General features: G+C 41.9%; 3 protein-coding genes across 4 annotated transcripts; 2 read left to right on the forward strand and 1 right to left on the reverse strand.

Annotated features, from left to right (window-relative positions):
- Positions 1–208: 208 nt before the first annotated feature.
- On the forward strand, positions 209–134,994 carry COL14A1 (collagen type XIV alpha 1 chain). The gene is made up of 47 exons (XM_063131328.1): positions 209–269; positions 1,119–1,235; positions 4,499–4,642; positions 7,937–8,056; positions 24,382–24,537; positions 26,874–26,993; positions 28,804–28,968; positions 29,930–30,091; positions 30,761–30,912; positions 32,326–32,455; positions 39,180–39,325; positions 43,264–43,393; positions 46,198–46,337; positions 49,922–50,048; positions 51,623–51,762; positions 53,720–53,852; positions 54,170–54,241; positions 54,465–54,607; positions 58,557–58,686; positions 58,809–58,931; positions 60,746–60,895; positions 63,245–63,361; positions 65,357–65,503; positions 66,308–66,382; positions 67,448–67,587; positions 68,985–69,108; positions 70,671–70,814; positions 71,829–71,993; positions 73,577–73,615; positions 74,739–74,877; positions 89,221–89,363; positions 89,611–89,720; positions 90,301–90,459; positions 94,569–94,646; positions 94,799–94,885; positions 99,139–99,192; positions 99,591–99,686; positions 100,723–100,776; positions 101,680–101,733; positions 110,758–110,811; positions 112,354–112,425; positions 114,317–114,352; positions 114,929–114,995; positions 116,036–116,224; positions 128,478–128,555; positions 129,576–129,731; positions 134,151–134,994. The coding sequence occupies exons 1-47, from the start codon at positions 209–211 to the stop codon at positions 134,456–134,458; spliced, it is 5,646 nt and encodes a 1,881-aa protein (XP_062987398.1). The 3' UTR covers positions 134,459–134,994.
- An 8,048-nt stretch (positions 134,995–143,042) lies between these two features.
- On the reverse strand, positions 143,043–181,946 carry MRPL13 (mitochondrial ribosomal protein L13). Its single transcript, XM_063129911.1, has 7 exons — positions 181,866–181,946; positions 179,843–179,966; positions 179,016–179,109; positions 173,971–174,031; positions 165,136–165,222; positions 164,075–164,196; positions 143,043–143,281 (listed from the first exon to the last, which is right to left on the reverse strand). The coding sequence occupies exons 1-7, from the start codon at positions 181,890–181,892 to the stop codon at positions 143,257–143,259; spliced, it is 540 nt and encodes a 179-aa protein (XP_062985981.1). The 5' UTR covers positions 181,893–181,946; the 3' UTR covers positions 143,043–143,256.
- Positions 181,947–182,022: 76 nt separating this feature from the next.
- On the forward strand, positions 182,023–223,223 carry MTBP (MDM2 binding protein). 2 transcript variants are annotated; one of them, XM_063131094.1, is made up of 22 exons: positions 182,023–182,127; positions 183,472–183,552; positions 184,080–184,153; positions 184,235–184,386; positions 189,369–189,427; positions 191,415–191,559; positions 192,233–192,350; positions 193,200–193,340; positions 194,811–194,905; positions 196,076–196,148; positions 198,346–198,463; positions 198,925–199,098; positions 202,385–202,495; positions 208,066–208,230; positions 209,244–209,337; positions 209,480–209,617; positions 210,898–210,993; positions 216,070–216,336; positions 216,861–217,107; positions 218,979–219,092; positions 221,190–221,255; positions 222,927–223,223. In XM_063131094.1, exons 1-22 carry the CDS (start codon positions 182,058–182,060, stop codon positions 222,963–222,965), a joined length of 2,637 nt encoding a protein of 878 aa, XP_062987164.1. In that variant the 5' UTR covers positions 182,023–182,057; the 3' UTR covers positions 222,966–223,223. The 2 variants fall into 2 exon arrangements, with proteins under 2 accessions (XP_062987164.1, XP_062987165.1); XM_063131095.1 differs by lacking the exons at positions 182,023–182,127; positions 184,080–184,153 and having other exon boundaries at positions 183,471–183,552.
- The last annotated feature ends 1,104 nt before the right edge of the window (positions 223,224–224,327 follow it).

Consider the following 224,327-nt stretch of genomic DNA (forward strand, 5'->3'; position numbering starts at 1 on the left):
GTAATATGCCTTGCCAAATGCTTGGCGTTATCGACACTGATACTCAACACTGAATAAACTGTTACGGCTTTTCCTCACCTCTAGTGGGAATTCTGCCAACCCTAATTGTCTGGGTGATCTGGGAATCCTCTGTAGCAGAAGTTCACAGATACTGGGAGGGATCCAACCGCATGACAGAGCTAGAGCTGTTGACGTTGCGCTAGCGTAAATGGACACTGGTACAACGTCAGTAACGCTTGCGAGCACGACAACTTTCCCAGGGTCCGTTGGTGGGAAGCCGTGGCAGTTGGTCAAATTTATGTTTGTTTAATTGACACTATTTGTATATTGCTTTTTATTATTATTATTTATTTATTTATATAGCACCATCAGTGTACATGGTGCTGTACAGAGTAAAACAATAAAATAGCAAAATCCGGCCGCATAGGCTATTACATTCTAATAGAATAATAATAAAACAATAAGAAGGGGAAGAGAATGCACAAACAATTATAGTGTAGATATGTCCTAAGTGACATTCTGCCTTAAACTGGGGCGGTGGGGGGGAGGGAATCTAGCATCCTTAATTGTTCACAAATTGCAGCCAATTAGTTCCTTTCATGATGTCAGCTTGGTGCACGCCCACAAACACCTCTGGCCTTTGAAAATCATGATGCTACCTGTGTCCACATAAGCATTTGAAACATATGACCTTGATTCCCCTCTCCCCCTCCCCCGGACCAAAGAAGTTAGAACAGCATATTATGTTGCTCCCTCCCACATATATAACAATGAACACATATAACAAAAGGCAAATTTGTACATTGGCTTTGCTCATTAAGCTTGGGCTTTTTAACCTCTAACTCCCATGTCTGTCTTTCCCTATTGGTGGCAATAGTCCCTTTTTAATCTATTGTGTAGGGTATGTCTTTGGGAACAAATAATGCACCTTGTCCTATTTAATGTCAATTTACAAACTAATAGACTTGCATCATGTGACTCCTCTGATAACCCGCATCCTTTGTCTTGTCTGAAAAAGTGTTGCGTCTCTTAATTCGAATGTCTGTATGTGCTGTCATGTTAATTTCTAAATAAATCCAATTGACACTTCAGTGCCTGTATTTTTTCTTCCCTTTCAGTGGCCCCACCATCAAGATTAAGATATACTGTTGTTGATCATGACAGTATTCAGATTTCATGGAAAGCCCCTAAAGGGCAATTGGATGGATATAAACTCCTCGTCACTCCAAATGCAGGTAAAAGAAGCGGGGTGTGTGTGTGTGTGTGTGTGTGAGAGAGAGAGAGAGAACTTTCAAACTGAACTCCAAGGTTCTTTAGAAGCTGATCCAGCATTCCTTCTGTATATGTGCGAGGAGCAGCACATATCAGACTTCTAATAATTCAGTTTATTATTTTTATCTCACTGGGGAAATGTAGTCTGGAAGGTGGGGGAGTGCAACTTAGAATTGTTCCTAGTTGTTGGTCCATCAAGGCCTAGGATTGTTTTGGCCTTTGAGATTATAGAGGTTCCCTCTGTTGAAAAAATGAAACTGTTTCTTCCAGTTCACCCCACATAGTCTGCTTGTATTAAGGCGTTCTGGTCTTGTCTCTTAAAGAGGCAATACACCTCGACAAAGAAGTCACTAATGGAGGACCAACTTCTCCTTCAATGCATAACCAAAGCAGGGTGTTGGGTGTTGTGCTGCCACCACCCTTTTAGCTTTTAAGAGGGGACTTTAAGCCTTTCTCTGTGTGTGTCACAAACCTTCGGCGGCAAATAAGACCGAGCGAGGCATGGTTTTAAAATAACAAAACAATTTTTTTTATAAGGATCAAGATATTTTAATACACCATATGTTTCATGGTGTTAAATTACATGCTCATTACTGGCCACTTGGTTTTTCGCTGGTCCTTTTGATGTCGATGTCCACCTCCCGCGCGTCTCCCACTCCTGGTCTTCTTTCCATAACAAAATAAGACCCCGTTTTGGAGTGGATGGGTTTGGAAGCAAAACGTGCCACCATTTCCTGCTGTGTGCCATTAAAGTAGCACAGTAAAAATGTCTAGTGAATGGCCGTGGTCATTGTTTATTTCCTCTTTCTTCCTGTGTGAAGGAAGAGGAAGTATTGTGGGAAAGAAGTGGGGGGGAGCGATGGTAAGGAAATGTGATTCCTCCCCCCCTCCCAGTCTGATGACGCTCTTAGGGACTGGCAGAAAGAGCTTTAAGCTAGAATATGCTTGTAGTTGAAGTTTTTTGGCCTACGCCTTTTGCCTTCAGCCACATCCACCACTGAAATGATGTCCCCCAAGAACTTCTCCAAAATGGAATTTGTCCCCCAGGCTGAAAAAGTTCTGTGATGTAGGGAATGGGGCCAGTGGGGAATGTGTCGGGGGGGAACACATTCCCCCTCACCACACAATTATTCATCACATGGAGTATAGAGTTCCTGTGAATTGTGGATCTGGATTTATGGCCCTTGGCCATATATTCATATTAATTTAAAGATTAAAGATCTGTGTGGACTCCTGACTTGAATGGGTTCATTCTGTCCTAAAAGCTAGTAGAAGCTTGTTGGGAAAGGCTTACAAAGGCTTAAGTTGGAGGCCTACAGCACCATGTACACTGATGGTGCTATATAAATAAATAATAATAATAATCATCATCATCATCATCATCATCATCATCATCATCAAACGCCTACGATCCTATTGATTTTATAATAGAAGTTTACTATAACTGAGGGGCTAACTACACACCAATGTGTGTAAATGCAGTCTGATTTCTTTTTAAATGAAAAGTAGGTTTTGGAGTCTGTTTTTCTAAGTGGAGGAGATTTTACCCACATCTGGAACTCCAATGAGGGGAAAAGCAGCTTTGGGTGACTTTTCAGCAGAAAAACAGCTTAAGGACCTCTCTCCAGCGTCTACTTCTCAGCCCAGAATTGTAGCTTCTGAAGGTGTTTTTCATTTTTTTTTAAAGGGCCCTTTATTGTAACATGAGTGTATAACTTGTAGTTTGCCTCAGAGGATCTTGTTTGCTAAGAAGAGATTATTTTGGCTGTTCTTCTGGACCCTTTTGTTGTGAAGAAATCAAGCATTTATATTTGCATCATGCACTGACCAAAAGTATATTTGGGGGAGAAACAATATAAATCTGGAGTATTTACATAGAGCTGTACTTTCACCTAGTTATGGAGTTGAAGATTTAGGAAAGAGACTGCTAAGAAGTGTTTGAATTAGGTTAAAGGCTACTCAGCTTTAAGACAGAGCTTGCTTTATAAATTGGCATTCTGTTCTGAAGAGTTTTGGTATTAACTGTTTTAAACCAGATTGTGGTGTTCTTTAATTATTATAGGGAAGCAGTGGGAGGGGCATTTTGCACATAACGACAACCCAGAGTATGGGTTGAGTATAAGTTGGCATTGAACTGTGAGTTGTCATTACATATGAACCCTGCACTATGGTTAAACTATGGGTTGTTAACCACAAATAACCCAGGAAGAGAACCCATGGTTTGTTGTTGGATTAAGAACTCTGCAATGTTCGTGGTTAACAACCCATAATTAAGCCATACTGCAATGTTTGCACATAATGACAACCCACAATTCAACAACAAGCCATGATTCAACAACAAACCATGCTCAACCCATACTCTGGGGCCTTAGCTAGACCTAAGGTTTATCCCGGGATCGTCCCGGGGTCATCCCTGCCTGCTCCCGGGATATCCTGTGTGTCATTTACATGAACAGGGATGACCCCAGGACAATCCCGGGATAAACCTTAGGTCTAGCTAAGGCCACAGTTGTCATTATGTATGAACCAGGTCAGTGTGTGATGTCTTCCTGCTATGCCTAAATGGGTATAAAATACCCATGGTACAAATACTTAAAAACAACACATGGTACAGCCCTCCTGGGATCATAGAACTTTAGAATGCAGGTGGAGTGATCATGTTTGAATGTTAACCTGAGATAGGCAGTGGTTTCTAATATGAGGGGTGGATGGGACACACGTTTAATCATGCACCCTTTCTGAAGTGGTAATATAAGTGCTCAGCTACATAGACAGGAATTTCAGATCATTCAGGCATCTGTAGCATAGCTGCATATGAGTATAAATGATTCAGGAGGAAGACACATGGAAACACGATTTAAAGCTATATAACTCCAACATATGCCAACGAAGTGGCTTGTTATGCCAAGGCATACAGACACCCGTTTATATATCCCCACATCCAAACTAGATTCTAAAGGAGGTGTTCTAACTATTCCAGGATTTTACTCTGGGGTGGGAGAAAAGGTGTACACCATTCCTCTTTCCTCGGAGAGTCACACAATCAGTTCTGGACTAGATGGTGTGACTTTGTATAAGGCAGCTTTACATGTCGGTACGGTTTAACAGTCAAGTCATTATGCTTTAGAAAATATTATATTGCACACTTACACAAAAATGTAGGTCACAACGCTATGTTTCATAGTTATTTAAAACTGCAATGCTGGTCTTGTTTCTCTTTTTGCAGGTGGGAAAACCAATGAGCTCACTCTTCAAAACAATGCAAACAAAGCAATTATTCAAGGTCTTATCCCTGATCAGAGCTATACGGTTCAGATAGTTGCATTTGCAAAGGACCAAGAAAGCAAGGCAGCTCAAGGCCAGTTCCGAAGTATGTTATCTCCTATTATGTGCATATCTCATAGGACTTTGCTTTGCAGGGGAAGTGGATTTAAGGATTCAAAATAAAAAACAAAACTCAAGTACTCCAGGGCTTTTAAACTCTTCTTTAAGTGGAGTTAAGGGAAAACTTTTACAAAATATTATAGAAGTTGCATTATACATCAGTTGGGGTATTATGGGTATTATACACCACTTTTTCCAATCTGTGTTGTAGATGTTGAAGGTGAAGGGGAACATTTGCACATTTTGGTAGGAATACATGGAACTGGAGAAATAATGAGTTATGCTATCCCACTGACCTCTCAAGTCATTTTATTAAAGGCAGTAGAGTAGGGATGGGCTTCTCCAGATGTTTTGGTTTACAACTCCCATCAGCCCTTGCCAGTATGGTCAAGGGTGGGGAGTTATTAGAGTTGTAAGCCAAAACATCTGGAGGGCTACATGTCGCCCATCCCTGCTAGGAGTAGATGAGCCCTTTGTCTCTGGCCAATTATTGCAGTATTCTCTTTGGGTTCATCTACACCAAGCAGGGTATTGCACAATGAAAGCGGTATATAAAAGGCAGGAGCCACATCAAGCAGGATATAGCAGTATGAAAGCGGTATATGGTATGTGTCAATGGGCCCCAACAGTTGTCAGTGCACTTCAATACCACTATAAAGCAACAGTGTGGCTCCTGCCTTTTATATACCACTTTCATAGTGCAATAACCTGCTTCGTGTAGATTAGGCCTTTAACACAGGAGTATATTTGTGTGTCTGTTGGTACCATTGGGGAGCTTCTCTACTCCGTTTGTAGACTACATGTTTTGCATGTAAAATGTGTGAGTCTGATCCCTGAAGGAATCCCAGTGCCCATAAGGAGTGAAATCACAATTGTTAATGAAGAACCTGTGCCAAGCTCTCTCTCAGCCATTTCATAGTAGAACTGTCTGTATTTACTAACTCAGAAAAACCACATGCTACTTAAAAGGTAAAGAGCAAACTGTTGGATGGTCGCTCCAGGCTCTGAGTTATTAGCTGTGGTTGTGTTTTAGAGTTGCTTAATTCCCCCCAAAAAGCAAGGCTGACCATGCAACTTCACCCATAAGGCTAACAGTATATTAAAATACTGTTACTTTGGCTTTGCTGTGTTTTTATTGGCTGCAATATGACTTGGGGGCCTTCCTAGACGAGGCCTTAGCGCGTTTTGAGACCCGTTTTCCCTGCTGTGCGTCCAGATGACGCACAGGGGAATCCGAGCCCAGGCCGCACTGAGGCCTCCTCTAACGCGCCATAAGCGAAGTCGCTTATGGCGCGCCTGAGGCTGGGGCTGCGAAACGTCTAGGAAGGTCCGTGGCTTTTTGCGGCTACTCGCTTACTCGCGAGTAGGCGCGAAAAGCCATGGACCTGGCACAGCGCTCTTATGAGCGCTGTGCCCATCGGGCCGGGGGGGGGGGGGAAAGAGAGGGGCAGGGGGAAGGCCGGACCCGGCAGGACAGGCGGGGGGAGAGCAGGCATTGGGGATGGCAAGGGAGGGGCTTTGCCCGGGCAACCGCCAGGCGCCGCCGCCTAAACAAGCAGGCAACCGGCGCTGCCAGGGCAAGGCCGGGGGCAGGGAGGGGGGGCTTCGTTTTTTTTAAAAAAAGGACTTACCTGGTCCAGAGTCTTCGGGCCGCACGTGGCCCCTTTAACCCCAAAAAAACCATGGCTGACACTGCAGGGCTTGCATTGTCCCTACGCGTCGGCCGTCTAGGAGGCTGGGCAGCGCGCTTTAAAGTTAGAGCGCCATCGCCCCGCCTCCCTGCCGGCTTATCCCGGCAGGTCTAGCAAAGCCCTTAGATCCTCATGACAGCATAATGGTTTGACTCAATGAAATCAGACATCATATGTCTGCAAAGCTCTCTTTTTCTATCTTAAATGTGGATATGTTGAATGTCGTTTACAGTTCTTAAGACCATTGAGATTCAGCTATAAAGGATATGCTAAAGGCTGATTCATACAATATGGCTTGCTCAGTGTACACCTACAATGTTTTCAGTATATATTTGTAAATGGAAACTGAACAACTGGGGATAAACTCATGTTTGCAAATATACATATAGACATATATAATCATATAGGGCCTGTTCAGACAACATGCTAAGCCATGGTTCACACAACAAGCTAAGTCATAATGTTTAGCTCAAAATGCCTAACCACTGTGGCTTAGCGTGTCATCTGAACAGGGCCTAAGTGACCCAGAGTTGCTTTTGTCTTCTTGATGGGTATCCTTTCCTTAACAAACCCAGGTTTAACTACTACAGCATGATGTATGAAAAGGCCCTAAAGAAGGACAGGACTGAAATGCATAGGGAAGAATTACTGAGAAATCAATAGCATAACTGAAAATGGGTCACAAGCATTTTATTTATTTATTTATTTATTTATTTATTTATTTATTTATTACATTTTTATACTGCCCAATAGCCGAAGCTCTCTGGGCGGTTCACAAAAATTAAAACCATGAAGACCACAATAAAACAACCAACAATCTAAAAACACAAATACAAACTACAATACAAAAAGCACAACCAGGATAAAACCACACAGCAGAAATTGATATAGGTTAAAATACGGAATTAAAACAGCAACGTTTAAATTTAAGTTAAATTAGGTGTTAAAATACTGAGAAATTAAAAAGGTCTTTAGCTGGCGATGAAAGGAGTACAGTGTAGGCACCAGGTGAACCTCTCTGGGGAGCTCATTCCACAGCCAGGGTGCCACAGCAAAGAAAGCCCTCCTCCAGTAGAACATGATTTTTTAATATGATGCAACTGTCCCCCCGCTCCCATATTAAATGCTTCTTATAGATGCCTTTGAATGATTCTGTTATACGATAATGGGTGCATGGTATCACTACCATATTATCTGGAATAGTGCATTTAGCTTTCCACATTTTAGGAAGATTGCACAAATTGGGGAGGATTCAGAGGAAACTGACAATGATGATAAATCGTTTAGAATTCAGGAGATAGAAGTTGAGACTCAAAGAGCCCAGTAGGTTTATTCTAACGAAGAACAGATAAAAGGAACATTAAAAGGAATTCTTCAGAAATGTCAAGAACCATTTTTCTTCAGTACCACTTGGAAAAAGGGCAATAGTAAAATTACATTAGAATGTTGCTGAAATATAAAACTGTTTAATGAAGCATTATCTGAAGATGAAATATTATCTGAAGCAGCCAATTTTATTGTTAGGGAAGGAGGATTTACTCTGTTGTGGGGGGTTTAACTTTAAAGACCAATTTTATCCATTTTTGCAGTTAAAGACATCGAGAAAAAAAAGGAAACTTCAGGCAAACCCAAAGTCAAGGATGTAGGTAAATGGAAACCCTCCATTCCAACAGAGGATTCAGAAAGTACAGCATCTCCAAAAGCAGAAGGTCAGAACTTATGGGAGGGAAATGGGCAAAATGAAAATGGTGATGTTTTCTGTATTCTCTAATACAGTCCATATTGTAATATACATGGAGGTTAGGGAGGTGTACTGTCCTGGCAAACAGATTTCACCCCACTTGTTTTAAAATATCAGCATTTAATCACATCAATTACTTTTTAATGTATTGTTAATTATTAGCTAGCTAAAAGCCACACACCAATGGGAACCGAAAAAACAACCTGTGCTTTGCACGATCATCTGGCAGACAAATCATGGGTAAACTCTAGGTAAGGTGACTGTTACGTGTAAACCTAGTCAATGGGACTTACTTACAAGTAAACATTTTTAAAAATTAATATATGTACAGTATACAAAAAGGAAAAAAAAGTTGATTGATACAACTTTTATGGGAAGGAAGTTTAATCAAGTAGAGATAGAAAAAGAAATATAAAGGGAAAAAGGAGACAAAAAAGGAAAAGAGAAAAAAGAAAAAAAGAAAGAAAGAAACATGAATAGGATTATTACACAAGAAAAGGATGAGACAAATTCATGGAGGTGAGGTCTATCAATGGCAATTAGCTAGGACAGCAAAATGTAACCACATAGAAAGGCATTAAGCCTTTGAATACCATATACTGGGGAAAAACAGGGAGAAGCAATCACCTTTATGCCCTTCATTTATAGTTTTTAAGAATTTATATGCCAACTTCATTAATAATATTTTGGGGTGAGTTTCAAATAAAACAACAGAATATGAAATAGAGTACATAAAAACGACAGTGAAATTGTGCATCCTCATGAGAGCTCAGAGGCAATTGCATAACCATTGTTGGAGAGAGAATGCTGAAGAAGATGGACTTTGTTCTGTTCCAGGAAGTTAGTTCTAGGGTGCTTCCACGTGAGCTTTTTGTAGCACTATTGACCTGTCTCATTCACAAAATTTTACAGGGCGTCCAGACGTCATTGTTTTCCACTCCTAACCTTCCCAAGTTTTGTTTGTTTGTTGTTACTGCAGAAAAGAGTTGGAATTGTTGCACAATACCTTCTGACTGTTAGCGCTAGAAGTTCTCCGACTGGAAGAACCCCTGATGTTCTGAAAGCAAATGGTTATTAACTAGTGAACAGCAGGATCTCTGAGGAGATTTAAGTGTTTTCTAGGGCATTTCAGTCATCAAAGAGTCACTCTTTTGCTGGCTTTCTATTCTCAGTCTTTCCTAGGCAGACACTCTGAATTTCCAGACGGCTTCTCTTCATTCTTCATGCTCAGATAGTCTTAAGCCCAATGGCTCATGATTCCTCTGTAGTCAGCATCAGTTCCTCTTTGAACAAGAATGAACAGAATCACAGCTTCTTTCACCATGCCCTGACCTTGTAAGAAATGTTCCTTTGGACAGTCTCCTGAGGTTTCCCTACATCAAAATTGCTTCTCTGCTAGAAAAAAAGGGCACTAGGCTCTCAATATTTCTTAGTAAATTTATCATGCAACAAATGTATTTTACTTGCATCTCTCAAAAAATAATAATTCTCCAGGTTCTCTTTTATCTGTTTTATCTTGTCACTGTTCTCCCAAACGTGTTGCTCCAGCACTTTCAGCTGAACAAGACTTAACTTGATGGACAGCTATAGGGGGGTTGTGTCAGTTCTTCTTAAAAGTTGTACAGCTTCCAATCTTCTGAAGACATGGCGGGGTGGGGTGGGGGAAGCCTTTTTGAAAAAGCTTTAGTGAAAATGCACCAAATGTGGAAAATGTTTATTGACTATCAGTGTGAAACCTAGTTATATTCCTTAGGCTAAGGAAAGAAAGAAAAATAGACCTGCCCTGATATTATTATGCGGATGGAAAAGAAACTTTTCTGTACAGAAAAAGCAGCTGGAAAATCAACATATTCAGGTGCAATTATAGATGTTTCTTTCCACTGTTCCCCTTGCAGACTGTAGAAAAAGAAGCAATGACCCTGTTCAGATGACATGCTAAGACACGGTGGTTAAGCACTTGGAGCTAAACATTGTGGTTTAGCATGTCGTGTGTGAACGTAACGTGTGGTGTGAACCATTCCTAACCATGGTGGCTACATGACCGCTGTTTAAACATGCTCATTAACCATTTGCTGCAAAAAGGTTATTGGCCTAATCACAGCTTAGCGTGTTGTCTGAACAGGCCCAATGTAAGTATTGGCTTAGGGTGAAGGAACTCCTAACATTTGTAGAGTAGTGGAAGTGCTCTCATTGGCATGGTTCGCACAACAGTAGGGTGGTTAATAAGCCATGATGGCTTATTAACCACCCCTGCACATACTGGTTGCATGCTGGCTGATTTCCCTAATTATCCTTCCCAGGCACAGGTTGTCTAATGTCTGAACCTAACAAACCACCCAGCAACCCTACAACAGACCATGGGTTCTAGGTAGTTTGTTAACTATCCCAGGCACCCACCCTTGTTGGTTTCGAATGTCACAATAACCCACCCTTGATGAAGATAATTAGGGAAATCACCTGGCATGTGATTGGCATGCACAGGGGTGGTTAACAAACCACTGTGATTTATTAAGGACCTTTGTGTTATGTGAAGTCAGTCATAGTGTTCAGCTCAGATGTACCTATTCCTTATGGCATCGACTTTAATGTCTTAGAATAACAGAAATATAGGTGCTCCTGGGGAATAACCACAAGTGGACTAATACAGGGGAAGGGTGTCCAAAATGCCAACTCTGACTGTAGCCACAGGAAAGCAAAATGTGGCCACTATGATCAAAGCAATCCTCTGCACAAGTCCTGAATATGTTGTTTTGATCCATGACAAAATGCTAAAAGAAAATGCATTGTTGAAGACTTGAGTAATGAGATGGGAATACAAAGGACTAGATGTTCTTATGCCATGAAGCAAAGGCAGTGACAAGGGAGGGGAAAAGTCAAGTTGTCTTCAAGTTGGTGCATGAGTAGAGACGGGAGAACTTCCCCGCCCCACCCCAGCTTCCAGCCAGAGTCGGATTAGTTTGGAAATAATCCAGGCTGTTTCCTCGAAAGTCAGAAATAACTTGGCTTATTCTCTGCGCCAATCTGACTTTAGGCTATATATATATATATATATATATATATATATATATATATATATGACTCGCCCTGATTCTATTATACAGATAGAAAAGCAACGTCTCTGTATGGAAAAAGCAGTTGGAAATCAACAGTTTCAGGTGCAATTATAGATGTTTCTTTCCACTATTTCCTTTGCAGGCTATAGAAAAAGAAGCAATGGAAGTGTTGGCTTAGGGTGAAGACACTCCTAACATTGGTAGAGTAGATGGAAGTGCTCTCATTGGCCCAGTTTGCCCGTCACCCTCCCCTTCCTCACACCCAGCCACCCTGATCCCCTAAACACCCTTCCATTGCAGTAAACCCTCAAAAAAGTACAACTATCAAGGTCCACCTGGGCCTTTTCTACTGACCTGCTGGTAGCACATCAGAGAAGGAAGAGGCCGAGATTGTCAGTGTGTGATGTATTGCAGAAGGGAGGTAATTCCAGAGGGAAGGTGCCATCACAGTGAAGGGCCCTTGCCGTGTTGCCGCCAGACGGAACTCTGGAAAATGTGGCACAGACAGCAAGGTCTCTCTTGAAGATTGTAGAGATCTAATGGGAAGAAGATCTTTCAGGTAAGCTGGTCTTTATTTAGGGCTTTATATGGCGATGATGATGATGATGATGATGATGATGATGATAAAAAATGCCTTGAACCTGGCTCTAGCAAATTGACAGCCAAAGCTGCTCTTTCAGTACAGTTGGGCAGACCCCCAGTAGTCCAGTCTTGAGATTACTGTTGCATGGATTACAGCTGTCTCTGTCCAGGAACAGGCACAGCTGGCTGAATAAATCCTCCATGTTCAGAGGCGACATGCCACTGAATAGCAGTTGAGGACAACAGAGTGGGAGGCCTGTTGCCTCGTGACATGCATGTGGTTTCCAGGAAGCATTGGAATGGCCACTGTTGGAAGCAAGAGGTTAGCTTAACCAGATGCACCCTTGGTATGATCCAATAGCACTCTTCATATGTTTTTATGCACTGAAATGCCAAGGGACCCGGTAATATATGCCCTTTTCCATTTCCAATAATATTGAGAACTAAATAGACAACCTTGTTGTATGATTAGAATAGTACTTCTTCACACAGTGCATAGCTGAATTATGGAACTCACTACCACAAGATGTAGTGATAGCCACCAATTTGGATGGCTTTAAAGGGGGGTTGGATAAATTCCTGGAAGCAAAGGCTATAAATGGTTGTGTGTTATCTCCAGTATTCGAGGCAGTAAGCCTGTGTGCACCAGTTGCTAGGGAACATGGGTGGGAAGGTGCTGTTGCACCATGTCCTGCTTGTTCATCGCTGGCCGATGGCTGGTTGGCCACTGTGCGAACAGAGTGCTGGACTAAGTGGACCCTTGGTCTGATCCAGCATGACACTTCTTATGTTATCTACTCACATCAGAAGGTTTTGATGTGATCTATGTGTTGTTTTGTAGATATATGTATATAGAATAGCAATGATTTTGCACTGTTCTAGCCTGCAGTTGGTAGATACAGATATATAGAATTTTTGAATTCTGCCTGTCTTTTTCTTTAATTGAAACATCTTATTTGAAGATTTTAATATCTGTTGTGTTTTTCTTGCTGCACGGAGGATTTATTTCTTTTTGCTAACTGCATAAATAAAGAACAGAAAAGAAAGGAAAATGCAAGTTGTCACTTACGTCGTTCACATAAATCAAGCCTGTAATTTAAGTTGCCACTTCTAATGGAAGGTTGGACTCAATATGTCCATTCAGGGCATTATGTGTTTTTAAGGGCATGATAATACTTGTCTCACAAAAATGTTGTCAGGCTTAATTAATTTGTTGTCTGCATGTTGTGAAGTGCCAATAACTACTTAAGCTGTCAGTTGGAGTATATGGATTGAGACAAAATGTGGCCTTTTTAAAAAAAGAAAGAAAGGTAACAGAACCATCAAGAGTGAAATAGGTTAATACACTATTTAATATCTCTCTTTCTTCTAGACAAATGCAATATAGTATAGCTTTTTCTTGGAAGAACAGCAACATGATAAGTTATAAAACTTTTGAAGCAAAATATCTGCCATAGTTTTAACACCACCTGCCTGCCCTCTAGGTATGTGTGGAAGGAGTGAAGTACAGCTAAGGTCAATGCTGTAACTAGCTATTTCTATGCCTGGGGCTTACAATGCCCCCTGGAACCAGAGCCACAGATATTCAGAAAGAACACACTTTGGATAGTACATATAAGAGGCCACAAAGGGTAAAATGTGTGTGTGTGTGTGTGTGTGTGTAGGAGTTACCCCTGGACTGACCCCTGGGGGGGGGGTGATTGGTAAAATCTGGAAGTGGGGGAAAGATAAGAATGTGATCCTTTAAGAGTACGCTTGGTAAGAGTCCAAGGACTCTCTGCTCAGCCTACTTCTGTTCAGAAGCTCTCTCTCTCTCACACACAAATCTTTCTAGTGGCTGCTTTCTAATAGGCAGCAGCTGGCCAGAGACATGTCTCTAATTTTTCCATCTCTCTCCCACCAACAGAATTTTGATACTGGTAATTACATTAACCAGCAGAAGGTGCTCTACTGTGTAAGGATGCAAGCACAAAGCTAGTGAAAATATCATAGAATCACAGAATAGTAGAGTTGGATGGGGCCTATAAATGCAGTTAAAAGCACAACACACAATTAAATCAGGTTCACTTCTTAGAGTGAATGTGGATGGTCCTGATCCTGCTAGTACCATTGGAAATGTAAAGAGGTCCAGGTGGATTTGCACCTACCTCCTGAACCTTCCTCCAGCAGTGCTTTTCCTTTGATATTGTCAAGCCCTCCAATGCAAGGGACTACTTCTGTTCAGTTTGATGCGTTCTACATTATCTTACTTTCCTTCTGAGGTTAAGAACATGAGAAGAGCTATGCTGGATCAGACCTAGAGTCCATCTCATCCAGCCATCTGTTCACATAGTGGCCAACCCTGTGTGAAACCCTCAAGTAGGACATGAGTGCAATACCATCCTCCTGGTTGTTAACCCCAGCAACTGGTGTACCTAGGCACATGTACACACACAATTTTAATGATCAACTATGAGAAGTCCCTGGACTCATTAAAACTCTATCATACATTGAATAATAATAATAATAATAATAATAATAATAATAATAATAATAATAATTTATTTCTTACCCGCCTCTCCCTCTGGATCGAGGTGCGGAACAACAGATACAAATACCATAAAACTGATTAAAAACATATAAAACTGATACAATATTAAAATAACAGTGAAATATCTTAAAATTGGTCTTGGTAGGCCTGCCAGAAGAGATCAGTCTTTATAGCTTTCTTGAATTCGAAAAGCCTATTAAGTTGATGAATCTCTCCTAGCAGGTCATTTCACAAAAGAGAAGGTCCTCCGGGTAACACTTGTCAATCTTGTTTTGGCTGACTGGGTTAGTGTGACCATATGAAAAGGAGGACAGGGCTCCTGTATCTTTAACTGTAATGTAGAAAAGGGGATTTCAGCAGGTGTCAATTGAAGAGGGTGGAATTCTCTCTTCATCACCACAGTTAAAGCCGCAGAAGCCTTACCCTCTTTTGTATCTGGCCACTCTACTACAGCTAGTGTAGCTTTAACTGTGGTGATGAAGAGGGAAGTTCACCCACTTCAATTGACACCCGCTACAATTCCCTGTTCTACATTACTGTTAAAGATACAGGAGCCCTGTCCTCCTTTTCATATGGTCACCCTATGACTAGTAAATTCTTCCCAGAGGACCTAAGTGTGTGGGTGGATTGAATGGGAGAAGGCGATCCCGCAGGTAACCTGGACCCAAAACATGTAGGACTTTAAAGGTAATAATCAACACTTTATATGCCTGGAAACTCATTGGCAGCCAATGAAGTTATTTTAAAGCTGGTGTAATATGTTCACCCTTCGGTGTACCGGTGACCAACCTGGCTGCCATATTTTGAACTAGTTGAAGTTTCTGGACTAAGTACGAAGGTAGCCCTATGTACAGCGCATTGCAGAAGTCGAACCTCGAAGTTACCAGCATGTGCACTACCTGGGAATAGAGGAAGCATTTCATTTCATTAGACAATGGATATGGGCAGGACACAACCTGCGGTCATTGGAGGGCAGGTCAATGGTGTAACGTTGCTGTCCCTTCAGTGTGTGAACGTTGAGCCTCCATCATGTGTATAACACATGAAGGACGTAACAATATGAAAGAACTGCTGGATTTGGCCTGGATGGGGTATGCTTTCTGGAAGGATCCAGGAAGTAGTTGAGGGCAACACCTGCTGCTTCTGGCCTGAGGAGAGAGAGGCCACAGCCTGAGAGAGCTCTGTACAGAAGCTTTTGTTTAAATAGAAGTTGGAGGTTTGTTTATAAAGCAGAGATTGTCTGTTTTTGTGAGGTGCAATCCACCATATTTGAAACAAAGGGTGCTATCAGTATAAAAAAACATGTCCAAATATATTTCCAGTAAATTTGCTGCTTAATTAGCAATAAAACAGATTTCACCCCCTCCCGAGATATACTAACTAACAGAAGATACAACTCTGAAAATCTTCTCATATCCCTTGATTAATAATATGCTCAAAGCATATTGGGACTTGATTTTAGTCTCATTAAAATAACCTATGTATTAGGAGCTTTACAATAATGAGCACTGAGGCTTAAAAAGCCCAATAGAATCTGGAGATATTAATTTAAGTTCTATCGCATATTATGCATAGCCTGCTTACCTCCTAATTCTTCTTCCCATGGTGCCTCCTAGTCTGTTACTAAACCTGGGGTGGATCAGCCTGCGTTTATAGATCAGCCTGCCCATTATTTTAATAATTTTATTTCTAAAATAATTTGTATTGCCACAAATACTGTTTTACAATCAGTTTAGAACTTATATAACTCTGGATTAAGCCATAGCTACTGGTATTTAGACAAAAACTGCCTCTGAACCTGGATGCTCCCTTCAGCTATCATAGTTAATATCCACTGATAGGTCAGACTTGTATGAATTTGTCTAATCCCACTGTCATGATACCATGGCTGTCTCTACACGAGCAATTTATTGCATGCTTGTGATTGGCTACTCACGGAAGTTTGTGGGTCCGTTACATGATGTCATCAACCTCCAGGACATCTCCTGCGCCTTCCCCTGGTAATCCCATTCTAAAAACAAACAAACCTGGATATCCCAGTTCTTCTAAAGTATTGCAGGATTTCCTAGCACATGCAGCTGAAGTTGCGCTACAAAGCATCCACTAGAAGGTGTTGTTGCATTCAAGTATATGAGCACCGAGAAGAGGGGAAGTTTTCAATTACAGATCATGTCGTCAGCAATTCAAACCACGTGGTCACCCCTCTCTGCCATGTAATGCAGCCCATTACAATCGTGCAAAAGACACACGGAGCACAAAGCCCTGGTAAGCCAATGCAATTTCCCCTTAATGTAGAGACAAGGCATGTCTTCGGTTCCATAAATTAAAACCTTGTAAAACATCCCCATGCATGCGCCTTGGGCTTGAATGTAGAGCCTGATACACTCCACTCTCTGGCCAGGCAGTTAGTGGGGAAGGGAGGCCTGCTCGTTGGAGGGTTTCCCTTGGCCACCTTTCAGGGTACAAGCTCTCCCAAGGCGGTGTACAGCAATAAAACACATAAAACGATTAAGAGCAATAAGAACTCAGTAAAAACAGTTAGAAGAGCAATCAGAATGAGCAATAAAACCAACAACAAAACATTAACAACAAAAATCATATCAGGAGAAGGCCAGTGTAAAATAATATGTTTTCAAGAACTTCTTAAAAGCCTGCAATGATGGAGCCTGGAAGATCCCCAGTGGCTTCTTATTCCCAAAGTGTGGGGCCACTGTAGAGAAGGCCCTCTCATGTGTAGTCATCCACTTAATTGCTCTCACAGGTGAGCAGTTAAGAAGGGCCTGCCTTGCTGATCTTAAAGTGCAGACAGGCTAATATGGGAAAGAGGGCGGGAGTGGGTTTTTTTCTTTGCAAAAATGTATCTCTATAGGCCATAGCTAGACCGGGCGAAATCCCAGGGCAATCCCCAGGATCGTCCCTGTGAGTCCACATGACGCACAGGAGATCCTGGGATCAGGGAAGGATGGTCCCTCCCTTGCTCCGGGATCTCATCCTCCCCTTTAGGCCCGGTTTTTCCACAATCTCCAACTGAGCCCAAGACCGCAGAATGTGTGGCCGGGCACCGTGGTTTTTCCTGGCTCCTTGCGATTCCCTTGAGGAGCCAGGACCTGCTCACGGGGCGCAGAGCTCCTCAGGAGCACTGCGCCCATTGGGGGTGGGGTGGGGGGAGCGGCGAAATTAAATTATTTATTAAAAAATCCTTACCTTTAAATTTTCTTCTCCTTTAAGAAAATTTTAAAAATTGCGGGTGGGATGCCTTTCCCTCTTAGGTTGTCGTGCACCGCGTGTAAACTGAGGGGGGATCTCGTGATAAAACCATCATGAGATCTTCACCCCTCCATCGCGGACTAAGAGGTAGGTCTAGCTAAGGCCATAGACTTTTTAAAGATTAAAACTCATCCATTGATATATTGTGGTTGTTTGACAGTTTTGTTGTGATTCATGAAGCCATGCTATGTTCCTATTTTGATGTGTGTGATGGCAGGAAATAATTCTGGAGGCATGGCAACCTCCTACCATCATATCTGTGGAATTATGGGGTGCGGGAGATAATGGAGCAGGTTAAAGAGCTACATCTTGCACGTGGTGTCTATTGTAAAGCATGTCCTCCCAGGAAATGTGGAAAGGAGACGTAAAGAGCTTTGGAGACACGAGGCTGAAGTGGTGCCTCACCTAAGAAAGCTATAAATGGAAATTCCACAGTTCCTTATAAATCTTCAGCGGCACGATGCCCTGTAATATTGACTGGATCAGTCCTGTGCATTCATATATATATATATATATATATATATATATATACATGCTCTATTTCATTTTTCAAAAATATTCTGGATTCCTTTCGCCTATCTTTAGAAGAATCATGGCTCATAAAATGTACTTGACGGATAGATTAAGGGGGAGGGGGGAAGGTGGGAGAACCCACCCTGCTCTGGACTGCATTTACTCCCTGTTGGAAACTGCGCTAATGGGACAGAGACGATTCAGTGCTTGGTACAGAATAGCAACCAGTTGCACTGATGAAATTGATGACAGTCTATTAATGAATCCCTTAAAATTATTAATTAAACCACTCCATAAATCCTGTCATGGCATCCTTTTCTTATCTACACGCCCACGTAACAGTTTATGCAGCTATGGAAAAGATCTGTTTATGTGTTCACCTCTCTGTCAAAACTGCAATTTTAACAGGCAAGCGTATTTTTATTTATTTATTTATTATGTTGTTATTTATTTATTTATTTATTCATTCATTCATTCATTCATTCATTCATTCAAAGCCTTCCTGTTCTGCTCTTCAGTCAAAAGACTCCCAGAGCAGGTTACAACTATCGATAATCAAGACAGTCCATGCTCTTGGGCTCATATCCTAAAAAGACAGGAGACACAAGGAAAAGGATTGGGAGGAAGGATTGGGGTGGGTGGGAGGAAAACCACAACGGTGATGCTTGATTCGGTTGCCCAGGGAGCTGTCTATATGTTGTCTTTGACCTGAGGAGGTTCTGAATCCATGCTGCATCGGTTATATGACGCAGCTGCCGATTTGGGACAAAGAGCATGAATCCATGCTGCATCGGTTATATGACGCAGCTGCCGATTTGGGACAAAGAGCATGAATCCATGCTGCATCGGTTATATGATGCAGCTGCCACCCTGGGACAAAGAGCCAAAGAGGTGGAGCAGAAAAGTTGGGGATTTACCTGACTTTTCCTGCCCGAGCGAGGTTAGTGTGGCTCTTCCCCTCCTGTCCTTGCTTGGGCATTGCTCTGGGGGATGTTCCAGGGTGGAAGCTGACCTGCCACAGGAGGGGGCAGGCCTAGCAAGCCTAATGGCCACCGGAAAGACCACGCTGCCTACTTCTGTCTAGATAACTTGCCACCACCCCACACCAGCAAAACCATGGGGTTTGGCAGCGGAGTGATGCCAACTCAATGCCATGAAGACAGCCCCCAGGTGAATGGGAATATATCAGATAGGCCCGCTGCCTGTTCTGGATGGGGTTGCCCTCCCTCTGCAAGATCAGGTTCATAGTTTGGGGGTACTCTTAGCTCCTCTGTTGCTGGAGGCTCAAGTGGCCACGGTGACTCAGAGTGCCTTTCACACATAGACCCATCCTCCGATTGGAGTCCACCAGGAGAAGAGCCTTCAGTGTGGTAGCCCCCCTGCCATATAATTCCCTGCCTCTGGAGGTCAGACTGGCGCCAACTTCATATTCCTTTCGGCGCCTCCTGAAAACGTCATTATTCCAGGAAGCCTTTCCTTAATGACCAGCCACGGTTCACTTTACAGTTTGTTTCTTTTAAAATCTATTTTAAAGTGTTTTACTCTGTTTTTATTTTATCTTGTTTATTTATCTTTAAATTTTGAATAAGGGGCAGTATATAAATATTGTAAATAAATAAATAAATAAATAAATAACTTATAAAATCAGTTGAACTCAGGTTTGCACTGCATCTCCTGTCCATCTGGGCTGGCCTGTTCTTCTTTTCTCCCTTCTCATCTGCAGAGTTATTCTTTTTGGGTTCAAGCTTAATCTGTTTCTTCTCCCGTCCCCTTAGGGCAAGATGTTTCTTTAGACACTCTACCGGTAGCAACTGGGGGAGGGAGGGGCTGCCACTGGGAGCTAGATAGTGGCAGCTGACCAGGTTGTGTCTGCTTCTTTTCCCAGCCTTAGCCCCTATTTGGAACGGACAGCATTTAAGTTGTTATTTAATCTTATCAAAGCCAATGGAGTTGTTCTTGGTTTTGGGGGGGGGTTTGCCCTTTCCCCACGGGCCATGGCTAGACCTACCTGGATGGCCACCGGCAGCCCTGCACTCCCTCTTCAGCATCAGGATTACCTGATGCCACTGGGCCTGAAGGAGGTGGCACTAACTCAGCGCTGTGAAGAGCCCCTTGGCTATATCAGGCCAGATGCAGGAGAAAAATTGGAAGCTCCAGTTTGACCATGCAGCCCTAGAGGGTGATCCACCAGGAAGGTGGATCAGTATTGTCCATTACTGATCTCTCCCTCTGTGAGGCAACTCATGTTGTGGAATTGGCACATTCAGTTGTGTTGAGTTGTGCTAGAATTTGGTTTGTGAACACTGCACCATCAGTTACACACCCTTTAACTGGTTATCTGAGACATTAACTGGGTTAAGTGGGATTGCTTTCAAAATATCAGAAAGTGCATTTAAAGTGTTTACATAAATTTGAAATATTTATTCTTATTTATTTTCTCTTTCACAAGACCTCTGGAAGAATACTATTGTTTTATGAGCACAATTACGATATAAAAACGTTATTTTAAAAATAACTCACTATTGTCATTTCATTTTAGGAACTTTCGACACCTGATGATAAGTTCAAGTGAAATGTTAGGAGAAAAACAAATATGTAAGCTTAGCGGGTGTGCAGAAGTAGCAAATGTTTTATGAATAGAAGCTTTGAACAAATTCATTGCAACTGTGAAGGAGTATACATGTTCCAGACTTCTGTGGAAACGCAATACGATACGAGACCTAGTCACTAACACTTGGGTGTTAAGATAAATCCTGTAAAATTGAATAATGACTTGCTTTATTCTGTTAATGCTGAAATAAAATATTGTGAGGAATGCAGTTGTAATTTTCTCTTTTGCGGATGCATTTATATAACCAAACTGAATTATAATCTCAACTATATGCATTATACAAAAATGTTTAACTAAGAAGTAGATTAGTCTAAACTAAAATGCATATAGGAAGATGTGGGATTTAAAGCTTCACATTAAAGTCAGAGAAATTAAATTTAAACCATTTTACCTCTAATGACTTGAATAAGACTACATGACTGGAACCAAGTATTTTAGCTCAACTAAGGCCCTGTTCTCACTGTTGCTGTAAACCTGTGACTGGCCTGGTGCCTACTCTGTTTTCCGTTAGGCAACAGGTAAACCGTTTTTATTCTACAAGGCCCTTTAGGGCTTTAGATCTCTGGTGTTTTTATTAGTTCTGTTTGTTTTTATGATACTCCAAAAACCTTCCTTGGGATGGTACATTATGTAGCTACAAAAGAGAGGGTCTTTTCTGTGCTGGCATCGTGAATTTGGAACACTCTCCCAATAGAAGTTCGCCTGGCACTGACATTAATTCTTTTTGGCCCCAGGTTAATTCGTTCTTTGTGAAGACACATTAAATGGTAATGTTTCTTTCTGCCTCTTGTTCGTTATAATAATTATTGATCTTGTATTGTATAGTGGCATGATTTATTTATTTTAATACCTTTGTACACTGCCCTGGAATCCAGTTGGATGAAGCAAGGTTTGCAAACACTTATCTTTTCATTGATTGCATTATGTTTCCACTTGATTTTTTTAAATGTAAGCCATTTTTTTAAAATGAAGGACAGTATATACATTTCACAAACAAACAGACAGTTTTCTGTGTGCCAGGAGTTTTTTCTTCCACTGAAAAGCATTCAGATGTGTAAGCTCCAACATCGCACTTGCAATCTGAAGAAATATGTCTAAACGTGGTTTACCACCTCAGTGAGAACTAGGCCTCCCTTTTGGACTCATCTGTTGTTTTGTATCTCAAACTGCTAAGGAATCATCTACACAGCCCACAACCCAGTTAACAGTGTCCAGTCCTATATATGTGTTCCCATGTTTAGAGGTTCATCAGACGAGCATTTTATCACACGCTCTCTACTGCCCGCTTGCAGATGTCCGTGCATCCTTTAGATGACAACATCTGTCTCCTGTGTGTCTCCCGCTTCTTCTGCTCATTTTTCCGTAGCAAAATAGACCCCTTTTAAATTTTCATCAAATTTTAAAAAAGGGAATGTGGTGTGATCTCCTGCTGTGTGCGGGAAAAGCAGCATGATAAAAACGCCCCCTGAATGGAGCATGTGGTCTTTGTTTACTTCCTCTCCCCGCCACGGGGGGAAGAGGAACTATTGAGGGACAAAAGCAGGGGCAGAGAAGCAACGGTAAAGAAACACGATTTCCCCTCGCTCTTAGTAGGGCTTATTCTCTGGTAAGTGGGTATAGGATTGCAGTCTCAGGCTTTAGCTAGACAGGACTTTATCCACATGACACACAGGGGATCCTGGGATCAGGGAGGGATGATCCCCGCCCCTTGCCCTGGGATCTCACCCTACCCTTTAGGCCCAGTTTTTCTGCGGTTTCAGGCTGAGCCCAAGACCGCGGAACGTGTGGCTGGGCGCCATGGTTTGTCCCAGCTCCTCAGGAGCTCTGCGCCCATCGGGGGTGGGGTGGGGTGGGGTGGAGTGGGAATTTTTTTTTTTTTAAAAAAAAGAATACTTACTTTCTGCGCACGAGCACTCGTGCGCTCCAATCTCTTTAAAAATAAAAACAATGGCGGGTGCGACGCCTCTCCCTCTGAGGTCGTCGCACGCCGTGTGTGAACAGAGGGGGGATCTCGCGATAAAAACATTGCGAGATCTTCACCCCTCTGTCACGCAATAACAAGTTAGTCTAGCCAAGGCCTTAGTGTAAGTACGTAGATGTAACTTGAGTTAGGAAGAATTCACTCCCTCCATCCCAATCTGCTACATATAGGGAGCTCTGGAGTGAGTCTTAAGCCTATGTACATCCCTCCTTGTTTGCTCTCCCTTCACTAGGAGATATCACATTTGCAGAAAAGACCCAAAGTTGCAGCTCTTGGCAACAGCCACATATCTCTTGAAATGACCCAAATCCTACTTAAAAACATGATTTAGATTGTGGGGACAGAGAGACCCTGCATTCAAGCAAGCAAATGTCTAGGCTGTCTGCATGTAAAAGTCATTGTTTGAGAACACAACCAGTTGTTGTAATTAATTACATTAGTGATCCATCTGTCTTTATACAGAGGGTTACAACAGAAGTTGTCTCCTCAATGGTTTTGTTGAAGCCATTTTTCAATGACTGCAATGCTGAAAGACCAATCACTGCAAAAATGTATTTTAAAATGCAAATGCATTAAGAAGAGATGTACATATTTTGAAAAAGTATCTTATGTTTTGCTCTTACTTATTAACCCTACTTCAGCCGGTTTGTCCCTACTAAAACGAATGGGGTAAATTTCCAGTAATGTCTTAGGAAGAATCCTTACATACATCTTTGCATTAAATTCTCACATTCAAACTTCTGATAATTTAGTAACTGCCTTCTTTTTCTCCATCAAAGCATGCATCCACGGAATTGTAAAAATTACATCATGTTGTCTTTGCTTGCACCAGAAGATCTTTGTTATATAATAAAACTGATGTGGTTATTGTATTTTATAACCTATTGTGTGCTGTAACAAACTGTAACAAAATCATTTTCATCACGAGATGTCTGTGTGCTGGCATTACCTGTTATGTGCTTGCATTGTTGGTATCTATCACTGTTGCTTAAAAAAAAACCAGTTATATTGTCAGAAACTTAATGGCTGTCCTCTCCATTCCTGAAGTCCTTCTGCACATCAGATTGCTTTCATTGTTTTCGAAATAATACCAACCATATTAATGCTGTGGTCTCAATGTTGCATTTTGCAGGTCAGATATTAATTGTATATTAAGTGTCCTGTGAATTGATGTTTGGCTGCATTTGGGTTGACCTTTCAGTTGCTTTTGCTGACTCTTCTCTATTCATTTCTTATAATACCTTCTAGAAACTGTACGTCTCCTGAAGATTTTCTTCATATTTTACTTCTGTTGTCTTAGCAGACACTTCGTCCGTGATCGCTTGCCTCTTTCAAATCTATTCACTCACTTTGATATGTTAGAAATCTTTGCATTCTGAAGTTTCTTGAGGTCCCGTGATATAAACTAGAGCTTCAAGGCCGTTATGTCAAATGGAAGAGCAATTCCTTTTTCATTTCTGCTACAGCAAAATTCTTACTTGTTATAACATGCTGTTCAAAGAAGCTACTTATAGTCACATAATGGGGAGGCTGGGCCCCTACTGAAAATTCTGATTGCATGATGAATTTGTATTTCTTTCCAACAGGTTCTGTAGAGAAGCCAGGGGATTTCTTTTTCAAGTTTTCTTCTTTTGTGCCTAAACTCTTTTATCATATCTCTGTCTCTCTATCTCTCTATCTGTGTGTCTCTTTTAAAAGCTATGTTGGAAAGCTTTTATTGATTAAAATCTTTCACTTGCTATTTTGTTATTGACAGAAAACCAATTTAAATGCAAAAGTCCCGCCATTTCAGACATAGTGATCCTAGTCGACGGTTCTTGGAGTATTGGCAGATACAACTTCAGGCTCGTGCGTCTTTTCCTGGAGAATTTGGTGGCTGCCTTCAATGTGGGTTCTGAAAAAACAAGAATAGGTAATATTTCGCAAGGAGGGGATTACTTTATTTTTATATTTATATTGCTGATTGTATGTAATTAGCAAATCATATTATGGACTTTGAAGTGTTGAATTCTCCCAGGAATAATTGAAAGATTTATATAGTAAGGAATTCCAAGAAACTACAGAGGGGTTCTGTGTCACCTTAAATACTAACATGGGACAAACCCCACTTCATCTGAAATGGTATCCATTAAAAGCATCTGACTTGGGGCATGTCTACACCTGCCTTTTCCCCCAGGACTGTCCCTGGATCATCCCTATGCGTCCACATGGCACACAGGGGATCCCAGGAGCAGGCAGGGACAATCCCTCCATTTCCCTGGGATATCTGGAAACACTTTTATCCTGGTTTTTCCCATGGTCCCAGGACAATCCCGAGGACTGCAGGCTTTTTTTGGTTTGTTTTTTACTTACTTTTTCATTGGAACAGAAGTGCACTCCAGCTCCTGCCTTTCTTTTTTTTAAAAAATGGCAGGCGCGACGTCCCTTTTCCCTTCTGGGATATCATGCTTCCATTTAGATGGCCAGGGACGATCCCAGAAGCAGGTAAGTCTGGGATCATCCTCCCTCCCTCCCTCTACACCCTTAGGTGTAGACATGCACAAAGTGTGTTAAAAGCTTTTATTTATTTATTTATTACATTTCTATACTGCCCAATAGCCGAAGCTCTCTGGGCGGTTCACAAAAATTAAAATCATAGCAAGACAATCAACAGGTTAAAAGCACAAATACACAATACAATATAAAAAGCACAACCAGAATAAAAACCACACAGCAAAATTGATATAAAATTAAAATACAGAGTTAAAACAGTAAAATTTAAATTTAAGTTAAAAATTTTATTTATTTATTATACTTATATACCGCTCCCATAGCCAGGGCTCTCTGGGCGGTTTACAGAAATTCTAAAATTGAGATAAAAACTATTTATTTATTTAATAAATTTATTTATTTATTAAGTGTTAAAATACTGGGAGAATAAAAAAGTCTTTTTATTCTTTTGTTGTGATTATTTTTATAAGTGATATTATCAACACCTCAGATAAATTAGAAATAAAGAGATTTTTTGGCATAGATCCAGTAGGGATGGCCAAAAAACAGGTAAACCCCAGATTCTGCCTCGCTGTTCTTCAAAGTTCTGTCCTGAATCCAACCTTCATCTTCCAGAGTCCTCCAGGCTCTCCCTGACCAATCACTTCTGCCTCCTCTTAACAACCCTAGGCAGAAAAAATCAGGCCACTTAGTTGAAATAATGAACTGACCTCTCAAAATCCTGTCGCACAATAGCATGACCAAGAAACACCTCCCAGGATCAGTCACTGTGCATAGGCTTGGATCTTAATGAGCAGAGTCAGCAAAGGCAAAGTAAAGGTTTAGCCTACATCCCAAAGGTGAGCCTAATTGCACCCCTTGTATTTTCTCCTATATAAGTGAATGGTTTCCATTCAATTTCATGGGCAAAAAAATAAATAAATAAAGTGCTGCATTTGGTGACACTGCTGCAAAGACAGGAAAAGTTGCTGTCACTGGGTGGCCCCACTTCCACTCATGTCATTGGGTGCTGCCATTGGGTGGCCCAACCTCCACTAACAGGTATCCTAGAGGGAGGTGATGTATGTCTTTGGGTGCAAAGTGGATAGAGAGGCATTGTATATGTGCACACAAATGCATACAACAGCCAGTGAACCTTGCAAATACAAACTCTCTCTGCATGCCCACCACTTGTTCTCCTCCTCATCACCCACCTTTTCCCCAATACTGGGACTCAAGGCGGTTTTACAAATTAAAACTTGTACCACTGAGGGTTGTATGCAATGTTAGTCCTACTTGGAGGAGACCCACTGAAATGAATGGGGCTTAAATTAACCATGACTACCAAAATTACCATAAATTTGTAATTTTGCATTGCTGCTGTTTTTATCTGGTTGAGCTTTTATATTGTATTTAATATTATGGTTTTATACTGTTGTTTTATACTTTGAATGTTTTTAATTTTTGTGAACCGCCCAGACAGCTCCGGCTATTGGGCGGTATAGAAATGTAATAAATAAATAAATAAATAAATAAATAATAAATAATAAATTAATTAAAACAGATAGAGATATATAAAAATTTAAAAATAATTAAACATGCTACAATATTAAAACATTTAAAAACATTTAAAATACGAATTATAAATCCAATATATAAACAATGCATAAACAGAGGTCCAAACTACCCCCAAAAGGCCAGCCAGAACAGAAAAGTTTTAGACTGCCTTTTGCTAGTATTATGAATTAACTTGGCATGATGTATTCACGTCTTCCCTAGGTCTTGCACAATACAGCGGCGACCCACGGATAGAATGGCATTTGAATGCTCATAGCACAAAAGATGCTGTTTTAGATGCAGTGCGTAACCTGCCTTATAAGGGTGGAAACACCTTAACAGGTATAGTATGATTTGTGCATGACTCATGCACATCAAAATGTGCTTAGTTTTCCTGTTACAGTATTGTTCATTTACCTTGCTCTCTGCAGGGGAAATGACCAACAGTATATTCTGCATTAAAGATGAATATGGGTTGATTTATTGTTATAATTTTCTTATTATATCAATGACACTTTTCTGTGGCTTTTTGGTCTGCAGAGTTTTATGTGCCAAACACATCAATCCACAAGGTGACGTTAGGCTTAAAATAATAGCAAAGGGACTTTGATACAGATGTTTTTCTATAAGTAGCATCAGGAGGTTTGGGGTTGTCAGGCTGCATCCCTGATTAGTTTGTCTCAGGCTGACTGCAAGTCATCTGAAAGGATACTGAGAAATATACCTCCACGAAGAGACTGGTGGCACCTTAAAGAATAACAATTTAGGGTGCCAAAAGACTCTTTGTTGTTTTTGCTGCAATAAACCAACAAGGCTACTCCTCTGGAAATTGAGAAACACCTGTTAGACTGGATTTAGACAACACGATAACCAACAGCGCTTTAAATAGTCGATGGTTGGATATTTAACCCACCATGGCTTATCGTGTTGTGTGGTGGGAGTTTTTTAATCAACAGTTAGTTATTTGGCCAAAATAACCAACGCAATAACCAACACTGGGCAGAGCTGGCTATTTGAACAACCGTTGGTTATCGTGTCATGTGGAGGGCACCGTTGGTTATTTCCTCGGCCACTGTTGGTTATTTCGTCAGTCACAGAGTCACAAGGCAAGAGCAGTCAAAGCATTAGGGCTGCTCTAGTCCAGCTGACAGAATAGATTTTCAGCAGCAATGGCTGATTGGATACTTGTGAGAGGACTGAGTGGGGAGAGAGAGCAGATGAGTGAGTCAAATCAGCATGGACTAATAGTCAACTCAACGCCGATCCTAATCCACACCATGGTTGATTATTATCATGTTGTGTGGGGAGCACCCCGTAGATCAGCCTTCCTCAACCTGGGGTGCTCCAGATGTGTTGGACTGCATCTCCCAGAATGCCCCAGCCAGCGGCTGGGGCATTCTGGGAGATGCAGTCCAACACATCTGGAGCACCCCAGGTTGAGGAAGGCTGCCCTAGATAAACAACTGTCGAGATGATTATTACCCCACCGTTGACTATCATGTTTTCTGAATGCAGCCACAGTCTTCAAATTTTAGGAAGTTGAAAGAACAGGCTTAAAGGATTTAGTGTTTTCCATGAGTAACAGAAATCTACAACTGAACCCTAAGGCATGAGTAATAATTATTCATAATACCAGCCTTAATATCAGACCTTCAATTCATAATCTCAAATTCCTGTTACACAACTCTACTGACCTACCATATCAAAAGTTTTTTCAGAGTATAACATCTGGATGCGTATTTCTAAAAGTGTATTTATTCTCAGAAATTTTATTTCTTTTTCATTCCCCAGTATCCCAGTTATTCTTTCCTGGAAACCCAAATTTAATTTCAAACAGAATTTTGATCTCTGTCTGGGAAGATTGCTAAAGATTTACGATAGCCACTGTTTTCTTTTCTTTTTTTCTTTCCCCTGGCCCAGTCTGCCTTCAAGAGCCTAATGAATATTTATTTATTACATTTTCTGTCCTTGCCTTCCTCCAAGGAGAACAGGGCAGCATATAATGCCCCCTCCCCCACCTTTGTTATCTTCACAACAACCCTGTGATATTTTGCTGAGAGTTAATAGCTGCCCAAAGTTCACTCATTAAACTCTCCGGCTGAGCAGGGAATTCTATCAATTTTGCGTTGCCTCTTTGTATTTGTGCACGCAGGCCTTGCCTTGACTTTTATCTTGGAAAACAACTTCAAACCTGAAGCAGGTGCAAGACCTGGGGTCCCCAAAATTGGTATATTGATCACAGATGGGAAATCCCAAGATGATGTCATCCCACCTGCAAAAAACCTGAGAGATGCTGGCATTGAATTGTTTGCTATTGGTATGTATTCTTGTCATAGAATCGTAGAATCGGAAGGGGTCTCAGACAGCATCCAGCCCACTCCCCTGCTCAATGCAGGGACTGCAATGAAGGATGCAACTACAGCATCCCTGAGAAATGTCTACCCAGTCTCTGCTTAAATACCTTCAGTGAAGGAGAATCCACCATCTCCTGAGGCTTTCTGTTCTACTGGTGATGTAGATCGTGGTCTGCGAGTGGCTTTCTCTCATGAGCATTCACCTTACAGATGTTGTAATCTCCAGCATACCTTTACTAAAATCAAGTGAGAAGAAAGTAGAATCCTGGGAGAAAGCTGGGAGTCCTACACGTTAATGTCAACACTCTCGTTGCATTTATTCATTGGTTATTTATTGCATTTTGATCCTACTTTTCAAACCATTATTGTCTCCCAAAGCAGCTCACATCAATAAAAGAGAGAGAGAGAGAGAGAGGGGGGCTTACAGACTAAAATGACAAGATACACAAGGGGAGGGGAGGGAAAAGGAAGAGAAGGAAGATTAGTTTTTCAAGGCCTGAGCCTGGTGATGAGCTATATGTGGACATTTAAATGCATGTCAGGCAAGGCTGAACTTCCCTTGCTAGTGTACTTGCTTGAAGGAGGCTCTTGTTCTTTAAGCCAATGGATGGAGCCAGAGCGTTCTTTCCTCTTACTTATGCAGTCCCAGGGCAATGGTCAGTTGGAGACCAGAGTTCTTCCATGCATGGAGAGGGAAGTGAGCTCCCTGCTACCACTACTACTCTGGCTGGTGGATGGACCAGGTTGGTCTCTCCCTTGGCTTGACGTTGTCCCTGAGAAGCAGGGGAGGCAGCCTCCCAGCGGCCCTAGGTCCCCTAGCCGCTGGCAGTAGCCAAAGCGTGCTTCCCTTCTACTCTCCAGTCCCAGGGCAACTGTATTGAGTGGAACAGGACTGCAGCCCTTGTTTTTTCCTCCAATGTCCAGGTGTAAAGAATGCAGATGAAAACGAACTGACGGAGATTGCCTCTGAACCAGACAGCACTCATGTCTACAACGTTGCTGACTTCAGCTTCATGAACTCCATTGTGGAAGGACTTACAAAGACTGTGTGCTCAAGAGTCGAAGAACAGGAAAAAGAAATCAAAGGTAACTGAGGCCATAGCTAGACCTAGCGTTCTAGCGGGATGGAGGGGGTGAAGATGTCGCGATTTTTTCATCGAGATCTCCCCCTCGATTCACACCTCCGACCTCAGACGGAGAGGCGTTGAGCCCGCCATTTTTTTTGTTTTCTTAAAGTGGCAGCAGCGCACGAGCAATCGTGCCCAAAAGGTTAGTGTTGTTTTTTTAAGAAAAATATTTTCCCCACTCACCCCACTCCACCCCCCATGGGCGCAGTGCTCCTGAGGAGCTCTTTGCCCCGTGTGTGGGTCCCAGCTCCTTGCAAGGAACTGCGAGGAGTCGGGGAAAACTGCAGCGCCTGGCCACACATTCCGCGGTCTCGGGCTGAGGCCGAGACCGCAGAAAAACCGAGCCTAAAGGGGAGGGCGAGATCCCGGGGCAAGGGAGGGATCATCCCTGCCTGATCCCGGGATCCCCTCTGAGTCATGTGGGTGCACAGGGATGATCCTGGGGATCGCCCCATGATAAAGCGCCATCTAGCTATGGCCTGAGAAACTTGGAAATGTCTCTCTTTTGCTTTGTGTAGATACAATGCATGCGGATTGATGACAAAATCTGGAAAAACAATGTGGCTGTACAAGAGGAATCACCATTTTGGGTGGCTGAAATGATTGTATTTTGTTGTCTAAAAACTAGGAACGTTGGTGGCCACGCTTGGGGCTCCTACAGATTTGATCACATCCGAAGTGACAGCCAGAGGTTTCCGTGTGAGTTGGACTCATGCACCTGGCAAAGTGGAAAAATACAGGGTTGTCTACTATCCCACTAGAGGTGGGCAGCCAGAGGAGGTAATGGAGTTTTAAATGATTGCAGACTTAATTATATGATAATGTTTGATAGATGGAGAAAGGCAGAATCCACCAATGTAGAAATTGTTAAGAACATCAACACTTTAATAGATCTGACCAACAGTTCGCCCATCTAGCTAAGTATCCTATGGCCACCCAGATGTCCATGGGAAGCCCACAGGTGGTCCTGATTTATCTGTATTGACCTAATCAATATGTTAGTCTTCACCCTCTACAGAAACTAAACGTATAGCGTAACTGCATCTGCATATATTCTTCCTTGGATATGCTTGTCCCTGCCTTCTCCACCTCTTATGTCTCCCCTTGTGTTGAAATTCAGGTTTTAAGCTCTTTAGGGACAGGCATCTATGTTTACTCATAGTCCTCTGTTAAGCACTTTGTATATTGATGGTGGTGTGTCAATCTCTCTCTCTCTCTTTCTCCCCTCAGAAATATTACCACTAAAAACTAGGGATGGGCAAATGAGCGATGTTCAAGATTGCTAGGATTCTTCTAATATCTTCTCGCCGCTCATCTTGTGCCTGATTCTTGTTTGGGTTTGCTGCATGAACAGGAAAATTACACCAATCGAGCAGCAACCGAATGTGAAATTTGTGCAAATTTCTTAATTTGCTCAGTTTTACTTCATAGACCAAAGTGGGCTGATTCAGTGTACAAGGGAAATTTGCGCAAATTAACACAAAAGCGAGCTGGGGAAGTGGCACAAATTGAACCTGAGCATATATATTGGGGAATTTGTGAACATTTTCGGCGGACCCATACTTGTGCTCACGATCACGTTTGGGGTTTCGAACAGGGTACGCTCACATGTTTTGTGAGCAAAAATGAAATTCTCTTACATCCATACCATAAACAAACCAGTGGGGTTTAAGAGGGGAAATGTGATGGATTAAATTTAGTGTCATTTAATTTTGTGAACCGCCCAGGGAGGTTCAGCTATTGGGCGGAATAAAAATGCAATAAATAAATAAATATCTGTAATGTACAGTTCAGGCTGTACACCAGAGTTTGTGGGGGTTTCAGCAAATGTGCTTTCCTTGGGCTCCTCTTAATATATATCCAAGGCAATCAATAGGAGGGCTGCTCTCATGGGGTGGCATCTTTAACACCAGCCAACCCCAAAACCCATCTGCATCTAGTCTGCTTCCTCCCTCTGGAAGGAAATGCCTAGAATGAGAACTGTATCACCAACTGCTAGGGACCAGAAGAGACTGCTTCTACCTGCACCCACACCAATACATCCCTAATTATATTGTACCTTTATGTGGATTTTATTTGTAAGCTGTTTCAGTAGCTAGGCCTTACTGGAAAGGCCTAATTCCAGCTGAAGGGGGAGGTTTGCTTTATATGCATTTTAAAACCCTTTTTAATTTAGTTTTCCCCATCATACAGGTGGTGGTGGACGGCAGTGTTTCAACGGCTGTACTGAAAAACCTGATGTCTATAACTGAATACCAGATAGCTGTTTTTGCTATATATATTAGCTCTGCCAGTGAAGGCCTCCGGGGTACAGAAACTACACGTAAGTTGTGGGAGAGAACAAAAGGCTTGAACTATTTGATTCTATGGACACAATCCTATGCTTGTATTATTATTATTATTATTATTATTATTATTATTATTATTATACCGCCCAATAGCTGAAGCTCCCAACATGCCCTAGAAGTTGTAGAGCTTTTTTTCTGTCTAAACATTCATAGCATTGTGCCCTAAATTGTGCTTTAACTGGGTAGCTTTGCACGGCTTAAATCTGGTAGTTCCAGATTTGAACCTATATAGGAACATAAGAAGAGCTATGCTGGATCAGACCTAAGGTCCATCTAGTCCAGCACTCTGTTCACACAGTGGCCAACCAGCTGTCGACCAGGGGTCCACAAGCAGGACACTGTGCAACAGCACCCTCCCACCCATGTGCTGATACTGGAAGTAGCACATAGCCATCAGGGCTAGTAGCCATTGATAGCCTTCTCCTCCAGGAATTTATCCAACCCACCTTTTAAACCCATCGAAATTGGTGGCCATCACTGCATCTTGTGGTGGTGAATTAACTATGAGAAATATTGTATAAGGTTCGAAAGCTTGCTACTTTCCACGTTTTGAGGATTGATGCTTGGCATGAAGGCAAAACAACAGGTGACACTAAAGGTGTCATTAGAAAGGAAGTCAGGGATTTTTAAAGTAGGTTGGGGGAGGAAGGGGTTTCATCAGGACCACAGCTTGTAGGGAGGGGAGTTTAACCCATCGCTCCCCAGCTGTGATCCTCATGAAAATGTCCCCTCCTATGCAATTAGCCCTAGAGGGGGGTAAAGTTCCATTGGTGCTAATGAGAGCTTTCTCTGGTTAGGCTAATAGTATGATGGGGGTGGGGTGGAATTGTGGGAATGAGGGGGGAGGGAAGGATTGAATTTCTCCTCCCTGCATGCTGTGAATTAAGGGGGGGACTGCACTTATTACATCTTTTTAAATCTCTGATATGCCATTCTAAAGATGCATTTAGTGTCAGATGTAATTTGACCCTGAGTTTGCCATCATATTGGAGAGGAAAAGTTTACTTTTTTTCTGACATTCTCCTTTGGATAGGTTTTCCTGTGAAAATGCCCCTGCATGCTTTTATATACTACTTTTAAAATGTGATGAAATAGAATCTGAATATGTCACAGTGCCTTCACAAGAAAACTTAACTGTGAGAAAACATATGAGGCAATCCTTTCATGTCAGAAGGAAGACTTAAAGTCCATACATTGGGAATTTGACCAAAGGTATTTGTGTGAAATAGATCTCCTATGTGACTATTTCAAAAGCTTCTACATCAGGAAAATTGGTGGTGTTTGATCATTTTCTCTGACATACCTGGGCCTCAAATGACAACGTAACTTGAAATGGGTGTGATTTACATCATGAACAGTTTGGACCAAAACCTTTACTTTGTTTTTGAGCATCTAATCTTTAGGGATGCCAGAGACAATTTTAAAGATGTTTGTGTATAACATATCTTTACTTATGGTCTTAGTTTTTTGCAGTTTTGATTAACATTGCTTAGTTATGTGGCAACGAGATGAAGTCGTTTTATCTTGCTTCTCCTGCAATGCAAGTCTCAAGTGAAAGTCTAAAGAAAGGACCGTTTACCCCTTCTCCAATGGCAGCTGAATGTCGGGCAACTCACTGAGTCTCAAATTATGACAGAGAAGAAATCTTTTTCTCAGTCTCACTTGTTTCAGGGCTATGTGTACTCTGTGCTTAAAATACATCCATCCATAATCTGCACTGAGATGATCCAAATTTTCCAACAACGAAAGCTGAATTTTATAACTTTCAGAAATTATACAAAGCAAGCCAGCTTTCATGAGTTCTCTTATATTTGCAGTGTTTTAGGCTCAGTCATGTAAAACCACAGTTTGCATAAATCATAGCTTAACATCCAAATCATGGTTTGAACTTCCAGATGTACATCAATCATGCTTTTCATCCTCTCAGCAGTCAGCTATGTAAATTCACAAATTCACCCCCATTTCCATGGTGCGGTAGCCTCTGGAGACAGAGACCTGGTTTGGATATAACACTATACTATAGGTTAGAGTTACAGGAATGAGTCTCCTCAAGCCTTGGGTTTGAGTGCTTTTCTCTCTTCCTCCATCATGGCCATGAAGAGGAGATTGGAAGCATCTGCTTCCTCATTTAAACTAGCCACAGTTTGTTGTTACATCCCAGCAATACCAAACTGTGGTTAGTTTAAGATGTGGTTTATTGAAATAGAGTAAGAGCAAACTGTGGCTTCTGATCTTGGCTTGTTCCAATAAATCATAAGCTAAGCTGGATCGGACGTAATGATCACTGTTCAGACATACTCCTGGTTTCTACATTTTCATGGGATATCGCCCACACTCTTTTAAGCATATCCTCACAACCAGAAGGACTAGAAACATGCTTTTCCTAAAAGAAAAGCTGAGATTCTTAAGAATTCTGTTGCTGGTGCCGTATTCACAGAATCATAGAATCATAGAATAGTAGAGTTGGTAGTGGCCTATGAGGCCATCAAGTCCAACCCCCTGCTCAATTCTGAATTTCTGCACAGTTATGGCATACACAGAGCCCTTAGGGGCTCTGCACAATTATGCCATAGACAGGGCTTGAGCCAGACATGGGAACAATATTCAATACCACACTCCAAGGCCAGAACTGAGTATTATAATTACTCAGCCTTAGTCACAGTCTACACCACCTGGAGCTTTGGCACCCTGCATAATGAACGATACCTGCCAAAGTTGCCTCTTCTAAAGAACTATTAAGAGTACAGGAACCCTGTCCTCTTTTGTGTCTGTTACAAGGACCACAGTATTTTCCAACTTTCTGATAGTTGAGATATCCCACCCACCCAGCCCCACCAAATTAAAATATGAGACACACTTCACTGAAAGGTTTATTTTTACAGTAAGAATTACCCACCCTCAGAGGAATCTGTCCCTATGAGTCACAGATCTGGGAGTGCCTCCTTATTGGGTGGAGGCAAGCCCAGAACCAGACAATGGGAATCTTCCTCTAAGGATTAATAATTCTAGAACAAAGGAACCTGTCTTATAACAGGTCAAAAAGTTGTATCTAACCCAGTATTGCTTACTATGATTGGCAGAACCTCTAGGAAAGTTTTCACCAACCTGGTCCCCTCCAGATGTGTTGGATGACATCTTCCATCTTCCCCATCCAGCACGGCTATTTATTTATTTATTACATTTATTGCATTTATTTCCCGCATCTCTTCCTCTATGATGATGATGATGATTTATGCATCACTTCCCACTACAAAAAGCAATCTTGAAGTGATTTACATTGGCTGACTGGGAGCATTGAGTGTTGGACTCTGACACATCTGGAAAGTTGGGGAAGGCTGTTCTAGACTGAGGTCTTCTCCATCTCCTGCTACCTGATCCTTTAACAGAAGATGCCCAGGACTGAACTTGGGTTCTTCTGCTTGCAAAGCACAGGATTGTATCCAGTGTTAATCCTACTTAAAGTAGCCCCATTGAAGTGAATGGGACTTAAGGTAAACTAAAGTTGGATATAACCCATATGCTCTACCACTGACATATAGTTTCTACCCTTTTGCTCCATCTCTGCATTGGAAATGACTGAATTATCTACTCAGGTTTGAAGTAGTGACACAATGGAATTACCCACCTCCTACAAAGGGTGATTGAAAGGTCAGGGCAATGAATCATACAGAGACACTGCAGGCAACATCTGTGAGAATGGATTCTTTGGGCTTTCACCGTTTAATCAATGAGCATTTCTACGCTGGGAATTTATCGTGCGCTCTTTATTCCCTAGTCATGGTTGTTTGCAGGTTCTTTAGACAGAGTCATGACCCTCCAGTTTCGCTAATTTGTCTAATCAGCATTTCCAGAGAGTTTTTTTTTCAGAGCAGGGGAAATGCAACATTTAATTGTGAAAACCAAAGAAAGTGTGTTTTTTTTTTCTTGTGGATGCACTATTCTGCTATACTTCTGTGGCACCTAGAGGTTATTTAGTGGGAAAGCTGGAAAGGAAATACTCCTCATGTAATTCTCAGATCTCACTTCTATGACGAAACCAAAAATAAATGCAGCAAATTAACCGCCAATAAACAGCCTTGTGTAGAAAAGCTCAGTGTATTCCTCAGAGCACATCAGCAATTTGTAGCAGACTAGTGTGACCCGACGTCAAGAACTGCAGTCCTATATGCACATTTATTTATTGAACTCAATGGGGTTTACTTCTGAATAAACATGATTTGGATTGAAGAAGAATATATATATATATATATATATATATATATATATATATATATATATAATCCCCCAGAGATGTGTATGATCAACTTTGGTCAGGAATTGGTTAATGACTAACTCTGTGATAATACAGCCACATAGTGACCCAGTAACATCATTTCCCATCACACCTGGTGCTCTTTTGAAGTCACTTATTCAAGTTCTGACTAAGCCCAGTGCTGTGTATTCTCTGAGAACCACTGCCTAAGGCGGAATGTCTCCAAGCGTTGTTTTAACAAATCTTTGCTGGAGTGTCATAAAGTGATACTCTGAAATGTGTAAATATTAATCACTCTAGGTAACATTTCAACTTTTTTTTTTTTATGCTGGCAGGGGAAGTTTATGGAAAAATTACAGTTTACATATTTGACCTTGCTGGGAGATGGTGACAGATTAAAATGATCTGCAAATATGAAAACCCACACATTCGTGCACAGAGTGCATTAAACACAATCTTGACTGAACATAGCAGCCGCTGAGATAAATACATTCAGGCCATGAATGTGTGAGACATGGAAAATGATAACGATAAGTGCATTTTTGGTGAGAGTTCAGAGAAAAGTGGCTAATAATAAGTTCAGGGTGGACCCTCCCTCTTTTGCACATGACCTTTGCCTCCAGAGCACCTGAAGAAGAGAAAAGCCAGTGTGGTGGAGTGGTTGGACTGGGACTTGGGAGATCCAGGTTCTATTCCCCATAAAACTCACTGAGTGTCTTTGGCTCAGACGGTGACTCTCAGCCTAACTTATCTCACAAGATAAAATTGGGGAGAAGGAGGATAGTGGCTTGGGCTCCTTGCAACAGGGAAAAAGGCAAGATATAAAGGTAGTAATAAACAAATAAAACAAAAAGGTCATAGGCCATCATGACCTGTCTTCATGCAGTTAGGGGCCATGGCTCAATGGTAGAGTGCATGTTTAGCATGGAGAAGGTGGCAAGTTCAATCCCTAGCGTCTCCAGAGAGGGTGCAGCAATTCCCGGCAGAAATCCTGGAGAGCCACTGCCAGTCAGTGTTGACAATACTGAGCTAGGTGGTCCGATTCAGTATAAGGCGCCTTCCTGTGTTAACTAGGGTGACCATATGAAAAGGAGGACAGGGCTCCTGTATCTTTAACAGTTGTCTTGAAAAGGGAATTTCAGCAGGTGTCATTTTGTATATATGGAGAACCTGGTGAAATTTCCTCTTCATCACACCAGTTAAAGCTGCAGGTGCCCTGCCCTCTTTTAAATCTGGTCACAGTATAGCTCCAGTATAGCTCCTGCAGCTTTAACTGTTTTGATGAAGAGGGAATTTCACCAGGTTCTCCATATATACAAATGACACCTGCTGAAATTCCCTTTTCTATGCAACTGTTAAAGATACAGGAGCCCTGTCCTCCTTTTCATATGGTCACCCTAGTGTTAACATTAGAGTGACCATATGAAAAGGAGGACAGGGCTCCTGGATCTTTAACAGTTGCATAGAAAAGAGAATTTCAGCAGATGTCATTTGTATATATGGATAACCTGCTGAAATTTCCTCTTCATCACAACAGTTAAAGCTGCAGGAGCTACGCTAGAGTGACCAGATTTAAAAGAGGGCAGGGCACCTGCAGCTTTAACTGGTGTGATGAAGAGGAAATTCCACCAGGTTTCCCATATATACAAACAACACCTGCTAAAATTTCCTTTTCTATGCAACTGTTAAAGATACAGGAGCCCTGTCCTCCTTTTCATATGGTCACCCTAGTTAACATATTACCCTGAGCGATCTGGGTTCCAGAATGCATGGAAACCTTTGTGCTTAAGCTGTCCTCTGTGCAGATGTTCACTGTGTGGATGTTAGGAATAGGGCCAGGTAGCTGTGCAGCAGGACTGTCTGTAGTGGAACGGAAGCTGCTGATAGATCATTTTCCCCTTCCATCCTGCAGCTCTCTGAGCACCCCCTACATCTGCTCTGGAGGACTGGGGAATACTCTGGAGTAGATTAGGAAAGTGGGGGGGTGCTACAGGGGGCAGGAGAGCAAGGGGACGTCCTGTCATGCGAGTGGAAGTCCACTTGTGCAATATTGGATTTAAGTCAGAATGTCCTCAGTAAATAGAATGAGGAATGTAGTAGAAAAGGAGGGGATATTATGATCCTCTTTTTTCTACAAAATGACCAAACAGAAAGGCCATTCTGCACCTTGTTAACCCATCAACCTTTGTCTTAATAACTAGCAGCAATTCTAGTCATATTGGAGTTCAAACAACATGTGTTGATTGATCATTCCAAAAAAGCAGCGGGGTTATTGTAAGATAATTTTTACAGGAGGTTATTCGACCTTCTCCCCTCAAAGAAACTCTTGGATAATTAACTACGTTGAGTGTCATTTCCTTGGTAGAAAAGTGGAGTACAAAATAAATAAATAAATAAATAAATAAATAAATAAATAAATGATTGTATATTGTTTTTGCCCACTGCAGTTGCTTTGCCAATGGCATCCGAGCTGGAGCTGTATGATGTATCGCACAGCAGCATGAGAGCAAAGTGGAACGGAGTAGCGGGTGCAACTGGCTATATGATCCTGTATGCTCCTCTAACCGATGGGCTAGCAGCAGATGAAAAGGAGGTGAGGGAGCTTGGCCTCATGTGGAAGTGTTGTCACACCCTTTATTCTAGAATCTGAAAGAGCCCTTGCTTCAAAGGGTGTGCTTATGTTCCTGAGAGGTTGCGGTGGAGACCGTTTTGTTCTTGTGGGTCACATTTTGGTGGAGCATAATCTGTTGGGAGCTAGAAGCCAGCGGTGGGCAGGGCCAGATCCAAAGTGTACAGGATACTCTTCTGTTTCCGCCACTCCCTTCTCTCTCTCTCTCTCTCTCTTTCTCTGACACCCCTTTCTCTCTTTCATTCCCTTTCTGACATCCTTTTCTCTCTTACTCTCTGACACCCCTTTCTTTCTTTCCTTCCTTCCTTCCTTCCTTCCTTCCTTCCTTCCTTCCTTCCTTCCTTCTTTGAGAATAGTGGGGAAAGGGATTTTCAAGGATTTATTTATTTATTGCATTTATATCCTGTCTTATGTCAAAGGAGCTCAAGGTGGTCTTCCTATTTTATCCCCGCAACACTCCTGCGAGGTAGGTTAGGCTCAGGGACAGTGACTGGTTCAAGGTCACCTAGTTTCACGGCTGAGTCTCCCAGTTGTACTCTGACACAATAATCCAGCCTTCCCCAATGTGGCACCTCCAGATGTTACGGACTAGAACTCCAATCAATCCAAGCCAGCATAGCCAGTGGTCAGGGATGATGGGAGTTGTAGTCCAAAACATCCAAAGGGCACTATATTGATTAAGGATTGCTCTGATTACGATATCATTTGTTACATGTTTCTAGTTTCTGTTAATAACATATTAAAATTAAAGATAACTGCATAAAAATTGGTCTGTGTAAGTCAGGCATGCAGAACGTGTGATCCACCAAGATGGATGCAACCCACCAGTCATATATTGTGACCTGCTGTGGTCTCGGCAACTTTGGCACTGCAAACTGAATGTGGATGTTTATACAGTATAATAAGCACTTATACTCTAAAGTATTGTTTAAAATTTTGTTTATCTGTTTCATGGAAAAGTAATCGTTGGTGGGGTTTTTTTAAAAAAAAACAACCCATAACACACACACAAAAACACAAAAACCCAGGAGGTTTATTGAGCCCATGGTAGAAAGTAAATATAGGCTAGTTGGCTACATTTGGTTGATGGGTCCCAGTTTGTACAAGGGTGTTGTAGATGGAATCTGAATTATTCCTGAGCTGCATTCAAAAAGAGTATCTAGCTTCTTGACTCACCTAACAAAAGCTGTTATCTTAAACCTTGGGCTAGGAAGGGATATAGTCTCTCTCACACACACACACACACGGTCTCTACATGTGAAATTACAGTTATACCCTTTCAGGTAAAAAGACTTAACGGCGTGCAAAGGCATGCAAGGCTGTGGAAAGGATGTAGACAAGCTATTGAGATCCCGCATAGACTTGTGTTTTGTTCTTTGCAAGGTTTGTAGCTATGGGCATGCACCCCTCACCAGAAACTCGCTGAAATCAGCAAATCTGAGAACCTCCCCCTATAGACAATTTTTAAAGAAATAAGTCATTATTATTATTATTATTATTATTATTATTATTACGCTCAATACATATTATTATTACAGCTCAAGGGGACAAAAACATTAAGTTTAAATCACAAACTACATCAGTGATAACTGAACCTTACCTCATAGAATGCATTTTTAATACACTAATCACAGCTGCCTCCTGCCATCTCCATAATCATCTTATTCCAGCTGCCATTGTGAGGTGTGTTTCCTTTATTGCTGCAACAAAAACAAGAGTTTTGCAAAAGAAACCTTGAGGCCTTTCATACCTAGATATTATCACCCACCCTCCCCTTCTCAGCTTCAGACTGTGTGGTTTCTAGTTGTCAGCAGATAGGCTGAAAACTTGTAGCGTGTTTCTGGTGGGCGGAATAATATGTTGTTTTATATACTGTTTTATGAATGATTTTAACTTGGAAAGTTTCAGTTGATGGGCAGTATGGACTTGAAATGAAATAAATAAATATTGCCAGTGTTGGCGGAAGACCTTTCACTGCCTAACTGGTTCCTCCCCACCCACCCCAGCTAGAACCAACAGTTTAAAAGGTTGTGCTGTACAGTTCAGGCAGCAATTTAGACCTTCATTTATCCTGCTCTCTTTCCCACCTGCCTACCCGGTTCATGGAGGAACCTGAAGCAGGTCACTTCACCCTGCAGCATCAAAGGGCTGTCCTCGGATGTTCTTCCTCCCTGTTCATGTCTTCAAACCCCAGCTGCCACTTCTCCTCTGCAAAACAGTATCAGGAGCTGGTAGTTTACAGGAGGAAAGTAGTGGGCAAAGGAATGCTTCACCTTTCCCCTGCCACTTCTCCCTACAACAGCGATGCAGGACCTATTTCTGGCCAGGGGGTTGATTCCATTTCAGAGCAGCTTTTGGGGACACTTCTAGTGTTGGGCGAGGCTGAAGGCAAAAGGGGTGAGACCCAAAATGCCAATTAATAATAATAATAATAATAATAATAATAATAATAATAATAATTTATTTCTTACCCGCCTCTCCACTTAGATCGAGGCAGGGAACAACAGTGACTATAAAACACAGAAAAACTTATTAAAAACACAGTATACAAGATATACATGATTAAAATGTCCTTAAAACATCCTAAAAACATTCTAAAATTCCAGCATGTTTTAGCTTAAAGTAACTGCCAGTAACTAAGCCTTGGGAGAGGCATTTCAGCCTTTTAGGATGGGAGGAAAAAATGCACAAAACCTGGGAAACCACCAAACAACCTGTGGTTGGAGTGAGGGTCATGGGGGGCTATCTTGGGAAGCCTAGGGAGACAGATTGGGACCTCAGGAGGGTCGGATTTTGTCCCTCATCCTGAAGTTCTGCATCCCTGCCTTCTAACCCCTTTCCCCAGCCATTTGTCACCCAGCAAGAGTCCCAGACCCGTGTTTTTAACTCGTATTGCAGAGAAGCAGCGGTTCAAATTTCAAGATATGAGTTACAGTCAGAATGTGTCATTCCACCCGCAAGTTGTATGAGTTGCCATTCAAATTATTACAAGCCAGCACTTACTGCATGGGAGGGAAGAAAGTAGATCTCAGGCTACCAGTAGATTTCTGGGTGATTTGCAGTAGATTGGCAAGGATTTCTGACTCTCAATTGTTTAACAAAAGCAGCAACAAACAACTTCCTGGGTGTCTCTACATCTTTACTGGGGTTTCTTCATCTGGAGCCTTTCCGCATGTGCGACTGCCTCCTTTAAATGGTGACCACTTAATTTTGATTTGAAAGCTTCCCGTTCTCAGCAATGCTATTGGTGGAATTATAGCATTACGCTGGGGAAATCCCACAATAATTTAAATACTACATTATCTCCGTTTTTTTTTTTTTAAGTGAATTTACTGGGGAAAAGCACGGGAGATGTCCTGGAGGTTGAAAGTGTTATGTAAATGACCCACAAACTTCTGTGAGCGGCCAATCATTGTGCAATAAATCGCTCGCGTAGAGAAGCTCCGTGTCTCCTGGCCCTAATACTGCTGAAGTAAAGAAATCTTGGGGTTACAAAGGAGTGGGATTTTGAATGGAAGGACCGCGAGCACCATTCAGTTCTGGGACTCAAACCAATTTCCAGGGCTCAGAATTCTTTAATTCTAAGTGTATTTCATTTGAATCAGGCTCGAATTCGGGGATCTCAGGGTTCTAGGAAAAAACAAAGTCAATCACACAAGTATGAGGTCTTCTCATCCCTTACTTACTTATAGGAATCATTCGTGGGGTTCAGCCCCAAAATGGAAAATATTGTTTGTGTGAACCAGCTCTACATTAATTATTACCTATATCCTAAGCTCTTTTTTATTTCTTACTTTGGACACAGGTCATTCCCATACCTGAAAACCTCCCCCCCTCCACTGTACCCTACATGTACTGTTTAATCAGTTTATTAGTGAGCTGACAGTTTATCTTGTTCATAGATGAAAATTGGAGAAAGCTCAACCGATATGGAACTGGAGGGTCTGCTGCCCAATACAGAATACACGGTCACGGTTTATGCAATGTTTGGAGAAGAAGCCAGCGATCCCCTTACTGGACAAGAAACAACACGTAAGTGGTTCAATCCCTGAATGCACTCTGGGAGGGCTTTCTCTGTTTGAAAGCAAATGCCTAACTTTAGGCTGTGGTGTAGAACAGTAAGAGGTACTGTTTTTGGAGCTGTTATATTCTCCAACCACCACGACTGTGTTTCATAGATTTTATGAATAATCTAAAGAAGAAATGATAACTTGGGTTATTATAAGGTATTTTAAAAGGTAACCAGATTGCACTACTTTTGGGGGGAGGGGAGTTTCAATATATCCAAGAACAAGGCTTTGAATTTTATTGTGAATTTTATCCTCCCAACAAAACATTTTCTTTGCTTCCCCCTGTGATTGCACCCACCTTATTTTCCCAGAATTTTAATTCCCATCTATGAGTTTATATCCCAGACTCTAAAATACGTTTGTATATGTATGTACATGTTCTCTCTCTCTCTCTCTCTCTCTCTCTCTCTCACACACACACACACACACACACACACACACACACACCATCCACCCCCCAAAACACAATTGCACAGGAAAGATCTTCTGTACTGTCTCTTAGACTTCGTGCCAGTAAAATGCATTAATTCTGGCAAGACTTCGACTGGAAATGTTCCTAGAAAATTGTGTCTAAAACTAGAGATACCCCAGCTGGCATGTTTTTTGGTTCTGCTATAAAGGGATCCAATTTTTCTAATTCAAAATTGTTTACACTCTTAAACATGGAGGAACAAAACCAGTGAGTGAGTTGTAGCTAAGACAGTATGCACAAATCCCTATAACAAGACCCCCAAATTAAAAATAAATAAAGAACAGGCTGTGATTTTTGAGGCCGTGCCTAATCCTTTCCCTGCTGGCTGCTTTTCTGCTCAGAATTTCCCCCTGCCAGCTGCTTCCCCCACCCACCCTGTGAGGCTGTAGGAAAATGACAGAAGCAGAGTCAAAGGCCCTTTTTACCCTATACGGGTGCAGAGGGAGGGAGGATCTCACGATATTCTGATCGTGAGATCCTCCCCTTAGTCCAAACGTGTGCACAACATCCCAAGAGGAAGGAGGGATGTCGCACCCGCCATTTTTTTAAACTGAAGATGAGCGCATGTGCGCTCCAACTACAGGTAAGATTTTTTTTAAAAAAACACCTGCTCCCCCTCCACCCCCAATGGGCATGGAGTGCCTGAAGAGCTCTGTGCCCAGTGCCCATTTCCCGCCTCCTCGTGTTTACTTGCGAGAAGGCAAGACGAGCCGGGACGGGCGCCCACACACCTCCTGCGGTCTTGGGATGATCCTGAGACCGCGGGAAGAATAGGATTTTCCCAGGGATTATTTATCCCTGGGAAAACCTGTGCTCATCTCCGCTTGCCCCTGGGAGTACCTGTGTGTCATTTGGATGCACAGGGACTTGGCCGTGACCAGTCCGGATTTTTGGGCTGGTATAGAAATGGCCAAAGGCTCAGTTCAGACAACACTTCAGTCAACGGAGTGTGAAAACTCCACTCAACGGTTGAGTTTTTAGGAGTATTCCACACAACATGTTCTAACTCCACCATTGTGTGACTGGGCTACCGTGGAGTTGAGTAAAATTCATCGTGACATTTAACAGTTCCTCTGCCCTCTCTCCTCCCCCCCCCGGGTATCCCATCAGCCATTGCTGCAAAAAAACAATCCCGGCGGTTCTCCTAGAGCGGCACTCGCTCTTTTCACTGCTCTTGCCAGGGAACTCTATAGCCAGTGGGAAAATTCAACGCAACGCAACAGAAAACTCCATGGAGCCCTCCACACGACACGCAACACAATGGTTGTGCAGGAATTCGCCTCTGCACAGCGTGGATATTCTGCGTGGAGTGTTTTATTTATTTTTATTTATTTATTTATTACATTTTTATACCGCCCAATAGCCGAAGCTCTCTGGGCGGTTCACAAAAATTAAAACCATAATAAAACAACCAACAGGTTAAAAGCCAACAGGTTTTCCAAAGAAACCTCCACCATTGCGTGGAGTTTTCCCGCCAGTCAACACATTTCTCAATGGTGGTGTAAAAACTCCATCATGGAGTTCTAAAATCACCACTGAGAAATGTGTTGTCTGAACTGAGCCAAAGGCTGAGGCCAGAGAGCCACCAACTAAGGGCTGGTGTATACAAACAACATATCAGTGATAAAGCTGTACATGGACGTTTCTACATCAGGCTGTTAGAGATTTGTATGCTTAAATGCTGCTTCCGTGGAAAGAAATCTCCTGCACATAGAAAACTAGCAAATCAGGGTAAAAGCTAGGCTTGTGCCATTCTCCCAGTTTTGTATGGGTAGGGAGTTTTTAATATGGGGGTGGGGGTGGATTATTCAGTAATGAAAATTCCCCCACATGCAGTTTGAAGTGGTATAGTCTAGGAACAGTTTTACTGCATGCACTGTGATGTGTGTAGACTAGTTTCAAGTGAAGGTCTTGAAGTGCTCAAAGAGTTTCATAACATTCCTGAGTGTGTGTATCTTACCTTATTCATATATTGCAGAGTAGTTATACACCAGCATTGGAATGATTCCTTATTCCATCTAAGTCAGTGGGTAGTATCCAAGTAGACCTTTTGAAATGAATGGAACGTAGGTTAGTCGTGACTATCCTAATTCCCATTCATTTCAATAGGCCTACTCTAAGTAGGACTATTGTTGAATACTACCCAATTGGGCCTAATTCAGTTTAAATTCAGGTTCTTTGCTATGAGGAACTTGTGTTTCCTTTTAGAACTCCTAGTCTTCATGTGTAAAAGATACTTAAAGAAAATAAACAAGAAATTGTTCATAATTCAAACTTCCCTTCACTTTTTGAAGTGCCTTTAAGTCCACCTCAAAACCTGAAGTTTTCAAATGTTGGACACAGCTCAGCTAAGATAACATGGGATCCGGCTTCCAAAAAAGTGAAAGGCTATCGTATTATGTATGTTAAGACAGATGGAACAGAAACCAATGAGGTAAGCAGATTTTTTTAAAAAAATAGTAGGCTTAAAAAATAGAACCAGATGTATTATGAAATATCCATACTTTATTTGCAACCTGCCAATAACTGATATGCTAATAGCCAGGTTTCGTACTTCCCCTGAGCGAGAACAGTTTTCAGAACTTAATACAAAGCTCCAGACTAGAGCTTTAAGAAATGACACTCATAGGAAAGTATTCCAAAAACATCAAAAGACTTCCCACCATGCATAGCCCCCTTCACACTCAGCTCAGATTTTAGGCCAGTATGGAAATATATTGGGTTGGTGGGTTTTTGTGTTTTTTTTTTGGTTTTTTTTTTTGCAGCATTCACACAAGTCTTAAAAAACCAAACTTACAAAAAAAATTTTTGGTCAAATAATCAATCTTTAGCCCCTGCTTTGACATCAAGGGCTTTGCTAGACCTACCGGGTGTTCCGTCGTTGAGGAGCGGTGTTGCGGATTTTCCCGTTCAGCCGTGACGCCTCATGATCCACACCTTCCTTAGATTTGTGGCGGAAGTTTGCGCCAGTTGTGCTGCTGCCGCCTCGAGCACAGTTGCGCAGCCTGATTTCCGTGGGGTTTTTTTTCGCTCGCCGCACGGTTTGCGCAAGTCCGAAAGACCGCAAACAGCGTAGATCGCTTGCGCAGCCGTCAGCGATGCCGCGGCGGCGGCAGCGGCAGTGCCAGCTGAAGTGCTGCTGCTGCTGCTGCTGCTGCTGCTGCGTAGCAGCCCCCTCAGGCACCAGCAAGTGCCGGTGTTGAGGGTCAACATTGATGCGGTCACTTCCTGATGGGGGTCGTGGCGGGTGTCATATGACCCGAGGTCAGTCGTCTGCATGGGCACTCTGTGCCTACATCTCCCATCATGCCTCTGAAGTGTCGGTGGCAATGACCGCCTCTGTGCCCACCCCCCCATCCAACCCACATCTGGGCGTAGGCATGGCAGCAGGCCAGAAACAGCTGTGCCCTCTTCCAGCCGCATACCCACACCAACAGGCACACAGCCCTTCATGCCTGGACCGTCCCCCTCAGTCCCCGCTAGCCTTTACATCTTCGATGCAGCGTACAGCACTGCCATTATGCGGCCGCTGTGGCTGCCCACCGCGAGGAGTCACCAACTTCCCATAACTGTGGGATGCCCGCCTTTCCAAAAAGTGACCCACGCAGAGGTTGAACTAGAAAAAACAGGCGCACATCCCCCACCCATCCCCAGCAGCACACCAGCCACTTTTCCGTTCCTCCGTTCCTGCGCAAACTGTCACTGTGGGAATAAAAAAAAAAGCCGCTTAGCTGCGCTGCCCCAGCTGCGGGCTGGGCGCAAATGGCAGAGGCGGCTTGACCGAAGCCGCTGGCCACTCCCCTTAGCACGCCTTTTCCTGACCAGTGCGGACTGCAGTGACCTCACATCCTCCCACACCTACTCCGAATTAGCGCGGGCCGGCAGGAAAAGGCGCACTAGAACTCACTTTTTTAAAGACGGGATAAAGAGGCTTCACCGCAGGATAACGACGGATCCTGGTGAACGTCATCTGGAAGCCTTGACACGACTGCGGAAGGTAACGCGCGCTACAGCCTCGTCTAGTAACGCTCTAAGAGTTCTTTGGCTGTTGAACGGTATAGAAATGCAATAAATAAAGAAATAAATAAAATATTAGGCTGTAGTTCAAGTTAGGTAATTTTACACTGAGCTTATGGTGCAATCCTATCTGGGTTATGGTACAATCCTATTCTAGCCTCAGAACTTGGAGGCTAATGGGCATCCTATGCATAGTGGGAGGAGTGCGGAGGCGATCATTTTGCCCATCTAGCTAGGAGGTGTCAGGGAGCAGGAGGGAAGGAAGCTGAGGCTGTTGGTGGATTGTTCATAAGCCAGCTGCTGTGGTCTCCTCCCCTTCCTGCCCACAGAACTGCTCCCTTTCTCTCCTCTCTGAACTCGAGTTTGCAGACTCCTAGAGGCAGCCAACGCAGATCTCTCTGCTCTGGTTGTATCGGGGAGAGGCGAGGAGCTCGGACTCCTGGGTCCGAGGTCAGAGTGTTGTCTCCGACCTCAGATACAGGAATCCGAAATACCCTATGTAGCCCCAGAGACACTTCACATACGTCAAAATGTGGCAACCCAGCCCTGCTGTGTTTGGGGGCTCTCTTGTGCATTCTGCTGAGTGAGGAGGCCCCAAAGTCTTGTCCTGATGGCCCCACATTATTAGGCTGTGGCAAGCATTTTGAATGCTGGGCTGCAGCATGGGAGTAGCACCATAGACCTGTGCAGACACCCACTTTCTTATTAATGAGAGCAGGGGAAGAGGGGACAACCTATAATTCCCTAGATGACCTTCCATCCTATTCATTTGTAGTAATGCTTCATAGCTTGATTTTATACTGCCTTGAACTACTTTTTATCCTCCCCAAATGATACCACACTACGAATTTTGCAAGTGATGCAGAGTATGTTGCTTTGATAAACATGTTTCAGGGCTTTTTAAAGTGCACAAGCCCTAATCCGTATTTTTTCCAGAGACCATCTTTGGTTTCTGTTAATGCTGTGGCCGATTTTTCATTTTCACTGTCTGACCTGTGGGCTATGGCTGAAAGGTAGGATGAGGGTGCACGGCGGGTAAGCACCCAAGAGATATACACAAAACAGGAGAAAAGTCTCAGGATGCTATAAGAAATGTTTATTATACGAAAGCTTGACGCGTTTCAGTCTCTTGTTTTTTTAGGCCTTCTTCAAGGGATGTTATAAAGTCTGCAGAAATTATTAACAACAACATTTGTCTTGTGATGGCCTTCCGTGGGAAGTTAAGAAACAGCTGCTTGCCTCTTAAACAGAAATATGATTGAAAGGTTCATCAGACAAGCGTTTTATCCCACGCTTGCTACCCCCCACTTATAGATGTGCACGTGTCCTTTATGCAGCATCATCTGCCTCCCACTCCTTCTGCTTGTTTTTCCGTCGCAAAATAGAAAACCCCCCCCCAAAAAATCTGGCTTTTTTTTTTTTTTTTTTTTGAAAAAGGGAATGTGCCGTGATCTCCTGCTGGGTGCAGGAAAAGCAGCATGATCAAAGCGGCCCTTGAATGGGCCACATGGGCTTTGTTTACTTCCTCTTACCCAGCAGGGAAGAGAGAGGAAGTAATGAGGGACAGAAGCGAGGGCGTAGGAGCGACGGTAAGGAAACGCGATTTCCACCATGTGTTTGTTGTGGTGGTGCTGTTGTTTTTAAATGTCCTGTAAGTTATTCTCTTTCCTTCCAAGCCCTGGTAGTTTAGTTCAGCAGGCAAGATCTAGTGTGTGTGATGGGTATGTGACAGTGAGGAGGGGGTGGATTGTCCCTTTTTTCTCTTTTATGTAGCCAAAGGGGAGAAAACAGTCTGCTCCTTACTGTAAGATGGAGTTCTTACCAAACCACTGAAGGGTAAATGCTGGAGTCCAGTCCAGATTCTGTCTTCAGTTGTCAGGAAACCCCTAGCTTGAGGCAAGCCTGTCTTTGATATCCCGATGTAAATTATGCAAGCCAACAAAATTCACCTCTGGATTTGTCACATCATTTTCTAATAGTCAGTCCCCTTCTATCCTGCAGGAAGAGGTTGGTCATGTTTCAACCCACACTCTGAAGAGTCTGACTTCTCTCACAGAATATACCATTGCTATTTTCTCCATTTATGATGAGGGCCAGTCTGAGCCACTCACTGGCAGCTTTACCACAAGTAAGTCTGGCGGCATTTCTGAAAGCTTTCCAAGTATAGCTATGATATTCCTTTATTTTTCTGGAAAGTAAAATAGTGGCAACAATCTCCCTACTGTAATATTAGGAGTTTAAGTCTGCCCCCCCTTTTCAAATGCAAATGAGCATTTTTGTTTGATATTTTCTAACTGTTGCTATGGAAAGAAAGAGAGAGAAATTTAAATGCAGGATCGCTGAAGGCAGGTTAAGTTTTGCCAGTTCACTGAACAAATTATGTTAACAAAGCCATCTACTCGGTATTACTTTAAGAAATGTTAATTTTCAACATTCAGTTGCATTGATCTTTTGAACCAAAACACACTGCTGTTATGAATTAGATCATCCCCTGTGTCAAAGAAGAAATAAGGAAATCACTCTGTTCTCTTCTCCCTCCCTTCTCTCTGGTTTTTAAAAAAGAAGAAACAAACAAACCCCAACTAATAATAATGTGCAGCATTTATATAGTGTGTTAAAAGGCTTGTAGCAGGTCACTCCAATCATCTCAGTAATCCTTACAACGATCTTGTTAGGTAGGTCAGTATTATGATCCCCTTGTTACAGAAGGAAAACTGAGGCAGAGGGTTAACTAAGGCCATCTACTGAGCTCATGGCAGAAGCTAAATTTGAACTGGGAGCTTCCTGGTTCATAGGCTCAGCCTCAGTCTAGCAGGACTTAGGGCTGGGTCAATATGTTGAAAGAACTTTCCATGATGGGGCATAATAATAGCGTCAACCTTGCCCTTATCCTTCCCTCTACCATGACCCTTCTCTGCACGTTCATGTCGTGTGTAATGACTTTCTAAGCTACTGTTATAGTTCATTTGGCAATATGAGCTGATGATGGCGTAGTAAAATCAATTTTTCTCAACCTTCTCCACTCTGGTGCTCTTCATATGCATTGGGCTACAATTCCCATCATCCCAGTTGGCTGGGGATGATGGGAATTGTAATCCAACATATCTGGAGGGCACCAGGTTGAAGGAGGATGGTTTATCTACTGCAGGGGTTTTGAACTTCTTCCGACCTGAAGGCTGAATTCCATTTCAGAGAAGTGCTTGGAGACGATCTTCCAGTGATGGGTGGGTTTTGAAGGCAAAAGGGGATGGGGCTAAAATACCCCCAAATACCAGCATGTTGTATCTTAAAGTTCTTACTGGCCGTAACTAAGCCTTTAAGAGAGGCATTCCAATCTTTCAGAATGGGGAAAGAATTGCACGGAAGCTGAGAATCCACCAAATGATCAATCAGGAGAAAGAGGTGGGCTAGAGGAAAGGGGAGTGGCTTTCTGTGGAACACTGAAGCATTAGATTTGGGCCTCTGGAAGGCTGGATTTGGCCCTAGGCCTGAGGTTCTCCACCCGTGATCTATTGCTCCAGTGTCGCCTCCTAGGGCTGCTCATGTCACTTGCGCAAACGTGAAAATCCTAATACTGTAGAGCTCACAGCAACGTTTGCGCTCATGTTTCATAGAATCACAGAGTTGGAAGGGACTTCAGAGGTCATAATGAGGGACACCTGGGATTCTTATCTTTCTTCCCTGTGTGATACTGTCTTTCAGAAAAAGTTCCATCACCTCAGTATTTGGAAATACATGAAGTATCTACAGAAAGTTTTAGAGTCAGCTGGAAGCCACCATCTTCTGACGTAGCCCTTTATCGGCTAGCATGGATTCCACTGGGTGGGGAAGAAGCTGAAGAGGTGAATGCTTTTTGTCTCTCATACAGTATCTTATATACTAATAGGTTATATAAGGTGCAATCCTATGCATGCTTAGATAGAAAAGTCTTACAAGTCCCAGCATCCAGCCATACTGACTATGGAATGATGGGAGTTGTAGGATTTTTTTCTGTCTACCCATCCTTATTCTCTGAGTGTGGTTCCTTCTGCACCATCCATGCAGAAGAGGGTGGTGTCCGAAGGCTCAGGGGAACCTAGAGAATTTTCTCAAGAAAAACACCTGGGCTTCATCTTGACAAGCACGGGAGGAAAGCATATTGCTCTTACTCTCCGCAGTATGATGAAATCGGCTCTGCTCCTTCAGTGCTGTACGGCAGAGCCGATATATCCCTAAAACCCGGAAAAACATACTTCCAGTTGGGGTGTGTGTGAAGTAATAGCTCCCATCCCGTCCCCCCATTATGTCCACTGTTCTGAGAAGAAGCAAAACCCCCAAGTTATCCAGGGGAGGATCTGCACATTTGTAGAGGGAGCTTTTATCCCTTGCTTTTCGCATAGCTGTGCATCACCAGTTTATGAAAACAGAGATCTGCTGCATTCCCTGATGTTCTAATGGGGTGAAATGGGGGGGGGGTGCTCTTCCTCCACAAATGCACATTTTTGGATATAAATTGGGGTGAATTAACGCAGAATCAGAGAAGTTAATTAACACCACCCTGCCCGGCTTCCACAACCAATCAGGGATTGCCATCTACCCCAGGCTCAACCCTGGAGCACAATCACGTAGCGGAAGGTCCATGGTGTCCTCACTGTCAAGAAAAAGGTCAGGGTAAGTTCCCAACTTTTTTACCGCACAGCTTTGATGGTGGCTGCGAGTTGGTGACTGTGACATATAACTGACCCAGTGCCACTGCGCAGCTACTGCGGAGGTTAGAAGATGTATAGACAACCCCCTAGAGAAATGATATTATGAGGCATTCATTAAATATAATAAATAAAAGTCTGTAGAAGTACAAAAAAATTTTTAGTAAAAAAAAACTATTTAGGGGAGGGGGAGCTAAAAGATTAAAAAGGGAACTGAGCATGATTAGTGTTGACACAGTGCTGACTGACTGTTGGGTGAGTGTGTAGGGAGAATGGAATGGAGTACCCTAGAAGAGGGCATGGCTGGCTGGCCAAAACTCAGAAAAAGTGTACTCCACATGGCAACATTTTGTTGCAGCTCCCATGTGTTCGAATGATTTTCATAGTGTATTCTGCAAGAACTCTGGGCAATGTGCTGCAATGAACAGCCAAAGGGTACCATCCAAAGAATATTTGATGTACCTAAGGATTTGGGCATGCTCACTGTGGAAGGGACATAAGACTTTTTGAAAAAGCTTTACCTACTTCTAGTTACCCACACCTACACCCACTGCTCCTGTGGTTACAGAAAGAAGCAGAGGCATTAAGCCTATGTACCCCAGTTGCTAGGATACATGGGTGGGAGTGTGCTACTGGTTGTGGGTTCCTGGTCAACAGCTGGTTGGCCACTATTTGAACAGAATGCTGGACTAGTTGACCCCCTGGTCTGATCCAGGTGGCTCTTCTTAAGTTCTTCTGTTCTTAAATGAAAATGGATAAGCTGCCCTTATATCAATTGTTACCTCTCTGAAAGAAAGGAAGGAAGTTTTGCAAGTGTACAGAATAAATTATGCAGATGAAGCAAATCATCCACTATTTATTGAACATTTGCCCTCTGACATTCAAATGCATTGCTTATTTATTTATTTAGTAAGGGCTCAGAGAACTGAAAATGTTTATCAATGTCTTTGGGGTGGGCAAATCACCTAAAGAGTCTGATAGATCTCATGAGATGCATTTTATTGTAGGTGCTGTAATTCCCTCTCTAGCTCGATATGTTTTAATTTGAGGTTCATCTCATTGAGCAGCCAGGATGGATAACCCGTCTTTATATCTATTGTTCCATCTGTTTAAGATTGTTTTAAGTGGAGATCTGGACACTCACGAGATCGAAGGCTTGCTACCTGGTACAGAGTATGAGGTGTCCTTGGTGGCCATCTTTGATGATGAAAGTGAAAGTGATGTTGTTGCTGTTCTTGGGACCACAAGTAAGACAGGAAATATTACAATCACCATTTCCTCGACACACACACACACACGGTTCACTCCAATACATACTTTCTAAAAATAGAGATGGCATCAGGAGGGCATTAGATTGGGGAAGGCTGATATGGTATTATACTATAATGTCGCACTCTAAGCATTGTGCTACCTGTACCTGCCAGATTGTTGAAATTACTTAAACCTGATGGCCTATCTTTCCTTAGCCAGTAACTGAGTATACTCAAGAGGCATATAAGAGCTGTCGCTAAAGTGAAACGTTGGATAAAATTTATTCATATTGTGTGTGTGTCTGTTTTTCCAGTTGAAATGTCAACTACTGAATTGACCACTCCAACCACTACTAGTACCACCACTTCCCGGCCTACAACAGCAGGTACAAAAATATATAAAATTATTAAAAATACAAATAAAAAGAGATTTGTTTACAAATATTATTCTTTTTATATTCTCAGGCTGTTTGAATTTTAGTGCCTGGTGTGTGTGTTTTTAGCAGTTTTTAGTTAAACAAGGCCTACTTATATGCTTCATGTTTCAAACTGATTTCAAAGTCTGGGGCTTGGAATATTTTTAGCAACTTAAAATGTTTACTATTTCAGTCTTTCGAACAGGAATAAGGAATCTGGTTGTAGATGAGGAAACTACCTCAAGCTTAAGGGTAAAATGGGACATTACAGACTACAACGTTCGTCGATTCAGAGTGACGTACCTCGCTGCCCGTGGTGATCGTGATGAGGAGGTGGTAAGAACAGTTGGTGTGAGTTTTTGAGTGTGGCTTTAGCTTGGGCTCTTAAAGATAATTTCAGAACAAATGGTCAATGGATTCCCCCTACAATGAATAAATGCTGATAGTCATCCACAAGCTAAATAGTGCAGGCATAATTTTGCTTATATGGTTTGTCTATACATAAATACATACATAGCATAGATGTACATAGCATTTTGAAGAGGGAGATATTCAGGGCCAAACTGCCTCTGATATTACGGGATCATAAAAAGTTTATTTATTTATTTAATGCATTTTTATACCACCCAATAGCCAAAGCTCTCTGAGCAGTTTACAAAAATTAAAACCATAGAAACCATTCAAAATATAAAACAAACCTCATAAAAGCATAATATAAAATACAATATAAAAACACAGCAAGGATAAAATCAAGCAGCAGTGCAGAAATTAATTTTATTTATTTATTTATTTATTTATTGCATTTTATCACCGCCGAATAGCCAAAGCTCTCTGGGCGGGTCACAAAAAATCAAACCATTCAAAGTATAAAACAAAAAGTATAAAAGCGTGATATAAAATACAATATAAAAGCACAACCAGGATTTAATCCAGATTTAAAATACAAATTTAAAACAGCAAAGTTAAAATTAAATTGCTAGACTGTTAAAATGGTGAGAAAATAAAAAGGTCTTCACCTGGCGTCTAAAAGAGTATAGTGTAGGTGCCAGGCGAACCTCCTTAGGGATCTCATTCCACAGCCGGGATGCCACAGCAGAGAAGGCCCTCCTCCTGGTAGCCACCTGCCTTACTTCCTTTGGCAGGGAATCATGGAGAAGGACCCCTGACGATGACCTTAGGGTCCAGGCAGGTACATATGGGAGGAGGTGTTCCTTCAGATAGCCTGGCCCCAAGCCTTTTAGGGCTTTGAATGTTAATGCCAACACTTTGAATTGGGCCCGGACTGCATGGTAAGGAAATTGGTTGTCAGAATCCATCCTGTATAATTCTAAGATTGGGAGTTTTGCAAGAATGAGATTTTAAAACTCTTGGGATGGTTGTTCCAAAGGAAGTCAATTTTGAAAATGTGAACTTAGCTGCATTTATAAAACAGAATAAATTGTATAATGTGAGCTTTTCTCTTCCACTTTGAGCATCAGTGTAACTTGATCTGTCAGCTTTGTTTTCTAACATTTCGTACTAAGATGGGGTTCTCAGTCTTTTTCGACGCTTCTTTGAGAGAATGCTATTTCATGTTGCTTCTTGCAGCCTTTTAACTGTATTTCTTAGCAGTCTTTATCAATAAAAATGTCAAAAGGGGAGATACATTAACAATTTCTGCCTGTAAGCTATTGGCCTTTTCACTTCAGTGTCATAACTTTTATGAAATTTGGTAGCAAGTGTGTGTTTTTAATGCTATCTTTCACATCATAGTAGTAAGTGCTGTGGATTCCTCCTAGGATGGGGGAAAAAACATTTCCCAAGCATATTGTATACAGTGGCATATTATATAGTTACCAATAATGACCAATATTTAATAATGTGAACCCTTACAGCCCTTATGAAGTGGTATAGCCCAGACCTAGGTTTACCATCTTAGCGTAGAGAAGCCTTCCCCATCCTGGGTACTCAGATGTGTTGGACATTGGGCTCCATCACCTGTAATTCCCCCCCCCCCCCGCTTTATCTCCACGTTTTTTACCTCTGATGCTCTTTCACTCATTTACTCTTCCGCTCCACCCCACCCCTTCTCTTTCTTCCTCCAGTTCATTGGTTGCTCTCCCCCCCCCCCTTTAACAAGACAGGTCCTGTCAGATGAGTACTTCAACCAGACCACCTTTCTGCCCAGCAAAAATGGAATAATCCTGTCTCTGCAGAATTTGGGGCATTGTACGATTTTTAAAAATGCTTTTGAGCACGTAATGCAAGGTTTGGGTTTTATATGGAGGCTTGAAGCCTGCTGCTGGGAGAGATCGCTTTTCCCTGCCAGGACCTGATGCAATCCATTCAAGCCAACAGCAAAGCTCCCGTCACAGCACACGACCCCAACAAAGGAAAATGCGCTTAGGGAAAATAATCCAGACTTTAGGCGTTCTAGGAAAAGACGGAAAAGGCTGGGGAAGAGGCGGGTTGTCAGCTGGACAGTCACGGCGTCATGTGAGTACCGTGCTGCAAATTCACACACCAGGCATGGCGAGAGTGCACTAAATTGCTGGTGTGATGGAGCTCATTATGGGAATTGCAGTCCAACCCGTCTGGAAGGCACCAGGTTGGGAAAGGCTGCTGTAGAAGCTCTCGTGGGTGGCCTTTGTAAATAGAAGAAATGCATTGTTTGAAGGTGATGATCGACCTAGATATCCTGTAACGTTTGTAAAGGTGACATTTCAATTTGTTTCTGTCTTATGTGGCTTCAGGCCAATGTGCACTTGGCATTTGATCTTAGTGTGTGCTTCTGTGCTCCATATGCATGATATAGCCAACCTCTGCTAATTGGTAAAATACGCCATGCAGATGTGGCTTTTGCTGTGGTTACACTACATGTTGCCAAGCATTTGAATTCATGACATTAATTGGAAAGCTTTTCCATAAGACCCTGATGGCAGGAGCTTTATTTCTTGCTTTGACAATCACATATGATACTGCTTAGTATTCTTGTCATCTTTCAAAGCTGTGGGTTTTTCTTTCTTTAAACTTACTACTTACTCACCTTCAGCCAACCAGTTTCATTGTCGTGAATGCCAACAAAGCCGAGTTTGAGCCATGAAACCCCTTGGTTGTGGCAGAGGATTTTAGGCCATGTTTGCACAGGATGCTGGCCATGCTTGCTCAACCTCACTCCCCACTCCCCTGTATAAACAGAGAATAGGCCCTCAAATGCTCTCAGCATATCCCCCTCCCCCATGGTTGTCAATTGCACGAAAGATCAGTAATGGTGGACATGCTTTCCTTCAGAGAAGTTTACCTGCCTTTACTGATCTTTTCATCTGTGTATCAAAGAACCCCAGCTTCCTCCTGGAATGTAGTTCAAAAACTCTTGTTGAAAAGGTTCTAAACTTAAAATGTCTGTTTTGACCGCAGTGCTATAATTATGCCACTTTATTCCTTAGTATTGGCAAAGATGGTTTGGGGTAGCGTTCCCAGACTCTGCTTATCCCAAGCATTGCCTCCCATTTTTTTTTCTTATTTTCATTCTATCCATCCCCAGAGATCCCTATTTTCAACTGTTCTACATATTTCTGTAAAATTGTTCAATCCTACCCCTCTAGAATATTCATATCAAATGATTAAGGGGTGGAGGAGGGATGTGTTTTAAACTCTGGATGTGTTTAAAAATGGCATCATTTTAAAAGCTCTAATCCTGTCTCTCCAGATGGAAAGAGCAGGCCATTTATCATGGCAAGAGGGAGCCTGTATGTGTTACACAATATGCAAGCTATTTGTGTGGAGACAAAATGAATCTATACAGGAGGAACAAAACACTAGGCTGTATCTATGCGCCAAACTTAGCTGGCTTAGTAGTCACTCCCTCTCTGCAGGGAATTCTGGGAGCTGTAGTTTGTGATGTGGATATGTATGTCTAACAGAACATTTTCAGCACTCCTGCCAAACTACAGTTCCCAGAATTCTTTAGGGGTCTTAAACTGTCCCAATATAAATTTGTGGCATAGCAATGCTCCAAGAGCTGCTTCATATGTGATGTTTTCCAATGTTGCTGAACACACGTATTGGAAAAGAGTCTATACCTTCATGCATGAAAATCTTCCACATCTCATGATGCACATCAGTACCAAACAAATGTACATGTAGAAAAGTACACACACGCGACATTTTCAAACACAGATATACACACATTCTGTTTTCTTTTGCCACAACCAAGTATGCTAGTGTAGGGGTGTGTGTGTCACATTGGCGCACATGTACCGTGCAGAAACTAATCCTCAGTTTGTTGAATGTTTTTCTTGTCCAGGTAATGGTCCCCGCAAGGCAAAACAATTTGCTTCTTCAGCCGTTGCTTTCAGACACTGAATATAAAGTTATGGTCACTCCTATCTATGCTGATGGGGATGGTGTCAGTTTATCAGTTCCAGGAAAAACCTGTGAGTGCAAAGTGTTAGCTTTCTATAGAGACCCAAATACAAGCAATTGTCTCTTTTTAAACAAGCTGTTTCTCCAAGATGTACTGAGAAGAACTGAATCTACACCATGTTTTCTTTTTTAGTGCCCCTGTTTGCTCCACAGAACCTGAGAGTCTCTGAAGAGTGGTACAACAGATTGCGGATTAGCTGGGATGCCCCTCCATCACCCACAATGGGATACAGGATAGTATATAAACCTGTGAACAGTGAGTATCTAAAGCAGTTGTTGTTGTTGTTATTATTATTATTATTATTATTATTATTATTATTATTATATTTATTTGTATCCCGCCTTTTGCCCAATGCTGGGCCTCAAGGCGGCCTTACAAAGTTTAAAATATACATGGGGGGAGAACAAAACCATAAAACATTTTAAATACACAACAAAATTATAAGACATTAACATAGATGGAGGGCCAGATTATTCTCCAAAGGCCTGCTGGAAGAAAAAAGTTTTAGCCTGCTTCTGAAAGCCCATCAAGGAGGGAGCCAGCCTAGCTTCCCCGGGAAGAGAGTTCCAGAGCACCGGAGCAGCCACCGAGAAGGCCCTCTCCCATGTTCCCACCAAGAGTGCCTGTGAAGAAGGTGGGACTGAAAGAAGAGCTTCTGCAGAAGATCTCAAAGCACGGGCAGGCTCATAAGGGAGAATATGTTCTTTCAAATAACCTGGACCCGAACCATATAGGGCTTTATAGTTGCCTAAGTAGCTTGTTTATACGTTGTGCAAGTGGTATCTTAAACACCTATTAAATCAGGTGTGTAAATACCATCTGCCTAGGCATAGTTCTCACAAACAGTAGATGAGGTAATAAACCTGTATCTTGGCTCCATACTGCAGGTGGGGTCTGATGGGGTGGAATGATCTTCCATGAAAAAAGATTTAGGACTGTAGAAAACTTATATGCCAGGGAGAAGGTTGGGCTAGAAATATTTCCCCTGGCATGCTAGTTTTCTATATGCAAGGTTATTGGGCTTTTTAAAAAAAAAAACATGGGAGGAGCATTCAGTCATGTGAGTCCCCATCCGTTATCCAGATCCAGGTTTACCATCTCATTTCCTGTTTGTGAAAGAACCAGCCTTAGGCAAATGGCAATTTAGGCCTTAGTTACCCATGACAAATTAGAATGTTCTGTAGACAACTGGCAAGGAAATTGTTTGTAAACTGACTACAAGTTGGCTGTTGTGCAACTTGCATGTTTATTGAGAAGTAACTTACTGAGTTTAATAAAACTCCCTTGTAAGTGTGCTTAGGGTTGCATCCATAGAGTGGAATTATACCTTAGATGATGTTCGGTTATTGGTTTTGCAAACATTGTGTTTAATATTATATGCAGCTGTTAAACCTGCAATTTGAAGGGGGCTCTTCCATGGAGAGGGTACTGCTTCTTAACCGTTTCACCTCACACTCCTGTTTTCCCAGCCAAAATTGCCCTCTCAGCTGCTCTTACCTATGTAAAGGAAAACATACAAGTACCTGCCTGTTCTCCGCAATGAGGATAAAAGCAGTTAGGTGTGGGGAGAATTTTTTGGGGTGGGTGGGGAATGGACAGAGGGGGAAAGGTCAAGAAGCCTTTCCCCCTTCAAACTGTAGCTTCGGAGGCTACATTTTGAAAAACAAAAAATAGTCTGTAAAAATAGTAATCATGGAACTTATACATCAGATGTAGTTCACTCCTAGGTGTGAGAAGGAGTTTTAGTAAAAATGTAGTAACACTTGTGGATTTATTTGCAAGTGTTAAATCCCATTACATGTTAATTTCTTATAGTCATTCATAGAACTGTTTTTCCGGTAAATGTTGCCTGCCCCAGACTTTCAAAATAGGGCAGGCTGCAAATTCAGAAAATGAACAACGACTGAATCAATTTGCAAATAGATAAGTAGTTCCTTTTAAAAGTAAGTATCAATTTTGGTGATCAGAAACCAGGAATGAAATTTCACAGCGCCTTTAAGTTAAATGTAGTTTGACCTAAAGGGATCCATTTGCCTGAGTCAATTGTATTCCTCTCTCCTTTCTTTCAGTCCCTGGGCCAGCGCTTGAGACCTTTGTGGGGGACGATATCAACACTATCCTTATTTTAAATTTGCTTAGTGGAACTGAATACAGTGTTAAAGTATTTGCTTCATACTCAACGGGATTCAGCGATGCCTTAGCGGGTGTAGCCAAAACATGTAAGACTCTTCAAATCCTTTTTATCCAACTTCTAATCTCCATGGACCATATTTCACCGGTAACCTTAGTGAACAAAATTTCAGATGGAATCATTTCCCTTTTCAGCTCTTTCTAAAGGAAGTACTTTCCCCTGCTGTTGATGTGAAGAAAGAACTTGGACATTTTCGCCAGTGAACATAAAGAATGCTTGTTAGACTCCAATATGTTTTCATTTGGTACAGAAAGTAGAAGAGAACATTTTAAAAATAAATAAAATCAAAGGCATGTGCCGATCAACACAATAGCTTTTGTTCCATAAAAAATGTGGACAAATACAAATCTTAATATCACTTGTGAAAATATGGATCATTCTAGGTGTCTGAAACCTAGTAAATGTAGATGTTTACTGATAATTCTTTGAATGGTAGAATTTAGAGGGAAGTACCAGACAATCATAACCTGCTTGCAAATGTCCCGAAGAAGCCTCATGATGTGACACACACATTTCTGACATTTACCAGTGACTCTTAAGGCCAACAAAATGTTTTCACCTGGAGGAAGGCCTCCAAAGAACATCTTCGCACGCAGCAGGTTGAATTGTTCCATCTCATGCATCTTGCCATTGGGAGACATATAGAAGTTGTTTTAGATGTGATGAAGAACTGCAGAGTACAAGAAACTCAAGGGATTTATTTGTCCTTTCTCTGTTATTCCTTCTTTATGTCATCGCTAAGCTTGAGGGTCAGAGGAAGTGGACTGCACATCATCGCTCATTGACTGTTCTGGGTTATGCTAAGCAAGGCAGGACCTTGGGTGGCACACTGGACGAAGTGCTAGCTGAAATAGTCTCCCATAAAGAACTGTTGTCCCAGCAAAGGACTGCAGTCAACTGAGGCCTTAGGAAGGCTGGCAAAACCTGGTCTTTCAGTGGCTCCACCCCTGCTAGATGCCAACTGCAGTTCTTAAAGAGCCGGTGTCTGTTTCTGCAGTCTCATGCTGCTTCATGGCTGAGGGACAGGAGGAGCTGCAGGGGATTCATCCTTAGAGTCAGGTGATTGGAGAACTACATCCCCAGGCTGGGATAGTATAGAAGGGGGTGCTGAGGCCACACCATGGGGTGACTCGTGACCTCTCTGAATCTGAGTCCTCCCCTAGGATAAGGCAGAGCCTCAGAACCAGTGGACATGACACCCAGTATCTCTGAGGCACATTGCAGATGTAATGTGCCTGATCTCTCTCCGATAGATAGGAAATTCCCTCAACTTCCCATGAAATTCCCTGACCTTCCGATGATTTGGTATATTGTGGTGCAGCATTCTATGTCCTGCCATCAGCACTAACCATGGTTTATGGTTTAACTAATAACAATTGTAATGCCATAATGCCATATGGTATAACTATAATGTCATAACTATGGTGACCCTTGTTACCATAAACCATGATTAGTGCTGATGGCAGGACATGCAATGCTGAACCATGATACACCAGTGCAAAGTTTACTATAGTTAGCACTGATGAGGCACTGCTACCTCATAGAAAAACATAAAAGAGAGGGAGAAGTTTGAGCAGGAACATTGAAGCAAATAATAAATAACATTATTTTACATGTATTTGCCTTTGGAAAAGGGATGGTGAATATTAGTGACACTGATTACTCTGATAGATTCTGGCGCAATGGGCAGGAATTTGGATATTAAAAAAAAATCTGCAGTACCTAATATAGTAGATGCTTTCTAATGTTTAGATGATGATGATAATAAATAATGATAATGATAATATAACTAATTATCTCTGATGAGTATGTTGGCCATAGGATCCAAAAGATCACGTAACTAGTTCTGCATGACCAAGGAGAACATAGCTTATATTACTCAAACGGCACTCTCCCCTTTAAGATGGACAGCAAACTGAGTTTGATGCTGTGGAGGGAAGTTACTTTTGAAACTAGTTTGGGCCTGTTCACACAACATGCTACGCCATGGTTAGGCTGCTCACCCTTTTGCAGCAAATAGTTAGTGAGCGTGTTTAAACCGTGGTTATGTAGCCACCACGGTTAGGAACGGTTCACACGACACACCAAGTCATGGTTCATTCAACAGCCTAAGCCATAATGGTTAGCTCAAAATGCTTAGCTGCCGTGACTTAGCGTGTTGTCTGAACAGGGTATTTGTGATATTGCAGGGTCTGCGTGGGGTGCTGTTTAAAGATAAAATTGTCAAATATTACACCAGAAATGACCCATGCCCACTTAAAGTTGCTCTTCAGATCCTAACAGTTGTGTTTTTACTTGTATACACATTCCATTGAGGGCATTTTTTCTTCTTAGAAAGATAAATGATGGATGTTTTCACCTGTGTACTCCATTGCAGTGTACTTGGGAGTGACAAATCTGGGAGCCTATCAAGTCCGCATGACAAGTATATGTGTTCAGTGGCAACTTCACCGGCATGCAACTGCCTACAGGATAGTGATTGAATCTCTGGTTGGTGAGTCAGTACATCCTATAATGTCTGTCAACTATTTTCTGTTACCTTGTACTTAACTAATATTCACTATAATCTTAACAGCAAAATCTAGAAGAAAGATTGCCGTTCGTGATATCACCCACCTTGCATAGAATGATGAGCAAACCCCAAAGATTTCCCAATGATAGGGCCAATCCACTACGGAGTTCTCCTTTGCAAGCTCTATTGAAATGGGAGCAGCACTTGCACATTTCCTGTTTGCTTCAATATATTTTGTACAATTTCTTATTAATCATCCCCCCATTGAAATGAATACATTTTAAATCAACTGCATGATAACTTTTGACTTAAAACTGGTGCTTTGTCCTCAAATAGAGTGTAGCAGAGCCAGCTGTTTCACTTCTAATTCTGTACCACACCATCTCTTGTTCAGGCTGTAGGTTGGTACAAAAAACCGTGATAAATGGAATGTCTGGGATAAGCACAAATGAATCCTGTTCTCAAGTTAAAATATACTAGTCCTGATGGCTATGTGCTACCTTCAGAATCAGAGGCAGTATACCTATGTACACCAGTTGCTGGGGAATATGGATGGGAGGGTGCTGTTGTATGTGTGTCCTGCTTGTTGGTCGACAGCTGGTTGGCCACTGTGAACAGAATGCTGGACTACATGGACCCTTGGTCTGATCCAGAATGGCTCTTCTTATGACATATTCAGGATGAGTGAATGTGCTTAGAGGGAGGAGAAGGATCACAGCAGCAGACCTCATCCCTCATCCATCCATTCACCCCCCGCCCCATCTAGGCACATTCAGCTGAATGTCTGCATAAGGTTGATGGGCAGTATCCAGCACTGCTGGTCTGTGAATGCTATTGATGCACTGCTAGTGTAAGTGACCTCCAGCGGTATGCCAACAGCATAAGCTAACATGACAAATTTTCCGTAAGTGGACCAGAAGTTTTGTTTATAGCTGTATGTGTATAGGACTCTCTTGGCATTAAAGGAAACCCTGGAAAAGCAGAGTTAACAATTCCTACACTTGTAGATGCCATACAGACATTTAACTGTAGATCAGGGATAGATTCTGCTCTTTACGCATTCACTCACCCTTGATATGTCGTGCTATTGTCTCTCTGGCTGCTGCTGTCACATAGTGTCTTTTCAGATGAGAAGCAGACTCTTCTGTTTTCCAGCCTTATCCCACATAGTTTTTGTACAGATTGAGCAGTCATCATGTTAGTATAATTTGCTTCTCGAGAAGCTAGTATAAATATATCTATCCTATAGATTTAAATTGGTATAGCTTTTCCTCCTTCTATCCAGGGAAGCCTAGATACTGTAGCTTTGTGAATAAAGCCAAGAATCCCAAACATAATTCACTACACACTTAAAATTTATGATTCCCAAGATTCTTTGAGGGAAGCTATGAACATTAAATTGGTATAAAACCAATGGAATTTTTTTAGTATCACCCAATAACTTCACAATAACCTGAAACAGTTACATATCTTTAGAAGCTTTTATAGGGGTGTGAGCTGAAGATATATGTTAGTACATATATATCCAGTTCCTAAGTTTCACCATTTCCAGAATTATCTCTATTCAAATGATGATTGAAGATTTCCCTTCGTGGCTTTACCAATGTAGTATGAAAACCACCACTGAAGATAATCAATGAAGATAATAAACGTTCCCAGTGATTGCCATCTCATTTCGTAATTGTTATTACTTACATGTTCCAGCAGGAAAAAGGCCTTATGGCATGTTAAAGAATAATAGATTTATTAAGGCATAAGCTTTGGGATTAGAGTACTTCATCAGAAGCATGAAGGGTTATCCTTAGTTAGTACTATACACCATACAATACAACATAGACACACACACACACAAATCTTAGAGGTGCTTACTATTTAAAGTGTGCTTTTACTCGCTGTCCTCCATTTTGTCATGTTTCACATCTCTAAGAAAATGACAATAAAGTCCTGATCTTTTAAAAGCTCCCTTTCTAATTTCAGATGGGACAAAGGGAGAAGTACTACTTGGTGGAGGTACTCCTAGACACTGCTTCTTTGAGCTCATTCCTGGTACAGAATATAAAATCAGCATTTATACACAGCTTCAAGAAATAGAGGGGTCTGGAGTTAGCATAATGGAGACAACATGTAAGTGAATTCTTTTTTATCTATCTTCATGTCTGTCTAGCTATTGTGTTACCTGAGTGGAATTTATGTTGCTGTTCTTAGAATTTTTCTCTTTTCATCTTATTTCTGACTGATTTTCACTCACCCCCTCCCAACTGCAGTGAAGGTTGGTAGCTCTGATGTCAGTGTTTCAGAAAGCATCTTGGATAGCTCCTTTAGAGTTCTGACAGGTAGTGACTGAAACCCGGAGTGGAATCACTGCCCCACTGACATCTGAACCAGCAGCATCCACTGCCCATTTGATATAATAATGACAAGGAATCTGCAACTTGAATCAAGGAATCTCATGAGCCATGGTTGGGACTGTGCCTAATAAGCTACCTGGGAATTTGAGAAAGCCAGGCCTCAGAGCCATCTTCAAAAACAGAAGAATATTGGGTCATGCAATATTGTCTTCTGTTATTGGCAGGCAGCTGAAGCGTCTGGATTGACTAGGCCTGGCATAACTATTGCCTGGTCAACATAGCATTACAGGCCTTCAGCTCCGGTACCTCATCTCAGGGATTCTGTATTAGAGGACACACATGTCAGATCTCAAATGAGTACTTGCCCCTTTAATATTAAAGCACTGCCCTATCACTTCTACACCCATTTAAACTCATTCTATGCCCCCAAAGCTTCTTTCTCTATGCTATGCCAACAAACTCTTATAATCCTGCTCTTACACATATTTAGTAAAATTTCAAATAAGAAAAAAGATCTTACAACATACATGTTGCTGTGCTTATACCTTTAAGCTGCCCTCTTGTTTTCTCTGTTTTTTAGTGCCATTCCCAACTCAACCTCCACCAACTCCTTCAACCACCACTCCACAACCTACAATTCCTCCTGCAAAGGAAGGTAAGTAATAGATGTAAATAATGCAACAGTAATCTTAGTGGTTTCATCATCATTAGGTAAGGCTGTGGGTGTGCTGGATTGGTGCCTGGCTCAACAACGGACAGGACGAGAGATCATAAACTAAAGCTCAATCTAGCAAGCCTGAAATCCAGATGTTAATGGGTGGTTCTTCTGACTTAATGGAGAGTATTCTACCTGTTCTGGATAGGCTCCCCCTGAAGGAGCAAGTTTATAACTTGGGAGTCCTGGAGCCACCTCTGTCACTTGAGGCACAGATGGCCTTAGTTGCGTGGAGTGTGATCTACTAGCTTCCAAAGATGGCCCAGCTATGCCCCTGTCTGGACAGGAATAACTTGGCCTCAATAGTCTATGCTCTGGTACTCTCTAAAATAGATTACTGAAATGCGCTCTACATGGGGCTTCCCTTGAAGATGGTTTGGAAGCTGCAGCTTATGCAAAATGCGCTCTTCAGATTGATAGTGGGGACCAGAAGGTCTGAACATATAATACCAATTTGTCTGCTTGCACTGGATGCCTGTTTGTTTCTAAGTCCAATTCAAGTTGCTTGTTTTGATCTATAAGGCCTTACATGGCTGGGAACTGAAAGACCTGATGGAGCATCTGTACACTACAATTGTCGTCTGAGGCCCTCCTCCCTTCAGTGCTTCCTCCGAGGGAAGCTTGGAAGGTGGCATCACAGAAGAGGGCCTTTTTTAGTTGTGGCCCCAAGATTATGAACATTCTCCCCAGGGAGGTTCACCTGAACACAAACCTTGTCACCCTTTCAGTCCTAACTTAACACTTTCCTTACTCCCAGGCATTTGACAGCATATGATAATGTTTTAACCAGTCCTGGGAATTTTATTGTTTTACATTGTTTTTGCATTTAAATGGTTTTTTTCATATTTTGTTCTATATTGTATTTTTATGGTTTTAATCTTTAGTAAACCATCCAGGGACCTTTGGTTGTTGGGCAGTATAGTAATGTAATAAATCAATCCAAATTCAGTTTAGAATGGGAATCCTGGTATCCTCTTGATTCTAAAGTACTTTGTATGTCTCTAGTTTGCAAAGCTGCAAAGGCAGACCTTGTGTTTTTGGTGGACGGGTCATGGAGCATTGGAGATGACAATTTCAACAAAATAATCAGCTTTCTGTACAGCACTGTTGGAGCTCTTGATAAGATTGGCCCTGATGGAACTCAAGTAAGTGAGAGAGAGAGAGAATTAATGTGTATGAATGTTTGAACAAATGTTTAATTCAACTGTGATGTGTCTAGAATTATATAAATCATCACATATTAAATGCTTTTGAAAATATGCTTTGATTTTTGATGGAGTCTTTTCATAGATTTTAAAATGTATATATATTCTCTCAGGGCGTACTTAATTCCTACACAAATCGCTTTTCTGCAGGAGGCTGTTAATTGCTTCATCTACTTGTTGTTTTGTCACAGAATTGACATCCAAGCTCAACAAAAAGAACTTTTCTACAGAACAATCTAGGTGGCACTGTGCTATAGTGGAATAGCTCAAATGCACAAGTATGAAATTATGGTTTCCTTTGCTTTGAGAAATAATACCCCATTTTCCCCGATCTACAAAAAGCCTGGGAAAGTGCTCTTTTAAAAAAAGAAGCAAAATTGGAGTGTCATGACATTTTTTAAATAGTTTTTATTTGAATTTTATTACACATACATAATCACGTTACATCAACTTAATATACCACAATAATAAAATTAAAAAACTAGATAAAGTAATATAGAACTATCTCGTGCACACCCCCACCCCAGGACCCTTATTCTCCTTTCCAAAATTGTAATGTATCCTGCACCAGTTTACTCCCTTTCCCTTTTTCCAGTACAAATTTAACAAATGGACTCCAAACCTCATCAAAGTCACTTCGTTTCAATAATCCTCTCTTAACTTTAATACTACACATAAGTTTGGGGTCATGACATTATTTAAGGAACCCGTGAACAACTGAGTAAGGAATCATGAGTGCATAATAAACGCCTCATGTAGAAAAGCTTAAAGATTCAATAAGGTACCTCATGGCACTGAAACACCAAGATGGCATGGGTGTCTGGGGAACCCTGGAGCGCCGGATTGGGATCCTGGGAGAACTGGATTCGGCCCCCAAGGCCTGAGGTTCCCCACCCATGTTGTATTTGCTCAGTAGGACGATTTGGCCCTGCCCTCTCCGCTAGAAACCAATGTAGTACATAGTGGAGAAACAGTAGAAAAGATTGAAGAGAGCAAGCATAAGCTGTATTGACCACATCTTCTTTGCAGCATGGTGGAGACAACTGAAACTCCCTTTCAACTCATTTCCACCTACCACTACCTCTTTTTCTTCCTTTCCCTTTGGTTTGGTGGTGGTAGACGTGGACAAAGTCTCCCTGTTGAAGGGATCTTCTCATTTCTTGCAGGGCACCTAAGAAGAGAGGAGTCTGTGTAGCGGTCTCCTTTCCTGAGATATCTTCCTCTCTCTTTCCCGTACCTGCTGCACTTTGAAGGGCCGTGCTGTACAGTATGACTGGCTCCCACTTGTCCTTGTTGACTTTGCCGTATTAATGATTGTTTTTTTTCTCTCTATGCAGGTGGCAATTGCTCAGTTCAGTGATGATCCCAGGACAGAATTTAAACTGAATGCCTACAGAACGAAAGAAACTCTTCTGGAGGCCATCCAACAAATTGCATACAAAGGAGGAAATACCAAAACAGGTGGGCTGGATTGCCAGGTAGAATGGCTTATTGCTGCTTTCAACACAAAACCACCCATCTTTTCAGAAAATCTGCACAGGGAGCCGCTCCTTTTAATAATTATTGCAAGCAAGGTTAGGGAGGATTAGCCACCAGTAAAAATAACCCTGGGGCAAGCTCACATAGGTTATTTTTCTGGGCCCACTCTTGTAGTACAATGATATTCTTGATGACCCTGCTCTAATATTTGGATGTCCCATATGGAAGACTGGGGAAAGTTAAGAACCATTAGGAAATGAAATCTTATAGGAGCAGCAGCTTGCTCAGAATTGCATCACTATAATTCTGAGGGAGCTTTTTTTGGTTGTCAGATTCGTCTAGGCTACAGCGGAAGTGTTGGGTTTGACCTTTAAAAGTTGTGAAAAGCCCTATCTCTAGAAGGAAACAAAAATCCCCATATCTTCTCACCCCGTCATATCTTTCAGGAAGGCCCTGTTCCATGTGTCATCTCCTCTGGACTTGAGTTGGGCCATAGCTAGACCTAAGGTTTATCCCTGGATCATCCAGGGGCCAAACCTGTTCATCTAGGTGACACGCAGGGGATCCAGTGCTCAGGCAGGGGCGAACCCTGGATGATCCCAGGATAAACCTTAGGTCTAGCTGTGGCCTTGGTCACTACATGAGGCAGGGCCTTTTCTGTGATGGTATCAAAGTTGCGGAATTTACTCCCTCGGCTGTCACATTTGTTTAAAGTTTTTGACCACTTGTGGAAGGAATGTTGAGAATTTTATTTTTTAAAAGCATTTGGAATGATATAGTTGTAATTTATGCTATGATAATGAGTATTTATGATGGGTTAGGTATTCTTTTTTCCTGTGTCATAGGTATTTTTTGTTGTTAATTTGTACTCTACTTGGGCAATGTTTTGTGGAGAAAGATGAAATACAAATGAAATAATTAATACATTTTAAAAGAATAATAATTTTTGGAATCTAAATATGAATTTCGACAAGTATTTTCCTTTCGGAAAATAATGCACATATCTTTTAGTAGATATGAATGAACACAAACGAGTCAGATCCTATTCATTGTACAGTTCCTGTGTTTTACATGTTACATTGAAATGTTGCATACTATCTACGTTACTCAGTGGGAGTGTTCATGCACAACACCAAACCATGCTTTAGTGTTATGAGAATGAGCTGCACCAAGCATTGAGCTCACACATTCCCTTAGGCCACAAGGAGACTGGAAGGTTCCACTTACGTTTTAGATTAACCACAGCTTCTCATGTTGTTGAATTGTAAACTGGGGTTAGTCTTAACTACAGTTGGATAAAGCCATCTTCGTGGTTTGAAGCTATCCTGTTTCCACAAACTGTTGCTACGATTAACTACAGTTTGTTTGTTTGTGTGCCACAACATTCTGTTGTTAATCCAAACTTCTTGTGACTGTGTCAGAGGAGAAAGAAAGGGGAAACATAAGCCTGAGGCATGCTGCACCTTATTTTCATAACTCTAAACACTCATGTTATATGTCAACCAGCTGAATGTTTACTTTCTCTTTCTTTCTGTCTTTTACAGGCAGAGCGATTAAGCATGCTCAGCAGGCCTTATTTACTATTGATTCTGGGACCAGAAAGGGAATCCCAAAAGTTTTGGTGGTGATCACAGATGGGCGATCGCAGGACGATGTGAACAAAGTCTCCAGAGAGATGCAGCTAGATGGTACTGTGCTTTTGTCTTAGGAAATAGTCTTAGTATTACCTGTTTCTCCTTACCTAAAACAAAGGAGGACTTTCAGAAAATGTCAAGGGGAGATGCAAATAGCAAAGTGATCCATTTGCCTGTTGTAATTGTAATGTTTAAAAAGATATATTGGTAATTAATTGCTTGCAGTTTCTCTCTCTTGGGCTTCATCTGCAGATAAACGCATACCTTATATATTTTACAGGTGCTTTCACTGAGAAACTTACTGTGCTATCCTGTAAATGTTTTCTCAGAAGTAATTACCACTATATTGAATGGGACTTGATCCCAGTTACATGTGTATAGGATTGCAATTTTAAAACCTCTTCTTTCCCAGAGTTTTTTCTTGATTTCCATTATTTTTGTAAATGTAGGAGAAAATGCAAAAGACAGTTACTGAGGTCCTGGGACTCCTTCTCTGATACAAAAGCTTTTGTATCTGGGTCCTGTGCTATGATACTCTGAGCACCAAAACTGTTTTTGTAGCATCCTCCAGTTTTTAAAAAAGCAAAATGTGGGTTCAACACACTGATGTCACCTTGCTGTCACACGACCCTGCTTTGCAACATTGCACTGACACAATAGTCAAGGCACCCTAGTTTGCAGGATTGGAATGCTGGCAGAGCAAGTGTTAGGATTAGGTCATAAGTTATTGAAAGAAATAAGGGAAATTAATCTGTGTGCTCCTTTGTCCATTTGACACACTACGTAGTTTCTGCTCCTAAAATAAACTTGGCTGGCCAAAGGGAGAGAATTCCAAAGGAAGCCCTTTTCTGAAAGTGTTGAAAGAGTAAGTTGATGATGTTCATTGGGGTGGGGAGGTGATTCTGACTTCTGCTGTGCAGTCGAGAAAACTCATTTTACTGTTCCAGGCTAGGTTTAGCCAAAAGATTAGCTAGTGTAAATGCTGTTGTTGCGTCTGCAGCTTTTTATCTGCGTTTTTGCCAATTTACTCGTCAAAAGAATTTTCTTTTTTCCACCCCCTGCCCCTAGGCTTCAGTATATTTGCTATTGGAGTAGCAGATGCCGACTATGCAGAACTGGTTAACATTGGCAGCAAGCCTAGTGAACGGCATGTCTTCTTTGTGGACGACTTTGATGCCTTTAAGAAGATTGAAGATGAACTGATCACTTTCGTCTGTGAAACGGCATCAGCAAGTTAGAGACTCTTTATTTGTATTTGCTTCTGTCTTTTGTGCAAATAGCCTGCTAACTTTATTTGTAGTATGAAAAAATCTGCCCGTTTTAGTAGTTCTTCTTCACCAAGGCTCAGAAATTAGTGATGAATTGCTTTTTAATTAGTGGGCTTTTATTCCCCATGGAAGGAGAACATTAAATTACAATTTTTCTTCCATTATTTTATTTATTTATTACATTTCTAATCTGCCCAATAACTAATGTTCTCAGGGCAGATTACAAACACTTAAAAAACTATATATATAGTGCAAATCAATAATTGCAAATCAATAATTAGCACAGGAATTGATGAAACAGCCATCACCTCTATGAAACTTGAATAAATGTGATGATGCCACTTGTAAACAAAGTAATTTTAAGAAAACTGATACAAACAATATATCAAATTTAGGTATAACTATGCTTATTACAATAAAATCATATTAGTAGAAAATATTTTTAATCTTAAAGCGAATACATACATTTAAAATTTAAACAGAATAGTCCACATACTGGACTAAAACATAAAACAAAAATCCCCAAATGCATTTCAACCATACAGGTCTTCATCAGTGGGAAAAGGATATGTGGATTTTTTTAAAAATAATAATAATATAGATATTTAAAAACAACTTTCTATGCCCCAGATATAGGGAGTTCCTATCGGACCTGAAAAGCAGAAAAAATAATAAATAATTGCCAAATGCCTATTGGTGCTCCACCCCTTTCTTTTGAGCCCAGGGTTTTACTCTAATAATGATTATTTACCCAAAGTTGGCTCTTGTAAATCTTCAAGCTTATAACAAGAAAGATGGGGGACTAGATACTCCCTCCTGTCTTCAAGAGGCTGGTGGATAAAGACACCTAATTAGTTATTACAAAGTTGGCATAATTGAAACAACACTCCCACAACTTGCTCACTCTTAAAGAAAAGTATAGAATATTGAGTAATCTTACCTTGGCTCCCAAGTAATATCTAGTTGCATGAGCGATGTCTTGCAAAATATGCAAGATAAACTTGGGAGCCATGTTCCCAATAATGCAGTTTTTATTTGCTGTCTCCTGATTGTGGCCGAGCTTACTTTGTTTTCAGGTTTGGTTTTGGATTAAGATAGCACTTTTTCACATTTATGATGCCACTTGTGTCATGACTACTTCACTCTTCCTATCTACTCTGAAAATTGTCCCATTATTTTGGAAGCACCAGGAATCAAATATTAAATGCTTTGAACACCATTTTTGCCCTGAGAGCAGAATTGCCCTTTTGGCCAGGGCATCGGGGTCCACTCCCATCACCCAAAGTGGGTGGAGTGACTGCCTGCATGTATCCCCCATTATCTCGCTCTGGCAATAAACAAAGTTTCTTACTTGAAGATAAAATTTCAACATGTTTTTGTTGTACTAATTGTATCAAACTGCATACCATGTCCCTGGTGTTTTTTGAACTTCTAGCACTGATTTAGTTTTCCATCCAGGGATAAAAACATAATGCAGTCAACAGATTGTGAAAATTTCTTTTCCTTCTGGAATTAAGCTATTTGTTCGTTCCCTTTTCTTTCTTACAGCTTGCCCACTGGTTTATAAAGATGGCAACAGCCTAGCAGGTATATTCTTTTAAAAATGTTCTATTTCCCATTTCCCATAAATTCAATGAGGCAATTATGCAGAGCAATTATGCTGAGAGATTGTAGCAGCATTCAGATGTAATAATAAACTGTGGTTTATCATTATGTGAATGAGCGTGGGTGAGCCTTGGGCTTCCTCACTCCCCTAATTCCCTCACCTCCTCTGGCATGGCCATGAGGAGAGCAGAAGCTTTTGCTTCTGTTTTAACTAACCACAGTTTATTAGCATTATGTCTGAACTTGAAGAAATTGTAGTTAGGCCTAGCTATGGTTTAAACATCAAACTTTGGTTCATGAAACTGGCTTGTTTTTGTTTTAACCCATTGTTAAAAGTAATGACAGTTTAGTTTTCAGATGTAACGCTAAATTGAAAATGCAAGCGAAAGCATCCAATCCCCTTGGGGCCGCACCAGAGGAGGAGAGCAGAGCATAAGCCCAAGGGTTCTTCTCATATCATTCCATCTGAATACAGTCAGTGATTGGTCAGGTTCATGTAAATGAGTACAGGAAGTGGAGGAACCTTGGACCAAAGTCTCCAAGCTGAACCTTTATCCTCTGCACCTTACTGGCCTCTTTTGCACAAGTGCCCTTGAAGAGTCTGGTAGTTGTGCAAGAATGTAAAACTTCTCTTGCAGGGCTCCTAGTCATTTCGTTTGGTTTTGTGATGCTTCTGTTTCTAAACTTACAGCAGTTTAAATCTGCATTATTGTGAGCTCTTGCTTTGCATGCAGAGGATGCCAGGTTCAATTCAATTTGATGGTCCCCAGTAGCAGGTCCTGGGAGACATCTGCTTAAAACATTGGACAGCTAGATGTATTAATGCCCAGAGTCAGTATAGCACAACTTCAACTCACTTATCTTTTCCTTGCTTAGACTTTTTCCTTTCAAGCACCACTGAAACATATGACGGTTTTGCAAGAACATAACCCTCCTCTTGCATAAATGTAATGGGTTTTGTGATATGGAAGTTCTTTGGGGAATGTGTCCATGCTACTAAACTTTAACAGTGGTATAAATCTCTACTATATAACTCATTTTTATTCCCTAGCCACAGTAAGAGAGAGAATTGACACATGTGTGCTTTTTTTTTTATGGTTTCCAGGATTTAAAATGATGGAGATGTTTGGTTTGGTTGAAAAGGAGTTTGCAACAGTGGAAGGGGTTTCAATGGAGCCTGGAACTTTTAATGCCTATTCCTGTTACAGACTACGTAAAGATGCCCTGGTTTCCCAGCCGACCAAGTATGTACTGTCAATATACTCTTCAAACATATTGTAGTACTTATAACCAACCATTAAAGAAAACTCATGGAAGTTAAATAGGGGTGTAACTTTAGCTTGATAATGGGAGCCAGCCCTACCATTAAGTAAGGGGAGGCAATCTACGTCAAGCTCAGAATTTGTGCACTATTAAAGGGCAACACAATGTCATATAGATACACACACACACACACACACTTTAAAGGACAGCAAATAGCCAAATATATACTACAGGAAAGTGCAAAAAGCAGGGTTTTGCCTCAGTAATCAAAATGCCAATTAAAAATGCAGAAAGTAACAAAAGTTGCAAGTTATTTTTGTGCATCCTACAATTCTTTTCAATGATGAAAAGAGGGGTATTTTTTTGGCTGCAGGCCAGATAAATGAAGCAATCTCACTAAGTGAACAAGGTGTTGTTGTCTGGAGAGGGGAAAGGAGGGGGGACACACAAATGGCCCCGGAAGTCGCTATGGGGATGACTTCTCCCTCCTGAGAGATTTCTCAGTGACTTCTAAAAGACTTGGGAGAATTCCAAACAGATCTGTTGGATGAGATGGAGGCTCTTTGAAACAGGGTTGGTTTCTGATGCCAGATTCACACAGTGGATCAGTTCCATGCAGGAGCCCGCTCACCCTCCGCTCCTCCAGCATGGCCCTGAGGGAGGAGATCAGAAGTATTTGCTTCTGTTTTCAAGTAACTGTGGTTTGCCATTTTGTCCAAACAAGTACAAACTGCTGTTAGCTTTAACCATAGTATATCCAACTATCAGCAGAAACCATGGTTTGAAGTTGCCTTGTTTGGACAAACAATAGTTTCTTTTAGCGCTGTGCTTCTCAGATGTTTAAATTTATTCAACCTTCGGGGACCCACTTATAAACAAACTCTACTCGTAAACTAACTCCACGCCTTCATAACATAAAACAATTAAAATATCACATCAGTAGTTAATAATGAACAAATTTATATATTGTTTTTAATGTTACCATAATATAGGTGTATATTTAGGCTGTATACTTTAGTAGAATTTAATCATAACCTCTTGGGAAAGAGCAGCCCTATCTAATAAATGGACTGCACAACAGTAATGGTGCGCTGTTGGCCTGGTGAAAGGAAAAAAGCCCCTGCAAATAGGGAGGGGGGAAGACCTCCTTGGGTGACTTCCCTGCCTTCCCCCTCCCCCAGAACAGATTTGGACCTACCTGTGGTTTATGACCTATGGTCTGAGAGACACTAGTTCAAACTATCCATATTTGGGTTGTGAGAAACTGGTTTAAAACAGGGTGGACAGAACAGAGATCCTCAGAAGGTTTAGACTTTTAACTTCCAGCATTCCTGACAATTGGCTATGCTGGCAGGGGTTTTTATTATTATTATTATTATTATTATTATTATTATTATTATTATTATTATTTATTTGTATCCCGCCTTTTGCCCAATGCTGGGCCTCAAGGCGGCCTTACAAAGTTTAAAACATACATTGGGGGAAAAGGAAAAAAACATAAACGTTTAAAATACACAACAAAATTATAAGTCATTAACATAGACGGAGGGCCAGATTACTCTCCAAAGGCTTGCTGGAACAAAACAAGGGCTTTGCTAAACCTGCCGGGATAAGCCGGCAGGGAGGCGGGGCGACGGCGCGCTAACTTTAAAGCGCGCTGCCCAGCCTCCTAGACGGCCGACACGTAGGGCCGACGCAAGCCCTGCAGCGTCGGCCATGTCTTTTTGTTTTTTAAAAGGGGCCATGTGGGGCCCGAAGCCGCCGGAGAAGGTAAGGGTTTTTTTTATTTAAGGCCCCCCCATCCGCCCTCCCTCGCCGTCTCCCGGTCGTTGCCCTCTGCCATCCCCTCGCCGTCTCCCGGTCATCGCCCTCCGCCCCCCCTCACCATCTCCCGGTCGTCGCCCTCTGCCATCCCCATGCCATCTCCCGGTCGTCGCCCTCCGCCCCCCCTCACCATCTACTGGTCGTCGCCCTCTGCCATCCCCTCGCCGTCTCCCGTTCGTTGCCCTCCGCCATCCCCTCTCCTGCTGGTCCGGCCTTCCCTCCCCCATCTCCCCCCCCCCGGATCACCACCCCCTGGCATGATGGGCACAGCGCTCGTATGAGTGCTGTGCCAGGTCCGTGGCTTTTCGCGGCTACTCGCGAGTAAGCGAGTAGCCGCAAAAAGCCACGGACCTTCCTAGACCTGAGGCCGGGGCTGTGAAAAAGGTGCGCCATAAGCGACTTCGCTTATGGCGCTTGAGAGAAGGCCTCAGTGCAGCCTGGCGCCGGATTCCCCTGTGCGTCATCTGGACGCACAGCAGGGAAACCGGCCCACAAAGCGCGCTAAGGCCTCGTCTAGGAAGGCCCCAAGTTTTCGCCTGCTTCCGAAAGCCCATCAAGGAGGGAGCCAGGGGGAATCTACACTACTGCTTTAAAGTGCTTTATAACAGTTTTGACAACTGTTGGGGCCCTGGACACACTGCATATACAGGCTTCAAAACGTTTTCAAAGTGCTTTAAAGCGCTTTAAAAGCAGTAGTGTAGATCCCCCCAAGTCTTGCTTCCCCGGGAAGAGAGTTCCAAAGCACTGGAGCAGCCACCGAGAAGGCCCTCTCCCATGTTCCCACCAAGCGCGCCTGTGAAGATGGTGGGACTGAAAGAAGGGCTTCTCCAGAAGATCTCAAAGCACGGGCAGGCTCATAAGGGAGAATACGGTCTTTCAAATAACCTGGACCCAAGCCATATAGGGCTTTATAGATCATAACCAGCACTTTGAATTGTGCCCGGAAACAGACTGGAAGCCAGTGGAGCTGTTTTAACAGGGGAGTTCTTTGTTTCTAGGAGTTGAAGTCCAAAATATTTGGTGATCTACCTTCTGTTCACGCCTGATTTAAACTATCCACAGTTTGTTCCAGAGCAGATGAAATGACAAACTGTGGTTAGCTGAAAAATTACTGAATGCTTCTGCTCTCCCCCTCGCAGCCATGCTGAAGGGGGAGTGAGGAGGGGGGAACGCATAGGCCTGGGACTCATTTGCATAGAGCTAAGCTATGATTTATTGTTACGTGTGTGTGTTTGTGCAGAAGGTATGTGGTGTGGTGTAGTGGCTAAAGTGTTGTACTGGGAGTCGGGAGATCCGGGTTCTAGTCCCCACTCAGCCATGGAAACCCACTGGGTGACTTTGGGCCAGTCACAGACTCTCAGCCCAACCTACCTCACAGGGTTGTTGCTGTGAGGATAAAATGGAGAGGAGGAGGATTATATATGCCAGCTTAGGTTCCTTGGAGGAAAAAGGTGGGATATATAAATAAATGCAAATGCAATAAATATTACTGCCCTTTTGGAGTTGTGAGACTATTTAATGAGAAAAAAGTGCTATTCGTCTTGTGAGGAAAGGTATCAGAAAGTGAAGTTTTAAACACAGGCTTCAGTACTCAAGACTGTGGTGATAAAGCCTTTAAGTTATTGAGGCATTAGTGCCAAGCCAAGGCTACGGACATCTGTTGCTAAATCCAGACACAGAGTGTATATTCCCCAACCTAGGTTCTCTAGGTCATTTGCTGGAGTTCAGGGCTTAAGTTGGAGAAAGAGCTAAAGTTACATTTCAGCTGTAATAGCTGGAGCAGGCACTACAAGGGCAGGAGGAGGCCAGGCTCCTAGAACGAATACCTGGCCAAGCAAAACAAGAAATGTATCCCAACCTTGAACTAAATAGCAATAAAACAATTGGGATAGGCAAAATCGTAAAGTTAAAAAGAATATACAGAAATATCTGATAATACCATTTTATCTATACTTTAAAAGACAGTGGAAGAAAATACAAAAATGGTTGCACCGTAATATCCAATAATACCAGGGGTAACCAGTGCAAAGCAAAGCCAAACACATTTCTGTCTGAAGTCTTCCTCAGTGGTCGAGTACATAAAAATGATCTAGTATGTTGAAAAGATGTATAAGAGAATAACAAGGCTTGTATATACACACACACACATTTTGCAATCCAAGTCCCTCACAATTATAAACAATATAGGGCAGTGTCTTCACCTGTGGATATAAAAACGTTTTTAATAATGCCTGGTCAGCATGGTCAGTCCAGAGGCCTAATATTACCTGCCAGTTGGAGGGGCCCATCACATGATCATGCACAGGTATCTCACTAGGCTAAACGTCAGCCTCAGCAGCCCCGGAGCAAGCTCTTCTGGGCAGGATCTACACTACTGCTTACAACGGTTTATAATGGTTACAACAACTGTTCAGGCCCAGGGCACATTACATATACAGTTTTCATACCGTTTTAAAAGTGTTATAACCTGCTTGGTGTGGATCAGCCCCTGCCCTCTGAGCAGAGAGAGCATACCTGCCACTGTGCCAGCCCCCTCCACCACCAGCCCCTTCCCCTTCCTTTTCCATGCTGTGCTCCTCTTTTCTTTTTCCTGCTGCCATGTCGCCCTCACCTTCCTTATATTTATTTATTTATTGCATTTATATCCTGCCTTTATTCATCCAAGGAACACGAGACGGCGTACATAACCCTCCTCCTCTCCATTTTATCCTCACAACAACCACCCTGTGAGGTAGGTTGGGCTTGGAGTCTGTGACTGGCCCAAAGTCACCCAGCGGGTTTCCATGGCCGAGTGGGGACTAGAACCCAGATCTCCCGACTCCCAGTCCAACACCTTAGCCGCTACACCACACTGGCTCTTTACCATATCATGCCCCTCCCACCCTCTCCCCATCTCGCATCCCTCCTTTCCTTTACCATGTTGCACTTCCCCACCTCCTTTCCCTGCCTGCATTGTGCCCCCGCCCCACCCCTTCTCCTTCTCATATTCCCCCACCCCTTACCTTTTCCACATCACCCCTCCTGTCCTCTTACCTTTATCACTGAGCTGTGTAGCCAGTAGCATCTTCAGTGAGCCCTGCCAAGCTGAATTGCCTGGCTTTGAGGGATAATTTCTCAGCGCTAGGCATGGGAGGGGATGTCACAGGAGATTGCCTGAGGCTTCGCCTTGCTTCATGGGAAGGCTGGCCCTCATGCCTCTGGTTTAACCTTCAAAGTCTATGATACAACCGTATGTCTGCACTTGAGGATTTGCACAGCCTGATGAACAATAAACCGGTGCAAACTAAACCACTCTATATGCCCTTCCTGAACTCCTGGTAGGGCAAGGAGATGGCAGCATGAAATCACTCACAGGAGCAATATTGGTGCTTTGGCAATGATGGCTGTATGGAGTCTCCTCTAAGTCTTTGAAAATATATCATCCGTACCTATAATGAGCTCTAGGAATGGATACATGTCTTGTCAGAGGACTAGGCAATGAGTGCCAGATGGAGGGCTCCTAACATTGACAAAATATTATTTTATTAATATTTATTTTATTATTGTGCAGTTATTCCATCTTTTCCTTCTTGACAGATTTTATAGTGAAAAGAAAAAAAAGAAAAAGCAGTGGGAAGATACAGGAGGGTTGCAAATGGACCGACCCCCCCCCCCATAAAATTCTGTGAATGAGGGAGGGAATTGCACAATACGAGCCTTGCCTGGAAACACCCCTAGAAATTCATTGGGTGCCTTTCCACATTAAAATGTAATATTTGAATAAATGGAGGCTGGCTTTTTGAGTCCTGTCCCACATGCCACTGCATTTCAATCAAATGTCCAACAGTACATAAAAAGCATTGTATTCTTACATCTATGTTGCACATCTTCAGTTTGGCTGAAGTAGAAGCAGCCGTATGTAGCAAGGTGTGACATTCGGCCTTGCTCCCTTCCCCTGGATCTGGCAGGGCTCCGGGGCTAAAAGGTGAAGCCTTTTAGTGCAGGCCCAGGCATCCTGTGGATGAAGCACTGAAGCCAACAGGAAAAATAAAGCACCTTACTTTTCCCTGCAGTTCAGGAAATTGGGAGCATGGCAGCACATTTACTTGTATCCTCAATGTTTTCAAGTTTTACAACCTCTGAACGCAATCCAATGAGGGGCCATCATTGCATCATTGCAGTGCAAAAGGTTGGTGCATGGGGTGGATTCGCCGTCCAAATTCATCATCCCTGGAGGGTTTCTAGATGTCGCCGCTTTATAGCTGGTTCCCTCAAAACCCCGCAGCAGCGATGCTGTGAGGAGGGAATGATAGATTTAGACGGCAGGAGGGAACACAGGAGACAAGAAAGAGAGAGAGAGAGAGTTGCAAGAAGGGAGCAAGATTGGGGTGCAGAAGAAAGAACCGTGCGATTGGAGGGCTGGGAAGGGAAGAAGCAGGCAAAGTTAAACAATGACACAGGAGCAAACACCAGCTTGCACCACATCGCCTAACTTCTCTTTGCCCCCCACCCACCCTCCAAACTTTCTTATTCCTTCCTTCTAGGAATCAGATCCTTTCTCTCCCCCCCCTTCCCCGGCCCGTTTTATTAGTTTTGTGGTGAGTGTTTGCGTGTTAACCCTGGACTTACATCTGCCCCTGACACCACTGGCCTCACCCAAGTCAAGGCCACCACTAACTGACTGGTGACCTCGGAGCAACTAAAAAGATCGCGGTAAAAGGACACTGCGAAAAAGCGCAGCAAGAAAAAGCGCAGCCCGAAGTGGCTGGGAGTTGGTGGCTGTGTCATATAAGCAACATAGCACCACTGTGCAGCCACTCTAGGATTAATAGAGCATAGAGACACCCCCTCGCCCTGCTTACATAGGCAGTAGAAGTCCCAATCCCAAAATCTGCTTGGCAAGCACCATCCCTCTCGCTGTTGGGGAGAAGGAACTTACTTAGTCCTCCAGACATCATATTCCTGCCTCCAGCCATTCATTTGTTTGGCAGGGAGATGGCTGGTAGGTCTCTGAGTAGTGCTGTTAAGAACATAAGAAGTGTCACGCTGGATCAGACCAAGGGTCCATCTAGTCCAGCACTCTGTTCACACAGTGGCCAACCAGCCATTGGCCAGGGATGAACAAGCAGGACATGGTGCAACAGCACCCTCCCACCCATGTTCCCCAGCAACTGATGCACACAGGCTTACTGCCTCGAATACTGGAGATAGCACACAACCATCAGGGCTAGTAGCTATTGATTAGCCTTTGTAGCTATTGATAGCCTTTGCCTCCAGGAGACATATTATTGAGGGCATCTCATGGTAGTATTGCAATATTCTTGAACCAAGATTTAACTTGCTTCCCAAGAAGAAGTCATGGGCAGACTCTTCCCTCCAAACATTTACAGTAAGCAGCTCTCCTGTACTTAAGACTTTCCTACACTGCCTCTGGAATGTTACCAGTATTAATCTTTACCTTGGCCAAACTTATGCTTTTTTTAAAAAAAAAAACTTATTCATTTAAATCCATCATCATATATCCTACTCTGGCAGGAAGACTGAGTGCTGAAAAGACGAAAGAGAAGCATTTTGCGTTTCAGAGAAAGTGGGTCCAGGAGCAAGATATTGCCTGGAAAGGCAGCATGCTGTTAAGTGGGGAGATAAAGCTAACTCAATCCATATGTGGATTCTGCAAATTGTAGTGATTAGCAAAATGCAAGGCGTGGAGTGCAGAGTTTGTAACGTGGCACTAGGTACTGGAAGAATGAAAAGCTAAAGTACACGCCATGTTGTTTTCCAAACTGAAGCCAGGTTTATGTATAGCAGAACAAGTCAGATCACAATGTGTAAGCAATAGACCTCTAATTTTTCCCTTCAGCTAAATAGAATTTTCTCTAGTTGTGCAAAGGCCACCTACTTACAAAAGGAGGCTACATGCTCAGTGTAGTAGTTATAATTTAGAAATGGGCAGGCATGGAACCTTATTGGCTGGAGGTTGTCCTGCAGGACGTTGCTACAGCTCAGCGCTGCAGTAATCCTTGGGTAGCATCCTCCCATTTCTAGGATTGTATGAAATTTTGCTAGTCTTTCTTAAACTGTTTTGTGTCAGCTAAGGAAATTTTATTTATTTATTTATTTATTTATTGCATTTTTATACCGCCCAATAGTCGAAGCTCCCTGGGCGGTTCACAAATCTCCACCCTCCCCACCTCCAAATTCCAGTGACAGCTAGGAATGCACATAACCGCTCTGATGAAGTTAATTGACCCTCTTGAAATTTTCTTGCATTCCTCCAAAATTCCTCCTAGGTTTTGTCTGAAGAGACCTCCCAGCACCCCTCTCACACAATTCTTTTCTAATTGCCATTGTTTGGATGAAACAATGGCGACAATACTAACCTTTTACATTTGTTTCAAGTTTATGTTCAAATTCACAGTTCTTTATAAAAAAAAAAATATTTTAGATATCAAACAATCTATTCTGCTGTGACATCGTATTTTGAACTTCCCTGACTGAGTTTGTGAAGCCAGCTGCCTTTAGGATGTTATCCCTGGTGCCTTGTTTCACCATATCCCTCCTCAAATGATCAGTTCAGAAGTAGGGGTAGAATCATAGAATCGTAGAATAATAGAGTTGGAAGGGGCCTATAAGGCCATCGAGTCCAACCCTCTGCTCAGTGCAGGAATCCACCTCAAAGCATCCCTGACAGATGGTTGACAGAGGGTAGCTCAGGGGTGCAGAACATAAAGCCTGGGGCCAAATTCCCCCTAGTCACTACTTGTTTGGTTTTTCCCAGCTTTCCTGATTCTAAATGGTTGAAATGTCTTGCCAATTTCTTGGGAGAGCCACTGCTACTCAGAGTTGACAATACTCAATTTAAGCTAGGATCAGAAACCAGGGTTTGTTATTAACTTGCGAATCCTGGCTTGTTTGGCAGCAACAAACCAGCAGCTCAGGTTCAGACAACTTGCTAAATAAACCATTTCTGGATTGTTAAGCCCTGGTATTTTTGCAGCAGCAGCTGCTGAATGAAATTCAGTGAAATCTACTATTGAAATTCAACAGTGTGGTGGCTGAGGGTGGCAAACTCCCCATTTGCCATTTTGCTTCCAAACAAGTGTGTGCGCCTTATTTTAGAGTCAAATCGCTGCTTTTTCTTTTCTTTTCTTTTTTACCACTGGCACCAAATTTTAGCGGTAAGTTGGCTACCTCTGGTTTAGCTGGTGATGCTAACAGGAGGAGCCAGAACAGCTTGTTCCCAATAAGCCAAGATTCTCCAGAATCCTGGGTTACTATTGTGTGTGAACGTGACCACTATCTGCCTTGGTATAAGGCAGCTTCATATTTTGGGCTGCATTAATAGAAGTATAGCTTCCAAATCACGTGAGGTACTGGTTCCTTTCTATTCGGCGTGGTTAGGCCTCATCTAGAGTATTGCGTCCAGTTCTAGGCTCCACAATTCAAGAAGGATGCAGACAAACTGGAGCGTGTTCAGAGGAGGGCAACCAGGATGATCAGGGGTCTGGAAACAAAGCCCTATGAAGAGAGACTGAAAGAACTCGGCATGTTTAGCCTGGAGAAGAGAAGATTGAAGGGAGATAGGATAGCACTCTTCAAATACTTAAAAGGTTGTCACACAGAGGAGGGCCAGGATCTCTTCTCGATCCTCCCAGAGTGCAGGACACGGAATAATGGGCTCAAGTTAAAGGAAGCCAAATTCCAGCTGGACATCAGAAAAAACTTCCTGACTGTTAGAGCAGTACGATAATGGAATCAGTTACCTAGGGAGGTTGTGGGCTCTCCCACACTAGAGGCATTCAAGAGGCAGCTGGACAACTATCTGTCAGGGATGCTTTAGGGTGGATTCCTGCATTGAGCAGGGGGTTGGACTCGATGGCCTTGCAGGCCCCTTCCATCTCTGCTATTCTATGATTCTATGATATATTCATCAGACAGGTAGGTCTCTGCCTCTATGGTTTACAATACAAGGACAAGACATGAAAGGAATACTGACTGGAGGGGAGCCAGTGTGGTGTAGTGGCTAATGTGTTGGACTGGGAGTCAGGAGATCCAGGTTCTAGTCCTCACTTGGCCATGGAAACCCACTGGGTGACTTTGGGACAGTCACAGACTCTCAGCCCAACCTACCTCACAGGGTTATTGTTGTGAGGATAAAATGGAGAGGAGGAGGAGGAGGATTATGTATGCCGCCTTGGGTTCCTTACAGGAAAAAAGTTGGGATATAAATTCAAAAATAAATAAATAAATAAATAAAAGAAGAGTGGCATTTGATAGGACTTTAAACCAGTAAGAAGTTTATTTTATTTTATTTTTTGCAAGATAGGTTTTTCTATTGTATACCTTTAATCTGTTTGTGTGTTTTTAAAACATGATATCTCCCCTCCAAGCCTTTGGGCTAAGAGCAGGTTACTCCACTGTTTCATTCATGTGAGAACAAATGACAACTGCTGAGTATATGCCATCCTTGATTATGTGTGCAGCTTGGTTACAGAGAAGTTCAGATTCTGAGTCCTAGTTTTAGTTACATAACATGTCCAAGTTAAACCAAACATCAGGAAATGCTACTCGGATTGCGACAGGTAGAATTCAACATGTCATTAACCAGGCTTGATATCCCATCCACTTCAATCAGTCTTAATCTTGGATTGCGCCCCAAGTTGATAACACTCATGGTAACTCATTGGTTGGTCTCAGTCAAGTAATTGGAAGAGGAAATGAAATTTTATTAGGATATCATAGACTTCTGTTCCGCATAGGCTTTATGCATCTCTTTTTGGCAATTCTCCCAAACCACTTCCGCTGGAGTAGTGCTGAAGAGATGAAATTGTCCCACAGGATCACGTTTGATGGCTGCAGTGTGGTTAGACATTTTGCATGCTACTTTCAAGATGTATGAAATTACAGCAAAAATAGAATTGCAAAGGTTTATGGAAGTGTCTTAACACTTGCCATTAACTACTCTTCTCCCTATAGCTTCAGAATGGCTTAACAAGAAAAAACAAGCCTAATGTAACCACGCCTCCAGGTCATTTAATTAAAGATGCAGGAGAGAAATAGAATATTGTATCTAAAACTGAAAATACTGCAGGCTTTTTAATTAAAAACAGCCTTGGAATAAGGCCAGTGATAGCATAATTGTGCTTTGTAGTAGCAGAGTTGAGTATTTATTATTATTATTATTATTTATTTATATAGCACCATCAATGTACATGGTGCTGTACAGATTACACAGTAAATAGCAAGACCCTGCCGCATAGGCTTACAATCTAATAAAGTTGTAGTAAACAATAAGGAGGGAAAGAGAATGCAAACAGGCACAAGGAAGTGTAAACAGGCACCGGGTAGGGTGAAGCTAAACAGTATAGAGTCAGAACAAACTCAATATTTAAAAGCTATAGGGAAAAGAAAAGTTTTTAGCTGAGTTTTAAAAGCTGTGATTGAGTTTGTAGTTCTCAAGTGTTCTGGAAGAGCGTTCCAGGCGTAAGGGGCAGCAGAAAAAAAAGGATGAAGCCGAGTAAGGGAAGTAGAGGTCCTTGGGCAGGCGAGAAGCATGGCATCAGAGGAGCGGAGAGCACGAGCGGGGCAATAGTGTGAGATGAGAAGAGAGGTAGGCAGGAGCTAGACCGTGAAAAGCTTTGAAGGTCAACAGGAGAAGTTTATATTGGATTCTGGAGTGAATTGGAAGCCAATGAAGAGATTTCAGAAGTGGAGTAACATGGTCAGAGCGGCGGGCCAAGAAGATGATCTTGGCGGCAGAGTGGTGGACAGAGACCAGCGGACTAATGTGAGACGAAGGAAGGCCAGTGAGAAGAAGGTTGCAGTAGTCCAACCGAGAGATAACCAGTGCTTGAACGAGAGTCTTGGCAGAAGAGACAGACAAAAATGGTCGAATCCTGGCAATATTATACAGGAAGAAACGACATTTTCTATATGCAGTAAATTAGTTTTACCAATCACCTTCTGGCTATGAGCCAGCTGATTACGGTCTTTTATTGGTGGTACCTTTGTACTCGCTGGTTTATTTTCTTTGTTTTTAAAACTTATATCTCACTTTGTTTCCAAAAGGAGCTCAGGGTGGATAACAAGTCAGCAAACATTATATAATACACAAAAAGTCAAATAGCATTCTCCATTCCTAATAAGAACAATAATAAAATAAGAACACTACTGACATAGTATATCAAAATCAATAACAATGTCCATGGATTACAGTCTAAATCTAGGGGAACGTTAAAAATCATGGGGAAATATTCAGCCAAAAGGGCCTTTTTAAATAAACATGTTTTTGCCAACTTTTGTTTATTTATTTCATTTCTATACCACCCAATAAGCCAAAGCTCTCTGGACGGTTCACAAAAGTTAAAGCACAAGCACAGCATAAAATACACCATGAGAGATTAAAACCACAATATAAAACCACAATACAAAAGTACAATCAGAATAAAACTGAGCTGCAATGCAGAAATTTAAAATATAGGTTTAAAATGCAGATTTAAAAGAGTGGAGTTAAAAGACTAGGGGGCTGTCTGTACATCCCCAAAGCCCTACGGTGGCTGTGAATCTGCCTTGCGTCAGCTTCCCTGCAAAACTGCCTATATGTTTCCGAGCCCAATTCAAGGTGCTGGTTTTAACCTATAAAGCCCTACATGGCTTGGGACCACAATACCTGATGGAACGCCTCTCCCGACATGAACCTACCCGTACACTGCGCTCAACATCTAAGGTCCTCCTCCGAGTGCCTACTCCGAGGGAAGCTCGGAGGATGGCAACAAGGGAGAGGGCCTTCTCAGTGGTTGTCCCCCGACTGTGGAATGATCTCCCCGATGAGGCTCGCCTGGCGCCAACGTTGTTATCTTTTTGGCGCCAGGTCAAGACCTTTCTCTTCTCCCAGTCATTTTAACAGCATTTAATAACGTTAAGTTTGTTTTAATGGACCCCAGAATTGTTGTTTTAAATGGATACTGTTGTTGTTTTTATACTGTTTTTATGTTTTTTTAAAATTTTGTATACTTTTAATGTTTACTATTTTTTTTTTAATTTTAATTTTTGTGAACCGCCCAGAGAGCTCCGGCTATTGGGCGGTATAGAAATGCAATAAATAAATAAATAAATAAATAAATAAATAATTGTTGTAAACCGCCCAGAGAGCTTCGGCTGGGGGGCGGTATATAAATGTAATAAAATAAATAAATAAATAAATAAATAAATAAATAAATAAATAAATCAAACTGTGCAGAAAAAAGTTGGGGACTTACCCCGTTTTCTTTGGTGGAAGTGATACCTGATCTTGCACCGTGGCCAATCCATGAGATGGTCCTAGCCGTAGGCGACTGGCAATTAGTCACCGGAAATCAGGAAGAGGGCCGGGGGGGGGGGGGGCAGCTCCAGTACCTGGATGACCACCAAAAACCCCACATTCCCTCTTTGGCATGGGGATTACCCAACGCCACCCCAGGTAAGTGAAACCACAGGGTTTGGGGGAATGGCGGCACCAACTCGGCGCTGTGAAGACAGTCCCTAGGATAGTAAATTGCTAAAATACTGGGAAAATAAAAAGGTCTTCACCTGGCGTCAGAAAGAGTACAACGTAGGTGTCAGACGAACCTCTCTAGGGAACTCATTCCACAGTCGGGGTGTCACAGCAGAAAAGGCCGTCCTAAATAAAACAGAGAAACGGAACCTGACAAGCGTCAGGTTGGCAAAGATTGTCATATGGAGGCAGGTGCTTCAGTGCAACCTTTAGGATTTTGAGATTTGTGCAATCCTGCAGTTATGGATGGAACTAAAGGAGCAAGAGAAAATAATAGTGAGGCCTAGGAGTGGTCAAGCAGCTGGTGCTGTTTAAGGCAGGGGTGCACAACCTGTGTTCTGGGAGCCATATGCACTCCCCCAAGGCCTGAATTATGCCCACTCCTATGTGCCCTGATCCCCTGCTTCTGCCTAAACCCTCTCCCCACCCTGCCAGTAAGCCTGATAGAGAGATTGCACTTTCTTCATTGGTAGCAGCGCATGCTGTTCATTTTAACTGATCCAGAAATTACCTTCTTTCAACTCGTATACAGATGTAGTTCTGTTGTTATTGCTAGCATCACTGACCGTAATCATAGCCTGGTCCTCTGATTACTCAGTAAAATGCAGGTAACCACATTTCTGTGAACGTAACCAACATCTTCCTCTCTGACCTTCCAGATACTTTCTGTGCTGATTTATATTTACTTACTTCAACACTTATATCCCCCTTCCTGTAATAAAATCAAATACAGAGTAGCTGACAAAAGTATAAATCACAAAAATGAGAAACAAATCTAACTATAAAGAAATACATTTCAAAGTAATTTGAAAATAGTGCTGTTTTTTTTCCAGTTGAGTACAGAAGTACTGACTTTAGAAGAATGCAGATCGATTGCTCTCTCTCTCTCTCTCTCTCCCCCGCTCCCGTGTCTGTGCTTTGGTGGTGCCCTCAGAACCTTACTCACTGTGGTAACATTAGTTTCTGGACTATTCTTTTCCTTGTACAGATATTTACACCCAGAGGGGCTTCCTTCAGACTACACCATTACCTTCCTCTTTCGTATACTCCCTGAAACACCCGAGGAACCATTTGCCCTCTGGGAGATTCTAAATGAAGAATATGAGCCCCTGGTTGGAGTTATTTTGGACAGTATGTATTTTGTGCCTCTGTGTACTTTGGTTGGTTTGATTATATTCTGCCTTTTCATTTCATGATCAAAGAGACTATAAGGAAGTCATAATTTTCGCTCTCAAAGAAGCCTAGAACTTTTATCCTGCACACTGTTCCACAATCTTTTATGCTATTTGTGTTTTATGTAGTATTTATTTATAATATTTATAAAAGGTTGTACACAACAGACATTGCTTTGAAACATGTTTTCTCTCACACTGTACAGACGGTGGCAAAACCTTGACTTTCTTCAATTATGACTACAAAGGTGAATTCCAGACAGTTACTTTTGAAGGACCTGATATAAAAAAAATATTTTATGGAAGCTTCCATAAGGTGAGTTTGGCTGGAACATTCTGGGAAAAGAATGTGGTTGTGTAAAAAGACAAAGAACTGATCTTTTGAACTTCTGCTTTGTTTCTGAGGGAAATGGTGCTTTTTACAGCTCAGATAGTTATTCTTCAGCCTTCATTAACTGAATAATTTCACAACAGTCAGGATAGAAGGTAGATAAATTCCTTAAACCAGAGTTCCGTCACCGTATGCTAATGTCGTCTGCTTTAAATATGCACAACTGTCTGCCATCCCCACCTCAGTCTGGATACTGTATATACAGATATATAGAGTCTGGCTGTTGTGAGGGCTCTTCAAGGTTGACCTCGCTCTAAAAATGTTACATTCAAGCCCCTAGTCTAAGTTCCTGCCAGATACCGACATATATCCCCAAACATTGCTGGCTATTTTTATTTATATTTACATCTTACAATTTCAGCCAGCCTTCTTTGAATACAAAACCTTGAGAAAATATTAATGCATCTATCGCTGATATTAAAAAAAAAAAATGCTTTTCGCAACACAAATAGCTCCTTCCTGGAATCCTTTCTTGTATATTAAAACCCTCACTATCCTCCTCCAGTTGCATGTTGTCATCAGCAAAACTACTGCCAAAGTGGTGATTGACTGCAAACAAGTGAGTGAGAAGATGATCAGTGCAGCAGGCAATATTACTTCTGATGGGATAGAAGTGCTGGGGAGAATGGTTCGATCAAGAGGACCAAGGGACAACTCTGCACCAGTAAGTGAAACAGCTTGGGGCAGCCTTCTCCAGCTTAGTGCCTTCCAGATTGTGTTGGACTACAACTACCATCATCCCCAAGCTGGTTCTTATTATGCTACTTTTTTGTTGTTTTTCTTTTTTCCCTTTTGCTTAAGACATCCTATGGGCCTGATGTAGTTGTGAGGATTCATCTGTCTCTGTACTGGAAACCAGAGTGGTCTCTACCAGCTCATCCCTTTCAATTCTTTTTCTTAGGGTGGTTGCAGATGGAGAATTTTCGCTGATTCAGCCCACCAAGTTTAGATCCCTAGCTCAAACAGCAAAGCAGTGGTTTAGCAGGGCCAGTATGGGCAGCATTGGCCTTAGCTAGACCAAAGGATTATCCCAGGCAAATGGAGGGGTTGTCCCTGCCTGCTTCCGGGATCCCCTGTGTGTCATTTGGATGCACAGGGATGATCCCAGGACAATCCCGAGATATAGGCCTGGTCTAGCCATGGCCATTGTCATTTGCTAAATGTTGGGTGGCTCTAGGTTAGTTTTGTAACTATCTGTGCAAAGGTTTATCTCTATTTTTTCCCTTTCATGTGCTGCTTACTGCACGTCTGATTTAGGGCTGCTTAGCGGTTTCTCACTTGTTTCTCTCAAAAGACTAGGAGGAGGAATTTTTTTAAAAAACAGGCATTCTTGCAGAGGGAAGCAGAGTGAGAAACAGAAGCCTCAAGTCCCTGGAATCAGTGGCTTGAGGGAAAACACAGCATTTGAGCAGGTAGAGATGCGAACAATAGAAACATGCTTAGAATAAGGTGGATCAGGTAGGGAAGCAGCCAAAACTGATAATTGTTCAGGTAAAGGCCTAGATTGATCTGAAGATCTCTGCACATTTACTGCAGGGATAAGCAACCTTTTTTTTGCCTCCGAGGGCTACATTTGGCTCTCTTCTGTCCTGGGTGGCGGCCGTCTTTCTTCCCGAAATTCAGTACATAAGGGTCACGTGTGGCATCCTGGGGGTTTCAGATAGTGGCCACCCACTATCTTAAAGAGTTCCATCCCGTCTGAAAGTGCCGACATTGGGTAAATAAATGGGTCTAGGGGAATGGGGGAATGACTGGTAGTGGCCACAAGCAGCAGTGCCGGATGGGGCCCCTGATGTCAGCAGCAGGGCTGGGCAGGGCAACAGGATTACGTTCTGAGCCCTGGTACCATCGGCGTGTTCTTGGCCCAAGCCTCCTCTTATCCTCACTGTCTTTTTGAAAGGGAAAATGTCTTCAGGAGCAATGTTTATTGCATCCAGGGGAGATCTGGTCAATAGATAAGCAAATAAGAGAATAATAGAGGAAAAGAATTGGATAAAGTTCAAAGTTGGACAGTCACCTCATCTTCTTCAAACCCTTTTGTCCAAAACAGCTCCCTTAAATCTACTAGGACTGAAGCTCAAACTAAAATGTACTGCTTCCAGCTGTTTGGCTTGTCAAGAATATTTACACACACACACACACCCAAAAAGTATGTTTCTTTGGACAAAAAAAAAGGGCTTTGAGGCCTCAGGCTTAAACATGGAGAGGAATACATCAGGCCTTCCAAGACAATTGAACAGAGCAACCTTTGTGACCACATTCCAGCAAGGGAAGACAAAAGACGAATTTATAAAAGGTTGCAGTTAAAGGGTGCTTTTGTATGAAGGAAAGGAAAGCAATGACGGCTTTTGTTGGGGAAGTCAGAACTTTATGAATGATGATAAGTGATTTAGCGAACTGTACACCCACAGAAAAATGTAGGTTGCCTTCAAGTGAATTGGTCAGCGGTTATGCAAGTCTGCAAGCATGCATTTCAAGGCATAGCTCCCTTGTGCACTCTCAGTTGCATAAGTGACAGCTTTATCGCATGGCATTTTAACAAGGCCTGTGCTATTATTTAGACGTGATGTATCTTTGAGGAACCCAAGTTTGAATGTTATCCTATAGTCCAGGCGAAACCACCCGCTGTGCTCATGGGCTTCCTGAAAACAATGGAGCCATACCTGAGCCAGGCATAGATTTAGAGCTTTATCACACCAGCGTTATACTGTGCCATCACTGAATTGCGTGCAAAGGATTCTGAAGTTTTCCAGTTTATAATCTGCTTTTATTGTGAAGCACTCCCATGCATCCTGCCTTAATTGCGCTTCTTAGCCAAAAGAAGTGCAATATTTTGGTGCGCAGAAAGTACGGTTCTTCTGGTCATACGAAAGCACATCGCTCAAACTGCAACATGTACTTTCATCCCTCGTTTTGAATCCGGTGTTCTGTGGGTGTGTTTTCAAGGGGCGGAATTGCTGATGAAAGAAAGGGGTGTGTCTTGTCTCCAGGGGGTGTTTTTGATTGCCAATTCAAATCCTTCCTCCTCCTGCTTCCTCCATCTTAACACGTCCATTTTCAACGTGTCCTTTTTTGCTCAGACTACTGAGAGGCATGCCAGTACTGGAGAGGGAGGAACAAATCCTTAATTACATCTGGCTGCAAAGGGATGAGAAAACCAGCTATTTTTGAGCTTGCTTCAAAAATTCTCTGTAAATCACTTCATTTTGGATCACTCCTCTTTTTGTTTTTAACTTTTATACTGCCTGTTTGGTGCATTCTCTTCCCCTCCTTATTGCTTTATTATGATTTTATTAGAATGTAAGCCTATGCGGCAGGATCTTGCTATTTATTGTTTTACTCTGTACAGCACCATGTGCATTAATGGTGCTATATAAATAAATAAATAAATAAATAAATAAATAAATAAATAAATAAATAATAACCTTTCCCCCCCCCCCCAGTTCATTCAAACAGAAATGGGACATGTTTGCATGATTTGCGAAGAGAGAGAGAGAGAGAGAAAACCCCTTTGCATAGATCCCTAGAATGGCACCTTGATTATAAATTAGGAAGCTCTTTTTAAGGATGCCTCTCCCGGCACACCTGCCTGGAGCCAGTTGGGAAAGTTGCTTTGCCTTCCCTATGTCTTCCCTAGGGATCTAAATTAAGACAATACATTTTCTGCATCTACAGTGCAGTCCTTAACATGCCTCAGCTGGGTTTTTTGTTCAGTAAAGATGTTTTGCATTTTAGTTTTATTGGGGTTTAGTCCAGTCACTTGCAGAGTTATGTGGCTGCATTTAGTTCAGAATCATGGCCATGTGAAACTAAGGCCTTAGCTAGAACTAAGGTTTATCCTGGGATCGTCCCGGAGTCGTCCCTGCCTGCTCCCGGGATATCCTGTGTGTCATTTACATGAACAGGGATGACCCTGGGACGATCCCGGGATAAACCTTAGGTCTAGCTAAGGCCTATATGTAAACATCTAGGAGTAAAAGCTCAAGAAATAAAGAAACATTTATTCAGTAACTCAACTGGAATCAGGAGGAGCAACCCACATCATATCAAAAAATCAGCCGATTTCAGCATAAATGTAATAAAGCAATTTGCTAGGTAATTTACTTTTCTCTGTTCCCAATTCATTTCCATTGTCAGAGCCGAGAGTGGAGAAAAATGGCCGGGCTGGGTTAAGCAACCCCTAGTTAATCCCAAAGCAAACCATTGGTTAACTTGTCGTTGTGTAACACATGAGCAGCCCCAAGTGACAGGGTTCAGACATCACGGAAACAACCTAGCAATGTTGTATTCATAGGTTGTCGCAGGAAATGAAGCAACTCATGAGCAGTGTGCATCCCTGCAATTTGTGGATAAATTAATCCATGAATTGTTGCCAAGTGCCACTGCTATTTAACAGGTTCTTCTTACTTGTGTATTTTGCTTGGTTTCTCACCCTTTCCTGGGCTATTTACTTATGATTTCCCCAACAAAAGATGTGCCTGGCAACATGACCACTGACCATTAAATACTTCAAAGTATTGGTTGATTTTTGATTGATTTTTATTTGATTTATTCCCTGCCTTCCTGCCAAAATAAAAAATATGGCACTGAAGTAGGTCCTCTGGCTCTATTAACTCCCTTGTTTAAACAGCAGATGGTGAGTTTGCATCAAGGCAAACTCATTGCACTAATCAAATATCTATGGGGATACTTTTCTCCTTTGGAGTGATTCTCCTTCACTGATATCCTGAATAGCAACTGCATTTTACTTTATTTTTATGTTTTTAAAAACAGTTCCAGTTGCAGATGTTTGATATCGTTTGTACCACTTCATGGGCCAATAGAGATAAATGCTGTGAACTTCCAGCTTTGGTAAGATTCCCCTTTAAAGCTTACATTTTTATGACATGTAATTAAAATTATATTTAGAGTTGTCCCCAAAAGGTTAATGTAGAATAGGCCTAGTCTAAATTTGCCTAATTTGGAATATACTGAACATGATGTGAACTTCTTTTTCTCACTAGAGAGATGAAGAAAGCTGCCCTGCCCTTCCTCATTCTTGCTCCTGTTCTGAAGTCAGCAAGGGAGCTCATGGACCACCTGGACCACCAGTAAGACCTTATTCATGTTTGACCATCCAGGGCCCCACTTTATGCACTGGTTCAGTCCCCAAGCTCCGCAGTCCCTCTGCTGGTTCTGTAGTGTTTGTAGGACCCACCACTTGTACAACAGGGCTTTGGTTGATCCAAAAATAACCCTTGAAATGAGCAGAAACACTCATTTCTGGATCAGGACAGGATAGCAGAGCTCCCTTCTGTGATCTCCACTGACCTGCCCCAATCCAGAAACAAGAGTTTACACTCATTTTTAGAAGCGCCAAAGCCCTGTTGAGTGGTGAGTCCCATGAGTGCATGAGCACTTAGAACAGACCCATTGAAATCATTGGGACTTAGCGTCCTCATTACTAACTTAAATCCCATTTATTTTCACTTCTTCTCTGCTCTATGAGCTTCTCTACATGAGCTATTTATTGTATGCTAATGATTGACCTCTTACGGAAGCTTGTGGGTCCTTTACATGACACTGTCAACCTCCAGGATATATCCTGCACTTTACCCCAATAATCTTGCTTTAAAAAAAAACCCTGAGATAATGCAGCATTTAAAATAATCACAGGATGTCCCCGGTGTGTAAACCTGGCATAGTGCTAAAATTCCACCACTAGATGAGGCTGTTTCATTGAACATAATAGCACTGCCGAGAGGGGAAGTTTTCAATTAAAAATAACATGATCATCATCTAAAGGAGCCTGTCAACAACAACAACAATTTTATTGCAGTCAATAGACCATTCCAGCAAAAGTTACATACAAAAGGACTGAGCGTACATTTAGCTATTAAAAAGACAAGTAATCATAGAGGATCTAATAGAAATGGCCAAGTTCAAAAACTTGGCCACTTGGTTGGTGATTGACTTGTCTGAGTTCTGAAGTAATAGGGACATTAGGAATTCAGTTGGGTGACCAGGAAAAGATTGTAAATGCGAAAAGGCTCCAGAAGAAGAAACCCTGGTAAGACTGCGGGGTTTTTTTCTGTTAATGTAGACACAGCCTTTGACTAAGTCTTGATCCAATCCTCATGCTTGCTCCTTTACCTCCTATAATGTGTTATACTCATATGCCTCACCATGTAAGTTCTCCTTTCCTAGGTGTTGCTATGAATGTTCCGCAAATATGCACATATGCTCAGTTACTTTCATTTTGTTCCATTAGAGTTTTGATGTAGTGGATAAGAGTGCAAAGTTGTTGGAGGACATGGGTGGCGGAGTGCTGATGCACTCATGTGCTACTTGTCGGTTTCCAACAGGCAGCTGGTTGGCCACTGTGTGAAGAGCATGCTGGACCAGATGGGCCCCCGGTCTGATCTAATATGGTTCTTCTTATGTTCTTTTGTAAACCGACCAGAGAGCTTCCGCTATGGGGCAGTATATAAATGATGATGATGATAATAATGATAATGATAATAATAATATAATGTTCTTATGATCTTGAGCAGTCAATTACTCTCTTGCAGCCTAAATTACTTTACTCGGTCAGCATGAAGATAAAATGGGATGACTCAAGGGTCTGGTGAAGTGCCTTTTAAGATGGCGTGTAGTTTAGTTATCGCTTCTCCTGCCTCATGCCATGCCATGCTGTTGCCTTTTTCTGTGCTACTTGACAGTTTTCTACGATTCCCTATTTGCTCATGGTAGGCGCCGCAATCTCTTGTATAATTTCCAGGCTTAGTTCGTAACGTGGGTGTAATAACGTATCACAACCTTGCACCGTTTAGCAGTTGATGCTCACAACAATCCGAACACAAATGCTGCAATCCACTAACGTGGTCCCAGGTGCACAAGTGGAGCTCTCTGATTTTCAGCGTTGATAGAGGAAAACGCTTCTGAGGCTCCATCTGGCATAACTCATAGAAAAGCCTTATTTGTATATATGAGATCAGAGTTTTCACTATGAATATGCATCGCCTGATATGGGACAAGAATGTGTAATTCGGTGCAGGTTGGTACTTTTGTTTGTTGGCGTGCTTGTGCCATAGAGCTCTCATACTTGAAATGTCTAAAAAGTCTTAAATCTACCGATAAGACAAGTTTAAGGAGAATCCCATGGGAATCGTGCCACAATACGTCATTGGATAAAATATCTCATTAATCCCCTCCAAATAATCCAGACTGGCTGGAGAAGTCTAATGCCTTGTCATGTTTCAGTTTAGACAGAAAACAACTGTGACTTGGGAGTTTTATTTCGTCGAAGGTTGGCGTTAGTTTTATTCAAGGCATTAAACAAAACCGTGAAAAAAGACAGAACACATCGGAACATAGTAGAAAGAAGAGAAAAATTCCAATGTTAAAAACACCCACACACATTGATTAGAAGCAAACCATTCTTTTCAGGCAAGGAGATGTGTGAGCCAGGAAATGCTGGTCTGAAAGGAAAACAAGACCCACAAAATTACTGATCCTTATGTTTTTAGTATCTGTTGGGAGAAAGCCACAAATCTATGCAGATGTTACAATCACAAAACTTGCAGAAGTCATGCAAGAATTATATTATAGTTCTACTATAATAACTCACAAATACATGGCATTATGGCAGGAAAACCTGTCTATTGCAAGGACTCAGGAGACAGGGGGAAGAGTTACGTGCATTTTTTTGGACACTGCACACACAGAAATGTTGTGCATAGCCACATACCCCACTCCTGACACACACAAAGCCTAACTAAGTGTTCTGTCTAGCACACATGGTAGAGCTATGTGTGCTAGTTTTATTTATCTCTGTCTAAGCATGTGTGGCCCTAATTTGGATTGAGACCACAGTGTTCTGTCATTGTGGGTTTAATCCTTCTTCCCCCACCTGCTTTTTGTTTTTTGTTTGTTTGCAAAATTACACCTTACCCATGCTGGAGGCTTTAAAAATGAAAAAAGAAGATGTAATTAAGTCCAATTTGGCCCACAGAATCCCTGTTTGTGAGAACTGAAAGCCCCAGTATTCAGAGTCAAGAGCTGATTTTCCCTATACTGTCACAGTGTTCCTTGCTGGAGTACTTTACTTTTCCTTATAGAAGTGAACAACAAATGCCTTGACTTGGAGCCTCCATCTGAATAGTCCCTTCCCAAGTTCTGTTTCTTGGGGGCTGTCTATATGTGTTAAAGGCTGTGCTGTGGCACTGTGTCAGTTATATGATGCAGCAGCCACCTCGCAGCCACAGCGGGGCTTTCCTATGAAGCTGTGCACTGGGAAAGACAGGGACTTACCCTGACTTTTCCTGGCGGAGTGAGGTCACCATGGCTCTTCTGCCATCTGATCTCGCTCTGACATCACACCGGTGGCTTTCCCTGGTAGAAGCTGACTTCCAATTGGTTTCCAGAAGCCAGGCAAGTGGGGCGAGCCCAGTGAACTGAATGGCCATCGGAAAGTCCGTGCTGCCTCCTCCTGTGAAGATTACTCGCTGCCCAACAATACTGTGGGATTTGGCGGCAGAGCGGTGCCATGAAGGCAAGGTCACTGTCATGCTAAAGTGTAATTGATTTTGAAGACTGGTTTTAAAGACAGAGAGTTAAGGAAGGCAAGAGATTCCCTGCAGAATAAATCTCAGTGTCACTCAGACATTTGATACAGATAGTATGGGCGTCCTTCATGCACTCCCAAAAGGAAACAATCTGCCAATACAAACATATCTTATGCATGGCAGGACATGCATGTGGTGGCGATGCAAAAGTTTTTCCCAGTGTTCCCATGATAAGACTGAACTCTGCAGCTCGCTGCTCAATTCCTCGTTTACTAATTGAGTGATTTTGCTTCCAGTGTAAAGGGGCATTAAACTTTTAGCAGATTTCCTGACATCCTTCGTTGAGGCTTTTTATCAAGCAATGCTTTCCTTAATCAGTTAATAAGCAAGATCAGTGCTTATTTTCTCAAACAAAGAAGAACAGCACCATTGGGGATGTAATAATCACTCCTTCTGCTAATGAGCTCAGCTGGTGCATGTAAGCAAGTGGGGAGATATCAGCATATTTAGGGGAATCCCAAGGTCTTCAGAAGTACAACAGATCTTTAACATCCCCCCCCCCAACTATTGAGGATTGAGCATTCTTAATAAATATAGAACGTTCCGTGTCAGTTGGAAAAGGAAACAGAGTTGAGAGTGGGTGTGTTGGTTGGAATGGAACAGAGTATTCTGCAAGAGGGTATTGCTGGCTAAAACCTTGCATAGGAGAAGTCCTATTAGGAGATAAAAATAATACACTGCAATATTGTATTGCAGATCCTCTTCTTCTTCTTTTTAATGCTAAATGTCTTTTGCAGGGTGGTCCCGGTCTCCGAGGTCCAAAGGGTAACCGTGGTGATCATGGTCCAAAGGTAATTGGTTATGCTGCTGCTTCCTGTGTAAATACCTAATAGGCACAATCCAGATCCATAGGAATTTTCCCCTTGACTCACCGAGATATGACTTGTTTCTACTATTGATTTAATTGTCTTTTCCCAACAATGGTTATTATTTGTGGAAAAGCCGTTTTGGAAGAAGAAGAAAAATGTTATGGGACTGAAAGGAAAGTTGCTAAAAACTGCTGGGATTTCTATGGAATGTATTTCTCTTGGGTGTAAATCCACAGGACTTATTCAAAATTCACCCCTATTGTTTGTATTCTTGAATCAGGCCTTTGCAAAGAAGCCTTTTTCTTAAGCTTCCTCAATCATGTTAATACATACCATAGGGCTCAGTCCTATCGGGATTGTGATGGCCTTTTCCATTCCAGGGACCAGATGGCCCTCGTGGTGAAATTGGCGTTCCTGGTCCTCAAGGCCCCCCTGGGCCCCAGGGCCCCAGTGGACTTTCCATCCAAGGACTCCCGGTAGGTTTCTTTTATTTAAATATTTATTGTGGACAGACATCAGCTGCAGCTTCTGAATATCAGTCACTGGGGAAGTCTAGTGCCCCATTTCCCAGAAATGTCTGGTTGGCCACTGTGGAAAACAAGATGCCCTGGAATAGATAGGTCTTGGGTTTGATCCACCAGGACTCTTCTTAGGTTCTTACATTTACACCACAATCGTTAAAGCTTGTTTGAGACTTGAGTTGTAAAAATGATGCTCAAATTATAGTGGGCAGAGAAGGCTTGTGCTTCTTGACTTTATTGATGCCCTTCTTCCTGTTAGTTTGACATAATGCTAACCCACATTTTATTTAACCCATGGTTTGTTTCCCTACCCAGGGTTTGTCTGGCAGACTATTTAATTGAACAATTGTGGTTTCTTTTCTCAATCCTTGGGTTGGTTGTTTCCCTCTTCTTTCACCCACTTCCTCCCTGTATCCCACATGCCTTTGCAGCACTGAGGCACTGACATGTAGAGCAACTGAGGTTTTTTGCTTGCTTTTGCTTGTAGCCTGACAAAATAACCCGTGAACAACCCACAGTTCTGGGTTCACAGGTAATTATTACAGTCCACGGTTTAAACAACCCAAAGTTCACAACCCAACAACAAACCATGGATCCTTTTTCTGGTTGTTTGTGGTTAACAAACCGTGGTTTACTCATAGTTCTGGGTTCACACGTAAGTTTCCTTCCTAGTCCTACTTTCTTCACAAAAGGAAGATGTCAAAGATGCATTCTGGCAGGACATCAGCAAGATCGTTCCATTCTATTTTTCTCCACCTTTTTAAAGCCTTCAGAAAAATGAGATTTAAAAAAATGAAATCAGTGGGACATCTTAATTAAGTTTGGCTAAATCGTGCCTCATGTTTATAGCTTACTCAAGGGCCTTTTCTCTCCAGAAATAAATATGTTGTTAACTAATTTGAATTTTTTTTTTGATGAATGAAATTGTGTAGGGGGAACAAACAGTAGACCACTAGCTGATATGTTTACCTCTGTGATCATTTACCATCAGGGAACAACTGGTGAAAAAGGAGAAAAGGGAGAAACTGGCCGTTCTGGCCTACAGGTAACTACTGTGTTGATCTAATATGCTTTCTAGATGTATTTAAATATGGAATTTCCACCACTTGGTCAAGCACCGGATACTTCAGAACTGTGTTGTTAACTGTGTTAACATCCAATCCTAAGTAGGGTTGGGGAGGAGTGAATCCAGGTAGGGTGGAATGCATGTGTCAGCAGTTTTACCAGACTTCTTATTATAAGAACCCTTCCCCATTTGAGACAATGGGGGAAAATAAATTTGCCAGCCCCAGGCTAGCATGACTGAGGGGTCTGATTCAGAGTAATGAAGTGGTTTTGGGTGCAGGGGATCCAAAGCTTACTCTCACCTAGCCCAGCCCCGGAATGCTCCATTTCTAGGCCTTATGCTTGTTACCACCTGCAGAGAACTGCACTGCTAGGGCACCAGTGGAGTGCCTCCATCCTTCCTAACACCCCCTGCCAAGCTGGTGGATCTGGTTATTAGGACTGCGCTGTTTCTGATTGCTGTTTTATTGTCCTTTATCTTGTTTTATATAGGCTATTGCAAACCACTCTGCAAATTCTTAATTGAAGGGTGATGCAGAAATGTTTTAAATAGATAAATACAAAAGTATAGTGATTTTATTTATTTATTTATTTATTGCATTTATAACCCGCCTTTTGAAGGCGGGTTATAAATAATCCACCTTATCTTCATTTTATCCAACAACAACCTTGTGAAGTAGGTTGGGCTGAGGGTCTGCAACTAGCCCAAAGTCACCCAGTGGTTTTCCATCGCCATGTGGGGACTAGAACCCAGATCACTGACTCCCAGTCCAACACCTTAACCGCTACACCGCACTGCCTTGCTAAATGGTTTAAACTATTGTTATTATTATTAATGCATGTTTTGAAATATGTTATCTTCCTTGCTTTGTTTTTTATGCAGGGTGTCCCAGGATCATCTGGGTCGCCAGGGCGGGATGGAAACCAAGGCCAAAGGGTAAGGTGAAATAATTGATAATGACCTTTTCTGCATGAGGCTGGTAATTGGCTGTTAATCTGCTATATGTACTTTCAGTCTCATCGCAGAGTTGAAAACCGAACACTAAATTAGGAGCATTTCCTTTCCTACTTTTCTGCTACATAACTTCTAGGGGGCACTGTGACATACCAGAATAATGCAAATACACAAGTGAAAAAAGCAGTTCCTTTTGCTTTCACTATTAAATGCCTCATTTTTCCTGTTCAAAAAAACAACAACACCTTGCAGAATAGGCTAGCTAAACAGAAGTGAAACTGGAGGGTCACAACCATGATTGGGGAATGATGAGCACACGATAAATGCCTCATGTACAAAAGTCCAATAACTGCCTTGCTAGATCCACTCTACGCTGCCCCTCCCATTATGCCCAGATGAGCCAAGAGGAGGTCAGAATTCAAGCTGGGGCAAACCGGGGTTTATTTATTTATTTCATTTTTATACCACCCAATAGCCAAAGCTCTCTGGGCGGTTCACAGAAAGGCCCTAATAAAGTTCTTACTGTATTTTTGTGTGTATTCCAGGCTTTTGGAGTAGCTGATTGGCTGTTTGCCTAATATAGTTGAAGATATGATGGATGACAGCTGAGATTAAATAGTCCATGCCCCCAGAACCTCCCTGTGGGCTGGGCGTTTACCCATTAAAGAGCGGTCGGTTGAGAAAGGTCTTTCTCCCATAGACCTTTCCACCATTTCCGTGTCTTATTGAACCACTGTAGAACGTAAAGCATGTCAGTGCTTTGCATACGGGTGGTGTTACTTAAATAGCAGAAGCAGCAATGTAAGTGGCAAAAATTGCTCATGACTTGGATGGTTTCTCTAGTTGCCATCTTAATCAATTGCCTTTAATTTTTTAACTCCTTCGCCTAAGTTACTGGTCTTTGTCAGATCTGACAAGCAACTGAAAGAGGGAGAAATCTGCACAGCTGATTTTCCTTCCGGTGGTTATAGGATTAATTTTCCCCCTATTTTCTCTTTTTGTTGGTTTTAAATCTCTGGTTTATTTGTCTTTTCTTTTCTTTTTCAAATCTTAAAGTTTTTGATTAGTTCTTTCAACAAGGGGGAAAATTATTATATATTTCTTAAACCAACCTGTAGAAACAAACAGATCAGTTTCATGATGGATTGCACATACTATAAAATATAGTTGAGGTTGTATTGAATTGCAGTTTAAAGACTGTTTTGAAACCGAGCCAAAAATCTGTTTTCTCTTAATAAAATGAAAACCCCTAAGGAGTTTGGCTCTTAGTATCCCTAAGAGTGAGTTTGGCTCTTAGTATCCCTAAGTGTAACCATATCTAGTAACAGGATGAAATGCATTCTCATTCCAAAAGGTAATTATCCTAAACATAGTTAGTTGTGCAGAAGTAAATCCTATTTACACGAATGGGAACCGTTTCACAACATATTCTTTAGAAGTAGGCTGCTAGACTGAGAGCTCGTCTACACAGGAGCTTTGCCCCAGGGTAGCTTCGGAGTGGTGGCTGGTGAACTATATGACGTAGCTGCAGGGACCAGGCTCCACACCTCGGCGAAGCCTTTTTAAGAAAAAAAATTAAAGGGGGAATCATAGAATCATAGAATCATAGAATAGCAGAGTTGGAAGGGGCCTACAAGGCCATCTAGTCCAACCCCCTGCTCAATGCAGGAATCCACCCTAAAGCATCCCTGACAGATGGTTGTCCAGCTGCCTCTTGAATGCCTCAAGTGTGGGAGAGCCCACAACCTCCCTAGGTAACTGATTCCACCGTCGCACTGCTCTAACAGTCAGGAAGTTTTTTCTGATGTCCAGCTGGAATCTGGCTTCCTTTAACTTGAGCCCGTTATTCCGTGTCCTGCACTCTGGGAGGATCGAGAAGAGATCCTGGCCCTCCTCTGTGTGACAACCTTTTAAGTATTTGAAGACTGCTGTCATGTCTCCCCTCAATCTTCTTTTCTCCAGGCTAAACATGCCCAGTTCTTTCAGTCTCTCTTCATAGGGCTTTGTTTCCAGACCCCTGATCATCCTGGTTGCCCTCCTCTGAACACGCTCCGGGAGGACAGGGAGCTCCGGGCTCCATGGTGATACATTTTAAAGAAGGGGGGGGAGAGGAATGGGGCAGCTCCTGCTGCCCCCACTGTTTTTTTATTTTTAATCTTTAGAAGCAAAGGTTCGCATCTAAAGATTAAAATTTAAAAAAACGGGGGTGGGGTGGAGAGAGGAACGGGGCAGCCAGAGCGAGCTCAGAGGGAGAGCCGGCTGCCTCGTTCCTCCTCCCCTTGTTTCCCCCCAATTAGCTGTAAATGCGATCCTTCGCATTTACAGCTAAAAAAACAAACAAAAAACCGCTTTCCCCTTTAAAAAAAACAAACCCCACTTGCCAGAGAAGACTGCGCTCCTTCCTATGTAGACGCTGGGAAGGAGCTCGCGCCGTCAGGGGCAGCATTACAGAAGCCGTATAGACGAGGGCTGAGATTCTATTTAGATCAATCAGACCTTGCAAAACATTTTGGAGCAAGTCCTGAGCTCTTGCATTCCCTCCTGCCCCTTCACTGCTCCCTGCCCTGCAAGTACAGCATAATATTTCAGTGGGATAGAGCCGCTGTGGTGTACTGTAGACTTCCTCAACCTAGTGCCACCCCATATCATCCCCAGCCAGCATGGCCATTGGGCAAAGTGGCTAGGGATGGTGGGATTTGTAGTTCAGTGCATTATTTTGTATTATTATTATTATTATTATTATTATTATTATTAATAATAATAATATAGCACCATCAGTGTACATGGTGCTATATACACTGGTGGGTGCCAGGTTGGGGAAGGCTGGAGTAGTGGTTAGACGCAAGGGAAGGCAACCTGGTGCCTTCCAGGGATTGGGTCCATGATTTCCCTTCGGCAAGAGAAAGGGAATGTCTGAGAGGAAGGCCTCTGCTCTCAGAAGATCACAAAGCAATTCTAAAAGCTCTTTATTATCCACATATGCCCTACTGAACCTGCTGTGGGATTTAGCTTTAAACCTTGGAGAATAAGCAAAGGGAACTCAGCATATGTTACTTATTAGGAAGGTGGTAATTCCCTGAACCACTTTCTTCTTAAGCCTCTTCTTGCATGCACGCTTATGTAGCAGGCCTTGCTGTATTCAGAGGCTGTGAAGCAAGACCCACATAGTCTGTCAACTCTTCAAACAATGCCCCTGCTGTGAATGAGGGGTGTGTGTTCTGGATCGCAGAAGCAGTCCAAGAATTACTTGGCTGCAGTTACACGATATTAGCTTTACTTGGTTAAGAATTTCTGTGATTTGCTCCAAGAACAGCACAGAGCAAGCTTCTCAGCCTGGATCTGAGTCTTTTAATAGACGCAAAAGGAAGTCTGTGTAGTCACAGCTATAGTGAGGGTAGCTGCTGTTGTTGCAGCCATAGGGCAGGAGTGCAGAGTCTCTTCCTACCTGAGGGCTGAATTCCATTTTAAAGAAGCTTTTGAAGGCCACATTCTAGTGGTGGTCGGGGCCTAAGGTCAAAGGGGATGGGGCTAAAATACCCCCCAAACCAGCATATTATATCTTAAAGCTCTTACTGCCAGTAACTAAGCCTCAGGAGAAGCATTTAAACCTTTTAGAATGGGGGAAAATGGGTGTACAAAATTATGTATGGTGTGGAGAATGTGGATAGGGAGACATGTTTCTCCCTCTCTCATAATAGTAGAACCCGGGGACATCCCACGAAGCTGATTGCTGGGAGCTTCAGGACAGATAAAAGGAAGGACTTCTTCACACAGCACATAGTTAAATTATGGAATTCACTACCACAAGATGTGGTGATGGCCACCAACTTGGATGGCTTCAAAAGGGGGTTGGATACATTACTGGAGGAGAAGGCTATCAATGGCTACTAATGGCTGAGTGCAGTATCCAAGGCAGTAAACCTATATGCACCAGTTGCTGGGGAATATGGGTGGAAGGATGCTTTTGCCCTCATGTCCTGCTTGTGGGTTCCTGGTCAACAGCTGGTTGGCCACTGTGTAAGCAGAGTGCTGGACTAGATGGACCCTTGGTCTGATCCAGCAGGGCTGCTCTTATGGGAATCCACCAAATGATTGATGATTGGAGGTAAGGGTGAAGGGGGCGTGATCTTCTAGGGAACCTCAAAGAGCCGTATTTGGCCCCTGTGCCTGAGGCTCCTGACCCCTGCCATAGGGACTGAGTTTAGGGAAGCCCCACAGCTATAATCTACTTTAGCCTTCACCATCTTGATGCCTTCCAGATGTGATGGACTACAACTCCCAACACCCCTTGCTGGCTGGGGATGTTGGGAGTTGTAGTCTAAGGCAGCTGGAGGGTGGCAGGTTGGGGAAGGCTGATTTACTTCACTGGGCCAACTGGTTGGTTGGGACTCCTTACCATTACCCTAATTTTTGTTTGTTTAAGATGTTTAAAAGCCAAATGAAAAGATGGTTGTGGAGTGAGTTTAGCAGCTCACAAAAGACATCAGCTTATCAAAATAAATCGGATTGGGGGGGGGGGGAAAGCATTTTATTAAATTTATAGATAAATTCAAATAAGACAATAAAGGTAGCATAAATTCAACACTCAAGTGAAATCACCTAGATTTAATACAGAACAAGTACAGAGCAAATTAAAAATTAACAGGCTAAAAGTCTGCTAGCACTCGTCTTCCTGCATTCCACGGGGAAAAGCAGCCTGGTGTAAACACAGTAGAGAGGGAGGGAGGTCTTCTCAGTGGGCTGGACGTTTCGTAGTTGGCTCCCTCACCTCCAAGGGAGGCTGGATGCAGCAGGGGGGTAATGTTTGGCAGGGGCAGTGATGGTGAGTCCTCTTTCCTAGTTTCACAGTGCTGGTCTTACTACATGCAAGTGAGAAAGAGAGAGTCGGAAAAAGCCAGACACAGACCAATGCGTCAAGACAAATACACGCTGTTGAAAACGTAAAAGCGGGTTCCATTTTGCAGATTGAGGTCTAAACTGGATCCCACCTTTGAAAAAGTTGAAGTCTACTGCTTGCTTGTACCCAACCAGCCACACCACTGCAGAGCAAACACAAAAGAATTATTTCTGACTCTCCAAACTAGTGTTTCTCCACACAATGGGGGCAGTGGCGGTGGGTATATTGCAGGTCAGCGTACAGGATGCAATCCATCTCATACGAACAAAAAAAAACCTACTGGATCAGACCAACGACCTGTCTGATCCAACTTTCATAGAATCATAGAATCATAGAATAGCAGAGTTGGAAGGGGCCTACAAGGCCATCGAGTCCAACCCCCTGCTCAGTGCAGGAATCCACCCTAAAGCATCCCTGACAAATGGTTGTCCAGCTGCCTCTTGAAGGCCTCTAGCGTGGGAGAGGCCACAACCTCACCAGGCAACTGATTCCATTGTCGTACTGCTCTAACAGTCAGGAAGCTTTTCCTGATGTCCAGCTGGAATCTGGCTTCCTTTAACTTGAGCCCGTTATTCCGTGTCCTGCACTCTGGGAGGATCAAGAAGAGATCCTGGCCCTCCTCGTGTGACAACCTTTTAAGTATTTGAAGAGTGCTATCATGTCTCCCCTCAATCTTCTCTTCTCCAGGCTAAACATGCCCAGTTCTTTCAGTCTCTCTTCATAGGGCTTTGTTTCCAGACCCCTGATCATCCTCGTTGCCCTCCTCTGAACACGCTCCAGCTTGTCTGCATCCTTCTTGAATTGTGGAGCCCAGAACTGGACACAATACTCTAGATGAGGCCTAACCAGGGCCGAATAGAGAGGAACCAGTACCTCATGTGATTTGGAAGCTATACTTCTATTAATGCAGCCCAAAATAGCATTTGCCTTTCTTGCAGCCATATCACACTATTGGCTCATATTCAGCTTGCGATCTACAACAATTCCAAGATCCTTCTCGTTTGTAGTATTGCTGAGCCAAGTATCCCCCATCTTGTAACTGTGCCTTTGGTTTCTATTTCCTAAATGTAGAACTTGGCATTTATCCCTATTAAATTTCATCCTGTTGTTTGCACAGTGGCCAGCTACATGCCCATGGGAAGCAGGACATGCAGGACGTGAAGTCGGTAGCACCCTCCCACTTACGTTCCCCAGCAACTGGTATTCATAGCCTTATCCTCCATGCATTTATAAAATGCCCTTTCAAAGCTGCCCAGGTTGGTAGCAACCGCTGCATTTTGTGGCGAAAAATTCAATAGTTTAACTATGCACTGTGTGAAGAAGTACTTTTATCTGTCCTGAATTTCCCACCATTCAGCTTCATTGGATGGCTTTGGGCTCTAGTATTATGATAGCGGGAGAAAAACATCTCCCTACTGTCTTTCTCCACACCATGCACAATTTTACGCCTCTATCATGTGTCCCCTCACCTTTTTTCCAAGGCAAACAGCCCTAAATATTGTAAACTTTCCTCACAGGGGAGTTGCTCCATCCCGTTGATAATTTTGGTTTCCTTTTTCTGCACCCTCACATCTCTTGCTTCCTAAAAACCTAAATGCTACTCATTGAGTTTTGGGACATACGTGATTTTCTCTGCCCTTGGTGCCAAATTGCCTCATTGTGGCTCTTCCAGTAGAGTTCATAAAATGCGTTGGCTGGCCATTCTTGGCAGAACTATGTAGCAAATCCTCAGTAGCCACGTAACTGACATGTACAGGCAGGTGGGCATTTGCAGGGGCGAAGCACTGGTTTTGTCCCATTTTCCTTAGCGGGTTTGAGGCTGGAAAGAAGTCTGGGAGCAGGAAAATAGCCCTCAGAGAAGCTGTGGATGGCGTAGGCTTAAGTATCCCTTTCCAACTCCTCTGCAAATTTCTTCCATCTGCACAATCATCATTACCATCAAATATAGGGTTGAGATTCCCCATTTTGTTGCTTACTGAACAATTCTGACCTTAGCTGCCTAAGTTACTACGGAACAAGAATACAGCTGTTCATCCACACAAAGTCTACCTCCTCTTGAGCGTTAAATTGGAATGTGGGATCATATAATAGAATCATGGAATAGTAGAGTTGGAAGGGGCCTATAAGGCCTTCGAGTCCGACCCCCTGCTCAATGCAGGAATCCATCTTAAAGCATCCCTGACAGATGGTTATCCGGCTGCCTCTTGAATGCCTCTAGTGTGGGAGAGCCCAGGACCTCCCTAGGTCATTGGTCCTATCAGTTTTTCCTGATATCCAGCCGGAATGTGGCTTCCTGTAACTTGAGCCCATTATTCTGCGTCCTGCACTTTGGGGTGATCGAGAAGAGATCCTGGCCCTCCTCTGTGTGACAATCTTTCAAGTACTTGAAGAGTGCTATCATATCTCCCCTTATTTTTCTCTTCTGAAGGCTAAACACGTCCAGTTCTTTCATTGCACTGCAGGGATATTGTATTACAGCTGGCTTGGGGCAAATGCAAGTGTAGCATAAAGGGGAAAGACCAGATTTCTTTAGGTTTTAATATCTGAAAAGACTTATTCACCGCATGGTTACAGATCTGAAAAAGCAGTGCAAGCACCCGATATGAACACATTTCCTTTCCTCCTCTGCATTCTGCATTTCGAGAATTAGCTTAAGACGCATATCTGCCATTTGATAATCTGAGAAACAAAATTAGTAACAAGTAGTGAAGTGGTCTAAAGAGCAGTGTTTATTAAAGACTGTGGGGGACAGCAGGAGGAATGCTCTCTATCCAACTGCTTCTTCAAACAGACTTCTGTTTGACTTCATTTTATAAAAGGCCATTTTCACACCTAACAAAATACAGTAGGAAGAGATTCGTAAACGGCCAAGAGGTACAGAAACAGTGCCAGAGTAAACATACGTAGGTGGTTTGCACGGAAATATTCTTTAGCAGCTAAATAAGAGAAACAACAACACATGAAAACAAATGAGGCGGTATAATTTTAAAGCTATGTTTAATAGAAACTTGTGTGGAGGCTTTTTTTTTTTTTTGCTACCATTTTAAAAGGGACTGAGATAAAAGCTCATTCACCCCAGGCCCGGGATCAGGAGGCAGAGCAGTTGGCTGTGCACAGGCTGTTGACGTTTTGTGGATGCCGAGGGGTAAAGGAGCAACCTGATTCCACACTTCCTGCGCTGCTTCACAGAATGGTGGTACTCTAAAGACTCTGAGTGTGCCAGGGGCTGTCTTCATGGCGCTGAGTTGGCGTCACTCCGCCTCCAAACCCTGCGGTATCGTTTATGCAGGGTGGTGGCAAGTAATCCCCACTGGGGGGGGGGGGCAGCACAGGCTTTCCAGCAGACATTAGGCTTGCCTGGCACGCCCTCTGCCCGAGCGGATGGTGACCAATCAGGGGTCGCCATCCACCTGGTCACACCTCCATCGCGACTCTGGAGCGAGGACAGACGGCAGATGCGCCATATTCACCTGCAGAGGAAAAAGTCGGGTAAAATCCCCAACCATTTTTCTCCTCAGTTTCACCAGAAAGCCCCAGGGTGGCTGTGTGGTGGCTGCTGTGTTGTATAATCGATGCAGCACCACTGTGCATCCACCCTGGGGCTTTCCACGCGTTTAGACAGCCATCCAGTCACCTGGTAAGAATGGAGGGAAAGGAACACTGCAGCTGGGTCTTCCGTTCGCTTTTCCCATTTAGCAGCTAACTGGCGTAGTCCAAAGCTCCTGATAATGATGATCAGCTGTTAAACAGGAGGGAAAAAAACAGGGACTGGACCCATTCAGGCTTGGACATAGGGGAAGAAGTTGCCTGAAATAACAGGTGGTGGATATCGCACAGACCTTTAGCTTTAAATGACAGGTTGAAAACGGTTCAATTTTCAAAATGTAAAAAAAAAGAAATAAAAATCCAAACCACAGTTTTAGAAATTCATTGTGTTTAGCATTTTGCTCTTGAAGTGAATGGGTCAGCTTGTGCTTCCATGGAACTTCCTGCACCTGTCAGAGTATCATGGAGTTGGGATTGTGGCCATTTTGTGCAGTGAACAGTGCCATTCCAATCAACGGGATAAAGAGCAATACACTAATTCCTGTACCTTCCTTTTTCTCTAGGGCCTGCCAGGCAAAGATGGGCCCACTGGACCTCAAGGACCCCCAGGGCCTGTGGTAGGTCTAAAGTCTAGATAACATGGTTTAAATATTTGTCATCACAGGGCGTCAGTAGCTTTTTCTTATAGTTCACTTCTTTTCACAGTTATGTAGCTATGTGCAGTTATCGACACCATCGTATGTACTAGCTAAAATACAAAATATATAACCATTTGATGTACTAATAATATGGAGCATTGGAGGCTGATGGCTCTGATGTCAGTGGGGTGGTGAATCCGTTATGAGTTACAGTTAGATCGAGCCAGAAGTCTAAAGGAGCTAAACAAGGTGCTGCACACTTTGGATACTTCCTGTAGAGTTCTGACTGGTTCTGGCTGAAGCCCAGAGCAAGTTCATTGCCCCACCATCATCGAAGCCACCAGCCTCCACTGATATGGAGAAGCCACCATGCTTTTTGACGTTGTGCCCAGTCCTGTGGAAATTTCAACTCGTGTCCAGCTTAAAAGATCCTGTGGAGATTTCAACTCATGTCCAGCTACACCTCACCACCTTGTTGAGAACTATCAAAGTGCTGGTTGCAGCCAGGAGGTTGCAGCATGATCTCAAAACATATTGGGTGCATTTTCAGTACTGGTACGGCTGTGCAGAGAAAATGAATGGCTTGGAACCCACCTTATTGGCTCAGATAGGGGCGCCTCATCTTGGAGCCTCAGATTTGCTTTGGGTTGCTTTGGATCTGAATCACCTTGGATCTAAAAGTGTCTAATCTCTGAAGCAGGTCATCCCACCTTGGCTTCATGTCTTGTCCAAGGCAAATGCACAGTCCAAGAAAATGGTAACTACCCTCCAGTACAATATTATTGATGGTCCAATCAAAGTGATTATTTTTTGATCTTCGAACTTAAGTCTAGGCAGTGGTTCCTCAACCATGTTTGAGTCTAGGCAGTGGCCGTACTGTCTGGGGATGATGGGAGTTATAGTCCAATAACAACTGGAGATCCAAGTTTGGGAACCATTGGTTTAGCGCAGGGATCCCCAACTTTTTTGGGTTAGGCACAATTGAGGGGCTGCCTTGCTTATTCATGAGGGGGGTTGTGCAGTGAACAATTCATGAAGCAGTGAACAATTCATGAAGCTTATTCATTATTTTATGAATAATTTGGTGACAAAACACTAGTTTCCCTGAAGGCAAACTGATGAAAGTACAAGAAAAGCAACTTGTCCGAGAAGTACAAAGCAGAACACAAAACCACTCTTTCTGAATCCAGATACAGATGGTGCTGGAGGGAAGCATTATTGCTATTCAGCATGACAACTTCCCAGTTAAATATTTATTATATTTAAATCTTAAGATGTAAAATTAAAATCAGGAGGGTCAGGGAATCTGATGGTCACCGAGAGAGGTGCCCGTGGGCACTTTTGCTCCCATGGATGCAACGTTGGAAACCCCCAAGTCAAGAGGAATATTCACTTTATCGTTAATTCAGCTTCTCAGGTCTGCTGCAACGGCTAGCTAGATGATGAATTCTTGTAGACCCTCTTGTTGCTTCAATTGGTATTTGAATGTTGATGATGATTTCTCTTGCTCTCTCCATGCAGGGAATACCTGGAGCTCCAGGTGTGCCAGGAGTTATGGGTAATATTGGGCCACAAGGTGATGCTGGGCCACCTGTAAGTAGCAGAACATTATACAGAATATATCACTAGTGAACAGCCACAAGCCCAGTCCACAGTATAAGACTGTATACGTCTTATATAGGATAAGTACTCTGGTAGTCACTATAGTACATATTCAGCCCACTGTGCCTTGGATGGTTTAGCCACTAGTCTCCTGAGTGGGGAGCAGAGAGCAGCAAAGCACTGAAGGAAGGGACAGGAATGCAAACCTGCCTCTATGCATTAGCCAAGACTATAGGTCCTCCAACTCCTACTCGGGTGGCACAAACACCCTCTATTTATGCTGCAAGCTGTCCACCAATGTTGTAGATAATGACCCCATTCAGAAGACACCTTAAAACACACCTTTAATCATGGTGGTTAAGCCAGAAAGCTAGGCCATGTTCAGAAGTCACCTTAAACCACGGCTTTAACCATGGTGACTAAGGCCTTATTCACCATGGTTAAAGCCATGGTTTAAGGTGTCTTCTGAATCCAGCCTGGATTTCTGGCTTAACCACCATGGTTAAAGGTGTAGTTTAAGGAGTCTTCTGAATGGGGCCAATGTCTTTGCTGAGTCTGTGAAAGACAGGGCTCATAAGAGGTCAAGAGAATTACACAAGTTAGCATATATCATGAGGGGGAATCTTTTCACTTGACCTATCACTTCTTCCCTGCCCCCTGCCCCAATTGATGGATGAATAAAAAGGGAGAATGACCCTCAGGAGGGACAGAGCCCATTATGGGAAGCATAAAGTATTATGAAGCAATTTGGTAATTTACAGTCTTATCATGAGGAGATACTTTCATAAGAATGTTTCATTGCATGACTTTGATGAGGAAAAGTCATGCTCTGGAAGGTAACTCTTTCCACTTCAGAAATGGCCAATTGAATTGGCCCTTGGTGCCTACGTGACTGAAACCAGGGACCCTTTTATAGGAAATCATTGGTCTCGATTATAAAACTGTATTTTGTGATGGCATGTTATATTGGTGGTGGTAGCAATGAGAGCTCCTCACACAAGGCTAATTGTTGTGCTGGGGTTGTGGGGAAGGGGGATTTTTTTTTTGGTCAGGATTGCAGCTGGAGTCCTGGAGCCCTGCAGTCCTGATGAATGTTCTCCCTCCACCCCATGCCTAGAATTAAATGTTTCAAAAACCCAGATGTGATTGCTAACTACACAATTAAAGCAATGTCTAGTTTAACCCTTGAAGGCTCATAAAACTGCCATGTTTGTTTGTTTTTTAGTTTGCTTCACATAGTCTGAGAATGAAAACAATGACGGTCATCCAACAAGTCTCTTTACCGATTGTTTTCAACCCAGAAGAGTTTAAAAAGCGGCTTCCAGTGCTGGGCACAGGATCTGATATGAGAAGCTACCTGGAAAATTATTCCTCCCCAATCGCAGTGTGCACATAGATCTCCCCCTCCTACTCTGGATGGAGGCCAACATTTAGGGAACCTGGTGTCCTCCAGATGTTTTAGACTACAACTCATAAGAACATAAGAGACATGCTGGATCAGACCAAGGATCCGTCTAGTCTAGCACTGTATTCACATAGCAGTCTGAATCCCTGGCCATTGGCCATGCTGGCTGTGGCTTATGGGAGTTGCAGTCCAAAACATCTGAAAGGCACGAGATTGCCTACCCCTGATCTGTTGAGCCACTCAGTCTGCCTGGACAAAAGTCCGCGCCAGCACCAACCTCTTAATCGTTGCAGGTGATATTTGGGATGTATTGCAAACTGCAATCAGACCCTGGTGACGTAATTATTGCTGCAATGTGGCGCAAGCCCTATGCTCTACTTCCTACCACGTTAAAAAGTTCTGTGAATTCCAAAGAAGGGGAAAGATATGTGCACAAATTACAGTTTGCTTTTTCTTTTTTAATCTGCCCCTTCACAGGGACTTCCTGGAGCAAAAGGCGAGAGGGGTGAACGTGTAAGTGCCTTTTAATTTTGGAATAGTACAGACAACAGGAATATGAAGAGCATTAGGTTTATTTGTTTTAAAAACAAGGAACGTTTTCTTCTTGTTATGATGAAAAACCTGTAATGATGTGAGTGGTTCTTTTTAAGGACACTCCAACTTACATGTACCTGTCAGTAAGCCCCATTAAACTCAGTGGGTGGGTGAAATCCAAAGTTGTGTGAGCGGATTTCTGCTCTTGTAATGGGACTTCTCCTTGCTGTCCTCTCCTTTGAAGCCCACCGTGCACCCCACAAATGAGCTCTGAAGGGTCCCCCAACCCTCTGGAATAGATTTTGGGGCACACACAGGTGGTTGCAGTGGAATGAAGAAATCTTTTCCGCCAGCGGTTTCCATTCTGTTGGCAGATGGCCAGCAGCGGATCCATCCAGGGGTATTTACTTCTGAGGACACATGCGTAGCATGGTGCTGTGAAAAACCAAAGGGCATCATTTCCCAGTGATCAGAGAGAGAAACGTCCACATTCTATGCAGCTCGCAGTCTCTCTTAGAGGTGTTAATGTGTCATTATGATGTTCTTATTATGCAGGGAGACCTTCAGTCACATGCAATGGTACGGGCAGTGGCTCGCCAGGTGTGCGAACAGCTTATCCAGGGTGGGTATTTATTTTATTTATTACACTTATATAGCGCCCCCATAGTTAGAGCTCTCTGGGCGGTTTACAGAAATTCTAAAATTGAGATAAAAACGAGTATACAAAATTTAAAATTCTAAAATGCAGAACATATATACATAAAGCATTAAAAACAGTTAAAAATAAGCATGTGGGTGATTAAGATGTGCTGCCATATGCCTGGGCAAAGAGGAAAGTCTTAACCTGGCGCCGGAAAGATAGCAGCATTGGAGCCAGGCGAGCCTCATCAAGGAGATTGTTCCATAGTCTGGGGGCCACCACCGAAAAGGCCCTGTCCCTCATTGCCACACACCGAGCCTCTCTCGGAGTAGGCACCCGGAGGAGGACCTTAGATGTTGAATGTAGTGACTGGGTATATTCACGTCGCGAGAGGCGTTCTGTCAGGTATTGTGGTCCCAAGCCATGTAAGGCTTTATAGGTCAAAACCAGCACCTTGAATTGGGCTCGGAAACATACAGGCAGCCAGTGCAAGCGGACCAGAACAGGTGTTATATGGTCGAACCTTCTGGTTCCCAAAATCAATCTGGCCGCTGCATTTTGCACAAGCTGCGGCTTCCAAACCATCTTCAAAGGCAGCCCTACGTAGAGTGCATTGCAGTAATCTAACTTGGATGTTACCAGAGCATGGACAACTGAAGCCAGGTTATCCCTGCCAAGATAGGGGCGTAGCTGGGCCACCAACTGGAGTTTGTAAAAGGCATTCTGTGCCACTGAGGTCACCTGAGCCTCAAGTGACAATGATGGATCTAAAAGAACCCCCAAGCTACGAACCTGCCCCTTCAGGGTGAGTGCAATCCCATCCAGAACCGGTACAAGGACTCATCATTCTAATCACTATAGATGTTCTCTATTACTGGTGTCAGCGCATTTCTAAAATATAATACAAACGTGCAACATTTGATTCATCAAACTGAACACAACCCATAACATTGAAATAAAGTTTAATCAGGACCCAGTTCATTGGCTGAAGTGTTGTGTTTTGTGGTTTGCCTTCCTTGCAGGTCATCTCGCCAGATATAACTCAATCTTAAATCAGATTCCAAGCCAGTCTGTTTCAACACGAACTGTTCCCGGACCCCCTGGTGAACCAGGACGGCAAGGACTACCTGGACCACAGGGAGAACAAGGATCTCCTGGAAGGCCAGGATTTCCAGGCAGCCCCGGCCAGTCCGGAAGACCCGGTGAAAGAGGTAAGCAAAATACTAATTTGTGTAAAACTGGAGCTTACCCCAAAGTTACCAAAGGCAGCATGTCTGATGTCAGGCTGAACAGATAAAGTCAAAGCAATATAAATAGCTTTTAATACCTGGGAGGCATTGAGTGTGTTAAAAACCCACGCTGAAAAATTTCAAGGTTAATATTATTGATCTATGAGCAACACTGTAATAAGAGCTTTCTTGTGAGAACTGAGCTGTGCTTTTAGAAAGATAAAAACCTAATACTAAGTAGAATTTTATAGAAAACATTTGTGAAAATTGGATCCAGTGTTCTTTGATAGCAACCTATTTAGACTTTCTTTTCCCATGAGACTGAGTGAATAAAAACATCTCTACATTAAGGGGAAATTGCATTGCTTACCTGGGGCTTTGTGCTTCCTGGTTCTAGTGTGGACGATCCCACTTTTTCTTAGATGTTACCACATTAAAAGTGGTTCTTTTCATAGCGCGATTTCCAGGGGATACTGCGGGAGACGTCCTGGTTGTTGACAATGTCATATAATGGACCTGAAAACTTCCGTGAGTGGCTAATCACGAGTGTGCAATAAATTGCTCATTTAGATAAGCCCTAGGTCTTTAAATACTTCCAAACCTGAAATCAGTGAAAACAAGAAAAGCTTTTTGAGACACTTTATGGCAGGAGTAGGCAATTCGCTGCCCTTCAGGTGTTGTTGGACTGCAACTCCCATTGGGCCTAGCCAGCATAGCCAGTGGTGAGGGATCATGGCAGTTGCAGTCCAAAAAAACATCTGGAGGGCCACAAATTGCCCAACGCTGTTAAAGGCTAATAAATTGATTACGGTACAAGCTTTTGTTAACTAGCATTCACTTCATCAGCTACATCAGAAAGTTTATGCCATAAGAAACATGTTAAGTCTTTAAGATGCCACAAGAATCTCTGCTGTTTTGCTGCAAGAGACAAATATAGCTACCCTTCTGGAAATTCTTGCAATGGAAAGCTAGTGAAATGTATTTGCCAGCATTGCCTGTCTCATATAATAATATTATTTTTTTATGGCCTGGTTTCATGTTAGAAGTTTTAGTAATCTTTCTCTACAAATAAAGAGTTGTACCCAAGCCATAATGCTGAGACAGAATAGGATGATAAATTTCAGCCTTCACAACTGGTTGGATTTTGTAAAGCAGCTGAGACGGTTTGGTTGGCTGCTAGATGATTTATAAACAAAAAATATTGCATCCACTTTAGTGAACAATGGACCTTATGCAAATATATGTGATGGGTTTATAGAACGATGCTGTATGGGTAATAGTATATGATAGTGTATGATTATGGAGGCGGGGTGTGTGTGACATGCCACACAGAACAACCGCAGCAATATAACGAAGTTCGCTTCTGCTGCCCTGATGCTAAACACAGTTATTTGGGAATAAGCACTATGTTCTTGTTGTTGTTGTTGTTGTTTATTCATTCTGTCGCTTCCGACTCTTCGTGACTTCATGGACCAGCCCACGCCAGAGCTTTCTGTCCGACGTCGCTCCCCCTAGCTCCCCCAAGGTCAAGTCTGTCACCTCCAGAATATCATCCATCCATCTTGCCCTTGGTCGGCCCCTCTTCCTTTTGCCTTCCACTTTCCCTAGCATCAGCCTCTTCTCCAGGGTGTCCTGTCTTCTCATTATGTGGCCAAAGTACTTCAGTTTTGCCTTTAATGCCATTCCCTCAAGTGAGCAGTCTGGCTTTATTTCCTGGAGTATGGACTGGTTTGATCTTCTTGCAATCCAAGGCACTCTCAGAATTTTCCTCCAACACCACTTTTTAAAGTAAAAATAACAATAAGCATCTGTAATCATCTACGTGTCTGGCTGCCCCCCTTCCTATCCAATGTTTGTTTTTAGATAATAAGAAGGGATGCAGAGATAGGCAGTATCAGCCCTATTGGGTGCTGGCTTGGCCATGCCAGCCCTGGGCCTGTTTGCTGCTGCCCCCTTCACCTGCTGCTCTCTGGGTGGTCATTTGGGGGGGACGACCATTGGCTACAGGTCCTAACCTTAGCTGCACCACTGAGCATATTGTCATAAGTTACATATGAGCGTACAACTCCCCTGTTAAAACAGCTCCACTAGCTTCCAGTCTGTTTCCAGGCACAATTTAAAGTGCTGGTTATGAACTATAAAGCCCTATATAGCTCAGGTCGAGGTTATCTGAAAGACCGTATTCTCCCTTATGAGCCTGCCCGTGCTTTGAGATCTTCTGGAGAAGCCCTTCTTTCAGTCCCACCATCTTCACAGGTGTGCTTGGTGGGAACATGGGAGTGGGTCTTCTCGGTGGCTGCTCCAGTGCTTTGGAACTCTCTTCCTTGGGAAGCTAGACGGCTCCCTCCTTGATGGGCTTTCAGAAGCAGGCGAAAACTTGTTTGTTCCAGCAGACCTTTGGAGAATAATCTGGGCCTCCATCTATGTTAAGGACTTGTAAAGTTTATGTTTTAATATTGTAAATTTTTTTTTGTACATTTCTTTTCCTAGGTTTAAAATGTATATATTTTAAATTTTGTAAGGCTGCCTTGAGGCCCAGTATTGGGCAAAAGGCAGGATACAAATAAATATAATAATAATAATAATAATAATAATAATAATAATAATAATAATAATATAATAATAATATAGACAATATGCTCAATTTGATCACTTAGAAATAAATACCTTATTTCAAAGAGATTTCTCATCTCTTAGAAATAAATAATACTTGATAGCTCAGTCCTATGCATGTCGACTTTGAAGTAAATTCTACTGAGCTTAATAGGAACTACTAGGTAAACAGCAGTGGAGTTTTGTAGCTGAAGCCAGTTTTAAGCGCTCATGAGAGCAAATTGGGGTTTGTATTGCTTGTTTTTCCTGCATGTGAAAGGCGTTTAGTGTGTCAAATGGCTCGCTTAGTAACCATGAGAATTAATATTATGTTGTTGGTTTGGATGAGGAAACCTCTAAGTGACCTCTGCGAAGTCCCAATAAGTCGTTATGGCCATAATTCTAATTACTTCAGTGTAAGAGGAGACAAGATTTAGGACCGTGAGCTTGTCAGCCGTGGGTTTCTATGGCAAAATAGAACAAAGAGTGGCGTTGTTTCATGGAATAAGGAAGAAAGAGGTTGAGGTAAGGAGGGAAATGGGAAGTTGGACTGATTCAAAGTTAAATTGGGTGGATTGAAGAGATGTGGGATACAGGAGGAGCTGCCTCAAAAGCACAGTTATTTGCATAAGGAAATATGTTTGAGTGTGAAGGACTTAGCACAAGGATTAAGCAAATACATATAATGAAGAGGAACAACTAACGTCTTGGACTGTAGCAATAGTTCCCAAACAAACAACGCCAATTTTGTAGGCTTATATATAGCTTGCAAAGAACATGCCAGGGAATTCAGTAGAAAAGAGATAGTTTGCGATAACAAAAAAGGAAAGAAAAAGCACGGGATCAAAGTTGTCGCATTAATTATTTCTGTGGCTAAAACAGATGTCAAAGCAAAAGAGACATTTTGGCAGAACTGCTTATTTGGCACTGATATCTAAGAACACTTTTGCCAGCATTAAACGTGCTTTCGAATGTCCCAAACTGGTCCTAGGCCAACGCACTCCTGGGGGCATTTAGAGCCAACAGCCTCCCAACGCAGAGAAACCAGCTCAGTTGAGGGAACAACTGGCCTCTGGGTGGGAGGATTATCAGTAGACGCTGTTTTGACCCCCAGTAGCACAGCAGTGGATTGGTAGACACTGATCTGGCGTGGGAGAACTAGACTGTGCAGAAGATCTGCCTAGAGGTAGTGGGTGTCCATTAACCTCTCGCAAACTTATCACAGCCAGCGAGATTAGTGGAAATACCTGGAACCAGCAGGGACTACAAGCATAGTATCAGGACCAGCTAGCTCTGCCGAGTCAGCAACATCCAGCTGCTTAGAAGCCCATGGGGGCATTGAGGACTGCACAGCATGGAAGATTTGCCTTGGGTAGCAGGTTTCATCAAGCTTCCCCTGGCTTAGCACAGGCAGCCAAGGCAACAGAAATGTTTGGAGCCATCTGAGACTGTTGACGGTCGAAGGGGCAAGCCATAGGGGGTTGCTCAGGTTGGGACTAGGGCAAGGACCAACCCCCCTAAAGTTGGAACCTTGGTGACATGGGGAAGGGGTTGTGTGCTCTCATCCCAATGCAAAGAGTGGGACAATGACTCCAGGGTTGGGGTGTAACCTTTGGGTTGTGTGTAAGTGAGAGAGAGCTTCGGCTATTGGGCAGTATAAAAATGCAATAAATAAATAAATGCTGCCTAATCCTAGTACACAATTAGGCTGTTGCTTTCCAGTTCCCATGCTGATTTCTCATCATGCTGAAAAATTAATATTATCTCAACAAGTCTCCTGCCTAATCTTACTTAGGGTATTTAGGAATTTTGAATCAAACATTCTTTGGGAGGGAGGGGGAAAATAAGGCATAAATACAGTCAAAATAGCTGGGAGATTTACTCTTGTCTAAGTATATGTATGTTTTGGGGATAGTCTTTCAACCTGTGACGCAGTAAATCAAGAAGTGGCGGAGGAAAGGATTTGTGAGAGAATAGCAAAAATTGAAGTTGTGGAGAGGATGGAGAAGAGATTCGACTCTCAGTAGAATTGTTCTCTTCAAAAGGGAATGAAATGTTATCTGGATGATTCATTGCCCTAGTGGGAATTTGATTTAGCAGAAGTGTCTCTTAGTATTCCAGATTATATAGGCATTGCATATTGTTTGATCTGACTTACACCCACAAAATGTTAATTTTTAAACACAATGTAATAAAATTGCTATTCTTAAAAAAGAAAAAGCCAGTTCCACAGCAATGAAAATAGCCATAAAAAGAGTCTCCCTATGTACCCCCCCCATTTCCTTTTCTTTTGATTCCTATCTGCAGATGAGCCCCTAATTAGCATTTTCCAATATGAAAAGCACCAATAGTCTTTGGTGTCACTGTAGATAAGAGAATGCCTTAGATGAAGATAGGGCAGAGGAAGGAAAGGACTCTGAAGTCCAGTTTGTGTTTCTGGAACTAGATAACTTACTGTTTATTTCTGCACTGCCAGAACCCTATTTACTGACATTAAACATCTGTTTCCTTGTTAAAAGCTATTTTTAACGGTCATGAAAAAAAATCTAGTTAAAAATATAATAAAATATTAGTTAGGAATTCTAAGTGGCAAACTGTGTTAGAATTTGAAAGACATGAGCACCAGATTGACTGAGCAACCAAGCAGTGGTTCAATGGGGCCCTTTTTGTGGTCAGAGCAGTGCTACTACTGGATTTGCTGTACCATAATTTTAACATGCGAAATCTGGCTTTCCAATTGAGTAGTAGTGAGATTTATTTATTTATTTCCAACATTTATAGACCACTCAATTATCTAACACAGATTCCAGAGCAGTGAACATAGGTATAAACAGTAAACGAGCCAGTGTGGTGTAGTGGCTAAAGTGTTGGACTGGGAGCCGGGAGATCTGGGTTCTAGTCCCCACTTGGCCATGGAAACCCACTGGGTGACTTTGGGCCAGTCACAGACTCTCAGCCCAACCTACCTCACAAGGTTGTTGTTATTGTGAGGATAAAATGGTGAGGAGGAGGTGGATTATGTATGCCACCTTGGGTTCCTTGGAGGAAAAAAGGCGGGATATAAATGCAATAATAAATAAATAAAATAAAAGAGAGAAGATTAAAAAAGCAAATTAAAATTATTCAATTTAAAAACAAAGGAGCCAGAAAAACAGTGGCTAGTCAGTTGGGGAAGGCTTCTTGAAACATCAGGACTGAATAAAGATTAAGCCTTCATGGAAAAAATGGATTTTGAGGAAGTATTTCAGGGAAAAGAGAGACATGACACCCCATAATGCTCAGGGAGGGAGTTCCATGCATAGGGAGCAGCAAGGGAAAATGGGCAGACTTGTGATAGAAAGGAAGATACCTTTGGGTGCCTGAGGGTAATAGAGGAGTGGAAGTCATGGACAGGACCAAAAGAAAGAGTAGGTCAAGACCACTGAGAACTTTAAAGGTAAGGTCAAGACGTTTGTGCTATATCCAGAAGGTGATAGGGAGCCCGTAAAGGGATTTGAGGAGGAGTCTGAGCAATGGGAACAGTGGAGTTTTGGATAGAGATGAGAGGACTGAGGTGTGATAGGAAAAGGCCGGAGAATAAAGCTGCAATAGTCAAGTCAAAGAATCACCAGAGCATGCAACAGAGTTTTAGCTAAAGAACTGAGGAATAGAAGAATTTTTGCAATGTTGTAGACGCAACACAACTTGGGCCAGATCGACATCAAGCAAGATATGACACTTTGAAACTGGCTTGAAAACTGTATGCAGAGTGTGTCTTGGGCCCGAACAGTTGTCACTACTGTTATAAACCGTTTTAAAGCAGTAGTGTAGATCCTGCCTTGGTGACAGATTCAACATGTGGAAGGGGGAAAGAGGGAGCAATAAAAAATAAGGCCAGGCTGCTTGCCTGATCATCATGGTCATGTTGTCAACAACAGGTATGGAGAACGGTAAAGGAGAGAGAAGGACATGAGTTCAGTTTTGTGACATGTTGAGATGATGATGATGATGATGATGATGTTGATGAAACATCCAGATGGATATATCAGACAGGCAAGCAGGAATGCTGGACTGGATGGAGAGGGAGATATATAGCTGGGAGCTATCACATTGGGTCAAAAAAAAAAAAAAAAGGATCCTACCGTATTTCTTCGATTGTAAGACGCCATCGATTCTAAGGCGCACACTAATTTCAGTGCCACCAACAGGGAAAAAAGCTTTGATTCGAAGAAAAAATAAATTTCTTTGAACATCTTTTATGAGTAGAATTTCTTAGAAAGAGCTGGGTTTTGGGGCCACTGGGCTGGGAGAGGCATAGGGATAAGCAAAAATCAGGCGCTTACCCTCCCAGCTCCTTATTCCGGCTCGCGGCTGCTGCAGGAACTTCCTCTTTTGGCTGCCTGCCTGCACGTGGAGGAGAGAGACGACTGGAGCTGCTGCGTGAGAGCAGCTTCGGTGGAGCAGCATTTCTTTAGCCTCTGGGCACAGGTTTTTCCACGGCCGTGAGGGGTTCCAGGTGGGACGCGCGCTTCCCAGCGCGGCGGCTGGGGGGGGACCCGGTGCTTGGGGGGGGTGAGCCTCCTGACTCTTGGAGCCGCGTGTCTTCCTGGCGCGGCTGACGAGGGCCGGAGCTGCACGGGGCGCGCTGTAGGCTGCAATCAGCCAGCAAAGCAATCTTAGAAAGCCCTGCTTGCTCAGCTTTCTAAAAGCAATAAAGCTAAGGAGACCAGATGTTTCAGACCCTTTTTAATGGAATAGAGTCTTTTTGCATCTACCATATTGCTTCGATTCTAAGACGCCATCGATTCTAAGGCACACCCCATTTTTAGAGCTGGTTATTTAGGGAAAAAAGTGTGTCTTAGAATCGAAGAAATATGGTAACTTTATGTATATGCTAATGGGGTTCTGAGCAGGCCTCAGGGTTGTGATGGATGCTCAACTGGCTGTGGCTCCATCTGACAAGTATCGTCCAGCCCACAAGAAGAGGATATCATGAGAAACCTTGTCAAATGCTTTGCTGAAATCCAAACATACTGTGGACGTGTCATTCCCGTGATCTACCAGACTAGTAGCTCTATCAAAAAGGGAGGTGAAGTTGGTCTACCATGTCTTTATATAACTTCGCATCTAAGATGGAAGTTAGGAAATCACCAGATGCTTTCTCTACATGCTTGATAGCCCTGTTTTCATATTTTGGAAGCAAACAAATTTAGTACAGCTGCCCCCTATTCCTCAGCCCCCTGAATGTGTATTCTGAATCTTTAATTACAGTGGAAAGCCATGACCTCACTTTCCTGCAAGTCTGAACATGATAGCATCGGTTCAGAAAGACTGGGATACCAGCCTAGGGGCCTGGCCTGCTGGCCTGGTTGCTGCTAATAGTTGTGTCAATCTTGTGCCAAATCACCCGATTGCCTCTGAAATGATGCTAGAAAATAATTCAGCCTTATTCTGTACCCTGACCTGGACTGTGAAGCCCTGGAAGTTACAGCCTACAAGCTGGTTAGCTTGGATTTTAAGCCAGCTGCCAGTGTCAATAGTGTGATTTCAATCTAAGTGCATTTTGGCTAAGCCCTGAACTAGAATTTGGGCCCTTCTGTTGTCGCAGACTCTGTCCTACATGTGAACACAATACAAAAAAAGTGTGGAAGGAAGGGATAACTTGCATGTCCTTAACTGTCCCCATTTACCATGGACAATCTCTAATTTCAGGCATCTGTCCCTGTAAGATCATTGCCCCTATATGACTTCATGGGAGATTTTTTGGGGTGAGGTGGGTTTTTTTTCTTTCTTTTCAAAATCATGTTGGTATGGTTTTATAAATTTGCCTTCCTTCAAGTCTATAGAAACTGTCAGCAGTGGGAGGGTTGCATCTGATTCTAGTGCACATGCATGTGAATGTATGTGAGAGGGCTCAAAAATGCAGTTGCTCTGCTTCTCTTCCATAACTGCCTATTTAGGCCATAAATGTTGCTGGGTGTGTTTGAGCTGCAGTCATTCTGTCAGAATTACAAGAAGATCCATGATGAGATATTCAGGACTCTCAATCTGTCCCTCCAGGTCCTCCCCCTGGCCACTGATAGTTTGGTGGTTTCTCGGCTTTTGTGACCCCCCCTCCCGTCCCCCACCATCTAAAGGTTGAAATGCCTCTTCTGAGTATTAGTTTCTGGCAGTAAAAGCCAGAACTAAGCCAGAACTTAGCTAAAACTAAGGTGACCATATTTGAGAAACCAAAAAAGAGGATGCCTGGTGTGTGTGTGTGTGTGTGTATGTGTGGGGGGAATGATGCACTTTCTGGAGGCCTGGGAAAGCGCACTTTTCCCTCCTCCACTCCAATCAGGGTCTTAAAGGCCCCAATTGGAGTGGGGGAGGGGAAAGTGTGTCATTCCCCCACCACTGCTCCAATAGGGGCCTTTTCTATAATGTCTGAGAATGACACTCTCCCCTTTAAGGCCCCAATTGGAGCAGTGAGGGGAATGATCCGCCTCCAGAAAGCACATCATTCTCCCCCGCCACACTAATGGTGATCTTAAAGGGGAAATCATGCCATTCCAGGACATTATAGAAAATTACAGAAAATCCACCCTGACACCCAGGCTAGAACAAAACCCAGGACAAATCCGGGGAAATCCTGACAGTTGGTCATCCTAGCTAAAACATGCTGGTATTTTTGCCCCCACTTCTTTAACCCCCCCACCCCCACACACACCCTGTGGAATGCAGCCCTCAAGAGCTTTGCTGAAATGGTATTTGGCCCTGGGGCTGAAACAGGTTCAACATCCCAGCTCTAACTAGGAATTTAAAAGTAAGCAGAGGTATTCACTTCTAACAATCAGTGTCAGCATCCACACGCACACACACACCCCACCCCAAAATTGTATGTTGTCTTACGGGTTCTTCAAGTTCACAAAAAGATACTGAAGTTGAGCTTTTGGCAATTGGTAAACGTATTTAAATTTAGTGTGTGAACAGTGCAATCCTATACATGTCTGCTCAGAAGTTTGTCCCACTGAGTTCAACCAGGCTTACTCCCAGGCAAGTAGGTATAGTATTGCAGCCTAAAAGGCAGGTGATTGATTAAAGTTCTTTCATTTAGCCCCGATGAATGTAATTATAGTACTTAGCTAATCAAGCCATTAGAGTCAAGCAAAAGTGGCCATCCAGCAAAGCACGCGGGCTGAGAGCTCATAAAGAGCAGCTGCTACTCTCTGCACACTTTCATTTTATGAGTAGGCTGAACCTGAACTATTGGTTTTGATCCTGAAATGACTAGTGCAGAAGGCCTGGAAAATAGTGGGGAAAGGGGCTGGAGGAAGAGACGTAAATCAGCTTGGATTTTTATGGCTGTGAACTGTCCAAACAAAACACAGCTTTTATGGCTGTTTCCAAACTTCACACATGGAAACTCAAACCTTGCTGCTTTTCTGAATATTGTCTATGTAGAATGGCACATAGGTGCTGGGGGAGTTGCCTACTGTGGGAACCCTTCATGCAAAGTAACTTAATTAAAGGCAAGCATATGCGCCTCCCATGCACACATCCAGATGCCCCTTTCTTCCACAAGACACCACCCATAAGTTATTCATAGTAAATCATAGTCCGGAGCATTGACATGGTAAAGTATGTTTATTTCTCTTCCCCTTCAAAGAACCCCCTACTAGGACTTGTTCCCTGTATAGGATGGCTATGTGGCCTACTTTACAGAAGACAATCCTCTCTTTGGCATTGTTTGTTTGAAAGGCTGTCCACTCTATGTCTGGTTTAAAGATAAAGAAACGTAAAGAACATGCTCAAAATCTGTCAAGGGAGCTCTCCTCTGCACCCCACCATTTGGAATGTCCAACCATCGTACAATATGTGGTGATGTGAGAGAGGGCCTTTTCAGCTATAGGAACCTACTAATTCAATGCCCTCTCCAGGAGACCTGGCTGGTGCCAATGTTGGCTCTACCCAAGCTTTTGGGTCGCATTGACTCTAGGTTGGTTCTGATTTACTATTGCTGTTGTTTATATACTGGATTGTGGATTATTGTTTTATGTTTTTTCATTGCATTGTTTTTATTGATTGCGCACGGTGCTGAAATCCATTGATATGGGGTGGGTTATAAATATTTTAATAAATGAATAAGAAGGGAGACTGGTTGCCCATCAGCAGTTAGCGCCTGCCCAGCAGATGGAACAGGCTCATGGGTCACCTGGTCACAGTCTTTGCCAGTATGGCGAGATATATTGCATTTCTATTTAAATTATGGAATTTTTTTTCTAAACTTGAATCTATACATATTAAATTATAGAGCAGTATCCAATGCTGCCTGTGTGCTAGCGGGATGTACCGCTAGCATAACGGGAAGCTAGTGGTTCAAGAAACAAGTGAGCGGAAACATTCGTTCCTGGAACTGGGCAGGTCAGCAGAGCTTGGGGAATGGAGCTGCAGTGTCTTGTCCTGTTCCAGAAACAAGCATTTCTGCGCATTTCCAGGGTTGCTTTAGGAAGTGTTCGCTCCTGTTGTGGTAGCAGTTGGCGCCATGGACACAAATGAACAAGTGGAGGTGCAGTGGCAGTATCAGTTACTTCCTATATATAAATTAGTAGGTGCAAACTTATTCAAAGCTTTTTTGCTTATGTATTTCCTTGGGGTTTTTTGGTGATGTTAGGCCTAGTTAGGGTGTCCTAGAAGCCTAAAAGGAGATCCATGCTGGATAGCAGCTGTGATGTCTGCTGTAGAAACACTCAAATAAAAAAGGGGGAATGCAAAGCACCATGCTCTAGACCAGCCTTCCTCAACCTGGGGCGCTCCAGATGTGTTGGACTGCATGGAGTTGTAGTCCAACATATCTGGAGCGCCCCAGGTTGAGGAAGGCTGCTCTAGACCATGAATGACTGTTTCGTCGGACCCTGGTGAGAAGAGGGACGGCTGTTTGCAGATATGAGGTGTGTGCATGAACCAACAGTTGTGAGCATTGGTTGGTAGGCTGCACTGTGTTTGCACTCATGGTCAGGAGAAGAAGAGGGGCCCATTGAGCCCTCTACCAATCCCTGCCCATGAAGGTTGGGGAAACGTATTTGGTCAAAGTCTATCCAGCCCAGTATTCTTTGCTCGGACTGGCGGTTCTCACAGGCAGTTTTCCTCTGTTATCTGGTCCATGCTCACCTGCTATCTGATCCATGTTTAGCTGGAAACACAGGAATTGCACCTGAGACCTCCGGCATGCAAAGCTCATGCTTTACCATACTGAGCTGGGGCCTCGACTATGCCTAAGATTTAAAATGATGCAAAACTCACCTTAAGACTGCAATCCTATGATCGCTTACTGGGACTAAGATCCATTTCACTAAACAGAGATTACTTTTGCATAGAGGTTACCCACCCCTGAGTTAATTAACAGTGGTTTCTTATGATAGTATCCCGGAACTGTCCCTAGCTTGCAGCATATTGGCCTGGTCTTCTGAAGTGCTGCAACATCATTAGATACCTTCCAAGGACTACTATAGCAGGACCCCAGCTACAGCAACAGCTGCCCACAAGGCTATAGCAGTAGAGGGAACCCTACCATTTGTTCTTGGCATCCCTCCCCTCTCTTAATTAATAAAAGATTCACATGGAGAAACACTTATCAGCCCGTTCCCCCCCATCTGTCCTTATTTCTATCCTTTGTTTTTAACAGGTTTATCAGGAGAGAAGGGAGAGCGAGGTAACCCAGGTGTTGGAACGCAAGGCCCTCGAGGGCCCCCGGGATCAGCAGGTAAAATGTATGGTAGTGGCATCGTGTCTTAGGTAACCGTGGTCAATCTCTGGTCCATTCACAAAACAACTGTATTTGTCACAAGTATGCTATGGGTTCTTAGGAAAGTCTCCCCATCCAAATTTATCTATGGATTATGGAGTTCAGATTACTTGCCATTCTTCCATTTTTTATTTCCTGAATTTGTTGGGATTGCTGTGTGTGTCCTGTTTGCCACAGCATTCATCACATGTCCTTTTCCCCCCCTCCCCTTACAGGTTACTGATACACGTGAGCATATACGCACGTGGATTAAAACTTGCACAAAAGGAGTTGTGTGAGAGCATTAAAAAGCCTCTGTTTTTGCAGTGTTAGAATCAATGCACATATGCACTCCTGTGCATCATGAATCTGTAATGGGGGGTGGGGGAAATGAACTGAAAACTGTGGCAAACTGTGCAAATGCCAACTCTGAAATTAATAGTACAAATTCTCCAAGTTAAACTGCAAGGCAAGTGAAGCAGAATATGGAACAAACCCAACCCGACATTAGAAATGGGAACATCCACTCATTCTTAAAGTGCACTGGTGTTTGCAGCAGTAAGCACTTTAAGCAGTGAGCATCATAACCCACATGTAGGGAGGCACATGTGTGTAAACAAATGAGGATGAACAGCAGACATGCATTAGGAGCTATGCCTGGCCCAGCTTCCTGGCATGCGTTCACTGCAAGCTTGCGTTTCTGTCTTGCACTTTGTAGAATTTATTGTGATAAGATTGCTTGCTGCTTGGTGTGGATCAGCTGAAAAACCAGTGTTTTATGATCTTGCCTTCCTTCTGTCCAAGTGTCCACTAATTTATTTGTTTAGTGATGTGGACAATTATTTGTCTGTGTGTGTTTACCACTGTTATAGCGACATGTGGGAGCATTGACGCAGAGCACTTGTATAATGAAGTACATGCATGCGGTTGTACTTGGTGCTGTCCTTCTTTAGCAGCGCAGAAGTTATATGCTGACTGCTGCTACTGTGTTCCATGTAGGACCTCCGGGTGAAAGTCGAACTGGCAGCCCTGGCCCTCCAGGTCCACCAGGTCCAAGAGGATCAGCTGGTCACACAGGTGTTCCTGGGCCACAGGGTGCATCAGGACAGCCCGGTTACTGTGATCCTTCTTCCTGTGCTGGTTATGGAACAGGTGGTGAGTATACTTCTCCAGGTTATAATTTTGTCCCCACTTTCTGGCAATGCCTTCAAAGCCTAGTGTTGCACGGAAGTTTTACAATGTTCCATTTTCAATGCAGAAGTTGCTGTTTCAGCAGTAAGGGAAAAAGGTTCTGCAACCCCCCTTTACCTTCTGTCGTTTTGTGCATTCTTCAGTCATGTTTGCAGCCATTGTTTCCCCAATCTACTGCAGCTTTGGAGCTTTTTTTTTTTTTTACTTGAAAGGGCCTTTTTATGACATGATCCCAACCAATCAGGGATCTCACAGTGAATGTGATGTCATGGTGGCATGACGTCTCGCCAAATTGGCTTCTTGATCACAGCAGTGAGGTCAAACAAAACTTCATTGTCACCTGACTGAAGCCCCTCAAATGTGCATTTTGACACATTCACATACACATTCTTGCCTGGATAAACATTTTGATTCAAATGTAGATCTAGAGTTACCAAGACAGGAATGATGGCAGCCAGGTCTTGATCTTGTAGAAGAGAGTAGCTGGAAAAAGGCACTTCTTGCTGCATCTGCATCAATGCAAGGTCAAGGAGTACTCCAAGCTGCCAACTTACTTCTTCAGGGAGAGAGAAACCTATCCAGAACAGGTCCAGACCTCCCAAATTGACAGACCCACTAACAGTCACCAGTTGCATTTTACCTGGGGGGAATCCGCATGTTGTACCGAGACCGCTTCTAAGCGACCCCAGTGCGGCGTGAAAGCGATCGTGTAACTTACCTTTGGAAGAGCCGAGGAAGAGACGTCTTTGCTGCCGCCGCCGCCACCCACAGACCTCCTCGCCAACTGGCGAGGAGAGCTTGGCTGAAGAAGGCGGGGTGGAGAGCGGAAGAAGCTCTCCACCCCGCCTTCTTCCCCCGAGCTCTCCGTCCCAGCCGGCGAGGAGGTCTGTGGGTTGCGGCGGCGGCGGGAAGGAGGACGTCTCTTCCTCGGCTCTTCCAAAGGTAAGTTACACGATCGCTTTCACGTCGCACTGGGGTCGCTTAGAAGCGGTCTCGGTACGACGTGCGGATTCCCCCCTGGATTGAGATTCAGTTAATTGGCAGTGATCTGCCTGATGATGCTAGCAGTTTTAGTGTGATGAGGAAGGAAAGAGGAACTACTGGCGTCAAGTGATAATACTTTTAACAAACAAGGCTTACTGAATGCCTTGCAACTCAGCAATGACAACACAATGATCAGCGTTATGTAAATTCAAATGTTAATGTTTCCGTGGTCTTAGAATTGCCACCTCCAACATTTTTGGGCAGAGGAGCACAGAAGAACTTGCTTGTTGCTATTCCGCCTATGATAGCCCATAAATGTTTGATATGGAGAAACTATGGGGGAGAGTCATATGATGTGGCTGTTCTCCATACCTGTGCAACCATAGTGTGATAGAACTGACCCATGAAACATTCTTTGTGAAAGTGCTCTGAGCTGATGGCTTGTGGAAGCATGAGCTATAAATCTTCAACTCTACGTAACCACTAATGAATTTAAAGTACTCCTCCCCCATCTTTTCTGATTTGAAAGTCAGGGTTCTGGGCTCTACCTATGCTTATTATACATGTAGCCCCAGATATAGACTCTGAATAGCTCTAGGGAGATTGACAAGGACCTTAAATCCAGGTCCTTGTCAAATAGCTCATAACTGCTAATTGTGGTATTTAACTGGGGCTATGCATGTCCAAACCCAGCTCTAGTATTAGGCAGACAAATTATGAATAGTGCAGCCTGCTCCCCCCACATTTATGATCCCTAGCTGGGTCAGGGCACGTGTCCAATTATCTCATCCAAAGAGAGAGAAAAATGGCAATTTGAGCTTGTAATGCAAACAAGAGAAAACTCATATAAAATCCAAAGAACAGATGAAATATGTATTTTGTTTTCTGTCTCTTTTATTTGTGACACTGTTGTGTTGTCTAAATAACCCATTCCATCTTGCTTGAATGTCTTATTTGTGTAATCTCCATATCTGAACATTAACATGACTTGATGTTTGCCTTGGGTGGGGAAGAAAATACCCAATTGCCCAACCTCATTATTCATGAGCTTTCAGACAGCATGGGGAAATGAATGTCACTAACTAAGCCTCCTGTAATAATCTGAAGCAACAATGCGTACTGTAGTAAATTAACCAATGACAGCCCTTGTCCTTCAAAGAACTAAATTATACTTATTGCACGGATAATAATGTTTTTAATAATGTTTTCCCCCTAGAACAGTGGTTTTCAAACTGAGTTCTTTGACAATGTTGTCAGAGGTTCCTCTATCGAGACTCTTGAATTTGGAACAACAGTGTGTGGTGTATGGTGCCATCAAGTTCAGTTCACCTACCACCACCCTAGCTAATGAGATCAAGTAACGGCAAACAAGATTCCTTGAAGGGCAGCTTCTCTATTACTACAAAACTTCCCCAGGAATCTACTGCCAAACAAAGGATCTGAGTGAACCCTAAGGTCAGCCCCAGAACTCTCAGCCCCTTCAGGGTTCTGTGGTAAACAAACACACTGCAAGGAGCTTGAAAAACACTGTTTTAGCATAGAGAGGCCATGGAGAAATGAAGTTGCAGAAACGTTGGCATAAGTACATAAATTGCATGTGAATCTTTAATTTGTTGGTTTTGGTGAAGCATGAAGCAAAACCTTAGTCCTGCAATTGGTAAACATAGTAGTCTGAGACTAAGGTTTGGTTACTTCCAACGTAACACAAGATTAACGTGTCGTTAAACTGGCCTTTGAGCCACCTTTGATTTACTGACCTGTGTGTTTTCTTTGTTGTTCGTCTGTTCCCTACCCTGTTCCTCTCTTCCCCCCATACCTCATCCTCATTCATTTTCGATTTCAAAGGCTCATTCCCTTACAATGGCTACCAATATGGAAGGTGAAAGAAACTGATTTCTGGTAGAGTTTGATTTTTCTTTCATTTGGATAAAGGTCAGAAACGTCTACTGAACTGCCTCGGTGCTTTTTCACCCGCAACACTGATTATTACCGCTAACAAAGGATGCCAGCTTGGTTTTCTTGCACTTTCTGCCAGAATGAAAACACTTGACACGTTTTTTTCCACTGAGCACATTGCTTAGACCCATGCAACTGCTGATCGGATTGAAATTCAGAACAGGGTTGTATAAAAGTCCTTGAAGAGTTTTAGAAATCAACAACGTCTTGAATTATTTGAGACAGAACTAACTAAACAAGTGGGAACTGCAGCAAAATGTTGCAGTATGAAGTGCTCGTGTTTAGGGTTCAAGCCAGCCAGGCTCTCTTCTAGGATGCTCCATTGTATCCCCCCTCTCCACTGGTTCGCTGAGTTTCCCCCTGAAATAGTCCATCAGCATTCTATGCCCAATGAGCATGCTCAGTCTTTATTGAGTGGTTTTGGGGTTTTTATTCTAAAGGTTTTTTTGTACATCTCCAAGCCTCTCTTGTGCTTGGATGGTGCCATTTTGGCTAAATAAGGATTTCCACTCAGAGAACTGAGTTTGCTATCAGTATATATGATGGTATTATGAGGCACAATGCTCTGATCCAGCAAAGGAGATCAGCATGCAGAAGAAGACTTCTGCCCATACAGCTGTTGGAGAATGAGTATCTGGATCTGCACTGCGATGTTCACCCATGCTCCAAAGAAAGCGTTGTGTATTTGGATGTAAATTGAGATGTACATTTTCAGCAGGAGGCATTAGCTGTATGCAACGCCTTACAGACAATTTTGACTTGATCGAGGCTCACCTTTTCTGGCATATTTTGCTTCAGAGTAGATTAAATACATATTCATTTTTTTAAAAAATGCATCTTAATGAATTGCTCATATCTTCAGTCCTGCTAAATTCTGAAGCTTGGCAGGATAAACTAGGATGAAATCGAGCTTTAGTTCTGTCCCAAATAAGTAATGTTGCAGGGCACTGTCCAGCCAAAATTAAGCACTTTTAGGTCTCAACAAGACCCCCAGAGTAGAGAAAGTTACTTGTGCATAACTCTTATTCAGATCAATCAGCCAAGTTGGAACTGGAGTGACTTCCTTTGGATCAGGGTCATTTGCTTTAGCTTTCTCCCATTGAAATAAATGAAAGCTAAAAGTATTTATTCCGGGCTGGATGGTGTGTATTTTTTTTAAACTTCTCAAGGATTTCCTAAGCACTCTGCATAACGAACAATTTGTATCTAATACAATAAGCATACTTAATACAATAAGCTGGCGATGGTTTCCAACTAACTGAGCTCTAAAACTGAAAAATAGTAATAATAAATCCCTTCCCCCTCCATTCACTGATGCTTATTTAATTTACAAGGCTTTGTAAGTGGATGATATTTTAGAGATTTGTAACTGACCAAGTCCCTAATGATTGCTTTAATGTTGTTTTCCTCTTGCATTAACTGTGCGGCTCTTGGTGGGTTAAGGTGGATACGGGGACCCAACTGATCAAGATATCCCTGTCGTGCCATTGCCTCATAACTCCTACCAGCTCTATGACCCTGAGGAGCTTTATGATGATGAGCAACAGCCCTATCTAGTCCATGGGTCCTACCCTCATCCTCAGTCCTCGTACCCAGACCCTCATCTTGCTCAACCAGAGTTCACACCTGTCCGAGAAGAGATGGAAGCTGTTGAGCTCAGATCTCCCGGAATAAGTCGCTTTACTAGTAGAATCTCCAAAAGAAGCATCAGCTCTCCGATACGGAAGCGGGTGATTAAGAAAACCTCGTAACGAACTTATTTCTTTTTTCTTTGTGTGCATTATATTACATGATTTTTAAGGCTTCTGTCCAACTGCCTAAATAGTGTCATGGAAATTGTTTACAGGCTTATATGTTAAAGGGGGAAAAATACATTGTACATGACCACTTTGGCCAAACAGGAAAGAAGAAAAAAGCTAATTATGTTGCATGCCAAAAGTTATTAGCATTATAGTGAAAACTCCAAGGGACATTTTTGTAGATCTTTGTAGTTATTTTATGAGTATGGTTCAGTGCACATTTCAAAACACTGCATGATCAGCTGATATATTTGAACAAACTCAAGGAGAGTTCAGGAATATCTTGCTTTCTGAATTTTTCTGTTTAAATTTTGATTGCGTGCCTTCCTTACAAATTAAAGTCAACTGTGTTGGTTGCACTTAAAAAACATCCTTTTTGAAGATTTATATGAAGTGGGATTGTCTTCCCACAGTATTCCTATTAAATACCTATTAGAAACACACCAATAATTTATTATGGATCTATTACTACTCTGTTTTGTATGCAAATAAACATAGCAAACTTTTATAAATAATTTCTTCTGTTGTATTGATTTTTAAGAGACAAGTTCAGTATAAAGTTTAACTGGGGACTGGATATCCCTGGGATCTGCAGAAACTCATCATGATCTAATGGTCTCTGTACCTTTAGTTGCAAGCATTTGTTTAAACTGGAGGAACTCCTCTCATTCTATGTACAGGTATCCCTGGCTGGATTGGAATGTATATATACAGCGCAGAGCTATTTCACATAGCTTTGAGTGTACAGATTACCCCAAAATTACTTTTCCCTTCAGCTTTCATATGATACCATATTTTGTATATAGCATATTGCAATCTTACAATAGTGAGGTATATCCAGAAGACCATTCTATTCCATCAACGGTGACAAGTCAACATGGTCATCTCTTTTTAAAAAATCTTTCTATATCTTGTTTGCATTTAATTGAACATTTCGCTCAAAAGAGATTCCAGAAGCATGAATCTCCATCCTATCATACAGCAGCCAACCTATATAAGTTTGTACTTGAATTAGAACAGAGCTTACTGAAAACTTGTCAATGCACCATGCTCATATTGCTTTCCCCATTTGCTCTGTAAGGAACACCTACAAAAATTGGGTCAGACAATGGGTATCAATATTATGGCCCTGATCTGAGATTAGCTACAATCAAATGCCTAAAATGAGGTAACTAATTGTTGTGCTATCAGTACAACAACTGCAGTTTATGCTGGAATTTCTGACAGCTTTGTGGGTGAAATATTTGGGATTGAGAAATTACTTTCATGGAAGTCAGCAGGACTCAAGTACATTAAAATGTCTAGGACTGATTTACAGATGTGAATGGCTTTTTCTTCTTATGTGATTACACACTTGGGAATGTTGGTATAAAGAGGGGGAGATTCATGTAGCAAGCCACAGCCATTTCCAATTGAACACAGTTGCACTTTCCCTGGACACTGTAATTAAGAATATGGCTGTGTCTGCCTTTGTGTACTCTTTTCTCATACACATTAATATTCCTTTACCCAGTTCAATACCCAAGTAGACAGCTATTCAATTTTGATTTCTGGAAACTTGCCAAATATTCTTTTTTTTTCACTGTTACATTCTTCATGGTCTCTGACCAGGCATACAGAAGGATTCTGCATCAGTGTAGAGCAGCATTTTGAAAACCTTTAAAGCTTAGAAACAGCATCTGGCTCCTCCCTTCACACCATGCTATTCACATGTCTAGAGGTTTGGGCATGCATGGCTGGTCCTATCACTAGGCAAAGTGAGGTGGCCACCTCAGGCAACTGATTTGGAGTGTCATGAAAGGGCAACACATTGATATTACTGTACACTTACTGCTAGGGTGGAGAGGTGCTTGCAAGGTGGCCACCAATAGGAGGACATGCATCACCCAAAAAAGGACAAAAAATACATTTGCATAAAATTGCATGTTGATTTATATGTGTGGCTGCACATTTAGAAATAACTACTATCAATAATTATAATACCTCTCACCATAATGGGAAAAGCTGTGACCACATGACCTTTGTGCCTGCTCTGTCTACTGTCCAGGTGCTCAGGATGGTCAATTTCAAGGCCCCTAATTTCCCTCCTTACAATTCTTTTATCTTTAAACCAGACTTGGACTGGACAGCCCTTCAACTAGAGAACAAAGTAGGCTATATTTCCACCCAAGGCGCTTGTCAGATTTTCTGCCTCAGGTGCCAAAATAATTTGACTAGGCTAAGGTACTCTGCACCTTTACTGGGGTGGGGTTTGAGTAACCCTTGCTGCTCTGATTCAGGCAGTAAAATATCTGGAATTGGCCCTGTCCAGTTCCTCTTTCAACAGCTACATTGTATGGAACTCTTTCTGGAGAGATTTTTTCCTTGGCAATATGTTATTTTTCCACTCTGGATTCTTTGCCTTTCTCTTTATTATTAACTATTGGCCGTGTCTCCTCAACAAAAGTTTTTGGGCTCAAGATAGGCCACAAGTCACCTAGTTCACTGAAGTCGTTGGTTTCTGTTCACCACCCTGCTGCTAAGATCAACTTCTTGGCTCGCCACTCTGACCATGTTACTCCACTTCTGAAATCTTCAGATGCCATGTTTCTTACCTGCCTAAGGGTCTCTACTTCCCTTGCTCGGCTTCGTACATTTTCTTCCGCTGCCCCTTATGCCTGGAACGCTCTTACTACAAATTCAATCGCAGCTTTTAAAGCTCAGCTAAAAACTTTTCTTTTTTCTAAAGCTTTTAGAACTTGGTTTTGATCTTACTTTTATACTGCTACTTTTACTCTACCCTGTGCCTGTTTGGTGCATTCTCTTCCCCTTCTTATTGTTTTATTATGATTCTATTAGAATGTAAGCCTATGCGGCAGGGCGTTGCTGTTTTATTGTTTTACTCTGTACAGCACCATGTACACTGATGGTGCTATATAAATAAATAAATAATAAAGTCAAAAACCTCTGTGATACCAACTCACACAACCATCCTTCTTCCCCACAGCAGGCATTTCTTGATGTGTATGGTTCTGTGGTGGCTGACAGGAATTGGATGGGAAGAGGTTTGCCCTCCCCCCTAAATAAATAATAATAATAATAATCTGCACATAGCGAAAAATTTCTCTCCCTAGAAGGTCGCTCTAGAAGTTTCTAAGCTGTGGAGGTTTCCAAAATGCTGCTCTATGCTGGTGTTGATCCCATATGTGTAACAGCACAAAAGACTACCTTTTGTTATAGGTAAATACCTGTTTCTTTTGTGAAGTAGGTAAGTTATACTACTACTACTAACTACTAACTCAATCACAGCTTTTAAAACTCAGCTAAAAACTTTTCTTTTCCCTATAGCTTTTAAATATTGAGTTTGTTCTGCCTCTATACTGTTAGCTTCACCCTACCCGGTGCCTGTTTACACTTCCCTGTGCCTGTTTGCATTCTCTTCCCCTCCTTATTGTTTACTGCAACTTTATTAGATTGTAAGCCTATGCGGCAGGGTCTTGCTATTTACTGTGTATAATCTGTACAGCACCATGTACATTGATGGTGCTATATAAATAAATAAATAAATAAATAAATAATAATAATAATAATAATAATAATAATAATAATAATAGGTAATTAACCTGCTGCTTCTGTGATTCAGCTCCTCAACACTTGGGACAGTATCCAACAGTGACATCCGCAAACTCAAGTAGTGTTACCAGAGTTCCACCAAATCTATCTGTTGTGGAAGTGGTTGTGCATCACATTTGCACAACAGGTTACACAAGCATAATCAGCAAACAGTTGCACAACCATAAGGCACAACCAGCTGTGCAAGCATAATGCACAAAGGTCATTTCAGTTGGTTTCTCCTCTTGTACATAGTTCAGAGACTAGTTTCCACTAGTGCAATGTCATTTGGGCTGGCAGAATGTCAGTTGGATACTGCCCTTGCTGTTTTAGTAACTGCCACTTCTTACCCTCACTTAGCCCTTATTTTCTACATAATCCACTGCAAACATCAATCAGATTTATCTGAACTCATGCTCGGGTGGTTTAGATGCCTCACACATGAATATTGTATTACTAGAACAAATCACCTCCAATCCCGCGTGAAAACCGCTTCCCTGGTACAATGTGCTTGAAAATTGCTGTGAATTATTCTCCAGCAAGATGGCCACATGTGCTTATAGTCTGCTTATTTATTCCAGCATTGTTATAGCTTATAGCCATCTCATTCCCCTACAATTAGATCAGAATATGTTGCAAATATGAAGCTTGTGAAAGACTGCAATTATTTTTCTCACTGATAACTGATGTTAAAAATTTCCGGGGAATGGTATAGAATAATTGATTCTGATTACATTTCATGCCATGATGTATGAGCATTCTTATGCTTGCATTCTTTGCCAGAAAATCCTGAATTCTCAGGCTTCTGCACACCAGAAGTACTAAATGAAGATGGCCTTTCTTCTAGAGCAGGGTGGAGAAGCGTTTTCAGTCCAAGGGCCAAATTCCAATCTGGGAAAGGTCTCTGTAATGTAGCCAATCCTAAATCATAAGAGTTGGGAAGGGAAGTAGTATGGTTGTTACAGACTTTACTAGATAAGCTCACAAATTCTTTGGAAGGATGATTACACTGGAGGACTATTATTTGCCCTAGGGCTATCCAGTCAACTGAGGAAGAATTTGAACATGGCCTCCTACTTTCAAAGCTATTTCTTGTTCACAGGACTACTCTGCCTAAGTTATTCATTTATCTGAAAATGATACTATACCTCCATAATTGTTTTACTGAGCTAATCTTGCATAAGAGGAACTCCCAATAAACTGCAGTTTAGAACCCCACCTTGATGAACAGCTCAGTGTTAGTAGCTGGGATTTTCAGGAGATCCTTGTTAATATCTATAGAAAAAAATGGAGTAATCTGAGATACCTCAATGCCACATTTCCTAAAATCATGAAATATGTCCCAAGACTCCTCCATGTGTGCAGTAAGGAAATACACTAGAACATATCAAGGATACCTTTATTGCTGTGACTAACTTAAGTCCCATTGATTTCAGTGTGCCTACTTGAAGGATGACTAAATCTGGATTTAACCCATTGAGTGTAGGCATGACTCCATGCCCCAGATGGCAAATTCTGGGAAACATAGTTGCTATAAATCAGCATGAACTGTGCAGCTTTTAATTAAGATATCTTGTATGCTGAAAATTAAGGTAATATCCAATATGAAATGGAAGCCCTTTATGGTGGCTTGAACTGCTGCCAAATAAATGCTCCCAAGATACACTGCCCACAAACTGCAATGATATATATGTGTTGGTCCAAACTACTTGCCGCTGAAGTTTTTTTGTTGCTTTGGTAAGGTTCCCAACACTACATATTCAAAGTCATACTTAATATCCTGTCCAAGATCTCGACACTGTATATTTTAACAACCCCCCCGCCCCCAATCATGAACAAATCTTGCAGCTGGTGGGGCTTTTGGAGTGATGAAGATTTACATTAGATGAGTATCTGGTCCATTAGCTAAGCATACTCTATAACAAGAAATCCAGAAGTAGCATAAATCACACTACTTGACTGACTGGCAGTTGACAGCATCCAATGATATCATATGCAAGAGCCTGTTGGAATCGTTCCCAAATTAAAATAAAGAGGGGATTATTCCTACTATTTCATATATTACATCAGATTCTGCACAATGCAATGCCAGTTTGCTAAATGGTCTGGGAGACATCGCAACATTTGCATAAACTGTTGAGAGTGCTCGTTTTACAGGACTGATATAAGGAGACACTGGCTCGAGTCGCATGTAATGAGAAGCCACCATGGATTTCTCATTGTAGTGGCCATTTTGAATAGTCAAGCTTTGTTGTTACGTGTGAACCCTGCAAGGTTGGGTTATTGGGGTGGTTGACAAGCCACCCACAATCCTCAAACAGCCCATGGATTCTGGGTTGCATGTCAACAATCCCAACAACCCAACCTTGCCAGGTTTGCACGTAATGAAGTTGCAGCACGCCCTGCTGTAGCTCAAATAGTCAAAAGGGTAGCCATTACTGCAACAAAAAGCCCTGTGGGGAAATTCACTCATTATGGCTTCCTGTTACATATGGGCCAGGTCATTGGGCCAGTTCACATTGTGGGTTGTTTAACCTTCGGTGAGGCTGTGGTGTGTGCCAGCTGGCATTGTGGGTTAAATAACCCACAATGAGCCATGTCATGCCAACCAGGTAACTGTTGAGGAGCAGAGCTTTCTTTGAAAATCTGCCTCCTAGTAGTCTGATACAGTAAGCACACAGCATATATATTACTACCTGACAACAAGTTGAAGGTGCAAACCCTACACTATGGTTTAACCATGGATTGTTTACAGCAAACCATCCAGGAAGAGAATCCACTGATTGTCATTGGATTGTGAACGCTGGGATGTTCATGGTTAACAACCCATAAATAAGCCAAAATGCAGGGTTCACACGTAACAACTCATGATTCAATGATGACCCATACTTTGGGTTATTACATGCAAACCAGGACAATATTTAATGAAGGTCTTGGTATGTAAGCTGTTGTGATGTCCATTGCTAGTTGTATTAATTCTACGTGTTCTTCCGATATAACCGAATTTATCACTCACTGAAACTCTGGATCTTTAATTTTGGCCAACACTGTTCAACGTAAGTGCATATCATGTAATAGGAAAGGCTGCCAGAATCTTTGTTATGGCCACGGGGACTGATTGTTACAGTGTCCAAATGAAATCATAAATTTACAGTCTTGATAACTATATATTCATTCTGTATAAATAAGTGACATCACAGGAAAGCTGCACTACACACAGGAATGAAGAAAAATCATGCCCCATGTTAACAATTCACTAACAGTGCCCAGTGAACCATTTTTTTTTTAAAAAAAGTTTTATTTATCATTTATACGTGTGCCAAGAGACAGATGTGCAGCTTCAAGCATTCTTCCAAAATCCAGTCACTTTTTAATCCTAGGAGAGCTAGATTTTACCAGATGGTGTAATAAATTAGAGCAACCATGAAGCATATAGCACAGAATAAACAGCTGAAGTGCCTACCTCAAATACCCACATTGTAATTTAGGTAAAGATGGTGCATTTTGCCCAAACAGGCAAATAGCTTTTAAAGTACATTCTTTAACTAAAACTCTCAAAAAGCACAAACCCTAACATTCTTAACTGCACTGGCCCTGAACCAGAGATATGCACAAATAGCAGGGTGCTGTCTGTTTCTAGATGCAATTGCATACACACAGAAGTCTCCAGTAGATGGAAAAGACTTCTGCTGGGCATATTATGATGATTAGAATATCATTGTCTCCCTTGTTTTGCTGATTTCCCATATGTACCTGCCCAAACCTTAAGATCATCTACGGGGGCCCTTCTCCGTGAGCCCCTGCCAAAGGAAGTGAGGCACGTGGCTACTAGGAGGAGGGCTTTCTCCGCTGTGGCACCCCGGTTGTGGAATGAACTCCCCAGAGAGGTCCGCCTGGCGCCTACACTGTACTCCTTTCGTCGCCAGCTGAAGACCTTTTTATTCTCCCAGTATTTTAACACTTAATTTTAACTTAAATTTAAATTTTACTGTTTTAACTCTGTATTTTAATTTTATATCGATTTTGCTGCGTGGTTTTTATTCTGGTTGTGCTTTTTATATTGTATTTTGTATTTGTGCTTTTAACCTGTTGGTTGTCTTACTATGGTTTTAATTTTTGCGAACCGCCCAGAGAGCTTCGGCTATTGGGCGGTATAGAAATGTAATAAATAAATAAATAAATAAATAATTTTGATGCTTTATTTGGATTTTAATTGTATGTATGTTGTTTTGGGGATCTATAGCTGAAAAAGTGCATTTAAAATGAACCTTAGCTATCTATCTTATCTAGTAAAGGGTTGACAATATTAGCTTAGAACAGCCTTCCCCAACCTGGTGCCCTGTAATGCAATGGATTGAGGACTTAACAATGCTATCTATATTTGAACAGGTGTTTTATAGGTGCGACCTGCAAGTGGATAAAAATATGGATATATAGTCTGCTTTTCTTGAAACCTACACATAATTCCCCCCCCTTTTTTAAACGAACGGTATATCTGATGGAAAATGATGATATTCCTATAGATGTAATGTTCCTTTGTTTTTATTTTTCATGGTGTATTTTTCTTTTGTTCTGGTTTGTTAATATTCACAAAGAAAATAATAACAATGCAGGCTTCAGCAGGAATGTAATGACTTAATGGGGAGCATACTTGCTCAAATGTTTTACATATCATACAGTCAGTGTGCCATAAAATAAGTTCACCCAAAGGCTAAAAAGATATATGAAGATCTGGGCTGGATCTACACTACTGCTTTAAAGCGCTTTATAACAGTTATGAAGCGCTTTAACTGCTTTAAAGCGCTATAAAACTGTTATAAAGCGCTTTAAAGCAATAGTGTAGATCCGGCCGTGGACACGTTGGTTCTTTTCAGAACATTATTTTTAGTGTCACCATTTATATTATTTAAAACAAAACCCACAGAAAAACATAACAAAACAATGGTTTGTTTTTTTAAAACTGTATTCAAGTTTGCAAACTCAGCTTTGCATCTCACCGAAGATTATTTTTGCAAAATAATGCTGCCCCAATATCTGGGGAAAAAATTACAATTTTGAGCAGGTAAATTAAATGTTTATACAAACAACCAAACTGTGAAATTGTGGGAGGTTTTGCCCTCATGGAGACAGAATGTAGGCTCCTCTTCCCATTCTTCCTATTACCTTTCTCGAAAGTCCTTAGACCTGTAAATAAAAGGATGGTAATGAATGGATTTGCAGGAACATTCTGTGAAATAAAACAAAGATGAGGAACAGAACAATTCTCAACTATTATTTCAGTAATGATCACGTATTGGCACCTGACAGTAAGCAGATTTTCCTATTTATTTATTTTTTAAAAAAAGGATGTGCAGAAATACAATAAAGAACAAACAGAAAAGGGAGGGGGAATATGAGTTTTGTTTTCAATTGATCTTTTGTAGGCAATCATATGTAAGTTGTAGGTGATCCTTTATGTTCAGTTTCCAATAACTGATTTTGCTCATCAAAAACGGAAACTAGCAAAGTGAACGTCATAGTCACCTCCTCATCTCAACCAGAGACACTATTAGATAGAAACAAGACGAACTGTAGACAACTTCAGCATACAGACCAAGAAATGTAGATGTTTCTAATATGCTTGGTAATAAAAACTTTGGACGAATTTAGAGCTTGGAGTTCTGGTGAGCAGATGGTAATTGCTGAAATCAGCACCAGCATCATTCAACTGATAAAAGAATGAGGAAAGGTTGCATATATCAACTTATCAGCATACCACACAAGTTCTCCGACGATCTGGAGACCAGACTCTGCTGTTTACCCTGAAGAAACATGCAGATTTCCCCCCCCCCCCCAATATGGCACTTATTAAGCAGTCTTTATATTTATTCATATTTATACCAAATGCTGCAAAAAGATTGAGCATGGGATGCTTACTAGCCACATTTTATGTATTTATTCCATCAGACTCTTTACTCTTCTCCCAAATTGTGTGGTTGCTCTTTTCTCTACCTGTGATTGGGCCCTCCGAGTAGAGTGAGGCGCTGACAGCCCCAAAAGACAAGACCAGGTTGGGCACATCACCGCCCTGTTCCCTACACAGGACTGCAATCCAGCAAAGGCCAACTCGGCTCCCTCAGCCAGGCACCTGCAGTCTTTGGGGCGGAGAAGGCAAGGGATACCCACACGGAAGATCTTCAGGCTGCCTTGCAGCATTTCAGTGTCCAAAACAAGTACAAACAGCTTCAAACACAGGGGAACCAACTGCAGCTCCAAATACTATCTTTTCCTCATCACAAAGGAATCCATATGGATTGAAAAAGGAAATATTTCAATAAACTGATGACTGATGGAGTCCTGAAATAAGCCCCCATAGTTGTAGACAACAAAACATGAAATCCATGTTTTCTTCAGGTGTAAAGGGCCCATCTTTTGGCCAGTATGGGTTCATCTGTAGAGGCCCTGCCTCTGTTGATCTAAGCCAATTTAATCTTCAACATTTTCAGACCCAGAGCCAAGTTCTAAAACCAAACTGTCTGACAGGCTGTGGAGAGCGTGATTTCCATAGAGAGGATGGGATGTGGGGAGAATCATTCCCCACACCCAGTTCTCCCCATTTACCCTCGTCCCCGCTCAGTTGATTGATGCTGGGAAAAACTGAGGAGCATAAGGGCTGGTGCGCTGCTCAGCTGTTCCCAGGGCCCATCAGTTGGAGAATCTCAGCATGCAGGGAAGGGGAGGTTTAAACCTATGGGTCTTTGCATGCTGAGATGGGCATAGCAAAACTGGGTGTAGCAAAACTATGTGTGTGGGGTCAGGGGGTTATGCCCATTGCCAGCCTCCAACAGACTTGCAATCTAATGTTTTACACAGGGGAGAGAACAGAGGCAGGGAGGTGGGCCTGAAGAGGTAATGGTGACGGGATGATGTCTGTACTAATGCAATTACATGCAGTTGGGGTTGAGGAGGAAGTGGGATGCCTAAGAAAATCAGAGTCTCACTTTCTCCGCACCCCCACCCTACATTACCCAGCAGCCCTTAGTCCTTTGGCCTATGTACGTGGCCAAAGTGTGCTTCCTTTTAGTTTGTAGTCCCAGAGCAACAGACGCTTAGAGCAGTAGGGCGTTTTACAGCTCAGGCCTGAAGAAGATTGCCTTTGGCAGCAGTGGTCTCAGTGTTTTGTCAGAGGGAATATAGAGTTACAAAACCTCTCCAATCCAAAGAAAGGTTTAGAAAACAATTGTGAGTGTCAATAGACATCCCTCTGAGCGATGGCCATATAAATCTGGAATGTTCCTTCCAATCTCTCTCCCACCCGCATGCACAATTCCTTTCACAAAACACACTGATTATTCAGCATTTGGAACAAATCGACTCAGTGTAACCTAAGTCAGTACATGCTGTTTGACAGCTTCAAGAAGTAAATGAAGATCCTTTGGAAGAAGTGGGTTACAAATCTGGACAAACTCGAGAGGGGTAGAAGTGCTTTAGAATGTGTGTAGAATAAATGGATGCAATACAGGGCCTGTGGAAGTTCCTCTCTTCAGTGCGCAAGAGTGGGTGAGACCAGGGTTTGGCCTGGTTTGCCAGCAATGCACAACCGTACTCCGAACATCATGTGGCCATGACTGAAAGCACAAACAGATGTGTCCACAATTTCGCTCACTGAAGTTTTAACATAGGGATTTTCAACCCTATGAACCAGGCCTATGCTTTCTTAACAACATGGAATAGAACCAGCAAAATCTAAAACAATAATTCCCTTTGACCTGTTTATAATACTCGCCTTCCTCCAACAATGTGCATATATACTGGTAACTCAGGATAACACTTCATGCATCCAATGAAGTTGACAGGTCTACTAAAGCATATGCCATAATAAATGTCTTAAGTGTTTAAAGGTGCCACAAGGCTCTCGGTTGTTTTTGTTGCAACGGACTAACACGGCTACCCATCTGGAAACAGAAAGATCTACTTTCAGAAATCAGACATACGTAGCTGTCACTGCAGAGTTCCTTCAAGCTTTTGTCTCCCTGAAGCATTTCACCATTTTTCACTATCTGCAAGGGCACAGCACAGTCCAACGCCCAACATTCCAACTTCCATAACTTCTCAAAGGAAATACAGCCTGCTTAAAGTGGTTGGCCATGCATGAAAGGTCCTTTCATTTCCCTCATCAATATTTGTCTAAAACACCTAAGGGGCTTGAATGGAACGCTGGCGATAAAGAGCCTAGGTGCACGCCAAAGCTGCCCAGGCGAAGCAAAAAATAAACCACCTGCTCTGCACCCCAATACTGTTTCCTCCACGTAACAAATCTGAACCACTTATCACCCAAGGAAGCAGCTGTGAAAATGCTCTATACTGGTGAGATTGTAGTGATGGTGGCAGAGAGAGACGGTGTGGTGTAATGGTCAGAATGTCAGACTACGGGTGGAAAGACAGCCAGGTTCAAATCATGGTGACTTCGGACGAGTCAATGTCTCTCAGCCAAGGTGGTTGTGAGGATAAAAGTGGGCAGGGGATCTATGGCTATTGCCTTGAGCTCACTGGAGGGAAGATGGGATATAAATTTTATCTTATTAAGTAAAATAATAATAGTTCTGGATTTTTCCAGGAAAAATAAACCCCCAAAGTCACTCTTCCAGCTAGCACATGAGAGTTCTTCACCTATGTTCTTCATCTATTCAAGGCTATCAAGACTGATCTCTTCCAGCAGGCGTACCCAGTCGAATTTTAAGATGTTTGACTATTATTTTAATACTGTATTAGTTTTATATGTTTTAATCAGTTTTATGTATTTTATGGTATTTGTATCTAATGTTGTTCCCCACCTTGATCCAGAGGGAGAGGCGGGTAAGAAATATGTTATTATTAATTACTATTATTATATTATGTTTGCAGCTTATACACATCACAGTCTCAGATCTGGGATTTCAGCCATGTGATCGAATCATTAAGCTTGCAAGGTCAGAATTTTTTTCACAGCCTTTGAAAAAAGGAAATGCCACTTTAGCTATTTGACTGAAAGTAAGAAGCAGGAAAGGAGGAGCGAAAGAAGTTATGAAAACTGATTATATCTACTGCTTTAAAAATATTTTTTAATTAATACCACGAGGGAAGTTCATTATTTGAAATAGTCAATGAAGTATTTTTATGTCAGATGTTTCTGCATCTTCCTGTTGCTCCAGACCTGGTTTGCACGTAACGCCAACTCAATGATTTAAAAACTGATGGGTTGTTGGAACAAGTAGGCACACTGCTTGCAATCTGCCTGCCTGTTCCACTTTTACTGCACAATCCACAATTGAGACCTTCATAGGTTGTAGAGCACAATGTGGGAATCCAGACCCCTGGGTTGGTCAGGGCTAAACAACCCAGTGGTCTGGGTTTGCATGTCATGTTCCACAATCTACAAGAGAGTTGATCATGAGTTGCTGGGAGAAAGGTGGGATGTCCATTCGCTTTTAAACTGATGGGTTGTCGTTATGTGCAAACAGGGCCAAAGAGAAATGGGGTGTGCATGCCAAGTCAGAGAACAACCTTAGTGAGTATGAAACTGCCTTCTACCGAGTCAGCCATCAGCCTCACAACTCTGAGCATTCCTGACCATTGGCCATGCTGGTTGGTGCTGATGTGGAGTTGGAATCCAAAACTTCAAGAAGGCTCCAGGTTAGGTAAGGTTACATTTGGTCCATCTAGCCTAAAGTAGACAATTCTGACTGGCAGTGGCTCTCCAGTGCCTCAGTAAGAGATTTGATCCCATTACCTGATCTCATCCTTTTACCTGATCCTTTTAACTGGAGGAAGGTCAACCTGGGACCTTCTGCATACAAAGCATGTGCTTTATCACTGCGTTGAGATGTGTCCTGGATCTCTGGTGTGGTTCCTCATCAATGCTCAGCCAAAGAGACAACTGATTCATACTACAACTGGCCGGCGAGATCACATTACACCAGTCCTTTTACAACTTCATTGGCTGCCAGTCCAGGTCCGGGCCCGATTCAAAGTGCTGGTATTGACATTTAAAGCCCTAAACGGTTTGGGGCCAGGTTATTTGAAGGAACGCCTCCTCCCATATGTACCTGCCCAGACCTTAAGATCATCTACAGGGGCCCTTCTCCGTGAGCTCCTGCCAAAGGAAGTGAGGCAGGTGGCTACTAGGAGGAGGGCCTTCTCCGCTGTGGCACCCCGGTTGTGGAATGAGCTCCCCAGAGGACCGCCTGGCGCCTACACTGTTCTGCTTTCGTCGCCAGCTGAAGACTTTTTATTCTCTCAGTATTTTAACACTTAATTTTATCTTAAATTTAAATTTTACTGTTCTAACTCTGTATTTTAATCTTATATCAACTTTGCTGCGTGATTTTATCCTGGTGGTGTTTTTTATACTGTATTTTGTAATTGTGCTTTTAACATGTTGGTTGTTTTATTATGGTTTTAATTTTTGTGAACCGCCCAGAGAGCTTCGGCTATTGGGCAGTATAGAAATGTAATAAATAAATAAATAAATAAATAAAACAACTATGCAGTTTAATATCTTAGAAAAATGTATGAAAAATCCAGTGTCTTACAAGAAAATTGAGAGAAAATCAGCTGGCAGAGTGCAGTAACACTTGGAGGGAACCAAGCACTCAGTTCAGTTCCTGCATCCCAGTTTTTAAAAAGTGAGCTCTGGGCTGAGAAAGACTTTTACCTGACATTGTAGAAATTCAGAATAGATAATATTGGGCTCAACAGACCAACTCTTTCTGAGGTACTTTTTATATGTGTGGTTTTTAAAAAAAATCTGCCCGAATACAATGCTTTCTAAAAAGGCGTTATTAAAGTATGTTCCCCTTGTTAAAACTTTTTCATTGGATGGAAAAATGTACATTCAATGAGAAATCTTCTCAAGAAACAGCAGTAATGACTGAAAGAAAAGTATGGGAATTTTCGTTCAAGTCTCAACACAGTCACTGTGGAGATGGCTCTTTAGCAGAACCGCAGGCAGCACATTCCAGCTAAGGTGACCTTATTTTGCCTAGCAATGTTCTGCAGACCAAAAGCTGGAGTCTGGCTTAAACAGCAAGAGAATAAGAGGATAATTATCTGACTGGAGGGCGGGGGAGTAATGGGGTGGTGGTGGCAGATTTAATCTTTAACAGCATAGTAAAAGTATTTCACAAGACAAGGAGTCCCCTCACATTATTTCAACACCGATCAGCATGAGGACTTCTAAAACTGGAACTGCAATGGGGCAAGAAGGCAACTAGGTCATGAAAACATTGCAGCTTTTGTATGCTATTAGATTAGCCTCTTATGGCACATTTATTTACCGTTTGCATATGATATAGAAGTCCATGGCTCAACTCTAGAAAATGTTGGTTGCATTTAAGTCCCACTGAAACCCATGCAGCCTAAGTTAATTGTGGGACCTAAATTACGTCCTCCTGCCTAAGTCCCATTGGATTCTCTCAACAAGGCTTAAGTACAGTTAAACTTTCTTTGGATCATAATATGAAAAAGTACATTACAGAGTTTCCCCTGTCTCTTAGCTACCATTTTGTAACCACTAGAATCCACATTAAACAACATTATGAATATGTCTCAAAGTACCTACGGCACTATTATTTAATTCAAAATGCTTTACAGAACATTTCAAAAGCTGTGACTGTCATCCGTTGTTTTGTCTTGTAGCTCTTCCCTAAAAAACCTCCATCACCACAATGTGATTTAGGAACATAGGAAGCTGCCTTATACTGAATCAGACCATTGGCCCACCAAGACCTATACTATCAACACTGAACTGCCAGCAATGGCTCTGCAGGGCTTCAGGCAGGAGTTTTTCCAACCTTACCTGGAGATGCTGGGGATTGAACCTGGGACCTTCGGCATGCAAAGCGGGTGCTCTTCCACAGAGCCATAGCCTCTCCCTATTTATCTGACAAAGGGTTTAGTACTTATCTCAAAGTAGTAAAGAGAACAAGAATCATTTGCATGTCCTGGCATTATTATTATTTTTTAAAAAATGGACTGCAAAGCTGCCACAAGGTGGTTTATAAGATTATAAAATAATAAAAATACAAAATACAATGACCAAAAACAGCAGGACCAGCATCATTTAAAAGGATCAGGTAGCATGTGATGGGAAAAGCCTGTGCTGGAGACTCTGGACAACCCTGGACTAGGTGGACAAATGGTGTTGCTAAACTAGTTTTAAAATTATGTCAAATAAAATATTGCCCATTGACTAACGAGGAATTTCAGGAGGAAAAAAATCCCTCTTCTCCTACACCCTAATTATAAAAATACTGGGGCTGCAAGAAAAAAAAACCTGGGATGTATTAAATCCAAAACACAAAGATAAACCAACGTTAGGTTTGGATAAATGGAAATCCCCATTTCCTTCTGGATTATAGTGACATGGAGGCTAAATGGAGAGTAAAAAGAATCTATAGAAATAGAAACACCTGATGCCCCGCTTTCGAAAGGTCTCTGTAATAGAAGCTTTAAAATGTTTCCAAGATTATCTTCAGCCAAAAGTGCTGATTAAGATTAACTTGTTCAGTGATTAAATTCCATCAAAATTGTTTTCCCTTCAGCTTTGACTAATATATATTCTCAAATTGCCACAGTCTTCTCCGCAGTTGTAAGTTTATGAAACATTTTGATTTACCAAGTTAGCAACATGCGCCTTACATGACAACTCTGAAGCCTTCAAAATGACATTTTTCTCCTTGCCGGAGGGCCACACTCCTTCCTTGTCAGCGAGAAGATGGTTCCCTAACCACATAGTGAGTGGCAGGTATTCATCACCTCCTTGTCATGGATGAGCCTGACTTTTCTGACAAGATTTAAGCTCCTATCAGCACTGTATGAGGTCAGTGCCTTGCAGCTAACATATTAGAAGTGTACAACAATAATCTGACACAAAGATATGTGTAATGGGACAAACACAAAGTTGAAAAGGGCACTAATGACTTTGAACTCTGGTTTGCTTCAATGAGTGAGAAAACTTTTCCAGACATGGAATCAACACAGACAGACTCAGAAATTATCTACATTGTTAAATAATCATTTCATGCACCAGGCTAATCCCACATCCACACATAATTCACTCCTTTTGTGGATTTCTTACAGAAGAAACTTCAACTATTTTAGAACCTTTTAACCATACATACAACTCAGATGTAGTTGGCATCGAGGACAATTCCAGCCTTGTTAAAAAAAAAAGAAGAAAAAGAAAGTTCAAAACTTACTTTCTCTACCAAACCTGCATAGAAATCACTGGCCAGACAATTTTATTAGAAACATCTGCTAAAGTTTGAAGACTGCCTGTTTAAATACTAAGTTTTTAGCCATGTATGGCTGCTCCCCAGTTCTAGTAAAGCATGTGGCATATCTAGTGGCACACCTGCCAAACTGGGAGGAGAAACAGGAGGGAAGGAAGTCATCTTAAAAGACATCCCTCTCCGTTTTAGTGGAGCTCTACACCAAGAAAGTGAGGGAGGTCAAGTTGAGTGCAAGAACATTGGTTCCTTAAAAGAATGGATATGCACCAAAATCTGTGGTCAATTAAAAGATCCTAAGATATGCTGAAATCTAGAGTATGCATCCTTGGGTTTTTACTCGTATTGAGATGGAAAGAGGTCTAAAGAATCCAATACTTGGTCATCATCACTTTATATCAAGTAGCATGGTGGGAACAGATGTGGAAAATTAAGCTGAAGAAGATTACTGTTACAAAGGAAAAACTTTATATTTCCTCTTCCAAAAAGAACATCTGTTTCACCTCCTATATATTCTTATTTTATGCTTCTGTACATAGCCAATTTAAATGACTACAATTTGCCTATACAGTATTAAACAGGATTGGGTTTGTTGGTGGAGGAGGAAAAAAGGCTTTTCTCTGTGCATCTTTTGGTCTCTAGTGCTGAAGACTAAGAATAGTTTTTAAGTTTGCAATCAAAGGATTATCTGCCAAAATTTATCTGGGCTAATTGGGAAGGATAGAACAAATTTCTCATGAGGGGAAGTAGCTAGAGAACACTGGGTAATATTATGGATAATATCTTCAGTAACTGTTCCCCCTCCCAAGATACAGCTTTCTAAGAAAGCAGGGAGCATCCATATACACACTGTTCTAATGCCTCTAGTATCATGGCAACAGGATTTCCACTGCTATCATTGAATGCTGACTTCTAAACATTTCCTTAATAGGCAGAAAGTTAATGGGAAAGTTGCCCGGTTTCAACGGAATAATCTGCCTGAGAACAACCTGCTCAACAGACATACCCTGCTTTGTTTCCTGAATGAGACCCTCTGCTGCAACTAACTCAAGAAAGATGCTACCATCCATGATAGTGGAGAGGATGATGAAAAGGCAACATAGCATATACTGCAGTATTTAGGCTGCATACTATAGATGTAACATCCCCAGAAATTCTGAAGCCAAGAGAAAATAAAAGTTTTTCCAGGTGGTGGCGGTTCGGAAAAGTGGGGCTTTTCTTGAGGAGGGTGGGGGGAATTGAAAAAATATGCAATACTTATTTTAAACACTTCGTTACTTTGTTAAGTTACTTTAGGAATTTAAGAACCTGGTTCAGGCATAAAGCTGGGTTGCTGTGAATTCTGGGTTGCTGTGATGTGTGAAAAAAAAATCACACAAACCATGGTTCGTTAGCCATGAACAATAAAAAGAATCCATGGTTTGTTGTTGGGTTGTGAACACTGCATTGTTTAAACCATGGTTTGTTATGGATCTACAGAGGTGGTGGGCAAGAGCAGTAAACAAGAACCACAACAAACCCAGCTGCTCTACATGACAGTACTACAGTGCTGCAAAGGCATTTGGGATATAAAGAGGGGGTGGATGAAGGAGTAAGGGAAAAAACAACCCAGGGATTGAGAAAACAAACTGTCATTTATTCGTTTATTCAACTGTCTGCAAGTCCTGGGTAGGGCAACAAACCATGTGTTAAATTAACCATGGGTTAGTGTTCGGTGTGAATCAGATCAAAATGCACAAATTGTTCATAAAATTATCATTAAAATTAAAAACATTTATAAGTAATTGCAGTACATTTGTAATTATTGCCTGAATGAACTATACTTTTAAATGCAATTTACATGATAGGTTTATGAGCAAAACAAGTTATACATAATACATTTTAGGTTCCTATTTTCTGTCTGACCAAAGGAAACTTCAGCAAGTAGTCTCTGAAATATCTGAATCATTATATTAGCCAGAAGAAGGAGGAAGTGCTGGAGGCAGGAGAAGCCGGTGACAGCATCTTTTCTTGCTTGTGCTGGAGTTTAGGGAAATCTGGTCTGAAGGAAAAGCTATTGAGATCTTTAGTTGGGGAAGACTATCAAGAATGGTAATCAAGCATTTTTAAGAAGTTTTAAGCAATAAATATGCTCATTTTTGAAAGGTTTTCTCTAATAGTGGTGTCTTGCTACGCCATGCCTGCACCACAGGAATAAACCTAAAAGGTATTTGGGGAAAAATGGTTCTTGATTTTTTTCCATTCCCCCGCCCCCGCAGGCCTTTTTATCTCTAATTAGGACAAAACATCCTGGCATTAAAAAGAAAACAGCAGAAGGAATTTTGGAAATTCCATTCAGCAAGTATCTATGAGTAAAACCAGTGAATGATCATTTGAATCTAGCCACAGTATGATGGGTGATAACTGTAATTATGAAAATCTCTTCTAGTCTTCTGATTTAATCCTCATCTCTCACCAAATTACTTTATTTATAGCACGAAGTTTCATGAAGTGGGCTGCTGCAAAGAGATTAATTCATTTTCAGAAAGAACTTGCTACTTTCCTCCCTTAACAATGGAACAAGTTGCAGATCCGATTTACAGATGAGAATTCCTGGCCTTTATGAGCAACACTGAGAATTTCCAATTTATTTTCCCATTTTCAAATCATCATCATCATCGTCGTCGTCGTACATTTTGTAGTGCTTGGCTCTTAAGATTAAAACTGAAATCCTCAAATTTATATACAAGAATAAATATACACAATTACTTAGATTTCTGTGCTGAAGGCTGGTGCAGATGTAATGGGTTTATCTGTTAATCTATGGAGTGAGTCACTGCATCATGTGATCCCTCCCCAGAACCCCTTTCCAGGTGATTTCCTGGTTAGGCAGGGAACCCTGGCTAGCCTTGACCATGTAACTACGGTTACAATGAAAAGAGCGGAGGAAAACATGCACTATTGCGGTCTGCTCCCAACTGGCCCCTTTATGGCTGCATCATCCCTGACAGTCCTGAATAACATGAAAAATGCAATACCGTTTCCTCCAAGAACTTGTAATCAAATAAGGTCCTTACTTTGCTTTAGCCTATTCTTTGTTTTAGTTACAGTTCAGCAATTTTAAAAAAACATCTATGAGATAGCCATGAACATAGGAATGCAGACTTATTATTAGCTGATGACAGCAATACTGCCCTATAATAAGATGTCACCGCTCATCTTTCAGGCTTGCTTAATAAAATATGTTTTCAAGAGGTTTTTTTTTTAAAAAAAAACATTTCACCTGTTGGTATATAATTACAAAGCAGATCACAGAATATTTTATTATATTAGACTTCATATTTTAGAAAACTAAAACTTTGTTTTGATTTGTTGCCTACCTAGGTTACCAATTTATTCTAGTCAATATAATCAGTTATTGTAAATTGTACTTAAACTATATACAGATTTAGAGAATAAGTTTTATCTGTTCTTCTAAACACCAACCAAATTTTAAGGCCAAGGGTTAAGAAAATAAGAGATGCTATGCTAGATCAGATCAATCACTCAATCAATAAATGTCTCTCTTAAGACAGAATGGCTCCTAAGTGCATCTCACAATTTCCTTTGAGCGAATCCTCTTATTTTTAAGATAAATATATCTATTTTAAATGGGACCTTTCGGACATGTATCTGACCACTTCTCTCTTGTAGCCCCACCTCCCCCTTTTTAAGTGATCAGGGAGCTTTGGCTATTGGGTGGAATAGAAACAAAATAAACCAAATCAAATCAACAGCTGTGATATGTGGATGTATGTACCTTTAAGAGGCCTGTAGCAGCTAGTCTCTAGGTCCTCATCGAAGGTACATACATCCACATATCACATCCCCCCTTCTCCATAAAAACAATATGGTGTTGATTGAAGGCAACATTTGCACGTCATGGTATACCTAAAGAGATAATCTGTGACCATGTACCATTTGCGAGCCAGGTTATGAGACAATTTGCAACTGAGTGGGGGATCACCTTGACACATTCGAGCCCAGCTTATTTTATTTATTTATTTATCATATTTATACCCCGCTCCTCAGCCAAAAAAGGCTCTCAGAGCGGCTTACACTTAGAAAAAAAGACAGTTTTTTACCCTCAGTCCAACAGGCAAGCAGAACGTACTATACAAACCATCAAGCACATGCTATCGAAAACTCTACAAGATGGCGCTGATCCATATCTGGCTCTGTTGAACCTGCATAATACTCCAGTAACAGGTTTAGGTTTTGCTCCTGCCCAATTGCTCATGGGACGTTTACTACAGAGCACACTGCCAGCTATTACATCTGCCCTGAAGCCCAGGGTGCCACGTGGAGCGCACCCTAGATTACAAGATCGACAGAGGCAGCAGAAAGCATATTATGACAAGCACACAGCACCTCTTCCACCTTTGCAAGTAGGAGATAGGGTCAGTTTGAAAAAAGCTTTAGGTTGGATGCCAGCATCAGTAGCTCAGAAAAGAAGAGAGCCACGCTCATATGTAGTGGAGACTCCCCAAGGTCAAACTTATAGAAGGAACAGGGGGCACCTCAGGAGGGACTGCTTTTCCCCTGTGGGTGCAACCAATGTGGATCTAGGGGTTGCAGAGGAGCTGGCATCCCCTGAGGCAGTGGTCTTGCCAGAAGGACCTCAAGGTGAGCTGGAGCTTTCGTCAGATGGAACAGCAGATGGAATCGAACGGACACGGAGTGGGCGAGAAGTGAGACTACCAGCAAAGTTTAAGGACTATGTTATGGGATAGTGGTGAAGAGCGAAGATTGACATGTTAAGATTTAATTGAACAAAAGATATTGTTTTTATGGAGAAGGGGGGATGTGATATGTGGATGTATGTACCTTTAAGAGGCCTGTAGCAGCTAGTCTCCAGGTCCTCATCGAAGGCCTGGGCGGAGCCTCTGTTTCTTCCAGTTGGTGTTGTGGGCCTTGCTGAGGGAGTTTGGTGTGTCACTGTTCTAGGAGGTTTTAGTAATAAAGGAATCCAGCAAGGAAAAGACTCTGAAGTTATTGCCTGGTAGTCTAGGGGCAAGTGGCAGGCTGAGCAGGTAAGCTCACCCATATGGTCCCTATGCCTGAGGGATACTACAACAGCCATATCTCATTTGCAGGTGTGTTATTTCATTCAATGGTCGTCCGTCTGGCACTGGTGCTCTTCTACCGGAAGTATTTTATTTATGAAGCCTGACTGGAAGCATAGCCATGAGAACAGACTTCTTATCTTGCTAGCTCTTGTCCTGGGCCTCTCTAGAGCTGAGTTGAGGGAGGCAGCCAGCCAGCCACACTTCACCATGGGAAATAAAAGCCAAAGTGGCAGCATTGCTATACAGCCAGACTAAAACCAGTCATGCGCCAGATTGGGCTCACCGGCCCTCTGTATATAACAAGAATAAAGTCCTCAAGACCACATTGGTAGAGGGAGGAAAAATCAATATATTACAACACCAAAAACCATCATCATCACAGATACCATATACTAACCAGCATTTCTTAACCCACCTATTTGCACTATAATATTCTACCTTCAATTTCTTCTGTATTAGCTTAATTATAGCAATATGGATCTTTTAAAAGATTTTTATGGTTTAGCAGGCACTGCATAAATGCTTTAGTCAAAAGGAACAATGGCATCTTTACAACTGGAACTTTAACTGGAGAAAGGGGTTAAAAAGAAACACAGTGTAATACTTAGAAAGAGGCACATTACATGAACTAAGGAATCATAGGATTAAGTTTAAACAGCTGAAAGGCTTTAATGTGGATTTGCTGACCTTTTAGTTTTGTTTTGTTTTAAAGCCTTCATATTCAAACAGGCTCTGTCAATCTGGCATCTAGCCACTGGGCAAAATCTAGGGCTTCAAGGGAAAGTAAGTCCCTCTTTTAAAAGTATGTGATTACTTGCCTAATGTTTCTCCAGGGGTTAAAATAAGTTCTATTCAGGTTTAAGCAGTTTGCAGTAAAGTATTTAGTTATTTTCTACCCCCTGGAGTGCTTAGCTTCTGCAGTCAAGAGAACGTGTTCAATTCTTTCCACTGCAAAAGCTCTAAATTAGTCAGAACTCAGGAAAATAATGCAAAGTACATTTCTTACTGCAATTTGCACTTGATGCAAAATTTGGTGAGATTGTTATTAATTGCAGCATTCACAAGGGTACTTGAAGATTAAAGAGGGTTTAAACAGGAGACTCAAACCAATTTGCGTTCAACGTTCAGTAAATAGGATATAAAATTTACTGGTCAGATTCAGCTCAAACTCAAGTTAAAATACTTTAATTTAACTGCCCCCCCTCTACACACCCCAGCAGGGTGAAGTCAAATTGCTTTCATTGCAGCTGTCTGATGCACATCTGTATTTATGATGTAAGAGACAAGATTCAAAAAGGTAAGAGGATTCAAAAAGGTAAAGAAAACACGTATACAAATTTTAGCAACAAACAGAACATAGAAAATTCCTAGCCAGAGAGGGAGCATTGTTACACACTAATAAAAAATACACCTTTTTGCATTTCAAAAGAGTGAATATTTAGCACCTCAAGTAGCATATATTTTATTTATTAAAATATTTCTTACCCACCCCATCTCAAAAGAACTCAGAACAGGATACAATCAATAAAAACAATTTAACATCAAATCATAAAACCACAAGAAAAGCACACAATCCACTATCAACTCAGCAACAATAACTCAAACCGACTATGATTACTGAGATGCCCAAGGGCGTACAATTTGGGGCTGGCCTTGCTAGTCAAGCCACACACAATGATTGTCAGGGTCCTCCACCTTACAGCTTTTCATAGGCATGTGCCTTCACCCAGTATCAGCTGAGGAACCCTCCTACCCCACCAACTTTATCTATGGGGAAAATCTGCAGGGTGCTGGTCTTAGCTGAAGTTTGGCGGAATGTCTGGGGCCATAGCTAGACCTAAGGTTTATCCCTGGATCGTCCAGGGGTCAAACCTGTTCATCTAGGTGACACACAGGGGATCCAGTGTTCAGGCAGGGGCGAACCCTGGATGATCCCAGGGTAAACCTGAGGTCTAGCTGTGGCCTTGGAGTGCTTCCCCTGAATAGCTGTCAAAGAAGCCTCCTCACTGCCTCTATTTCTTGTGGAAGGAGAGGCGGAAAGCTTCCTGGTTTCAGTTGGTGCTGGATGGAGGCGCTTAGACTTCCCCTGTGGAGCAGTGGCCAAGGACCTTTCAGGTATGTTCAAAGAGCCTCACATACTTTCTCTCAGTAAATAGCTTTATAAGGTTGGCCAACATTATTATCCCTCATATGGCTGAGGTGGAGATGATGGCAGCTTATCGAAAGCTACCCAGTGAGCGCATGGCTAAGCTTGAGGTTTGAACTGGGGTTTCCCAATTCACAGGCCACCATTACGGTACAACACAGCTATCGGCTTAGCAAGGCCTGCTCCTACTTTTGAGAACCAAGAGCCGAAAGAATTTAGTCAAAGAACTTTTGCATCAGAGAAGCTAGGAAACACGCACACGTCCATCCCTTCTTTGAAGAAACAAAATGTGGCAGGTATGCAGGGCACTCCTGCAGAAGTATTTTTAGAAGGGTATGATACCCCAAGGCAAGTCATTTTGCTCTCGCCCTTTCTCAGACAGCTGGAGTGAAAGGGTGTGTGTGTAATTTTCCAGTTGAAATGGTGCCTAATATTGAAGACAGACACTTTTCAGGCACGTTTTACTAATTATAAGCTATAACGTTAAGTACCACTTCCATGCTTAATACCACATGGCATTTCTCTATGTTACAGAGCTGGCTTCCTGCAACCTCCTTAATTGTGGTGATAACAGACTCTGATTTCACAGCATAAAACTACAAAGGTCTAAGATTAATATGATTTTATGAAAACATCCACTGGCTTCTATTTGAGGAGGAAGTATCAATTTGGCTGGAGTTTCAGGACATCTCCAACCCATTCCCAAGTTTTGTCACTGTCCCCCCACCCCCCAAAATCTCCTTCCTATCCTAATTGCCTCTTAATCACAGGGTATTTTATGCTGTAATTGCTGCAGTGTTCTTATGCAATGAAGGGTCAAATGCTTTCCCCCTTTCTAAGCAGCAGGAAGAAAAGCTTTCTGACCTTCATCCTGCCCCTCCCGTTTTCGGGTTAAGCAGATTCTTAAAAGTTTGTTAGGAAAAAAACAATTATCAAGGAGAATCAAGAGAGCGAAGTTGAATAGGTTCATAATGCTAAATTTAACACCAGAGGTTTCTGTACTTTGCTGCAGAAAATAAGGGTAGTTGCATGGCATGGCTTATGGATTGCAGAAACAAGATAAACTAGTCAGATTTCCCCAACCTGGCGCCCTCCAGATGTGTTGGACTGCAACTCCCATCATTCCCAGTCAGCATGCTTTCAGACATAATAAAAGAACAGATATTCACCATGTATGTTTGGTTTTTCAGTGTTCAGAGCATGTAGCTCTCTCTGTGCTACAGTTTCGGAGGCAGGCAAAAACGTTTTTGTTTCAGCAGGCTTTTGGAACTATACTGGACCTGTGTTAATGTATTGGATCCCCCCTCCCCTTTTAACCTGTTACAGTTTTTTAAAAATTTAACATGTTTTTAATTTTACTTTAGGTTTAATTCCATTTTTAACTTTTGTAATGTATATTTATATGTTTTAATTGTACATGTTTTAATTTTGTAAACCGCCTTGAGTCCCACTACTGGGAAAAAGGCGGGATATAAATAAATAAATAAATAAAACAATAATTGTATAGAAGCATTCTTCACATGTTATAAGCCCTATAGCAGCCTCCCCAAACGCGGTACCCTCGATGTGCAGGCTGGAAGCAATTGTTGTACTTCTGTGCCTTTGCCCTTGTTCCTTGCACACCAGCTCCTGAACCTTGCCTGAACATAACCTGATCTTGGATCGGACTCTGACTCCTCTTTGGCGCATTCCTGAACCCAGTATTGTTTGACCCGGTTTCTGACGGATTCTTTTGACTTTCGACTTCGGACTGTTTATTGATGTTTCCAGCCTGCCTATCTCACTAATGCCGGAGATTTACGACAGCTTGATTCCAGCACCGCTCAGGGGCTCTCGCATGTCTTATATTGGGATGGTGGTGATTAGGAATTGCTGTCAGCTGTGTTGGCCTGCAGCTGGCTTTTGCCTCTTCCTGTGAAGAGCCACTCCCCCCACACTCCCAGGCTCAGCTATTCCCCCTTCCTGCTCTATCCCAAGCTGAGGCACAACACCGACATATCTGGAGGGCACCAGTTTGGGCAAGGCTGCCCTATAAGGTAGCTTATTAGTTCTGGGTTGGGGGCTAGGGTGACCATATGAAAAGGAGGACAGGGCTCCTGTATCTTTAACAGTTGCATAGAAATAGGAATTTCAGCAGGTGTCATTTGTATATATGGAGAACCTGGTGAAATTTCCTCTTCATCACACCAGTTAAAGCTGCAGGAGCTATACTGCAGCTATACTGTGACCAGATTTAAAAGAGGGCAGAGCACATGCAGCTTTAATGTTGTGATGAAGAGGAAATTTCACCAGGTTCTCCATATATACAAATGACACCTGCTGAAATTCCCTTTTCTATGCAACTGTTAAAGATACAGGAGACCTGTCCTCCTTTTCATATGGTCACCCTATTGGGGGCTGAGAGAAGAACAGCTTGCTTAAGGCCACCTCATGAGTTTGTAGCAGCAGTGAGATTTCAAGATGTCTCGGCTCATGGTCTCAGTCAGTATGCTAGTATTGTGAAGTAAAGCTTCAGAGAGAAAAGGCTCAGAACTCGCGGACTTGCCTCATGATTACTCTCCAAGGTTAACAGACTGGAAAGTCCTGTTTGCAAAAGGAATGGCCTTAAAATAATCAAGACAACATGGAGTTGGCTTCAGCTCTGAGGATTTTCATTCAGATGGTCTCGCAGTGTCTCTGTCTGTCTGATCCAAGATAACTGAAACACTGAGATTTTTCTCTGCGCTAAGTAATTACAGGATGCAATTATTTTGCATACCGTAAGTAGATACATATACTTTCCTTGTGAACAGCATGCTGAAAGGCAAATTTCTCTTAATGTCCAAGGAATGTTTCAAATTTGGATCTTCATATATTCTGTATATTTCTAGGTTCTGTATATTTCCAGCTCCGATCCCATTAGGTTATACTTGAAGTTTGGGTTTTTTGCCCCAACGTGCATCACCTTACACTTGCTTACATTGAACCGCATCTGCCATTTGGATACCCACTCTCCCAGCTTGGATAGATCCCTTTGGAGCTCTTCACAATCCCTTTGCGTTTTAACAACTTTAAATAATTTGGTGTCATCGGCAAATTGGCCACTTCACTGCTCACTCCTCATTGCAGATCATTTATGAACAAGTTGAAAAGAATTGGTCCCAATACCGATCCCTGTGAGCCCTACTATTTACTTCTCTCCATCAGAAGAATTTACCATTTATTCCTACTCTCTGCTTTCTGTTCTTTAACCAGTTACTGATCCATAAGAGGACCTCTCCTCTTATTCCATGACTGCTAAGTTTGTTTAGGGTTCTTTGGTGAGGGACGTTATCAAAAGCCTTTTGGAAATCCAAGTGAACAATGTCCTGAGATCATCCCTGTTTACATATCTATTGACACTCTCAAAGAATTCTAGAAGATTAGTGAGACAGGACTTGCCTTTGCAAAAGCCATGTAGGTTATTTTTGAGCATAGCTTGTTCTTCTATATGCTCACTAATTTTATCTTTAATAATGCTTTTAAGTAATTAACCCAGAATGGTTATTTCAACCATCTACTCAGCCTTTGCGGCCTACCAACAGCTGTTCTATGAAAGAAAATCATGGACCCTCTTTCTAGTACAGATGCACCTATCAGCACTGTTTCTAGAGCACAGCCTTGATTAGTATGAACTGATAGATTACTACAACAGGTTTGGTCAGGGATATGCAGTTCCTAGGTTACAATTTCCTTCTCAGAACCTGCCTCTCCGTGAAGGAATCTGCTCTAAGACAGCAGCAACTTGTAGGCATGGTTTGTGGTGGTCATGATCTTTTTTGGAGGCATCCTGCAACAGAAGTAGTGCTAGAATGAAGGGAGGGAGAATCAAAGTTGTCCTTTCCATTGTAAGGGTTACAGACTTAAAAGTTTCCTAGTGGGACATCTGGTTCCTGACTGCAATCAGTAGAATCTTCTGTATGTGGGGGAAAGAGTGGTGGAAATACTGATGTGAAAACTGACACAAAACTGACTGGGTCAGAAGCTCCTTTTTACTGCAGTGAACTGAAATAAATATGTCCTCTTATATGGGAAAAAAGTTCTTTGAATGGACTACGAAGTTAAATACTTCTCTTCACCTCCCCCTCGCTAAACAGAAGAAATTAAACTGACACTGAATAGCAGCTTTAAAGTTTGTCCTGCTGTCTTCTTTCTTTCCACACCACCAGAAGTCAATCTTTTTTTTAAAAAAAAGAAAAAGATTCCAGACTTCAACAGTTAATGAAGGAGGTGATTCATCCAGCAAGTAGAAGAACTTCCTTTGGGTTAGTGCACAATTATTTTAAGGCACTAACCCTGGCCTATTTTGTAACATTGATTGCTATGCATTTCCACCACTCTTGCTGCACATATGGAAAGTCCTGATCTGCACTGGAAGCGAGGTCAATGTAAAACTCTTATTTATATGCCTTTGATACCAATCATTTGATGTTCTAAAAAGCAAGTTGGATACTTTGCATTCCCTTCCACTCATGGCACCATTGCTACACTACTGCCTCAGCAGCTAGTCTTTTACTAACAGTTTAATACCTTCCAATTCCTCCCCAGAAACAAGGCACATCACATGGCACGTTTAGGATCCATATAGACTTCTACTGGCTCCAGTTCCACAGGAGAATGTCAGTAAGCATCTGTCAGTAAACAAGGTATCTGTGGCAACAGTATAGCAGTGAAGAGGATAATGGAATAGGAAGAAGGGAAGGTGCATTCAAGAACATCTTGGACTTTGGTGGTACCACATCAGATGCCCAGGAAGCAAATGATGAGCTTGGGGGTTCTGCACAGCAACCTAGGTGAAGCTGCATCTCTAATGGCCTTCACGTTGGCCCAAGGCATTCCTATCATAAGCACTTGATGCCAGTCTAATTAGGAAAAGGAAAATTAAGAACCAACCTTTTTTCCTTTCTTCTTTGCCTCATAATCAAAGCTACAATAAGATGGTTTATCAGCGATGGCTCTCAGGGCAATAACTTAACTCCTCCAAATCTGTCACTGATAAGCCATCTTATAGGAGATTTGATTGCACAAGGTTTTCCCATGTTTGGAAACTGTTGACTTATGGTTGATGTTTGACCAAAATTATTCCATACGAGAACAGGTTTCTACATTTTTCAAAGTATATAATCATGTTTATAAGACTATCCTGAAAATATCATCCTTGAGGACCAAGAATAGACTTATTTTGATTTCTTGTATCCCCTTAAAGGAAATTAAGGTTGAATTAATTCTACAAATGCATACCAGAATTCCTGACTTCTTTCAGAAATGTATATAAATAAAGGGAGAACAGCAACAAATCAATGCTTAAAATAAGCCAAAAACTGTAGGAATGTAGTTTATCCACCTTTAAGGGAATGGTTTGCTTCTCAGCCATTCTTAAAACAGTTTTTAGCCACTCAAAGGTTAATGCATTCTTTAAAAGCTAATCCATCACACATGTAGTCATAAACACCCCTTCCAAGGGATTTTAGACACTTACGGAACCCAGAGCCTTGGGAAAGCATCAATTTCCTCTTGCGTATATTCATCTAACCTCCTGGGCACTTTGCGGGGCTGTGGAATCTCCTCTACCAGATTTTTGCGCATTTCTTCAGGGATAACCTGAGGAGGAGGGAAAAAACTAATCATCATCTATTTTTGCCCTAATCTTCATTTGCATCACCTAAGCTGCAATAGTATACCCACTTACCTGGGAGTAAACCCCATTAAACGTCTTGAGACTTCTTTCTGAATACATTTGTATAGGATCGCATTGTTACTTTCTAAAGGAACTGATGCAGTTGCGCAATCTGTTCATGCACCTAATTCAACTGAGGGTATTTAAAGCCACTAGGGGTCTGATTTATAAGCTCTTGTCTCTATATTATTTTTAGGTTTAGCTTTTGTGATTTCTGTGTATGTTACCTTGATGAAAAAATTAGGCAACATCTTTTGCAACTTCTTTCATGTAGATTAATAGATGCTTTCGTTGCTGCCCATCATAAAAATAAAGTAAAATGAAACAATGAAATAGAAGATGTATTTCTTCTAGAATTGGGCAGAAAGTAAATTTCCAGATATTTTGGACTTCAAATCCCAGATTTCCTGACCATTGTCCATATTGGCAGGAATTTCTGGGAACTGAAGTCCGAAACATCTGGAGATCTATCTTTGCCCACCCGTTCCAGAAGATTAAAAATGTCAGTCTATATTAGCACACACATGCACATACATACAAAAGGAAGCAAAAGTACAGCAACATCTTAAAAGGCCAGGGAAGTTATTGAGGCATTAGTTTTCACAGACTAGAGCCTACTTTATTAGCGGCATGTAGGGAAAGAAGGTTGTAATATGCACAGGAGTATAGTTGAGTAGTTAAGAAACAATAACAGCTACTAAGAACATAAGAAGAGCCCTGCTGGATCAGACCAAGGGTACATCTAGTCCAGCACTCTGTTCACACAGTAGCCAACCAGCTGCCGACCAGGCACCCACAAGCAGGACACAAGTGCAACAGCACCCTCCCACCCATGTTCCCCAGCAACTAGTGTACTGACTTACATTATCAGCAAAGAGATGCAGCCTTTGCATCATGGTTCTTCTGAGAAGGTTTTTGGGAAGCATGCCATAGATAGCCAGTTTTACAACCTGAAAAATAAATACATGTGAATATATCTGATATTGAGCCAACTTACACAGACCTAAATAGGAGAATCAATACAAGGGCAATAGACTTTAGCGCTCCTGGAAACTGGGTAGACAATCCAGACAAAATGACTTTTTTGGGAGGCTCAGTGGCCATATTTGATGTAACATTCAAGCACTGCAGGCCACATCAGACAGGATGGTTGGGTGAGACCACTGATCCATCTAGTTCCAATTCTCTACGCTGACTGGTAGCAGTTCTCTAAAGGTTTCAGAGAGGAGTATTTCCTAGCCCTTCATAAAGATGCCAGGCATTTGAACCCAGGAACTTTTGAATGAAAAACATGTGTTCACTGAACTGCGGTTCTTCCCCAACATAGATTCACATAATGTAGGTGGCTTCCCCCATTGTATATACACACAATGAAATAGATGACACGCAACCTCTAGGATTCAGGTGCAGTATGCCATTAAACGTCGGTTGTTGGAAGGAACTGCACAAGGGTCATTTTTGTGGGCTTTCTAGAGGCATCTGGGTGGTTATGTTGGAAACAGGATGCTGGACTAGAAGGACCATTGGTCTGACCCAGCAGAGCTTTCCTGATGACATTATTGTGCATCAGTCACATGTGATGGTGTACTTACTTTTTCTTACCAGGAAGTGATGAGTGTGAAGGGAAACTGTTGTATGAAATAGGCCCAACTGTTCACCATATTTTTGGTTTGGGACATCTCCTCTCATCTAGTCACTCTGACAGGCAACCTTGAATGTCCTAGCAGCAATGCTGGTGTGTGAAATAGCCAAATCAACCCTCCCATGAGATCACCTGTTACATGTGTAGCTACACAGCCATAAATCCCCTTCCAAAATATATGATGTGATGTCTTCTTGATCTAAATAATATTTTTGAGATGAGGGTGGGGTTGTTTTTTTTACACATGAGGTAATATTAATCTAATTGCTCCCCTGTATTTGAATGGAATATCATATTAGTATAGCCTCAGGTATAGATGCATTTCTAGATAACCAACACAGCTGCCTTGAGTGCCATTTTTTTCTTGGTAGGAAGGTGGGGGAACAAATTAAATAATTAAATACCAGAAGAATGGTGGAAGGAACCAAACTTCCCACTAATAACTTCACCAGGACTACACATTACAAAAAACCCACAGGGCAGCCATGCGTCTCCTACATACTCATCCCCACCAGTAACATCTACTTCAGCATTGTGAACTGCCCAGAGAGCTCCGGCTATTGGGCGGTATAGAAATGTAATAAATAAATAAATACAATCAAAACCTGTGTCCCAGAATCCTTATATGGAGCTGAATATATCACTGACCGCAGCTTAGCATACTGCCCCCAGGACACAAAGCAAGCTGATCTATATACTATTGGGAGGATTCAACAGAAGGTTGCCACTCTGTGTGATAATCTGGTGTGTTTTTATAATGCATTGTTCTATGATAAATTGCTATCTTATTTATTTGCTAGCCTGTGAATATCATTTGCTAACTATTTGTTCCAGATTAACAGGCCCATTTGAAAGACTAATAGTGGTGAATAATATCTATGGGCCCATGTTAACATGCAAAAGAACCACAGTTCAGTACTAAGCATCTAAGTATGCCAATATATTCCCGATATATTGGATCTACAACTCCTGCTTGAGGGTTGTTGTATTGTGTGAACCTGGCAAGCACCAAACAACCCCCACATAATCCATATGAATATATTATATCTGTTTAATTGCGTAATCCACGCTTGCTGGGTTCGCATAACATGATAATTTGGCACCTGAGGGCACTACCGCTCATCGTGAGTTAAATAACCTACAACGAGCAGCGGCATGTCGTCCGAATCCAGTCTACTGCTGAATACAAACAGAAAAACTGAGGATTCTTTTAAGGGTCAGTTTACATGATCAATGTAAATCCTTGCCTAGATTCCAGAGTGTAGAGTGAAAAACCCCAGCAATAACTACAACATGTTAGGAACTAAAATATTGAAAGTCACCATAAATTCATTAGTCATTGCAAATGCCTGTAGATATTTAATTCAATTTCCTGTAAGCTATTTAAAATAACAAATCATCTAAAATAACTTCTTTTGCAGTTAAAAAAACCCACTGTGGAATTCTGGAATATAGTCAACTAAAGTAATTGGAAAACTCCTTTTCATACATCAAATGCAAAAAAATAAAAGTACGGGGGAGGATGAAACACAATTAAATGGCAAGGGAAAGAAATCAAAGTGGGTCTGTACTGTAGTTACACTGGACTTGAATGCAGATTTCCTGATACGAAATAAATCTTAGTATGTTTTAATTATAGCTCTCTCTCTCTCTAGCTCTCTCTCTCTCTCTCTTTAATAAAGGAGCTTTTACTTATATTATTTTTCAGTGGATAGCAAATTCAATGTTCACTAAGACTCTGCAGAAAAACCTTGATGCCTTTTAGAAACACAATTCTATACATTTTGGCTCAGTTCACACAACACTTTTCCCTACGCAGTGTGAAAACACTGTGTGAAAGCACAGCTTCCTTCTCCTCTTTTGTGCTACTCATAATTTACTACTGATACATTGATTCTGGTTTGGCAGGAAAACAATAACCATGATTAATTGATTCAGACAAGCACAGTAAACCGGAAACAGAAGGGGAAGCCATGCACAAGAAGGGAGGAGGAAGTCCTTCCTAATCATCCAAATCAAGGGGGATTAGGTGAATCAAACCTCACCAATTGCGTCAACCAACAATTCTACCCCTACATGTTGAAAAGACATTGTTGAGACTAGGTCTCTTGACATTTTAAAAAACACAGGAATTAGCAACTGACAAGCATAATGAGGCTGAGGAAGTCCAACTCCTTGAAATCAGGGACTGTTTGGAAACGGGGGTCAGATGGGGGAAAAAAGGGAAGAGCATGTTGAGTATTTGGGCTGCCAGTTGCCTATATGGTTCCAAAAACGTGCAGTAACGTAAAAACTCAACAGACAAAAAATGCAATACACTCACATTAAACAGTTCCTGGAAAGTTTGGACAAGCTCAGTAGGAAGGAACTAATAAAACTGTTGAACACACAGACATGAAGAGAAAAAAGAAATACATATAGAAGGGTTCTGAAATGCTAAGATATAAATACGCCCATATAATACATGCCATAGTGAATTCAAGGAGCAAAAATTGAATGACAACTCTGTTGATTCCAGCACGCAACACCTGCTAGAAATATTACAATATTGTTGTCTGAAGAGAGAGATTTCAAGATCTCAAAGAAAAGGTGAACAGAGATCTCAGTCATTGAAGTTTGTACAACACTGCCATTAACATAAAGATTTTGAATAAAATGCAATTCTTTATAAACATTGACCCTGTTCAGACATGCTAAGCCATGGTGGTTAAGCATTTTGAGCTAAGCTTTATGGCTTAGCATGTCATATGAAACATTCCTAACCATGGTGTTTACATAACCATGGTTTAAACTCACTCACTAACCACTTGCAGCAAAAGCATTAGTGGCCTAACCATGGCTTAGCGTGTTGCCTGAACAGTCCCACTATGAAGAATACTGCAATCATAATAATCTGACTTCTGACAGTCATGACATGGTAGAGATCCATTGTAGAATGCAGTTGTATGTACAAGTTCCTCATGTGCATGGCAGCCCTGTCACCCATCCAGCAAAACTAAAAAAAGACAGCTTTTATTTGCAGCTGTTGTCCCTACCAGGTTTTTGTTGAACTGGACAACAAACCATAGCCCCTAAAGAACACATCAGTCTGGGTTCAAACGTCAAGGAGCCTATCACGTGTTGCTGAGTAAAAGCGGAAGCGGTGGGTGTACTGGGTCTGCTCTCTCCTGTTCGTCTCTGACAGCCCATGGTTTGTTTAAACCAGTGGTTCCCAAACTTTTTCTGGTAACTGCCCCCTTGGTTCCACAAACTCATGCCCAGTGCCCCCTGTGCGCGGCCCCTTTAAATGGGAAGCACCCGCCACAGGCTTGCTGAGAGAGGGAAGGAAAAGAGAGCAAACGCCTCTGTTTTGCATCCGGTGTGGCGGGCCACTCCAAGCAGGCTATGTCTCTTCATTAGCGTTTTGGTGCTTTTGAAACATTTGAATTCACCGTTAAAAGGAGTCTTCTTAAACGATATTAATACATGTGTGGATTCTTCCCCTATATGGCTTCCCCTACCTTCTCTCACAAAAATGTCCCTGGGTTTTAAGACCTTCTGGAGAGGCGCTTCTTGGAAAAGACCACCTCGAGCGCCCCCTTGCTGCCCCTTTGCCTCTTAGCGCCCCCCTGCCGCTCCCTTGCCTCTTAGCGCCCCCCTATGCAATCCCACCGCCCCCAAGGGGGTGGTACCGCCCACTTTGGGAACCACTGGTTTAAACCATGGGTTGTCATTACATGTGAGTCACTATGAAAAATCCACTCCCTATTGATTTTCAGTATCGTACAAGCTTTATCTATATAAAGTAAAAGGATATGGGGAGCATTATGACAGATGTTCAGCGATCTATATTTGCCCTACTTAAAATAAAGTGCTTGGGATGTGCTGCTGAGGAAAGAAAAGGAACTGAGGATAGGAACGTAGGAAGCTGCCTTTAACCTAGTCAGACCACTGGTCCATCTAGCTCAGTATTATATACACTGGCTAATAGCAGCTCTCCAGAGTTTCACATAGGTGTCTTTTCCAGTCCTATCTGGAAATGCCTGATACTGTACTAGGGACTTTTTGTATGCAAAATATGTACTCAACCACTGACTTACAGCAGTTCCCCTTATATTTTTAGAGGGGTCGGAGCCAGCGGTACTAGTCAAATGCAGCCTCAAACTGGGAATATCTCACACAGGACACCTCCCAGCAGAGCCACAGGGAAAGTGTGGATGGAAATGAGTGGAAGTCAGCTGGAAGACTAAGAAAATGGGTGCAGATGTAGACAGAGAGATTGCCGTAGGCGAGTAGAGATTAAATTGTGAGAACAGTTTTGTGGTGTTGTTTTTTTTTTAAACAAAACTTTATACAGTAAGGATTATACTATAGGAACCATATGAAGTTTCTATTTAAATATATAGCATTACAAGGAAAGCAGAGTGGAAGAAAGGGAGGGAGGATTAGGCTAGTTTTCCACTTGTAAAACGTATACTGTTTATGCTAAATCTACTTGCATGCTAAATCTGATAGACCTTAGTTCCAACTAGCTTATGTCTGGATTTCTTCCACAAAACTGTTTGATTCCTAGTATAGCTTTACATAGCCATGTTTTTTCAGATGCACTTGCAATGAGCTTTACTTTCCCCCCCATCCTTGCTTCTGTAAGTTGCCTTTGCCCCCAGTAAACAAAATGCCTGCTCCTTTAAAGCTAGGTTCCTTGGGGAAGGGTGCTGTGGCCTCTAGTGGCTGCTCCATCATCTGCTTCAGGGATCAACAGCTGATGGAACCTAACATAACTGAACTCTGCTCTTCCTTGAGCTGCCTGGGGCTGTTCACATGACGTGGGTTATTTAACATGGGTTATTTAATCCCACCATTTTGAATATTGAACCCCTGCTTGTTGTATTGTGCAAACCCAGCAAGTGTGGGTTATGAGAGGGTTAAATGACCCTCACATAAATCAACGTCTGTTTAAGCCTTGCATAGCCCACACTCATCCGGTTCGCACAGCATGACAACACATGAGTGGGGGGTTGGCTAAGTAATTTGGTGCCCTGCTGACACCGCAGCTCATTATGTGTTAAATAACCCATGATGAGCTGTGGCATGTCAGCCAATCCTGGTCACTGAATCTCACCCATGGGCTTTATCCTTTGCTGGTGCAAAACCTTGGTGCCTGATATATACAGTAGGTTAGTATTGTGGACATCTGTTACTAACCTGGAAGCCTCTGGGTTATGCAGAGATGTTTTCCCTGTTCCTTCCTTTTACTTCCCCTACTTTAATAACCAATTAATTAGAGATACTTAAAAAAATATTACCATCATATTTGACTTATGTATGATATTTCTGATAGTCTGATCTACATTATGCTATTCAGGATCTTCTAACCATGTACTTACTTTGTATGATTTGATAGGCCATGTATGTGTATGGGATGACCTTCTAGAAGCTTTTAAATTTTTATATGCCACAACAAATACACTATGTGATGTAATATGTAGCTGATTTCGGCTGTAATCCTAAATAAGTCTTTTTAGACACAGTGAGACTTACTTCTGAGTAAATCTGCATAGCATTGCTCTGCTGTAATTTATTTTGCATTTATCCTCTAAACACTACAGAGGGATTGACAAGCACAAGTGTGTCTATTTTATTGTGAAGTATTTGTGAATACACATAAAGCTTAAATTCTTTGCCAGGTTATGGCCAGAACACAAGAAACTTCCTAAATTGGTCATGAACTGTCTGGGCTCTTCACAATCTATAGAGCTTTTGATACTATTTTGTGGAATTTGTCTGCGAAATTCACTTATGGGTTCATGACCATCAAAATAGAATCCAAAGTATGTTCTAACATGGAAAACTGCTCAGTAGTGCCTAAGTTTGAGATATGTTGGGTTATGCTGTCCTCTAGTGTTCAGTAGCCAATATGTGCAACTAAAATAAGAAATAAAACAGAAAAACAATTCATAACGTGGGGTTAACATACTAAAAACAAAAACAAATCTTCAATCTTTTAGCACAAAATTTGTTTCTGCAAATTGTCATTGTGAACTTTATTCAGTAATACTGCATGGTTTTAAATGCTAGCAGACACCAATCACTGTACAGTACATGAACAGCAGATGGTCCCTGATAGAATAACAAAATAATAATGATTTCTTAAAATAGTATTAAATTGGTTTTCGGTTTTTTTTAAAATGTAAATACTAAACTTCTCTTAAGAATAACTTGGTTAATATTAAATAATCTCAGTAATACAGGTAACCAGCAAAGTTATCCATGAAGTAGTGTATTTTATATGTTCTAAAGTTATCAAAAAATCAAGTTATCAAAAAGGTTAGAGAAAATATCGTCACATATATTGTACATAATACTCCATTTAGTCATATATTAGCACAGCTTTGTGGTCAGATTTGTTCCATTGTTTTTGGAGATATATAAATTAGTATTGTCAATGGAGGCCCAGGTGACCTCATCACCACTCATTACCAACTTTGGTTCGTACAACAACTATGCCCATTCCTGGATAGGGTAGCTTAGCCACTATGTTTCATGCATTGGTAACCTCGCAATTAGACTATTGTAGTACGCTTTATGGTTTGAAAGCTGCAGTTAGTGCAGAATGCAGCAGCTAGGGTTCTCAGTGAGGCACTCAGTTGTATACATATTACACCTGTGTTAAAAGAAATACAGTGGTTGCTTATTAGTCACCATGCCATGTTCAAAGTTCTGTTACTGACATACAAAGCCTTAAATAACTTGGGACCAGGATACCTAGCAGACCACCTCCTCAACTATACACCTAGCTGATCTGAGATATTCAGGGGAAGCATTATTGGTAGTTCTGTGACCAACAGAATGTCACCATGTAATATTACGAAACTGGGCCTTCTCAGTAGTGGCTTCCACCCTTTGCAAGTTTCAAATACTTTCTGAAATCCTGTTTACATAGGCTTCCCTTGGATTGTAATTGACTAGGACACTGCTCCGTTTTACTCTTTATTATTTCTTGCTCTGAGTTTTTAATTGTTTATTATCTTTATATAGTATTATATATGTATTTTACCTCTATTTTTATGTAAACTGGCTAGAGATTTTGTTATAATAAGCACTATATAAGTATTATAAATAAATAGAAACTGGATTTAAATCAGTGCAACCTGATCCCTGGTTAGGAGACTTAGGATATTCATTAAACGGAATAGACTTAGGATATTCATTTTAATGGCTCAAAAGAGTTTAGCTAAAGAGGCGGATCTTGAAAATGGATCTTGAAAGAAGTGGAAGTGATGAGGAAGCTTTTGACAGAAAGCACAGTATGGCAGAAAGCACAAAGACTAGAGGGGAAGAAGATGGAGGGGTGACAATGAATGAGCTTGAACAAAACATGAGCTTGAAGGAATGAGAAGGGCTTCAAGGAGGAGTTCAGGAACAAGGTGTAGAAAGATGGGAGAGCTATAAAATGAGGACTAGAGCACTGAAGTTGATGGAACAGGTGCACGGACTTCAGAAGGCCAGTCCAATAATAGTTAGGAAATAAAAAAGGGAAAGACAGCAAGAAGAAGAGTAGCAGCATATGCAGGATGAATACAAATTAGGCAGAGGTTTAAAAGGACTGTGGGTTTCAGTGCCATCAATACCTAATGGATATAGTTTATGGCATAATTAGCAATCCTCTGTCAGTCCCGCCACACAGTCAAACCAGGCAGTATGACAAAGGAGAAAGAGGGAGCAGCAAGGCTATCTCCTTATCTATTATGTCAGATAGAGGCATCATTGTCACGGAAATCTTACGCAGGAGCGCTGTGCAACGCCAAAGATATGGCAGGCTCTCAGTGATCCCCTAGAAAAGTTCTCAGGACTTGGAAATTCTTTGATGCGGGAGACAAACCGCCCAAGGGGGAATGAAAAATGACTCCAAGGTGGTGTGCCTCTGAGATGACATGGCACACAGAGAGAAAAGATTAGGTACCCTCCCTGCAAGATGCTTGACTTGGAATGCTGGCAGAACATCCCATAGGGAAAGTCAGAAAGCCGTTTAGAAATATGGGATGAAGAGGTCGTGTGGGGAAGGATGCACACTTACTGCTGTTGGATCTCTGTGATGAAGCTCAGCTGCTGTCACTTGTGTGAAGCCACCAGGATATCTACAAGTCAAAATGAGAGGAACAAGCAAATTTAGAGGTACGTCTGTGAAAGAGGACAATAACAAGGAGCTTTCCATCTTGAAAACAAAGATATGCAAACTCCCTAATCTAAACTAGATAATAAATAAAGGGTTCTATTTTTTTAAAAAAAGGAATTTAGATATGTTCAAGTGGGACACGAAACAACACGTTGCAGTGTGGAGTGCTCCTGTTCAGAGTTCCAGCCAGCTATACCCTCTTCCAGGATACTACACATCATTTCTCCTCAACAGGGTTTTCTACTCAAACAGCAGTCAGTCAGCATTCCATGCTCACTGAATATGCTGTCCTCATTAAGCTGGAGTTTTTACACCACTGTTGAGAAATGTGTTGTCTGGAGGCGAAACACCACCCCACAGTGTTTTTTTTAGAAAACACTCCATGCTGAATATATCCACGCTGTGAAGAGGAGAGTTCCTGCACAACTGTTGTGTTGCGTGTTGTGTGGAGGGCTCCGTGGAGTTTTCCATTGCACTGAGTTGACTTTTCCCACTGGCTACAGAGTTTCCTAGCAATGGTGGCAAAAGGAGCGTGTGCTACTCTAGGAGAGCTACCTGGATTGGTTTTTTTTGCAGCAATGGCTGATGTAATACCATTGGGAGGACTCGGGGATGAGAGAGGGCGGAGGAACTGTAAATCAAATGCCGTGTTGACTTTTACTCAACTCCACGGTAGCCCACAGTCACATAACAGTGGAGTTAGAACATGTTGTGTGGTGAGTACCGCCTACGAACTCAACCGCTGAGTGGAGTTTTCACACTGTGTAGAGAAACAAGTTGTGTAAACTGAGCCAATGAGTTATCTACCAGATGGTGGAAATATGTAAGGATGGGGCCATAAAGAAGGCAGGCAGCTGAGGAAGTACCAGCATCAACCTGCCTTTCCTGTTTGCAGTTGGCTTTCCTTAAAGCCCTGGTTCTTCTACCTCTTCTTCTCTTGGCCCTTCCAGCCTCTCCTGCCTTCACCCCATTACCTTGTCTCCAGTTTCTTCCCTTCCTAGGCTCCGAACCTCGTCTTACTTCACTTTCCCTACTGTTGGCTCATGCTTCCACCATACTTCTCTTCCTAGGTCTCTTTCTTGACAGCACTTTAGGAAGAGAAGGTGAAAACACACATGGGACATTATATGATTTTATTGCCTCTTTGTTTTCTGATATATTAAAGATAGGATCATTTGACAATGAGCTATGTTCACTATCACTGCTTTAGGTGTTTATATTCTGTTGTTCCTTACAAAGAGCCCAGGGGTGCTAACAACCCATATAAATAATATAGGATTCTTTCAGTCACACATGCTTAATTACAGGGCTCAGTGAGAGTAGGGCACGGCTGAAGTAGAGGCTTATGCTAAAGGCTTCAAGGAAAAGGTGGTTTTGAGGAGGGACCTGAATACAGTGAGAGGTGACATCATGCAAGTGTTCTGAGGGGCAGTCCCAATTATAAGGGGCAGCAAGGGGGAAAGGATGGAGTCTTTTGAGGGAGCAGGAAACCTTAAATGGTGGAGATGAAAGAGTGAAGAAGTACTGGCCTTTGGATTTCATAGAATAGCAGAGATGGAAGGGGCCTACAAGGCCATCGAATCCAACCCCCTGCTCAATGCAGGAATCCACCCTAAAGCATCCCTGACAGATGGTTGTCCAGCTGCCTCTTGAATGACTCTAGTGTGGGAGAGCCCACAACCTCCCTAGGTAACTGATTCCATTGCCGTACTGCTCTAACAGTCAGGAAGTTTTTCCTGATGTCCAGCTGGAATCTGGCTTCCTTTAACTTGAGCCCATTATTCCGTGTCCTGCACTCTGGGAGGATCGAGAAGAGATCCTGGCCCTCCTCTGTGTGACAACCTTTCAAGTATTTGAAGAGCGCTATCATGTCTCCCCTCCATCTTCTCTTCTCCAGGCTAAACATGTCCAGTTCTTTCAGTCTCTCTTCATAGGGCTTTGTTTCCAGACCCCTGATCATCCTGGTTGCCCTCCTCTGAACACGCTCCAGCTTGTCTGTGTCCTTCTTGGCTCAAGGAGTCCGTGTTGGATCTTTGAGCAGACAGGAAGCTAGCGTAGGGTTTTAACAAAGCAGGTCATGTGATAACAGCGCTGAATGAAGTGAATTATTTTGGCAAAAGAGCTCTGTAGAGTCATGACTGGACAAAGTTGAGACAATGGAAGACCTGAGAGGAAAAGATTGCAGTAGTCTACACACCAGGTCACAGACCAGCTTTTGCTGAGGAGACAGAAAGGGCAGGCTGTATTTCTGCAACATTGTAAAGGGAGATGCAAAAGGCTGAATATGGGGAACAGAGGAGACAAAGGAGTGAAAATGAAGCCAAGGCTAATTGTTTAGTTAATAGGGTGGATGGCAGTATTATGAAGGGATAAAGAAAGTATACAAGGAGGGGCTTGCTAGGAAGGACGAAATATTTTAGCTTGGACAAACTGAGTTTTAGACAATAATGAAGCATCTATGCAGAACTATGAGAGAAGCAGCTAGAGATGCAAGATTGCTGGCTTAGTGCTCCTGCCAGCTTCAAAGCCCAGTATAATACGAGACACCATGGCACGTGCGGAGAACTTGTGGAGATGAGGAAATGACCACAAATTATGGCTGGCTACCAAACCAAGCCAAGACTTCTGGATTGCTGCTAATCAGCTATAATTTGGAGGAGGTTAAACATGCTCAGAACCATCTAAAATATGACCTGAAGAATCCTACTTCTGTCTGGAATGCACCAACTGTAGTTAATATGAGCATGCTAGAAAAGAAGAAAATCCAGGATAGAGGAATCTGGAGAACAAACAGACGCACACACACTTCTGCACTAGTACCTTATATTTCAAAGGCTTTTCAGTTAATTTGTGAAAAATTAAAATAGATGAAATTGTTAACATTAAATGCTTGTTTTATCTTTTAAAAAGCATCATCATTCTTTATTCCAAGACACTGAATGCATAATGTTAGTATTTGTCTTTTGGCCTACTAACATAATTCCAGATGACTTCTGAGCACTTCAGAGGATGACATTTTAAGGTAATGTTTAGATAAGAATAGTACCACCTCATTGGATACAATAACAAGTTTCAAATAGCAAAGTTTAATGTAATAATAATAATAATAATAATTATTATTATTATTATTATTATTATTATTATTTCTTACCCGCCTTTCCCTTTGGATCGAGGCAGGGAACAACATTAGTTCAACAATACAATATAAATCAAATACATAAAATTAATTAAAAGAACATAAAAAAATACAATATCAAAAAACAATCAAGACATCTTAAAATACTTGGTTTAAAATTCATCTGGGTAGGCCTGCTGGAAGAAGCTAGTCCTTATAGCTGTCTTAAACTCGGAGAGTTAAGTTGATAAATCTCCTCCGGCAGGCCATTCCAAAGTCTGGGGGCGACAGAAGAAAAGGTCCTCTGGGTAACAGTTGTCAGCCTAGTTTTGGCTGACTGAAGTAAGTTCTACCCAGAAGGTCTGAGTGTGTGTGGCGAATTGTACGGGACAAGGCGATCCCGCAGGTAACCTGGACCCAAACCATGTAGGGCTTTAAAGGTAATAACCAACACTTTGTACTTTGCCTGGAAACTAATTGGCAGCCAGTAGAGTGATTTTAATGTTGGGGTAATATGCTCACCCCTAGATTTACCAGTGATCAACCTGGCTTCAATATTTTGAACTAATTGAAGTTTCTGAATTAGGTACAATGGTAGCCCTATGTACAGCACATTGCAGAAGTCGCGCCTCGAGGTTACCAGCACAGATTGGAGAGTTGTTGAGTGACAGAGGAAGCTAGGAAGTTTTCCAGCTAGGATTAGGGCCCCCCAGGCTTGGTGTGGTCCATTTCTACACTGTTAAGTCACACCACTGAGTCATGTAGTACTGGATGTGGGAGTAGCAATGCCACCCATGCATGGCTCTCATACTGGGGAATGGTGTGCCAGGATAAGGACAGGTGTCCATATGTGCTGCCCATGAAAAGCCTTCTTTAAATGCAGGGGGAGACTTAAGCTGCAGTTCATTGGTTTATTGTTCCTTGACAAGGCCTGTTTCCTTAGCTGTCCCTGTGATTTCCTCATTGTCCTTAAGGCTGAACAACTCCAGCTCCAATCTCTAGCTTTCCCCCCTCCCCTCTTCAGCCTTCCAGGGTCATTTTTTGACACTTGCTAGCTTCCTTCCCTCCCCCTTTCCCAGCCTATCTGCATCTTCCATCTCCTTCCCTTAGAGGTTGATGCTCAGCCCCAGTGGTTTCTATATGCTGAGCCAGGGCTGCAGCAGTCATACCCCAGAAGACCTTATCAGATGGTGAGTATGCATAGAAGGGTGGGAGTTAGGGCAACACCTCATAGGGTCACTGACCTATCATTTTTGGCTAGCCTTCGTAGGCAAGACAAAAAATTATGGACACCAGGACCCTGCCCATTTCCTTGTCACTGACTTTGTGGTACATCACTGGGTGAGCTTAGGGACAATCCCCTGCTCCTAAACTCTAAACAGTGACGGGGCTTGCTCCTTACACAACCAAGGTGCCCTGGGTGCCTCAGCAATGAAGCAGCCAAACAGCCCTTAGCCTTCCTCCTAACTTTGTAGCTGAATGGTAGGGATGTTTTCTGTCCACCTCTGTAGCTCCAACTTTAGAAGGAAGGCTGGGATTTGTTACACTTGCCAAAGAGCAGCAGTACATGTGCCAGGGTGAATGAAAATGTGGAATCCTTCCTAGGACTACTGCCTAAAGAAAAAGAAATGCCACTCCTTACTCTAGAAGATACACAAGCACTTTTGATATTAGTGTATCTTATTTAAAAGTATGCAACTCCCTTTTCTGGTTTTTTTTAAAAAAATCTTACTGCTATGAAAAATATTAACAACCAACTACAATATTTTCATATTTTGCAATAATAATGATTTGTTCAATATTCTTATTCTTAAGATTATGAAAAGCTTACCCAGTATGAGATGAATACACCTTCTGCTCCCATTTGTTGCCAGAAAAAGCAATATGCCTTGTGTTTATTATGACAACATGATCTCCGATGTCACCTAATGATTTGTTAAAAAAGGCTCTCAGTTAATAAGATCATCAGTAACCAAACAGCTCCAATGATACAGAACAACAGTATTAAGGAGACCCAACAGGAAATGATTTAAATACCACATTTTAAAAGGGTAATTTTTAATAGCATCCATTACTCATAAAGCAGCTTGTATGCAAAGCCATCATTAGATGCAGAGGGGTATATAATGTGTAGTCAGCAAGCTACACAACTTGTGAGGCACAAACCGCCCAGAGAGCTTTGGCTATGGGGCGGTATATAAATGTAATAAATAATAATACTAAATAATAAAAGAAACTTCAACACTTGCTTTTAGAAAAGGTTAGGGGAGAGAAATTCTGAATTTGGCTTCAATTTATGGTCAGCGTTGTTGCAGGCCTAATGTACTCTTGTCATACATCCGAATTTGTGCAGATCATGGATCAGCAGCTGGGATTCTCGCAAAGAACGCTCAATCAGATGTGCCTTCAACTAATTCAGAGAAGCACTTAAGTAAGAGTGCATACTGACATTCACTCAATACAGATTAATTATGCCTTCATAGTAAGGAGATTCCGAGTATGCTTTTTTTGCTTTGTAAATATGAACACACACTGGTATTGGAAGATATTCTAGTTTAAAAATCATGCAAAACTAAAGTCATCCCACCCTTGCTTTAAACCATTAAAATAAATCACCACTGAAAAAGCAAATGTGTTTCAGTCTAGAGCAGAACTCACTTAGTGCATGGTACACGGGTTTATGCTTTCCCTGAAGTCGGATGGCGCTGATGGCTGCAATTTTTCCAGGCGGTTGCATCTTTGCATCTAAAAGATACCAGGCTCGAGCAAATGTGGCCCATTGCTTAACAGAAATAACATAAGTGCAGTTAATATATAGAAATAAATGTATTTAATGCAATGAGCTACCCCATCACACTTGACCCTCTGAAATATGGTTTGCAAATTAAAATCAGCTGTTTTAAAAATAAAATGCAACATCAACCAGCCTAAAAAGAAACTGTTGCTTTCCTAGGGCTGATTAACACAGAAAACCTGTTAGAATTACGAGCTAACAGCCCAACACAAGCTAAATTCTTAAGAACATCTGGAAAACTATAGTTGCATCCTGGCCATAGTTCTTGACTTTTTCACATCTCAAGATACGCCATATATTTGCAACTAACATACTGATTGTATGAAAAGTAGGCGGCACCTAACCTATATGAGAGCAAGTCCACTTGAAGTCAGTGGGAATTATTTCTGAGTAAACATGCATAGGATCCGTGTCATAAAAGAAGAAGAGAAATTAGGGGTGCAATTCTATGCAAGTTTAGACATTTAAAAAGTCCCACAATCCCCAGCATTCCTCAGTAAACACGGCTGGCTGGGAGATGTAGGACTTTTTTTCTGTCTAAACATGCATAGGATTGCACCCATAGAAACTTATTTTAACATGAATTACATATCCCTTTAAATACCAGCATGTTTTAGCTTAAAGCACTTACTGCCAGTAAAGTAGGACAAGCATTTTAACCTTTGGGGAACTGCACAACAGCTACCAAGCAGGGAAGGGGGCAACCCCAGAGGGCCAGACTGGGACCCCAGGAAGGCAGTATTTGCTCCCTGGGCCTGGGGTCCTGCATCCCTGAAATACTTTAACCTTCCTACAACATGGTTTAAAAGAAAACAGTTTTACAGTGCAATCCTACGTGTAAGGATGTAAGAGCCATGCTGGATCAGACCAAGGGTCCATCCAGCCTTCCTCAACCTGGGGCGCTCCAGATGTGTTGCACTGCATCTCCCAGAATGCCCCAGCCAGCTGGCTGGGGCATTCTGGGAGTTGTAGTTCAACACATCTGGAGCGCCCCAGGTTGAGGAAGGCTGACTAGTCCAACAATCTATTCACACAGCGGCCAACCAGCTGCCCACAGGAAACCCACAAGCAGGACATGAGTGCAAAATGTTGTTGTTATTATTTACTGCCCATGTTGTTGTTATTATTTACATTATTTCTATACCACTCAATTATCTAACACAGATTACGCCTGGAACGCTCTTCCAGAACACTTGAGAACTACCAACTCAATCACAGCTTTTAAAACTCAGCTAAAAACTTTTCTTTTCCCTATAGCTTTTAAATATTGAGTTTGTTCTGACTCTATACTGTTAGCTTCACCCCACCCGGTGCCTATTTACACTTCCCTGTGCCTGTTTGCATTCTCTTTCCCTCCTTATTGTTTACTACAACTTTATTAGATTGTAAGCCTATGCGGCAGGGTCTTGCTATTTACTGTGTATAATCTGTACAGCACCATGTACATTGATGGTGCTATATAAATAAATAAATAAATAATAATAATAATAATAATAATAATAATAATAAGGGAGGTATAAACAGTAAAAGAGGCATCCTGCCTCTGATAGCGGAGGTAGCATATAACCAACAAGACTAGAAGCCAGTAATTGCCCTCTCCTCCATGAGTTTTAAAGCCGTCCAAATGCTTGTTTACTGAGGAGGAGGAGAAGTTGGTCCCACAACGGCGCTTACTCTGCCTTTCAAGGCGCGGATTAATTATTCAGGATTAATCGACGCATGAGGCATGCAAGCATCCTCCTATGTCTGTTTACTCGGAAGTAAACCCCGCCGGGTCTCACTGAGTTTACTCCCAGGTAAGAGTGCAGCCTTGAGGGTCTGGCTGGCTGGGCATAGCCGTTAGCAGGGGGCAGGGAAAGCCCGAGGCGGGCAAAGAGTCGCTCTCACCTGCGCGGCCTTGGTATAGCTCGCCATCGCGGCGCCGAGGGGACGCTTCTCGCAGCCGCAAGCGGAAGGAGGAGGGCGGCCTCAGAGGGAACGGAGGCGCCGGCTCCTTCACTGGAAGCGGAAGCGGCGAGGCGGGCTGAGGCCTGCTCAGCTGCGCGGGAGTTTCGAAGGGCGTCGTCGTCGTCTCGAGCCATGGACCGGTACCTTCTCTTCATGAGCTGGCGCGGCCGGCGAGGCGAGGCGGGACCCGAAGGTCTTTCAGGTATAGTTTCGAAAAAGCTATGCTGGGGCGGTTGTGGGAAGCCTTTTCCTTTATTTACCTGTACGTGTCTGCCCATCGTTTATGGCAGGGGTGAGGTACGTCTGGCCATCCAGGTGTTGTTGGACTACAACTCCCATCAGCCCTAGCCAGCCTACCTATGGAGTTGCACGCCAAAGCCTTGTAAAGCAGCGCTGGGCGACTTGTGTTCCTCCGAATGTTTTGGCCTGCAACTCCCATAGTCAATAGTGAGGGAGATCGGATTCAGTTTTTAAATCTCGCTTGAAAACGTTTCTTTTCCTCGAAAGCTTTTCAATCGTAGCGTGGTCATACTAGTCTATATTTTAGTTTTAATTCCCCCTACCCCGGTTGGTTTCCCCCCTCCCTCCCCTGTCTGTTACTGTGATTTTAGGTTGTAAGCCATATGGCAGATTGTCTTGTTTTGCTTTATTCTGTACAGCGCCATGAATATTGATGGCGCTTTATAAATAAAATAATAATAATAATGCTGCGTAGGCCAAAACCTTGTAAAACAGGGGTGACAGCTTGTGGTCTTCCAGTTGCTTTGGCCTACAACTCCTATCAGCCCTAGCCGGTGAGGGATTTTTTAAAATATATATTTATTTATTTATTACATTTCTATACTGCCCAATAGCCGGAGCTCTCTGGGCGGTTCACAAAAATTAAAACCATTCAAAGTATAAAACAACAGTATAAAACCATAATATAATATAAAAACTCAACCAGATAAAAACATGGATGATGGATATTGCAACGCAACAAAATCTGGACAGCCACATGTTTAATATTGCTAGTTTATGGCTTACCTCCTTATGCATAACTGAGAACATACGAGTATTGCAGGATCAGGTTCACCTGTTCCAGCATCTGTTCCCCCATAGTAGTCCAAAAGCAGATTTTTGGACTTCAGCTCCCATCGTCTTCAGTCAGCATGGCCAGTGGACAGGAATGCTGCTAGTTGTAGTCCAAAACATCTGGAGGGCACTAGGTTGGTGAAAGCTGGTATATACCTTCATTTTTCTGGATGCATAACCATGGCTCCTTATTGAGTTGGTTGATTTTCTGTATTTTAAAGAACAGCGTTGAAAGTGGTTTGTCTTGTAACAGCACGTCACACACAGACCTATGGGACATAACAAGTGGCCCTTATATAGCTCGCCTGAGGAGACAGAGAACATTACATCTGCCCTGAGTTGTGAAATCTTGACTGTGTACTGCAGACATTGTGGCATGCATAGCGCTCTAGATTTAAAGTTAGACCTCACAAACTTGTGTTCATCTGCGTATTGTGTTCAATGTATGTAAACTAAAACTAGTGTTTCACAGGGTTGACTGCTGAAAGTATTTATGACTTGCTGGAAACAAACTGTAATGCCTCTCCAAACACAAAACATGAAGGTTTCCCAGGTAAGTGAAGCTTATCTCATTTTACTAGGCATTGGGAACAAAGCTGGGATGGGTATCTCCAAATTTTGCTGCTCATGGGCTTCCCAGAAGCATCTGACAGACCATTGTTGGAGAGAGAGAAATCTTGTGGATTTCAGAAATACGTATGTCTGCTTTGCAATTTATAAACTCACAAGAATCATAGATGTAGACAATTGGATCTGAGTTAGCAGAAAGCAAAATAATAATAATAATAATAATACAGCAACAAAAGGACAACAGAACACAAACCGTTTTCATGTAAGATGGGGAGGAAAGAAAGGATAGTTAATGGCATTTGTTTGAAATAATATTGTAATTTTGTTATCAATATTTTGTGTAAGTTTTAACGAAGGTTATTTGGTCATTTCTTGCATATTCTTGCTGTTTTTGAGTGTTTAGCTCAACTACCTACTAAGCATTTTTGAAGAAGAAATGAGTTTGTGTATGATTTTTTTATTTTTATTTTTTTGCTGCATGTTAATGTTATCTATTTCTTCTCCTTTTAGCATGTTCAGTTGCTGGGATTCCAGGTGTGAAGGAATGGTATTTTGCAATACAGTCAATATGTGGATTTTCTCAGGTGAGTTAGAAAGTCACATAATTATTTGAAATGTTAATATAAGATGGCCAATCCTCATGGATTTTTCTTTTAATTGAATAGTTCTGTAGTTCTGACTGGGAGGACATTGATTTTGACCTAGACAAAGATCAAAGCAAAAACTCGATTCGAAGAAATATTGAGGAGTGCCTTGGTGATGTTCAAAGCACTGAGGAAGAAGATAGTAATAGCCGGGAATCATTATCACTCATTGAGTAAGTTGATCCATTTTTTTATTAATGTGTTTGATAATAAACCTCAATAGTACATTTTAAAAAGCAAAAAACTTAGGTTGCAACACAGAACCATGGAAACCAACACAAATTCTGTCATAGACTTCTGTGGGTTGCTCATCTTCACCAGATGGGTCCACTATGTATGGTGAAAGGGACCCTGCTGAGGCTTGGCCAGGTTGGGAACCAATTATTTTGCCACGATACATACATGGGATTGGGATGCTTACCAGGGAACAGCAAGGACAGGATAGCTTGTATGTTATGCTGTTTATGAGTGGGAAGACAGAATTGAGTGGGGTGGAAGTCAAAGGAAGGCCTATGATAAACTGAGCAAGTTTCTTTTATATTAACAAATGGAGTCTGAGTGGGGACACATATGCAGTTCCCCATAAGAGGCTACTGATTAGACTATAATTGACAGGCATTGTGAAGGACCATTGTAGGTTATTCATATGAGGAAATGGGTGTGCAAATGTTAATTCACAATAACCATAAGCAATTTGACAATAAAAACTTGACACAGTCATTGATACAATTCCAGTGGAGCTATTCAGAGTACCATCTAGTTCAGTTGTGTGGGATCAATATCAACTGATGTGGTCTGAGGATGTTAATGAAATTCTTGGAGGGGTGCAGCTGACTACCTGTATTCTTGATCTTTGCTTATCTTGGCTATTGAAAACTAGCTGAGGGAGGAGAGAAAAATTGAATAGATAGGTGCAAGTAAGAATTAATTCCTTTACGAGAGGAGTACCAGCTCCTTTGAAAGAGACCTCTCCTTAAGAAAGGCTTTTTTTGGGACCCAAATGGTTTTAATAACTATGGTCCAGTCGATAATAACCCTTTTGGAGGTAAGATCCAGAAGAAAGTGATGGTGATTCAACTCTAGGCAGACCAAAACAAAAATACCCTCTAGGATTATTTAGATTCATTTCAGTCCAGCTTCAGGCCTCAGTTTGGCACTGAAGCAGCCTTGGTCAACCCAATGCTCACTTCTTGACCTCAGCAGCTTTTGATACTATCAAACATGGTATTTCTGTGGGTTGGGTGGGGAGACACAATAATAAGGTGATTCCACTCCTACTTGGTTTCAGAAAGTGGTATTGGGGGACCTCATGGCAATTGTGCTCTGGAGGCCTGAAGGGATTCATCTTATCCCCCATGCTTTTTAATGTCTATACAGAACTGCCAGGTGATGTAATCAAGGGATTTGGAGTGAGGTGTCAGCATTATGGCGATGACTCAGTTCTGTTTCTCCATGTCATCTGAGTCAGGGAGGCTGTGCAGGTGCTGAACCAATGTTTGGATTTGGTAATGGACTGGATGAGGGCCAATAAACGGAGACTGAATTCCAAAATAGAGGCCCTCTGGGTAGGTGGTTCCAATAATTGGTATTCAGCCTGTTCTAGACAGGATTCCACTCCCCTAAAAGAGCAAGTGTGTTAATCCTTGGCCCAGTCTTGTAACTTGACACCCTGTTGGCCAGGAGTGCCTTTTATCAGTTTAATCTGTTTCATCAGCGACAAACTTTGCTAGGTAGGAAAGAGAAGGTACACTGTTCTGGCTACAGTGGTTTATGCTCTGGTAACCTCCTGATTGGATTACTTCAATGTATTGAATGTGTGGCTGCCATTGAAGACTACCCAGAAGTTTCAGTTATGGCAGAATATGGTGGCCAGGTTTGTAAATGGTAAAGCCAGTTGGAGTTACATCATAACCATTCTAAAAAATCTGCACTGGCTGTCTATTTTCTTCTGAGCCCAAGTCAAAGTGCTGGTGCTTATCTTTAAAGCAGGGGTGCAGAACCTGTTTTGGATGATCTCCCTACCCAGTCCTCTGCAGGCTGAATGATGTCAGGTGGGTGTGGCCATGTTCTTGGTGTCATTTGCTCCCTTGCCCAAGCACTGGGCAGGCCAGGGATCCTGCTTCACTGTGTGCAGACTTTCCTGAGAGAAGCTGAGCCAGCCTAGTCTTCATCACTCCTTCCGTGGAAGGGGTGGGGGGAGAAGGCAGGGTGGGCAAAGCAGAAGCAGCTGGGTCCCTTTCACTTCTCTGATGGAGGGTTCCACTGCTGGGACAAACCAGTTGGAGTATCCCCACTGTTAACTTCAAAACTGAGATTAGAGATAACAGCAGTGGATGCCCTCTGAGAGGATTCCTCTAAGGGGCAGGGCTTAGAGCATAAGCCTGGCCCATTGGAGGATCCTCTGGAGGCTCCGCGGGCTGAATTGAGGTTCCTGGTTGGCTGGAGGTTCTGCACCCCTGTTTAAAGCTTGGGACCCAAATATCTGAAGGAGCACTTCTCCCTCGATCAGCCTGCCCGTGCCTTAAGATGTTCAGGGGAGGCTCTTCTCCAAGTACCCATAGTACATTATGTGACAACAAGAGAGAGAATCTAATTGATTGTAGCATCCCGATTGTGGAACAACCTTCCCATGGAGGTCAAAACCTGTTTGTTTGCCCAGGCATTTTAATTGATTTATGAAGGTGAATGGTGTTGCTGCCTTTTTTATATATCTTCTGCCTTTTTTGTTATACTAAATATTTTTCAATTGGTATTAATATTTTGAGGAAGCTATTGATACTTTTTTGTTTTACTATTTTTTTTAAAAAAAATTGGTATTGATTTTTTAAGGTAACTATTGATGCTAACACAAGAGGGAGCCAGGCAGTCTCCATCTCTGAAACATAAAAAACAAATTACTTTCTTTTATTAGTGCTGCAACCTTAAACATACTTACTAGGAATAAGCCACCGCTCAACTCAGCAAGCATGCATAGGATTACATTATTAGTATCAAGGCAATAACAATAATTGAGTAGTTATTGAGGCAATTTAGAGTTTGACTTGGGGTGCTTCCCAATCAATGCCAATCAAAAGGCATTGGGTAGCTGTTCTGTCTTTTCATCCTTAACAGATTTTTTTCCCTGGAAAGTAACAAGATCAACGGAGTGAGAGGAAAACATGGAAGGTTACATATGGGAGATGATATCATCTGGACCCCTTGTAAAATTTTGTGAATGAGGCAGCACATTTGCTCAGTAAAAAACTCATCACAAAGTATCGTTAGTTTTGTGACTACTGTTATTACTAGGGAATCATTTAAAATGTAAATTTTAAATCAAGTTTGCAAAGTTTGCAAGTATGTTTTCATAGGATCTTTCTTAGCTCTCTGCTTTACTGAACTGGAGGATTTTTTCTAGGAATTATTCTTAATAAAGGACAGCTGAGCTCAGCAAGTCCATGAGTGTTTCCATTTCCTGGATTGTCTGGGCACTGCCAATGGCAATATCTCCCTTCATGGTTGCTCATCCTCACTTCCTCCTGGCCAATCCACTCACCCCACCTCTAAAGACAGGACTGGGAACCAACCAGAGCAGCACTGCCCTCAGCCAGAACATGCACACTGCACCACTGGAATCATGTCAATAATTCCAATAATTTCTCAGAGACGTGGAGGTGGTCTTCAAGGGTCCTTGTTACCTCTAATATGAACATGGTTTTTTTTTTTTGGTGGTACTCTGACATGATCTCTAAACAAACTAGTTAAGGTGGATTCCTGCATTGAGAAGGGGGTTTGGACTTGATGGCCTTGTAGGCCCCTTCCAACATTACTATTCTATGATTCTATAGTTCTAGTTTTGCAAGCCATAGCCTGAAAAATCTGAAATGAGATTTCCAAGCTGTGAGCAGCGCAGATGCAAGATGTGTATTTTTGGTGTGAATCTGTCAATCACCTGCTAGTGTCTGTTATGAGTAACAAATACTTTCTCTTCTCTCCCCATACCAGTGTGGTAATATACTGCTTTTGAGCTTGGGAACTGGCAATTCTATAGTTCCATTAACATTTTGTGCACATTTTTTTCTCAGGTAAAGTTCAAGCCTTCTTCAGCAACTGACTGTTGTTTAATTAGTGCTTAATTCAACTGCCTTGAATGCACACAGATATAAATGATTGCTTATGAAAATCTGGTTTTCACAATTTATTTGGAGGAATAAATTAGACTTCTGCATAGTGCTGCTGTTGTGTTCTTATTTGAGCTCTGTTGTTGACATTGCTATATCTTGTATGGCATTGAAGCCACGTGGTGTGAAGCCATCGTACAAACAGCATATACACCAGGGAGGAAAGAAAGAGAGAAACTAGTGAGAGATTGAGAGAGACAGGACAGAGAGGATGGGTGAATGAAAGCACTGGTTCATGCTGCTTCCTCCTTCAGGAAGGTGAAAGCTGGGTGCTCTTCCACAGCGATGCCTGGTTCTCCAGAGCTCCATTCCTGCAATTTCTTTCTGCAACAGAATGGTGGGAGTGATTGGAGTGATTCACTCATAGACTAGTTGTTGATGTCGGAAGGAATAATATTAAATTTATTAGTCAGAACATTTGCTGCAGATGTCTTATTGGAAATGAATCTAGTTCTCAGTTTCCCAGTTTGAAAATATGATATTATCTTCAGAACCAGTGTAGTGGTTAGAGTGTTGGACTGAGACTTGGGAGATCTGGGTTCTAGTTCTCACTTGGCCATGAAGCTCACTGGGTGACTTTGGGCCAGTCACTGACACTCAGCTTAACCCACCTCACAGGGCTGTTGTGAGGCTGTTGTGAGGATAAAATTGAGAGGAGAACTATGCAAGCCATCTTGGGTTCCTTGCAAAAGATGGGATATAAATCTAATAATAAATAAAAATAAATAAAGAACTGATATTTGGATGGCATAATGCAGTGGTCTTCAACCAGTGGGTCATGACCCAAAAGTGGGTTGCAAGATCAGTCCAGATGGGTTGTGTAAAGCTGTTGCCGTCATCTTGGGCAATTGTGAAAGTCGTTCCCACATTGCAGGTTGGGAATCCGAGGTGGGTCTCAGGCCTGGATGAGTTGAAGACCGCTGGCATAATATTTTAAAGCACTTTATTCTTGGATGATGGTAACTTTTTCTTTATTCTCAATTGTTATATTTTAGTCTCTATGAGGAATCTGCAGAGAATATACATCTGTTAGCAGACAAGCTTCCTGCTCCTGGTAATCTGAAAATTTTGTAAATCAAGTTTGTTCCCTCTAATATCTTAAAAAATGCATTTTTAGTGACTTTAGTTATATTATGTTTATCATAAATTGTGTTGCATATAGAAGTACTGGGCCTTATGCAAGTAGGCTTGCACATTGATTCTATCGTCCATATATGATCTACTCTATCCAGCAAGGAGTTTTGCATTACTGTAAAGCTCGATACTGGGCCTGTTCACACGTAACAGTGGGGAATTGTGGGTGCTGGATGAGTTCCGTTGCCGAATATTCAACCTCTGATCTGGTCAAACGAGGATTGCTATATGATATCCGAACCTGGATACTATAGGTTAATTGTGGTTTAAACAACCCACAGTTGATCTAGCTACTAATTGTAATTAAGCCACATTTTCTTGCCATTACTTGTAAACTGGATCATTGTCACCAGCCAGTGTTTAGCCTTTGCTTTACCGATTTGAGTGTTTCATGCCCTGGGGCCAAAATGGCAGATTGGCTGAGGTAAGAGAGGCAGGATCAAGGGGGATGGTTCCTTAATCTGAAGATCTTCCAAAAAATAGTTGGTCGCTTCGGTCTTTCTTTGGTTGACTTGTTTGCAGTGAGTACCAACAACAAAGAAATTAATTCTTTCCAAGGTTTCAGGATCCCAAAGCAGAGGCTACAAATGCTCTGTTGGTCCCGTGACTCTGGGGCCTTCTATATGCATTCTTGCCTTTTCCACTAGGAATAATAAAGAGACTGCTCACAAAGTTGAAGGTGTAAACAGGGTGGATTTGATTTAATCAATTTTATTTAAATCACGATTTAAATCACTACTCAGAAAGACTTGATTTAATCATGTAACTCCCCCCTCCCCAAATTTGCACTCTTCCTCACTATATTTTACATACCTCAGAGTTAACAAACACTCATTCTTGCTGGTATAATCTTAATATTTACAACCAGATGAAGGTTTCATTTTTAGAATAGCAAGTTTTCAGATTAGTTTTACAGTTATATCAAAAAATACTGATTTGGTTATTCTATTAGAAACACATCACAGATAATTATGAAATTATTGCGAGGTGAACTATCTCCAGTTTAATAGATTAATCATTCATATTTGGACAACTTTTCTGCTGTACTTTATTGGAAGGAGAAAAATAATCTTACAGAAACCTCTGGAAGAGCATGATATTGTGAATAGATTAATGGAATTCATTTACCAAAAAATTTAAACAGCCTCATGCTACATAATGAAAAACGAATCTTTATTTCATAATGAATAACCTTTGGACTATAATGTATCTTAAATAGAAAACTATCTTTAGATAGATTTTTCCTCAAGCATTTTATTTAAAAAAATCCAATTTAAATAAAAAAATCCAATTTAAATAAAAAAAAACTGATTTTTTTTTAAATCATTGATTTTTATCCACCCTGCTCTGAAGTGTCTTATTGGTCAACAGGGGTGGACTAAACAGGGCCTCCAGTTTTCTGACAGGTCTCAGCAAGTTGAGTGGTCAGAGTGTTGCCCCCTGCCCCCATTAGCTAGTCAGGGACACTGCTAGAAGCCTTCTTTTCCTCTGGCCTGGTTCAGACAACATGCTAAACCATGCTGCTTAACCTCAAAATGGTTAACGGAATGCATTGACCTTAATGCATTCTATTAACCGTTTTGTGGTTAAGCAGCATGGTTTAGCGTGTTGTCTGAACCAAGCCTCTGTGTCTACCTTTATTTCTCCAAAAATTTTACTCATGTTGAAAAGTTGTGATGCTTGTTTTATATTTTTCACTTTGTCAAGTCCTGTTACCGGGAGGATCTTCTCTCTTGGAGGGATTCAAAGTCTTTCTAATTTGGCCCTGCCTTCTACTGAAGAGCGGAGTTAACCATTCATTATCCCTGCTGAACAGAAGGACTCTTCATGTTAACAGACTCTTCATGTCTGTTTCTTGCTAACAGTAAGTGTTTGAGTACTTATATGTATGTTAATTGTTTTTACAGGAAAAGCAATGGTTGATGTAATACTGCAGTCTTCAGAAAGAGATGCCCCCAGATTCAAAGACTGCTTACCTGTCATTGGTGCTTTGAAACACCTGAGAGAATGGCATGCAGCAAACATCACTATTGTAGCAAATGAAAGCAAAACGTGAGTGTTGGTCTCTAAATCATTTGAATAGGAAAATGAGTTGGGGGTGGGCAATTGTGTCATTTTATGGAGGAAATTATTTTTACCACTAAACTAAAAAATTGACATATTTTGGCAGACATTTTAAAAACAAAATGCAAGTTAGTATGACAAGAGTTAACAAAAAGTAGCATACTTTCAAAATGTTGGTTAAAGAGAGACACCTTTTACTTAGAATTTTATATTTGTATTTTTCTGGTAGTTTTCTTCTCAGCCTAGATTTATACTTGAATCGTATAAATGAAATGCATTTGGGTTGTGAATGTTGTCTGGCAGAGATGCACGATGTGCTCTAATGTCACAGTGGGCCTGAGTAGTAGGCAGAAGGAGTGGTCTGCTAAAAACACATAACTTTGGCAAAATAAATCTCTAAGCTAAAGTGTGTTTTGGCAGTAGAATAGAGGCCAGTATAACACACATGATTTTTACATACATCTTAAGATCTATGTATGAAAAAGGACTATTTGAAGGAGTGTTAAAATATGAGTACTTTTCAAAAGGGTAAGCAGTGCATAGCTAATATTTGAAACATCAGAGGAAGATTGTATTTAGCGTTGTAAATGTTGCTTTAAGGATTGGACTTTTATAAAGACTAAGTGAAAGGTTCACAATGTATTTTTTTTTATTCTTACAGTAGTTGGCAAAAAATTGCAGACTATCTTTCTGCTGATATTGTGGCTTCTGAAAACTTAAAAAATAGCATTGATTCAAGAGAATTGTGGAGAGGAAAGATTCAGATCTGGGAGCGAAAGGTATCAGTGTAAAACCTCCTTTAGTGGTACTTCCTTTATCTAACTGCTGAAAAATCTGCACTGAGTTCATACATGGAAAGCCTTTGTACTTTTGATTGAACGTTGTGAACTACAGAATTTACGTTTGCTTTAAACATAGGCCTGAATCCTAAGTGACGTTCAGTTGGCGGGAGTGTCCCATCAGTGGAGTTCCGCTTACTGAACAATCCCACGGTTGGAAGAAGGAATGAGGCAGTTTTCACTGATTCCACCTCTGGCCTGCAGCTTCTTGTTCCCTAAAAAAATGGTTCAAGGGTTGGGGATTCCCTGGAACAATGTGTAGGTGGTTGCTGCAGAAAGGAGAAATCAATAAAAAGGCAGTTCATAGCTCCCAAACCTGCATGTGAATGTGGTTGCAGTAAAAGAGTTGGAGGAATGGAAAGAGAGAAGTGTGAAGTAAGCAGATTCTTTTCCTCTTTCTTATTCCCACAGCAGTGGGTAGCATGCATAAAGAAGGAAGGAAGCAGGAATAAGTGGCAGCATTCTAATCTTACCTGTCCGCCACCTACTTCTCGGTTTTTTGAGAGGGTGCAAAAAGATGTAGATGGGGTCAATGTACTTGAGTGCACACACACAGGAAGAAGCTTATGCTGCCTTTAAAAATGTGCCCAATAATTTTTAGAGTTAGGGTGTTTCTTTTTTCTTAAAATCCAGTAATATTTTGTTTCTTATGCCATTAGTTGCAATGTGCTTTTTCATCTTAATTAATACTTCTTAAAAAGAGGGGGGGGGGAATAAAAGTAACTCCTGCTTCAGATTTTTGCATTTACTCTTTTCTAATACTTCCTGGGTTGTATTTTTCCCCCACAGTTCGGATCTGAAATTACTTTTCCAGATTTCTGTATAATAGGCACTGCATCAGGAAGGCCACTCAACACCTTGTTACATAATACTTTCTTTGCTGCTGATGAAACTAAACAGACAAAGAATATGAATATCCATTTGCCAGAGGTAAAGGAAGTGTTTGATCTGTCATTGAATTGGATTGATTACTCTTCAGGTATCATCAGCTGCTAAATCAAGCTACAGTCAAGAGCAATATAATACAAGATGGCTTATTTTAAGTGAATTGGAAAATATGGCATTGACACAGAAAAGGAAAAAAAGGATTTTCAAATTTAGCTACAGAGGCACATTTTTGCTATCTTGCTATGGTAAAAAAAAAAAGGCTCACATTTGCACAGCTGCAGCATTCTAGAAGTCCATTTCCCAATGTCATAGCTATGCTGCAGAAAATAGCTCTTGTTTTGACCCACCACATGTTCTCCAAGAGAGAACAAAAAGAAAGCAAGAAGAAGATGAAGAGAATTTCAACTCCAGCTGGAACTTGGAATCTCTCTTGAATTCCCAGATCTGCAAGAAAGGGATGAAACATGAGTGATGTTGTGCATTAACTAGGGCTTGCAGAAGCTTCTGCTTAGCAAAAGTTGGGAGAACCCACATCTCTTCTTGACAAAAACAATTCAGGGCAAAAGGTGTATCAGGTCCCCTGCTGTTTGTGTCACTTAGTGCACAAAGGCAACTGAAAATAAGCTCCTGTTAGAAGACAGCTTGCTGAAAATGGAGTTTGAGACTTTTGAAAGAATGTTGTTGGTGTGTGTGTCTGTGTGTAAAGGCACTATCAGTGTCCAGGATGTCTTACAGAGTTACAAAGGTAAAATAGTCAGGGCCCTGCCCCCAAGAAACTTGCAATTGAAGATAGGCAGTGGGGGGAAACCAAAAAAGGGAAGAAGGGAAATACAGGAGTAGGAAGGTAAGAGTGCAGGTAAATGCAGTTACTTGTTTTTGAAGCTTGATTACTATTGGGAATAAGAAATGAACTTCAGTTTGGCCAATTTTCTTTTCCAGTGGTAATCCTAACCACTTCCTGGTATGCTATTACAGAGGGTTCCCTGGCTGGGGGTATTTGAGGTATGCAGGGTGAAAGTGACAGTGGAAATCTCCAGTTTGCAGGCTATGGCCTGGTTCACATACAGGGGTGTGTGTGTGTTAATAAGCGTCACATGCTGGCTCATTTCCCTAATCACCCTCGCCGGTCAGAGCTTGTCATTATGTGCAAATCCAGCGAGGGTGGCAGGTTAGGATGGTTAACAAACAACCCAGCAACCCTACAAACAGAACGTGGCTTCTGGGTGGTCTGTTAGCCACCCACCCACCTTTGCCGGGTTAGCGCATAATACTAAGCTGCGTCCAGTGAGGGTAATTAGTGAAACCGGACAGCATGCACACAGCATGTGTGAGGGTAGTTAATAAGCCACTGTGGTTTATTAACCACCCATGCATGTACGAACCAGGTCATTGTTTTGGATCCCAGCCATGACATAGAACCATTGTTCTATATCTTGTTTAGAAGCATTGATGGTGTGTGTTGGATTCTGCAAATAGTATCAAAATAACCTTTTCAATTTAATTTCTTTTCAGGTTTTCCATTATTATGGTCATGCATTAAAATTTGTACAAATTGTGCTGCTGTCACATCTGCCTTCGTCTTTAGTGTCAGACTTTCAGTTTGAGCTGTATCCTTTTGTTGCAAGATACATTTTGTTTGGTTTAAATGTTTTGAGTGTGTGCACTGGTGACATTTCATAAGCAGGAAATGCTTGGAGAGGTAATAACTACCCTTTTACATTTTGCTTTGTCACATACATTTTAAATAACGATTCAGCTGGCACTAATATTATTTTCATCACCATGGAAGCAGTTGCTTGTTGTACACTTGCAGTCTGATCTTTACTTGGGAGTAAATTTTCTAAAATATTGGCACTAATGAGAAAAAGGAACTGGCCTGATGTATATATACATTGGCAAAAATTGAATTATAATACAATACTGAAATGGAATGGAAGCACTTGTGCTGTTTTTAAAATAAGTTCTCCAATATTGAGGAATACACTCACTCTTAGACAGTAATATTCCCTCCAACTATGGGTGGGTTCGCATGATCATGGAAGAGAAAATAAGCCACCATGGCTTATTTTCTCTTTCTCTCTGTGTGCTGGTATCAAGCTGCCTAATGAGCATAATTACTCTCGCTGGGCATGGGTTGTCGTAACATTCAACCCTGGCAAGGCTGGCTGGCTGGCTGGCTGGCTAGGATGGTTTACAAACCTTGAAACCCATGGCTTGTGCCCAGCAACAGTAATTATGCTAATTAGGCAGCCTGTGACCAGTACCTGCGGGGAAGCAAACAAGCCACTGTGCCTTATCTCCATGATCATGTGATCACAGTCAGGGTTATTTTCATATACTACAGATACAGTAACAAAGTGGCAATAATTTATAATGCAGAACAAAAGCCTGTCTATGAAACGGGATATATCAGTCCAGAACTGGTATGTAAAAGCAGTCTGAGTGGTCATAGAAACGTCATCTGCAATTAGCAATGAAGTTTTATGATTGTGAAATGGAGTCAAACTCTTTAGACACTGGCTAGAACTGCGTACCTATATAATTACATAATTTCTATACTACTTATTGAGAGGCAAGTGTGTAGATTTCTGCCATGTGTGCTGATGTAGTACTCTTGAAAGCTCTAACCAACTCCATAAATTAGGGATGTATGAGAAGATACATTTGATGGATATTAATTTCCAAGGCATAAACACATTTGAATTAACATCATGTTACTGTAGCATGTACAAATTTAAATTACTGTACTTCATGTGACTCCTTAACTCTCTGTGTAGGAGCTTGGCAAGAACTGATGTTGAGGAGAAATCGTTGCTATTTTGGGATCGGATATCTTCTCTGCATGGAAAGGTATATTGTTATTTTTAAGTAAAATTTATTTATTATTTATTTATTTACAATATTTATAAACAGCTCCATATCTAAAATGGATTCCAGAGCGGTGAACATTAGAAATAAAACAGTTACAGTTTGGATCGGGAGCCTCCTAGAAGAATAACCAGATCTTTGGCTTCTCTTGAAGTAGTTTGCTTTGCAGCACAGTATGTCTGAGAAATATTAATATTAATCCACTTTGTTCTACTTGATAGCTTGTTTAAAGAGCCAGTTTGAATATAATGATAAAGTTCAGTGAACAAGCTAGCTTAATAATCCATAGTTTAATTTTAGCTAGTTTAAACTAAGCATAGTTTAATCCCATTCTTTTTTGGGCCCATGGGCCCATTTGGAATTTTGAGAGTGTTGTGGGCTGCCATGAAGGATGCCCATTCACAAAATTGCTGCTGTGGTGGGCCGGACCAGTCACAAAACACCAATTTGACAGAAGGCTGACTGGTGAGGTAGGAGACAAGTAACTTTCTTCAGAACCTGAATGTAAGTCAGAAGTGGGGTCTGAATAAGTACATAACCTCTCCGTTGAACCCATAGTTTTCTGCTACAACAGAACAGCAGTTTCATAGAAGGCAAGCTCTTTCATAAAATCATAGAATAGCAGAGTTGGAAGGGGTCTACAAGGCCATCTAGTCCAACCCCCTGCTCAATGCAGGAATCCACCCTACAGCATACTTGACAGAAGCTTATCCAGCTGCCTCTTGAATGTCTCTAGTGTGGGAGAGCCCACACTAAGACCCCGCTTCCTGCAGCTACACAGAGGGGGAACAGCGGGGAGGGGTGGTCCAAACCCAGAGAGAGGGAAGGAGGAAACACGGAGACCCAGAGAAAGAAACGGGCAGGACATTCATTGCTCTTCCCGTCTCCCCAGATCCTCAGTCAGATTGCACTACTTGTTTATCCTCCACATAATTTTTCTTTATGTCTTATGCCACAGCAGCAATTTTGTCCTTTCAAACATTTTTTACAGGGCTGTTCCCCTTCTGGTCAGTACACTTTGGTCTTGCTCAGATGCTGATCTCTGCCCAGAAAAGGACATCAATGTGAGAGAGGAAGTAGGAAAGAGCAGTGCCCGTCTTACTTCCTCTCTCGTCCAGATCTCGTTTTCAAGAATGAAATAGTTCCTTTTCCACTTCTGAAAGGGGAAGGCAGTATGCAGGGGGGGATGTGAGGTCAGGGTTTAGTTTAAACCTTGTACCCCACTCACCTCCGGCACAAGGTTTAAATTAACCACAGTTCCCCTAAATATGGATGTAACTGCTGCGATTAGTCTTAGTGGAAAGGAACAGTTCCGATCTACTCACAGCTGTGTCAGAGGAGTTGGGGAAGTGCATAAGCCCGTGGCTCACCAGTAGGCTTGTTAACATAATGCTAAACCACAGTTTAGCAGCATATCTTCAAAGGCACATTATTTCTGAATTACCAGCCATCAGTCTGGGACTCTAAATGAAATAGGGGCGGGAAGGATGGAAAATTGTGGCACAAAAATGCAGGATCTTCCACAGGGAATATGTGCCCTAAAGTTATGGTGATGTGAGATTGCAGGCTGCAATAAGAAATAGTGTGTTTTAAATAGTGATTTTAATATTTTTTATTAGTGAACTGCTTGGAGATTTTATTATATTAAGCAGTGTAGAAGTATTATTAATAAATAATAAAAAGAATCAAGTACATTTGTTGGGCTGGATGTTCCCATAAACATTTCACTTGATTTTGTCTTTGATGCTGGGGCAAATGTTATTGTAGCCAATAATTTTTCATGGAAGTGGCCTATTCACATGAACACCATAACGCACTATTTCTTATTGAACACCATAATGCAGAATGAAGGGACTCCTAAAAGATCTGGGGCACTGACAAAATGTAATTAAATTCATTGACGTTTCTCTACTCTTTCCTGAATTAACCCAGAGCTCTTTAAACAGCTAGATCTTAACAATACTTCTGAAAGGTGCTCAGGCTTGACCGTTGGCAAACTTGCAACGGGAGAGAATTCCATAATTTTGGGGCAGCTGCTGAGAGCACCTCTCTTCACACCCTTCCTGTTTTAACCTGACTGCTTGATGAATCAAGTGAATACCCGATCCTTTATAAATTTTTGTTCTAGGATCTTGATATATAATGGTAATGTGTATGTATGTATGTGCTTTTCCTACAGATAGGAGCTTTATTTGTACTGCCTTGCAGTGTAAGTGGCATGTTGATTCCTTTACCGAGCCAGCTGAGTACAAAAAAATGGAAGGAATATATAGCTCGGAAACCCAAAGACATCAGTGGTGAGTAAAGTTCACCATATTACATAGTAAAGTAACGAAGAGATCATCCCACCTTGGACATCACACTAAACTGGTTTAGCAGGACATGAATGAGCATAGCATTCCATGGTACCTCTTCTGCTGGGGCTGTGAAGAAAAGTTTGGAAACTTTCACTTGTTAAATTTTATTGGGTATTGAATTACGAAATTCCTTATGCAAATAAGAATTCATACACCAGGATGACCTACAAAATGTATTAATCTAAATAGTAGATGAGGCTTATTCTAAACGTATAAAGAAATGTGTGGTGTTTTTTAGTTATAGGTAGAATTGTCATTCCTCACTATTAAAAACACAGGAATCCTGGCTACTCTAAATCTAGAATTTATTCAGATTTAATCTAGATTTTAATGTATATGAATAGCTTTTAATGTCAGTAAGGCCTCTGAATTATTGGTCATGCAACTTCTGTTCTCATTAGTTCCAGAAGTTGAGCTGAAAGGAGAAACTTGCAACTATTATTTCTTAGTACAAGGCAATGGCTGTGGAGGATGTAAAGCAACATTGATCTATTCAGCCGGCCAGATCAATGGCTCAGTCACTCTTGCAGAAACAATTGGAAAATTGAACACAAAGACAGGAGAGACAGAAGCAGGTAAGTCTATGGAAGTGAAATAAAATGACGGGAAGTTTGTGTGGTTTTTGTTCCAAGTAGATGAAGACATTGACTGAGTGATTTCTTTTTTAATTTAACATTTAAACCTTCAGTATCTGGAGTTTTAACTACTAACCTTTTAAATCATTTTAAATGAGACTTTTGAAAGCTAATCAAGTCTGTGAGTAAAGAAACGCAGTTCATGATCAGCCTTGCCTCTTAGCTCCTTCGATCAGGGTATGAAATCCCAAGTAGAGACTTGTTCTCATGAGTGTCTTGTCACTGATTGAGATAAGTCTGGGATTCACTGTTGAAGACAAACCCTGCTATAATTGCAGAGGTTAGTGTTGTTTTCTGCCATTATGTTTTCCAGTAAAACGGGTCCCCATTCTGGAACATCACAGAGGCCTTGGTAGACTTGGCAGTTCGGTGGTTTTTTTCTTTGTTTTGCATACAGGTCATCACATAGAGAACATAATTCCTCTGCCTCCTTTGAAAACAATAAAACATGGGCAGGGACCAGTTTGGAAGTTTTGCTAATAAGCATCCTGTTCAAATTTATCCCCAATTTGGGGAAAAACTAATTTTTTTATGCTGCGTGTATAATATACATAGGTATATTATTGAATAATAAATATATTATTGAATAATAGTAATAATTGAATAAGCAGCTAAATAAAAACGGTATAATAGTTAAAAATGAAACAATTGTCCGCAAGTAGCACAACCCTGTGTACAATTTTTTATAGATTTAAACATTTTAAAATTCTAAAAAAATGATGTCTGTACTGCCCGATAACATTGAAACAACGTCTTGCGAAGTCTCGGCTGTGTGACAACAAATGCTGGAGGCAGGAATACCCTATCTGTGTGGACAGTAAGAGTACAGTTAAGTACAGTTAAGAGGGCTATTTATAAAATCGAGTGTTTGGAATGTAACTCTTTTTACATTGGTGAAACTGGAAGACCTCTTCTAAAAGGATATAAAGAGCACTTGGCTGATATTCAGCGTAATGGAATGCGTGCCAGACCTTGATCCCTTTATATGAGGGAGAAACATGCTGATAGAGTGACGTTAGTGACGATCTCTGTGCTATCACTGGAATGGAGCCTCCAAAGGAGAAAGATGGAGGCAATGTTTTATTGATAAGTTGAAACCTGATATCAGAGTAAAGGATGAGATGAAACAAGCCATGATGTTTATTAATGCAGCTTGATTGGCTGTTGAATACAAGCGTTGGTTCGCAAGGTTAGATTTTCTTGGGCCATGGAGAACTCCACGATTGAGCAAGTGGGCTCCTATAAATACTTGGGTATATGGTTCCATGAAACCATCTCTTGGAAAGAACAGGGAAAACTCTCTAAGACTAAAGCTGAACGACACCTAGGTGCAATTACTCGCTTCTTTTTTACAAGGGGCGGGCAATTCATTCCGGCAGCTGTCCAGGTTTTCAAAGCCAAAATCATCCCTCAGATTTTATATGGGGCTCCAATTTGGTTCCCATGCTTTAAATCCTCCCTTGAGGGTATTCAGTCTTCTTTTCTTAGAATGTTATTTGGTGTTCCCAAGTGTGTTTCTGGAGCTGCTCTTAAACTAGAAGTCGGTCTGAATTCTGTTAATTGCCTGGCCTGGATTCATGTTATCCATTTTTGGCTTCGCTGTAACATGGCACCTCCATCTAATTCTCTAGTATCTAAGATTCTGTTAGACCATTTTGAATCCCCTTGGGCAAAGGCCATGACTAGTAAAATCAAGTCAGTAGGCCTATCCCCCCAAAAGCTACTATCAAGGGATTTAGCTAGTGCCAAATCAGTAGTGAAACAGAGACTGCTTGATATAGATATGCAAGTCCTTCAGAGTGCTGCACGGGGCCCATGCTCCCCCCTGTCCCTAGGACTACCAGCCTCCTTTTGTAAAGATGGGATGCCTTATCTACGCTGGTTGTCTATTCCTAAATACAGGAGAGCATTCTCATTAGCCAGACTTAATGTTCTTCCCTCCAAACTTTTGGAGGGCAGATTTAATAAAATTCCAGTGCTCAACAGATGCTGCCCCTGCAACAATAGTGAAGTGGAAACTGTATCTCATGTTTTACTGTTTTGCAGATTTTATCTAGGGGCTAGAAATGATCTTCTAAACCCTATTTTACAATTTTATCCTGGTCACCCAACTGAATTCTTAACGTCTCTTTTACTTTGTAATATAGACAAATCAACCACTGAGCAAGTGGCCAAGTTTTTGAACCTGGCCATTTCTTTTAGATCTTCTGTGATCGCCTGACTTTTAATAGTTAATAGTTAATGGTATGTTCAGTTTGCTGTATGTAAAATTTTTATCTGCTGGAATGGTCTATTGACCGCAATAAACTGTTGTTGTTGTACAAGCGTTGGTTGTTAATCCATGTTTCCTCATTGAGGTTGGGCATGCTCTCTGGCTCAGTTTATAAGTGGCATTGTAGCATACTCTTGTTTGTGACTGAAGCTGGTATTTTATGCTGTAACGTTTCACGTTTTAAAATCAGTTTATATATGTATATGTTTTAAAAAATTAAAGCTATAAAAATTTAATATTTTTTTTTAGAATTTTAAAAAAATTAAAGCTATAAAATTGTATAAAGTGGCTGCGCTACTAATGGTCATTTGTTTTGTTTGGAGTGCTGTACCATGTAAATCACATCACCTGCATATCGGGTTGATTAATAGTTAAAAAGACATCTCTTGACCGCAGTTCCGTCCTGGATCATTGGGGAATTTGGAATCCTGGTTTGTTGCTGTGGTTGGGAAAGCAGAAGTAATGTTTTCCACAAGTCAGACTGACTGACGGCCTTTTTCTTTGTCTTCTGTTTAGCTGACTTATTTGAGCTGGTAGTTCGGCAGGTGCCTCTTTGGGAATGGACTTGATCCGTTCTTGTGGCATGTTGTATTCTGAATTGCTTTGTTGATCTGTTGTGGGGTCTGGATTGTCCAACCGTTGGAGGAAAGGGATCATTTCCAGATCCGATTCTGTGAAAGATTGAGTTGCCCTGAATTGCCAGATTGGGCTTCAGATATCCTATTCTGTATTTTAAAAGGTGAACCCTCAAACATACAGAATATACCCAGCCCTGAACTCTGTGACTGCTGGTTGTTTAGTTCTTGTGATGTTTTCTTGTTGGTTTTTGAGCCCGGATCTTTCCCCACTTACGTCATTCAGATTGTTAGAATTCAGAATGTAATATAATTAGATCACTTCATGATTTTTAAGATAGTCTCTTGTCTCTTCTTCCCTCCCCCCACATCAACACAGGCTTATTTCAAGAGTTTGTTAGATCTCTTCCACATTTCCACGGAGAACAGATTTTACAAAGAGAGAAGAAGCTGGCTTGTGTCCAAGCATTGGCTTTGAATCACTGCCTGAGTGAGTAACAGAGAAAACATCCAGCGAGTAAACTGATGTAAACCAAATTTATCTTAATTTTGCATTTAATTTGACAGTATTTACACTATAACTCTAGAGAAGCTAGTAAATTCAAACAATGTTCAAAAGCGTTGCCATTAAGAAAAGAATAAAATTTCATAACAGGTAAGTCTTTGTTGGATGTGTTCCCCCCACCCCTAAACTGCTTCAAGCTGAATGTTGACTTCTGTTTGATTTTGTGGTAGGGGAATGTTTAGATAGCTTTCTACCTTGGTTAGCCTGGAGCTAAATTACAAGGTGTATGGAAAGACTAAAATGAAAACCGGATAGAAAATAGGGCCCGCAGTGAAATAGGGTTGCCAACTTTTCAATCAGTCCTTGCAGCTGTGCCTAACAGTAGCTGGATATGTAGATATAAGCAGCTGACTTTTATCTTCATGTTGTGTAAAAGCTTTACCTGGTGAACGATACACCTCAAGCTGTTGTTAAAAGTGGTGAAGATTGTGGGATGGTAGGGAATACAGGCAGCAGTCCATATCCTATGTAGAGGCAACACTTACCTGTAAAGTCATCCAAGGAAAAGTTTCTGGGCATGTGTCCATGCTAGCCAACATTTTGTCACGCGTTATGGCAGTTTCTAATGCTTCTGAGAGAGGTGGGGGTGGGGAGATATTGTCCCTCATCTGCTGGGCGGCAACTGAAGCATTAGAATAGTACGTTCATGGTATCTTTTATTTAGATTAAATATATCTTCAATGTAAATAGCTTTCCTCTCATTGGTGTGTTATCTGGGAACTCTTTCCACTTGATCCTGAATACTAGACAAGGATACTAGTCTGAATATTAGACTGGGTACAGGTTGTAGAAACTCATGGTGATAAAAATGCCGATAGTACATCCTCAGAAGATTGTTGTTTGTTATTGCTACACAGTCTCAATAAGTTTGAGATTTGTTTTTGAAAAAAATGTTGGTTATGGAATGGGGGAATACAGACTATTTAAAACTTAAAAAAAAGCAGAGGTGTAACTATTAACTCATTTAGCCAGTTACAAGTGTTGTTATCATTGTTATTATTAATATTTTGCCAAATACTCATAACACGGTGCACACTTAAAAATGCAGAGAAATCCACTAAAACTTTTCTTCACATCGGAACTCGGTTCTTTTCAGACTGCAATCCTGTGCAGACTTTCTTGGGAGTAAATCGCATGGAACTCAGTGAGACTTGCTTCTAAATTAACATGCTTAGGGTTGCATACACAGAGGTGGGGGGTGGGGGAAAGAGAACATTATTTTTATTTCCATGATGATGCTCTATTTACTGATCTTCAGTACCTATTTCCAATGGAATATGTACAATACAATCCTCATACAAGGCTTACTTAGGAGTAAGCCCAATTGAAACCCCATTAAAATCAATGTGTTGTATTTCCAAGTAGTAAACATAGGATTGCAGACTGAATCTTATTATTGCTGATTTCCATTTTCAACTAAGCAAAGCTAAGCTCTACAAGCTAAGGGATGATATGCCACTTTGAGAGGGTTCTGCCTTTGAGAGGTTTCTACCCTTAAAGGTGACATAAAATAATTTTAAATAAATTAAATGCTTTGTTTTTAGCATACACTTGACAAAAGTTCAAAATTAGGACTTGAAAAAGGGGTTTCCCTGACATCCAGGACTTATTTTTTTCAACATAGTTGGGGAGCAGCTGCAGAAGCAAAGGCTGGAGGATACCTCAGCCGACTACATTTCCCAGCATGCTTTGAATCATAGAATCATAGAATAGCAGAGTTGGAAGGGGCCTACAAGGCCATCGAGTCCAACCCCCTGCTCAATGCAGGAATCCACCCTAAAGCATCCCTGACAGATGGTTGTCCAGCTGCCTCTTGAATGCCTCTAGTGTGGGAGAGCCCACAACCTCCCTAGGTAGCTGATTCCACTGTCGCACTGCTCTAACAGTCAGGAATTTTTTCCTGATGTCCAGCCGGAATCTGGATTCCTTTAACTTGAGCCCGTTATTCCGTGTCCTGCACTCTGGGAGAATCGAGAAGAGATCCTGGCCCTCCTCTGTGTGACAACCTTTTACGTATTTGAAGAGTGCTATCATGTCTCCCCTCAATCTTCTCTTCTCCAGGCTAAACATGCCCAGTTCTTTCAGTCTCTCTTCATAGGGCTTTGTTTCTAGACCTCTGATCATCCTCGTTGCCCTCTTCTGAACACGCTCCAGCTTGTCTGCGTCCTTCTTGAATTGTGGAGCCCAGAACTGGACGCAATACTCTAGATGAGGCCTAACCAGGGCCGAATAGAGAGGAACCAGTACCTCACGTGATTTGGAAGCTATACTTCTATTAATGCAGCCCAAAATAGCATTTGCCTTTCTTGCAGCCATATCGCACTGTTGGCTCATATTCAGCTTGTGATCTACAACAATTCCAAGATCTTTCTCATTTGTCGTATTGCTGAGCCAAGTGTCCCCCATCTTGTAACTGTGCATTTGGTTTCTATTCCCTAAATGTAGAACTTGGCATTTATCCCTATTAAATTTCATTCTGTTGTTTTCAGCCCAGCACTCCAGCCTATCAAGATCACTTTGAAGTTTGTTTCTGTCTTCCAGGGTATTAGCTATCCCACCCAATTTGGTGTCATCTGCAAATTTGATCAGCGTTCCCTGCACCTCCTCGTCCAAATCATTAATAAAAATGTTGAAGAGCACTGGGCCCAGGACTGAGCCCTGCGGCACCCCACTCGTTGCCTCTCCCCAGTTTGAGAAGGTTCCATTGATAAGTACTCTTTGAGTCCGATTCTGTAGCCAACTGTGGATCCACCTAATAGTTGTTCCATCTAGCCCACTTTTAGCTAGTTTGTTAATCAGAATGTCATGTGGTACTTTGTCAAAAGCTTTGCTGAAGTCAAGATATATGACATCCACAGCATTCCCACAGTCCACAAGGGAGGTTATCCTATCAAAAAATGAGATCAAATTAGTCTGACAGGATTTGTTCCTGACAAATCCATGTTGGCTTCTAGTAATCACTGCATTGATTTCAAGGTGTTTACAGATTGACTTCTTTATAATCTGCTCCAGAATTTTCCCAGGGATGGATGTCAGGCTGACTGGTCTGTAGTTCCCAGGTTCCTCCTTTTTGCCCTTTTTGAAGATAGGGACAACGTTAGCCCTCCTCAAGTCGTCCGGCACCTCACCCGTCTTCCATGATTTTGCAAAGATAATAGACAAAGGTTCTGAGAGTTCTTCCGCTAGCTCCTTCATTACTCTTGGATGCAGTTCATCGGGCCCTGGGGATTTGAACTCATTCAAGGAAATTAGGTGTTCTTTGACCATTTGTTTATCAATCTCAAACTGCAATCCTGCCCCCTCAACTTCTGCTTCACTTTTTCCAGGGGGGTCATAGATCCGCTTTTGGGAGAAGACCGAGGCAAAGTAGGAATTGAGCACTTCAGCCTTTTGTTTGTCGTCTGTTATCAATTTGCCATCCTCATTAAGCAGTTGAACCACCATTTCTTTCCTCTGTCTTTTACTACTCACGTATCTGAAGAAAGCCTTTTTATTGCTTTTAGCATCCCTCGCTAATCTCAGCTCATTCACAGCTTTAGCCTTCCTGACGCCATTTCGGCACTTCTGCGCCACTTGTCTGTACTCTTCTTTTGTAGCCTGGCCTTCCTTCCACTTCCTATATGTATCCCTTTTTGTTTTCAGTTCATCAATAAGCTTTTTGTGGAGCCACATTGGTTTCCTCTGTTGTCTTCTATCTTTTCTCCTTGTTGGAATTGTTTGTAACTGTGCCTTTAAAATTTCATTTTTTAGATACTCCCACCCATCCTGCACTCCTTTTCTTTTTAGGCTCCCTTGCCACGGGACCTTACTTATTATAGTTCTGAGTTTATTAAAATCAGCTTTCCTAAAATCCAGAGTACGTGTATGGCTACGCTCGACTTTTGTCTCCTTCATAATCAAGAATTCAAGTATGACGTGGTCACTTTCCCCCAGAGTTCCCGTAACTGCCACTTTATCCACTAAGTCATCCCTATTGGTCAATAACAAGTCAAGGATTGCCGATCCTCTAGTTCCTTCCACCACTTTCAGTAGGAGAAAGTTATCACCCATACATGTCAGGAATTTCTTTGGTGTGTTAGAGAAGAAAGCCAGACAGAACTGATGGGAGAGTCCTTCTAGCATGAGCAAATGCCCCCCCCCCCCCCCGGCTCCTTGTCTTCTGGTAATTGTGAGGAAGATGCACAAAGTAATGGGTAGAAAATAGTTAAATGAATGTCTCTGACTTGCAGCATTTGTAATTTGCATAATATGCATTTTAACCTGCCTGGGGCCTCATCTACACCAAGCAGGATATTGCACTAAGAAAGCGGTATATAAAAGGCAGGAGCCACACCAAGCAGGATATAGTGATATAAAAGTGGTATATGGTATATGTCAATGGTCCCCAAGAATTGTCAGTGCACTTCAGTACCGCTATAAAGCAGCAGTGTGGCTCCTGCCTTTTATATACCACTTTCATACCACTTTCATAGTGCAATATCCTGCTTGCTGTAGATGAGTCCGATGCTTGTGGAAACTGGGATATGGCAACTCCACCCATATTGCATTGACAATTTGTTTGTGCTTAATGCCTCCTTGTTTCCAAGCTGTGCAGGAATATTTGTCTCTTTTAATCGAGTCCAGTAAGGGTGCAATCCTATGCATATTTAGACAGGAAAAAAAGTCCTACAACTCATGCTGGTTAGGGAATGCTGAGAGTTGTAGGACTTTTTTTTCTTTCTAAACACGTGTAGGATTGCACCCTAAATCAGGAAGACTATTGAAAGGAAAGAATAGCATGGAAAAAGTGCTTTATTAATATTTATTTATTTATTTATTAAACTTATATACCGCTCCCATAGCCAGGGCTCTCTGGGCGGTTTACAGAAATTCTAAAATTGAGGTAAAAACAAGTATACAAAATTTTAAACTCTAAAACACAGAACATACACACACAAAGCATTAAAAACCGATTAAAAACTAAACATGTGGGTAATTAGGATGTGCCGCCATATGCCTGGGCAAAGAGGAAAGTCTTAACCTGGCGCCGGAAAGATAGCAGCGTTGGCGCCAGGCGAGCCTCATCAGGGAGATCATTCCACAGTCTGGGGGCCACCACCGAAAAGGCCCTGTCCCTTGTTGCCACACTCCGAGCCTCTCTCGGAGTAGGCACCCGGAGGAGGACCTTAGATGTTGAACGTAGTGACTGGGTATATTCATGTCGGGAGAGGCGTTCCGTCAGGTATTGTGGTCCCAAGCTGTGTAAGGCTTTATAGGTCAAAACCAGCACCTTGAATTGGGCTCGGAAACATACAGTCTGACAAATGTAAGTTGTTCGAGTTTGCAGTTAGAACAAGGATTTTTGTAGAAGTGATTTACATCTAGCTGCTGCTTGGAAGTGTAAATCAATAATAACTTACTAAAGTAATATTACTATACATCTTATGTTAAGGTTACCATGTCTATGGTTGCAAAAAAACAAAACAAAGTTGAGCTTTTGGTTTTTGTCTTAACAGAAAGGCAGGAATCTTCAAGACAATTGTCAGTGGCATTAGCTGATGAACTGAAAACCCTGCTCACACGTACAAGAGAATACTTTTTAGAGTTGTGGAATGCTAACCATCCAAATAACGTTTCTCCAATAACATCTGTCAAAACCAAAGGCCAGGTGACAGTTTGTGGTGGGTTTTTTTTTTTCCAGTTCCTTAATTATTGTCATTTGGGAAAACACTTACCTGCAAAAGACCATGGAGTTATGAGCACTGTGGTTGCATTTAATTTTCATTTCACTTTCTCTCTCACTATTTAAGAAATAATAATCTTTGTGGGCTTCCTGCACAATATTGCCTTCCCCACCTATATTTGTAGACTTAGTTTTTAATAAATGCTGAATATTCATACTAGTTAAATGTTGTATGCCAAAAAGATAGAAGAAAGGGTGATTGATCTTTGGAGAGGTTGTGGGTAGCATGGTCTTTTCTCCTTTAGTTATTAGATAAAATTAGCATGATGTTGGTGAGTGGGTGCACAGATGCAATGGTGTTAACCCTTCCGTCTCTCCCCCCTAAGCCACTATGAGGTTTGGATACTGAATGGGGTGATTGAAGTTATACAGTTTTCAGAAGTAATAGTATTGCCCTGCCGGAGGAGATTCGTTGGCTTAATACTCTCTCTGAGTTTAAGACAGCCATAAAAACTAGTCTCTTCTGGCAGGCCTACACAGATGAATTTTAAACTTAAGAATTTTAAGATGTTGTGATTGTTATTTTAATATTGTAGTGGTTTTATATGCTCTTTTAACTAGTTTTATGTATTATATTGTATTTAATGTTGTTCCCTGCCTTGATCCAGAGGGAGAGGCGGGTAAAATTATTATTATTATTATTATTATTATTATTATTATTATTATTATTATTATTATTCTAAGAGTTTATTGGAGTAGACAATTACCATAGGGGTTGAAGTATAAGAGAGATATGTAAGTAAAGCCTTTTATTGGACCAACTTAGAAATATGCAAGCTTTTCTTAAACAGATCTCTTCACCAGCCACAATGGGAAGCTAGCTAGCACATTCTCTGTCGTTTCTGGACCAAAACGGATTATAAGTGCACATAGATTTTTGCAGTGTATTGAGGAGCTGTTTTGACTTTTCTTTCCTGTCTTCTTTCGCTCTCATCCCTCCCCCCCTCTCAGATTTGGAATTAAAAGATTCAAATCCTATGAAGTGGGCAGAAAGACATGTCCTCCAGAATTTAGAAAATTTTGAAAAAATTAAACAGAAGACAAGGTAACATTGGCAATTACACACTTGTTGAAAGTTGACTGTTTTGATGATTGCATTACTTCCATCCTCTTCCCTACATAGCATCAGCTGTCAGTGTTGCTTGTGTGCTGTAGCTTTCCTTTCACCTGTTAATTTTTCCTGGCAGAGTTTCTGAACAACTGCTGGGCCGTAAAGATGGCCAAAGGGGGTCAGCGACATTGCTTGATGCTAAAGAGCTTCTGAAGTATTTCACCCCGGAAGGGCTGCCCGTTGGGGATCTGCAGCCTTTACACATTCAAAAAGGGTATGGCCTTATCATGCACGCGCCAATCTGGGGCATGTTTCATAATTGATGACACAAGACTAGTCACCTGAATTTTCTACCTTGCACCTTTGAAAACTTTTGCTATTTGGAGTGTTACTTTATAGGTATTGATAATGCCCCCAATCAAATCTGTTTTAAGCATATTGAGTGATTTTAGAGAAATTGATTGAAACATCAGTCATGTTTATTTGCAAACTCCAGCTTTGAACACTGCTCAGAAGGAAAGTGTATGATGGCAATATTACATACAGTGGTTTCAGAATAATTGTATCAGTTACTAATCTTTGCAAGAAAATCATAATACATCGTGTCAGAAGACACCTTTCAATGAACTAATGAAGAGAACTGTTCAGACTCATTATAGTTGCAAATTTTACAATGAAGTCTAAGGCTAACAAAGCCTGAGTTCAGATGATTCTGTTTTGGAGGATTGGAGATGAACTGCGGGCTTTCACATTCCCTCCTCCTTCCTCACATGCAACTTTCTTTCATTTTACTGCTTGGTGCTAATCACAGTTAGTGCATACCACAGTAAGATCTAAATCAGCAAACTGTGGTTAGTGCTTGTTCTCCAAGCCAGAATTCTAAACCACTGATTCAGTATTGGAGAGCAAACACCAACCATAGTTTGCTGCTTCGAATGTTATGGCTATCTGTGGTTAGTGCTAATCAGGAAACTGAAAGGGAAGATGCTTTCAAGGGAGGGGAAGGAGAGTATGAGCCTATCGGTCATTTCCAATCCTTCGAATTTGCTGATCTGAGTCAAAATCTTCCAGGGTTAGCTAATAAAGTTGTTTTCAGAATCCTGGCTAAAATATCATCACTACTACTGCCAGCTACTTCTCTCTCATGCCTGGACCCAGCTCCATCTGAGAATCCCTCCCAGTAGTAACTCCCTCCATTTCTTTTTCCTTGTGCGTTGTGCCTTTTTAAAAAGATTGTATAATCCTAAGGGCAGGAATGGTTCCTTTTTAATCTGTAAAGGCATCTATGTAAAATCTTCTTTATGTACTTAATAGTAATTTGTCTGCTGCTGAAGCCATATATATATGCAGCAAGGTATGCACCATATTTACAAGATCAATGACGGGACATTTTATAACATCAGTTGAGATTTAATTGTGCCAGAGTAATTGTAGTAATATGCTGCCAATGTGACAGATTGTTCCCATCCACCGTGTGAGAATTTATTCTGTTTTCTATAAATAAGCAATAACTTCAAATTAAAATGGATTCTCTCCTCCCATCCACTTTTTCAGTGACAATGCTTTTCTTCTGACACCAAAGCTAACACCTTGGAAACTGAGAACTTTGCCATTTGAAAAAGCTGCTGACTGCCATTACCACGGCCTTGAGTAAGTCCCCTTAGAGTGAGTGCTGTGAACTATTTCCCCTGTTCCCGTATTCATTGTAAATCCAATTTTAGAAAATTATTTATTAAGTACATTTCTGTACCACCCGATAAGAAACATTGGAACGTGTGTGCGTGCACACATACCCCTTTTTACATCTGGTTCTATAATTGCATGAGCAGGAACTTCATTTGAATTTACTATCAGAGAAGAATAATTGTTTGAAATGAAAATGTAATGCCTTGAATCAAATAACTCGGGAGCCTTAGCTAGTCCTAAGGATAATCCCAGGCAAATGGAGGGGTTGTCCCTGCCTGCTCCAGGAATCCCCTGTGTGTCATTTGGATGCACAGGGAAGATCCCAGGACAATCCCGGGATATAGGCCTGGTCTAGCCATGGACTGGATGTTGTTATGGTCATGAGTACTCAAGACATGTGATATTGCTTTCATTTGAAAGTAGTATTATTTTAGATTTTATTTACTGTTTTTTTATTATGGTATACTTGTTATGATAATTGAATGTACACAGGCCAAAAATCCTTAAAAGGCTGAAGGAGGTGTGTATAAAAAAGTCTCAAATAAGTAAATATTGGATTCTACAATGGAAAGCACAGCCATACTTGTCTTCTGACATTCTAAGGCCCTTTCTACACCTAAGGATTATCCCAGGAAAATGGAGGGATTGTCCCTGCCTGCTCCCGGGATCCCCTGTGTGTCATTTGGATGCACAGGGATAATCCCGGGATGATCCCGGGGGAAAAGGCAGGTGTAGAAACGGTCTAAATCTCTCCATATTTGGGAATGTGAGCCATGTCACATAATGGAGGAACGGGCACCATTTTCTGTGTTGTAAGAAACTGTACAAGTAGATGGACAGTTTTTTACAACACCATTTTCTGTGTTGTGAGAAATTGTACAAGTAGCTACTGTCCATGTTAGGAAAACGCTCAGATAGTGCTAGCGCAGCAAATGCCATTGGCTAGAGCCTATATTGTTCCCTGCCCTGCGTGAAAGCCACTCTAGCCCATTAGTGGAGAGTACGCCAACTGTATTACCCTGCTCACCACTTATCTCATTCAGCAGTGATGGGCAGACTTCTGGACTGTGGGATCTACTTTGCTGCTTATTGGAACCCCGAGACCCACCAACTGGAACCTAGCACAAAAAACATACACTTAGAATTAAAGAATCCAGGAATTTATTTTGGCTTCTGCCCTGAAAAAGCCCACAGAAATGTTTTAAACAAATAAATAATAAATTTTGAGTTCCAGAACTGAACAGGAGCCTTGGTCCTTCCACACAGATATTCACTCCTGATTATTTTGTTACCGCCCTGGTTAAACAACTGGGAGTCAGAAATCCTTGCCAATCTACTGCAAATCACCCAGAGATCTGCCAGTAGATCCCAATCTATCTTCTTCCCACAGCTGGATATGGGAACCCCTTCTGGGAATGCTGGAGTGCCCAGAGCATGGATGAGCCTCCACAGCAAGGAAAAGGCTATACCTCAGGATTAGTATTGTTGAAAGTGTAGTGACAGTGGTAGAACTGTCACAAATGCCTAGTCAAAGCCAGGATATTTCTTCTCTTGTACCTGCAAAATATCCATATAGGTCCCCAGGAAATCATAGCTGAAGTGGGTCAAGTGCAATCTTCACTTTTGTCCTGAATAGCACCAGCATCCCTAGAGAAGTTTGTCTTGTGAATGAATAGTGGGGATTGCCTGCATAATAGCACTCTTGTATCGAAGTGTGAAATACGGGAAGAGTTAAGAAGAGCTATCTGCTTCAGACAGTTTAGTTTTAACTTCAAAGGACTTCTCCAAGCTTTCATGGACTAAGTTGGTGGTTGTCATTGATTGTTAAACACTTTGAAGGTTTTGGAAGCGCCATGTGCATGCTGAGAAGCAGTATTAGTTTCTTACTAATAGTCTCTCTTCTCAGTAGCTGAATACAAATGAAGTGGAAGGGATTGGCATTGACATAAGCACAGAGTACATTATCCATAATTCTGAAGAGAGTTCCAGAACACTGTAGCTGGGTCGGGTTTGTGGATTTAGTTGCTGAGGCCTAAATTCAAATATTTTGGCTTCTGGGTGTTTCATCCCAACCTATGAATAGAATGAAGCTGCACTGAGTTCACCAGAATTTGTGGTCCTTTAAATATGCCATAACTTGTGTGTGTGTGTGTGTGTGTGTGTGTGTGCGTGCGTGCATGTGTATTTTGAAAAGTTTGGAAAGTAATAGCAACTTACTATGCACAGCTGCTTTGTATGATATTTTTCTATCTAAACATGTACAGGATTTGCGCCCTTTAGTGTCCTAACATTTTAGTAGGGCTGTCAATGACAATTCCAAGTAGTTTGGGATCTCCTGGTGCTGTTTTTCATCCTCAAAATGAAGGGTGATATTTACATTACTTTTCCCAAGTCATTAATTATCAGCCACAGCTAGATTGTAAAAAAGAAGAAGATGTAACTATAAAAAGAGTGAGCAGAATGACAGTTTTATTCAAGATAGATTAGTATTTCAACTCTGTAGAATGGGCAGCAGTGTCTACTGAGAATATAAATAAGGAAAATCGAATACCATGAAATGGATAAGCAAGAAGAATTTTGTATTATCAGATAATGAGCTTGTTTCCAGTAGTAAAATAGAATTCATTACTTAAAATGATTAAAAACTCTTTTTCTAGGGTGGGAGGAAATACACTTTAGGCTAAGTATGACAGTATTATCTTGCTAGTAGAAAATTAGTTGATTTGTTCTGACAGCCTACTAGAAGCACAATGTACTGATGCTCAGATAATCATAATAGAAGCAAAATCCCATGTTCCGGAGCTATGAGGCATGCACTGAACCAGTGTTGATTGCATTGTCAGGCAAACCAATCCCCATCCATTTTATCTGCTAAAGTGGAAAGTGATGCTATTAGGCATAATAGCTAAATGGAACCTCCGTGTAGAGGGGACAAACAACGGAGGATTGTGTCTGTTGCCTTCATGTCCTGGGCTTCCTGGAGGCATTTGCTTGACTGCTTTTGCCAACATGATGCTAGAAGGGCCATTGATCTGATCCAGTAGGGCTCTCTTACGCCATATGTAGCTGAGAATGTGCACTGATTGCTATATTTGAAATTGCTTTGGTGCGGTGTTCTAGAAGTCATTCATCCCTTCCTCTTCAATACTGTGAGTGAAAATCCTCCGAGGATAATCTTTAATAATACCTAACAGTGTTATAGTGTTTTGATGTGTTCAGACTGCTTCACATGCATTATCTAGTAGTAAACCTTAACAACAAATCTGTAAGTTAAGTCAGTATTATCATCCCCATATTGCAGATGGGGGACTTAAGTTTGTCTCTGAAGCAGAGCTCCCCCCCCCCCCCCCAGCTCTTCCTGCACGGACAGACCCTCGAGGGCCTAGGCTTCCCTGATACGCATGGTTCAATAGCATTACCCATCTCTGGGAGCTCTAGCTCCTCCTCCTCTATGGAGTCCTCCAGCAGGGCATGACACCACCTCCCTCTTCCATTAGTGGAAATGTTCTGCTGGATTGAAAGCCTTCTGAGGACAAAACGAGCCATTCTATTCATGGAAGGATGGTTATTGATCCAACCCATAATGAAGAGTGGAGATGCTTTATTTTGATTCTTGCTACTAAAGGCTGCTGAGGGAGATTTTGGCTGGGCTACATTCAGTATATGTTAGGCTACAATCCTAAATCTACTTACTAGGGAGTATGTTCCACTGAACGTAATGGGATTTATGTCTGAGTAAACAGACATAGGATTGCCCCCTTGATCTTTGGTATAGCACTGAATGAACGTATTATATTTTATTCACTGTATTTTATTCTCCCCTTCTTCCAAGGGGCTTAGGGTGACATACAAAGTTCTCTATTATTATTATTATTATTATTATTATTATTATTATTATTATTACATTTATATACCGCCCCATAGCTGAAACTCCCTGGGCAGTTTACAAAGATTAAAACATTGAACATTTATGAAAAAAAATATAAAAAATTTTAAACCCGTAAAAACTTAAAACAGATAATATACGAAGACAACATCTGTTTAAACAGATATTGATCTGGGGCAGTTAGAAAGCTCAACATATGTTGTTAAATGCCTGGGAGAAGAGAAAAGTCTTGACCTGGCAACAAAAAAGATCACAATGTTGGCACCAGACGAGCCTCATCAGGGAGATTGTTCCATAATTGGGGGCCACCACTGAAAATGCCCTCTTTCTTGTTGCCATCCTCCACGCTTCCCTCGGAGTAGGGACCCGGAGGAGGACCCTAGATGTTGAGTGTAGTGTACGGGTAGGTTCATGTCAGGAGAGCCGTTCTGTCAGGTAGTGTGATCCCGAGCCATGTAAGGCTTTATAGATTAAGACCAGCACCTTGAATTGGGCTCGGAAATGTACAGGCAGCCAATGCAAGTGGGCCAGAATCAGTCTTATAAGTTCGAACCTTTTGGTTCCTGTTATTTGGCTGCTGCATTTTCCACAAGCTGCAGCTTCTGAACCATCTTCAAAGGCAGCCCCACGTGGAGCACATTGCAGTAATCTAATTTACTAGAGCATAGACAATTGAAGCCAGATTATCCCTTATCTTCACAACAACCTTGTGGAGACCCACAATCCTGTGAGTTAGGTCAGTCTGAGAGTGTGTTACTGGTCCAAGGGAAATCCAGTTCATTTCTGAGTGGAGACTTTACCTCAGGACTCCTAGTCCAATACTCTAGTTCTTACTTATAGATGATATGACACAAAGTGGTTTTTTGATACTTTTGACAATGAATTGTGGGTTGAAGGTTTTGCTATATTGTAACGCAATACCAGCTCATTATGATGGAAGGGAACTGAACCATGAGATCGGGTATCACTCCATTTCATAGCAGATTATGTGAAGATCTTTTTAGAGATCTGCTAATAATTCAGCTAAGGGAGGCAAGGAAGACATTACTGTATTAAAAGATAAACAAAGGGTATTCAGTTCTCTTTAATTGGAAAAAAAAACCCAGTAGATCTTCTGCAATGCTCCTGATTTCTCAAACTGTATTTCATTTTAGATACTGTTTAGACACCAGAAGAGCTTTGGAAAGAGATGTGGGATTTGCTGAACTTCAGACTCGTCTTATCCGCTACGAAACTCAGACTACCTGCACAAAGGAATGCTGTCCTGTGCCGTGCGTCTTGAGCCCTCTGCCATCTCCTGCTGTTTTGTCAGAGCCTGGAAGCATCCCCGACGGGGAATCTTTACAGAGGGATCTCCAAACTGAGGCATCCAGGTTAAAACGCAGATCAAAAGATCTGGAAGGCTTTTATCCCAACAAGAGGTAATATGCTACCTTTTTTTTTTTAAAAAAAAAGAAGAAATTTGAGATCTTTCTTGTGTAAATTCAGCTCTCTCTTATTTTCTGTGGCATAGCTAGCTATATGTTCATACAATCATAACCCTCTTTTGTTAATTCTTCCTCCCCCACTTTTCAAGTGTGATAAACTTTTGCTAGCATTGCAGAGTTTCAAACAAGACCTGCCGGCACTTTCACTTATTTATTTATGTATTTATTTATTTAATCAGCATTTGTATACCACCTTATCTGCTAAATAAGCCATCACTGGAGCCCCGCAGGGTGCATCCTGCAAAACGGGGCCTGTTCCCACCAAAGTAGTTCTGTTCATTTATCCGTGTGAAAACAGAATGAATGTTCATTCACAGAAATATGTGTTTTCATTCATATTTCAGACTTGTCAGTTGTTGATGTGTGACTTTATTTCAGTATTTCAAAGGCAAATCAGACCGCATAGACTGAAATAACTTTTTTAAAAAAATCTGTTTTGCTTCCTTCACTCTTTACAGGTTACTGAAATCTGAAAGTACAGATTACTTGTCCCAGGCGAGCGGAAGCAGTGCTAGTCGCCATTTAGGAGTTGTCACACGGCAGGGCCTGGAGGCATCAGTCTCTCTACCGTCTGTAACTGTCAAACAGTCTCGAAACTGGGCGCACAAAGTAACCCCCAAGAGCAGCGCTGCAAGCCAGAGGTGTGGCAAAGAGGCAGAAATATTGAAGCCCACAAAGGAATCAAGATTTCAGAAGCATACGCGGGTAAGAACTTGGGTTGTTGTTTTTCCAGGGAGAGGTTGCCATTTCTAGATTAAATAAACCAGGGCAAAGTGTGAGTTCAGAGTATGAGAGCTATAAATGTAATAAATCTCAATTGGAGACCCACAAGCCATGTCAGGCCTTTGCAGCTTCTCCAGGCAGCCTTTTGAGTTCTACCTGAAACCTCCCACTGTGTTTGCATCATTTCTTGGAGTCTGATCCTTGACCTGTGTTTCTTTATGGTATTGTGCACCCTGAAGGGAAATGGGTGGGGCGAAGTGACAGGCCCTAAAGTGATAAGTGGGGGCTTGTCTATCGCATGGTATAGTTGGCTACTAGCCCTGATGGTTGTGTGCTGTCTCCAGTATTCGAGGCAGTAAACCTGGGTGCACCAGTTGCTGGGGAACATGGGTGGGAGGGTGCTGTTGCACCCTGTCCTGCTTGTTCATCCTTAGCCGATGGCTGGTTGGCCACTGTGTGAACAGAGTGCTGGACTAGATGGACCCTTGGTCTGATCCAGCATGATGCTTCTTGTGTTCTTGAGCAACACCACAATAAAATGGTCAGTTTACAGAGGAAGTGCTTTGGGAAATGCTCCTTTATGCACTTATGTTACAATGCTATGTAACTTATGTTATGCTTCCAAATCGCGTGAGGTACTGGTTCCTCTCTATTCGGCCCTGGTTAGGCCTCATCTAGAGTATTGCGTCCAGTTCTGGGCTCCACAATTCAAGAAGGATGCAGACAAGCTGGAGCGTGTTCAGAGGAGGGCAACCAGGATGATCAGGGGTCTGGAAACAAAGCCCTATGAAGAGAGACTGAAAGAACTGGGGATGTTTAGCCTGGAGAAGAAAAGATTGAGGGGAGACATGATAGCAGTCTTCAAATACTTCAAAGGTTGTCACACAGAGGAGGGCCAGGATCTCTTCTCGATCCTCCCAGAGTGCAGGACACGGAATAACGGGCTCAAGTTAAAGGAAGCCAGATTCCAGCTGGACATCAGGAAAAACTTCCTGACTGTTAGAGCAGTACGACAATGGAATCAGTTGCCTGGTGAGGTTGTGGGCTCTCCCACACTAGAGGCCTTCAAGAGGCAGCTGGAGAACCATCTGTCAGGGATGCTTTAGGGTGGATTCCTGCATTGAGCAGGGGGTTGGACTCGATGGCCTTGTAGGCCCCTTCCAACTTTGCTATTCTATGATTCTATGAATGTGCACATTTTCCCCTAGAAGGGGAATAATCTCAGCATAAGAAACTGTAACGTATGAAGCCGCTTAAAATAACTAGTCAAAGGGGGAAAGAAATTAAAGGGAGCTGAATGACAAGAAAAGAAAAATCCAAACAAGTGTGGTATGTGTATGTGATGGCTTAAAAAGTAATGCCTAGCAATCTTGAAAGGACAATATGAATATTTTATTAATATTCCTGTGAAGTAGGCAAACAACTTATCTGTTTGCATTTTCAATTAAAAGAATCAAAACAGTTTATGCATTTCTTCTTTTAGCATGAAAAGGGCTGCTTCATACATTGCATCTTTCGTTAGACATCTAAGAGGCTGACACTTAAAAGTGTGAGTGTGACAGACTGTGTGTGTGTGTGTGTGTGAACATGTGTAACATACGGATATACTTGCCACAGAATTGTGATTGGTTGCTGCTTCATGTTGAATGTGTACCAGCTGGAAAGTTTGAGTTCTTGCTTCTGTGTAATGTGTAAAATGGCCCAGGCACTGAACGTATAGCAGGACTGCACTGAGAGAATTGCTGGTGTCCCTTTTGTAGCATTGTTCTGCTCAGATGAAAATGCTGATTTAGAAGCGGGGTATATGATATATTAGGTCTCAGAACTATAAAATATCCCTGTGTTTTCCCAAGATGCTGAAGGAGGTGGTGACCAAAACCCTTGAGAAGCATGGCATTGCTGAAGACCACAAGTGCTTTGCATCGTGCAGCCAGCGTCTGTTTGAGATATCCAAGTGTTATTTAAAGGTACTTGAGTTTTCTTGTGTTTCCCCACACCCAGAATAGCACACGATCTAATTATGGTTTCATATGTTGGTGATTTGCAATTTGAAAACTGACAAGGGGGAAATGTAGGATACGCAATGTGTTCAGCAAAGAAAAGTGCCTGGGAAGTTCCTGTACCTTGCACAGCATTTGTTTCTCCCTGGGTGATGATGGCATGCAAATCCATCATGTTTTCAAGTTTTAGAGTTTAAGAATACTGGTCTGATTGTAGCCTTTCTTCATTAAGAGGCCAATTCAAAATGGTAGGACTTTCACAGCCTTTGCACGCTCCCCCCCCCTTTCCTTGTGGAACATGGGAAGCTGCCTTATACCAAGTCAGAGTCTTTGTCCATTGAACAGCTCATTCAGGGTCTCAAGACAGAGGCATCACCTGCTACCTGACCCTTCTAACTATAGATGCCAAGGATGGGACTGTAGAACATGGGTTCTACCCTGAGCTCTGGTCCTACCCCCAATATTAGGGAAAGAGCTGCTGCTACTCTCATATTAAAAGCCATCTTGGCAGGGGGTGGGGTAATACAAGAGGTAGAGCTCAACACAGATTTGAGGTTCAAGCTGGTTGTGACATTTGGAACCTCTCATGTCTACGGCTGTGTAATTCTCCACAAATGTTGACAACTGAACTACTTTCAATTTACTTTCATGTACAAATTACTGCCGAATGTCTGCTTTGCACACTACATGGCAACAAAACCCGCGTTTGTCAATATGTCTGCTCTTAACAGAAAGCTGTGGCTATTCCCAACTTTATAACTGCAGTTGTAGGAAACATACATTTTTATTTATGTCTGTCACATTCACACACACTTAAAATTGTTAGGGGTACATTTTGTTTTAATCCTATACTTAAAAATGTAATGTGTCAAATAACCTTACTCACAGGGACTTTGGCAATTTCAGATGTGAGTTAAAAATCTTGCAGATTTTAGCTCGTGGCATGAATCCCACCTCCCCACTGCATTGTGGTCTGCTGCTGTGCTTGTACAAAGCAACACCAGAGGGCTAAGTTTACGAGCTTTATGCTGTTTGATCATCTTTGCGGCTTTGCAATATAGCAGAGTTGTTCAGGAACCAGAGATTTGAACTGCCCCTGGTAAACACAGGTCAGTGGAAATCACTTACCCCACTGTAAATGGGCTAGCAGGGAGTTTGAACCCAGGAAAAGAAGAAGAAAAAAAACCTCCCAGTGACAAAAATATAGACCGGTTTTCTGTGCTGTTTGTGTTCACTGATTTGCCACATCTCACCTCCATAATTCACATGGTGACTGTCCATACTAATCCCTGCTAATCTATGTTGCCTGCTGCAAATTTGGGGTTGGTGTTGACAATGCAGTCAATCGGTGTGCAAAATCCTTGCAAGGTGGTGTCTCTTTTGGGGTTACTCAGTCTGTTACAGTTTAGTGGTGGCGATTCAATAAAGCATTAAGGTCTCATGATGGCAAATGCTAAATGTTCTGTGGGTAGGCAATAGTAATGGTGCCTCTGTAATGAACTACATTACTGCTGAGCCTGAACCAAAACTGCTTACCTGTGGTATCCTTCTTCGTTCCGTTTTGTGGCAGTTTATTGACAATTGTTAACACATTCACATAGTTTTGGTACTGCCCTTCTTAATATCATTTTTCTTTTTATATAACCCATTTATCAATGGTGCTGTTTGATCCTATTGTCAATGATATCACAACACTAACATGATGGTGTCATGGTCACTTGTTAACAAAACCTTGTGGTTGCAATAGCAAATTGGATTAAATGGCAATTTGGGCAAAAGTCACCAAGGATTGGGAGGGCAAAAAAGAAGGGAAAAAATGCTAAGAGAACTTGGTAGCCAGGGGAGTAAAAGAAATATTTTCAATGAGTGGGATTTTTTTGGTAACTTGTTCGGCTACAGAATATCACAATTAGGAAAAGGTCAGTTGAACTTCTACTATTATTTTGCTGTGGCTGTAGTGCCTTATTCACAAGGAAATTATCACGTTTATGTCGCTTGCTAACCTTAAATTTAAATGTTGAGATCAATAAACTAGCACATTAAAGTAGTATGTTTCATATTTAGGATCTGAAAACATCTAGGGGGCTGTTTGATGAAATGAAGAAAGCTGCTAACAGCAATGTTAAACAGGTGACCATTTCTTATTTGTACAGTGTGTGTAAATTCATGGACAGGACATGGCCTTCCCTTCCTTATTAAAATACCATTGACATTTTTATTTCTCTAGCCTGAATTACGTTACTTCGCATAGTGTCTGCAATGAGCAGCTGGGAGAATTTGAAAGAGGAATGAATCAAGTATTGGAATTTGACTGGATCATTGTTTTAGAGCAGGTTTGGGCAACGTGGCCCTCCAGATGTTTTGGCCTTGAACTCCTATCATCCCTCACCATTGGCTAAACTGGCTAGGACTGATGGGAGTTGTAGGCCAAAGCATCTGGAACCACAAATTGCCTACCCCTGGTTTAGTGTGGGTTTTTTTTGTTCCTTTGCCCAATATAATACCTACCCTGGTTTTAGGTATCCATATGGTTCAGGAATAGTGTTGTCCTCCTTTGAAGATCCATTACTCACGAAGAACCATCAAAATTAGGGATGTGCTCCGCTTCTAATCGGACCGGAGAAGCAGTAGCGGAGTGGGGGGCTTCGCCTGCCCTTAAGGTGGAGGCGAAGAGGATTGGGGGGCCGGCGGAGCGTGGCGAAGAGGATTGAGGTGAAGGCGGATCCTTCGCCTCGATCCGGAGCTCCGCCGGAAAGGTAAGTGGGGTTTACCGGGCCCTGCCGCTGTCGCCCATGCGGCGATGGCGGCAGGGCCCGGTAATCCCCCCGCCCTCCTCTCCCTTACCTGCCTCCGTCCGCGGTCCGTCAGTGTCTCCAATTGAGCCCGTGGTTCCAGCAGGAAGTCTGGGCCGCACTTGCGGCCCAGACTTCCTGGTGGAACCACGGGCTCAATTGAAGACGGCGACGGACCACGGACGGAGGCAGGTAAGGCCTCCCTCCTCCTTACTGGGCTCTGCCGCCGTCGCTGCATGGGCGGCGATGGCGGCAGGGCCCGGTAACCCCCCCTATGGGGGGGGGACCGGAGCTCCGATCCAGATCCGGAGCTCCGAGCGGAGCGGAGTGGGCACAGGCGGAGTGGGGGCGGGGCGGAGCGGGCCGATCCGAAAATGGCGGATCTTAAAGTGAAGCGGAGTGGGGGTCCGTGCACACCCCTAATCAAAATATCCATTAGGTTCAGCATTCTGTACTTATCACCCAATATCTCTAAGCTCAAAACACAGCTATGCTGGATCAGTTAAAAGGCCGATTTAAACCAGTGGCCAGCTGGATGACTATGGGAAATCCAGAAGCAGGAGATGAGCACAATAACACCTTCTTGTTTGCATTCCCCAGCAACTGGTATTGAGAGGCATGCTGTCCTGTACTGTAGGGTAATATATGGCCATTATAAATAGAGAAGGAGGATGGCCTTATCTTCCATGAATTTGTAACCCCCTTTTAAAGCTGACCAAGTTGGTGGCCATCCCTACATCTCGTGAAAGTGAATTCAACAGTTTAACTCTGCGCTGTGTGAAGAAGTTCTTTTGTCTCTCACTACTCAGCTTTATTGGATGGCCCCAGGTTCTAGTATTCTAAGAGGGAGAAAAACATTTCCCTGTTCACTTTCCCCACACCATGGATACTCCCCCACCCTTACCTGCCTACTTTGCCCCCAATATTGTAACCTTTCCTTAATGCTACATTTGTTTTATTTGCATGTTTATCTCTAGTTCTAATTACATTTCTTGGTGTATATTTACAGGTCATTGAATGGGTTTTAGAGAAGGCCAAGGAGAAATGATGTGTGATAGAGCCCTTGCCATTCTGTGGAGAGTCTTTAGCGCAGCACATTACATGGACAGCTTGGAGTGCCTTGTTAATGTAACTCAAGTGCCTAAAACTAACAGTAATTGCAGAGGTCCGCAGTGTTAAAACGTATCTTAGAGCGAGCCACTTTTTTATATATATATTTATTACATCATAGTGTATGATGTGAGATGATGAACGCTTTGTTTTCTTGTGTGTGGCTTTGCTTCAGAGAATAATAAAAGAGAGCCTTTTGAAGGGTTGACAGCTTTATCTTTTTCTCCTGTTTGCAGGATTTAAAAGATGTTTAACTCTGTAAACAACTTCTTGGTGGTTCGCCAAGTAGCCATAAAAGTTGTACAAGAGGGCAAAAATCCTCTTGCATTTTGTGGCAAAGAATCTGGAAGGAACCAAAAGGCCATCAAGCGGGAAACACTCTTCCTTTAAAAACTAGAACCTACCCCAGATCAATAGATTAACCCGCATGATTCAGTGAGTAGAATGTCATACTCAGAGAGCAAAGATGTGCACAGTAAACTAAAACAGCAGGGAAAGCGTGACCTTGATCAGGACCTCCGGTGCAGAGGAGAGGAAAGATGAAAGTTTCTCCACTTCCTGAGCAATCCTAATTGGGGTCACTGAGGGTGGGGTGTATTAAGGTTCCCCCTGCCTCCATTCATGAGGAAGATTGTGCTAGGGAGAGGGGCCCATGGGGATGGCTCTTGTCACACCCCAGCACAATTGCTCTCCTGACAACCCCTCAAACAGCTGTTTGGCAAGCTGTTAAGAATGCAGTCGTGCTGGGAGAGACGGTGCATGAGATGAATTCAGTGGCGGGGCTGCTCCACCTGTACCAGGCTACAGGAGTGCCTTTTCACCCTTTCTACATTTCTAGAAGTTCTACATTTAGGAAATAGAAACCCAATGCACAGTTACAAGATGGGGGATACTTGGCTCAGCAATACTACAAACGAGAAGGATCTTGGAATTGTTGTAGATTGCAAGCTGAATATGAGCCAACAGTGCAATATGGCTGCAAGAAAGGAAAATGCTATTTTGGGCTGCATTAATAGAAGTATAGCTTCCAAATCACGTGAGGTACTGGTTCCTCTCTATTCGGCCCTGGTTAGGCCTCATCTAGAGTATTGCGTCCAGTTCTGGGCTCCACAATACAAAAAGGACGCAGACAAGCTGGAGCGTGTTCAGAGGAGGGCGACCAGGATGATCAGGGGTCTGGAAACAAAGCCCTATGAAGAGAGACTGAAACAACTGGGCATGTTTAGCCTGGAGAAGAGAAGATTGAGGGGAGACATGATAGCACTATTCAAATACTTAAAAGTTTGTCACACAGAGGAGG

Source organism: Elgaria multicarinata, chromosome 7, assembly GCF_023053635.1.
Source record: "Elgaria multicarinata webbii isolate HBS135686 ecotype San Diego chromosome 7, rElgMul1.1.pri, whole genome shotgun sequence".
NCBI classification, from domain to species: domain Eukaryota; kingdom Metazoa; phylum Chordata; class Lepidosauria; order Squamata; family Anguidae; genus Elgaria; species Elgaria multicarinata.

Coding starts and splice junctions, on each gene's coding strand:
- COL14A1 (XM_063131328.1), top strand. CDS start 209: ATGGACACTGGTACAACGTCAGTAACGCTTGCGAGCACGACAACTTTC. Junction 28,969..29,929: donor CATTGAATTGTTTGCTATTG/GTATGTATTCTT, acceptor TCCAATGTCCAG/GTGTAAAGAATGCAGATGAA. Junction 69,109..70,670: donor AGGAGGAAATACCAAAACAG/GTGGGCTGGATT, acceptor TGTCTTTTACAG/GCAGAGCGATTAAGCATGCT.
- MRPL13 (XM_063129911.1), bottom strand. CDS start 181,892: ATGGCGAGCTATACCAAGGCCGCGCAG. Junction 174,032..179,015: donor GTGTATTCATCTCATACTGG/GTAAGCTTTTCA, acceptor TTTGACTTGTAG/ATATCCTGGTGGCTTCACAC. Junction 165,223..173,970: donor ATCACAGAGATCCAACAGCA/GTAAGTGTGCAT, acceptor TTTATTTTTCAG/GTTGTAAAACTGGCTATCTA.
- MTBP (XM_063131094.1), top strand. CDS start 182,058: ATGGACCGGTACCTTCTCTTCATGAGCTGGCGCGGCCGGCGAGGCGAG. Junction 192,351..193,199: donor TTCAGATCTGGGAGCGAAAG/GTATCAGTGTAA, acceptor TTTCCCCCACAG/TTCGGATCTGAAATTACTTT. Junction 194,906..196,075: donor TCAGACTTTCAGTTTGAGCT/GTATCCTTTTGT, acceptor CTCTCTGTGTAG/GAGCTTGGCAAGAACTGATG.